General features: G+C 46.7%; 6 protein-coding genes across 7 annotated transcripts in view; 2 read left to right on the top strand and 4 right to left on the bottom strand.

The window, feature by feature from the left end:
* Lrrc18 (leucine rich repeat containing 18) overlaps window positions 1-2440 on the bottom strand; it is a 22158-nt gene extending 19718 nt beyond the window's left edge. The window contains exon 1 of the mRNA XM_052733907.1: window positions 2185-2440. The gene's annotated coding sequence lies outside the window, so the exon portion shown is untranslated. The remainder of the gene's footprint in view (window positions 1-2184) is intronic.
* Window positions 1-42597, top strand: part of Wdfy4 (WDFY family member 4) — a 249625-nt gene extending 207028 nt beyond the window's left edge. The window contains exons 48-62 of the mRNA XM_052733905.1: window positions 8947-8989; window positions 10768-10887; window positions 13125-13242; window positions 14685-14794; window positions 23726-23879; window positions 25982-26073; window positions 26971-27183; window positions 27793-27943; window positions 29243-29427; window positions 30194-30352; window positions 34030-34209; window positions 35164-35346; window positions 37500-37584; window positions 41108-41219; window positions 42147-42597. Coding sequence (XP_052589865.1) covers window positions 8947-8989; window positions 10768-10887; window positions 13125-13242; window positions 14685-14794; window positions 23726-23879; window positions 25982-26073; window positions 26971-27183; window positions 27793-27943; window positions 29243-29427; window positions 30194-30352; window positions 34030-34209; window positions 35164-35346; window positions 37500-37584; window positions 41108-41219; window positions 42147-42213 — 1972 coding nt within the window. The 3' untranslated portion in view covers window positions 42214-42597. The remainder of the gene's footprint in view (window positions 1-8946; window positions 8990-10767; window positions 10888-13124; window positions 13243-14684; window positions 14795-23725; window positions 23880-25981; window positions 26074-26970; window positions 27184-27792; window positions 27944-29242; window positions 29428-30193; window positions 30353-34029; window positions 34210-35163; window positions 35347-37499; window positions 37585-41107; window positions 41220-42146) is intronic.
* Window positions 42598-65624: 23027 nt separating this feature from the next.
* Vstm4 (V-set and transmembrane domain containing 4) lies at window positions 65625-151143 on the bottom strand. Its single transcript, XM_052733906.1, has 8 exons — window positions 151010-151143; window positions 144203-144601; window positions 124539-124607; window positions 118040-118147; window positions 105635-105668; window positions 91565-91671; window positions 90210-90271; window positions 65625-66938 (listed from the first exon to the last, which is right to left on the bottom strand). The coding sequence occupies exons 1-8, from the start codon at window positions 151062-151064 to the stop codon at window positions 66813-66815; spliced, it is 960 nt and encodes a 319-aa protein (XP_052589866.1). The 5' UTR covers window positions 151065-151143; the 3' UTR covers window positions 65625-66812.
* Window positions 151144-163468: 12325 nt separating this feature from the next.
* On the bottom strand, window positions 163469-166643 carry Fam170b (family with sequence similarity 170 member B). 2 transcript variants are annotated; one of them, XM_052734363.1, is made up of 3 exons: window positions 166458-166643; window positions 164409-165273; window positions 163469-164313 (listed from the first exon to the last, which is right to left on the bottom strand). In XM_052734363.1, the coding sequence occupies exons 1-3, from the start codon at window positions 166570-166572 to the stop codon at window positions 164154-164156; spliced, it is 1140 nt and encodes a 379-aa protein (XP_052590323.1). In that variant the 5' UTR covers window positions 166573-166643; the 3' UTR covers window positions 163469-164153. The 2 variants fall into 2 exon arrangements, with proteins under 2 accessions (XP_052590323.1, XP_052590322.1); XM_052734362.1 differs by having other exon boundaries at window positions 164442-165273; window positions 166461-166643.
* Window positions 166644-187560: 20917 nt separating this feature from the next.
* Tmem273 (transmembrane protein 273) lies at window positions 187561-225529 on the bottom strand. Its single transcript, XM_052733904.1, has 5 exons — window positions 225438-225529; window positions 202084-202137; window positions 201080-201229; window positions 199708-199738; window positions 187561-188643 (listed from the first exon to the last, which is right to left on the bottom strand). Exons 2-5 carry the CDS (start codon window positions 202109-202111, stop codon window positions 188619-188621), a joined length of 234 nt encoding a protein of 77 aa, XP_052589864.1. The 5' UTR covers window positions 202112-202137; window positions 225438-225529; the 3' UTR covers window positions 187561-188618.
* Window positions 225530-236576: 11047 nt separating this feature from the next.
* Window positions 236577-240280, top strand: LOC128108040 (RNA exonuclease 1 homolog). Its single transcript, XM_052734361.1, has one exon. It carries the CDS (start codon window positions 236577-236579, stop codon window positions 240237-240239), a length of 3663 nt encoding a protein of 1220 aa, XP_052590321.1. The 3' UTR covers window positions 240240-240280.
* Window positions 240281-277498: the final 37218 nt, after the last annotated feature.

Below are 277498 nucleotides of genomic sequence, written 5' to 3'. Positions count from 1 at the left end.
TATCTACCTGCCTTTAATCTCTAGAATTCTATATAGCACAAGCTAATCATTTGCTCATTCATTCATTTGTTCATCCATCCACTCACTGGTTTTCATTGAGGTTGTACTATAGGTCAGGTCAGGAGACAGGCAGTGAATAACTAAGGCAGACAGTGCTGTGGTTTTCACGAATTTCCCACTTGCTGATGAAGCAAGTCAAGAAGCCCAGAGCCATTTCTAGTGGTATAAATGCTCTACAGAGATAGAAGTAATTGTATAAAAGGGTGCTGGAGTCAAGACGCAGATACTGGTGAATGGGAATGACTAATTTCAGAGGGGGCTGAGAAGTCCTCTCTAGGAAGGTGGCATTTGCACTGTTCCTTGAAATGCTTAGGAGACATCACATGGGAAGACTGGAGGAAGAACAGTCCAGGAAGAGGGGTGTGTCTCAAGGACAGACGTCCTGAGAGTTGGGAGAAGCCTGGGGTGTTAAGGAGCTGTGAGAGCATCTTGGAAGAAAAGAGAATGAAGAGATAGGAAGAAGAGAGTGTGGGCAGGGCCTGACACATGGAGGTGAAAGGTCTAAGTCTACAGTCATGGGTACCCACTTGTGCTAACCTATGACTTTGGGGGTGACTCACGGTCTTTCCTTGGCTCAGTTTCTTCATGTAGTGAAGGTGGTGCAACGATCTCAGGGTATAAAGGCGTGTGGCATGAAAGATGCCTAGTACGGGTGAGAGGTGGCCGCCTGCTCAGGAGCAGGCCTGCATGTGTCTGGCTAGGAATAGTTGGCTGCTGAGGAGGCAGGATAAGGGAAAAGTGGGGCACATGAAGACGGAACAGAGCAGTGGCAGAGGGAGGCAATGTGTACCCAGACGTTTGCTGTCTGTAGTACGAGCAGTTGATGGAGCCTTAGAGGCCTTAGCATTTACTATTCATCTTCCCCTTTTTATGGGGTATAAGTTATGTCTGAACGCTTTGCGAGCCTCATCTCATTTAATCCATACACCCCACTTCCCAGAAGAACCCCCCCCCCCCCCCGGGCTTGACAGCCTGTCCTGTATCAGGTTACACACTACCGACTTAGAGCCAACATCTCTTGTTTCCGTGTTCTGTGAACAAACCGTTTGGTTTGTCCATGGAAGTTTGACTTTGCAGTGTCCTGCAATGCATTTGGCTTTCTGGGCCAACAGGAAAGCTCCTGATGCCTTACCCCATCTAGGAGCTGGAGGGAGCTGAGCTAGGTCCTGTGGGAATGTTTGTCCTGTCCAGGCCAAGGCCTATCTACGCGGCTCATCCCAGTCTGAAAAGAAGGCATGTGTGGGTCACAGACCCAGCCATGATATTAGACAAGTTTCATTACCGGAGACTGAGAGAGCGCTGGGAAATGTTGATCCACAGCTGGTGGTGGGTCAAATTGGTGATAATCTGAGGTGGCTATTGCAGTGGGTGACGGCCTGTCAGGACAAGGGGTGGTGGCAGTTACACACCTTGAGTTCTGTAGGCACAGGGAAAGGAACCTGGAAAGATCACCTGGCTTTCACTTTTCTATCACTCTGCCACAGAAAGGGGGCAGTGGAGGAAGTTCTCCCCCTCCTAGCCCCAAGGGACCCCGTGGAGACCCACAAAGAAGCTGGTGACACCGAGCACTAGCTAGCATTGCCAAGCCACCAACAGACAAACTTGGGCACTCCAGGACTTTGCAGGACCCAGCAGATGTCTCGACAATTCCCTTCCACTCTGGAGGCTGACACTCAAACCCAGAGGACAGTGTGTCATTCTAGTCTGGAGGCCAATCACTGCTCTGTCCCTCTCTGTGTGGGACTTTGTACAAGTCTCTTGGCCTTTCTGAACCTGCATTTGATGTCCCCCTGCTATGGGCCAGCAAAAACGTCCAGAGAGACCCAGCTTTTAGAAAGATTCAAGTTGTGACCCCCATGTACCCAGTGGTCATACATCTCCCTTGCCAAGATTGCCCATGGCTCCAGGCACCTGAAGACCAGCCTGTGTCCCCAGCTAGCTGTTTGTCCTGGCCAGGACTCAGGGTGTGTGGCCTCCTCTCCTAAATAATGCATTAGCTGGTGTCTGGGTTTTGTAAACGAGGCAGCCAGAGAGCAGACATTTGTGAGCTGTTGACTCGGAGGAGAGGGGAAGCAGGTTTGAAGCAGTTCAATAGGCCTGGGCCACCAAGGAGCAAAGCCTTACCTGCCTTTTGTCCTGACGCTCTTCCACTGTGCAACTTTGTCACCAGGCAACAAGAGTCTTGGGACTTGGAGTTAATTAGCATAATCTTGACGCCAGCCTACAAAGCAACAGGAAAGGACACCAGGCTGAGAGTGTCTCCAGGATACTAGTCTCCCGGGTAGAGGAAACCTGATCTGTGGCCCTAACCTGTCACACACACACACACACACACACACACACACACACACCCCGCTCCTTAACCCCACCCCCTGCCCCTGTGGCTGGGTGTTTTCTCAGGCTTCAAGCAGCAGGGTGGGGAAAGAGGGTTTCCAACACAGAGGCTTTCCATGGCAACCACTCAGCAGACACTGAACAGAGCCCTTTAAGGGACGCCATCTTCAGTAGCATTCAGCCCCATAAGCTATCATTCCATTTCCTTCTTATTTCCCATGTATTTGTGGGGTTTCCTGCTCTTCTGTTGTGGGAGGGCTCTCTTTTCTATGCTTATTTACTTGAATTTATTTCCTTTTTCTTGCAGTTTTGGTTTTCTTTTCACCCAATTGGATCAAAGCAACCTCAGTGCTCATGAGGTCACTCAAGGGTGCAATCATTTTCTGTCTGTTAGCGGTTCTAAGCGAATGTTGCTGTGCTGTCTCTGGGATCTGTATCTTGAACTAACATTGAGTCAAGCAAGCATGGCCTTTTCTGTTGGTGCCACTGTGAATTACCAATGGGAGTAAGGCTGCATGCAGTTCATATACCTGTGTGTTTATTGGCTTTGCTTTCCAACTTGTATTTTCTTTTAGTGCAGTGGCTTTCAACCTTCCTGATGCCGCGACCCTTTAATATGGTTCCTCACATTGTGGTGACCCCCAATCATAGAATTATTTCTGTTGCTACTTCATAACTATAACTGGCTAGTGTTATGAATTGTAATATAAATAGCTGTGTTTTCTGACGGTTTTAGGCAATTCTTGCGAAAGGATTGTTCGATCCCAAAGGAGTTGCGCCCACAGGTTGAGAACCTCTGCTTTAGATCAAATTTCTCGTATTTAAGAAAACCAGCCAAACAACAAATGTTAGTGTATTTCTGCAAATAAGAAAATGACATTGTAGGAATAACATGGAGTAATAAAAATTAACATTGTAAATTCCTCTAACTGAACATGAATTAGAAAAGAAATAGAAAGGCTATCAATTAAATATTTTTAAATCTATAATTAATCCAAGCAATAAAAATTTTGAAAAGTATAGTGTGGTGATATAAATTGTGCACAAAATATTGTGCATCCTAATAAACTTATCTGGGGTCAGAGAACAGAACAGCCACTAGATAGACATAGAGGCCAGAGAATGGTGGCACATATGCCCCATCCTATCACTTGGGAGGCAGAGATCCATTTGGATCTCTGTGAGTTTAAAGCCACACTGGAAACAGCCAGGCATGGTCACTCATGCCTTTAATCCCAAGAAGTGAGCCTTTAATCCCAGGAATTGAGTGCAGAAAGGAGAAAGGTGTACATAAGGAGTGAAAACCAGAAACTAGGCTGGTTAAGCTTTTAGGATTTTGAGCAGCAGTTCAGCTGAGATCCATTTGGATGAGGACTCAGGAGCTTCCAGTCTGAGGAAACAGGATCAGCTGAGAAGATGGCCAGGTGAGGTGCCTGTGGCTTGTTCTGTTTCTCTGATCATTCAGTGTTCACCCCAATACCTGGCTCAGATTTGATTTTATTAATAAGACCTTCTAAGATTCATGCTACAGTATAAGGAAGCAAAATGAACTAATTGGAATTTAAAAATATAAAGAAAATTCACCATTAAATAAAGATCTTGATGACATGATACTACTACTATTTTATGTTTTAAAGAGAAAGATAATGTAAAATGCATCACTGAATTTACACAATAAATTATTTAATTGTTAAAAATATAATTGGAAAATTTTAAAATACTCAAAATTTTACTGTAGGGTATATTTATAATCTGAATATTTACACCTATATATGAATACTTAATTTAAGTTAGAAAACATAATTTAAAAGTCATGAAATTCAGATAAGTAAAACCATAAAATCAATAATTTTTTTTTTTGTTTTTTTTTGTTTTTTTTGTTTTTCAAGACAGGGTTTCTCTGTGTAGCTTTGCGCCTTTTTCCTGGAACTCACTTGGTAGCCCAGGCTGGCCTCGAACTCACAGAGATCCGCCTGGCTCTGCCTCCCGAGTGCTGGGATTAAAGGCGTGCGCCACCACCGCCCGGCTCAATAATTTTTATAAAAGAAGATCTACAAGAAGAAAAACATATTTAAAGGATCGATATGCAAAGACTTACAGAAAGGAAAATCAGGTGTAACTGTGGCAGCTGGATGTAGTAGGTACAATGAAATAACCATTACCTTCACTTATGAGGAAATGGGCCTTAGTGAAAAATCAGACAGTAGATGAGACATCTACATAATCTGGACCAGGCCAGACAACCGTAAAATATTATTATTAGGTTTAGAACTGTGTACAAGGTGTGCATGCTAGGGAGGTGGTAAAGAAAGCTATGAGGGAAAGACCGACAGTCCATTAATCAAAGGGAAGATCTCTAGTTTAGAAAAAAATATGTCTTCTTGTGGATTTTTTTTCTTTTTCTTTCTTCTTTCTTTTTTTTTTTTTTCTGAAAGACAAGGTCTAACTTTGTAGCTCAGGGCAGCCCCAAACTCTGTGATCTTCGTGCCTCGGCCTCCTCCGCAGTGGGTTTGCGTGTGTGAGCTACTCTGCCCAACTCTCCTCATTGATTTCTATTGATCTGTTACCTGAACCTGAAACTTGGGGTTCAGGGTAACCTGAATTTGCTTCTGGGGCTCAAACAACAAGGCAACTTGGAAAGTAGGTTTCCAGTGCCAGCCTCTTGGCTCCTTGGTAGGTGACTGCTCACAGCAGGCACTGTCCCCAGCATCAGTTAGCATGTTCTTTCCCTATCCAGAGAACCTTACCAAGCCAAGAACTGTGCAGGCCACAGGCTTCCCTGTCCTGAGACACACAACAAACCCACCAGCAAAGATATGGTTCCAGTTTGCTGAAATTAGCAAATTCATCGTGGATTTGCATTTTTAATGAGTTAGCTTGAGAATCAAATCTCCCAGTTCCCTACTAACTCATCCTGTCATGTTTTCATAATTCTTTTCTACAAGACAAAGCAGCATGAGAGGAGTTGGAGACTCGGGTTGGGCATGGAGATGTTTTCCTTTGACTCGGAAGCCCATGTTAAACTTTGGGCTCTCCTTGAATGCCTTCCAAGTTGGGACTAGACCTAGCCTCATAGTTCCAGAAGTAGAAGCTTGGGAGGAAACCCCAGATTCCCTCCTGGGTGGAGAGGATACAGATTCCAGACAGACAAGTATCTGGCAGAAAACTCTTGGTCTTGGGACTAACCCACCACCTCTGAAGGCCCAACTTTAGATAGCTCTGTCAAGCCCTCTAAGGAAGATGTAAGTTCTTGGAATACAGCTGAGGTACCAACCACTCACTACCACCCTTCCAGAAGACTGGCTTCCAAGTGTTGTTGGGGTGCTGGTCTGGTGGAGCTATCCTGAGGAAGCAGAGCCAAAGCATGACAATGAAGCAAACCCAGAGCATTGACCTTATACGGCACTTGGGGCTGGAAGGCCCCCAAGGTAACATATGATTACAAATGGAGAAAGCCTTGGTGGAAATCCCTTCAGAAAAAAGAAGGGGGAATTTGAAGTGGATCCAGCATGTAGTTCATGAGGGATTGCCCTTTCATCTTGGAAAGTCATCCAGAAGAGAGTGAATATTGATGTCTACAGATGGAGAAGAGCTAGAAGGGGTGTCTCCTGAGGGGGCCAAGCTGGGCCACCTTCAGGCTAGACAAGGTCATCCTCCCCCATCTTCAACAGCTTCATTTGAGTCCTTCTGTTGTTCTGAACCCAACTCCAAGTTGCCCTTCCCAGACTCATCCCTGGTAACTCCATTCAGATTCCTGATGAACTATGGGAGCTGGGTTGAGAGAGCAGGTTATACAGTATTCCAGAATCACCTGGAAGGGGATTGGCAGAATGGAGCAGGTCTTCACCAGAAAGCAGGTCCCCATTCTCGCCACTACATTCTTCTTCCTTCCAGAGTAGAAAACAGTCAACCCGCTGGGCTTGACCAATGCCAGTATCCGCTGGGCTTGACCAATGCCAGTATCTGTTAGCATCACACTCCTGAGGGAGCCTGTGCCCAGACCTGCTCCAGCCTTATCCACACTGATGCTCACACTTGCTCTCCGCACTGTGGAAGTGTAGCTAGTGTGCTGGAAGCAGAAGCTAAGAAAGGTTCCTGGTATCCCTGCTGAGCCTGCTAGTCAAATGGTGCAGAGTGAATGTGAGTCCAGGTTTTCTCACCTCCAAAGTCACATTTTTTCCCATCACAGCCTCTCCCAAAAGTCAGGAGGGCTTTAGAAAGTCGAGAGCCACATCTGGCACCTTATTTACTCTCAAACATACTTTATTATGATGGGCAGCACGGTTTATCAATTAAAGAAATGATTTTTATTAATCACCAGGTATGGATAACAGTCCCATGGACTATTTCAACAGATAGACTTACAATATACGCCTGAGAAATAATACATTTAAAAGTAGAACTCACTTTTGGTGGGGTGTCTTATCACCATTGGTAATGGCGTTCTTCTTGGGTGGTAGCGGGAATCATGAATCTTCCTTGGAGCTCATAGCCGATGATCTGGGGGGTGGAACAGGAAAGGTTTTTACCCTCTCCAACATCATTCCATTTGAGAGAAACCTCACAAATGACCACAGGCAGAGTTCTAGAATGTTCTCCAAAAAGAACAAGGGCAGAGGCTTCTTCATTTCCTGGCCATATTTTACCCCTAATTCTCACTCTTCTTTCATATCCTAAAATAAAAAGTAAACTTCAAAGGCTTCAGCATACCAGGTCCATATGCTTACGGCTCTGGAAGGCTCAAAACATCCAGGAATATTCCTGAGGGTTTCAAGTAGCAACCCTCACTGTTGTTAGCCCAGCTCTGCTCTCTTTTATAGCTCTCAGGGAAGCCTGTCCTCCAAGAGGAGGTGAGGACAGGTGAGGGCAGGTGATGGGGAGTGAGGGCAGAGTCAGAGACAGAACCTGGCAACCAAAAGAGACTCCACATGAGGCTCTGCAGCTAGGCCAGTCAACCTGAGAATGCTTTGCCCCAGAGTGCTGGTTGTTTTCCTGGAAAAAATGGACCACACAGAAGAGTTGAATTCCAGCCTGGGAGTTGCTTCCTTGTAGAAAATCTATCAAGGAAAAAACCTGAGTGCAGAGGGGTGGGTACTCATGGCAGATGATGCAGTGGTGACAGATCATGCAGTGGTGGGTATCCATGGCAGATGATGCAGTGGTGGGTACTCAGGGCAGATGATGCAATGGTGGGTACTCATGGCAGATGATGCAGTGGTGACAGATCATGCAGTGGTGGGTATCCATGGCAGATGATGCAGTGGTGGGTACTCATGGCAGATGATGCAATGGTGGGTACTCATGGCAGATGATGCAGTGGTGGGTACTCATGGCAGATCATGCAGTGGTGGGTACTCATGGCAGATCATGCAGTGGTGGGTACTCATAGCAGATCATGCAGTGGTGGGGCTCTAATGGGAAGATGAGGAGGTGTTGTCTCTGCCAGGGTACTTGCTGGCACCCAGACCTGTTTCAGCTGAGGTCTGGGGGGCCCTAGAAGGTTTAGCATGGCAGGTGGCATGTGTGGGGATTGGCATTTATGCACAGTTCATCCAAGGAGCTGTGATGTGGTTTGGCTTGGAAGAGTGTCTTAAGCCGAGACCTGATCTTGAGGATGGAATGGAACTCTCATGGAGATGGCATGGAGGGACACAGGGGGCAAAGGAAGGGACGGCAATGGGGCTGAAGATTGAGCTTTACAAGTCCCTGCTGAATGGCAGCGGTCAGGGCTCCAGCCCCACACCTTTCCCAACATTGTGTTTTGATGCATTTTTCGATCTCTTCTTTGAACTAGGCCAACCACTGCTATCTCCCGGCTTCACTTCATCTGTCTTAATTGCAGAAGTGTAAGATGGCACAGCCTGTTAAGAGAAGTATTTGACAATGTGTAACAAAAGCAAACACACAGCTGTGTGCCACAGTCCTGAGGCTGTGACACAAACTGAGGGCAATGTGAGCTGGAGCCTCATGGAACACGTGAGGTGGGGCAACCTGTGCATGTGACCTGAGTCCATGTGTGATCAACTAAACACAAAATACACAAGCATATGGACACACATATGGGAAAGCGTTTTCTGTGCTAACACACCTAGAAACTGTTAATTACAAGCTTATTGGGTTCAAGCAGTAGTTTGAACACCTGTGTTGTATAGTTTCCCTCATAATGTTCACATTTTTTTCCCTGAATCACATCCATAGGGAAAATGTATGGGGCAAGGGAGGCTAAGTAATATGGAGCTATGAGAATCCAGGAGGGACTGTGAATGAGGTCTGGGGACATCTCGGGTTACACTTCAGACAGCAGTGTGTTCTAGAATGTGTATAAGGATGGCGATTGTGAAAAACCAACCTTCAGTCGGCAGGCTCAGGAAAGAAGAGCCAAGAAAATGATTGGCCTGTGCCAGCCTCTGAGAGCTGTCACATGCTGTGGAAGTCTGGGGATCTCCAGAATGCCCTGCCCACCCACCCCCGCCAAGTCCCCAGGAAGGCCTGTCTCCTGTGTTCATGTTCGTGTCTTAGGATATTTGGTCACACTCTTTTTCTGTCCCACAGGAGACACCTGGGCTTTGATAGGACCATGATGCAGAGGTGGCAGGTACAGTTGTTCACCAGGGGTGGTGGTGTGGGGGGGCACCCTGCAGGTTATAAGCAGAAAGGAGCCAGATCTGGCAAGAGGAGGTGTGCCACATACTCAAAAAGGAAGGAAGTTTGTGTTCGAAAATTGCCAAACTCCAAATCTTTCTCTGACAAGATATCAGGGATGGAAGATTCATCTCTGAGCACTGGAGTAGGAATTGGGATGTATGGGAGCCTCTGTGTGTACACAGGAACTGGGATGTATGGGAGCCTCTGTGTGATACAGGAACTGGGATGTATGGCAGCCTCTGTGTGTGTACAGGAGCTGGGATGTATGGGAGCCTCTGTGTGTACAGGAACTGGGATGTATGGGAGCCTCTGTGTGTACAGGAACTGGGATGTATGGCAGCCTCTGTGTGATACAGGAACTGGGATGTATGGGAGCCTCTGTGTGTACACAGGAACTGGGATGTATGGCAGCCTCTGTGTGATACAGGAACTGGGATGTATGGCAGCCTCTGTGTGATACAGGAACTGGGATGTATGGCAGCCTCTGTGTGATACAGGAACTGGGAAGTATGGGAGCCTCTGTGTGATACAGGAACTGGGATGTATGGCAGTCTCTGTGTGTACAGGAACTGGGATGTATTGCAGCCTCTGTGTGTACACAGGAACTGGGATGTATGGCAGCCTCTGTGTGTACACAGGAACTGGGATGTATGGCAGCCTCTGTGTGTACACAGGAACTGGGATGTATGGCAGCCTCTGTGTGTACACAGGAACTGGGATGTATGGCAGCCTCTGTGTGTACACAGAAACTGGGTTGTATGGCAGGTAGTCTCTGTGTGTATACAGGAACTGGGATGTATGGCAGGCAGTCTCTGTGTGTATACAGGAACTGGGATGTATGGCAGTCTCTGTGTGTACAGGAACTGGGATGTATTGCAGCCTCTGTGTGTACACAGGAACTGGGATGTATGGCAGCCTCTGTGTGTGTATAGGAACTGGGATGTATGGCAGGCAGTCTCTGTGTGTATACAGGAACTGGGATGTATGGCAGCAACTGGGATGTATGGCAGCCTCTGTGTGTATACATTCTCCCCTCCTTGAGGTCGTGTACACATACACATGCTGGGGAAAGGGGGTGTTACACATGTCACTTTTCAGGAAGACATACAGGGTTCCCAGCACAAATGAGTCACTAGTCTGGAGCTCTCAGTGAAGAAGAGACCCCAAAGAAGTCAGTCCTGCAGATCTTTCCACATGTAGCCCATATCTCCATATGTGCATGTTCAGCTCAAACTGGAGAGTCCTTGAGTGTTCTCCTCATGTAGACAGACAGGGAAAAACCCTTTCCCAGGGCATCAGAGGGAGGCTAATGAGGGCTTCTTTCTCCGTAACTACCATCTTTTAGTTCATTTTTCTAGCAGTGAAAGGGTCAGCAATGAGCTCACCCCCACCCCCCGCATTTGTGCGGGCATTCCATCAGCATTTGAGTGTCCTGCTTGAGAGTTAAGATCAAAGAAAGCCATAGCCTTGGCTTTGGATTGCTGGTCTACTTCTTCTTTGGTCAGCATAGCTTCCTAAATATGCTCGCTCTCATTCCCACTCAGATCAGTGGGTGCTAGCTTGCATTGGTACTGGCTCCTGTGTGAGATGTGGACAAATAACTTAGGTGCCACCTGCTCGTTCTTGTCCTGAGGTCTGGGTTTCCCGTTGGGGGCTGACGGTTAGGTCCCCATGGCCTTAGAAGGTATCAGATGTGCTACATTTGTCTCCTTATGTCTCTTCTGATAGAAAAGGGAGCTCAGCAACTTTGAATACCTCATGTACCTCAACACCCTGGCTGGAAGGACCTACAATGACTACATGCAGTATCCCGTGTTTCCCTGGGTCCTCGCTGACTACACCTCAGAGGTAAGGCATTCTCCACGACAAGCCCCCGAGGTTCTGGAGCTTCCTATCCCTATGGTGAGCTCACAGAGCTTTGCTGTGAGGTCCAGCTTCCTGGGCCTCAAGGCTGCTAGGTTCTCCTAAAGCCATGGCAGTCTTTACCTGGGCTCCTGCCCCAGATCCACCAGTGGGATTATCAATACAAGTGTGATTATGTTAATCAACACATGGATGACATGAGCCTCAGGGAGTTTCCTGTCACCTCTGAAGGAAACTGTAGCCCATCTGCTGAGATGCTGCTGTGGGCCACCATTGAAGATGCTGCATTCACAATGAGCCTATTCATGGGATTTATTCCTAGAATCGGTGTGTACAGAGACAGGGAAAAGGAGCCAGGGGTAGAGAGATGAAGAGGAAAAAAAAAAACCAGTAACCCCCTTCTGCCGCGTGTGGCTCTAGAATCCAAGCTCTACCTGGCACCTGAATAAAGACATACCATGGCCAGGGAGGCTCAGACCACTCATCTCTCTTGGCCTCTGTTTCTGGATCTCAGGAGGAGGAAAACCTCACACCAAGACATGAGCGATGTGTGTGTGTGTGTGTGTGTGTGTGTGTGTGTGTGTGTGTGTGTGTATGAGGACACCTAAATCACGGAGAAGGTCTGGGCCCTGATGCTCTGTTTGTCAGGGGATGTGTTGGGCAGTGTGTGAGGAACAGAAGTCCGTGAGTCGTAGATAGAGCAAGCAGCCTGACCGCCCTGACCAGTTCTGCCTACAGATGCTTTAGGTGGAAGAACCTAGGGTTTGGAGGACCTCAGTCGCCTGTGGCTTCCCTTCTTCACTTCACACAGCCAACGCAGCAACATTTTCTCACTGGCCACACCTTGCTTTTTTCTCACACTAATGGTCCACCGGAGGCCAAGGCCTAACAAATTTGAACCTTCGAAATCCAAGAATCAGACCACACTTGCACAGTGGTGGTGGCTTTACAAACGTTCTCTGTTTAGCACCTGCCTGGCATTTAAAATTATGATTAACTTTCCTGTGTTTAAAAATTGGGAGGGCCAGGGAGATAGCTGAGTGCATTAGAGTACTTTCTGCACAAGCCTGAGTGTCTGAGTTTGAACCCTGAGCACCCATGTACAAAGCAGCCATGGCTGGTGTCCTATAATCCCAGTATGGGGAGCAGAGACGGGAATCCCAGGAGCCTGTTAGCTAGCCAGCTTGGCCAGAGCAGTGGGCCTCTGGTTCAGTGAAGCGCCTTCCTCCACCTTCCATCTTCACACATGAGGGCATGGGCATCCGGACACTTGCATGCCTATAACCCATACATGCAACACACATGTACACTCACGTGCTCACACTCACACACTCACTCACACAGAGACACGAATTCACTCACTCACACACTCACTCTCACACACACATACTCTCACACACACTTGGGAGGTTTCTCCTGAACATCTGGGAACTTGGGGGAAAACAGGCACTCTGGCAGCTGTGAGCCACTCCCTGGAAACTGAGGGGGGGGCTGCTTCCCTTTTGTCCTGGACTGCTTTCTGCCAGCTTTTGAGGTTGTGACAGCACTGTCCCTGGATCAAGGGGCTGTGACTCAGTGATAGTGAAAAGAGGTTTGTGAAGAAACAGCTCCTTTCACAGACGGGTGCAAGTCCAAGGACACTCAGTGTGCCCACTGCTCCCTCAACACACAGAGTGTGTCTCTGAAGACACTGAAGTCCTTCCCATCCCCACTGAGGTGAATTCTCAAGGTCAGGAGCAGGGCCAGCATTACATGTCTTAATTGTCCAAAAGATAGTCGACCTCAGAAAAATGAGCATGTTCCTCTTATCGCCCCTGCAAATGACTTCTAGCTTCCTGTAAAATCAGTTTGACTCAAAGCAGGCCCCTGGACTATTGCAGTACATTATTTAGTAAAGGCAACGGTTAAAAGTCTTATAGGCAATGGGAATTCTTTCCAAAGTCTCTTTTCAGAACCTGGTGGTCCTGTTCTGATTTGGGTCAACTTGGAACAGGCTCAGCTTGAACCCGATCTTGCCTCCTCTCACTTCTCATCTCTCCCCTATTAAGTCTTTGTGGATCACTGGCTTCAGGGCCATAAAACTCTAGGTAGCCAGCTAATCGCCACAGGGGTTCAGACCAAATGACAATAAACCAATAAAGGGAGCCATAAAACTAAAGAGCGTGGCTCTTAGGGCACCAGGGGGCTAGGGGAGTTAACTCAACTGCACATCTGCCTTCTAGATGTTGAACTTGACAAATCCCAAGACTTTCCGGGATCTTTCGAAGCCAATGGGGGCTCAGACCAAGGAAAGGAAGTTGAAATTTACCCAGAGGTTTAAAGAAGTTGAGAAGATTGAAGGTGAGTACATACCTGCTTGATTTTGACTGATGTGAGTGAGCGTGTGTGTGTGTGTGTGTGTGTGTGTGTGTGTGTGTGTGTGTGTATGTGTGTGTGTGTGCAGTGCTGTTCTTCTCAACGTCTTGAAAAGATCAGTAACAATTTAGTTGGTCATGCAGTCTACCAGTGATCATGGTTAATTAAAGAATTTTTGAATTCAGCAGCTAGCATTGTGATTATATGAGAGAATCACCTGGAAGAACTTAAGAATAGTACTAAGTCCAGGCATCACTTTTAGAAATTTAACTAACGGGACTGGAGAGATGGCTCACCAGTTAAGAGCACTTCCTGTTTGTGCAGAGAACCCCAGTTCAGTTCCCAGCACCTACAAAGCTACTTATAGTCGTCTGTAACTCCAGTTCCAAGGGGATCCAATGCTGTCTTCTGGGCTGTGTAAACATTACATATATATCACTCACTTAAATGAAAGCAAAACACCCATGAGCACAAAATAAAAAGAAATCTTAAATAAAAAAAAAGTCTGCAGTAAGGCACAACCTGGGTGATTTTTATGGCCTTCCTGGATGGAAAAATATATGCTGAGAGCTGGCACCTTCACGTCTAGGGGTAAGGAAGATGGAGGGAGTGTTTCTGTATGACATGGTCCTTTCCAAAGGGCAGAGAAAAGAAACTCCGAGTTTAAGCAGCTTAACAACCTTTAAATGATGGAGTCCACTTATGACCGGCTCTGGAACTCAGTCCTCAAACTTAGTACACCTGTACATCACCTTTACAATTCTTGTCATATTTGTATGCCATCCGATCTGTTAGTGCCTTAAGGTTTTTCTTTGTCTACTTGTGTAGCACGAATCTTAAAAGGTCTTACTAAGAAAAACAAACCTGGAGCCAGGTATTGGGGTGAACACTGAAAGATCGGAGAAGCAGAACAAGCCACAGCTACCTCACCTTGCCAATTCCTCAGCTGATCCTGTTTCCTCAAACTGGATGCCTCTGAGTCCTCATCCAGAATGAATCTCAGCTGGACTATGCTGCTCAAAAGCCTAAAAGCTTAACCAGCCTAGTTCCTGGTCCTCACGCCTTATATACCTTTCTGCTTTCTGCCATCACTTCCTGGGATTAAAGGCGTGAGTTACCATGCCTGGCTGTTTCCAGTGTGGCCTTGAACTCACAGAGATTTAGATGGATCTCTGCCTCTGGAAGGCTAGGATTAAAGGTGTGAGTGCCACCATTTTCTGGCCTCTGTATCTAGCTAGTGGCTGTTCTGTTCTCTGACCCCAGATAAATTTATTAGGGTGCACAATATTTTGGGGAACACAATATCACCACAACTTGCTTCCTGAATTTCAATAAATGTAATTTAAAATACTGTTCTCAAGCACAAGGGAGCCTATCTGTTGCCTTCAGGTGGGGCAGCCATCCTCAAGCATGTCCTTTTGTTGTAGGAGACATGACCGTCCAGTGCCACTACTACACTCACTACTCCTCAGCCATCATTGTCGCTTCCTACCTGGTCCGGATGCCGCCCTTCACGCAGGCCTTCTGCTCCTTACAGGTGAGTCGCTGTCGTCTCTTCCTGAGTGCAAGGGCACGGACACACCCAAGTCTCGGGCTTGGATAAGGAGGGCACCTCCTCTCTGAAAACTTAAACCTTAACTTGATGTCAGCTCCTACACTTGTAGGAAGGCTGCTTTTTTATCATTGATACTTGCACATCTACCTGATTTTTGTAAATAACATATAATACCCTAAAGAGCAGGGAATAAGAAAATTCCCTGTGGAAAAAAAATGTGAAAATTTAATACAGGTAAGATAGAGTAGAAAAGGAAAGTAGAAATTATTGAGACTAAAGATGTCACAAAGATCAGTAAGGAGAAGGGCCAATGAACATCAGAATACATAGATCGGTGCAAACTATAAATGAAAGGCTCCATAGGACAAATAGATTATTTGAAATAAAACAAACAAACAACAACAACAACAAAAACAGCTAACCCAGAAAAAGAAACTGGTCATCTCACCCATCCATAACTAACAAGCTGTTACCTTGCCAGCCTAGGGTTGCCAGGTTTCACAAATGAAGAAGCAGCTACCTAATCAAGTCTGGTTCTGGATTAGCAGCGACTTCCACTTAAGCAAGGACATACTGGAAAGTTAGCTGCTGCTTCTCTGAAATATAAGTTATCTGGGTCACCAGTGTTGTTTCATCTGGCAGTCCTAAAGGAGCTGGAGACGAGCCAGTGCTGGGGTCCTGCATAGGCAGGATTTCAAAGTCAGAGTCCCTTGTGGGTGGCACTGGGACTGTACTGACATGCTCTTCATCCCCCTTCCCCATGAAACCCTTCACTGGACTCCTGCATCCAAAGACCCCATTTAGAGGCAGAGCTTGAAATGTGGAAAGCTGTTGGGTAGCCCAGCCTGAGCCAACTGGCTGGGCTCACGGCAAAGAGAATGCACTGCCAGGCTGAGTTCACGGCTGACATGATCACCACCTTGTAACGGTCCTGTGAGAGAAAGCAATGGGCCTCACGATCAGAGGTCCACTGAGCATACGTGATCTCACTCTAACACTTGAACCTTATCTCAGAGAAATTTTAGTGTCCCAGAAACTGTGAGTTTGGGTCACTCAGAAAACATTGACCTGAGAGACAAGAGCCACCCTTAGCTGACACTAAAGCACTTCTGATCCCTGGGAAAGAATGGAAAGGCAAGGCCAGGCATCTTCTCCAGTAAGGAGTGAACCCCTCACATCCTTTGTTTCTTGGCACACACTCCCCTCTCCCTGACTGTGTGGCTTGTCTAGACTTTGTATAACCCCCTATCTCTGGAAATCCACTCAAAAATAATAAGTGTGCTTCCCCTGGGTCTTTCTCAGGCAACAAGCATTTTAAGTAAGTTTAGTTTGGAGAATGAATGGTCCCAGAGCTGTACCCCATGCCAGGAATCTCATCCAGATGTTGCTCATTAATCCACAAGAAATGATGATCACTGTTGCTGATGATAATGATGGATTCTGCGGCTGCTTCCCAGCCAGGGAGCTGAAATCGTCAAATGTTGAGGATGCTTTCACAGCTTCCCTTTGGCCCAGATGCATGAGAGCCAGAGGTCCCAGTTCTGCTTGTTGCTAAGGGTCTCGACACACAGGGAAGAGATGGAGTAGAAGAGAGACAGGCTGGGCTGGGAGAGTTACGAACCTGCCACATAACAGATACACATGTCCCACGTGTTACGTTGTCTCTGGAAATGAGGGTTGGTTTTGCACAGATCACTGGATCATCTAGCAAATGAGAAAATGTAAAGGAAAGCCCCTAGCTCTGGTGATCAACCGTGGCTGCTTCCCCATTTCCCTCTGTGACCAACCAGATCTGATCTGAGCAGAACTGAACTTGTTCAAACTGGTCTCCTCTGGGCTAAACTATTTTAAGGCAGCCTGGGCTACAATAAAGCATCCCAGAGCAGAATGAGCCAGATTAAACAGGTTCTGCAAAGCCCACAAGAATATCTGGAGAATGGTTACACTGATGCTAATCATTAGTGTGAGTTTATTTTAGCCAGTTTGCTTCACTAATAACTAGTTCACACTAGTTTGGGATGGTCTAACCCAGAGATGATCAGAGCCAACTTTTTCTGCTTTTAGGAGGCACCTGAGCAATTGTTAGTGTGACCCCACTGGGAATCTCAAATGTGACTCAGTGTTTTCTGGCTCAAGTTTGTCTTTGGTCGATTGGCCCATCCAAGCTGTCATCATCTGAGCTCCCTGGGTAACTGCTCTGCCCTGGACCAATCTATCTTATCTTCTGCCATTGAAGTCACTCTTCCAGTTGATCATCACTGGTCTGAAGAACCAGCCATCTTCTGCCTTTTCCTACAGCAAAACAACAACAGTTTCAGTTTTTCTTAACTGGATGAGTACAAAGGCCACATCTGATGAGGGAGTCCTTCCTGGGTTTCACCAGATCTCATAAGGAGTGTTCTGGCATCTTTGTTTCATTTCATCTGCCTGTTTCTTCTCCAGAGACTTTTGCCTGCCTTCCTCCATGGTGACAGGAAGGATTGCCCCCTCCTGTGGTTTGACTTCTAAGTTGGCTGTGGATGAGTTGGAGGGGGGACACGGGGGAGGTTCCAGGATGCCTGCCGAGAGGCCTTCTACATTTGCAGGAGGCTGGAGCCTGTGTGCTGTGGGTGTCAGCACGCTCTCCATTCTGTGCTGAGCGGACTCTGCCGTTCACCCGCTAATGTGAGTGAGTCAGAGTGCTGGTGTGTGTGCTGCTACCTGGGGTCCCAAGACCCTGTTTCCTGGCTCTGCCATCTGATGTTGACTAGATCATTGCATTTCTTTGGGATTTGGTTTCCTTATTCATGAGAGAAAGATGGAGGGTCAGATGCTGCATCTGAAGTCCATTTCATAACAGCACTAGTCTGGAACACTCATGAATTACCTACTGTGTTTCCAAATGATACCAAATACCTTACCCTTACCACTAGAAAGTTTAAGCTTTTGTATCGTGGGAAAGTGTCCCTCACATAGTATATCTACCCTGTAGCTATTTTTTAACATAGAGTTCAGTGGTATGAAGTACCAGAGTGGTGTGCCACAGAGCACATTTTCTGCCACACGCCATGTGCTTGTGTGGTACATCTGGTGTGGCCTGCTGAGCTGCTGACAGGCTGACATGGGACATTATGGGCACTGTGGCTGGTTCAGCATGTGCTGGGCCCTGTGGTGTGGACAGCACCAGGATTTTTAGTTTTCGGACTTTAGTGTACTGTGTCCTGACTCTTGTAAGAGGTTCTTTACACTCCTGTGGTTAAATGCTGCTACATTTAGGCTGTTTTTAGAATCGATGCTCCTCTAGTATTGATGTGTTTATCTTTCTTCTCAAACTTGTCAATACATGATGGATTTTTATAGTTTAGAAAATATGGAATAATTGCTCATCCATGGGGTTGGTTCCAGGACCCCTCCCCACCTACGGACATCAGAGGATACTCAGATGACTTATATAAAAGGGCATCATATTTGCGTAGAACCTATATATCCTCCCATACACTTTAAACTACCTCTAGATTATTTACAATGTCCACTCCAGCGCAAATGTCCTATAAAGAGTTGGAATACTGCATGGTTCAGTGAGCTGTGAGAAGAAAGAGAAGTCTATAAACATGAGCCAGACACGATCTATTAAAATACTGCCCACATCTTTGAATGTGGATCCCTCAGATACAGAGTTCCAACTGTAGATGTATGTGTTGTGTGGTCTGAGCAGGTGGAATGTATGCAGAATGTAATCAGACTTATGTTGGTCATGTGTGCAGCACGAATTCTAATTGGTCTTAATAAAAACCAGGAGCCAGATATTGGGGTCAATGCTGAAAGATCAGAGAGACAAAGGAACAAGCCACAGCCACCTCTCACTTCACCAACTCCTCAGCCAAAAGCACTGAGTTCCTGTCTCCTCCCGCCTTATATTCCTTTTCTCTGCCCAGCCATATCACTTCCTGTCTCAACCTCCCTAGTGCTGGAATTAAAGGCATGTGTGTCTCCCCATGTACTGGGAGCAGAGGCATGAGATCCCAAGTGCTGGAATTAAAGGTGTGTGACACCACTGCCTGGCCTCTATTTCTCTTTCAGACTGGATCAATCTTGTGTAGTCCAGGGTGGCCTGGAACTCACAGAGATCCATCTGCCTCTGCCTCATGAGTGCTGGGATTAAAGGTGAATACCACCAATGTCTGGCCTCTATGGATAACCAATGGCTTAGTTCCCTCTCTGATCTTCAGGCAAGCTTTAGTTGTTAAATCACAAACAAAATATCACCATACATATGCTCTGTTGTCCACACTCCTTTCTCTGGGAGGAATGGTCTACTGGATTCAAGGCAAGTAGCTGGTACCCCACCTTAATGACAATCCCAAGATTCTATAGCTCTCATGAGCCTTGTCTATGGTGATCCAGGATCTGTGAGCCTCCTGAAAGCTGAGTCATTGTGAGGCCACACCCCTGCTGAGAGACCTTAGCCCTGACATTTGTTTCCATCCTAGCAAAAGCGCCATATATTCTCAGGCCTAAGAGGAGATCCAGCCTGGGTGGTACCCTGCAAGGCAGCCTGTTCCCAGCAAGAACACAGTGTGGTGGCAGCTGCTGTATTTAATAAGAAATGGAAATAAAGCGCTGTGCTAATTAAGTCCCACCCCTGTGAAGTCAGCTGTTCCCAGCAGTGGGGAAGGGTTTTCCAAACTACCTGAGGCGAGATGGCTGGCGGGCCTTTGAGCTAGGCAGATGCTGATGGCAGGGAACTGAGAACCCTGGGGTAGACTCAGCCTGGGCTGTTCCCTCCCAGCTTCGGGTCGGTACCAGGGTCACAGTAATATGAGGAAGACAGAGAGCCTGTGTCAGTGACCATGCCTCTGTGGACTCTACCTGATGTCATCACAGCTCACAGGTAGGCTCCTGCCCCCCCAGCCAAGTACCTTGCCCTTGGTACCCAATACTTTGTGCGTAGTTAGGACAGGGCTGGTCCAGAAAATCTCCAGCCACACTTAACGGTATCAACAGAGCGTGAAGACATGGGGTCTTCAAGGTCCCAAACTGTGACTTGACAAGAATTCTTTGGGGTCTCTAGTATGGAATAATTTTGAGTATATGACTTTAGCTAGGAGAACTGGAAAAGGTACACGTGGTAGAGTTGACAGGCCCAGATACACTGTCCCTGGACTTTCTCCTTGTATTTGTGTAACCAAGCTGCAGTTTCCCCATCCTTTCCAACCCTGACTGATGAGGATGGAAGCGTGGCTTGACTTCCTATTACACATTTGCTCGACTTCCTGTTGCACATTCGCTCACAGCAAGAAGTGTGGGTGTCAACATGCTTTGGGGTTACTTGCTAAGAGAAAGGCCTCATCCTATGGAAAGGCTGCTCTGGGTCAGACCAATCCCGATTGAGACCAGGACTGACTAGTGCCTAGGCTTCCCAAATGTCACCCATAGCATATTTTCGAGTAGGATGTTGAGATGGGCTGTTAACTGAGGCTCATGGAATACACAACCAGTTTTCTCGTACCTGTCCACTCTTTCCTCTTTACTTGGTGCTATGGGCTGCCCTGAAAATGCCCTGACAATACCCCTCTTACTTCCTGTCCCCATTCTAAGGTGTCTTAGCTTTTGCTACCCTCCTGTTTCTGTCTCAGGCACTGGAGGATCCCCCCACCCCGTACCCCGCCCTCCACAACACTCTACCTTTTGTTTCCAATAATTTCTACTCCATTTCTCTTGACTCTTTCAAAGAGCCCTGGTTTTCTTCCTCATATACTCTGAGATTGGTTCCTAAGACCAATCCCTCTCCAGTCCCTGGAGTGTACAGGATAAAAGATGTAGGGCTAGGACTGGAGAGATGACTCAGAAGGTAAGAGCACTGGCTTCTCTTCCAGAGGACCCGGGTTTGATTCCCAGCACCGATGGGGTGCCTCACAACCTTTTGTTAACTTCAGTTCCAGGGGATCCATGCCCCCTCTGGCCTCTGTGAGCACTGCAAGAACAGGGTGCACACACATACATGTGTAGACAAAAACCCATACAGGTAATTTAATAATTTTTTTTAAAAAGATACAGGGCTCATTCCTTTGATACTGCTTTCTTTATACCTAGCATGCCACCTGGGGGTGGTATGTCTTGCCTTTCATATTCACATTCACTTGGACATATACATTATTGATTTCACACCCAAAACAATTAGTGAAGCTTCACAGAGGAGGGGATAGGCGATTAAAGAGATTTTAAAAACTCATGCTCACCCTACAAGTAAGCACTGAAATTCTCACCTGAGTCAGCTTGATTCCGGAGCACAGCATTCGCTACCACGGCACACTGCCCGGTGGACAGATGGTGGTTTAAATCAGCTGACACAAGTAAGTCGGTGCACTGCTTACACGATGCTTCAAAACGATTAAGAAAAATGCCTACAGTGCCAACAGGTCATCAACCCGCTCACAGGACCAATCCAGTTCCTCAGCTGGATGTGAGCGGGCCGACTTGCATCAGTCCCTCTTGGAAGGGTTTCAGTATGTACCATGAGGATACCTAGGGGCTGAAGGGATGGCTCCACGGCTACGAGTGGGTACTGCTCTTTCAGGGGACCTGAGTTTGATTCCTAGCCCCCACGCCGGGCAGTACACAACTGCATGTAACTCTAGCTCTAGTAGAATCTATTGCCTCTAGACTCTGTGGGCGTGAGCATTATGTGTGTAAGTGTGTGTGTGTGTGTGTGTGTGTGTGTGTGTGTGTGTGTGTGTGTATGTATGTATGTATGTATGTATATAATTATATATACATATATATAAATAATTAAAAACAACAAATATTAGCAGAAAAGAATATATGTGTAGTCACATGCCCTTGAACACATGTAAGGTCTGAGTTTCTTCAGAGTATGGGTCAAAAATTGAATGTTCCCCCCCTCCCCTGACCTCCTCTCCCTACCTATGCGAGAAAGGGGTTTAAGAATGCCATGACTTGGGTTGGGGATTTAGCTCAGTGGTAAAGCACTTGCCTAGCAAGCGCAAGGCCCTGGGTTCTGTCCTCAGCTCCAGAAAAAAAAAAAAAAAAAAACAGAGAAGAATGCCATGACTAAAGAGTTTATGCAGGGACAATGGCAAACTAAGGCACATGCACAAGGAGTATTGCCTTCAGCAACGTGCATTATTTTTCAGGGCAAGTCATTTATAATCTACGTACTTGCACAAGGACCAACATTTCCCTGACTTTAACTCAGTGTTCAGAAACGGCCCTTGTCCTGCCCTTGCCTCTCCACTGCTTCACCCATAATTTTGATTTGTGTCTTTCAATATTGCTGAGCACTTCTTAATATTATACATGAGCAAGATACCACAGATAATCTTCTGATCCCTACGATATTCAAAACATGTCGCTGGTGTTTTTCCATGTGCATGAGATCATGTGTGTGACCCTTTTTTCTCTGAGCTGTGTCTGCTCTGCTTGGCTCCACTGCCCTCTAGCTCTGAGTGGCACACAGGGAATCATCTGCCGCTGGGAAGGTGTTACGTTATTGATCTTCATGCCCCGTTTTCACTGGCCATTTGGAAACACATTACTCCTGCCATGCAAGGAGAGCTGCAGGCAGGGAAGGGGAAGATCTCAGCTGGGGAGCTCTGGCCCATCCCTTCCTGCAGCCCCATCTCCAGTACATTTTGCTGTCGCTCACTCCCTTCGGTGGTGGACTTTCCTCCTTCGGTCGCGCTCTAAGGCTGAACCACGCAGCTCAGTGCCTCTCCATCTCACCCTTTCTTTTGTTGTCTCTGCCCGCTTTCCTGAGAACCAAGTCCTGCCCGAGACCGACTGCCAGTGGCCACTGGAGTTTACGTCAACCCACACTCTCACAGCACGAGCCACACAGCAGCTCCACTTTTTCTTCTAGGGAATTTGGTGTTTTCTTTTGTATTGCAGAAGTGAGAAAACCCATTAATTTTGAAACAAATGTATGCAAATACATTTATTAATATAGGAAATAGGAAAATCAGTTATTGCTTCCTTTATAAATAATACAGGCTTAAGTTTTAAAGATATTACTTTTGCTAAAATGCGTTAGACAGCTGTGAAAAAAATAACATTTTTCTTTGTGGTAATATCTTTAACCAGATTTGTAGCACTAACAATATTTCCTATGTATATATTATTTTTATTTAATACAGGTAATCTTTTTATTACCAAATCATATTGTTTCTCAGGAGATTACCATCAGCACTTATAAAAGCTGCAGAAGGAAAAATGGGGCCAGGAGAAGACATCAATCTCCCACATGTGAGGCTTAGGCTACAGATTAAATACACAAAGCTCTTAATACATTTCAATGAGTGACTCGTTAGGTGCAGATTTATTTAGATTTCCTCCACTTCATTTCTATTTCCATTTCAATTTGATGGTGGACATGGTCTCCTAATTTTAACACAGAGCAACGTGACCTGGGTGGGGGGCACGTCTTTAAGCTGTGTGTTATGGTTGAGAGCTCTTGGGGACCCCAATGTCTTAGTGTTCCTGTCCCTGTGCAGAAAATGACCTATGGCTCACATGGATCAACACCTCTAGCTCAGGAAATGGACCACCCTGTCCTTGTCTACCAGGCTGCCCAGGGGTGACATGTCTTAAATATGTGGCAGGTCCTTCTCTCCCAGAAAGAGCTGAGTCCTCTTCAACCTCTGGCCCCAACACAGTAGGCCAAGTGTGTACTGGTTCCAGAGATTTCCTTAGGAACTGGAAGGGCAAAGCATGCCCTTTACAGTTGTGATAATGGGTTTGGCCCCAGGCCTGGCATTTGATAGCCTTGGAGAAATCAATTCACCCTGAGTGTCAGTTTTCTGGTCTGGAAAACGGAGGCGTCTCTCCATTCCTGACTTCAGAACTCCTTCCTTGGAGGCTGACTAGATAGAGGGAGACCCACACATGTGGCTGATCATGTCACCCTTTCTCCCACAGGGTGGAAGCTTTGATGTGGCGGATAGAATGTTCCACAGTGTGAAGAGCACGTGGGAGTCTGCCTCCAAGGAGAACATGAGTGACGTCAGGGAGCTGACACCTGAATTCTTCTACCTGCCCGAGTTTTTAACCAACTGTAATGCAGTGGAGTTTGGTGAGTAGAGGTGTGAGAAAGCCTGGTGAGCCTGAGTGTCAGGGAGCTTGGGATTTCTTCTACAGATCTCCAGCGAAACACTGATTCCATCGGTATCTTTGATGGAAAACTCACCAGGCCCCTAACCAGGACCAGTGTATTGGAGGCAAAGTCTCTGCTGAGTGACAGACATTGTTGCAAAAGTGAGGAGGGTTGCTGGGTCCCAGGCTTCCAGGACAGCATCGAGTACCTACCTTGGACAGTGTGGCCTGTTCTCTGAGGATGCAGGGCTCAGTCTGTAGTGAGATAGTAGCCAGTGATCTAGAATGCTTGCTGATGACTTAGGTCTGGCACTGCCTACCCACACTCTTACCTTGGGGTCCAACCAGCCCCACTTCTGCTGTGTCTGACGGCTGGGTGGCACATCCTCTGTCTTGCAGCCCAGGATGCATCAGGCATTCTTCCTGCTTCAGAGGAGACACAAACTTTTACAGAGGCCCCAGGCCAGGGTGGAGGGAATCCTCTGAGAACTGCACATGTGCCAGGAATCTCTCCCGTAAATGTGTGTGAGAGCAACGTGCTGAGGGGATAGATGGTCAGAGCTGGAGCAGGGTGTAAGCAAGCTCTCTAGCCAGGTCAAGAGAAGCCGTGGGTGCTGCAGACAACGCCTGAGGCGGATATTAGCATCTTTCAGGTCCGTCCTTCCTTAGGCTCTCCCTTTTCCTTCAAGTAAGGGTTTGGACCTTGAGTCAGGCCAAGTGAGATCATTTCCCACAAAGCTTCACGTGGTTTCCAGCCCTGGGCATGAGGCCACAGTGCCATGGAGTACTTGAAGCCTTTCCAATCCTGGTCTAGCCAGCCAGTCTGACGTGGGTCCTTGGTGAGTTTGGCACTGTTTGGGTTCTCAGATGCCTTATGACAGGCACTGGGCAGATCTGGACAGACACAAAGGACAATTCCCAGAAGGCATGGTGAGGCCCAGGATAGGAGGTAAGTTGGAGGCTAAGAGAGGCGCTGAGAAGTCTGAGATAGAGTACCCTGCAGAGTTTACCTCTGCCTATGGGTCACAGCTATGTCCTCTGAGGAAGACGTGACAGGCTTGGATGAAGAAATGGCAGAGCAGAGACAGCCAGGTGTCACTGGGAGAACAGGTGACTAGGTAGCACCTACTATCCGCAGGCACTTCAGGCAGGTGTGGCTTGTCCTGAAGACATGTTCCAGGTGAGGAGGGGGGAGTTAAGCTATAAACAAATACAGACGTGAAACTGCCAGGTGCTGAGAAGTCCCGTGAGGACAGCAGTTTGAGAGTGAATTGGAAGGACTTGTGTTATTCCATTCCCCAGGAAGACCCTGGAGCTGAGTCTGGGTGATGAGAAAATGCAGCTAGGCCAGCCTGAAAGCCTGAGACCAGAGAGGAATGCTGTTCGACTTGTGCCATAAGTGCCCTGGAGGGTTCAGGCCCGAGCACTGGAGCATTGCTGAGCACTGGTCATGGCTAGCATTATTTTGTGGGTGCTGTGTGCTTGCTTTTCACGTCTCCTGCCAGCCCTGCAAGGCTTCGTCAGGACCTTCACCCCTACAGATGGAGAAACTGAGTCGCAGAGAGGTCAAGTAGCATGCTCAAAGTTGGCAGCTGGTAGAGAGGGGAGACTTGGGCTGGAAGCCAGGCTCCTCTTCTTATTGTCTTGGGACTAGCCATTAAAAACCCACTGTAACTGGGGCGCCAAGAACTTGGCATGGTGCCCGGCACAGACCTGGGTACTTGCACGCCTGGGTTATCATCACTGGCTTCTCCTGCTGTCTCAGTCCCCAGGCCAAAGGCGTTAGTGGCGAGAAAGATGCATCAGCAGTGGTAACAGTAAGACTGTGTGACTTGGAAATCTAGCTCCAGTGTTGTTGGGGGAAACCAGGAGGAGCTCACGAAGGATGCCAACTGTAGGGCCAAGCAGAGGAAGACTGGGGCTCTGCAGAGAGCCGTGGCAGGAAGCAGTGTGATCTGCTAGGATCCAGCTCGCGTTCCAACATGCAAGGAGCTGGCAGGTGCAGACAACGCAGTTTTAACATCCTTTGCTTTTGAACCTAGCGTGGCCTCACTCATGTCTACTGTTTGCCTTCACACTCAGGCTGCATGCAGGATGGAACAACACTGGGAGACGTGCAGCTCCCTCCCTGGGCTGATGGGGACCCAAGGAAATTCATCAGTCTACACAGACAGGTGAGGCACTCCAGGCTCTCCTGATGTGTATGTGTACTGTAGCATCTCCACGGAGTTTTCTGTCTCGCTGGTAGGCACAAACCTTGAGGCTTTGATGTCTGGAGAAACCTGGTAAGGAACAGCACCAGGGAAGTTTAGGTTCCTGGATGTTTAAAGAATACCAGTTTGCTCCGTGACTGCACTAGGCTGCTGTAATGAGCACCTTAACAGGAAGTGTCATGTCTGATGTTTCCTGGCTGCCCTGGTGGCATGTCAGTGTCCTCATCAGTCTCACCAGTAGTGCCACCTCCTGACCTATGTTCTCAGTATAGCTCAGAGGTGGTTTGGAGACCCCACAGAGCTCTCACCTACCACCGGGTTTTCCAGGAGTGGAGATGACTGAGCCTGCCACCCAGAAACACGAATGAGGATGGAGGCCAGAGACCACCTGGGGGCGCCTGTCTTGGGCCACATTTCTTCTGGGTTAGCTAAAGGAAACAAAAATGTGCTCAGCATCATTAGTCATCAAAGAAACTTATGCAAACCAGAATGAGATGGTGCAACACACCCACAATAATAAAAACTGGGTGTTGTGTGTATTTGTAAGCCCCACGCTAGGAGTGTGGAAACAGAAAGATCCTTGGGGCTCACTGGGGTCTAGCCAGCTCTGCCACTTCCAGGCCTATGAAAATTGTCTTAAAAAAACTTGTCTTAAAAAAAATTAAATGAAAAAAACTTAAGTGGGGGGGAGCACCCACAGAAAGCCACCTGCAGTTGGCCTCTGACCTCTAGCTGCATACACACACACACACACACACACACACACACACACCTATATTCACAGTGGCTTAAATGTAGAGAACAGAGTTTTTAAAAAGCATGAGTTAGGATTTCATGCTCTTTGGGTTTTTATTTCAGGCTCTGGAAAGTGATTTTGTCAGTGGCAACCTCCACCACTGGATAGACCTAATTTTTGGGTATAAGCAGCAGGGGCCAGCTGCTGTAGAGGCTGTGAACACTTTCCATCCCTACTTCTATGGTGACAGAATCGACCTCACCAGCATCAGTGACCCCTTGATCAAGAGCACCATCCTGGGATTCATCAGCAACTTTGGACAGGTACCCAAGCAGGTAGGTACGGCAGGCCACGGCATTCATCTTGCTTTATCAAGAGTGTGGACAGCACAAGCTTGGGAAAGAGAACAAGGATGTTCTGTCCTGTCAGGAGTGAAGGCAGTGAGTGGTAGGAAGGGAGAATCATCCTGAGCCTTCAGAACCAGAACCCTACCTGCTTACCTCCTGAAGAGGTAGGATGATATCATTAACATGGGACAAATGCTTGTGTTCCTCTGTTACATATGTGATACATACTATGACGTTACTATTATTATTATATTTTCTATTGTTTTTCCTAATGAGTTGAGATATTAAGTAGCTGAAAATGCTCTCCTAAGGACCTCCTCAGCAAGGGCAGCTTTTGCCCAGGCGGCTTGGGAGAGAAGAGAATTGGCAACCAGGAGAGCTTGTCCTGTGACTTGGAGAAAATAGCCATCCCTCTCTGAGCCCCAGGCCCTTCATCTATAACATCTGAGGACCCTGCTGACACTCCCGTTCTGCTGGAGGAAGGCCAGCCCTGATAGTGCCCAGAGTAGGGTACAGCTGTGATGCACGTGGTGACGGATCCTTTCTAAAGCATCTACCTCCTAATGACCTGTGTGGTGTGCTTGTATATACCTCCAGATCTTCACTAAACCCCACCCATCCAGGAACACCACAGGGAAACCTCCAGTGCCTGGAAAGGATCCCTCCGCCCCCTCCGGCTTTCCAGGCCACTCACAGTCCTTCCTCCACAACCTGCCAGCACTAAGACCTTCTCAAGTCACAGTCAAAGGTGATTGCCTGGGCTTGCATTGTCTCAGGGTTCTCTCTTAGGGACTGTATTCCTCCAGGACAGTGGTTCTCACCCTTCCTAATGCTCTGACCCTTTAATGTAGTTCCTCATGCTGTGGTGACCCCCCCTACCATAAAATTATTTTCGTTGCTACTTCACAACTGTAATTTTGCTACTGTTAGGAATCGTGATGTAAATATCTGATATGCAGGATGATATCTGATATACAACTTCTGTGAGAGGGTCGTTCAACCCAGCTAAGGGGCTGTAAACCACAGGTTGAGAACCACTGCTCTAGGAGTTCAAGGGCACGGGCTTGGGAAGTAGTGGGTTTTGTAATGGCTGTATCAATGGGTATTGGAGGGTGGTCTCTGTTCTGGTGTCTAGGACTTCTAGGTAAGACCTTAACTTCTAAGACCCACATGTCTGTCTGTCTGCCTGCCTGCCCCCGCCCCCATATACATATACACACACCCATCTCTCTTGCATACATGTACAAACACATTCCATACGCACCCTCACAAAGACAGACAACAGGCTCCTAAACCCCCAGATGCATGTATGCATAGAGTTTGTAGCTAAGGACATGTGTCCTGGGGCAGGTACCTGTGAGTTCCAGGTTCTCACAGCTTCTTAGCTGTGTGAACTGTAGAACTCTGGAAGAGGGTAGTTTTCTCATAACAACTTGCACAGGGAAAGAGAGCGGTATCTGCCACCATGACGGAGGGCAGGTCTCGTGACTGAATACACACTGAACACAGTCTCCTCCGACATTGTGCATACCTGTGCTGGCCGGAAGCTTACTCTGAGAGGGCATCATTATTTCTGCTCCTCCAAGGAGACTTTGTGAGGAGGAAGGGGTAGACTTCCCTGGGACAACAGGCTTGGGATACCAGCTCGTCATCAGCAAGCTGAACATTGAGCTGGATTCCAACTGGAACCAGGAATGGTTTCCAGAGTTTAGCTAGTGAAACTGTGGTAGGAACAAGGCCACATGCCAGGGTCCCTCCAAGGTAGTACAGGAAAGGTAGGTGGACAGTCACCCAAACCCTATGGATTTGGATCATCTGCCCCAACAGACTGTCTGGGCTTCTTCTGGTATCACTGTGTAAGAGTCACTGAAATGTGTGAGTCCCAGTAAGAGGCGCTCAGGAAGGGGTACCTAAGCCAACAGAGCCTGGGTGAGTGGCTCCCGGCCAGGCTGTGTGAGTGGTGGGGGTCCCTATTCTGTAGTGTCTTCTCCCAGTGAAAGGGGGTGCTTTCCTCATTGCATAGAGCGCTATACTCACTGGGGAGCAGATATGTACCTTTTCTCTCTAGGGTCCGAGTCCCCAAAGGGGGCCATTGGCCACATTGTCCCGACCGAGAAGACTATCCTGGCAGTGGAGAAGAACAAAATGCTGCTGCCTCCTCTCTGGAACAGGACCTTCAGCTGGGGCTTTGATGACTTCAGTTGCTGTCTGGGGAACTATGGCTCTGACAAGGTGAGAGCATGTGGTGGTGGTGGTGGGGGGGCGGGGACAGGGACAGGGTTCTGGGGTCTTGACCCTCTCCCAGGTGGACATCAGGCTGGCAGAGCACACTGTCACCTTCACAGCCAACTCTGACTGGTCACGAGGCTACACAAAGGCCATCCAGACGTGTATTCAGTCTGGGCGGGATTTCCTGGGCTCCTCCCACCCCAGGTACTACTCAGATGAGAGCCGCTGCTCAGGTTGAACATTTAGCGTCTTGCAAGAGCAAACTCTCTCTCTTTCTCTGCTTAGTGGTCCCATCCTGTTTGGCCTCCCTGTTGTCTCCGCCCTTTTCACAGACCCCTCCCTACCCAGATCCCCTCCTACCCAACCCGATTATACACAATGAGTCCTCTACAAACCATGTCTCTAGCCTTTCTCATTCTAACCTGGCAATCATCAAAACTAGCCCCTCCCCCCAAGTCCCCTTCCAGTCCTACCACTGTCTCAGACTGAGCTGCACCCCCACGCCCCAACTCGAATGGTTTTCACAGCATCTGAATAGCTGTGCAGGGAGGGGTCTGCAGGTCTCTCCCAACTGGCTGGAGTAGGAGCCCCTCCTTGGGGGCAGGTCTAGGATGGCCTAGGTTTAGTCACCTGAGCTTGGCTGTGGAACCTAGAACATGGCCCCCATTCCCCGGGCACCCTAGGTTCACCTGTGCACTCCTTATTTCTCTGACCTGGTTTCTCAGTGTCGGCTGGTCCTATGTCAGCCTTCATTCTCCGTCTCTCACAGATCCTGATGACATTTGAGAATCTCGCTGCCTGGGGCCCCTGTCTGTGCGCTGTGTGCCCATCCCCTACAATGATTGTCACCTCTGGAACCAGCGCAGTGGTGTGTGTGTGGGAGCTCAGCCTGGTCAAAGGTCGCCCGAGAGGCTTGCACCTCCGGCAGGTACGTGCCTCTCATAGGTGTGATGTCTCTGGCAGCCATGGTGCCAAAGCACAACCAAGCTCCCTGGTAGGTAAAAGTGTTGTCTCTCTCTAGAGCATGGGACCCAGGAGCAGAAGGCAGTCCGCAGCTGCCATTTGGGAATCGTTTCAATCCCTGGGTAGATCTGATGAGCAGACAGAGCAGGCACCTCCCTGGAGGCCCAACTGTATGTAGTGCAGGATCCTGAGGACACATACAGCTGCTTCCATGTTGCTCAGGGCCAGGAAAGTGAGTCTCCTGGGCCAGGTGATGCTTTAGGGCATTTGCCCTGGCTGCCCCCACACACAGCATGTTCACAAGTATCACCCCACTCTACCTTCTAACAGCCCTGGGAAAGGAGGACCATTATCTTCCCTTCAGTCTTGGTTAAAAATAAACAAGTTACAAGGAAGAAGCGGCTCCTCCCAGTGCGTAGATCTGGAAAAGGGAACCTTTTCAGACAGGAGGCGATGTGAGCAGAGGGAGAACCCACAGCAGGCTGGGAACAGAGACCTCCAGCTACTCGTCAAAGGGGGTCTGCCCTTGACCTGTATTCTTAGAGGTCATTATGAAATAGGTTCAAAACAGTTCCAAAAGTATTTATTTTTAAAGATGTGAAACATTAAAGACAAATTTAAATTCACTTTAAAAATAGGAAATTCTCTGCTTCCTCTATAGAAATTTTTCATTTTTGCATAGTACCAACCCCTATATGCATATTTATACCTTTCTCAGTCGTATATGGATATTTTTGTTCCATTTTCAGTCAGCTTATCAAATTGTTTTCATTTTTCTACAGCCTGTATAATTTGCATTTCAATTGTTCCAGATGATTCCATTTCCATAAAATTACATTTCAATTGTTATGTCAGTATACCACGGTTTAATAAACCATTTCTTCTAAAACTAGACAATTAGGTTATTTCCAACTTTTAACCATTTTCAACAGTGCCACAGAAAACATGTTATATATATGCTGTTTGCTTCTGACTAATTGTTTCCTTGTGATGTATTTTGAGGAGAATGACTGAGCAATGACACAAAGTTTTCCAGAATTATTCTGTAAGCTCTCCAATGCCATCAACAGTTTATTGAGACTAGCCACCTGACTGCAACCACCACCATGGAGAATTATTTTGAGAGGTTTTATTTTATTGTGTTGTATTTATATTTTGTTACTTAGATCTAAGATGATAAAACAAAGTTATTTTAACTGGCATGCATTTTGCAAAAAAAGAAATAAAGAAAAAGAAAAGAAAAGAAAGAGCCCATTCAATACACCTTTAGAACTGCTGGGCTCTGTCTCACTCTCCTGGCCTTCCCAGACTGCAGGGCGCTGGGTGCCTCCTGATGCTGCAGTTTCTGGGGCGATGGATGACAGCAAATCGTGTCTATATATGCAGTGCCATACCCTGCCATGCACACTGGCCTCTCTGCACAGCACAGGCCAGCTTGGTTCCACAATGCAGCCTGTGTTGCCGCTCAGGCTCACAGCTATCCTCTCTGAAGCCCAAACCCTCCGTTGGGGTCCCTTTGTGTCTTTTGGAGGTGTTATATCATCTGTGGTCAGAATTTAATCATCAGACTCAGGTCATTCTGGAAGACTGGAGAATTCCTATCAAATCTCTTCCTTCCTCTGTTTATTTCCATGCTCTTGAGACAACACACATCTTCCTCAGTGGGTTATGTCCAGAGATTTGCCACCACCATCTGGTTGATGTCACATTAGGCTCCATTGAGGACACAATTTTTAATAGCTATGGTCAGGCAATATGACAGCTTTGAAAAATGATGACCCCAGTGAGTGAGCAGTTTGTCTCTGCCAGGACTGGGGCTCTAGCCATTGTCGAGTCAGGCCAGTCCCTTTCAGGATGCCGCCTCTGCACTCTTGGCTGGTTCCAAGGAATGCCAGGCATATCCACACAGAGAACCACCTCAGGCTTTCTGGGTACCCTCTGGGCTGCTTAGGGTGGGATCCTCACCGTAGCCAGGGGCAATGCGCCCAGAAGGAACTTGGCCCCCTAAGCTGTCTGGAAAGAGCTGTCTCCACAGCCTATGAATCAAGACTGAAGGCCGAGAGCAAGTGGTTCAAACCTGAAGGCTAAGCGCAAGTCCCCCAAGACACCACAGGACGTGCACTCATACCCAGAGGTCTGAAAAAGTCACATTTTATGTCAGCGAGATAATTCAGCGGATCAAGCCTGTCAGCCTGAGTTTGATCCATATCTTTAGTCAGACCCAGTGGCTCATGCTGATAATTCTAGCACTGAAATCCCAGTTTAGACTGGAGATTTGTGAGTTCAAGATTGGCCTTGGCTATATTGCCAATAGCCCTTTCTCGATACAAAACAACAAAAGGTTGAGCATTGTTTTAGATTGTTATTTTTTTTATTTTTCTCTCATATATTACACCCCAACTGCAGTTTCCCCTCTCTCCACTACTCCCAGCCCCTCCCCTGTACCCCTCTTCTCCCCTAGATCCACTCCTAGGCAACCCAATAGGAGGAAAAGGGTCCCAAGAGCAGGCAAAAGAGTCAGAGACACCCCCACTCCCACTGTTAGGGGTCCCACAAAACATCAAGCTAACAATCACAGCATGTATGCAGAGGACCTAGTGCAGCCCCATGCAGGCTCCATGATTGCCCCTGCAGTCTCTGTGAGTCTCCAAGAGCCCTGCTTAGTTGTTTCTGTGGCCTGTGTTCTTGTGTTGTCCTGCAGTCTTCCCAGTCTGGTTCAAGGACTGCTTTGTTTCTGAGTCTCCCACAGTGCAGTACACCTCCAACTTGAGTATGTATGAGATTTCTTGCATGGGAGGGAATGCAGATTCCAGGGCTCCATCACGAGAGTTTCTGATTTAGAAGACCGGGGGTATATCCAATATCCACTAAGATCCCAGATTTGATGAGGCTGCTGGTCTGGGCCTTTGCTGTTTGAAACCTTTGCGTACTAACGTGCTAGGGGCTGCTTCAGATTCAAGAAGAATACAGAGAGGGACAAAGCATAAGGACACTCTGGGCTGGATTACTACAAAGGGACTGTCGCTTCTCAGACCTCACGTCCTAGAAGTGGATGCCACCAAGAGGCCAACACACATGTGTGGTGCTGGTTGCTTCTTACTCTTTTGGGGGGCCTGCCACCCAGCTCCCAGATAAATCACACACGGAGGCTTATTCTTAATTATGAAGGCCTGGTCATAGCTTGGCTTAGTTTTTAGCCAGCTTCCCTTAACTTAAATTATTCCATCTACCTTTTGCCTCCGGACTTTTCCCATTCTCTTACTTCTGTAAATCTTATTCTTACTCTGTGGCTTGCTGTGTAGCTGGGTGGCTGGCCCATGGAGTCCTTCTTCTCTGGTTCCTAGCTCTCCTCTTCTCTCCTCCCAGATTTATATATATACAGATCTTTATTAGACCATCAGTGTTTTATACAGGCACAGTAACACAGCTTCAGAGTCAAACAAATACAACGTAATCAAAAGTAACACACCTTAATATTCCACTACACACATGCACTCCCCCCTGCCCCCACACATAGACACACTTGTCTGTAAAATCACTGACTCACTCTGAATCTGTTTCCTCATCTGGGGCCCAGAAGGCAGCCCACTAACAGCTGTGTGTGTCTCTCTCCTCACCTCTGGTCATGCCTCCTGTTCCTAGGCCTTATATGGACACACCCAGGCTGTCACATGCCTGGCAGCCTCAGTCACCTTCAGCCTCCTGGTGAGTGGCTCCCAGGATCGCACTTGTACCCTCTGGGACCTGGACCACCTCTCTCGAGTAGCCTGCCTGCCTGTCCACCGGGAAGGGATCTCAGCTGTTGCCATCAGTGATGTTTCGGTGAGACCTTCTTCACTTCTCCGTGTCTGGGTTCACTCGCCATGTCCTTGATCCTGCACTATAGTATGTTGGACAGTGCCACAAGAGAAAACCCAGGGACAGACATACACTTGTCACTCCCAAATGTGGATCAGGCCCCATGTGTGCCAACCATCCCTTGCCAATGGAAGGTAGAGCACTAGGAGGGGTTTGCTCTGGTGTAGGTACAGCAAGGTTGAACAGGAAGATCTGCCCATGCCAGAGCAAGGCTCAAGATGTAAACAAATCTTTTAGGAGACATTAGGGCAACCTCTCCCTGAAGGTTACTTCTGAAAGGGTGTTGCAAAGTTTTATGAACTGCTTGCTCCTCGTTGGCACCCCTGTATGCTGTCCTCCACTAGATGAAATCCAAAATTTCTTCATGGAGGCAGTGCTAGACCGCCAATCAAAGGCCCCTTATCCAGAGAAACAGGGTCAACCTTCAGGCTATGTCTTCTACAGCAGTCAAGATGTGGTTAGGAACCAGGACCTTGGAGGAGCCCACCAAAGCCTGGGTCAGTATCCTAAAGCACAGATTTATTTTGGCCCCATTTCAGAAGTTTCAGTCTGTGCTCATCTGGCTCCATTGCTTGGGGCCTGAGTTGAGAAGGGGCACTTAAAATGGGCATAGTGGAGCAGAGTTGCTCATGGCACGGCATCCAGGAAATAGAGTGCCCAGAAAGGGCACAGACAAGATATACCCTTAAAAGGTATGCCCCCAGTGGCCCGTTTCTTCCAACCTGGAAAAACCTAGTTTCTACCACATCTCAACAAGACCATCAAACTATGAATGTGTAAGTGGGTTCATGAGATTGGAAGCCTTGAGAGAAGATGCAAAGTTGAGGTACTGCGGTGCACAAACTGGGTGACCAAGCATGTGCTGTGGACGCTGCTGTTGAATCTTGCCTAGAATAAAGCCAGCTCTCATTGCTGTAGGGAACCATTGTCTCCTGTGCCGGAGCTCATTTATCCCTGTGGGATGTCAATGGACAGCCCCTGGCCAGTATTACCACAGCCTGGGGCCCAGAAGGAACCATAACATGCTGCTGCATAGTAGAGGGGCCAGCGTGGGATGTGAACCACGTCATCATCACAGGGAGTCAGGATGGCATGGTTCGGGTAAGTGTGTTTTGGGCAGAATGAGTACACAGGATGATAATTGTGTTTATCTCATTTTTTCACTGCCTCCATGGGTCAAGTACTGCATATGGAATTTGAAAATATTCCATACTAGATATCTACAGCAAATCAAGGGAAAGGTGGTGTTTTTTCATGGCCAAGAGAAAGTGAGAGACAAGGAGAAAGAATATGGTATTGCACATACATATACATATATATGAAGGTATGAATGATGAATGGCCAAGTTCAGTAGTTTATAGCACAATACTGAAAAAAAATGTATAAAATGAATCAACCCAACCTGCTAACCCATTCATCCACCCACAATCTGTCTACCACATTACTGATTATCTCTCTACTCATTGGCTCACTCATCCATTATTCATCCAAGCTTTTGTTCATCTTTCTATTCATCCACTAGTCCATCCATCCAGCTATCCAACCATCCATCTATCCGTCTACCCACTTACTCAACTCTGAATGTCATGCTGTCAAGGAGTTCCCATAAACCACTGCTGGCCCTTTTCATTGGGACACTCAGTTTTTAGAAGAGAAGAAAATGTAAAATGCTATGCATGCAGTATGGGTCAGGGTTAAGGTCATCAAGAGTGCCATGAGTTTTAGAAAGGAGTTTCAGGAAGCCAAAAAGAGACAAAACATTGAAGTCAGGGGATGAGATTGGAAGAACAAGGCTCAGGTTGGTTTTTATGAGACTGGCAGGGAGGATGAAAGAATGGGTGAAGAATGCTCACCCACAACACTGACCTGTGAGAACATGGTGCTTCTGGAGGAGAGATGGAGTGATGCAGTAAGGCTCCAGTGAAGAGTGTATTTCCCTCTGGCAGACATACCTCAGGAGAGGTGGCATTTTAGCTGAGTTCTAAGGATGAGGAACATCTGGTATATGTGGAGGCCAGTATGAAAGACAAGAGATGAGCCGGAAGAGAGAGATGCCCCCAGGAAGATCTCCTACAGTATTCTCAGTGAGGGGCATGTGACCTGTGTCCTTAGCTAGCCAGGGCATGAAAGGTCATAAAGACACAGGGTTAGTGGGTATGATCTGAACCCAGATGAGAAAGAGGAACTGGGGTGACTGAGCCGAGAGTCTGCCTTCTCCGAGTCTGTTGCAGGCATGTGTAGGAGTGACTGCCCACTCAGCCTTCATTCACTCAGTGACTGAGCTCCGGGGGCCTCCCAGCCCCGCTGTGTGAGGTGCAGGGGAGTGCACAGACACATTTGAACGGTTGCTGGCTCTGCCTTCAAAGGATGGAAAGTCCAGACCGGGCAGGGGAGAAGCCATGGGCTCTCACGCTCTAGGTTTAGGATCAAATAGGCAGTGGAGTGTAAGGTTAGATAAGTCAGGGGAGGAGCTGGGGATGTGGATCAATGCCTTAAATACGTGCCTGAGCATGAAGACCTGAATTCAGATCTCCAGCGCCCATGCAAAAGCTAGGTTTAAAATAAAAAGTGGTTTGTGTGTGAAATCCAGGCATTAGGCAGTGATGACAGGGGCTTGGTAATTCTCCAGCCTAGCTGAAATGGTAAATTCTTTAGTGAGAAATCCTGTTTCAAAACATAGGAAGGAGAATGAAAATTAGACACCCGAAATTGACGTCTGACCTCCACATGCTTATACATGGATGCGTGTGCCTTCACACATGCATGCATGCTCTCTCTGTCTCTCTCTGTCTCTGTCTCTCTCTGTCTGTCTGTCTCTGTCTCTCTCTCTCTGTGTCTCTCTCTCTGTCTCTCTCTCTGTGTCTCTCTGTCTTTCTCTGTCTCTCTCTGTCTCTCTGTTTCTCTCTCTCTCTCTCTCTCTCTCTCTCTCTCTCTCTCTCTCTCTCACACACACACACACACACACACACACACACACACACACACACAACTGATAAAGGGTTGTAGAAACGGGGAGGAGAAGATCCACTTCAGAGAGTCGGGGAAGCGAGTGAAACCACCTGAACTGCAGCTGTTAGAGGCTAAACCACCACAGGGGGAGCTGAAGCCTAAATAACCATTTTCCTGACACTAAGACCAGAAGTGAATGCTCAGACATATCCCCATCCTAAGTGTGAGGGGATAGGGAATGGCCACCCTGACCCCGAAGGCAGGATAATTCTACCGGGCCATGACATTTTCTCTTTTCTGGACAGATTTGGAAGACAGAAGACGTGAAGATGTCTGTTCCCAAGAAGGCAGTGTCAGAGGAGCCCTCCACTGAGCCTCTCAGCCCCAGAGGTACCTGCTTGAAGAGCGTAACTCACATTGCCCCCCTGTAGTCCTCTCTCCCTGCCTTGACACCAGGGCTGCAGCCCCACCCAGAGCTTAGGGAAGCCAGAGAAATTCTGGAAAGTGCTGCCAGGATGGGGACTCTATTCATTGCTTTCCATTCTGTGATCCCATATCTGACAGATACAGCTCAGGGGTGCGAAGGTTGACTTTGGCTGATGACATTTCAGCCCATCACTGGGGAGAAAGCGTGGTGTCAGGAGTGACACCACCTGTGACAGCAAAGTGTGACATGGCAGGTGTTCCTATGCAGCAGAGCAGGGACAGAGCACTAGGCCAGGACCAGCACTGGGTATGACACTGACAGGTGCATCCCTCATGACATGTTCCCGCCGAACAGATCCCACCCCTTACAGGCTCCATAGCCTTCAAAACAGTGCTGTAGGCTGCAGTCACAGCATTCTAAACATGAACCCGGGGGACAGTTCAGATCCAGACAATGGCACGGGGGCATCACAGAATATTTTGTGTCCTACAAGTATCTGGTGGACCATGAAGCTGTATGAGAAGCTCTGGTGAGCCCTCCATTGGACTCTGGTACTCACTAGACCAGTAGACAATGATATATATGGTGGGTGTTGGGGCCCCGGGGCTTCAGGGGTACATATGTCCCCATGTTCTTCTTTGATGCTCTCTGATGGTCCTGGAAAGCCAGAGTTCACAGCCCAGGACCTGGATGTAGCTGATTAGCAGCCTGTAAACAGAAGAGAGGGGCCACTCTCCCAGGGCGGAGGAGGTAGATCTCTTGCCCCTCCGATGCCCCATTAGCCCTCATTATGTCCCCTTCCAGTTCAGCCAGGGGCTTACTACAAATGTACTGCCCCATCCTGGGACTCAGCCCAAGCCACTGAAAAAGCTCAGAGTTGCTGGGCTGGCAATGTCACATACATTCCTGGGTGATATGCACAAACACAAGAGGACCACTGTCTGGGGGCAAAGCCTTCTCATTGTGGCAGGTAAGAGGGAAAGGCAAAACCCTTCTGCCGTCCCCACCACCAAAGCTATCAACAGGGCTAAACTGTCAGAGAGCATGATACACTCTAACAAAAACGCTTCTCATGCACGCCGCCCCCCCCCCCCCCCCCCCCCCGTCTCACTGCAGTCCTGCAGGAGATTTTAGCAAGGTGCCCATCTTAGAGACAGGGAAACCGAGACACAGAGAGGCTCAGTGACTTGCCTGAGGTTATCCCGAAAGCTTGCCAGTGTTCTCACTTCTGCCACTGCAGCAGCCAGTCATCCTGACCTCAAATGCAATCACACCATCCATCACCATACTTGGAGAGTTCCCCAGTCTGTCTGCCAAGTACTCCTGTTAGCTCCCAGACCAGTGACCGTCCACAAGAGAGGACTTTCTTCAACCCCACAGGGCTACCTTGGCCATATAGTGGCCATTTTCAATTAGTTTACCTCTATTCCTGATTCACTCAGACTCCCATTTGTGAGTTCTTCTGCAAGCACACGCAGACATTTGCTGGGGATCCTCTATACCCTACATTCTATCTACACTGAAAATCCCTTCCTTCAGCATTTCTGGGGATTTGTCAATAATCTCAATTGAGTCAGAGCATAAGCATCACAAAACCAAGAGCCGTGTCCAGTTCAATGTCCTAGTTCCTCCAGGTGATTGGAGACCATGAGGAGTCAGTCCATCTCAGTGTGAGAGAGATGCACATGGCTGTGTGCTCCTTGGAGCTCTGTGCTTCTCTGGAGAGCAGCAACCACACTCCCTCCCCTACTTCTGCCCCACGGGAGGATACAGCTCAGGGATCCTTTTCCCTTGGCTATTTATGAAGCATGTCTCATGTACACGTGTATGACATTGAAAGTCATATGGGTCTCAGGATCAGCTGCTCCTTCACAACCAAAGATGTGAGTTCAGCTCCTGACCCACAGATCCTCAGTATAGGGCAGAGGATCCCCAGTTTCTGTTCAGCACCAATAGTAGTGGCCACACAGTCGGAGGAACAGGAAGAGGACCGAGCTGTAGACCCAACTCCATCCCCACAGCTAGTGTGGCCCTGTTGCTTTTCTGCTAGCTGAGAATATTTCCCATGATTCCAATCATGTAGGGTGCTGGGGACAGAGACATAATAGACACAAATATACTCCACAGAGTTTATTCCTCACACTTCTAAAAAACTCTCCTCTTGGAATATAGATGATGGCATTGGGGAAATTACCAGATGGTTTCCTGCTGTCTGGGGGTTCCAGGATCCACATTATTCCCCTGTTATCTGTCCTGACCTGAGGTCACAGCTGCCCTGCAGAACTCACAGTCAGGATCAGGGTTACAAGGAGGATGAAATGACAAGGTGGTGCACACACAGTTAAAATAAATCGCATTGAGCCTCTGTTAAAGTCAACGAATTTGAGAACAAATCTGTGAGCACAGCCCACTGGAGGTCTCCAAGAAGGAAGCATGATGCCCTCATCATACTGCTCAAAGCTGTTTTCTTGGAAAGAGATCAGAATTAAGTAGGACACATGAGTATTTGCATATGTGTCCTATTGGTGTGTATGTTATAACACCCCCTCAAATGTCTTAAAGGGCAAGAAAGGAAATCTGCAAACATTGAGGATATGCATTTCGGGCAGCTGTAATCTAATTTCTGCCTGGAACTCGTTTATTCATCATTTGTGGGAAGAGTTGGACCACCAGAGCATGATTTGCTTCAGGAAGCAGCTCCTAGATTTGGACTCAGGGAAAGCGTGATGTTTGGACTTGTGCTCGGATTTCCGAGTGTCTGTCTCTGTCTATGAGCAGTGCTCTCCACTCATAGCCTCATGTATTCCCTGGTGCATTGAACCTTCTGCACCTATAAGTGGCCACTTCAGCACTGCTGGGGGCGTGGGGCTGTGCAGCAGCGTTCGGGTCCTGAGACAGGGACGTGCCCACCCGCTGTTTCTCCATCTCACCCTTCACATTGAAGGAATGACTGTCTGTCTCCAAATGTAGTCATTAGAATGAGTGAAGTAACAATCATTGAGTTATATTTTTTTTGAGAAAATTCTCTCAGCATTTAATTATTGGTTGGGCGTGAGAGGATTTAGCTAAGTTGATAATGCAGACTTTATGTAATTTATTTTTACTAAGCAATTACAGGCTGCATTACACCCTGGCAGCAAGGTATTGTGGGGCATCTTATTAAGCATAAAGCCAGTAAACACTGATGAACAATTTTGCTGAACTAGGCATGCAATTTAGAAAGCAATAATACACAAATCCAATTTGGTACACAATGGATACCGCGGCACGTCAGCACATGTAACTATCACAGCCTGCAAATTAAATTGGGACGGCCCTTTTTGCAACAGCACAGGCCAAGATTAAATATATTTTCCCCCTCAATTTAACAAGTTGCTGACCACAAATATAAATGTTTGTATCTGTGTGGTCCTATGTATGGGTGCACACGGGCTTGTGCATGAAGCCACTGGATGCGCTAACTTTTCTCTCTCATGCTTTCCACAGGGCACAAGTGGGCCAAGAACCTTGCCCTGAGCCGAGAGCTGGATGTCAGTGTTGCTTTGAGCGGCAAGCCTAGCAAAGCAAACCTTGCTGTGACGGCTCTGGCCCTAACTAGGTAAGAGTAGCCTGCTTTCTCCAGGACTCCAGCAGAGGGCGCTACAGCCAACTTTGGTAAATTCCACCATTTCCAGCCGGGTTTAGGGTATCAGACTCAGGAAGGTCACATCACTACAGCCACCCAAGCGAACCCATCTTGTTGTGATCCCCATGCACTATTGATCTCTACCTCATGAATATGCATAGATTCATGAGGAAATGCAAATGGCAGAGAAGGATATTTTGTAGTTTCGTCTCCAAAGGGTCCTTTTGTCCTAATCCCACTAGTGACTGCAACTTGCTAATGATGGTCTTCGCACATGAACGGGAAATGCCTTTTGAAGTCCCTTAGCCAATGAAGAGCAGTCTCAAAGATGACACTGGGTTCTCATTATTTTAGTTGTCATGGTGACCCAGTTAACCCTTCTAGGGAGCTGTAGTCTCAAGAGCAGCTGGTTTCCCACCATTCTTTCCTCTCTCACTGGCCTATAGTAGGCCCCTGAAGTCCCTGGTGTGGGGAGTGCAGTGTTCTGATGCCAGGCTGGCCTGTGTGAGATGGCATGGGTGTGGGGCTGGAAAAGAGTAGACCTGAGCTCTTTCTTCACTGGACCACATGCCAATCCTCTGCCAGGATGACGTCTGCGTCCCTCCTGGGCAAGCTGCTCTCCTAGAGCTACAGCTGGAGAGATGGAGGGGGACCTCAGCCAGCTCCTCAGAACCTCAGCTCTCCCACCCCGCCCCATGCTTCAGGATCTGTGACAGTCCCCTCTCAAAGCTCCCACCCCCATCCTCAGGTCCGCACAGAGTCAGAGGGGACAGGACAGGGGCCGTTTCACCGTGTCCTGGATACAGCCCCCACATGCTGTGCTCTCCTGAGTTCTAGCTGGGGTGTGTGGGTCTCATGAGATGACCTCCAGTGCTCTTACCTTTTCTTTTTCTTCTCAAGAAACCAGACCAAGCTCTTGGTTGGCGACGAGAAGGGGAGAATCTTCTGCTGGTCAGCGGATGGGTAGGAGGAGACAAGTGCGGAGGCCCCGCCATTGCAGCTGGGTGTCCCGGGATCTGCAGCAACAGGCTGCAGGCATCGAGGTGATGCGCAGCCCGGGCTCTATACCCAGAGCAAGCTTCTGGGGGCTCTCCTCCCCACAGTTCTCAAGGAATCCCCGATGTTTGCACTGTGTACCCCAAACATCTCTATGGTCCACACGACTTCATATAAAGGATTCTGGTAGACATTTACGCTGGAAACTGACCTGCTAGTGATAAGTTGCATAGAAAATTTACATGTGACTCATCTTACCAAGGGTTATCATACTGGAAACAAAAAGGAAGGGGTATTGGTTCATGGAACTCACCCTGTTGTCTTTATTTTATTAAAACACCATTTCTAAATGGAAGGCTGCTTAAGTATTTCCTTGCCCAGTTTTGTCTGAATTCTTACAAGTCAGCAGGGCCACAGGGAATGGGTGGCATTGCTGAGCAGACTGGTACTCACCGAAGGGACACACACACACACACACACACACACACACACACACACACACACGACTGCCACACGTGACTGGTACTGACATCAGATAGGGCAATACACCAGGCCTGGTCATCCCTACCCCAACTTTACAGTAAAAGCGTGTAGTGGTTCCCAGCCAGGCGCCAGCTTGACCCTCTGTCCATTCCTTCCTGTTGATCAAATATCCCCATCCCTCACACTGATTTTGAGCTGTTGCACATCTTGGAGAAGTATTTAATGGACTAAAACTCAAGTGACTGGGCCAGGTGGTGGTGGTACATGTCTTTAATCCCAGCACTTGGGAGACAGAGGCAGGTGGATCTCTGTGAGTTCGAGGCCAGCCTGGTCTACAGAGGAAGTTCCAGGACAACCAAGGCTACACAAAGAAACCCTGTCTCAAAAAAATCAAACAAGCAAACAAACAACAAAAAAAACCCAAACCACAAACCAAACCAACAATAACAACAAGAAAAAACTCAGGTGGCTGCTGGCCATGGGGCATTTGGAACACCTCAGCTCCAGTCCCTTTCCTGAAAGTCTCCCCACCAATGGCCTAAGTACGGATACGATTCCTTCTCACATTTCTCCAAGCCTGGTATGAAAATGAACTTGGTGTCTGATGACTTTGGATCACCTCACCTTTAAGGAGCAGTGAGCCGGCTTAAGGAAGGCGAGGTGGTATGTGATCATGTCAAACACAGCGAAAGAGCACAGTTAGGACATTCTGATTTTCACTCAACTTCTAGGACTTGGCGAAGGGGAAGCTGGGAGATGAGCCAATTCTTAGGTCCAGGACACCCCTCCCTGGATGGGAAGGGCTCTTGTCTGACCCTGGGGTCAAGGATCATGCCACCTCCCACATCATCTGCATGCACTATTAGCAGACAGTCCATTTGCAATCCCTTGTCGGGCTGGGACTGCGCTGGAGGGCCATAAATATAACAGCAGAGAGCACCGCTCCCCAGGAAGGCCAAGAAGCATGCCATAAATATCAGGGCTGGGCCTGCTGTCAGTTTCAAAACACCATCTACAGCATTATCCGGGGCTGAAAGGCCTGTTCGTCAAAAGTCTGCCTTCCGTTCGTTCATCCCATAAGAGTTTTTACCTTTCATTTGCCCCATATCAAATGGTTCTGGGATTCCCCACCCCAGCCACAACCTCCTCCTGCTGTGTCTGTATTCTCAAGTGGAAAATGAGTCTTCTTGCTAACATCTTAGGGCTGAGATGTCAAAGCAAATAAATGAAACAAGGTGAGAGAGATAACAAAAGATACCCCATACCATAGCGTAGGCACAGGTGACACTCTAGCTGCCTGTTTGCTCAGGCTGCTTGCTACCAGAGTACCCCACACTGGGTGGATTAAGTAACAGAAACGTATTGCACAATTCTGGCTGGAAGTTCAAGAGCAAGGTGGGAATAGGCTTGGTTCCTTCTGGGCCTCTCTATTTGGCTTGTAGATGGCACTTTCTCCTGTGTCCTGTATACTTTCATAATAGCCTTCGCTCTCTGTGCCTGTGACCTACTACCTTCTTAGAATGACACCAGTTATAATGGATTAGTCCCTTGCAAAGGCCTGGGCCTGTTGGGCTGCAGGAAGGAGGAACTGGAGGACCTAAGTGGAAGCTGTTGCTCTGATTGAGAGGCTGGAGGTTGTTGAAGGGCAGTGTGAGTAAGAGTGAGAAGATGGGATGGACATCCTCCCCAGGGAGCCGCTCTGAAGAGACAGCTAGGCAACGATTGTGTGGCAAGTAGCTGCACCATGGTAGCAGATGGTCGAGAGTCGGTGGTCCCAGGAGCAACAGCAATGCAGTCTGAGTGCCATCAGCAGCTCCAAGCAAGCACCCCTCCCTGTGTGGGGTGCAGTGGAATGGAAAGATGGTGGGAAGAAGTGAGAAGAGATACGTGGGTGTGGTGTGCAGAACTAGGATGTGGCCAGGGGAGGGTGGGTGCTGTGGCCTCCAGGAGCTGATGGAGGGAGGTACTGTGAGGACAGAGAAGGGGCTGCAGCTGGAGAGAGCACTAGGGAGGAAAATGGGGCATGCTGGAAGAACTGGCCACCGCTATGTGTCTGGGAAGATTTGGTGACACCTGGTAACAGGGTCTTGGGTGCATGTTACTTGCAGGAGGAAAACTGCTTTGGACTGACCTGGAAGAGGACACAGATGTCCCTGAGCCCTTGAAGATGAGACTATGCTGCAGGTTCATGAGGCATCAGCAGTAGAGTCTGCTGGGACAGGGGAGGGAGACTACAAACAGAGCAGAGCAGAGCTGTGCTAGTCTAAGGTAGAGAAGCCCTAATCTAAGACCAGGCATTCACAGCAGCTTTGGCAGGAGGCTCTTACCAGTCTTAGTGACTTTAGACATTCAACCAGCTCACACTAGAGGTCTTGGTCTGATGGGGGAAAGACATGGCAGAGGCCTGGAAATGAATGAGAGGGAGTTGATTTGGATGTGACATCCCCACAGTTGAGGGATGTCTTGGCAGGGCAGGAGCATCAGCTGCTGGGGATGAGAGGGGGGAGAGAAAACCACATAGATCCCTGCTACTATGCAGGGGCCATAACAAAACTTCAGGCACCAATGGTACCTGAAACTGAGATAGAAAGGTGGGTCCATTGAGTGCATGGGTGACAGAGCCTGGGGCCCTTCACTCCTGGTGTCTCTGCTTCCTGCCAACTTCAGCTTGTATCTGCAAAACAGGACCCTGGTGTATGTCTTAAGACTTGTTGTGAGATTGAAATAATGTTCAGTGTATAATAAAATGATAGAAGATAGACTAAGGTATATTATATGATATATTATTTATCATAAATGTAATGAAATGCTAGGGGATGGAGCCAACTCAGACTGACGTCCGTGGCATGGTGCAAGCTTTCACTTTATCACATGTCTTGCTGAGCCAGCCGCTGTACTGGAGTTCTGGGGATGGAGCTCTGTGACTGGACTGAGGAGAAGCACAAGGGACAAGAGGCAACCAGGGTGAGGAGAGCAGGTGTGCAGGCTCCCCAGGTGCACATCAGGCCACTGCTGCAAGAGTGCACACTGGATTGTGCTGCTCCAGAAGCATGCTGGGATGAAAGCCGGGCTCTCAGGAGTCCTGGACCCGTGCGCAGGAGGCCTTCTCCTCAGATAACTAACAAGGAAACAGTGACAGGATAGGATGAGGAGGCAGTCACCTCTGCCACCCAGCTGTCCAGCTGACTTGTGGTTCCAAAGCCTCTGAGGTCAAGGACCCCACATTTCACCAACTGTAATCGGCTCAGCTATGGCACAGCAGCCATGCTGGCTCTTCACCCAGCTCAGCTGCCCTTCATCGAAACTTCCTAAAACTGTGGCACCGGTACCAGAGCCCATCCCACCTCATGATTGCAAGGCTCCGGCTCATCCCACCGAGATGAGAGCCTTTGTTCCCCCAGGGAGGTGTCAGCTCTGGTCACCTTCCCAGGACATGCTGTGGCCCAGCCATTTGTCACAGAGTGTCACTCAGGGCCTCACTCGGACTGCTACATCCTGCAAAGGATGAGGAAAGGCAAGCTGTGCAGCTGGACTCTTTCTAACTCCAGGACTGAGAACAGGGCTCACTATGAAAGACAGGGCTGGCATTATGGTGGGCATGTGAATCCTAGGAACTGGCTTCACCCAAAGGCTCAGGCCAGACCCCTCTCCATCTGGACAGACCTGGCTTTACCTGAGATAAACACACACCAACCAAGTATTTCCCGGGAGATTCAACTTTAACCAGGTGTCCGGTGTTTGTATTCACCAAATGAGGAAGTTGCTGCCTGGACAGGGTGGTGGGCATCATAACTCCATGGATGACAAATGAATTGCCTCTATAGAGAAAACTGGCATCTAAAAGTGGAGGCTCAGAGAGAGCCTTGGAGGTTTTGGTGCCACCAAGCTACAGGGACTTCTAGGTTCTGGAAATCTCTCTGGGGCCACAGCCTCCTGATCGACACTGGCCCCTGTCTTTCAACCCTTCATGCTCCAGAAGAGAAGCTCAGTCCATGGAAGAGGCAGCAACTGCCTGTACCAACCCAGCAGCAGGAGTCAGTGTGGTGGACTCAGTCACGGGGACGGGAGAGAACTCAGGGATTGGATTTGCCCACAGCAGAATGCAGCCAGGCAGGGCACATTTGGGGAGGGGTAGACTCTCGGATGGAAATCTAGATGAAATTTGTTTAGCATAAAAATCAAATCTCTCTGAGCCCAAATCAGCTTTCCATCAGTACGTTCTTGGGTACATATCACATGTCAGACCGAGGTAGGGGTGTGTTTGTGCACGGGTGTGTGTGTGTGTGTGTGTGTGTGTGTGTGTGTGTGTGCCCACCTGTATGCACTGGAGGCTCAGAGAACACGTGTGTTTGCCTTGAGTTGTGATAGTTGACTGCCCCCAAATCGCTGTATCCTGTGGCCCCCTTGTCTAGGACTTTCCACGGCACTTGGCCAGGAATGCATCACAGTGGCTTTCACAAGCCTGTCAGTGACAGGAAAGGGTAGTGAGCTAACCCACTGGTGCCATGAAGTGATGCTTTGCAGCCTGGAGTCTGCACAGGCACTGGGCACCCAGGAGCCCTCACTGACATGGCGATGCTGTTACCTTCCACTGAAGCACTTGGTAAGCCATTCAGACACTTGCTCACCTGCCTTGAGCGGGGTGCATTGAGTGTATAGTCTGTGCCAAGCTCAGAGACTGATGGAAAAGGGCTGAGTCCAGCCTCAGATGCCTGACACACAGCTCTTCAAAGTCCGTGACCATGGTGGGTCACACGAAACCCCTAGCTCTGTCACTTCACACATGGAGAAAGACACAGAGAAGGAGAGGCCTTGTTCCAGGTTAGACCACAGGACTAGACAGTGGCCCAGCATGCCCTCTGCAGCACACAAGAGTACTGCCCCTCGGTGGATCATGGGCAGAGGGAAGTCCAAAATGCTGCAGCTAGGATCTGGAGCCTCAGCATTGCATCGGGAATGGCTGTCTCTCCCACCTCCCACTGGGACGCAAAGAGGAAGTGTCTAAGAGGCTTTTGACTGATGGGGAAAAATGAGCCCAAACCTCTGTGTCCGAAAAGAATGGCTTGAATACCTTCTGTGGCAGAGAGCTCAATCATCCTGTGGCAGAGAGCTCAGTCCTGTGGCAGGCGAGCACAGTGATGGCGAGGGTCATTCCCACTGACCACAGTCACGTGCCTCCTCTCCACTCAAGCAGTGGTGTCATCTTCTCCCTCCAGACAATCCCTGTCCCTCTACCCAGGAGCCCTGCCAGGCTCAGCTGTCTTTTCTTCTTGTTATCATTTTACGGCATAGAAATAACAATTAATGACCTGTAGGTAGCTCTGAAAGTTAAATGAGATAACTGTGTAAAAGTCCTGGTATAAAGCATAGGCTTAGGAAACTATAACGGCCACAAGAGTGAATCGGGTAAGAGAAATCATGCCTCGGCCTCTTTTACATGTGCTAGTCCCTGTAGAGATGCTGACAATCACCCTCCTTGCTGCATCACTTCCTGTAGAGATGCTGACAGTCACCCTCCTTGCTGCATCACTTCCTGTAGAGATGTTGACAGTCACCCTCCTTGCTGCATCACTTCCTGTAGAGATGCTGACAGTCACCCTCCTTGCCGCATCACTTCCAGGGTTTGTCTATACCGCCTGCACAGTCACTTCCACAGTATTTATCTTCCATGTCACTCATTTTAGCTTTTCCAACACTAACGTCCCTTAAGCATCAATTGCCTGTGAAGTCACAGGTTGGGTGCAGTCTATTGTTATCTAACCACACAAAGACAGATGGAAAAGAAAGCTTTGTCTAGGCAATCAGATGTTCCTAGGGCCCCTGGTGACACTCTGGAAGACTCTGTCTTTACCAAGGGCAGGCACTGAATTTTGTCTAGGAAAAAGGTACCCCAGAAGAGGCTCCAAACACATTCTCCCAAGCCAGAGTGGCAGGGCTAGAGAAAATATTTGGAAATAGCTTGTCTTACCAAAGCCATCTCTCCAGATTATAATGAAAAGTTCCTGGTTTATTGATAAATAATGTGGTAGAAACATAGAAGACAGTTGAACTTACCCTTCACCAAAGAAAATCGCTACTTGGTAAATAGGCACACAGAAAGTATCTCAATGTCATTGTCATTAGGAAAATGCAAATGAGAGCTGGGCATATTGGCACAGGCTGTCATTTCAGCACTTGGGAGGTAGAGGCAAGAGGATCAGGTCATCCTTAGCTACTTAGTGAGTTCAAAGCCAGCCTGGGATACTTGAGACTCAAAATAGTTTTTAAACTAAATGTTTAGTTGTAGAAGTAGATGACTACTTCTATTTCCTCAGGAGTTATAGGTCTACTTAAATTGTTTATCTGGTCTTAGTTTAATTTTGGTATATGGTTTCTACCAAGAAATTGTCCATTTCTTTTATATTTTCCAATTTTGTGGAGTACAGATTTTTGAAGTATGACCTAATGATTCTCTGGATTTCTTCACTGTCTGTTATTATGGCCCTCTTTTCATTTCTGACTTTGTTAATTGGGATATTCTCTCTGCTTTTTAGTTCATTTGAATAAAGGTTTGTCTACCTTGTTGATTTTCTCAAGGAAAAATCAATTTTCATTGATTCTTTGTATTGTTCTCTTTGTTTCTATTTTATTGATTTCACCCCTCAGTTTGATTATTTCCTGCTGTCTATTTCTCCTGGGTAAATTTGCTTCTTTTTGTTCTAGAGCTTTCAGGTATGTTGCTAAGTTGCTAGTGTGAAATTTCTCTAAATTCTTTATGTAGGCACTTAGTGCAGTGAACTTTCCTCTTATCACTGCTTTCATAGAGTCCCATAAGTTTGAGTATGTTGTGCCTTCATTTTAATTGAATTCTGGGAAGTCTTTAATTTCTTTCTTACTTCTTCCTTAACCCAGTGGTAATTCAGTTGAGAACTGTTCAGTTTCCATGAGTATGTAGACTTTCTGTTGTTGTTGAACTCCAACTTTAATCCATAGTGATCTGATAAGATTCAGGGAATTATCCCAATTTTTTTAATCTGTTGAGACTTGCTTTGTGACTTGCTTTTGTGGTCAATTTTAGAGAAGATTCTATAGGGTGCTGAGAAGAAGGTATATTCTTTTGTATTTAGATGATGTGCTCTGTAGATGTCTGCTGAGAAAGAAATCAGGGAAACAACACCCTTCACAATAGCCAAAAATAATACAAAGTATCTTGGTGTAACTCTGACCAACTATGTGAAAGACATGTATGACAAGAACTTCAAGTCTTTGAAAAAAGAAATTGGAGAAGATATCAGAAGATGAAAAGATCTCCATGCTCATGGATCAGTAGGATTAACATAGTAAAAATGGACATCCTACCAAAAGCAATTGACAGAGTCAATGCAATCCCCATCAAATCCCAACACAATTCTTCACAGACCTTGAAAGGACAATAATCAACTTCGTATGGAAAAACAAAAACCCAGGATAGCCAAAACAATCCTGTATAATACAGGAACTTCCAGAGGTATTATCATCCCTAATTACAAGCTCTACTATAGAGCTATAGTAATAAAAACAGTATTGGCATATTGGCATAATTGGCATATTGATATTGGCATAAAAACAAACAGGGGAATCAATGGAATTGAATCAAATACCCAGAAATTAATCCACACACCTATCAACACCTGATTTTTGACAAAGAAGCCAAAATTATACAATGGAAAAAAGAAAGCATCTTCAACAAATAGTGCTGGCGTGACTGGATGTCAACATGTAAAAGAATGCAAATAGATTCATATCTGTCACCTTGCACAAAACTCAAGTCCAAGTGGATCAAAGACCTCAACATAAATCCAGCTACACTAAACCTGATAGAAGAGAGAGAAAGTAGGAAACAGCCTTGAACACACTGGCACAGGAGACAACTTCCTGAAAAGAACACCAGTAGCACAGACACTAAGGTTGACAAATAATAAATGAAACTGAAAAGTTTCTGTAAGGCAAAGGACACTGTCAATAAGACAAACAGCAGCCTACAGAATGGGGAAAGTTCTTCACCAATCTGACAGAGGGTTTATCTCCAAAATATATGAAGAACTTAAGAAACTAGACAACAAAAAAACAAATAAACCAATTAAAAAATGGGGTACAGATCTCAATAGAAATTTCTCAACAGAAGAATCTCAAATGGCCTAAATACACTTAAAAAAATGTTCAACATCCTTAGTCATCAGGAAAATACAAATCAAAATGACTCTGAGTTTTCATCTTACACCAGTCAAAAGGCCAATATCAAAAATACAAATTATTGGGGGATTTATTAAGGCAACTCCACATAGTTAAAAAGGAGGTTTATTTGGGGGTAACTTATAGCCAGTAAAGGGGTTGGTTACAGGATCCGGGAGAGGTGGAGTGCAGTCCAGCAGTGTTCTCTGGAGAACTCTGCTCGGTCTACATTCAGCATCCAGGATCATAAGGAACCAAGAGACCCAGTACATCCAGATCTTGGGTCTTAAGGGCTCCCATCTTGTCCCCGCCCCAGGGTAGGTCATAGGTAGGCATGGCAGTTACCGGAAGCCTCACTAGGGGCAATACTTCCAGGTCAAAGCTGGAACAACTACCCACTACAACAAATGACAGCTTTTGCCAGAGAGGAAGTGGAGCAAGACGAACATTTCTGCACTGCTGGTGAGAGCGCAAACTTGTGCAGTCACTTTGGATATCAATATGGAGATTTCTCAGAAAACTGGGAATCAACCTACCTCAGGCCTGAGCTATACCACTTTTGGGCATATATCATAAGGATGCTCAATCATACCACAAGGACACTTGCTCAACTAGATATATAGCAGCATTATTCATAATAACCAGAACCTAGGAACAACCTAGATGCCCCTCAACCAAAAAATGGATAAAGAAAATGTGGCTGTTAAAAACAATGAAATTCGAAGGCAAATGGATGGAACTAGAAAAAAAACATCCTGAGTGAGGTAACCCAGAAAGGCAAACATGGTATGTACTCACTCATAAGTGGATATTAGTGGTAAAATAAAGGACAACTATGCTATAGTCTCAGAGATTCTGGGTAACATGGAGGGCCCAAGGAGAGACACACAGATCTCCTGGGAAAGGAGAAATAAAAGACATCTTGTAGGCAGACGAGGGGCAGATGGAGATAGGAACCTGAGGGGTCAGACTGGGGGTGGGTGGAGGGGGAGAGTACTTAAAAAGAGGACTGGAATGGGGCTCATTTCAGGATCAGGTAGAAACCAGAGGAAAGAAAAACTCATAAGAATCTACAAAGATAACTCCAGCTAAGACTCCTAGAAATGGTGGATGTGTAACCTGAATTGGCCATCTCCTGTGACCAAGTGGAACTTCCAGTGGAGCAACTGGGATGCTGGCCCAGCCACACAACCTTTGACCTATAGTCTGTCCTGCCTATGGGATGTGCAGGGGTTAAGGGTGGTGTGGAGATTGTGGGAGTGGCCAAGCAATGATTGGTCCAACCTCAGATCCATACCAAGAGAGTGAACCCATCCCTGACACTGCCTGGAGTGCTAGGACCCAGAGGCTCGATGGCAAAGATACAGGACAGAACCAAACACAACTGGGAAAAAAAGGTCAACATAATGATGCCTAATGATGTTCTGCTCTACTCATAGATCGATGACTACCCCGATTGTCATCAGAGAGCCTTCATCTATTAACTAATGCAAACAGATACAGAGACCCACAGCCAAGCATTGGGCCAAGTTTGGGGAATCCTGTTGAAGAGAGGGAGGAAGGAATGTACAAGTCAGGGGGAAATCAAGGACTTCACAAGGGAACCCGCAGAAAAAGCTAACCTGGAATCATAGGCACTCCTAGAATCTGGACCAACAGCCAGGGAGCCTGCATGGGACCGACGTAAGCCCTCTACATATGTGTGACAGTTGTATAGTTTGGTCTATTTGTGGGGGTAGCAGTGGGAGCAGAGACTGTCCCTAAGGTTTTGGCTGGCTTTTGGGAGCCTATTCCCCATGATCGGTTGGTTGCCTTGCCCAACCTTAACATTAGGGGAGAGTTTAGCCCTACAGCAACTTGATATGTCATGCTTTGTTGACATCCATGGGAGGCCTGGCCCCTTCTGAACAGGAACAGAAGAGGAGTGGAATGGGGAGGGGATGGGAGGGAAATGAGAGGAGGCGGGGAGGGGATGGGAGGGGATGGGGGAGAGGAAACTGCAGTCAGGATGTAAAATAAATGAATACATTTAATTAATAAAAATGATTAGAAGAAAGTAAGGGAAGGGAAGGAAGAAAGGAAGGAGAAAAGAAAAGAAGAAGGGAGGGAAAGGAAGAAAGTCAGAGAAAGAGGAAGAAAGGGAGGGAAGGAGGAAGCATGTGGAAGCAGGTCACACTGTGCAGCACTTGTGAAAACACTCTGAAAGCTGAGACACTGAATGCTGGCCAGGGCACGAGGCACCCTGGACTCCGCACATCCCACTGTAAACCAGCGCAAACACTCCTTGAAGGAAGCGTGGTCTTTACAGGGTGAAGCAGCCCCAGAAAAACTGTAGGTGCTGCTGCTTGTATGATCCGGTTGTGCCTCCAAAAGCTGCAGCGAACGGAAAGCAGAAGTCTAAACTGCACGGACCCCCCCCCCCCTCAAGCTAGCAGCACCCCTGCTGTGCAGCTCAGCACACTGAGCAGCCCTTGTTCCCCCAGCACCTGGCCTCAGACTGGAGCTGAGACTACATTTGGCTGCCCAGTATCACAAGAGAGGGTCCTGGAGCCCATCATCAGCCCAGGACCAGAGTGAAACCCGAGTCTGAAGTTCAGCTTCTATGGACTGTATTTCATGTCACACTGTCATGAAGTTAAAAACTCCTTACCTGAGCAACACATGATGGATGAGGGTGGCTGTGTTCTTTATTATGGATAGAACACAGAAGTTTCAATTATTTTCATGTGACAAAATAACATTTGCTGTCTTCAAACCTTCAAAAATGTAAAAACAAACAAAAAACCCAACTTTTTAGCCATGGGCTATATTAATCATGGCTGAGCTTGGGTCGGTGTCCACGGCAACGTCCAGGAGAAGGGAGAGAGGCTTTAAGAGCGTTTTAAAGACAGCAAAGTCAACTCCAAGTTGTGGGGATGTCATTACCCATTTCTGTGTGAGACACGGTGTGGTTTCAGCCAGCAAGTCTGAGGGGCACATGCCCAGAACTCAGAAGGCCCTGTAGCAGGACCAGTGGGTAAAGGACACTCAAGGGACTGAGAGTAGGTGACATCCACAAGAAAGGTGGAACAGGGGAGCCCTGGAGACTGGTTCCTAAGGATTATGAAGGAAGGAGAGAGAGAGAGAGAGAGAGAGAGAGAGAGAGAGAGAGAGAGAGAGAGAGAGAGAGAGAGAGAGAGACTGAGAGAGAGCAAAAGAGATCGAGAGGGGAGAGAATATGATTTCCTGAAACCAAGGGATCTCTTTCAATAACCGAGCCACAGGGGAGGATGCAGTCCCCGGTGGAAGGGATATTCCTGCTCGTAATTTGAGCTCAATAGCTGGAGAAGCATTAGGACCAGGTAGATGGACCCTGATCCTCCTCACCAGACTCAGGGCCAAGGGGTAGTCTCCATCTTACATCAAGCAAGGCCAGAGACACATGACAGTCTCTCACTGAGCCCAGCTTCCTCTGAGTTCTGAATGGTCGGCACAAAGTTCTCTAGCTGGAGTAACTCTCACTCCCAGGCATCTCACAAATTCATCCCGCATTTATTCAGAACTACCAATGGAGTACCCATTTGTTCTAGGTGTCATTATATGGGGATTGACAAGACTGCAGGGCCCTGCCCTCAGGGCCCTCACAGCTAGACTCAAGGAGTTTAGGAAATGGCTCATGGCTATGGAGCAGCATGGTACCTGGTTAGTGTACCGTGAGGAAGGCAGTGGGACACGGCTTTCAAAGTTCTGGGAGCCAAGGAGTAAAATGATCCAGACACTTTGGTGTCATTGAGTGCCCTCACCTGACAGTAAAGGAAGCTCACACAAAAGTACTGGATTCAGCGAGTCTCTGACCGCACAGTGTGTTATAGCCAAGAGTCCTGAGGCCTCACCAGGAAATCAAACTCCACCAACCTAAGCTCTCAGGGAACCACTTGATCCAGGGTCCTTCCCTTGGCTTTGGGATGCAGCCCAGCCTGTTTCTCCCCTGCCTATCCCGACCCAGTCATGAGTGTCCCGTTGGCCTTTGGCAGGTGTCACTTGGACAGCACAAGGCACGGGCCACCTTATCTGTGTGTTTTCCTCTTCCTGAGCAGTTCCTGTGCTCACGTGGGGCACTGTTTTCCCTCTGCAGTCCTTGGCCAAGCACAACCCACTGCAATGGAGGGATGCTGGCTGGCTTCTGTAAAGAGGACCACAACTCGGGCACCCCTCACTTAGGCTAGAGCAGCTCAGAGGAAGGCGGCATCCTGAAGGAGTCTGGGAGCAGCCATGTAGGTGTCAGAAAGAGTGCATTCCCGGCAGGGGAATGACCAGGTATACATCTTGGGATAGATACATGCCGTTGGAAGAAACAGAAGAGCCCAGTGTGATCCTGGTGGGACATGGGGTGGCAGAGACCAGTCCAGAGAGAAGAAAGAAGGCATTGGTGGCCAAGCTAGGTGACCCTCGCCACGTGTGTTGAGCAGGTAACTTTTAATACTGCTGAATGAGGTAGGCAGAGTGCCCCACCGCCCCCCCCAGCTGACCCCCGCTTGCTTCTTAGCTTTTCTTTCTGTCTCTGTGTCCTTACACCTGACACACGCGGGCCCCTTGAGGCATAGCACAGTGCAGCTAGTGTCAACAAGCTGGGAGGCCCGTTCCCAGCTTTCTCCCTGTGATAGCTGGAGTCAGCCCCCACCCACCTCCAAGGGCTCTGCCAGCTTCTCTCCCAGGCAACAGCTGCTTTCCCTGGGGGAGACATCCCTGCGGACTGAGGCCAGGCCAAGCTAAGAGCTGTGGTAGAGGATGGCTGTGAAAAATAACACAGATGGTCAGCTGCGCCATTTCCTGTACAACACATAATTAGGTTAGATAAGAAACTAGCTGTGTCTAAGTGCTATAAATGTCTATATTAAGCTATTTTGAAAGTGCCGAGCACTTTGACATTTGAGAGTTCAGAGTAATTGAGGTATTGAAATAAAATTGCTTCTGTTATTTAAAAGGTCATTATCGTCTTCGGCTAGATATATGAGGACTATTTTCCACTCTAGTGAGCCGTTCTCTCTGGCACAATTAGTGTCGCTTGAGTAGAGGCCTGCCCAGGAGACTCCCACACAGCAGCCCCCACCAGAAGCTCGAGGTAGCCGATCACATGTGAGGAGCAGGAGGGAAGGCTGGAGAGGCCTCTAACGCCCCAAATCCACAGACTCAGCACCTGCTGACGGCTGTCCCTGTGCAGGTGTATGATGTGCAGCTCTGTCTTGTCTTCTCAGCCATCCCCAAGGATGCCACCATTGTCAGAAGAATGCAGCACGTTGGCCACCCCAGGGAAACAGTAGGGATGTGACTTGCAGGACCAGGGAGAGGCCAGAGCAGACCACTATACACCTAGCAATGAGCAGGCTGTGGGAGTCTGGGTTATGTCAGTCCTGGGAAGCCTATCACTAGCCCATGAAGAACCCCTGCTCCATTCCATGAAGGGCAAAAGACAAGACACAGGTTGGGAAACTGGATTCAGCAAGAGGGCGGCTGGAAATGCTAGAGATGCCATGGCTGGCTCCTCCCCTGCCCCCTTTAAAGCTCAAGCAGCCCTTTCTGCCTCCGTCTACCTTATCCTGAGGAGTCCTTGTGTTTTCAGTGTCCATTCAACTAAAAGCGTGGAAACCAGAGTGACAGCTGCCAGAGTGCACAGGATGGAGGATTTAGAGCAATGGTTCCTGGGAGCATGGGCAAGAGTGCTGACTCCCATGACATCGAGAGGCCAGCGCATCAGGGTCTGGTGGACTGTTGGTCACCAGCCTGAGGCGCAGGGTCCTTTCCATGCTCATCAGCGTCACTGTAATCCTGAGGGCCTAAGCAAATCTAGATCTCAAGCCATGCTCTACAAATGTGGGTGCTGGAATGTTCTACTGGAAACACTAGACATGACAGCTTTTTAAAGTTCTTCTTCAAGCGATCTCAACTCTCCATGCCTCCAGTTATTGAGTTAAATAAATAGATTCCTTAAGCTATGAGTTAGAATACCAATTTACTATCTAAACCAGGAAAAAATTATCCTTGGTTATTATAAATTTACTTTACCACAACTTTTCAATGTCTCTCAGACACACTTAAGGCATGCTCTTCAAAAGTAGGGAACCTGCTGTTCTCAGGAGGGGATGGATGGGGTCTGAGTCCATTTTGTGTGACTATAATAGAATACCTGAAACTGGGGGGTTATCAAGAACAGAGAGTTATTTTGTACAATCTGGGGGCTTGGAAGTCCAGGGTCAAGGAGTTGATACCTGAGGAGACTTTTATGCAGGAGTTGATATCTGAGGGGACTTTTGTGCAGGAGTTGATGTACAAGGAGTCTTTTATGCAGGAGTTTGTATCTTAGGGGACTTTTATGCAGGAGTTAGTATCTATGGGGAACTTTTATGCCTCCTTGTCCTACAGTGGAAGGCAGAAGGGCAAGAAAACACACCCACTACACAGCTGAATTCACGGTATCTAAGTCTTACATGAAGCATCAATTCACTCATGAGGGGAGAGCCCTCTTGATCTCAGAACCTCTCAATAGGCCCCACCTTTCAACATTGTTGGACTGGGAATGCATTCAAACCACAGCAAATGGTGGTGACAAGTCCTCTAAGGTGTATCGATTGAGACAACCACGCTGTCAGAGACCCTGTGCTGAGGGAGACTGTAAACCCTGTCACGTGGGAAGCATGGAGACTTTACTCAAACAGGTACTGCTCACCGTGCTCCCAGCAGCCCTGTCACGTGGGAAGCATGGAGACTTGACTCAAACAGGTACTGCTCACCGTGCTCCCAGCAGCCCTGTCACGTGGGAAGCATGGAGACTTTACTCAAACAGGTACTGATCACCGTGCTCCCAGCAGCCCTGTCACGTGGGAAGCATGGAGACTCAAAGAGGTACTGCTCACCGTGCTCCCAGCAGCCCTGTCACGTGGGAAGCATGGAGACTCAAACAGGTACTGCTCACCATGCTCCCAGCAGCCCTGTCACGTGGGAAGCATGGAGACTTTACTCAAACAGGTACTGCTCACCGTGCTCCCAGCAGCCCTGTCACGTGGGAAGCATGGAGACTCAAACAGGTACTGCTCACCGTGCTCCCAGCAGCACTGTTCACGACACAAGTGTCTAGGGACAAAGGAGGGGACACACACAAAGGATCAACCTTATGAAGGATGTTCTGACCTGTGCCATAACACCGATAGCCTTGAATACGTTTTGCCAACTGAACTAAGAGAGACGCAGAAGACAGCGTTACGTAACCCACTTAGATGAGTCATTCAAGAGGTCACATTTCTAGGGGCAGAAAGAACAGTAGTGGCTTCCATGGTCTGTGGGTGCAGAAAATTGGGAGCTGTTTTACTTTGGGAAAATAAAACTCTGCTATTGACGGTGGTGATGTTTCCACATCGATATGAATATCCTTAAGGCTACAGAATTGTACCCATGAAAATTATTAAAACAGAAAAATTTGTATTACATATATTCCCCATGATAAACAAAAAAAATTTTAGAATAAGGAAAATAAAGAAGCATGCACTTTAGTGTGGCTAATACTGCATGGGCCCAGGGCAGCAGGCTGGGAAGTAAAGGAGGGGTAGAGTCCCACTGGATATTCATCTAACTGCGACTCCTCTATGCTGCGGGCTGAGATCTGTGTCATGGGAAGGCAGTCTGAGAGCTGTGTGAAGTTATAAGAAGGGTCACTGAGAAGAACACACAGCCTGGCCGAGTCACAGCAGGATGCCCTGCCTTCCTCCAGAGTGGCTACTTCGCCCAAGAACACACAGTAGTGTATTTCTAAATTTTAAACACTTTCATCCGGCAATAACTGAGGATGGAACTCGGCCTCACACAAGCCAGGCAAGGGTTCTCCTACTGAGCAGCAGTACTCTACCCCCTCCCTGGCCAACTTATGAAACAAACCAAGAGTTACACACTGACTTGTAGATAGATGCCGAGGCTAGTTATCTTAAGTGTGGGCATGTCTTCCCAGGTCTAAGAGTCTAACTAGTTTCCTGATAGGTGTTTCCAGATGCTGTTAGGAAGTTCTGAGTCTATGGGGTTGGCCCTGACTGGCCCCTTGGTCCACAGGTCCTGTGCTTCTCTGGAAAGAATCTAACACCTCCTTCTTGCCCCCCAGGGGGTCCGGCCCTCAGAGTGAGGACTCCCAGGATTCCTACCACAGACACAGGCCTGAGGGTGCCAGAGGGGCCTGCAAGCCCACACAGCCTGTTGCCACCCCCAGACAAATGTGCTATTCCAGGTTGCTCTCCGATGGAAACTGCAGAGAGTCTGCCAACAGGCTAAATATAGCAGTGTCTTTCTGCTGAGTTTGGAAGCCCTGGGCAGTGTGGTTTGGGCAGAAGGCTTAGATGGTGGCATTAGGGCAAACCAGAATCTACAGGAAGAAAAGAACACCCTTTCCCCGCTCCGCACACTCCGCACAAATGCCATCTCTTTCCTCAAGTTTTCGTTTGAAAGCACGTATTCCTTTTGCATGGGTTGTTGAGTTTCTAAGTACTGAGAAGCTCTACGTTCGGCAGCAGGATCATGTGGTGACAAAGCGGACAGGGACCTGTCCTCAGAAGGCTTGCTGTTCTAGCAGAGAAGAAAGCTGCACTTCATAACCCTGTCTCCAAGGGAGAGTGTTCTGGAAAGGACAGCGTGCTGGGGAAGAAAAACAAGGGAAGGGTCAAGAAAGGTCAGCCAGGCCTGACCTTGGCGGAGCAGCCCCCCCCCCCCCCCCACCTGGCACAGCTCTTCGTGTGTTCTCAGGATGTAGGATTGGAGCGGGGAGTTTTATCTCCAGTCATGAGGACAAGCTGATAGGGGATATAGGCTGGTCAGTAGCTCTCAGCATGACTACTCCCTGTCCCGGGCTTGTGGGCAGCTTGTCCCTGGGTTGCAACTCTCTTACAAGTCTCCCATGTGCTGCCCCTCCCTGAAGTATCCTCACACATCCCTGCTCCTCTGAGGCCTGGATCACCCTGGAGGTGGGTCTGCTCCTCCCACAGTGAATAGGAGAGGTCAAGCGGCCTCCCAGAACAGAGACAGAGCCAGGTTAGGGCCAGGTCTCAGGACGTTAAAAGCAATGTTCGAGCTATTGAATGTGATGTCAGGACAGCAGCAAATGAAATCATGCATGGAGAGACAATACCAGACACAGAGCGCCACTGGGGTTCTAATCCCAAGACCGGTGACCAAGCCGGTAAGAACGGTTTGCACACAGTTGGTCAGTCCCTAGCATGCGACGGCTGCAAATTAAAAGTGGGGAGGGAAGGAAAGGGAGAAGACAGAATAAAAAAAAAAAAGGCATATCTGGACTGAAGCTAGGTTAAGGAGAGAATGTGTGGGAATGTAAAGGAAAGCAGGTAGAACTAAGCTTAGAAGAGATGGGGACGAGGCCATCCGAATAGCCAGGGAGGTCTGCAAGCTGCAAACAAGGGCCAGGAGATGCTCCCAACATCAAGTAGCAGATCTACTGCCCAGAGTCCACAGAGATGGGAGGAGGCCTGGGCAAGAAGCTTCCTGGGCTGGGCTCCACAAGAAGGCCAAGGACACAGCATATGTCTGCACATCCATGTCCACCAAGTCATAAGTCCCCGATTTACACACAAATAAGATCCCTGCCATCTGTTCCACATCCTGGAATGCCAGTTGTATCCTGGCAATGGGCGGAAGGAGTTTATGCACTAGTAATGCCTCTGTCTTTATGGGGATATTTGGAATAGCATTTGGACAGTAATACACTGAATTGTGTCCTAATCTTCCAAAACAAAACCAATAAGAGTTAAAACTACCCACCTACCAAGCTCCCATGACTGGGGATGATTTTATGAAGAATTCCAGAATTTAGAGACTTTAAAGAGTTTACTTGTGAGTGTGATGCTTCCCTTCCTGCCCTCCTGCCCCCTGCCATGGTCTTGTGGGCATGTCATAACATCCTTTACATCCAGACATTTATCTCACCTTGCAAAAGGCCTCTTGCCTCACCAAAGAACCAGGCAGTCTCACGATCCATAGTAAGGAAAAACATGGAATGTTCAGTGGCAGTCTTTTCTTGCTCACTATTGGAGGTCCCAGTTTAAAAAAAAAAACCAAAAAAAAAAACTTGTGTTCCAGATCATTTTCTAGGCAGTCTCTAGTCTTGGGTCTCACTCTAGTCCCCTAGAAGGCCTACAAGGGTTAGACTTGTGGTCAGCTCTGCAGGAATTGGGACCAACATGTACTGTAAGCTCATACCATGGCAGCTTATTGATGCTGCTACCAAAGCCAGCAGTTGTAGCTGTGACATTGGGTGGCACAAGGCCTTGCCAGGACTTCCAGATCCTCAGGATCTTACTTGGGGTAGAGCCAAAGCCAGAGCTGTGCGACTGACTGCCCACGAGGCGCCTGGCAGTCCAGAGTCCTGAGCTCAGCTCACAACACACTCTGGTGACTGTTGCTGCTGCTGCAGTACCAGCCCACAGCTTGCACAGAAATCCTTGTGTTGAAGGGTAGTGGCTACCTTTCTAGGAGATTGCTATGTCCTTAGGGCCAGGAAGCAGGATTTTAGTGGGATGGAAGGTGACTTGGCCAAGCTGCACTCTGAGACCAGCCTCTGGCAGTGCTTGTGGGTGGCTAATATGGTAGAGGGAAGGTCAAGGATAAGTGTGGTGGTCTATGAGAGAGTTGATTCTAACTCCTGGGAAGCAAAGAACGCCAAGCTGTGGATGGATTCCCAAAGACCCAGGAGTCTGAGGTTCTCATCCAACAATGGGAAGACCCCACCCAGCTGCCTGCAGCAGCTGCAAGCTGCAATAAGGAAACTTCTGCATTTCCTTTAGCAGCAACACAGCCCCCGCACAGACCAGGGGCTAATGAGCTTTTCCCCTGTTGGCTGATGGAGGACACCTGCAATAAAGTTTAATGTAGAAGAACAAGGTGCATATAACCAAAGCTGTAAACACCTCTAATTCTATTTAAAAACTATAGGGTGCAGTGCATTAACATTTAACAACCGGACAGACACTGAACTGGTGTGGAACTAATCAAGCTGTGTTTATTAGAAAGCAGGTACCAAGTCATCTTTACCAATGCCAACAGAAGGGGCAGAACTCGGCAACACCACCCCTCATGCCCCACCTTGTGCATCCATTAAGAGCCTTGTCTAAATCATGGCACGAAAAGATGTAGATTGCTTTGGAAAGAAGATGTAGATTGCTTTGGAAAAGCAATGTCAGGTAAATCAGACATAACCCCATGTCAAAGTCTCATGCATCTGGGGAAACTTTCCCCTGGGGTAACACATTTTTAACATGAGAATCTTTTGGAATGCGCCAAGACACAGCCTCTACCCCACTTTGTAGAGTTCCCACCTCTGAGCCCCTTCTGAGAGGGGAACCTCAGAGCATCTCCTTGCCCTCTCTGCCCCTCTGCTTGTTCACTCACCTCTGATCTCCTCTGACTTTCTCACCTGCTTTCGACCTGTCATACAGGACACTTCTCACCAATCAGATCCGGCCACCTTGCTTTCTCATTGGGTAGCATCTCCCTGAGGATTTTGCCCACTGTCCAGGCTCCAGTGTTGGCCTAACACTCTGAGGATACCTCAATCCCCATGGAGCTCAGGATCCACATTTCTGTTTCCAGCACTCAGCATCCTAGAAGCTCAGTGAGACCACATTGAATGCAGATCTTTCTCCCACGCTGACAATCTCTGCTTTGTTTTCAATGTTAAGGAACAGCTTCTCTTCCTCACGTGGAGATATGGTTCTGAGTGGGGTCATCATCTCTACCGTGTGGTTCTGAGTGGGGTCACCATCTCTACCTAGTCTCACAAAAGAGCTGACTCCAAGTGACAGAGCTGGCCACCTTCTCGAACCAGTCTCTTGAGTCAAGAGGACTGGAAAGACACCCTGTTGTGGGGAAACCATCTTAAAATTCAGAGCCAACACAAAAAGCATTCCAATAAACCTGACATGGTGCACTGGAGTCCACCTCTCAGCACTGCTCCAGATGTGGCATCCCTACTCTAAACCTGAGGGTCCCTTCCTTAGAGAGTGCAATAGTGCTGAAATTCCCCATTGAGAAAGATGTCACTCAGGTAGTATGGGACACAGAACAGTGGGAGTTCACAGTTACAAAGATAGTCCATCTTCCACACCCTTAGGTGATTCAACCACCTATAGATTAAAACTATTTCTTAAAATGTTGGTGATGAATACATACCCTCTTGCTTTCTGGTCATTGTAGCATTTATATTGTATTAGCAGCTGTAGGTAATCTAGACATGTCTTTAGTATTCAGGCTACATACAGGTGTTACATTTTCTATTTTATATAAAGGACAAGCCACTGGGGCCCTAGAGTCAATCCCAAAGAACTAAGGATGGCTGTACAGCCATTGGATGAGACAGATGTATTGGGTTTCTTATGCTGAAAAAAAGAAGCATGACCCACACACCCTTCCAGAGTTATTTCCATTGCTATTTGTCTAGACAGGGTAGAATGTGGATTTAAATGGTAAGACAATGAGACAGATTGTGATTAAAAGAACATCTGGAGAAGCCGGGCGGTGGTGGCTCACGCCTTTAATCCCAGCACTCGAGAGGCAGAGGCAGGCGGATCTCTGTGAGTTTGAGGCCAGCCTGGGCTACCAAGTGAGTTCCAGGAAAGGCGCAAAGCTACACAGAGAAACCCTGTCTCGAAAAACCAAAAAAAAAAAAGAACATCTGGAGAAAGAGATGAATCTGAGGAGCTGGACAGGATTGTATGCTTGCAGGACACTTTTGCCCGTTTCTCTCTCAGACTCCATGGGCCTCAGTCTGTCATCCACAAAAGGAAGAGATAGTTTCTTTCTCATAAGTACTGGGTGGCTGAAATAGGCATATGCATCCTTTGGGCCATATTTGTGGGCAGAGGTTCAAGCCCCATTCTTGGCCCATTGTGGTTATGATCATGTAGATCAGAGTGATAAAACTGATCATGAATAATCTCTAAAAGTCAGCCTTTGGCCAACCCACACAATTTGCATTAAAAACTATGAAGTCTCCTATGTCATTTTCATGCCTATCAGGAGGTGACAGGCCCAGTGTGGCTTTTGTTCCCTGAGCACTGAGGAGATGAAGTGCTGTAGCGAGGAAGGGATCTTAACAGAATCTCAGCCCTCCCCATGCCAGGGCTGTTTCAGCTCAGGGCTTTGTAAGCAACACATCTTTATGCGAGCTTCATTCTGTCTCCCTCTCATGCTGCCTGTGAAGATTCCTTGACATCTGGGGCCTAGGCCAAAATTCATCCCCAAATCTGAGCCTGTTTGCACTCCATCCCTGAGAAACCATTACTCCAAAAATTGGTCCATGCTTGCTTTAATTGATTTCAACATGAATGCAGTCGTCCACTTTGGGAAATTACTCAATGATTACATCATTGCTCCTATTGATGCCTTATAGCAAGAAGAACTCTCTGCACTTTCTAGTTGCTGGGTGTTCCCCCTCACTTAGCTTCAGAAATGTCAATTCATGGTGAGTGGTCTATTTGGTAGAGAATGAGCGGCTAGACACATTTTCTAAGCAAGAATGCCAAAATCTGTCACTTCAAATAAGCACCAGGTACAAATCACTCGTTACCCCTGCTCTGGGAGTGCTTGTGTGGTTTCCTTTTGAAGAATGGCAGAGACAAGCTCTGCAGGCATGCTGTGAGGCTTCTGCTCCCCCTTAAAGGAAATGTTCAGTAGGTCCCCCCTCCATTTCCACAACTTGGTGCGAACTTGACAGCTGTAACCAGAACTGAGAGAAAAAAGGATAAGGTGAATCTGTTACAGCTACAACTTCTGGATGTTTCCTAAGAGCATGTGCTATTCTTAGTGGAAGGTGTTCATGTCCATGTATCATGGCCCCAAGCTTTCACTGTACTCACAAAAAGAGTGGGCTTGGGGATTTGTGGGCCTCACCTCTTCATTTGTCCCACTCTCTACTCCCAATTGGCACCTCAGTGTCCCTGTTCTCCTGTATGCTATGTGTGCAAGTTAGGGAATCACTTTGTGTCCTCAAAAGATTATACACCCACCTGCTAGAACCCTGTCGTGATAAAATGTAACATTCTCTAGGATAATCCTGGTATCGGTGGTGTGTGAGTTGTGGTTTTCCCCTTCCAAAGAAGATGCCCTAGAAAGTTCTAGTACATTATTTTAAATGGTCTTTCTCCTTCAAAAGCCGTGTTTCAGGCACAGAGAGAGGGGACAGGATGCAGGTGTTATTAGAGAGGATGGATGTCCACACCAGTTTTTGCAGGACACCAATAGCTGCTCCGTTTGGACCCTTTCCAATAAACACAGGAACTATTCACAGGGACCCCTGGGTCTGTGGGAACGTTACAGCTTTCGGACCAAGTTTGCAGGTAAAAAAAATGTATTTTAAAGCTACTACCAGCCTAGGAATTCAGCTTAGAGGTAAAGGGCCTGTTAGATCATGGGCAAAGCCTTGGGTTCAAACCCAAACATTGCAAACAAAAGTTTGGTTGTTTTGTGTGTTTTAAAATGCACAGTGGCTTTAGCATGAATGTCAGGTGAGATCATTTGTGTACTGGCTTATAGTTTCCAGAATATCACAATGATTATTGTCCTATTTAACCTTCAAGAATCCTAGAAAGGGTTAAATTCTTTCTATAGATACAGAAAGTCTAGATGATCAGGGGTAAGAAACTCAAGTAAGACCCACGGTGATAGAAAGGGCACAACTCACGCCCCAGCTGTGTTTAAAATAGATAATTTATCATATATACACGGTAAATTACATAGCCAAACAATGTTTACAGAGTGTCATAAACGGCCACCAGAGTGCACACACATCAACAAGCATCCTGAACAGCACTCTGGATATTGGGATGACTCTCACAGAGTGGATCTACTTCCATCAAGTCCGACTTTTCTGTACATCATTTAGGTCCACAGAGAAACTTGCCCATGGACTTACGTCTCAAGGTCCCATGGCGCCCACACAAGACCATCGCAGTTCACATCCAAAGCTGAGATGGACAAGGTACCGGCCAAGAGTTGAGTCTTCCCGACATAGTTTTCTGAAATGGCTTGTTCTTCCGCTTCTGTGCGGAGGGGACAGTGAGAGGCTCTGCTCTTCAGGGAGTGGGAGTGGACCGAGTTCGGCACACTTTACCTGCTTACGTGACATACCCACTGGTACCATACTCGAGTCTTTGGAAAAGAGAGAGCAATATGTTTTCCTATCACTCTAGGTCCATTCTGCCAAAGGGGGACAAGCACTTTACAATGGTGCTCTTGTGGACCTACAGCCCCGGTGAGGAATGGGTCTGAAGAGGAGTGCCGGAATTTCTCGAGACGGACCTCAGACTTTGAACCATCAGCACTCTGCCCTTACATGGCCAGCTTCAGAGCATCTATTAAACAATGGATGCCATCATAAGTGGTTGCCTGCCTTCACAACCGGGGGCTTGCTGTGCTCCGGGTGTCCCGGCAACACATCTGAGCCTCAGAGAACCAGTGAGTCCATATATCCCACCTCTCTCTGTGACCTCTACAGGCATTTCCTGTGGCTATGAACTGGGTGCTTGACGTCTTTGACACAGTGAGGGCGGCAGATTGAAATTGAGATTTAGCTTGTTGTTCAACAAATTAAGACTCGGGAAAAGAAGAAAAGGTGATAAGGGTAGGCTCAGCTGATTCTCCTGGAAGCAGAGTCCTCGCACCTCAGGATCAGGCCAGCGACCTCTTGTCCGAGGAGACATAGCCCAAGGCTGTGGCCCCTCTTTCCTGGGGAGTGCGTACCTCTTAGAAGACACGAGACTGCCATGGGAAGGGGCTCCCCATCACAGTGAAGGCACGTGTGAAAATACAAAAATAGGGCCTCTGTTTCTGAGTGTCATAAATAAGAGGGAGCAGGTGGCAGCCCGAGGAGAGGCGTCACTACAGCTGGTTCTCCTCAAAGAGGATCTGTGCGTACACGGTGCTGCTGGGGACTCCCTTGGCGGCACGGCGTGGTTTGATCAGCTCCAGCTCGGCATAGGTCAAGTTTTCCTCAGCGATCTTTGGCTGCACAGAAAAACAAACACGAAACACAATTCAAGCTGACCACAGTCAAGCTGTCTACCATGTACTCATTTACGGAGTGCCTGTTTTCACAGTATTTATAGGGCGATAAGGGAAACGTGTAGGCAAACATAAATAGGCAAAACCAAGTAACCTCAAAAGATACAGCTCACTGCCCCACGCAGAACACCATGCTCTGCCAAGAGACGCTGCCATTAATGTTTAGGTTGGTGTCAAGTACTCACAAAAGCCATTGGACTCTAGCTCACAAATAATACCTAATTCTAAAAAGCAAAACCTAGCACTAACACTGGTCAAAAGGAAATGCACGGAGACAGAAATAAGTCTACTGACAATTAATATCAAACTTAGAAAATTTTGTGAATGATGTAATTATGTAATGAAAAATTCAGAGTATCTGGAAAATAATAATGAAGAAAGTATTTCTTGCTACATGCTAAGGAGTACAGCGAGAGCAGTGGTCATGGAACATTAAGTGATTTATTACTTAATACCATGATGAGGCTCAAACATCAAATTTAGGAAGTTAGGAATTGAACAAAATGAGCAAAACCAAAATGATAAGGAAAAAAAAAACAGAAAACAGATCAAAATATCTAAAATCAAGTGCTTGGAAAGTACCAATAATGGGCATATTGGTGAAAAATTGATCACTATAAAAAGGAAAAATATAAAAAAGCACGAATGAATAAAACAGGAAACAAAAAAGGTAATAGATTGTAAATGAAGGAATTTTTACACACTGTTAGAAGGCTGCTTGACTCAACACACTGAAGAGGAAAACCGAACACAGGGTAAAATGATAATGTCCCAGAAAAAATAAATGATAAATGCTAAGTGTAGGCAACCTGAATTTGCTAAATACCCTCAGAGGGGCAGCAAGGAGGGGCTGCCCCTTAGCAGCACCGGGAGAGCTACTGGCCGGGCATTCCTGAAGGAAGCTCCTATGCAGAACAGACCATCTCACGTCATTATGCTGATGAGAGAACAAGAGGGAAGACAACCCTGATGGCTTTCAGAACAAACTCTGTGTTCCTACACATTTTAATTCAAATTTATTCAGGAGAGTGAAGAGGCACATAAGTGATAGGTAATCATATTCAGGTTGATTTTATCCTGGAACACAAACATGGTTCAGTATTTTAAAATGATTTATACTAGTAAAAGAGCAAAAGAGAAAAACCTCATCATTATCTCTATAGATGCTGGAAAGCCATTCAATATTGACATTTAAAAACCACTCTTGACAAAATCAAACTTTGAATGACATAGTCACAGTTGCATGTTTTCTTAATATGATTAAGAGATGTTAAGATAATGAATAATTGGCAAATATTAAAACTATACAACTGGACTAATTTAAATATGGCAATGCTGGCAGATGAACAGACATGCCTATCAGTGAAACTGGCTAGAGACCCCAGAGGTATCATCTTCCAGTAAATGCTGTTGGAATATTGGGAGCAAAATAGGATAAACTCACACCCTATATCACCCCCAAATATGTAAACCCCTAAAACTATTAGAAGAACATGAGGAGAACTTTTAGGAAAACCATCTTGGGAGTAAGACAACTACAAATGGTGCATTGTCCTGCTCTTGATGGCAAAATATTCTCTTAATCGAGTCAAAAAACAATAAAAAAAGAACAAGGAAGCTGTTTGTAGCTCCTATCGAAGGGGCTGACGGTTCAGCAAAGACCCCAACCAACAACCCACCAGGGAACAAGCAGAGGATGGCAAAGCCCTCCATGGCTCCAGGAAAGGACGCGCACAACAGCTCTTGCGCAGATGAAGTGAGACAACCTTGCTCACCCCGAGAGACCCACAGCTTTGGTCTTAGTTCTTTGAGAAGTTTGTACAATGCGTTTTTGTCACACTCAGCCCTCCTCGACTCCTCCCAGAAGCCCCTCCTGTCTACCCACCCAACTTTGTGTGCGTGTGTTTTCCGCCCATCATGTCCAGTGTGTGCCGCACATATATTCTCGGATGAGTGGCCTTTCACTGAAGCGTGGGCAAGCTCTAAGAGGCAACACTCCTGAGGAAAACTGGCTGTCCCTCTCCCAGCAGCTGCCAATCAGCAATAGCTCCTCGGCTAGAGGCGGGACTTCATGCTCACCTCCTCTCTTCCTGCTGGGGTTTGGTCTGGCTTGAGTGGGGCTTATGCATGCTGACACAATCACTACTACTGAAAGGCACGATTTTAGATCACACTTAAGTATGACTTTTGGTTTAAGTTTCCAATTTTTAAGTTGCCCAAACTACTGTATTCTCTCATTTGTTCCTGTTGAGATTATTCTATTCTTTGGGATAAAAGAAAGAAAGAAAGAGAGAAAGAGAGAGAAAGAGAGGGGGGAGGGAGGGAGGGAAGGAGGGAGGGAGGGAGGAAGGAAGGAAAGAAGGAAGGAAGGAAGGAAGGAAGGAAGGAAGGAAGGAAGGGCAAAAGAAAGAAGGAAAGCAAGCTCAGGTTCTTCAGTAGAAACATGGGCATTTGTAGAACAGAATGTATGATGGAGGGATCTTTAACAACCATAGAGCTGGGGCCAGGGATGTGGCTCAGTTGTATGCTGCTTGCCCAGTATGTGCAAGGCCTGGGGTTTGACCTTCTGTATCATAAATATCATTCAAAAACCAATGGAGCTGTACATGGTCTCTATGTAGTGTTATTTATGAAAATATGCATGTAAGCAAACATGTTACCCTTGGAAATCAGTAAGTGGAGAACCCAATAGCCATGGCTTCAAGGGGTGTAAACTGGGTGGTTGGGAAGACTCACACTTTATTTTATATTCTTTGTTTTGTACCTTTTGGATGTTACAGTAGGCATATCTAGTTACCCGACGCACTAATTAACTTAAATTTGCAATTAGATAAGTAAACGTGGTCGCTAATATAGAGTCATATCGACATTTTCATTTCAGCAACTCTGTGTTTCTGATCTAGATGTTAGATTTGAGGGTTAGGTTTTCAGTTTCTGTTTTGTTGTTATTTTGAATCACACTCTTTAAAAACAAACAAACAAAAAAAACCTATATGCTTCTATCTTTATCTTATGGAAGTCCAGGGCAAAGACACTGTTGACATGGAATGTATGTGTCTCCAGTGGGATGTCAAAGCAGAGAGCATTTGTTCTTTTGAGACAAAATGCTGGGAGGACTGGAAACAAGGTCCCCAAAAGGGCGGACAAAGCACTTAATGCCAGCATATCTGGCCCAGGTGACTTCCACGCGATATGCACAAGGGTCTAGCCGTTTTTCAAGTTCAAAATTAAGCACATTTGTAGGGATGGAGTCTCAGTTTGCCTTTTGACACTAAAAGTCTTTACACTGCGTCCTGGTCGTCCACCTCTTACCAGCCAACAAAACCCCACGTACCTTCTCGCCTTGTGCTTTCATTACATTTCACATTGTAATGATTCCATTTAGGAACACCACGTGTCCTCCAATAAGTACTCAAAACCCAACTCATGTAAATTTTAGAACCCAGGCTTATGAAATCATATTGTCCAGTTGTTTTATTGCATTACTTTGAAACCGTATTGTTTTCTAGTGCAGATTATCTGTTTATTCTTAAGTTATTTCATTATGTTTGGATATGAAAAATAACACCAGCTTTCTCAATACAGGTCACCAGGCTGGCTTGGTTGATCTGTTCTTTTCATACATTTTTATGATGTTCCTATAGTAAACATAATTTAATAAAGCCAAAGCACACTAAATAAATAATTGCATCTAGAAAAGCAATAAAAACAAATAAAATTAGTACTTTCATAAGTGGGAAAGGTACTTCAATTACTGCTACAAGCAACAACCCACCATAAAATGTGTACAATCATTTCCCTTATGCATATTTCTGGAGTGTAATAATTTGATTGAAGATATGAGGCAGCACACAGGAGGCTCCGGAGTGTGAAGTGTATACAGTTTACAACAGAAGATGCATAACAGCAGTGCTTGGCACCTTTAAAGAACCTATTGTTTTTCTGGCAGGCACAGTTGGCTGGCACCATCAAACATGTGCTTAACTGCAGTCCTCAGCTTGATCAACTGGAAATACAGTCCTAACAGCCAAGGGAAATGGGCAAATGGGTCCCTCTCACTGGTTTCCCCGACCGGCCTTTGTTTACGTTGATGCCTCAGTAAAGCTTAGGTCCACCTAAGAAACAGCTTTAGAGATGGTAAGAACAGAGGCCATACATAATAAAGCCAGCTGCCAGGACCAGGGTGTGACGTAACCATCACAGGAGGCAAGGTCCTGCTGTGGGACAGGACCAGGTAAGGGATCTTGATTGCTATAGTCCAGGTACTCTCACTGTAACCTTGGCTAGACAAACCCAACAACTCATCCCCAGTGTCAACAGCAATTCCAGTCCTAGACAGAAGTACAGGTTTCTGAGGATGGACCAGGGAGCACTCTGTGTATTCTCCACTGGCCACCAGTTCTCAAAACAGCAGTCTTCAGGCCTGTTTGGTACTCTGGATACTGGGGTGGGGTTGGGGTTGGGGTGTAGAATTACAGTTAGTCTTCTATATCTGTGAGTCCTGCAAACAGCCCAATGTTTGGGAAAAAGTTGCATCTGTACTACACATGTGGACTTCCCTCCGCTGTTCCCTAAACAATACAGCACACCCACTGTTTATACAGCATTTGCATTATATTTAGTATGGTAAGTAATTTAGGGATGATCTCAGGAACACAGAAGGATATAGGGAGGCTCCATTGTGATGCAGCTATGCACCATTTATACCGAGGACTTGGCTTTTGCTTTATATGGGGAGTCCTAGAAGCATTCTCTCAAGGAATCAGAGGGGTGGCAAGACACAGGCCGCCTGAGAGCACAGCTTCAGACATACTAACCCGCTGTTTGCAAGCCCTCTTGCAGCCTTAGGGCTCTGCTGAAAGCATTAACAGGAACTTTCAAAGTGGGACTCAGGGGCCTCTGACTGAGCCCACATCATATACAGACGCTGCTGAATTTCCCAGAAGCAGACTGAGGCACTTCTAAACCCATCAGCAGCACCTCTTCAGGACACTCTGGTTTTTCCTTCTTTTGCCTTTTTCCCAGGCCTCAGAAATGCTTGGTGGGATTCTCTGCTGCTCCTCAAAGCATACGTCCAGTCCTTGAAATCCACAAGGGATTGGTTCCAAGAGCTGCACAGGTACTAAAGTCCTCAGATGCCCAAGACCCTTGTATAACAGTGTCATGTTCTGTGTACACATGTTTGTACATACATGCTCTTACACTTCAAATGGTCTCTAGAAGAATTATAACATGAGGTACAATGTAAATTCTCTGAAAATTGTTGCTATATTGTATCACTTGGGGAATAATGAGAAACAAAAAGTAAAAAGTCTGTCCAAGTTCCTTACAGATGCAATTTCCTCCAAATATCCTCAGCCTGTAACTGGTTGAGCCTACAAGATGCAGGATCTGCCATCTGTGTGCAGCTGCCTGGACCTCATACATGCTCAAACCTTTGTCTTCTGCCACCTTTGCCCTCATCCATTCCTTACTAGTCAGGGAGGATCTTTCCTGCAGTTGGAGGGAGGCTCTCTAATCAGTAGGTGACAGAGGAGAAGATGCAGGGAGGCATCAGTACATTGAAGGCAGCACATTCTTCTCGCCTGCATCGTTGTGATCATGTTCATGGGGAGGGGAGGAGAATTTTAGCATGGTCCCCACCTGCCTGCAGAGCTGAGGGGCAAGAGGAATCCAGACAAGGTTCAAGTGCCAGCTACTTGACTTTGGGCAGTTCTCCCGTCAGCGCTCAGGAACAATAGTAAGTAGCTAGCTAGTTGTGAGTGTGTAAATGAGATGCATGTGAGTATTTTGACACAGCTTCTGCCCCGTAGAAGGTGCTAAATGCATGTGTGTTGAGTAAGTCCACATTCTGCCACCATCACTTTCCATTTGCTCAGCTAAACCTCTTCTACCTATGTGCACGTTGAATCCTTCACGCATGAACGAGAATGGTGTAGACCATGTAAGCCGGGATCTGGGAAATTAGTTATGGGCTGAATTCACACACACACACACACACACACACACACACACACACACACACACACACACCCGCCGCCAAACTCCTAGGTTGTTTATCCCCCAGTACCTCAGAACGTGACTGCATTTGGAGAAGGGGTCTTTAAAGTACTGATCAGGTTAAGATGAGGTTGGTAGAGTGAACGCTAATCCTATGTGAGTACTTCTTTACAGCAAGCACTGGGATACAGGCCACTTAGAGGGATGGTGCCATGAAGACACTGGTCATCTATAAGTTAAGGAGAGAGGAATTGGGAGAAGTCAGGCCTGATGCCATGCTGGTCTTGGGCTTGAAGTCTTTTTGGGAAAACATATCTCTGGTATATAAGTTATTTCATTTATGGAATTTAATTATGGCATCCTTTATGTAATAGTCTATTGATCACAGTATAGATTAAGAGAAAATGCTTTATTTGGGGAAAGAAGAGATGATCGGCCTTCCCATGAATAGGTACATACTAGGTCATGCCAACATGGGGTGGGGGAAAGGAAGGAAGAGGCTGATATCTGGTGCTATTCAGTGAGGAAGCAAGATGGGAATGGGAGGTTCTAGCACGCCTTTACACAATCCTCCCAGACACATGCCTCCCTGCTGTCCTGCCCTCTACAGCTTGGCCTTAACTCTGAGTTGCAGTAAATCCAGCTACATGGAAGAGACAATAGGGACTTGGGCTCTCTGTGCTGCCTGGGAAGAGAGATGGTTGGCTCCATTGGGAAGGAGAAATCAGTGACAGCAGCAACAGAGATGAACTGCTTCCACCTGAGGAAAGGGGCCTGGCCTCCAGGTGACATCCACCCCAACCTTGGGGTGAACCTTAAACCTTCTGACTGAACACACAGGCTCTCGGGGAGGAGGTAGGCTCACTGTCAGATGTTTTCTGCCCAGTCCCCGTGTGCCCACCTGCCATCCACAGCTCAACAAGGCTACTTTCTGTTGTTATTGCCTCTCTTCCCCTTGTGCTGAGGACACAGGAAGCAGCGGACCAATGTGTAGAGATGTTGCCTCTCAGGGAGAGCCTGGACTGAGGTTTGGGACATGCTGAGTCAGAGGCAGAGAACTCTTATAGAAAGGGGTTCCTAGCCCAGGGAAAGGCCCCAGCTGCTCCTGCGTGCTCAGGTCTCTTGAGGGACGTCTTTTTTTCTTTCACTTGAAAAGAAGCTCCGGAGCCACTGAGGCAGCAGGAATGAAAATCGAGAGCAGTGTATTCAGAATGGCAGAGGGAGGTGAAGGCAATGCCCGGTCTCTGGCCTCAGAAAAGCCCTGAACCAGCCAGGGATCTATATGACTGGACCATACCAGGGGTCATTATAAACATGCATTGACAGGCTTTTGTGGGTGTTTCTGTTTCTCTAGAGTAAATACCCCAAAGTGGGACAGCTGGGTCAAATGGCAAATGTATGTTTAGCTCTTAAGAAACTGTCAGCCTTCCAGAGCATACCATTTGCCCTGCTACCTAAGAAGTATGAGTCTCAACAGCTCCATTTCCTTAATGTCACTTATTTTTTTCTTTACTTCTTTTAGTGGGTGTCAGGGACACAGTGACCCCCCACCCTTGGGGAAACCCACTAATCCTAGACTTAAACTCAACTTGTCACTGATGGCTATGGAGCCAGGTTAAATCTCACACCCGGTATGACTTCCTGGGATCACACAGGCTACGGCTTGTATGAAGTGGGAAGTCTTTGCAGTCTAGTATAAGAGGGAAAGAGAATTTTAGAGCCTCGGATGGCCTGCCTAGCCTCATCCTCCTGCTCCACCAGTGGTGAGGTGCTGAGGCCACATGTACCAGCTCAGGCTGCCTCTCTCAGCTCTAATTTAAGCCTTTCTCTGCCCCAGTTTAGGGTGATGGTTATGGAAAGTACACCCGTGGGGAAGGAATGGCTTGAGTCTGCTGACACCAGGAAAACCGACCTCAAGAGATCCGGGAGTTATGCATTTCTTCACAACACATACTTCATGCTCCTAATGGGCACTTTCCGAGGATTTCATCTTGTGCACCGGTTTCCATGGAGTCAACTGAAAGTTACCCTTCCTGGGTGAGCAGGGGTTTAATGATCTCTTATGCAGACTCCTGCAAAACAATACTTTCTTGTGGAGATTGCAGCTGGGTGTGCATGTTGAATTAAGTTTGCAGGAATAAGAGAGAAATGCAATTGCAGCAGCTCCCGGTTTGCCAATGTGAAGAGTTCAGTGAGGTAATACTATTACCACAGCAACAGATCAATACCCAGGACATGGGAGCTTCGCGCTCACGTCACCTTAGAGCTCCAGCCCAGGCTGCAGGTCTACAGAGTTGCAGTATCAGGAATCCATTCCCCCAAGAGACTATGAGAATTGTCGGGGCAGACTTCCTCTTTTCCCTTCAAGATAAGTGCTCATTTTTTATTCAACAGAGAAGGAACTGGTAAAAAAAACAGTCTCCCCAAAGCGCCCCCCCCCCACATAACCATGGTCAGTGAGGGTGCTGAAGCTGAGTGTTTAGCACATTGTGCTCTCCCTCACCCAGAGCCTTAGAAGTCTCTGAACATCTATACTCAGGAGGGAAAAGAATGCCTTAGGTCCATCGATCATGTGGCCACCAACATGCCTCAGAGATGAACTTGGCATTGTTGAGGTGCATGGGTTGCTTCCAAGCATATATATTGATATTGATATTTCTGAAAAGAGGATCTAGAGTTTTCTGGTGTGATGTTAAATAAAAATAAAGGAGGAAAACCAACAAAAGAAATATTTTTTTCCACGACAGAGATGGTAAATGGCCCAGAGTAGCTTTGGGAGGTAGCTCAGTATGGCAGCTGAGACTTGGTCCTTTTGAGAGCAGAACTCAGCTCACTGACAACTAACTTTCACCATCCCATTCAGTTCTCACCTCTGTTCTGTGAGGTGGGGCCAATGGTCACACTCACATCACTGATGAATAGACAGCTTTTAGAAGGCAGGATGCTGCTGGGAGTGGTAACACACCTATAATCCCAGCAGCTGGGAGGTAGAAGCAGGAGGGTCATGAATTGGAGGCCAGCATGGACTACCCTGTAGCAAAACCAACTAACCGAACAAACAACATTGCAGAAAACCGTTTCACAGTACCAGGTACATATGTGGGAGGCAGAGCCATCCCATCCTGCCTGGGATCTGGTCCCTCAGAAAAGTACATGAGCAGTACAGCATTTCAAATTAAGGTAGTGCACATTATTAAAAGTACAAGCTTCATATCTAGGTGATCTAGACAAGTGGACAGCAGTCCCTTTCCATAAAAGCAGGCTGTGGTGGTTTGGAAGAAAATGGTCCCCAAAGGGAGTGGCACTATTAGGAGGTGTGGTCTTGTTGGAGTAGATGTGGCCTCACTGGAGGAAGTGTGTCACTGTGGGGGGCAGGCTTTAAGGTCTTGTATGCTCAAGCTACACCCAGTGTGGCATACAGTTGCTTCCTGTTGCCTGTGGGTAAAGATGTAGATTTCTCAGCTTCATTTCCATCACCATGTCTGGCTGCAAACTGCCATGCTTCCCACTATCATGATAATGGACTACACCTCTGAACTGTAAACAACCTCCAGTCAAACGCTTTCTTTTATAAGAGTTGCTGTGGTCATTGTATCTCTTCACAGCAATAGAAATTCTAACTAAGATGCAGGCATCAGACACCAATGGGGAAAGGAGTGAAGGACCATTAGCTCAAACTGCATAAGGCTTGGATACAGACTCACACCACTCAGCAGGCAGTGTGAGCTCCAACTGTGGGGTCTGAGGATGAAGGGCATGGCCTGCTGTTATGCCCAGATTGGGACCCCAAAGACAAACCACCACAGACCTTAGGTTCAGAATGCAATTAGCATGGTTTATTTCTGTTTGTTTACAAGCCGCGGACAGGGAAGCTCGATCCAAAGCACTCACTCGTAGTCGTGAGGCCAGGAGGAACTTGCTTTTTCTTTGTGTGGCTAGCTTTTTAAAGGCAAAATCCACAAGCCCTTCAGGGGGGTTGGGGGAGTTTTGCACGGGTGCAACTCGGATTGGTTTATCTTTATCTCTGTTCTCTTTTAATTGGGTGAGGGTATGTAACCTTTGAATTTACTGGTTGGTGGTTACAATTTATTACTTTGGGGGCAGTCCAGCACAAGTCCCAGGCTTTGTCCTTGAGCCACCATGGGGGCTGGCTGGTCAAGCACGTACTGCACATAACTCTAAGTTGGTGAGGGGCCCCAGAAAGTAAACATCTGGCTAAACTTTGAGCAGTCTTTTGTTCATGGCCCTCCCAGAAACTGCTTGCTCAAGTCTCAGGAAACTGAAATTGAGGCCTGATCTCTGAGAGAAGACTGAGCAGCCTGTTATGGCATCTGCTTGGTCCTTTCACTGCCTCATCCTTACCAGATGGAAGCCTTGGAATGAAGAGATGCAAAAACCCAAGGCCACACAGCACAAGATCACACAGAACTGCCATCATTGAGAGGAGGTGATAAAGGGACAGAGGTTAACTCTCCAGGCCCTTACCTCCCCATTCTCACACAAGACATGAGGCTTCTGGAATAGTAGCAGGTATGCCTCTAACAAGTATGGGGTGGATGGAGGTCACAAGGGAGTAGGCTCTGCCTTGACCAGCTTGTGTGGGAAATAGCTGCTGGATAGTGGCAAGATGAAGCTGAGAGTTGAATGGAAAGAATTATAAGTCAATCACCAGGTTAATTCACCAACTCCTTGGAGTAGAGGTCATTAATCTACCAGGATCTCTGCTCCAGGAAAAGTATATGGTAGAAGCCTCAGAAATGACTTATGCTGCTGAGGACAGAGGTCCAGGTAGACCAGTAGCCTCAAGACCTTGAATGATTTACTTACATTCCCAAAGTCAGTATGAAGCTGTGACTGCTCACCAAAAAACATATTGATGATCTGAGTCAAAGTCCAGAGACACAAGGGACCTAAGAGTCCATAGCACAAAACATCCTCTTGCTCTGTTGCCTGAGCCTGGGGGTCATATCTGAGGTTCTCGCCTCAATTTCCAACCTCTGTGTGCGTACCTAGGGTCTGATGGCCAATAGTCCAATGAGCTCTAGGACTACAGAAGACAGAAAAGCTTGAAGTCAGAAAAGAAGTGGAGACAAAGATTTCATCTATTGAAGTTTGTTGATACTGTGGACCAGATGAACTTCCTGGGAAGTCTCCAGTCAAGCAAATTCACACGATGCTCTTGAGTCCAAAGAGTTCAAAGGACAGTTGTTAAAGAATGTTCTCAGTGTATGTTCAGTATGATAGAAGGCCACATCCCCAGGCCAACAACCCTTGGGACAGTCACAAGTTACCATCTGTGTATGTAATGTGTTGAAGCCAGCATAGAAAGGCCAAGGATAAACCTTATAGGTTTGAGGTTTTGCAAGTTGACAGATGGATGCCTCTAGATTTTATAAGCCATGGTTTGCAAACAGAAATGTGATTGTAGGTAATGGTCTTAGTGAGGCTCCCATACTCGAAACTTCTCCTGGCTGCACAGCGACTGCTCCATATGCTGATACAATCATTCATCTTCTTTCCCACATGAACCAGGGATGCACACATCCCAAGCTGCCTTCCCAGAGTGCTTCTACAGGCAGTATCACTCTAGATGATGCTTTTGCTTAGGAAAATAGAGTGTTTGCTTATCTGCTTCAACCACGAGTGTGACCTGAGAATCTGCCATTTTAAACCCTATCCACCCACACTGGACCACACACGGGTATCTACGGTGGTGTTCAAGAGCCTTGCTCTCAGAAACAAGAAGGCCACCATTCCTAAGGTGTGTGGCCCTGGGCAAAGCATCCAACCTCTCTGTGCCTGTGTTTCCTCATGTATGACTTATGGAATGCCTCTCTTGTGGGATAACATTCAAGGATTGACTACATTGACACATGTGATGGCTGCAGAGGAATTCCTGCCAGGACTGCAGGAAATGCTGTGTGTGTGGCCTACTGTTACTGTCAGGGACATCACTTTCATAATAGATTATAAGCAAGTGTTGTCATCACAGTTGGTTCCTTGGATATACTCAGAAGCAGAGAGAAAAAAGCATTTGGAGACTTTGGAAGCTCTGTGTGCTAGGAGCTATGGGACTTCCAAGGCCAGTCAGTACCAAATAAACCCAGTGATTTTTTTTAAAAATAGTATGCATTATAACCTTGCTAAATAACAAGTTAAAGCAGTGCCTGGAACAGACTTTCCAAAGGTGACCTTTAATGCTCACAATAAGAATCAGTGTCCTCATCAGGCTCGCTCCTAAGACCTTGTCCTGTGCCTCTCCTAAGCTCACTCTACGTGTCCTCCTTGCAGACCAGAGTCCAGCCATATTAGTCTCTGTACATTTCTTAGACATACCTGGGCAGTGCTCCTTGCTCAAGGATGACCTCAGGGCCTTTGTTCACATGCTGTTTTCTCCATCTGGAAGAGTGTCACCTGCACCATGGTGAACATTGCTTCCTCATATTATCAGGCCTTTGCTTTAATGTGGTATCTTCCTCATCAGAGTTCCTCTTGCCCCTGCCTGACTCTACTGTTGTCACAGCATGTAATGCTCCTTGGCATGACAAGACCCCATCCTTTATCTTCTGTCTTTTTCAACTAGAATGTAATAACAGCACCTTAGGGTCCCTTGGCGTGATGGCAACCCTATGCAGAAGGCACTTTCTGTAGTCATCTCCATTCCACGAGTACAGAAATGAAGACAAACGGCCTGTTTGTGACCAATAGCCAGAAAGCAGCTGACTTGCTCCTTGGTCCCAGCCTCTAGTGACTTCAAATCCAATCATGGCTGCATCCAGCAACTGTTCAGCAACAGGACAAAATGAAACCAGCCCTGAAGGGCAGTGTCTCTGGTTGACTTGTGCAAATGTACAAAAGCCCATCATGGCTGACTCTAAGCTGCCAGCAACATCTGACCTCTCTAATAAGGTAAGAGTGGGCTGGAACACACACTGGCTTTGCACTGAGCTCCCAAAAGACACATGGCTGGGGAAATCCTAATGTGTGTGCGTGTGTGTGTGTGTGTGTGTGTGTGTGTGTGTGTGTGTGTGTGTGTCTGTGTGTGTGTGTGTGTGTGTGTGTGTGTGATAGTGTTGCAAATGTTTGTGTGTGTGCATATGCACTTGAGTGTGAAGGCCAGAGGTTAACATTCTGTGTCTTCCTGGATTCATCACCACTTTATTTTTTGAGACAGGGTCTCTCACTGAACCCAGAGTTCACTGACTTGGCTAGGCTGACTGGCCAATGAGCTCCAGGGATCTCTTTGTTTCTACCTCACACCCCCTCATGCTAGCTACAAATGTGCTACACCATATCTGACTGTGTGTGTCGGGGGGGGGGGGGATCCACATGTACGGTCTGTGCCTATACTTCTGTGTGCACGTGTACATGACGGCCTGAGATTGACAGCAGGGGCTTTCCACTATTTTTCTACTTGATCTTTTTGAGACAGGTTCTCTCACTGAACCCGGAGCTCACCGGGTTACAGGTGTGTGCAAACATGTTTGGCTTCTGTGTAAGTTCCTAGGATTTAAACTCCAGTTTTCAATGCTTTCAAGGTGGGTAATTTATTGATGAATCCATCCCCCTGGCCCAGAATATGAATTTAATTGTGTGAATTGAATAAGACAATGAATGAAAACCAGTCTGTTATCATTCCTACCTTAGAAAGAAAGCCTCATGAACTCCTTTCTCTCTTTCAACATCTTTAGGGACTCTACTATAACATGCCACTAAGAAGTAGATCAACTAAGTTCTAGGCTTGGAGTAAAACCTAGGCACATGGCTTTCAGGTTTAAAATTATACACACACACACACACACACACACACACACACGCATCGACTATATACCATATCTCTATCTATATACAGAGAGAGAGAGAGAGAGAGAGAGAGAGAGAGAGAGAGGTATCCAATCCAACACTGAGGAGAATGTGAGGAAACATCATTCTCATCCTTTGTTAACGGCAGAATAAAATGGGAAATGATTTTTGGAAGGTGATTGGATAGACTATCAAAGTAAGAGATCCATATCACACAATAACTCCAATTTAAGGAAATGTATCCCACAGAAATGCACTAAATGAAGGGGTGTGTGCAGGGATATTTTTCACCAGAGCAGCCTTCCTAAAGTAGAAAATCAGCACAATGTGTATGGCCAAGAGCTGGGAGACTGAGCGACCTGAGCTTTGAGCAGTCCCCAAAGAGCAGGGTGGAGCTCTGTGAATGATGGGAGAGAGGTGCTGGCATAGTGTCGATGAAGAACACTTCAGTTCAGGGACACTGTGCAAGAAACACTCCCATCTGCAGGAAACTTGACATGCAGAAGTGGGGCCATCCGATCCTATAGTCATGCCCTCCAATAGTGGTTAGGTGATCATAATGTGCTTTTGAGATATAAACAAAGATATGGATAGGCTTTTGTGTATACATAGACAATACTTAGAAGCATATAACAGAGGCCATGGCAGAGAAATAAAACCTTAGGAAAGGAACTGCATTTTGTATTTTAGCATGTGGAAATTCTGAATTGCTAGAGTAGTCCTACCTGTCCAGTGAGGTCAGGGCAGAAAACAATGCCCTAGAACCAACGGACTTAACTGTATGGCGATATTTTATTTGTCCAGGCAGGACCAGAAAAACTCTAGCTACAACTGAGTACTATTGAATGGGCTCATAGTTGGGGGAAAAGGGACTTGTCACCAAGCACCTGGTTGGATCAGATCTGACAAAGGCCAAGGAGGGAACAGTTCACTACCTCATCCCATCTGTGAAATGGAGACAATAAGGGGTTGTCCCAGAATTAAATATGTCTCCTTATTGATAAGTATTAGAACAGGGTCTGAATATGGAAAGGGCCACTGAAATGTCATCATCATCACCATCCCCACCACCATCATCACCACCCCCACCCCCACTATCCTCTACGTTACCACCAACATCATCACCTTCATCTCCGTTCTACCATCACTACTACCATTCCCATCACTATTATCACCACTGCGGCCGTCATTATAACCATCACCATCACAGTATCATCAGGCCATTGTCATGCTATACAGGGCATAAGCTAAGTAATGAAGTCAAATCTAAAATGACAATGAGCATGCCTGATCATTTGTAAAATTTACATTAGAATATGTAACGTGGGCAATGAGCGCACATAGACTAGATTAATAATTTCCACTCTTCATCTTCATACATACTCCAAGCAGAAAGTCCTAAAGCTATAGATATATACACCTGGCTTTTGGCCGTCATAGATGTTTATTGATGATTTATCAATTTAAGGTTGAGAATTTAATCTAAGCTTGCCTTGTAAATACAAGGCCCTGGGTTAAGTCCTCAGCACTGGGGGGTGGGGGAGAGGAGGGAGCAAAATAAATTTATCTCTAGACATAAAATAACAAATTATAATTTAATCTAGTCAGAGGGAAAGGAGCTCTCAGACGCACCATTGTTTGGCTGTGAGCTCAGAATTGTACACAGAGATTCCTGATACTTTGGATGTATGTCTTACATATGCTGATGGGTTGTATTCTTTCTTTCCAAAAAATGCCACTTCATTTCTAGTATTCTCCATCTGAGAGTGAAAAAGTCTTTTAATAACAACTCTGAAGTACTCTGTGTTCAAAACTGAGCTTGTAAATGAAACCGGCTTAAAACCATCAAATGTGAGCAGAAATGATATTGTTTCGCAAGATTACAAAACCAAAATAGAGCAAAAAAGTTTCTTTAAAAAATTTCCCAGCAGTGCAATGATCTCAGAAATGAAGTGCCCAATAAAGGCAGCAAACCAGCTAGGATGGCTCTTCAGGGAGGGGCAGTCCCCGCAGACACGGGGGACAGGTCGTCTGGAGTGGGACCCAGCTTGACTCCTGGGCGCAGGGTGGACTAGACTCCAGGAGAGGTCATCTACAGGGCAGGACCTGCTGGGGATACAGGCCTGCTTCCCACCTGGGCTCTTCTGCAGGCCGGCTCACCACCTGGGCCAGGTGGCTGCAAGGCTCAGCTTCTGCCCTGCCCAGCACCTTGCACACTGCCTGTCAGCGTTCAGTGGGCACCGGGGAGAAGGGGGTGGAGCCGAAAGGGTGATCTGAACGAACCAGCCACGCAGCAGATAAAGAAGCTCACCTTCCTTTAGAACCGGAGTCTCGGCGGCCTTCACAACTGAGAGCTGCCTCCATCTGTGGCACTTCCACAGCAGGATTCACACAGTCTCCCCCAGTGAGGTTCCCAATAGGTCCTTAGTACACTACCTTGTCTTAAAAGCTTCCCTTAGCCCTTCCACCCTACACACACACACACACACACACACACACACACACACACCCCACAAATCATCAGCGCCTCAACCTACTGTTACTGGCTTCTCAAACAGCAGAAAGGCACCTGACTTGGCAGGTGTGTGTGGGTACTGCCATGTGACTCAACACTCTTGCACAAACTATGCGGCCTGCCTGGAGATGACAGCCCCATGTCCCAGCGAACAGACTCCCTAAGCACAGGATGCTCTCGTTTCCACTTGCTCTTGATCACTTCCGGTTCCTGGAAGCCCCAGCGCCTGCTCTCTCTGGAGGAGAGGCCCATGAAATCAAATGACTTCTGTGCTCCCCACTCTCATCCCTTTCAAAGCTTCAGCTTGGATTCTCCCTCCAGTCAACATACATAACTCCCCGTGACAATAATGGGATGAGCATGTGCACCAAGGGGGGCATAGAATTTTTATCTCTGTAAAAATGGTACTAGCATGGTACAAGCAAAGTTTTTGTTTTTTTCCCAAGGCTTTTACTTGGGGCAATATATTGTACATGTGGTTGTGGGTTTTTTCCTTCTTTTTAATTTTAAATTGAGATTATGAACATATTTTATGCAGGTTAATATATCCTTTTCATGTAAAATTTAGCTGAAACCAGTTCTAGCACATTAACGACAACAAGAGAAATTCTCTGGCTTATTATAAACATCCTTCAAGAAACCTGAAAAGCATGTCCTCTGGAAATAATTTTGTTGGGATCTGGAATATTATTAAAATCCTCTCAGAATTCTATCACTGGTGCCTAATGGGCCTCAGAGCCCTTTTCTACTACTGAGCAGAGGAAACGTCTTTTTTGGCCTTGGCAATATGTTCTGGGTGGTGAAAACGGCTGGAGGAAGGGGCTAGGTAAACAGAGAACAGCAGTACAGGGGCTGACCCTGGCTGATCAGGCCATGCCTTTCAGCCAGGCACAGAGAGGCAGACTCCTTGCACCGGGTCTTTCTGACTCTGATGGAATAAAAGACTTTTCTGACCACTGAGCATTCTGATCTTTGGGTTTCCAGGAGAGGAGGGGGTTTGGAAAGGGTAAAACTACTGCCACATTAGCTAGATATTAAGTATCTAGTGCTCAGAATACATAAAGAACCTCCCTGTGCACATGAGCATACACACACCCCTAGTTCAACTTAAAAATGAACAAAGAACTTTAGTCTAATTTCTTCAGAGAAGACAAAAGTAGCCAATAAGACCATGAAAAGATGTTCAACATCACTTCTCATCAAGGCAACACAATTTAAAACCACAGTGGAATACTATTTCATACACATTAGGCCGCCACTATCAAAAAGGGAGAAGAGGGATCTGGAGGAAGAAAAACTGGAGGAAAAGGAAGGAAGGAGGGTTGAAGAGGAAAAGGGAGATGGGGGAGGAGGAAGGGAAGGGAGGGAAGGAAAGATAGGGACATGGAGAAATCAGAGTCTGTGCGTTATTAGCGCATGTGTAAAATGGTGCAGCTCATTTGGCACAAAAATGGGATGGGTCCTCTCCCCGCAAAGATTTATCATTCACATTGGTAAACTTACTTCTGTGTTCATACTTCATAGAATTAAGAGGGGAGACCTAAATAGATGTGTTTATGCCCATATTTGTAGTATTCACAAGAGTTGGAAAGGGGTGTCAACTCTGTGCACTGATGGCAGAATGGGCACACAAAATGTTACACGATACATCCATGCAATGGCATGTAATTCCGTCTTAGGAAGACAGGAAATTCTCACATAGGTTACAACATGCATGAGGGACCCAGAGGGCATGGTGTGAAATGTCGCAAGCCAGTCAAATATATTCAACAAGAGCCCCAATTAAAGTCATGGGTGGACCCAGATTTGTGGAGGAGTGGGCACTGGGAGCAGGAGGCCTAAAGGGCAAGCCTTGTGGGAATCACGCCCTAGCTCTGTGGGGGCATGCGGGGCAGCGGATGCGGGGGGGGGGGGGGGGGGTGAGAACCTACCACATGGGGTCTCACGTTCCCGGGGGTGGGGGCGCGGGACAGGACCTAGGAAGCAGTGACAGACGATGATGGGCCCCACCCTCCCACTCACAGGAAGCCGTGTTTCATGCCAGAGGCAAAGGGGAGCCATTGGAATATTCTAGTCAGGGAAATGACAGGGTTGGAGCGGTTTTAGGAAAGCCCCCAGACAGCAATGCCGTGGATGGATCGGAGGGAATAAGACAGGCTCCACGAGACCCGCTGGGAAACTCGTGGTAATTAAGCCCACGGTGTTCCTGATTTTTCTGTCTCCATCCTCTTGCTCACACGAACTCATTTTCTTTTTGGACAACAGGAGTGGCCTGACCCCTCAGCAACCCTGGCACAAGGGGCTTAATTACAGAGAGGAAGGCCTGTAGAGGAGGGCGGGATGCTGACTGGGGCACAGTGGACATCAAACCCGTTTAACGCTAAGGATGATTCTCATTTTGTTCCTCATTAATTTGGGGTGCTACTAACGTCACCCCCTTACTGATGCTTTTTTCCCTTTAAACTTGGGTTTGTTTTCACACCAGACACTGTATTTTCTTCCCCTACTCAACCTCTAAATCAATAAACTGGCCTAATGCAATTAAAAAAAAAAAAAAGATGCATTTTGGGAGCTCTCCGATTTTCCTGAAACAAGGAAGTCGTCACGATTTTTTTCCTGGAAGTGTGGGAATTAGTTCCACAGGCTCCTAAGGCAATGCCATGGGAGTGCTGAACTAGGGTGAGGACATCAGGGGTGCCCAGAAATTTCAGTGAGTTTTGGAGTCTGTGATCCAGTTTATAAAAACCAACAAACAGGTGCCACTGTTTCCAGAGTGTTCTGAGAGCCCCAGGTTTTTGTTTGTTCGTTTGTTTTGAATCTGTCCTGGTGGTAGTGAGACTCAGGATTCTAGGCCTGCTGGGTTAGTGCTCTGCCTCTGAATTCCCTCTCCAGGTCACACTTCGACTCTCTTGAGTGTGTCCAGAAGATGAAGGACTGCTGATCTTAGAATAAAGACTCATTGCAAACACGGAGACTTCCCGGGCAGACTGCATCATCAGACAGCCAGGAAGAACCAGTGTGATGGGGCTCCTGGCTCCTCACTCCTGGCTAGCAGAATTTGGAAACAGATTGCTACCTTTGGTATTGTTTAAATAAGGGATAGAGAGTGCAGTTGTGATACCTTGGTTTCAAAATGCCTCTCCCTAGCTTTCTTTCTTGTTTCTTTATCATTTGCAAAAACAACAAAAACTTTCCAATCACTGTTAATCACAGTTAAAACAAGCATTTCTTGTAAATGGTCATGTTGTCTTAGAAGCACTAAAAAAATAATCTAACCTCTTAATCACTTGAGTGTTGCAAACCCCAAGATTAATACATGTCACCTGGTGGACACTGTAGGGGAGACAAGTGACAGGAATCATGAAACACCTAGAAGAGAAGCTGGTATACAGTAGGTGATCAATAAGTGAGTGGAGGCTCTTAGGCCTTCTTCTCAAAGGAGAGGGTAGGTGAGTTTCTAGAAAGAAGGACTGTGGGGTACTGTAGCTTAGGACCCAGCCAAGATGCACCCTTTTACAGTGTGTGTGTGTGTGTGTGTGTGTGTGTGTGTGTGTGTGTGTGTGTGTGTGTGTGTATCTCTAAGTTATTATCTAAATTACCCATTAAGGGCTGTGTGAGACAACAGGTAGCTATTGACTCAAGTTTCAGCTACCATCAAGACTTATTGATCTGAGAAATACATATCGACCAAATTGAGACTGAGGTCAATGCTAGCGTCCTAGGGCAATAAATCTTAATATTCATCCAAGTCTGCAGATACTAGGCCTGGCAATTTTGACTCTAAAATATTGGTCACACAGAGGTCTGGTTGAGGTCAGCTCTTTTTTTTTTCTTTTTCCACCTGTGAATTGTGATTGGTGGAAACTGGTATTATATAAAATTAACTTAACTCTATGAGAATTTGGTATAAAAACTTAAAAAATTCTTTACATCTTAATGATCAAAAGATAATTTTGTATTTAAAGAATTGTTAGTAAAATAAAAAAATCTGATTGAGGCTGGAGAGACGGCTCAGGGGTTAAGAGCCCCTGCTGTCCTTGCAGAGGACCCAGGTTCGGTTCCCAGCATCACACGGCGGCTCGCAATCATCTGCCACTCCAGTTCCAGGGGATCTGATGCCCTTCTGAATTTCACAAGCACCAGGCACACACACGCACACACACACACACACACAGAGAGAGAAAGAGAGAGAGAGAGAGAGAGAGAGAGAGAGAGAAGCAAAACACTCATATACATAAAGCAAAATACATGAACTAAAAAGGAAAGAAAGATTTCATCAAAAACAATTATTTTGAAATTATATAACTACCTTGATCTATTTTTTGTGAAAAGAGCTTAATAGACTGACCATTTACAAATATTTTATTTTATTTCAGAGTTTACTTTATATCTTTTCATATTTATATAGAATTTTTTCTGTAAAATTTTTACATCGGTAAAGAAACCTTGGGGCTGAAGAGATGGCTCAGCCATTAAGAGCGCTGGCTGCTCTTCCAGAGGACCTTGGGTACAATTCCCAGAACCTACAAGGCAGCCCCCAACCATCTGTAACTCCAATTCCAGGGAATCTGACTCCCTCTTCTGGCCTCCTCAGGCACTGCATGCATGTGGGGGACAGACAGACATGCAGACAAAACACCCACACACTAAAATAAAATAAAATAAAATAAAATAAAATAAAATAAAATAAAATAAAAACACAAACAGAAATCTTTAGTTGAAATACTTCTGGAAAAACTTTGAAACAATTTTTATTTTAATTTATTTTATTTTAATTTTACTTAATTTTATTTTAATTTCCATGCTAAGTCCCCATCCAGAGAAGCATATCAGTTCACACAAACACACAGACAGAAGGGTCAGCAGTGAACACCTGCACAGGGATTATGGTCATTATTTTAAGAGCTGTTGAATCCAATCTTCTGATAAGTCACAAAAATAACAACCATTTAAGACAGCATTTTGTAGCCATGCACTGCACAACCAGGTTTTATGTTTAGTGGATAAAGGAGAAGGCCCAGTAGGCCGTAGACCAAAGAACGTTATTTGATTCAAGACTGGTGACTGTCTCTTGACTGACTGTGGGACCCCCAACACTCCCTTTAAATGGAGTGTCCGTGTGTCCTCACAGACAAAACTGGCAGGGACAAGTCTTACTGTGAAAATTAAATACAATGACATGTAGAGAGCACATGCATGAATGTATTCTAAGCATACCATTGGCTGTCCGGTAAAGAACAAAAAGAGAACTCCCGTAAACTGCTCTTTGCCGCCGTGGACATTGGAATCGCTTTGACAATCCTTTTTCGTTCACACACATAGTACAAACACAACTGCTGAACCGTGTCAACCACAAAACAAACCACAGATGGTCAAACCCTAAAAACACTACACAAGTGGCTGTGCATACTCCGATATCAAAGGAGTCAGTGGATAAAAAGTGAGGAAAGGGGCAGCTCTTTCTTACGGAACTCTAAGCAACGGAGATGACAGGCTGAGGGAATAGAAGACCGCCATTGGCATGCCACCACACAATATCCTAGGGTAAAGGCAAGGACGCATGGGACACAAGTGGGCAGAAGCCTTGCTACAGCTCTCTGAAGTAATTAGTAATCATTGTGGGAAACAGGTCCACAAATCCTGACTTCTTCCCCCGTGAAAGGCTGCACCTAAGTTTCTTCTGCCTGCTTTGAGTGTGAGCTGGACATTGGGGCTGGCTTCTGACACACAGGGGACTGACAGGAAAGAACAGTGAGGAGCCTGGCAGACATGACCTTCACCGTGGATTGAAATGGACATCCCATCTTAAGGACGCACAGCTGCCCTCCCCCATCATCACTTTCAGTTACAGGCAGTCAATCTTCATTCGAAAATCTTACGAGGAAAATTCCAGAATCAATTAATTCATAAGTTTTTAAGTAACTGTTTTAAATAAATCTTACTGCAGCATGTTATAATTGTTCCGTGTTAGAATTGGCCATTGTTACTCTACTGTGACTAATTCAGAAACTAAACATTATGGTTTAGTGTGCTATGTGGGGAGAAAATGGAGCATGCATTCGTAGGGTTTGGTACAATCTATGGTTTCAGGCATCTACTGTGGGGCACTGGAATGTTTCCGAAGTGGGCAACCAGCGGAAGTGCTGTATGGACATCATGCTGAGGTTAATACCTTAGAGCAGTGGTTCTCAACCTTCCTAATGCTGTGACCCTTTAATACAGGTCCTCATGCTGTGGTGACCCCCTATCATAAAACTATGCTTGTTTCTACTTCATAACTGTAATTTCCCTACTGTTATGAATTGCAATGTAAATAAATATATGATATGCAGGATATCTGATATGCAACCCCTGTGAAAGCGTCAACTGACCTCCCCAAAGGGGTCGTGATACACAGGTCAAGAACTCCTACCTTAGAGCTACACACCCCAGTTACATCAGATGTTAACCGTAGTGGGCGAAGGGCATACACAAACTCTGATACCTCAAAGATGACTTCTGTAAATCTAAAGTTATTTCAAAATAAAAAAAGACTTAACATATTTTTTTTCTGGAAAGACCCTTAGCATCCTCTGCAGAGGGAGTTATCAGGTAAATCGATGCAAGCAGGTCCACTTTCTGTTTTATACCCTTCTGTATATGACCTGTTTGCCCTTGTTTTTGAAAGGCAACCTTTACAGAGAAAGAGAATTCCATTTGGATTTTCTTGGAAGATCACTCTGCGAAATTAAGGTGGAGAAGAAGTGACTCCAGATTTGATGTGAGAAGAGAGAGGACACCTTTGAAAACAGAGGAAATAGAATTTTTAACCTAGCCAGAGCTGGTAGAGGTACTGTTTGACGCTTGCACTGTTTCTTGTGTTAGAGGGCCCACAACAACAGAGAACGGTTACTCACCAGGGCGACCTTCCTCTGTGGTTTCAGCAGCTTTGGTTTGTGGAAAGGGGTGACGATCGGAGCTGTGGAAGGACACCAAGTTTTAGCTTGAAATTCCTCCAAGGCCTCCTAGTGCCCATCTTCCACGGTCATCACAGACACCCTGTGTACAGACTGGCAGAGCCTTCCTACCCCCAAGAAGAGCTCAAGCTTCTGGAGTCACTATCCTCAGATACCCCTAACTGGGGGACAATCTTCCCCTCGTCTTTAGACATGTCACAGCCTCCCTTAGGCCAGGTTACAACAGTTCTGTACAGGTCTCTGTCACCTGCGTGGAAGTCAAGGGTGTGGGAGACAAGCAGGGGCCCTGGGTCAAGGCTGAGGTAGGAATTTACCCAGGAGACTCTGATCTCCCCCTGACCTCAAGGACAATGGCTGACCCTCACCCACCCCTGTGAGTTCATCAAGGAGGGGCTTACTGTCCCAGGTTAATGGACGTGAACGGAGGCTTCTTCCATTGACCTAACTAGTCTTGACTGGCATGGCTTGAAATTGGAGTTGAAAGTCCAAGACTTAGTTCCCCAAGTGCAATTTGTATCTTTTACAACTAGGACAATACCCACCCTACAGTGACTAACACAATACAGAGCTATGAGCCCTGGCTGAGGTGATCTCTGCTCCTTCCTGCCCAAGGTCTCACGCTTCAAACCCTTCCTTCCTTTCAGCTACGCCTCTTCCGGCTTCTTCCACAGGGTTCAGTGGGATACCAGCAGAACCCAGTGAAGGAATAAAATGCATTTTGTCGTGTTAAAGTTATCTCTTTCAAATTTGTTGAGGGATGAACACCTAGCTAGGCCATTCTAAGAATCTAAATAGGGTCTATCTATAGATAGTCTTGGCCCTGGTAAGTTCCATGCCGTTTTGTCCTTTAAGAAACCCCTTTCTTGCTCATTCCCATTACTCAAAATAAAAACAGCAACCACCAAATAAAATTACAGAATGTGTATTTTATCAGCAGAATAAGTCTGAAATGTACTGCATACCTCTTTAAAATGCCAGAGATGTTCTTTCCCTTTAAGAACCAAGAAGATGTTGCCAGCCCCTGCTCACCTCACCATTTAAAAGTCCACAGTAACTTCAGTGTGGACTTTCCTGTGCATGTTGACTTACCTCGATGCCAATGCTTTCTGCCTGCTTCCTACCTCATTCCAATTTGTTATGTCTAGAATCTAGGGGGATGTTTGCACTACAGTAGCACTGAATGACAAGTCCTCCATCCATCTATTTCTCTGCCCTAATCCCACAATTGACTCCAGGCCCACCCCTGTATCAATCATGGTGGCTTTCACTTAAGAAATTGCAGGTCCAATTCTTACCTTTGGCAGGGACTGCAGGAGGGACATCTGCCTTCTCCTTCTGCCTCTTGCCCTTCTGTGGCTGCAGTGGGGCCAAGCTGGTCACACTGGTGACAGTCTCCCCTGAGCTGTAGAAGAAAAGGGCCAGATGAAGCCAACTTCTATTCATTGCTGAAAACCAGAATGGGAAAGGAACTAGTGGCCCCCAGGAGCTCTTGAAGACTCCCTATGGAGGTGTCCAAGGAAGGGCCACCTCACAGATAGACAGGGAGTGTTTTACATTGTCTCCAGAGATGCCAGCAAGTCTGCCACTCTCCCTTGGCCAAGATAAAGATGACGAGGTGAGCTAGTTTATGACTTATGATGTGCTGCTCAAAGTTCAAATTCCAGGAGGAACCAAGGATCAGCTTGTTCACATTATTTAGAATGTATGAACTGATGGTTTATATCTACATTAATTGGGCACAGTGTAGCTGGGCTACTGACTGTATGATTGGTTGCTAATGATGCCACCAAAAATGTACCTGTTCTTGAGCTAGCTGCCCTGGAGCCAACATTCTTTGTCCATGTCTTTGGGTTCCATAATCCCCAGACCAAGTGCCTCTCAGTCTAATGAGAAGAGACTCAGGGGAGCTGTATCTTCAGGGTCCTCCATGAGTACAAGGGGCTTGCTTCCATGGTACCTTCATCTTTAGGACAGGCAAATGAATTTACTCTGAGAAGTGTCATGTTTCCAGTCAGCTGATCCTGTGGGGCCACTCAAGTATCCTTTTCTTTCTAAGTGATATCCATGATTTAAAAAATGTGATGGGAATGACAAACCTTCTATTAAAGGAAGTCAAAGCCCTGGAACTAATGGACCATTCTAAGCTGTTAATAAGCAGTGAACGTGTGACCTAAGCTGTTCTTGGCTCTTACATTATTCACTTATCTTGCTGCTCATGAAAGGAAGAAAGAGTTTATTTTGGCTCATAGCTTGAGGCCCCAGTCCACTGTGCAGGGAAGTCATGGTAGCATCCATATGAGGCAGCTGGTCACATTGCATCCACACTCAGGGAGCAGAGAGAGATGAGTGCTGTTGGTGTTCAGCTTACAATCTCTATTCAGTCCAAGATGTTAGTTAGCCCAAGGGATGGTGCCACCACATTTAAGGTGAACTTTCTACCTCAGTTCAGTCTCTCTGGAAAGACCCCCCAGACCTGTCAGAGGTGTGTCTCTGTTGATTCTCAGTTCCCTCAAGTTGACAATGAAGGCTAGTCATCTCAGCCACCGACGTGTGTGGAGGTCCGAGGGCTTCTCTGAATGGCCATCGGTCTTGTTTCAAAGCTCTCCTATTGGCTCCAGCAACCCACAAGGAAGCTCTCTGTAAAATCATTTGTTCCTAGGCACAGGGTCCAGCTTAGCAGATACGGTTCCCAGGAGAGTCTATCTCTCCAGGCCATGAAGAATCTCCAAAGTGGACAAGACCAATATCAATCATCACAATGCAGAGTCAGTAGAGGGCCAATGCGTGTCCCAAAGGAGAGTCCCCCATGTGTAAACACGCTAAACTCATCATAAAAAGGTAGGGAGAGAGGGGAGTTCCTTCCTCTGCACACCAGAACGGCAAGAATCAAATTCGAGTAAGCGCTCTGGACAAGCATCCAGTGCAGATCTTCCCCGGTGGAAAACAACTTGGGAACATCTACCAACATGGCATGGCAGTCTCACTTCTGAAAATTCCTTGCGTGAATGCCACTGTGCGTATGTGAAATGATATGTGCACAACACTTAAGCAATACAGCACTGTGAAATTTCAGCAGAACAGCCCAACTGTCACCTAATGGCTGGTTAAGTAAAGTATGCTTTCTGTTTGGTTGCTTTTTTGTTTGTTTGGTTTTGTTTTGGTTGTTCGTTTTGGTGTTTGGAGATAGGGTTTCTCTATGTAACCCTGGCTGTCCTAGAACTTGCTCTGTAGGCAGGCTCGCCTTGAACTCACAGAGATCCACCTGCCTCTGCCTCCTGAGTGCTGGGATTAAAGGCGTGCACCATTACCACGTTATTCTTATTCTGGTCCTCTGTGACTAGAAACAGGAAGAAAGCAGTGACCTATGTCCTGATGAAGTAAGATACGTTGTTGAGAGAAAAATTCTAAGGGTTAGACACATTTCTAAGGAGAAATCCACTGTGAAATACCTCACGCTTCATATAAAAACAGGAGAAACAAGATACAAGCTGGAATGAGCTTGCCTACATATGAAGAAACGTTAGAAATAGTCAAGGGTCTTGAGAGTAGGGATGCTGGCGAGCTGCACAGATAGGAGACAGGACAGACAATTACTGCATTTACAATTATACACAAGTAATGTAGATATCTAGTTACAGGCTATTGTAATGATGGTCCTAAATATTAGAAACAAGTCAAGACTCACAAAGTGTGGGAAAAGTTTAAGGATATGTTTCCACCGAGATTCCCCAAGGATGACTTATTTTCTTTGGGAACAGGCTCAGTGGTCATAGCTGGAGAGTGCAGGGTCCACTGTGTAAATTCACAAATAGCTTAAAGGATCGGGAGTTTACAAAACTCTGACCGCCAAGAGCAAACAAGGGATTGTTTAAACAGACAAACACACAGAGCTTGGTTCCGCAGCCTTTTAAACTCTTGACATGTTTATTATTTTTCTTTCAAATAAAATAAGGCAGCTTTGTGGATTAAAATGGTAATTATAGGCATGGAAATGAAAGGAAATAAGCCTGTCATGACCAAAACTCGACCTCTGTAAATATTTCCACAACTTGTTTCTCCTTCTTAAAAAAAAATGACTAATTTTAGAGCAGTTTTAGGTTTACAGAGGAATTGAGAAAGGACAAATTTTCCCAACACCCCATACTCTGCAATTGGAAAGCTTATGCAGAATCATCAGGAGCATCCACAGTCCACAGGTAATATTAGGGTTCACTCTCCTGTGTTCTATGAGTTTGCACGAATATACAGTGACAGTGACGTATTGCAGCATTATAATATTATACAGAGGGGCTTGGCAGTCCTAAGAGTCCTCTGTGCTTTGCCTCTCTGCACCTTTCAGGTTCCAGAAACCATTGCTCTTTGCTTTGACTGGCTCCATAGGTCTGCTGGGTCCAGGACATTGGAGGGTAGTAAACACACTCTGTAGCCTATTCAGACCAGTTCTTTTCTCTTGATAACCAGCGCTGAGGGTTCTTTCTCCATGTCTTCTCCTGGTTTGCTGGCTCATTTCTTTATAGTCCCAAGTAATAGTTCATTGTCTGGTTGTCGCATAGTTTACTCATCTATTCCCCTCAATAATGATTGTTTTCCTCAGTTTGAGGAATTGGAATAAAGCTGCTATAAACAGGTCTTTTTATGAGTAATATATTTAACAATGTATTTTATACGTTTTAAAATATTGCATTAAACTGTAATATAACACTCTTTTTATTTAACCTATATCTTTCAAATTTTTAGATTTTCCTACTATTCTAGTGAGAAAATAAGCTATAGTTTCCAAACCCATTCTCTAGCATATGAACAACTGATTCATTTTCTAATGTATTTCTGCAGAATGGCTTCCCATTCCTAAACGTTCATTTTTAAGTTTGAACCTGAAAACTGGAATTACCATGTTGTCAAAACAGTTGCCAACAAGTTAGTACCACTCTGTGGCTGTCCTGTCAGTGGAGAACGACACCATGTCATTGTCCTTAGCACTAAGTTTATCAGCTAACTTCATGAAGAAACACGTGATCCTCTTTTGTGGCATTTCTTTGATTGTACAGAGGATGGCCATGGCCTGTGTCTGTCTCCACGCTTCCTCACATTACTATTTACTTAAGGCCTTGGACTTTTCATATAGACTTGCATAGATCTCTTCTACCAAGCTAACACGTTGGTTGCAAATTTTTTCCAATACCCCTTTAACCCTAGACTTTATTAAATGCAGTTTTCTTCCCTTTCTGCTGAAATCCTTTGATATTTCTTTCGTACCTCTGAATTCGGACAGTATCCCCAGGGCACCTCACACACTAGAGAATTAAATGTTTCCACTTTCTCTCCTTTTTACTTGGACTTAATTTTTTAGCTCTTTCATACGCAGCGGAAGTTTCTGGGATGTCATTTCTATGAGCATATGCCACTATGCCCAGGGGTTTTAGAAAGCTGAAAAAGATCTGTCTTGTCATCACCATTTTCCTCTAAACCAGCAAGGCCGCCTCCAACTAAATTTAGTTCTAATTCATAGTTCAACAAGACTTCAAGTATACAGTGAGTCATCGTGGTGACATGCGGTCCACACTTTTCCCTCCGAATCCCGTTTCTCCCATCAAGCCAAGTCCAGGAGGACTTTTCAACTAAGAAAACCCACCTTATGATTAACTTACAAGAAAAGTTATGCTACATCTTGGATCGGAACAGGGGTGCCGTTTGTCTCTGACAGAGGAGAGTGATGTTGGTGGTAGTCAAACCAAAAAAGATAGAAAAATAGACCCGGAACTCCCTCTGAAGTAGAAGGCAGGCAGTCAGACAGAGGTGCTGTTTGTGGGGAGTGTGTTGTCAAATGGGGCTGCTTTTCTGGCTCCAGCACGGGTGAGGAAGGAGGCGGAACATGTGGTCTGGGTCTCTCGTAAGAGGTGCCACCTCCTGAAGTCTCTGTTCCACGAGGACCCAGAACCTCTGCTCCAGAACCAGCAGAAACTGGATTTGGTGAGCAGATGTTGGAAATGGGGTAGAGGATGACACTGCAGAGGTGATTCTGGATAAGTCATCCTTTCCATGGGCCTCCACCTCTCAATCTGTAAGATGGGTGACCAGCCCTTGTTAGCTATCTCAAGGGCCCACTACGATGTCAGATGGAATAGCATGGATAAACAAGATGTGGCATTGTACCGGCTGCTTTTCTGGTTGTGACAGAAACAATTTGAGAGAGGGAAGATTTGTTTTGGCTCAAGGAGCAAAACAGTCCACAGCGAAGTGGGACAGGAAGTAGAGAGTGGGGATGGCTGTGCTCAGCTCTCCTTGGCTTCCTTTTATTCAGTCAAGACCCCCAGTCCATGGGATGGCGCTGTGCACACTCATGGCCAGTCTCTCTCCCTCAGATAACCCTCCCTAGAAGCTCCATCATGGACACAGCCAGAGATGTCAATAATCTCCCAGCTGATTCTAAACTTGGTCAAGTTGACAGGTGAAACCATCACAGGCATTCAAGGGCTACATAACTCAAACAGGTAGCCAGTGCATGCAAACAATGTGGACATTTCATAGCATCACATTGGAAATATGATGTTGCCACTAGGGGATGCCATGGTGCCCATCACGGTGCCCAAGTTTCAGCCCTGAGGGAAGGACTGCAAGTTTCAACGTGAACACTGATCAGGAACTTTTCTGCCCTGCTCCGACACACGCCCTCCCACAGTCACAGTGGTATTAGGCCAAGCAAATGTAGGGCAGACCAGGCAGGCAATAAGGGGAGAAAGACAGACCGACTGACGAGTGCATGGCCTCCCCAAGATGCCAACAAAGCAGGTGACATGGATTTTTCAGGGCTTTGAACAAATTCTTGGTAAACTTTTTTTTTTCTTTTCAGAAAGCAAAGTTAGTAGTAATTGCTGTGTTTTTGTCTGTTCGGTGCAAGCCCCTGTGGAAAGGTTACCATAATCTCCAGCCTTCTCAGGCAAGAAAACTAGACCTATGAACGCCCAGGCCCTTCCCAAGGAAGGGATGTGAGATTCAGTCCAGGTTGGTCTGACTCACTAACCCTGAAGCAAGGACCTTGGGACTAGCCTGAACTAGAAGGAACTAGAAAATTAAGACAGAAAGATTGCCATTCAAGCTAAATTAGAACAGTTGCTCTGGGCTTAAGTCGGCTTCTTAAAGAGATAGTACTAGAAGGTGACATTAACATCCTAGGACACTTTATGTTTGTGCTAAATTCAGTATAGCTGCTTAAACTCCTTCCCTCATAGAAAGAGGGTGGGTCAACACAAGTGCTGGAGTCTTGGGGGCTGGGAACTATGCCTGGTGCTCAAGACCAAAAGTTGTTCTGGCCAAAGAAGTGGGCAGAGGAGGACAGCATGTTCCTGAAAATTGTCTGGAATGAGTGATGTCAGCTACCAAATAGAGTACATGGTGGGCCAGATGTTCTGTGTGTCTGCTTCAGAGCTGGGAGCATTTGGGAGAACAGAGAGGAAGGGGGGAAAATCTACCATACACCAAGATGATTCTACCAGAGAACATAATTACAGCTAAGCCTTCTACACCCAACCACAGCCGTCTCCGGTAACTAAATCTTGATCCACAGCATGGGTCCCTTTAGGGTGTCCTGGCAACCAAATAATCATCCTGATACCAGGCTCTGTGAGGCATGCTAGCAGTGAGAGCCGAGGAGCTTCACCCACGGAACCACACTGCCGATGCCTGGTGTCACCCTTGGTCCAAGGCCACCTTCTTGTGGCACCTGGCCATTGTGAGACCTCCTTGAGGTCTGTCATTTCTAGTCTTCACTGAGTGAACAGGTGTTTCTCATCACTGGGTAGAGTCACATGCTACATAGGGATTTGTTTTCGTCTGAAATAAGACAGCCAGAGGCCAAAGATATGAACACAGAGAGCCCTTAGCAAATGGGGCTCAAGAAGCCTGCTGCCTAGGTCCTCCCAGCATCCTTCTTGGCCTCCCGAGTGTTTCTTGCTCCACAGTGCTGTGGAAGGCCTTACTTTAACTGATCCGTTCCTTTCCTACTGGATCTCTGGCCACCTCCTCAAGGTTTCATGCAGCCCACAGACACTATATGTGCTGTGCACTATGAAATCTTTATTGTCGAATCTTGAGGAATTACTAGTTTCTATCGCTACAGTGGCAACTCTCTGTCACTTTCAGAACAATAATAAATATCAGCAACCATAGACACTCCCCTCCCCAATGTCAGCTACCACAGATAAAATTCAAGAGCTCATACAAATGGGGTGAGTTTCAGATGTCTCACCCTAGGTTCCAGAGCCCTCAACTGCCATTAAAATATTCAAGGTCAATTGGTATTATATGCCAGGTACTTAGAGCTACTTAGAGGTTGTATAACTTCATTTCTAAGATAGATAAATAGTGCCACCTGCCATGGTCCTATACCTTGACAGTTATTAAGTGAGTGATACACACAGAGCATCTTGAATTGTGGCTGTCACATGACAATCATGATTGTCACCCACAATTATCTTACATTGTCAGTGTCCTAACTGTATGTAGTATGGAATCTGTTCTCAATGCTTGAGTTGAGCTTGGGGGCAGGCTGTGTTCTGTAAGCACTAAGTAGCAGCCAGTGTCACTAGTTTTGGTAGCTTCTGCCCTCCCTGTGATCTTTTTGTGTGCAGATTCTGAGCAGCAGAATAAGAGCTGCTCCTTTAGGAGGTGGCCGCCAAAGCATTTCCCCACACACAGCTTCCCCGTGACCATTCACAAGTGGGTTCCATCACCGCAGTTCACTGTTAGCCCTACAAAGCGGTCCTCCAGACGCTGAGGTCATCTCACTCTCTGTCAGCCTTTCTACCACCAGTTCATAGACGCTGCAGCATAGGCCTTGTCTGGCCAACATTTCGTTGGACCTTGAAACTCCTGAAGGCTAACTTGTGAGGTTTCGGAGTCTCTGGAATTGCGTCTCTTCCTTCACTGAGCTCCGGGCATGTCATTTATTGGTTAAACCCCTTGTTTCCACTGTCAGGGAATGCTTAAAAAAATCTCTGATGGTTCGGAGAAATACGGAAAAGGCATTAAAAGAAGCTCAGAAGTCACCTTGGATTGTGCCTCTAACGCACCCTGAAACATAGATGGTACCCTAACTCCAGTTTGTCCAAGAGATAGTGTGCGCCACACACTTGAAGAAAGCTGACACAGGAAACATGGTGCCACCTTCCTGTGTCTGAGATCATGTATAGTCTCACACCCAGGAGATGGCCAAGCTGGGAGCTGCCTTTTCTGTTCTCTCTATTCTGTGTTCTCTCTCTCTCTCTCTCTCTCTCTCTCTCTCTCTCTCTCTCTCTCTCTCTCTCTCTCTCTCAGCTTTTTTAAAATTTGGCTTACACACAAGAAGCATCACAGCTCTGACTAATTGCTACATTTTGTTTTAAAGCTGGGTTTCAAGGACTTTTTTGAGCCATTTCATAGGAACTGAAATGCCCTCATTGCTGACCCTCCAAGGGAACGCATGTTGAAGCCCACAGAGCCTTGACATGCTTGCTGTGGTCTGGGACATTGATTGGCTTGGGGAAAGGGGGAGTTCCTCAGTCCTAAAGCCCAGGGCTGCTCCTCCCAGACCATGGCAGCCTCTTGACTCAGGACAGGACACAGTCGTGATAAGCTTTACTTTTCTTCTTTGAACTTTTCTTAGCAAGTCATGGAACTCCCTAGAGTCCCCATCTTGCCCCGGTCACTTGGCAAGGCCCCTTCTCTGTGACACAGTGTTCTCAGCACCAGTATGTGGCCTCTTCCTGAGGGTCCTCCCCTGCCTGAGGGTTTCCTTTCTTGGCTTCTGGCCCTGATCCTGTGATTTCTGCCCTTTTCCCTTCAGAAGGAAGTGGTCAGAGGACAAAAAAGGACACTGATCATGAATAGAACTCGAGACCCCAGGGTCTAGTTCCCACAGCAGCAACCAAAAAGGGTACCAGACCCGCTCTCTGTCATGAAAAGGATGGGCTGAAGTTCCTGGGCTTGTAGCCCAGCACACAGGTCAAAGCCACGGTGAAGGAAAGAATTGACTTGCTCTCTAGCCAGACACTGCAGGAGGGGGTCAGGACTATGTGAGGTCACATGAGGCTCTGGTCAGGAGGACGAGTGTCCCTGGCAGATCTAGCGTCAGACTTGACCCCACCATGGTCTCAGGCTGAAGGAGGAAAATGATTTTACAGAGACTTATATAGAGTTGGTTTAGCAGGAAGCATTTCATGGTGAAAGCTTTGGGCCGGGCACCCCACTACATCACTGGCAGCCCCCAATATGGTTGGTATAGAAGCAGAAACATTTGGCTAGAACTCTATGACCCTGATATCTGGGTTATAGTTTGGATCTTAAATGTTCTCTAAAGACCATGAGTTAAGTCCTGATCACCAGTCTATGGTACCATCAGGATGTACCTGACTGAGAGGCAGGGAAGAAATTAGGTCATTAGGGACACACCCAGGAAGAGGACATTGGAATTTGGTCATGGCTTAAATGTGAAATGACCCTCACAGCCTACATGTTTGAACACGTTGTCTCCAGATGGTGGCTCTGTTCAGGAAGGTTACGAACCTTTAGGAGATGGGGCCTTGCAGGAGAGTGTACATCACGGTGGGCAGGCTTTGAGGTTTTATAGTCTAGTCCAACTTTCTCTTCTTTCTCTCTGCCTTTGAATTGCTGACCCAGTGTGACACACTGGCCTCACACTTCTGCCACCATGCCTTCCCCAGGAGGACTGTGTCCCCTCTAGACTGTAGACCAAAGTACACTCCTCTAAATTTCTTTGGTTGGGTTATTTCATCAAAGCAAAACAAACCAAGACTTCCCCACTCCTCCCTGCTCTCTCTCTGCTTCCTTGCCACCGTGGGAGTAGAAGGTTTGTTCTACCATAGTCTCTGCTGTGATGTGCTGCCATGCCACAGACTCCAAAGCAACAGTACCAAAAAATGAGCCTTTCCCCATTTAAAGTCGATTTTCTCAAGTCTTTTGTCACAGCACTGGAAAGACAAACTAATAATTTTGTATATCCAGGGCTGGGGGAAACCAAACTCTAGTGTCTACTGAACTAGGATGACATCCTTGCTCTCCTCCTCGACCCAGTAGTCTCCAGTTTAGAATGTGACTGCTGTAGGGGAGGGTAATGAGGAGTAGGGAGGACCCAAGACACGAGGAGCTGCAAGCTCTCCAGGAAGCAGAGCCAGGTATCCCAGGAATCAAGGGAGAATGGCAGGCTGGGGAACCTCTGGACAACCATGAGTGGCCCTACTATAACCTCTTCTCCAAATGACATGCCTGATTCACCCTAGTCCTAGAGTGTGAGGGGGTGTGGTCATGAGGAAGAAACAAGCAGCTTTGGTGAGGCATAATTGATTTCCAATACAACTTGTAGCTCATAATAAACAATCCAGTAGATTTTTATAGACCTACAAGCTGTGCAATCATCGGCACAATACATTTTTAGGACATTGCAATCATAGTGCTGGGAAGTTCACCATTTAGTCCATACCATATTAATCACATCCGAAATTAATCCCCACGCTCAACCTCAGCTATACGCAAACATTGTTCTGTTTTCTATCTCCATAAATCTTCCTTTTCTAGACATTTCATTAAAATAGCACGAAACTGTAAATTTTGCACCTGGTTTCTTTCACTTTGTGGTGTTTTGAGAATGACCTATTTCCACGGTCTGTTACATTGCCAAGTAGAACTTTTTTGGATGGATCTGCTGCATTTTGTTTATTCTCTTCACCGGCTCGTGAACACATTTGGATTGTCTCCAGTTTCTGGTTATTATGAATAGAGCAGTTGAGAACAATTCCACACAGGTCTTTGAGTGGGCATATGCTCTCATTCCACTTGAGTAGATCCCTACAAGTACAATTTGTGGGTCATATTATTAGGAGTCACACCTTAAGAAACTACCAAACTGTATTCCCCATTGAGGGCTCCATTCAGCAGTGTACAATAATCCAGTTTCTCCATATGCATGCCAACACTTGGCTTATTTGTCTCTTGGATTGTGGGCAATTACGGTTAGGGTGTGCTGGAATCATTATTATTTAATTTGCATTTCCCTAATTAATGACTGAAGATATTGGGCATCTTTCCATGTATTTATGAGGCCCGGGTATATCTTCTTTAGGGAAATACCTGTTCAAATCACTCTTGCCTAATTTAATTGTGCTATTTGTCATCTCATTATCCAGTTGGAAGAACCTTGTATCTGGAAACAGGTTCCTCGTCGTCGTCACTTGTCTGGTTTGCAGGTATTTTCTACTCCGTGGCTTGTTTTTCCATTTTTGTAATTGTGTTTTTGGAACTAAATTTTTATCAGTCTTTCATTTATGAGTCTTGCACAGTGTCACTTTATGCAATCCGAGGACACAAGAATTTTCTCTGAGAAATGTTACAGTTCTAGCTTTTATACTTCAGACTAAGGCTCTTTAATTGTGTTTGCCGATGCTATGAGAAAAGGGGTCTCAGGCCATGTTTCTGTCTGTGGATGTCTGTGGAATACACACTACTTGATGAAAAGTACATGCCTTCTATTCAGAACTGTCCTGGACTCGTTGGAGCTCAAGGTGTCAGACTACACATGGAACGTTCCTTCGGGACCCCGTGTATCCTCCGATCTCTGCACCGCGCATGCTTCCCTGATGACTGTACCTGTGTTTGCACTGGTCCTGGCTGTCGAGACTCAGCTTGCGACTTTAAACAAAAGCATGGTGCTTCCTGGCTCCATGTTTAGAGATTTTCCTACTGCTGTCTCCCTACTACCTTCAACTATGATTCACCGTAGTCAAAGATTACACTGTACAATTCTAAGTCTTTTAAGCTGTTGAGGTTTGTCTCAGCCTAGGATATATCTTGGTGAGTATTTCATGAGGATACGAACAAAAAGTGCTCTTCCATAAGTTGACTGCTGGAGATGGATCAACTGGGTCCTGTTGGTTGACAGCATTATTTATGTCTTCAGTGACTTAGGATGGAGAGGGGGGACCTAAGCCAAGCCTATTGGTTACTAAAAATCACCATGGATTTTCCGGTCTTCCTTCAGCTCTTCAGTTTTAGCTATTCGGGCTCTGTGTCTTTGTTGTTTAATGCATAGACTATTTAGGACCTTTGTTTTCCTGGTGAATTGGTCATTTTAGCCTCTAATGTCCTATCCAAGCCCTACTAAGTGTTTTCCTTTATGAGATATGCAGTATATGCACATAGACTGTTTACTGCGTGCTCTCTCTTCTTCCACCCATTTCCTTTCACTCTACCTATGTCATATGCATGAAGTGAATTTCTTATACACAGGATATAGTTGGGAAACATAGTTATTTACTACTCCAGGCTCTGTGATTCAACCGATGTATTTAGACCAGTTTAAGACAGGTGGTGCGGAAGTAACTTTTTATTTATTTTCTCCTCCTTTCCTAGGGTTCTGTTTATTCTATTTCTTTATGTGACTTGAATATATTAAAAGGATTATCTTGATTTTTCTGTAGTTTTTTTTTTTTTAGTGTTAGGGATAGAGTTATTTTAGTAGTTGCTTTGGAATTACAATATATGTATGTGACCAACCACTGTGTACTGTTGCCGACATTCCCTCACCAAATGAAGAGTAGCAATCCCTTTTCTATGAGGGCTATCCATCTTCCTAACTTTGAAATATCATTGAGAATCAATTGATTTAAATTTTTTTTTCAATCATCAGACATGATTTTTTAAATTCATGAGTATGTCTAAAAATGAGTGGATCTTGGTGGAGTTAGGGGAGGAATGGAGGGTGAATATGATCAAAATATATTGTAGACATGTATGAAATTCTCAGTGAATTAGTAAATGTATACTCATTCTTTAAGTTGTTCCTTCCTTCTTAATTACTAAAGGTTGCTTTCATTTTGGGTTCAAGAATTTTTTTTAAAAGTGATTTTTCAAGTAGGTGATTGTCAGCCCCTACTTACAGTGATCTATCAACAAATTATTTAAGTTTTCCTAAATTTGAAAATGTCTTTTTTACTCTTTCATTCTTGAAGGACAGTTCTGCTCGATATAGAATTTCTGGGTGCTATTTTTTCAGATTACGAGAAGAACACCATTTCTTTCTGTCCTTGGATTCAGAGAGTGCACCTCCACTCAAGTTCATCTGTTTAATTGTGCTGTGTCTGAATGTAGGTTTCAGTATACCCAACATGGTTGGAATTAACATTTTTTAATCTATAAATCTTTTTCTTTTGAAAAATTTGGGAAGTGTTCACCCATTATTCCTTCTAATAACTAAATAATGGTCAGCTCCTCTGGATTTCATTCTCCTTCTATAACCTGATGGTAGGAATTACCCTTGCCCCATGTCCCTGAGAACTAGCTGTTCATCAGGTTTTCAGTCTGTTTGTATCTGTGGTTCACATGTATGATTCAATTGCTCTGTCTTTCCTTTTTACCAATTACTTACTGACATTGTCACCCTATTATTGAGTCTATTCAATAAGATTTGCATTTGTGGGGGCTGGAGAGATGGCTCAGTGGTTAAGAGCACTGGCTGATCTTCCAGAGGTCCTGAGTTCAATTCCCAGCAACCACATTGTGGCTCACAACCATCTGTAATGAGATCTGGCACCCTCTTCTGGCCTACAGGCATACATGCAGGCAGAACACTGTATACATAATAAATAAATAAATAAATCTTTAAAAAATTTGTACTTGTTACTATATTTTCTCAGTTTTATACTTTACTTTTTCTCTGTTGGGTGGCATTTTTATTTACCATTTGCTTACAAAAGAGTTTTCATTTTTCAGTTGATTAAACAGATTTATGATATCTGGTTTAAAATTCTTATCAGGTCATTCCAGTACCTGACAAACCTCCATGCTGATCTGGTCAATTATCTTCCTTCACTTTAATTATGATTTTTGTGTTTTCACTGTCATTAGGGGATTTTAATAGCATTCTAACAAGAGGCTCTGTGTCCCATTGACATTTTTTTAAAGTTATAGGTCCGAAAATCTTAAATGTTATGAATTTGAACGTATCTTAAAACTACTATGTTCCTAATGAGGCCTGTCACCAGCTAAAGTAGAACATAGGCCAAGTCAGTACTTGGGGAGAAAAGATTAGTTACTGGTGAGAAGGTACTGAGTTGGCTCAGACCAGTCATAAGCTCCCACATGGTCCTACAGGACACTTTTCAAGCTCCTCAAAGATACAGGCTCGACCCGCATGAGCTGCACGCCCTCTGTACCCTGTGGAGATTATGACTGGCTTGTGGACTTGCAAACATATGCAAAGCATACATTGTTTCTTGTGACCAACATCTTTTAGTAAGAATATATATTTAATCAACTTCTTGGCATTATAAAAAGAAAGTAAAGTATCAAATAGAAAAAAACATAGAAAATATTCCTACCTGTTCTGAGGACATTTCACCAAATAATGTCTCACTGTGAAAAGAAAAAGAATAATAATTGGTAAATACAGGTTAGTTTGGCATTACCTGAAAGGCAGGGACCCAGATCTTGTTCAGGTATTAGGGCTGCACCAGCCAACTTAGGGCTTCTTGCCTGCAATGTTTGGGTGAAATCATGGCAGAGACATCAGAGGGCACCCTAATGATTGGATATGATTTCAGTTCTGGACTGTACATCAGGTATGAAGCCACATACCCCAGACATCATAATATTCATCTTTGGCCAAGACAAGTCAAGTTGTATTCTATGCTAAAGGGTCCTGGAGTGGTGAAGTCCTCCAACTTGTGTGCTCTGGGTCATGAAAACAGCCTTTTGGACCAGATGGGACAGGCTCTCTCCTTATAACCTTTTCACTGTGAAATGGGCTTTCATTCTTCAGTTAATGTTCTTTATGATGTCAAAAGAGCTCCTTACAGAGTCGGATATGATGGTGCAGCACCATGGAGGGCTGAGGAAGGAGGATCTTAATCAAGACTAGCCTTGGGCTGTACAGTGACTCTGCTTCAAACAAACATAAAACAAGAAGATGTCCTTAAGAAACAAACCTTGCAGCAAGGTATCTTTCTACAGCGGTTCTCCTTGAGGTAAACTTCTATCTATCATGGAAAAATTAGAATACATGGGCCCCTAATCCAGAATGCGTCTGATCTAAGACTTGAAGCTGAAGTTACCTCAACAGAGGAACACTGAAACAGCCAAGGGAATCCTGAGTTGCGTGGCAAATGTTTATATGGCCAGTCCCAGCGAATTCCACCTTCTTGCATCTGTTCATATTTATGTATAACATCTCCTACCTCATACTAAATAGAACTTGGCCACATGACTTGCTTAGATCCAAGGGACATTAGCCAATGTGCCACAAGCAGAGGCATTAAAAAGTGTTATATCTGAGGCTTGTGACAGGAAACTCTTCTGCTGTCAATTATTCTGTGGGTCCACTGGAATATGAGTCCCCATGGAGAAGGCCTTAGCCATGGTAGTTGAGGTTCCAGAACAACCAGCCCCATCAGATCCACCATCTGACTGTAGCTGCATGAATGACTCTAGATGAGATTAGCAGCAGAACTGCTCAGCTGAGCTCAGTCTCAACTGTCGACCTGTGGATGAGCAGCTAAAATGGTTGTTTTATGCTCTTGTGTTTGGGATGATCTGTTGCACAGTTAACCAGTGCAAGGTCCAGAGCAGGACTGCCAGCATGGGAGAGCTAAAAAGATATATAAACCAGCTCTCTACTAATGTCTAAACCCTTCCTGCACTCCATTTACTGAGCACCTACTGTGGGCTAGATGGTTTATGGATACAACAATAGCAACATAGTATGTACTGAACATTCATATTTATGACAGTATTGTAAACTTCATATGGGTCAATGGACTTTAGTATTTGGTTTGCATATCCTAGAACATTCTTGGGTCAGAAAGGAATCAATTTCTTGGTTCTCTTGCAATGTATCTGAAATCTGACTATGTCATTTTTATTCTCTGCTTATAACAGCACCTTTTCCACTTCACAAAGCCAAGGGATGCTGTCTACTCACTGGGACTTGCATCACAGACACCTGACATAGGGAGCGGCACGCATGAACCGACATGAAGCATATGTGTCCACTGAGACTCCGAATAACTCACAGCTTAGTAGCTAAAGCTCAGGAGGATGGAATTTCCAATGTTTTGCTTCCAACAAGGATTGAATAATGAGCAAATCCAGGTGTCAGCTGGCAGCATATTAAACAGCATCTTTGATGCTAGATCATTATTTAACTCTTTACATATATAATTCAAAAGCTGTGCTTGGTATTGAGTAGCATATGAAAACTCCATCTAATCTTGCCTTCTTTTGTATTGAAGGTGAAATTCCCAAGCTCACATTTATTAAGAAAACAGGAACGGGATTGACGGAGAACTATACCCCTAAGCAAATTCTGAGTTCTCATCTTCTCATTTACATGTGAGGATATATAAAGTAAAAATAAAAATCTATTTCAATAGAAGTGCACTTTCAATAAAATTTTACGTTATGCTTATTAATTATTTATCTAAACAAATGATCTATTTATGTTATTGTTCATTTTATGGTAATCTTCCCAAACACTGTTAATTGTGAAGTATTGATAATTTGATCTTATAACAGTATTTTAACATGTAGCCCCGGGGAGAAGGGAATGGAGAAGTTGTGAACTCACTTTTGTGTGCATGTGCACATGCATGCAGGTGAGCACAACAGTCACTCGGCACAACAGCTGTGGGGAGCAGGACAAAATTCTGTGGGACAGGTGGACGAAGAGAAAAGGAGAGGTAGAAGGACCAGGTGACAGTCCTAACAGCCAAGGCTTCCGTGCGAGGCCTTCCCCACCCCCCACTTCACTGGGTGCTTAAAATAAACAGGGCTGGTGATCAAAATCAAAATACAAAAGGGCGTGATGCCGTCCTATCATTTTAAAATAGCTATTTCCGCAGAGCTCTGGAGAGCGCAACTCCTTTGACGCAATTTACATTTGTAATGAAAAAGATTGAGATGTCAACGACACATAAAATAAAAGTCCAAGGTCACAGAGTTTGTGAAGAAGAATTTATTCAGGCAACACGTGTTCAAAGCCCACAGCTCTGTTCCCAACTTCAACTTTACCAGAACCTCTTTAAACGCTGTTCCTATGCTGTAACGAAAGGCACTAAAGCACAGAGAGGGTAGTAAACTTACCCACAGTCACACAGCAGGTGTTACAGACCAAGTTATGTTCCCTCCAAAATTGGTATGTTGAAGACCTAATCCTAATTTGTAATAGGATCGCAATAGGATATAGGATCTTAGAAAGAGTTTAGTTAAAATGAGGCCATTAGGGTGAGTTCTAATTCAACAAGACTGGTGTCTTTAGAGCAAGGGACCAGGCCACAAATGCAGACAGAAAACCAGGTGAACCATAAGGAGAAGATGCCAAAGAGAGAAGCCACAGGAGAGAGACAGAGAAGTCACAGGAGAAACCAGCCTTGATACTGCAGCACGTCCATCTCAGACCTCCAAGGGCCATGACAGTGAGGCCACAGAGTGGGCTCCATTGTGCAGCCCAGGCTGTCCTGTTACAGTAACCTGAGTGCAAGGGCTTCCAGGTCACCAGCAGAGTGACCTGACTCAGAGTCCTCTGTGTCTCCTGGGCGCCATCCTCAGAAACCGAGAGCTGGTGTTAGCCACACACAGACACGCTGAGTCTCTTGTGTACACTCTGCTCTAGCTGCAGCTGGCAGAGCAGGGCCCAGACCTGGAAGAATGCCAGGAACTTCCCTGTGTTTGGGGAGGTGAAGTCCAGGTGCAGGAAAAGGAATGGGGTAGACAGAGACGAGGAGTGAAGAGGCAGGAGAGAAACTGGGGGACTCCCTTTAGGGTGGGGGACTGGCTAAGAAGGGCCACCAGTCTGGTGGGATGTCTCAGTAATATATTTTGACAGATGAATGTGAGGTCTGTGCTGAGTGAATGCAGGCCAACACTCCCACTGACGAAGACGGACCACCCAGGACCAGAGGTGACTCTGGACAATTGTAAGCTTCTGAGAAGTGGATGTCCCCAGACTCCCACCACCACTAGGCATTAGCAGCACGCCAATCACATCAGTGCTCTAGCTTAACCTGGACTCTGAGGAGGCAGAGCCCACTCAGCAAGCGTTCAGGAATGTGTGGGAGGCTGCCCAGTGAGACAGGATCCCCTAATTACGATACTAGCTCTGGGGGTTAGGAGCCCAGATGGAGAAGAAGCCCCTCAGGGGTGACTGATGGAACAGCCCTCCATCACTGCCTCCCAGCACCTAGTGCAGGGCACTTACCATCCGAGATAAAAACACAACATACATGGTCTCATTTTGGGTGATCTCCAAAGGCTCTGAAAGGAAGGCCAGTGCTCCTCACCCCTCCTGACAAGACACTCCAGCCACCAGCCTCTTCCTGACAACCATCCTTTTCCTCCTCCTCAGCTAGGACCTCATTGTTCAAAGCCACTACCATGGCCAAACCCCCCAAAGTGTGTCAGGCCCGAAGGCTGTGACTTCCCCAGCTGGGTCTGTGACAGCCACCACTTCCACCAGAAGTGGGAAGGCAGGCTGGAGGAACCACACCCCGCCTGTCAGTTCCACTGCAGTGTTGGGACCTGCAGGTGTGGCTGACCACACACACACACACACACACACACACACACCAAACAAACACACATACATACACACACACACACACAAACATACACACACACACACCTCATCAGTTACATTGCAGTGTTGGGACCTGCAGGTGTGGCTGACCACACACACACACACACACACACACACACACACACCAAACAAACACACATACATACACACACACACACACAAACATACACACACACACACCTCATCAGTTCCATTGCAGTGTTGGGGACCTCCAAGTGTGGCTGACCACACACACACACACACACACACACCAAACAAACACACATACATACACACACACACACCAGTCCCATTGCAGTGTTGGGACCCCTAGGTGTGTCTGACCATACACACACACACACACACACACACACACACACACACACACCAAACAAACACACACACACACACACACCCCAAACAAACACACATACGTACACACACACACAAACATACACACACACACACACACACACACATACACACACACACACACACACACACACACACACACACACACACCTCATCAGTTCCATTGCAGTGTTGGGGACCTCCAGGTGTGGCTGACCACACACACACACACCTCATCAGTTCCATTGCAGTGTTGGGGACCTCCAGGTGTGGCTGACCACACACACACACACACACACACACACACACACACACACACACACACACGCTTCCCTTATACTCATTTTGGTTTCCTAGGCTTTTCAGAGACACTTGCTAGGCCTGGGGGTGTTTTTGCTCTGCTCACGAGCAATCTCCCTGCATAGCAGAGCAGTCCCAGGACAGGATCTTCATAGCACCCAAGACCATGTTTACAGAGAGCTTTCTCTACCCACTCAAGTCAGGGAGCCCCACAGCCTGGGAAAGCGCTGCCTGACTTCTAGGCCTAGTCCACAGCCTGCGTGCATTTCCTAGGAGTCAGGGCAGAGCTGCAGCCCTCCCTGCTGTGGGATGTTCTGTATGGCAAATGTGTTGCTCTGATTGGTTGGTAAATAAAACACTGATTGGCCAGTAGTCAGGCAGGAGGAAGTATAGGCGGGACAAGGAGGAGAATAAAGCTGGGACGTGGAAGGCTGAGTCAGAGAGACACTGCCAGCCGCCACCAGGACAAACAGCATGTGAAGATGCTGGTAAGCCACGAGCCACGTGGCAAGGTATAGATTTATAGAAATGGATTAATTTAAGCTGTAAGAACAGTTAGCAAGAAGCCTGCCATGGCCATACAGTTTGTAACCAATATAAGTCTCTGTGTTTACTTGGTCAGGTCTGAGTGGCTGTGGGACTGGCAGGTAAGAGAGATTTGTCCTGACTGTGGGCCAGGCAGGAAAACTCTAGCTACACCTCCCTGTGCACAGCACTGTCCTCTCCTCATGTAGAGCCCAAGAGCTCCCACCTCCAGGCAGCAGACATGCCCAAACAACCCCTCCTGGCCAGTGCAGCCGCTAGGATGGCATCACCTGCTTCTGTCACACAGCGGAAGCTGACCAGGAGGAGTTTGGTACCAGGCAGGCACCACTTAACAACCACACTTGGTGAATGAAAAGCACCACACATGAAGGTTCCTGTCTGCTCTGTTCTGTGCCGTGGGCTGACCAGCAGCCCAAGGGATTATAAAGCCTCAAAATGAAACAAGCTCCAAACAAGGCGTGTGGCGATGCCAAGCTTCACAGCTCGGTGTGCAATGTGCAGTTCGGTCTCACCCATTCTCTCCTTAGAAACTGTATTTTTAGACATAACAGATTAAAATGAATTTTCACCCAATTTTGTTTTAAAACCTTGATAAGGAGACAACCAGTTACATCTGTGGTTCACATTTCTCTACTGTGACAGTGTGTGTTAGCCTTAGCTTAGTGGGATGGCCCGCATGGTACCTGAAGCACGTGACCAGGGAGGGTACTTGTTTACAGTTATATCTGGGATGTCCCCAAGGGCTCATGAATTGAAAGCTTGAGCATTGTCAACTATCAACTTGACACAGCCTAGTCCCATGGAAGGGAATCTCAGTCGAAGGCTTGCCTCGATTGGCCTGATTTGTGGGCATGTCTGTGAGAGTGTGTCTTGATCTTTTTAAATTGATGTAGGAGGACCTAGCCCACCATGGACAGTACCATTCCCAGAGCAGATGGTCCAGTGCTGTATTAAAAAAAAGCTAGATGAGCATGAGCCTGTGATCCAGCTGGCAAGCACACTCGGCCCTGGTTCCTGCCACCTTTGGCTATGAAGTGAGTTCCTCGGTTGAAGGTAATACCATGTGAAATACCAAGCAGGGGTGTCTTCACATTCCTGCCTTGAGTTCTTCCTTTAACTTCCCTCAATGATGGACTGTGACTTGGAATAGTAAGTGTATTTGTCACAGCAACAGAAATGACACTGGACAGCCAGCAACACAGGAATGCTTAGCGGTGAGGCCTTGGGAGATTGATTGGATCGTAAGAGTTCCGACTTCATCATTGGATCGACCTGTCAACTGGCTCATGATTTGGTGATGAGATACTGTGAGGTGATGAAACTTAGGGGGTGGAGCATAGTTGAAGTGAGTGGCTCCCGGGTGTCATGTCTTCTTCTGGGCTCCCTTCTTCTTTTCTGCTTTCAAGACACCATGAGAGGAGCTGTTCTGTTCCCTGCATGCTCCCTGCTATGCGGTTCTGCCTCCCTGAGGGTCAAAGCAATGGGGTCAAGTGACCATAAACCTAAAGCTCCGAATCTATGTGCCAAAATAAACCTTTAACCTCCTCGGTTAAGCTGGTTTTCTCCAGGATTTTTCCAGTCAGGGAAGGCTAACAGGATACCTGCTCTGCCCATACCCAGGACTCCCAGAGTCCTGAAAAATAAGAGCAACACCCCTCCTCATTTTACAGTTGGGAGATTTGGGGGCTCAAATATAATTCATTTGCAGTTTCTGACTTGCTTTGTAGATAAAGGAACTTGAGTCTAGGCTCTAAGTCTGGAACTCTTTAGGAAGCTCTCAGGCTCACAAAGGGAGGACAGCCCCTTCTCCACCAGTCTCAGTGGGCCTGCCCAGAACCAGTAGTACTAAGCGTAGCCAGTGGATCTATCTGCCAAAGGACAAAGGACACCTTGGGGATACCAGGTGTCTATGACTCCAGGCTACTGAGCCCTTTGACCTCCTCAGGTCATCCTTCTGTTCTCTGTCACTCTGGCCACCCATTCTGTCTTTTGTGGTCTCTACTCCCAAGTGAGTGGGACTCAGTCCCTAGTCCCCTCTTCCTCATACCTCTGGAGGAAAAGTCCATAAGCCCTTTGGTTCTTCCTCACAGGGACGCAGGCAGGGGAGGGATAGTTTGTAATGAGCCTTGGATTGTCCAGTCTTTGGTCTTAGAAGACAGATGCAAATGGAAAGGAACAAGAGCTCCCAGTGAAGAGTTCAGATGGTAAGGAAAGGCCACCACTGCTCCTACCTGGGCTCCAAGATGCCTTACAGACTCAACTTTAGGAAGCTTGGGCACAGAAGGCTGGGGATCGTTGGAAATTCCCTGGACCAGCAAGACTAGGTGGGCTCTTGAAAAGCAACGGCCTTAGAAGCCAATGTCCTGAGAAAACACTAAAATTCAGAGCTCAGTCCTGACCCCCAGGACTGGTATTCTTCTCTAGGGTGACTCAGCTGAAGAGGCCCTGGGATGAGGTCCTGGGCACTACAGGCACTAACACAGAGCAAGGACAGAGATTAGTGCTGGGAGAAGAATGGAGTATGCTTGTGCTGGCCTGGCAACACATGGGTATGATTAGCTTTGCTCATAGCCCAGCTGGGCGTCCTGGAAACACAGCAGTGATGGCCAAGGCAGAACGGCAGCCAAGAAAGCTGGCCTGCCGCCCTTGGCTTCGGAAGAGCCAAGAGTATTGCAGGGTCCTCAGGAGTGGGTCTGCTCCTCTGATGTCCTCTGTCCAGAGGTTGCTGCAGGAACCAAGAAGCACTGTTGGGTAGGAGCAGCCTACAGACCTCAGTGCTCTGTGACCCAACAGAGCGTGGGTCTGGCTTCCCCAACCATGCATACAAAAGTCCAAGCAACAAGGGGAGGGGGACCTAAAAACCAGCAGGTTCACAGTAGGACCCCCTAGTAAGAACTGGATCCTCTTCAAACCGAGCACTATTCTCAGCTCTTTATTTATGGTCTAGCTTTAGTCACAATGATGCAAATTTGTTATAATTCAATGCATAGGAAGTGAGACAATGCTACGTAAAGTTGACAAGTGTCTTTGATTTTTCAGCATCTTAGGGTCACAGAATCATTTGGACACATGTAGTATGGCCCACAAATGCTTAACGGTTCTCAGTGAAAGTCATAGCCATTGACAGCAGCTAGCCCACACAGGGGACCACTTCCTGTGGGATATATCCTGGCCAGGTGGTTGCCATAGAAAGAGCCCAGCACTCCAGACCCTAGGGCCCCAACAGTTGTCAATTATTCCCCAGTTACCTGTGGTAACTGAGCGGTACCCTTTCCCTCTCCCCAACCTAGGATCTACTTTGCTTCCATCCTGGAGGCGGGAAAGACGTCAATACTGGGGCAAGTCACCACCACTGCCTTCTACCCTTCTCCACTAAAAATGAGGGTTCATAGGAATACCGCCCCAGAGAGCACCGGTACAGAAGCAGAGCCACCCGAGGATCTGGCGCCCCTGCTGGACTTGTCCACCAGCCCTGAAAACTCGATATCCTTGAACTCGGGGCATAAAACGTCAAAGCTGGAAATACTCTGATCAATAGTTCTGGTATTCAAGGGGAATCCACCAACTGAGACAATTTGGATTTCTTATTGGATAATTCTGCTTATGGTACTGATGAGGACTATACCTGAGAGGCAGAGAACAGGAATGCTGGACACGTGGTAATAATATGGTCCACAAGTGATTTGTCCCTTTTTAATGACCTTCTGGAATTCACATTATGAATAGGAAGAAGCCTATTCATAAGACCCTAGGACCTAAGTTCATTTAATTTAAATACAATGTCTCTAAGTATGGTTTTGCTCCATTTTAATATACAATGGATGTTACAAGGGCATGCAAACCAAACATGTGGACTTTGTTTTGCACTTTCCTGGAAACTGTATCAGGAGCTGGGGTTCTATGCACAGCCCTAACCCCAGGTTTTAAGGCCTATCTGCATCCATCCATACTTGTTTCTGTCACATGTACATCAAGTGTATTACTGACTTTTATATAGCTGTGACCAAAATACCTGGAAAACACTTGAAAGGGGGGAGGAGTTCCTTGCTCATGGCTACAGAGGGTTCAGCCCATGGTTGCTTGGCCTTGAGTGCTCAGGCAGAACACCATGGAAGGGCAGCAGGTGGAGGAGGCTGCTCTTTAGTTCTTGGTGAACAAAAGCAGAGAACAAACCAGGACAAGGCCAGTGACAAGAAAACCCCAAGAACCTGACCCCAGTGACCTACCTCCTCCAGCTATGGCCACCTCCTTAAGTTCCCAGGACCTCCCAAAATAGTCCCATCAGCTTGGGACCCAGCCTCAAACACATGAGCCTTTGGTAGGGACATTTTATGCCCAAACCATAACACTATGTCTTCAAATACATCCTATGGAGTCTTTAGGAATCACCTAGAAAAGATTATTGTCCTCTCTGAAACTCAGACATATCAAAAGATGTACCCAGGACCAGAGAAGGCAGGCAGATCTGTGCGGGAAGAACCTCATGGACAACCTCCACGGAAAGTTCCTTCATAAAGATCATCCTCAGCTGCCTATGGATTTTCTAGAATAGAAAACTAGGGCATTTGAGATACAGCTAAAGTCTGAGCCTGAGAGGTCTCCCACTGGCTAGTGTAAGGATATCATCATACTGTCCATCTCATGGGAACCGTGCAGGCTACACAAGGACATGGAGGAGTAGAGCCGCGTGCCTGGTCTACAGCAGGTGCTCAGACAATGCTCTTGACAGCTGAGAAGGGCTTTCGATGCTGAGCACAGGTGGTCACCCTGAAGCCCACCCTGGCAGGGGACGATGAGGACCCAGTTATAATCCCCATTCCTTGAGGTCTTTCTGTGAGGCCTGGAGGAAGATGCCAGGTGCCCCTGTGTGTCCAGTCTGCCATTCTTGGCCTTTCTTTGATTCCTGGGTCCTGCCTGGAGTCCCACAGGGTCTGCAGATCAAGTCTGCCCAGGCCCTGGTGGAGCTGCCCTGAGCACACACCCAGTCTAGAAACTGCCAGTGCCTTTTAAGCTCCAACAGCTGGGAGCAGAGCAGCTGGGAAACAAATCTATTTGTTCATCAATTGTGGAGCATCTGTTGTGAGCCAAATTCCAAGGAGGATGGGTCACATGCATGGTCCCTGCCTCACACAGAGTTCTCTGGCAGGGAGGCAGAGGGCCAACACCCACGGGCAAACATTTGCCACAAGCTCAGAGAAGCAGCTGAGGACTGGGAACGAGGGAAATGCTGGGATAGCTTGGTGGAGCAGCAGATGCCATGAATGAAGGTACCCAAGGGCAGAACAATGAAACCCAAGTCAGGTGGGAAGCACTCGGGCTCTAGTGTCAGGAGAGCTGGCCTGTACCCCTGGCTCCATTTCAAGGGCTGCATGCTGTTCTCTGCTCCCCGTCAACCCCGTCCAGACCCTGGAAACTACCAGTGAACCTTTGTCTTCTACGCTTGCTGGTTTTGGTTTAATTTCAAGGGGGAAAAGCATCCAGGGACTCCTGTGCTGGAGAAGGGCAGCTGTGAGCGCAGGATCCTTGAGCCCTCTTGTTGCTGCATGTGGGCAGTGGTAGAATGCTCTTCTATACCACCTCTCCCACAACATCAATTCTTTTTATTTTGTTTTATGTGCCTGGATGTTTTGCCTGCTCGTATGTCTGTGCACCATGTTCATACCTGGTGCTGGGGGAGACCCTAAGAGAATGTCAGATTCCCTGGGACTGGAGTTACCTATGTGAACTGTCATGGTGGCGGTGAGAATTGAACCCAGGTTTTCTGCAAGACCGTGCTCTTAGCCCCTGAACCCCATGACAACAGCAGCTCTTCCAGTTCCAGAACCTCTCCTCCTCACCCCTGAGCAACAGTCTCCCATGGTATCAGTCCCTGGATGCCCATCATCCCTTCCTGGTTTCCCCAGTCTTGTCCCTTTCATAGCCGTCCTTCAGTTTCCCAGTTTCAAGGTCCCTGTGAGCATGGACAGAAGCTAACTCCTCCCAGATCCATAAGCTAGGGTTAATAGTGACAGTGATGTCTGATTTACTCACATGTCACCAGAAATGTGCTCAGGGTTTCAGGGTCTCTTCCTTCCCAGCTCTCAGACAGGTGCATTCCTGTCCCTCAAGTCTCCATGAGGGAGGAGAGGGACAGGGGCTGGGTCCTTGGTTGCTAAGTGAGGAGGTGTCATTGAAACTGGGCTCAGTCTGTCTTGGTCAGCTCTGAAAGCAACTGTGTCCCCAACTGGTTTTAGAAATTCTGGGGGGATGGTGTACATGAGGAACACTCAGAGGGGGCTTTAAAGAAAGAAAAGCTTGAGGAGGCAGCCATCACCATGGAAGAAGAAGGTCCGCTGAGCCATCCTCGGAGAACAGAACAGAGGCAGGCAGCTGGGCAGATTCTCAGAACCGTTGGACTTGGGAAATTGAGCTTAGACAGAGAGATGGGCTCTGGTTAGGATCGGCAGCGTTTCTAAGGAGAGAGGAGTCATGGAATGCAATGCCTGAGGAAGAAGGCAGGAGAGAAAGGCCTGAGGACAGACTCCAGGGATCAGGGACACTGACGAGGAAAGAGGGGGCCCCAGACAGGAAAAGAGCAGGAGACTCTCCAGTCCCACCTGCCTGCCAAGAAGACATCTGCAAGTCCCTTGGTTCAGGAATTTGGCCCCAAAACTCACTCTTAAGAAGGTGAGCCAGAGTGCAGTGCCCAACTGCTCCAGCCCCAGCCTCCTCCAGATGAATAACATGATAGGAGTTAAGGAACCCAAAGCCCCAGGTAGAGACGAGAGGAAGCAGAATTTAGCTGGTGTGACGGGGGTCAGTTTATTTCAGCAACACCTGTGAGAGGCAAGTCTTCTCACTCACTTTGCTTTCTGATTCCAGGCAAACAATTACTGACCCAGCATGCCTTCCCACCAAGGTGATACTTTGCCCGCCATCTTCCGCCTGTGGGTGGGTGGGTGGCTACCCATTCCAGACATGACCTTATCTGTTTTCTTACCTCTAGATTTCCTCTTGTGAAACACCGACTGCCAGGCGATGACCAGGGTGAAGAGGAGAACGCTGAGGATCCCCACGCAGCACACAAGGACGGCATACACATAGAGATCTGAAGAGCACATTATCATAAACATTAACTCAAAACAAACCACAAAAAAAGAATTTCAAATATAAATTATAAAGATTTGGGGTTGGGAGAATGCACAAGAGGAAAACCTTCAGGTCTAAATCTAAGAGGCAGAGTTCTAATCTTGTCATCAGAGGCATTCTCCCTATGAGTAAACCTTGATGGCTACGGACACAGCTCAGAGACAGAGCATCCACCCAGCATACATGTTCAATCATTAGAAAAGGTAAATCTGATTCATCATAATTGAAAACTGGAGATACAGGTGGTCAATGACCCAGAAGGTTGAGACAACGGACTTACACATCCAAGTTCTTTTGAGTCTCCTGCTTGGCCAGAGCCCTAGAGAGGCCTGGCAGAAGCCATGCCTGGAGTCGGAAAGTCCTTTCATGTTCTTAGAGCTAGTCAACATTTTTGTCGAAGCTAGACTGAGTAGATTTCTATTCCGGGCTACTTAGAAGTTTGAACTAAAAATTAAGCATAGCTGTTTCTCTGTGTCTCCAGCTTCCACATCTACAAATTCAATCAATCATGGATCAAAACTATTCAAAAACAGCAACAGCAACCTTTGGGGCCTAGAGAGATGGTTCAGTGATTAAAAGTATTCGTTATTCTTGCAGATTACACAGGTTTGGTTCCCAGCACCCACATCGTGGCTTACAACTGTCTGTAACTCTAGTGCTAGAGGAACCAACACTCTCTACTGGCCTTTGAAGGCACTGCACACATGTGGTGCATAGATGGACATGCAGGGACACATCTATACACACACAATAAACATAAATAAACGAGGAGGTTAGCATGAGAACGTACCCCAGAGGCTCATATATTTGAATAATTGGTCTGCTCCACAACAGATGGAACTGTTTGGGGAGGATTAGGAGGTGTGGCTTTGTTAGAGAAGGCGTGTCACTGGGAGTGGGCTTTGGGGTCTCAGAAGCCCACACTGTTCCCAGTTAGCTCTCTGTGCATTTGTGGATCAAGATGTGAGCTCTCAGCTACTGCTCCAGTGCCATGCCTGCCTACCTGCTGCCATATTCCCCACCATCATAGTCACGGACTCTAACCCTCTGGAACCATAAACCCCCAAATTAAATGCTTTCTTTTATAAGTTGCCTTGGTCATTGTTTTTTGTCATAGCAATAGAAAAGTAACAAAGGCAACAAATCTTTAAAAAAAAACTTATTGCACTGAACAGTAGACTTTTTTGTCATACTTGGCTAAATACCACATTATTAAAACTATTTTTGTAGTACAGGTGTTGTACTAAGTATCATATGTCATCCAGAGATGAAGACACACATGATTATATTCAAATACTGCAAGACTTCTTTAAGGTACTTATATAGCCATGCATTTTTGGTATCTTTGCGAGAAATAATGGGACAAAATCCCTATGGACAGTGAGGGAAAAGTGTAAGTAGGAAGTGCCACAGGACAAGGAGAAACACTTGTTTTGTTTTAATGACGGGAGTCTCTCTATGTAACCTCACCTATCCTGGGACTCATATGTAGACCTGACCACTTTTATTAACTGTTAAGAGAATCAGCAGATGGGTTGACAGAAGTAAAGGCCTCCCATGAGGATCCTGGAGCTATAATGGAAGCCAAGGGGAGCTGGAAGGAGAGTTCTGAATGCAAGAATGAAGTACTGTGGAAGGGTTCCTTGGTGCATCTAATGCTTGACATAAGCAACCGTGGGGGTCTTCCCACGCAGAAGCTGCTGGGAAAGCCCTGGTGGAAGCCAGGCTACATGGGGTGGAATGTCACGGGGTGTGAGGAGGTCCAATTGGAAACAGAGTGGCTTTTCCCTGGTAGTAAAGTCCAACTGCTTCTGTCCAGGGACACGTGTGTCCTCGTGTGTGGCTTTATAGACTGACAGGTTGGAATGGTTAGGGAGGGCAGGCTTGTCCTGTTGCTTCAACAATATGAAATTCAACAATGGGATGCACGGATTCTGAGAGGGACAAGTCATGATGGACCGAGGTCAGAGACCTGAGCTGAGGACAAGATACCAGGATACAGGACAGTCCAAATCCTGTGACCCCACAGCCAGTCCTGGTTTATTCATTGTTGAGCAAATTACTCCAGGAACTTGGCTGGCTGGTATGGGAGAAAAAGTGGTAAATAACCCAATTGCCTTGCTGGGCCAGACAGAACTGGGGCAGATGGAGACAAAGCTGCCTCTGAGGGAGTCAGATGTCAGCCCTGATAAAAAGGCAGGGTAATTTGGCTTCTGTTTCCTTCTTGGAGGGGAGGGTAAAAACTGACTTACTAAAGTTTCTATGCCCCAAGATAAAGGTGTCCTCACCCCCCCAGTCTACGCATTTATGTGCTCTCTATGCTTCCAGATTAAAGGGACCAAGGAGGAACAAGGCTGCAGGTGAGCTCTGAGATTGTCAGTCTCACCAGAAGTCCCTCAAACCCACCACACACATCCGGGGCCTGCTCTCTCCTGGTGGGAGGCAAAGAACTCAAGGTCTAGTTGCGGTTTCTGATCTCAGCCTAGCCGTGGCACAGAGGGAGCTGGCTCTCCCCAGGCAGCTGTGGCTGCAGAATCATAGAACATCTGGCCAGTGTGCAATGCTCTGATGCTCCACCAAGCACAGAGGCCCTGGGGGCAATGGACCCCCGCCAGTAGGCACCATCCACCCGCACGTGGGTCTTCATGCATGGGCGACAGTGGATGCTCTCTGCTCTGCTCTTGGAGCTATGGGATCCTTAAAATGTGTCACTTCACAGGAAGAGAAAAACTGCACGTCCACTTTCCCTACATCAGGCAGAGATCAATACTGAGAAGTTCTGACTTTGTCTCCTGTGCCAAGCACTTCCTTTACTACATAAAAGGAAGGCAAACCTGTTCAAAACTGACTCTGCACTGACCCCAGGTTTCTCTGTAAACAAAGGCTAACCCGAAGCCAGGGCCACAAGATCAGAAGACTCCAGGGTCATCTTTTCACAGTGACAGGTCAGGCAAGTTGCCCTGTATTCTAGAGGCTGGCATTCTGGCTCGATGTCACTCTTTCTTCACACGTGTCCTTTAGTTAGTGTGGAAAAAAAAAGAATCTATTTCTATAAAGATAGCTCAAAAAGTTTCCAAATCAAGCCTAGACAAATAATGTTGTTTAGAGAGTGAAACTAAAACTTTAGACCTAAACTTAACGCAGCCAGCTTTTAAATATCCCAAGGCAGGGAGGCTGGGGTGTGCAGTTTTGTCGAAGAGTACTCATAGCATGCACGAGGCCCTAGGTACCAAATGAATCAATAAATGAATGAATGACCCCATAATCCTGGGCATTTGGCTCTGTGGTAAAGTACAAGCACAGACGGTGCAACACACTGAATTTCATTCTGTCCAAATATGTAATAAAATAAACAAATAAACGCAAAATAAATGAATACATAAATAACAAAGTAAACTATCCCCATGCCTACACACTCAACAGCAATAACAAACATCACGTTTTAGTCCCTGAATCTGTTTGCAATTCTGTTTTTTGCCACTGGACTGCTAAAGACACCACTGCCTTTTTTAGACAAGCTGCAAAAAATCCAGGTCTCCTCGGAGCAGATGGCGGGGCCAGCAGGCTGCTGTGGCTGTGCACACCACAGGGTGACCTCGCTTGTGTGCCAGCTCCTGCCCGTCCTCCCAGACTGCCAGCCAACCCAGGCAGGACAAAGGCACCTGTTGCCTGGCAACACAGCAGAGTATTCAGTGCTGCTTTGAAACTGGGTGACCCCAGCATTCCTTAGCACTACCAAACATCCCACCTCAGACACACACACATACACACATACACACACACACACACACACACACACACACACACACACACACACACACACAAAACCACAGTCAAGAAAGCCAGGGTCAGTATTCTACATTTCCAGTTCAAAGGCGAGAGCCTGGGGAATAGCTGTTCCGGCAATAAAACTCTGTGTACTTCCACTAGTTTTTAATGTAGCCTGTAATACCATCTTGCTCAGGGCAAAATACCTGAGTGATAGCCCTGAGGGATTTTAACTCACTCCAATATCTCATCAAGAGCCCTGACAATCAATGCTTGTTTTGTTGGGCAGGCACACAGCCAGGCCCAGCTAAGCCCCAGGAGGATGGATATCTGTCCACAACCCACACTGAAGCTCTTCCAATCAGGAACAAAAGGGCAAAAAGGCCTGAGATCCTGAGCCAGAGAGTTTCTACTACACCCTTGACCTTGCCAAAGTGGCGGCGGCGGGGGCGGGTTAAAAAAGCAGAGCACAGGGACATTGCTACCGCTGCTACCACCAGTGCCGTGACCAGCACCAGCAGCGACAGCACAGGGAAGGAAGGCATGCAATCTGCTGCCCTGGGCATGCATGATGCATGATGAGAGCGCCAACGCCCAGTCTTTCATAGGATTGATTGTCTCTATTGAGAAGAAACTCCATGCTGGGCCACATATTGCACTTACAGTTAAGGTCGGAGTTAGCTTATAGTCCTACATCTGTGGAATTGTAAAATGTTGCCAATTATACAAAGTGTCTTAGAGATCCAAATCATCCTGAAAAGTGTGTCAAAACTGACTTCTACAGTCCTTCCAAATGGTCTTTTTTTTTTTAAATTGTACCATTGCAGTTTTAAAATACAGTCCTTAGAACATTCCCATCAAAACCACCTCACACTCCTGTGAACATGAGATTCCTACTGTGATTATCGGGACTGCAGAGGTGGAGCCAGGGCTCCCTCTGGCACGCTCTTCAGTGACCTTCCTTACAGACTCCCACAGCCATCCCCATTATTCCACCCCATCAGAACACCAGTGCTTAAGACAGCTTCGGAGTCATGCGGCGGCAAAGCTCAGCCAGACTGCCTCGATGTCACTCAATTGCAAGGAGAAGGGGAACCTTCCTCCTCTTTCCCACAGCTTCGCTCTGTGGGGAAGATGCCACTTTTATCTCTGGCCAAGAGGAAGCAGAGTGAGAGGCAGGGGGAGGGAACTGGGGACTGCTTTGCTAGGAGAGAGTCATCAGATACAGAAAAGGGCAATTAGGAAGCATAGAAGAAAATTCCAGAAATATAAAGATTCATTATTGGATAAAATGTGATCTGAGGAAAAAACAAACTACTTACAACTCTAAAACTAAACAAGACATCCTGGCAAACGAGGGGGTTACATCCAAGTGTGTGGTTTGCCACAATTAGAGTCGAATTTTTCAAAGATCTGTCTAACACGCTACTAGAAAAGGTAGCTTCGAATTCCTGTGTCGTCCCCATAATCCTGGCTCTCCTTCTGCTTCCTACTGTCTCGCTTGTCTCACAGGGGTTGGGGGGTACACCTCTTCTTAGCCCCTTTGACCAGCTCATTCCTCATCAATCAGCCCAAAGACTTCACAAGGCGAAATCCTTCCAAGGTCCTGTCCCCGTTGACACTAAGCCCTATCCTTGATCGAAGGCTCTGACTGAGAACTTAGAGCACATGATGTCATTGCTTATGGTCATAATCCTCAGTTATTTTGTGATGACCATTTCTCCACTGTCCTTTCTCTGGGGCAGAGACCCGTAGCCTCCCAAGTCTTGGCATTTGGGGGCAGATGTGGGGACTGTCTCATACATCCCCTCTATCCACAAGATGCTAGTGGCATCCCCATACTTGAGGCAACCAAAACTGTCTCCTGACACCAGCAAATGTCCCCTGCAGGGGCAAAAGCACTCTCAAGAACACCACTCATACGTGAATGGATGCCAGAGGTTTACATTATATGAAGTGTCTTAGACGTTCAAATCATACTGCAAAGTGTGTCAAAACTGAATGCTACAGTCATTTCAAATGCATAAGGCACCACCTCACAGTTCAGCATGCACTCACCACCAGCTCCCAGGGGCTGCTTCCTAAACTGTCTCTCAGGTCACAGCTCCTAGCCTGCTGCATGATGGAATCAATCGGAAGGAATTAATAGGTTTCAACTAAGTCAGAATCTCCTGCAAGCATCCTGGTTTTTAAAGCTCCTTGAGTGGCTCCAACATGGGATGAAAACCACTACTGGCAGCTTTCAAACTCTTCTAGAACACCAGTCTTCCTAAGCAACTAAGAATTAAAGGTCGTTTCAGTAGACATATTCTTTAATTTGCCATCACGTGGAAGTCCCTCCTTAGTATCACCTAGGAGAGAGATTGGGGTTGTGGGGTGGGGCAAGGAAACAAATAAAATTGGGCAGAATAAGGCTTTCACACCAATTTCCCCAATAGGGATTCCCATCTCACTCCTGCAAAGATCAGTCCGGGAACATAACTTGATGCTATGAAAAAGAAAAGAAACTAGACACCCCCCCTTTTTCTCCTCTTCTCTTCTTACTGTCTAGAAAGGAGGCTACATCAAGACACCAGACTTACCTTCAAATAATGCCCAGGTCACTTTCTTTTTCTCAAATGATGAATCTTCAGCAGCTTTGAGGGAGATCACTGAAAACACAAAGAGACAGGACAGCATGACACACAGCATCTTACAGCCCTGACCCACACTGGGACCTCAAATGGTGTCATGTGGTACCAATGTCTCTTAAATTTATAATTTCCGTATTAACAAAACTGCCTTAAATCATCACAACCCAGATACCCAGGAGAAACACAACGGCATACACCAAACAGCTGAGAAACCTGGGCCCCAGGACATGCAAAGAATTCTTTATGGGTTTGAAAGCCAGGAAATGGCAAAGCCAAAGTATAAATATAAAAGTATAAATGTAAATATAAAGAGTTTCTTGATGGGGGTCAAAACCAAATCATCATTTCCTTCATGATTTTGCCATCTTCCATGGTGCAGGGCTGCATATTTATTTCTAGACAGAAGTACCCGGAGTCATGCAATGGCGGGAATCAGGCCCTGAGCACCACTCTGTATGCAAGACACTCTGAAAGACAACAAACAGGCTCCTAGTCTTGAGATTATTTTGTCTTCTTCTGTTTGGTGGTTGATCACTGGATTTACTCTGCTTTCAGTGGAGAAAGTGGAGTTATAATAGTAAAACTTTGAACATCACACTAGGAAATTAAACAAACAACAACAAAACAAACAAACAAACAAAAAGCCATATACAGCATCAGGGATTGATCTGACTGTTCAACAGGACTTTCTGTGTGGACAGGAATGCTCCACGTGAGTGTTGTCCAGGTCGGCAGCTGTGTGTGGCTCTCCAGCACTTTAAACATGGGTAGTCTGACTAAGACATTGCATTTACAATTGGATCAACTCTCAGTAATTGAGACTTAAGTTGTCACATGTGAAGCGCTCTAGACAAGAGAACGGAGCACTTGAATTTCTAAAGGCAGGTGGAACGCAGATAGAATTATAATGAGAGACGAGCCATAAGGCAGACATGGCCTGTGTGTTCATTTCATTTCATTGGACCTCCTATATGTTTCTGAATTATCGTCATCACGGATTTCAGTTCTTATTTTCTACCCTTTTGTCTTTTTGGGGCCTTTATTGGATATTTGATTTTGAGGTGTCTTCTAGACAGCTAATCTTCGCTTCACGTGTGTCTCACCGGCCACAAAGCCTCTTTATTCAGTCTTTGTTTTCATGTGTGGGATCTTTCAGCTCCAAATTATCTCTCTAATCTTCTTCACACTCCCCAGTTCGCCAATGACTCCTCCATTTCCCCACCTCGTCTCCTAGCCAGGTTAATGACAAATTTCAAGAGCCATGCTTGACAACTTCCATAGCAATATGACCCACAGACTTGTTCTCCCAGCCGGTTTGGATTTTGACATGGTCTCAGTGTGCCTGAGAATTTTTCCAAATTGAATGTCAGACATTGATAGAAAGATCACAAAGTCTCCAGAAAACCTTCAGTTCTCTGAGAGCAAGGTGAAGATTGACGATCACCTTAACCCACTCAGGTTTGAATTGCTTAGGAGCTGTCAATTTTAGAGTCTGGTCTATTTCTTGGTTTGGGTTTAGTCCCTCCAGGTTCTGTAGCAGGAAGACTGGATTGTTTGTCACGATCCTCACATACCATGTTCAGGAACACCCAAAGCTCATTTGCCTGCAGAACATCCTGGCTGTCACTTTCTCTGCAGCTCCTGTTGAACAGTTCCAGAGGAACTTCAGGAAGACTCGTGTGTCTGATGACTGAACCCCTTCCCTGTAATGTTCTAGCATGTCTAAAACAAAGGGGACAGCTGAAGTACAGCTGTCATAAGTAACTGTGCAGCTGGAGAAGCGACTCTGTGGTTTAGAGCACTGGCTGCTCGTCCAGAAGAACCAGGCTCAATTTCCAGCACCCATGTGTCGTCTCACAACCTTCCATAACTCCAGTTTCAGGGGATCTAACGCCCTCTTCTGGCCTCTGTGGGCATCAGGCCTGTACATGGTACACGGACAGAGCCTACAAGCAAAATACTCACATACATAAAGTTTAAAATTAAAAATAAATAAATAAATGAATTGTGATTGGGGAACACACAGAGATGCTGTTCAGAAAGCAGAAATTCAGAGCGATTTCTCTCCCCTCCTAAAGGAAGCTCCTGTCCCAGAAGAACCCAAATTCTTTAAAATCAGTAGTTATATCACCTTCTCTTGGGATTTTTCTGGAGGTTGGCAAGCAGTGTGTGTGTGTGTGTATGTGTGTGTGTGTGTGTGTGTGTGTGTGTGCATGTTCAGTTCAACCTGGACCTCCAAGAATGAGCTCTCATCGCATACATGGTTTTGTGTGTGTGTGTGTGTGTGTGTGTGTGTGTGTGTGTGTGTGTAAAATATACTATCCAAACTCTACTTCCCCATCCTGCTCAATTTATTTTAATCCAGAACTCCTGTACTCTACTGACTGACAGAGCAACCAAATTTCAGAATTTAAAATAATAAGCATGTGTTTATTTTGCGAACTGTCCTGGGTCTGAAGGGGCTAGGGTATCTTAAGTGAGACCGTCATGTTGAAAAAGTGGGGAGCAATTGAAGTGGAGGAAAGAAGCAGCAGAGAGGAAGGTATGGGGGAGGCTTGAGCTTGATGGGGCTCCAGGTCCAAAGAAGCCTGATGTGCTGTCTATTCTGCATGTCATCCATGCACTTTGTACCCTTAGCCATCCATCCATTTCCTGAACCACCCTGAAGGGTTTTCACAACCTCAATCCTCAGTCTCCTAAGCTTGGGAAAGGATGATACCACAAAGTCCCGATGAAGACAGCACAGAGCAGGTGTAAACACCCTCTGAGGCGCTTAGCTCCAGGAAAGACAGAAAGGCAAGAGACGGGAGGGAGCATGTTTTCCTATTTTATATGTGAGACTGAGAGGGAATATCATCTGCCCCACAACTCCAGGGTCAGTATACAAGAGTTTAGACTAGAACCAGTTCTCAATTCCCACTCCAGACTCGGCATCCTGCATAGACCTGTGTGCCTCCTGTCCCTTCCTTACTCAGAAACATGTAAGGCTCCCCCACTTTCCTAACAAAACATGATAGCATCCTCGGCCTCCATTCAAGACCCCAAATATATCTCTTCTACCTTATTCTCACCATCCAGGCCTCCCTGTCTGGGTCTTGTTTATCCTGTTTGATGTGCCTTCTCTCATCCTTACAAGCAGAACCCCGGTGTCTGGGTGATCTTTAGGAAAAAAATCTCTCTTCTCCCCAGCCATAAATCCTCTTCCCTCTCTGAATTTCCACAGCACCCCACCCCTCTGATGCCGATTATTTTGTTAAATTCCATTGATAATTTTCAGGCCATATGGCCCAGGAGTCAGCAGCATCAGCGTCACCTAGGAATTTGTCACAAGTGCAGAACCACAGTCCCCATCCCAGACCTATGGCCTCAGAGTCAACTGAGAGCCTAGTGAGTCACATGCAAAATGTGAAGTAGGAGCTGAGGAAGACAGCAGAATCAATAAAGTGCTTATCCTGCGAGCATGGGGACCTGAGTTTGGATTTCCAGAACCTGCATAAGAGCTGAAAGAACTTAGTACTATTACTCTGCTAACAGAAAGAGTAACAAACTGCCCCAGACCAAATTCTCATCTTTAGATCAGAGACGGGTACATCTCTCATCCCTCTTCAAAAAAGCTTCTTGTACATGATGATTTGTACAGAGATCAGCACTGGTCAACATGCAGAGAATAAGAGACCATGTAGTGCTCATATCCCTCCCCCAAAGGCTCGGGGATTATTGTAGAAGAGGAATTAGACGTTTACAGCAAAACAGTGTTTTCCAGACAGGACAGGGCCATTGCACATAATGATTCACAGTGGCTGTGAGTGCATGCATGAGACCTATACAGGATCCAGCCAGCCAAAATCCCAGGGTCGGGGTAGGTCTTACGAAGTCCCACCCCTATCTGAGAGGCTACTGGCAATTGATAGTTGCTGTGGGAGGGAGAGTCAGTTTTCTTCAGGGATGTGGCCCCTGAGAGGCTACCTATGCTCCAATAGATGGTCCCACACCCATAGACATCTGAGCAGCACTAAAGACTCAGTGGGTTTAAAAAGAGGATCACATGAAGTTGGGATGGGAAAGTAGTCGTGGGGATGTACAGCTGAAATTGGAGGGAGAGGTTGGTTTGATCCAAACATTATAGGCATTATGAAATTAAAAAAATAAATAAATAAGTGAGTGGGAAAAATATCTGGGCATAGCAAAGCATGCTTATAACCCCAGTGCTGGGTGAAGATGGAGACTTGGGGATCTCTGAAGCTCCTTGGCCAGGCAGGCTAGCTGAATCCATGACCTTCAGGTACAGTGGCAGACTGTTTCAAAAACTGAAGGAGGAAAGCGATTGAGAAAAGACGTCCAACACTGACCTGTCCTCCACATGCGTGCATATATGCACACACTCACTTACAGTAACAGTGCAAAATGCCACAACTCTTGCACACAATTTTTAAAAAGGAAGTAAAGGGTGCAGTGAGCCCATGCACACTAGCCTGAAGTGCTCAACTGCTACTTGCAGGGAGTGGGGACTCAGTCAACTCACTGACGTGCCCGATGCCTTGGTTTTTAACAAGGGTGATAAGTACTTGTGACAGCACGGGTGAGGGTTACATGGGTTAGAAGGTATGGAGTGCTTCCAATTGTGTCTGAGACGTCATTGAATATCTCCATCCACAGGCAGCCCAACCCTTAAGAGCATAATGTTGCTTTTATTAACTACTATGATTCCCATGCCTAGAAGGGTTTTCTGCCTCAAGAGTCCTTTACATGGAGTGAATGGCAAGTTGTCCACATGGCCAACATGAAAGGTTTCTCCACTGCTGTGACTAACCTTCCAGCTGGAATAGGTTTCCATCCTCCTTAGCCAAGGCAGGTGCCCAGAGATCACCTCCATACATCCTCCAGGGGAAGAAGCCATGCTTCTGGTTTACTACGAGTGCAGGTCCTCCTGCCTCCTGCATGATGGCAGGTAACCAGTCCCACTTAGTACCACATGGAGACACATCCTAAGAGATCTCATAAATGGAGATTTCCAAACTGTGGGGACACTCACCCGCCTCCCCAGTCTAAGCAATTTGATGGGAAAGGGCAGTCATTTTGCTTGGTGCCTGAAGACTTATCTGCTTCTACAAAGAAACAAAAATTGCATGGGAACCCTGCCAGGGCTTCAGGAATTTCCCCCAAAGTTCTGTTGTGCCTATCTCCTTTCAGCTGTGAATCCTGTGTTATCGCCAGTGAATTTGACACAATGTCAAACTATGTGTCTGAGAACACAGACTGTAAGGAAACCCGGCTGTCTGATACAGCCTGTCCACAGCAAGGGCTTTGTAGTGGAGCAGCCGTGGCTCTGTTCCCTGTGCTGATGCACCTCCCTCTGTGGCACATGCCCAAGGCCGACAGAAACCGACCTTGACCAATCTTTCCTGTAGGCATGGAGTGAAAGAGACCTCTCCAGGGTGGATGGGTTGAAAGAGAATACCAATACTTGTACAAAGTATTTTGCTGGAGGCTGTCTAGAGCCCAGTCCGTGGTCAAGTACATCTTAGTATATGTGAAGCCCTGGGTTTGATTCCTACCACCACAAAACACAGAAACTGAAAGAAAAATATAATGTTTTTTCATCACAGATTATTCACATTGGCCCAAGATGTTCTGAAATAAAATGCAAATTTTTGTAAAATTTACTTGCAGTGAACTTGCTGGCCACCAGAAGACTGCAGGTTCTTTAACAGAAGTCAGCAAGGATGTGCAGTCAGCTGTACAGTCAGACAGTGGGGGAGGGAAGCAAACAGCCCTTGTGTCCAAATTGCTGGAATTTCCGTAACCTGACTGCCACTGGTGGGTTGCTCTGTAGATAGGGGCTGGGGGTTCTCGAGGGGAGGACGGACTCATCACTCAAGCTCCTGCAAATGAGTGGCTATTGCCTTGCCCACAGTGTAATTATTTACGTACAGTCCTCTCATCAATCGTGCCTGGATCCAGGAAAGTCAGGTGTAGGACCCAACCTCCTGTCCATACAGAATTTAGGGCCTCTAGTTCCCCTGTGGGCCTGCAGGGAGAGGGAGGCGGAGACGGAAGGAAGCTTTCTCAGTGTAGAGAGAGCCTTGACCACTGTGCCTATTGGTCAGTTGGTTCAAAGATCACAGCGATCACAGCGGAGGAGAGGAGCAAAGATTGCCCCTGCCCCAGTCAACTCCTGACTGCTGGCTACCTTCTCATTGCCCTGGGACCTGGCACCAGTAGACAGACCCTGGGTATCTTCTCAAGGATGCAGTGGCCCAGACAACTAAGCTGCCAGTTATTCTAGACCCTCCCAAGGAGAGCAGGGCAGGAAGAAATCTAATAAGTTGTGAGATCCACCACACTGCAGCCTTGCTCGGAGCTGCTGGCTGAAAGCAGCCACAAGATAAAAAAAGGAAGTTGCAGGAAGGAGATTGTAAAAAAAGACTCTCAGTCACATCCTTTGATGGGGCCTTAGGGAACCCACCCCTAGACAGGGGCATCGACGGCCTTGAATCCTAACTTGAAAGGAAAGCCCTTGAGATGTCCCTGGGAACGGTGCATTGAGGAGACCCACCTCAGTCTTTCTGTCCCTGCTGCTGGGCCAGGCTGGCTAAAGCATTCATCTAGATTCTGTGCGAGTTTGATCTCAGGGGAAGCTGCCTAGTACCTGGTAGGCCAGACGTGAAACACTTAACGTGTAAGACAATCAACTGGTTCTTGGTAAAATGGAGATTCTCTAGCAGTGCCCCTGAGTTTCTGGGAGTGAGTGAGGGGAGGGAGAATTTGGGAACACCTCTTAGAAGGGCCAGAGGCTCCAGATCCCAGGACCCCACATAGAGGAACCCTGCTTGGAAGAGACATGGGAGCCAAGCCCAAGAAGATATGGGAGGGGGGATTTAGGTCATGGGAGTCTTGGGCCTTGGCCTCCTGTCCAGCCCAGGACTGGATTTAGAACTCTAGTAGAACAATCTAGACAACACCTCCTTAGTACAGCCCAGGGATCGCAAGAGTAACAGCACACAGGAGTGAGCCTGTCAGGTAGTGTGTTCTGTTCCCAAGGAGGCCAGAATTCATGGGTTATGCGTCATCATAGAAGATATGCACAGAAGAACTTTAAGGAAAATTATATCCAAAAGAGCTGGATGGGTATCTGCAAGGATGGATGCATCTATTGTGTGAACTACCCCTGGGGAGATGTGAACATGGGTTTACTCTCCTCAAATAGGGACCCAAGAACCAACTCTAGCCAAGCCTGTCTTAGTAAACGAGGGAATTCACTGTGACTACTTATCAGAGCATGGATGGCCTCAAAATAATCACAACACAGAAACGTCTCACCCTAGCATGGATGACCACTTCCCCATGGTTTTATAAATGGGGTCCCCTTCAGTTAACTTTCCACTTCTTAGATACTTACACCTCCCAAGACCACTTGCAGTTGGGATAGAATTACATACTGATCAGGGTAAAGTGGAGGAGGAGGAGGAGGAGGAGGAGGTGGCCAGAACCTCAGATAAGAGTCTAATGACCCTCTCCATTTCTCCTTCTATGAGACAGCACAACAGGCCTGTGTTACGGGTCTCCTGTGGCACTAACAGCTGCCCTGGTTAAGATAGCAATGCACACTATGCTAGGAAAGTGTTCCACAGTCTCCCGGAGAGAACAGACCTTCAGACTCGGACTCTGGAGGCAACTTGAGTCAGAGAAGCCTTCCTCCAGGGACTATCCAACACCTTGGCATCTCACTCCCACTAAATGTGCTGCCTTAAAATGCATCACTAGCCATCATGTCCTTTTGTATTATCTGCATCTATGTTTTCTTCACTTTCTAGAATTATCCTTGCTCCAAGGTCAAGGTGTATTTATTTCACAGGAGTGAAGTGGTTCTGGAAACATATGCCTGTAGTCCTTGGCTAAAGCAGGAGGATCTCTGGAGCCCAGGAGTTGGAAGTAAGGCTGGGCAATATAACAAAAACTGTGTCTTAGCAGAAAACAAAAGAAATGAATGGATCGATTAGTCGGTCTATGATATAGTATCATATGGTATTGAATGGTATGGTATGATATTGTATAGTGTGGTATGATGTGGTTATGTATGGTACAGTGGGGTGTACTAGGGAAGCAGGCTACTCAAAAAAAATTGAAAGCAGAACCATGAGATCGTTATATATTGGAAGCTTTGGAAGAGGGCAGGGCAGGAGCCCCATGCCACCCAAGTCTCCTTTCCTCTCTGAAGCTTCAGAAGCCATGGAAACATAGTAACACACCAGCCTCGCAGCTCACAACTCCAGCCACAGAGCTCACAGCTCCAGCCACAGAGCTCAAAGCTCCAGCCACAGAGCTCACAGCTCCGGCATGTGCTGGCCCTGGACTTGCACTTCATGGGAGGTTTATTTTACAGATTTCTACAGGAAGGAGGCAGGATTCCTTAAGCAGAGGGTGATTCCTAGCTTTGTTGAAGAAGAGCAAAAGTCTAAGATCTGGTGCCCCGTGTGTGGGCCTTGCTAATTTGTACCCAAGGCTGGGAACAGATACCACCCTGTCCCAGTGTCCTCAGCTGCGTGCTACACAGATCCATGTTAAGAAAAATATACATAAGGTGATCAGAAAATAAAGGAATGAGCCAACGACCCCTTTGCTCCTAATTCAAAGTTAATAGGCTCACTATCTGTCCTTTTTCAAGGACCAGATAATTCCCAAGGGGAAGAAGTGTTAAAATGTAGCCATGTTCCCACTATATATAACTGGATCCACAAATTGGAGAAGGAACCACAGACACAGAGACCTCTGTTTCTGCTCTGAGGCTTGCCTATCACTTCCTTTCCTCTTTGTTTCTCCAAGGTCAGAGGCAGCCTCACTGGAGGTTCAGACAGAGCCGCATCTGTCAGGAAGGCCACTTGGTGACTTGCCTAGGGCCACTGCTGATAAACACGGAGGCTCCACCTTGTTCAGTTCAAGCCCCTCTTGCCTTTTGCACTCAGGCTAAGGCAAATTGCAAAAAAAAAAAAAAAAAAAAAAACAGCAAGCAAAGCAAAGGATTAAAAATAAATAAACTTCCCAGGGTGCCGGGGCAGTTGCAAAGGAAGTCCACATTCCTCAAGGGAACCAGCTACAGAATACAAGGGTCAGCATTCTGTGCGGCTAGGGAGCACTAAAGTGCATGACTTCCTTACTGACTCAGCCCCACTCAGCATCTGCCTTTCTGTCCCTTTTGGCCATTTCAATTGGGCATTTTATTATGCCAAAAGTTTAAGTCACTCATTCACTTCTTACATGTAAATTATGTTCTGGACCCTCTTCTGTGCCCATGCACCGAGTCACAGGTGAGGGACACTAAAGCAGAATTGGCAGAGTACTGAAATCCCTGGCCAGGTTACCTCGACAGCCTGTCTTCCCATCACTGCCCACCCCACTCCACCCCCCTCAATCTGCACCCCCTGGATTCTTTGGGTTTCTCTTTCTCTTGCTTAGGCCTGAACTGCCTTTGGTTCTGACATGGCAGGGCCCATCATGTCTGTTGAAGCCCTCCTGTGTTCCAAGCAGGATCGTAGGGCTCCCTAAAGTGACCTCTCGTATGCATCCCAGAACTGAATTCCTGCCTTCCTTCAGTGTCAAGGACATCTGCTGTACAGTACTGCCTTTTCATCCTGTCTCCTCATGCCCTTCCCCTGGATTAGGAGGCTATGATCCAAGGTCAGCAGGGATGCTGTCTAGCTCAGGCCTCTTTGGGCACCGTGTCCCAAGGACAGCTTTATAAATGAAAGCTTCCTACGTGGGAGTTTGAGATTTTTATCTCCTGACATTTTACAAGACTGGTGGTGGTTGGCTTGTGGTTTGGTCCAGTGAAGAATGTGTCTGAGTCTAAATTACACTCTGGTTGTCAATTTGTTTCTTCTGAGTGTCTGGACCTGTTGACACTGTAAACACCATGATGTGCGCTTGCTTAATTAAGCAGAGCACTAAATGTTTAGTAAATCTCATTCCTAATTATCCGTTCCATGTCTCCAGAGAGAAGGGATTTAGTTAACTTCTTCCATGGAAACCTGAAGTATCTGTTCCCTGTGGTGTTAAGTTCAAATCTAATTATTAAAATTACTAAGTCCCCTCTCACACTTTGGGGTCAAATACTCAGATGATAAATTACGTTCTGATTTCATCTTTGCCCCTCAAACATTTTTTTTCTTGTAAATTGTGCTCATGTGTGCGCTCTCTCTCTCTCTCTCTCTCTCTCTCTCTCTCTCTCTCTCTCTCTCTCTTGCTCTCTCTCTCTCTCTGTGTGTATGTATGTGATGTGTCTGGGCATGATTCATTCATGTGTTCACATGTGAGCACGCACATGCACAGAGCTCATGTGGAGCTGTTTTCCCTCACTTTCTGTCTTCTGAGGGGGGATTGTTTGTTTGCCCTGTGTAAGCCCAAGTAGTTGTCACAAAGCTTCCGAGATTCTGCTGTCTCTACCTCCCAGCTCCCCAGAGATGCACTGGGAATTACAGCCATCCCACTGGATGCGGTTTTCAGGCGGGTTCTGGGAATGGAACGCGGGTCCTCACACTTGCGTGGCAAGTGCTTTACACACTGAGCCACTGTGCCACCAAACTTTTCAGGTAACAGCGTTTTTCCATTGAAAGCTGACTTACATAACCTTAAATCAACCAGCAGTCTGGCTCCTCCAACTCTGCTGTTTGTGGTTAGAGTAAAACCCCGGTTGAACTGCAGAAGTCCGCAGGTTGCTGCTGTTCTGAGCATTTCACTGTTGATGGGTGATGAGGGGAGCACCCCCTGAACATGGGGGGCAGGGAGGTCATCTCAAAATGTTGATCTGTTTCTGATCCCACAGGCTGCTAAAAACGTGGCTGAAAAACCACCAAAGGTCTTTTTTTTTTTTTTTTCAGAAACTCCGGAGGACCAAAGCCATTGCAGCCATCACAGCTGAAGCCTAAAGTGGAAGACAATGCCTCACACCCACCCAGGGCCATCAGGATGAGCCCCGTAAACTAGTCTATCTAGTTTTTAAGCAGTGACCACGGGATGTGGCACCAGGATGGACGCTAGGCCCACGCTTGGTCACAACCCTATGGACCCTCAGGCTTCATCTTGGAAACACCGCTGTACACAGTGGAAGGAACAGCAAGGCTTGGGGATCCCACTGTGGCCGGGGCCATGCTGACCGATCTATGGAATCTGTGTTTCCTGGGATGGACCTGGCCAGATCAATGCCCGAGAGGGACAGGTGTAGGGGTCATAACGGGGAGACTCACTGATGAACAGGAAGCTCTCGATGGTGCCGGCAACATGCCCTTGACTTCTTGGCCTCTGAAATTGTGAGCTAAATAACTCTCTATTATTTATGAGTTACCCAGTCTCAGGCATTTTGTTACCGCAACAAAAGAGTGAACTAAGATACATACCCAGATAACTGAGTCCACTTAGCACCAGAAGGTACTTTCCTCCAGTGCAACTTCTTCGCTAAGCCAACCATAGCTTCTCTGATTAACAGAGCAGACTCTCTCCCCAGGGCTGTCACTCATTTCCTTACATTTGTCTTTCTTTTGGGATTATATCTGTGTTTCTGGAAATGTGTTCTCAGAGTTGCTTGTGTGGTCCCACCAAATGTCACCCGTACAGTATTTGGCACACTTACCTGACTTCCTAGGGTTGTCAGGCTGATGTGTGCACGCACAAAAATGACAACCGCCGATATACTGTAGTGTCACGTTGCACAAGATCATCTAATCACTTTCCATTAGCCCTTCACAGAGACAGCCTCCAGGTGACAATCCTATGATGCTGAAGATTCACGTGCCCCCAATGTATTACTCTGCCTGCCTTCAAATTGAATCTCATTTTGTTATTTCCTGCCTGTGTTTCTTACCTCTCTGGAATCATTTTTATTATGCTGTACTGCTCGTCGATGTTAAGAAACATTTCCCAATTTTGTATTTTTTGAAAGTTGGGGAGGGTGATGTGATTGACAAAACAATGAAGTGCAGCCAAGCCTGACATTGACCCCGATGCTTGCACAACGTCAGCAGCACTCTGACACCATGCACCATAGAGGACTCTTTAGTCCCCATTCTCTCTAAGCAGGGTTGTTAAAACCCCAGCAAGTGTTGCGGAGCACAGGGCACCCCCACACTTGGCCTTTGCTTTTACCTTCAAGAAAGACTCCACTGACAAGCTCACCAATAAGCTGAGGCTGACTTCATGGTCCTCGGGAGACGCAAGTGTTCACTCATCATTTCTGCCTATGGATGTGCGTCACATCACACCAGCAATCTTCAGTGCACCCAGGAGCGATTGCCAAAAACCCAACACACGATTTGCTGACGGGCTCCAATGTCTATTTCCCCACATTTCTTTTTTTTTTTTTTTTTTTTTTGGTTTTTTGAGACAGCATTTCTCTGTGTAGCTTTGTGCCTTTCCTGGAACTCATTCTGTAGCCCAGGCTGGCCTCGAACTCACAGAGATCCACCTGTCTCTGCCTCCTGAGTGCTGGGATTAAAGGCGTGCGCCGCCGCCGCCGCCGCCGCCGCCGCCGCCGCCGCCACCACCACCCGGCCTTCCCCACATTTCAAAACCCCTGTTCTCTGTCATAGTCTAATAATTTTCCACTGAAAATGTAAAACAGCAGCCCTATTGGCATAGTTTTTACTCCACCAAACTGCTACTTATTTCATGCACACAGGCTCCAGGGTATGGCCAGACCTAGAGCGAAAAAAGCCACAGGTACATACACAGAGCAAAGTTAGGCAAGGGGGGCTGAAGTTATTGGGGTGTGTTAATTGGTTTGTTTGGATCGTGGTTTTTCACTGTTGTTCCTCCCGTTTTTATTGTGCATGGCATTCATAATGCATTTGACAAGCACATGAATCCACCACCCACAGGATGCAGCCTGGGTGGGACAGGGTGAAGGCTATGCACAGTCTGCCCCTGTATATCAGCTCTTTTACTAGCTCTCCCACTCAAGGAAGCAGGCCAAAGCCCAGTGATATGAATGGTGTCGATAATATCCATGGATTTCATCCACTCAACAGCCTGGCTGTGCACTTCCTAGCAATGACTCTTAACAGCCAGATGACTTCCTAGTCTTCTCCCTCCTCTTCCAAGGGAAAAAAAGTTCTGTCCTTTCTATGGAATGACCACTCACAGGCACAGAAGTAATTACAGCTAAGGAAGATGGGAAGTCCTAAAAAAAAAAAAAAGAATGCCAGGTGGGTAGAAGCATGGGAATGCCACTGTGAGCTGACAGGCTTTCTCTCTTTCTCTCTGACAGACTTACAGAAGGGATGCCTAAACAGGGGCTTTAGAAACTCCAAAGGGAAAAGTTCTCCAATACAACCCCAGTGACCTTTCCAGTGAGTTGATTAGTAGGGACCACAGATGTCTCAAATCCAGCATTTTTTTACTAAGGCAACTGAGTCTCTAACAGCCTCTAATAGAAAATGTGATTAGGACAGAAATCCCAACAGAGAAGTTAAATTCGTGGTAGAATCATACAAAAAGAATGCAGGTAAATGGTTTTAAAGTACTGGCCACTGGGACATGGATCAAAAAAAAAAATCATGACATATAAAGTCACAGACACTCTGATAAGCAACTGAAAAGGCCACATCCAAGTACACAGGACCCCGTGCAGTGCCAAAACCAAGTCAACAAAAGTCATACTTGTCAGCAATAACCAATCCCAAACTGTGCGCATGCATGGGAGGGAGGGCTAGATTTTAGTTACAACGATGAAATACTGAGAAATAGACAAAAGAAAAAATTTCAGGAGTCCTGTGTGGATATATTTTCATAAGGTACTTAGAAAACTAGAATAGATGAAGGAACACAGGGCTCCTGGATAAGAACAACTCCATAGCAAAGATGGACAAATTGTGCCTATGGTTATGAGTTTTCCCTCCAAGAATTTGTGTGCTACAGGCCTGGTCCCAGCAAGCCACTTTCAGAGGTGTTGGAACCTTGAAGGAGTGGAGCCAATTTGGTAGCTTATTGGGATACTGCCCTCAGGAGGGATTAAGGGTTTTGTTGTTGTTGTTTTTGTTTTGTTTTGTTTTTTAGATCCCGTTACAGGAAGGACAAACATGGCTTAGATTCCCCCTCTGGCTTCCTGTCTCACCATGTAACCGCCTTCTTGCACACATGCCCATCATGATGCCCACTGCCATACTGTGCTACATCCAAGAGGTCTCTTATCAGAGCCAAGCAGAAGCAGCCACCCAGTCTTGGGCTCTGGCCCATAAAGCTAGGACTTACATAAACCCATTTTCCTTATCAAAACCCCAAGCTCAGGCATTTTTCCATAGCAACGTAAAACACAAAAAATATTATCAATGCAATAATAATTTTAAAAGTCAACATACCAGTCAAAACCTCACACAATATCCACAAACCTAGGTAAGCTGTTTCTCAAGATTATTTTAAAGAAAAATAAATCATATTAGAATAGTAAAATACATTAAAAAATCTGTAACACACAGAGAAACCCTGTCTCGAAAAAAACCAACAACAACAAAAATCTGAAACAGTGACAATGGGGGAACTTGTTTTATTCTCTATATATAATTATATTCTCTAATGATAATCTTATAAACAAAAATAAATTATCTTTATATAAAAATGGATTTCAAAGAGATAAAAACAAAGTTTTTCACATTAAAAGTATGTGAGAGAAAATTATAAATACTTTTATAAGTGTGTGGTTGGAAATACTTTCCAAGATTAGATTCCAAAAGGTATTCTGTATAATTAATTAATCAAGTGTAAATTATACCCAAAATAAAAACAACTTCTGAAAAAGGAAGGCCACAATGGAAAAGGATGACAAGCTAGACTACACAAATCACCATAAAATGTGAAGTATTTGTATGATGTAGTATAGTACTTGAAGTCTTAGCTAGAGCAATAAGACAAGAAAAGAACTAAAAGGTATACAAACAGCAGAAGAGGAAGCCAAAGTATTCCTATCTGCATATGACATGATTCTATACATATGAGACCATAAATATTTCACCAAAAATGACTGGTAAATACTTTCAGCAAAGTGACAGGACACAAAACACACAAAAATCAGTATGTGTGTGTATATATATATTCTAAAAAAGAAGTCAGGAAAACAACACAATTCCATTCACAATAGTCATAAAAATTATAATAAAATACCTTGGAATAAACATAACTAAGGAAACAAAGGACCTTTACAATGAAAACTTTAATACACTAAAGAAAGAAATCAGGGAAGACACTAGATGGATGGGCCTCACAGTTTATGGACCAACAGAATCTATACTATTAAAATGGCCACCCTACTTGTGGTGGTTTGAATGAGCATGGCCCCCATAGGCTCATATATTTGAATGTTTAGTCACCAGTTAGGGGAACTCTTTGGGGAAGATTAGGAAGTGTGGTCTTACTGGAGGAGGTGTGTCACTGGGAGTGGGCTTTGAGATTTCAGGAGCCCATGTGTGCCAAGGCCCAGTGTCTCTCTCTGCTTACTGCCTGTATATGAGGCTGTAAAACTCTCAGCTACTGCTCCAGTGCCACGTCTGTCTGCTCCTGCCATGATGACCATGGACTAACCCTCTGAAACTGTAAGCAAGCCCCCAGTTAAATGCTTTCTTTCATAAGAATTGCCTTGTTCATGGTCTCTTCACAGCAATAGAGCAGGAACTAAGACACTACCAAAAGCAATCCACAGATTAGATTTAATGCAACTCCAATCAAAATACCAGGACCTTTCTTCACAGACATAAGAAAAATAATCTCATAATGTATGTGAAAACACAAAAGACCAAGCCAAAGCAATGCTGAACAAAAGGAGGTGTTATCATGCCTGATTTCAGTTACATGCAGAGCCAAAGCAATGAAAACAGTATGGTGCTGGCAAAAAACAGACACAGATCATTGGAATAGAACAGAAGAGCCAAATACACTCTATGTGACTACAGCTACCTGATCTCTGACAAAGACACCAAACAATACACCAGGGAAAAGACAGAGCCTTCAACAAACAGTGCTGAGAAACCAGGACTTCAACATACAGAAAACTAAAAGTCCATCCTTACCACTCTCCCTGCACAAAACTCATCTCCAAATGGTTAAAGGACCTCAATCTAGGACCTGATAACCCAAGGCCATTAGAGAAAAAAGTAGGGAATATGTGTAGATAAGGACCTTGTGAGTAGGACTCTGGTGGTGCAAGAATTAAAACTAACAGTTGACAAATGGGACCTCAGGAAACTAATGGGCTTCTGCCCCCCAAAAAAAGAGTCAGCTATGCTGTGGAATATTTGCACACTGCGTGAAGATGTGCTGCTGTGATAGGTGTAGTAAAAACCTGAACGGCCAATAGCCAAGCAAGACAGAATAGGCGTGATTTCCAGGGATAAAAAGGAAAAGAAGGAATTTAGGCACACAGAGAGTTGCCAGCCAAACACAGAGGAAGCAGGATGTGCAGTATGGAGATGAGGTAACAAACCCATGTGCCAGAATGTAGATTTTAAAATATGGGTTAATTTAAATCAAAAGAACTAATTAGGAATAAGTCTAAGCTAGGGCTGAGCTTTCATAATTAATAAGTCTCTGTGTCATGATTTGAGGGCTGGTGGTCCCCATGACAAAGTACTGCTCCATGACTAAGTGAACAGACAGCTGGCAGAATGGAAGAAAATTCTTGCAGCTATACAGAGAGGATTCATGTGTGGGCTATACAAAGAACTCAAAGAACTAAACACCAAAAAACCCAACACCACTGAAAAGTAGATCGTGGAACTGAATAGAAAGTTCTCAAAGGGGAGCACAATGACTAGTAAACACTTTCACGTGTTCAAGATCCTTAGCCATCAAGAAAACACAGATTCAAGCCACACTGAAGACTCCATTGCACCTAATCGGAATGCCCAAGAGCACAAATGAAGGCCAGTACTCCCATGGACATGGAAAAGGGGATGCTTACATGGTTTGGTGGGTGTGCAAAGCAGTGAAGCCACTGGAAATCAGTATGGAGGTTTCTCAAAAAATCTAGAGCTAGATCTACCACCTGACCTGGCTCTACCACTGGTACCTAAAGGTCTTTATATCCTACCAGAAAGACACTGGCTCAGCCATCTTCATTGCTGCTCTATCCACAGTAGCTAGTGAATAGAATCAACCTGTGTCCACAAACTGACATCTGGAGAGTGAAAATGTGGCACCTACACACAATGGAATATTATTCAGTTTAAACAACAAAAAGAAAAACATAAAAGAAAATGAGCGAAGGGAAAGGGAGACAAGGAGGAGAAATGGGAAGATCAGAGACTGAGGGAGGAGGAAAGTGAGCAGGGAGAGGAAGGAGAAAGATCCTTATCTCTGGTGAAGTCTTGCAAGCTACCTCGATCTTTGCAGCAGGTTTTCAAATAAATGTTCTGGAAGGAGCTTAGCTTCATTCACTTAAAGCAGATTCACATGAAATAATAAACTGATTGCTTAATTAAGGGCAGTAGACCTTTTTACATATGCTAATTGGTAGCATTCGCCAAGAGACTTGGTATATGACTCCAGGATATATTGAACACATAGACATATATATTGCACACACACACACACACACACACACACACACACACACACACACACACGCACACACTCTTCAACAACGAATCTCATGCTGTAGAGCCAAGAGATCATCTTTGTGGTTTGCATCCTCAGCCACTGTATTTTTTTTGTTTTCTTTGCCAAAATACATATTTATATTAGCAGTCATTTGTTTTCTTGAATTAATTTGCGTAAGGAGGGAACATACACAGCATTTTTGCAAATATATCAAACCACAAACCATAACACCAGCCCCAAAGACAAGTGGCTGCTTCAAAGACCCCCCACATGGATTATCTCCTTTAACATGTCCCTGATTACACAGGACTGCAAAAATACCTATCACAGATGGAAAAAAAAGTCATCTTTTAAAATGCTTACCAAAACAATGTAGCTTAAAGGCTTTAATATGACATATTGTATAATAAAATTAGCCTCTCTCTCGTATTTTCAACAATCTACTTTTCTCTGTGGCTCTCTTGATCCTGTGTGGAGTTAAATCCAAGCTTGACACTGTCAGAGACACAACTGGAGTCACAATAAAAAGGCATTAAAATTGCTGGAGGTGTCTTTGTGATTAGAACATTGAACACTGGAGATAAAAATGACAGCCTTCCAACATGGTGTTTGGTAGCCAAGATATTTGAAAAACGCAAACTCATCTCCTATCTGCCTGCAGGAAGGGAGGACCAGCCTGGGGCCTTCACCCTTCCTGACTTTCAGACTTCACAGTTAGCTGAGACCCAGGCCTGGCAGCGGATCAGGAACATGGCGCTGCCCCATTGACAGGGCTAGAAGTTTATGTCAGGCCCTCCCATCATGCACCTATTTTAGGGTACCAGGCACCCCTAGTTAAGGTGATCACAGAGGCATAGCCCTGAACAATGGGCTGGGCATTGACAAAGGTTTCATTCCTAATTAAAGTCTAGTCTCATTCCTTGGGACCTTTCTCAACTAGGCTCAGCCTTGGTTTAGGAACTGTTGAACAGACAGAGTTACTTAACAGTTCAAGGCCACATGTCTGTGAAGACACACTTGCCATACAGTGCCAACCTGAGAAAACTCAAGGTTTCCAAAGACCAGTCCCTACCTGATCATATCTGAAAATACCTCATCTTCCAGCCTCTGTGGTAAGGAAGGATCCTGCTTCTGGAAGCTTCTTATATACTTAGACACATCCATGTGGACCAAAGACCCCACTTGTTTTTCAATATCATCACCCTTTGAATCTGAAGTGTCCCCATAGGCTTAAGTGTCGAAACCTTGGTCCCCAGCTGCAGGTGCTAATTGAGGAGCTAGCAGACACTGTGGGCAGTAGAACCTTGCTGGAGAAAATGGGTCCCTGGAGGTGGGTACCTGGAGGTCTACCATGTCCAGCCTCACCCTATCATGTCCTTGGCTTTCTATTGGCTGTGATGTGAGCAGCCCTCCACCACCCCATCCTCCCACTGTGTGACAAGCTGGCCTGCTGCATGGGGCCAAGCGGCTGCATCCTGAACACTAAAACAATAAACCATAATGAATCTTTCCTCCCTTAAATGATTTCTAGCTGGTATTTGGTCACCACACCAAGAAAAGTAACAAAGAACATTGCTTTCTGTAACTTGCATACTCCACGGATTCAGTATACCGTGTCCCACACAGTCACCTCTCCCACTTCCCTCCTTCTCTCTCAGAAGCACAAAGTCTCAGTACAGGTCCAGAGTAAGCTCAGTTCAGGCCGAACTCTACCAGACAACTGACCACTGTAAGTGGGGTCCAGCTTTCTTTACCTGACAGCACATAGTCCAATATTTCAGGCAGGACATGGTGTGCACATAGGTAGTCACTCACGCCTCTGTCCTGGCTTCCACACCTACACTCCACGTCAGCCACAGTGTCCCAGATCTGTCCTCTTCTGCGTGACTTGACTCACAGGCCTGTGGCCTACCGAGGCCACAAGACTTGTACTATACTAACAGAGGCAATGAGCCAACCAGCATTTACAGAATAAGAAATGCAGGGACCCCTGACCTCCACACACTGCGCCTCCTCGGGGACGCCAGTCACACTCTTACCTCTCATCTCTGTCGCTGAGGAGCCATTGGACCAGGCTGTCCACTTGTTTCGGTGCTTGCTGATCTCTTGTACTTTGCAGACATACTGCCCCTGATCTGCTGGCCGGAGTGTCAGGACAGACAGCCTGTATAGTACTCCCCGGCGCTCCTCCAGCAGACGCAGCCTCTTTTGGTTGGCAATACGGCTGAAGTTCCCATAGTACTGAATTACCCGAAGCTTGGTCATTTTCACCATCAAGGCCTCCTGGGAGCCATCAGGGGCAAAGAACCAGCGCACAGCCAGCAAGCTGTCCTTCCGTCTCTTTTGGGAGACGTGGCAGAGGAGAGTGGCATTTTCCCCTTCCAAGTAGTCAACCACAGGTCCTGGGGACACAGTGACATTGAGAGCACCACATACCTCTGCAAATGAAAAGAGTAAAGGGAGAAAGGATGAATGAAGGCTACAGCCTGATTTCATGCAGTCAGGCCATTGCCCATTGCCAGGGAGATGCTGCGTGCTGCTGGCATCTAGATACCCTGTAAGGCCAGAGGGGCAACGGTTTCAATACTCTCTACATTCATTCCCCAGTCTCACTGTGACCGAAGGGCTGGCTCCTCTATGGGCTTCATGGGCATTCACATTCTTATCGATGATGGTCTCCTTCACATGATGAGTCAAACACTGGCCATCTGAACAGACATGTTCTCAAACATGTTTTAATCTGCCACTAACATTCAGGTTACATATATGAATCAGGGCTTTGGAGAATCTCTTGAAAGCTCAGCTCACACCCCACCTTCTCCACTAACCTCCCCAAGGTGTGTTTTAGTCAGTGTTGACAGGGCTGTGGGTCATAGTTGTTTAAGGCAGGCCAGAGATGCAACCTGTGACGGCCTGTCAACCAGGGACTGCATCTGTCTCCCTGCTCACTTCCTTCGTCTCAGTGAGTCCATCTCTAGGCAATGATGGTCAAGCAGGGCCACACGAGTGCTAGTGGGCTGGAACGACCCAGGATTCTCAGTGGCTTCTTTGGACTCGAGATCTGTGTGGTCTCAGAACAGAAAGTGCACAAGCTCAAATAAAAAGTGAAGGAGTCTCTGGAGCCAGAGGGAGATAGGGTTCTCCCAACACCCCGAAAGATGCTGCAGAATTTCAAGTCCTGTCCACCACAACCTGCCCTTTGATTTCTTAGTTCAAACCAAGCCAGGGGTAGCCCACACCTAGCTACAGTTCTGTTCCTGAGCTGACTGACCTTCAGTGAAACACCCCAATACCCACCAGAGCATCCAGGCTACCTGAACCTAGAGAAGCTGAACACTGGTGCCTTTTTCATGAACCACTTCCCGTGGTGTGCCATGAGTGATACAACACAGCCACACCACCCTGAAGCTCGTGGGAGGGGCCTTCTCACGTGCAGATGTCCTCAGAACCGTTCTACATCACAGCTTTCTTCAGGGTCCCAGGGTAGCACAGGAAATCACATGTCAAGACATAGGTACTTGAGAGACCTTACCACAGACTGGATGGAAGGTGGCCTTCTTGCTAGAAGAATCCCCAGCTTAGCACAGGATATCATATGTCCTGAGAGGGGTGCTTAAGAGACCTGACCAAACACTTTCACAAAATAGCCATCCTCATAATAACAGTCATTGGTTGAATGAAATGAATGAATGATCCACCCATTCATGAGGACAGAGTCCTAACTACCTCTTATAAGCTTCATCTCTTAGCATCTCACAATGAAGATCAAATTCCCACCCAAGTTTCTGAGGGGATAAGTCACATTCAACTCACAGTGGACATGCTCTTGGCTAGTTTAAATAACTTAACATTTGGAAAGTTATGTTCTGAGGACCAGTCTTCTATCCTTTGCCCCTCTTAGCAGCTAAGTGCTAAACTCAGGACCCTCCAGAATAATGTAAGAACTTTAACTCAGTTGTATCCATCAGTTCCCTTTGTCATGCAAGGTAACATTTGCAAGGGGAGTTAGAATAATATATATGGGGGGGCATTATTCATCACCTCACACCATGACAGCCTTTGGTTAGGGGAAAGGTCACTGGGTGCTATCCAAGCCTTTCTTTCCAGCAATGAGGGAACATGAGAAATGCAGATCAACAGGTATCTGAGAAGGCTTGCCTTAGGCTTAGGGACCTCTGGCGTCACTTTACAGGGCAAGGGTCACTCTGCACTGATTTGGTTAAGTCGACACTCTTGGGCTATCTGGGAATGTCCTATAGGCTGCTCCCTGCCCTCCCCAGGGACAGTGCCATTGCTGTCAGAAGTCCACCACAGTGAACCAGAATAGTGGCCCACACCTTCCATGCATCTTGCCCACCTGGCTGGCACCTGGCCTGGCTGGCACCTGGCCCACATGGACAGCACTTCCTCCTGATGGCTGAGGTTCATCTGAAGTGCAGATGGCCTAATGTTGGAGTTCCCTGGTGAATGAGGAAGCATCTGGGGCCCCTGGCTGACCCCTATTCCATTAGCCGCTGAGAACTGGACAGAAGAGAGAGCACCAACATCCAACAGCTGGCTTACAGAACCCAAGGCCAGCCTGCCCCACCCCCAAAGGCTCCCGCTGGAGCCGGAGGGGCTGGGAAGAGAGGAAATGGAAACAACATGGGTGGGATGAAAGCAGACTGAATCCTAGGCTCCAGCTCCCCATCTCCCCCCCCCCCACACCCCGTTAGCTCTACATGAAGAGGGGATTATTTATAGTGACTGAAACGAAGAGAATGAGCCAAGTGCTCCAGGCCCCATGGGAGGCCAGATTCCATCCTGGAGGCAAAGTTGGAACCCTTCTCCTCCTGTCCTCCTGTGGCTCAGGCTCAAGGCCCTGTCCCCAGCTTCCGGAAGTGAAGGGGCTGAGCTCAGAGGGCACCCTTTTCTCTCTAGCAGCAAAGGGACTGTGCTAACCTCCTCAGAGGGCACCCTTTTCTCTCTAGCAGCAAAGGGACTGTGCTAACCTCCTCAGAGGGCACCCTTTTCTCTCTAGCAGCAAAGGGACTGTGCTAACCTCCTCAGAGGGCACCCTTTTCTCTCAGCATGCCCTTCTGCCTCCCTTTTACCTCATGTTCTCTTACATGATGGTCCAAACACTGGTGTCTCCCATGGGGGTACAAAGACATTCATCATAGACTGCATTGTGAAGAGCCCTAGGCTATTCATACATTGAAGTACTAACCCCTAGTTCCCCCAAATGTGGGTGTATTTGGAGGTAAGACTAAGTTAAACGAAATCCTTAAGGTGTGTCCTCAGATGATGTGAAACAATTTGACTGGTCACCAGATGAGAAGAGACACATGCAGAGGAAGACTGAACACATGCAGGAAGAAGACACCACCTCAAGCCAAGCAGAGACACCTCAGGAGAACCACCCCCACCCCCACGACCCCTACACCTTGATCTCAGATTTCACCCCTTGTTAGTCAATGTGTGTTTGTTGTTAAAGCCACTGATGTGGTAGCGGGCAGCTGCATACAGCCCTATTGATGAAAGCTCACCCTAACCCCTCACCTGCCGCAGACTCTGATCCTTGCACACGCCCAAAATGGTGTGGAGACATAGAACCTGAGATGGCTAAGTACCTCTGTCAGAAAAGCTTTGCTGCAAGTCACGAGCTTTCAGCAATGGGGCCCCTCGTCAAAGCAGGTGCCATGAACGAGCCCTCTCCATCCCTGGAGCTGGAGGCTCCTTATGCCAAGCATAGACATATGGAAGCTCGGCTTATGTGCAGACAACCAGAGCGCTGGCCCAGCCAGGAAAGGGTGAGCGTAGACAAGCATAGACTTCTTAAGTTAAGGGGCTGGTTTCAGCACTTGTAGAGAGAAGCTTTAACAGTTCCTGTCCAACCATGGTCATTGTGTCCCCTGTGGTTCAACAGAAAGGGGGAGGGGGAGAAGCAATAGGAGGCATGATGGGGGATGGGGGGTGGACACACAGGCCAGACAGACTGAATGACAGAGCATGTTCAACCTGTGTGAGGAAAAGGCACATGAGTAACTGCTGGCCCAGCATGAGGGACCGCACAGGGTAGATGTCACTCACCCTTCCTCCTCCAGCTGATGTAATATAGCAGCTAAGCAGGGGTGACCCTCACTCCCTGACCTAAAACACTATCACATTAGCTGAAGCATATGAGCATACACTTCAGAGAACTAAGGTGAGAGGTAGGCTCCCTCCACACTACACCTCCTCACTCAGAGTTCCTGCTTCCCCTTGTCTCCACAGCCTCTGTTGACCTTATGGAACTCATAGGCTAGTGGGGGAGCCAGCTTCTCATCCAGACAAAGGAGAGGGAATGTCACTGCAGTGTTTCTGGCCACAGAGGAAACATGCAGGGGTTAAGAAAGTCTTAGAAAGTCCTGGAACAACCCTGATCCTAGCCTTGGGGGTAAGCGACCTAAGAATCTGGCCATGAGCTGGACGCTATCTTGGAATCAAGGAAGTAAAAACTCAACAGCCAAGAATGACCTTACTTAGAGAGACTCACTATGCAGAGTCCCGAGGCAGGAAGAACCAGGTGCGGGCTGGAATTGGAAAGATGGGTATCCCTTTGTGAACTAAATCCTACTGTGGCCTAGACTGATGTCCCTTCCTGCTCAAATTCCTCTGGCAGGGACTCTACCCCAATCAAAAGCCAGTTCTTAAAAGAGGAAGGTGACAATGGATGACATACAGAAATGGATGACGTTGATCCAAACAGACGGACAAGATTCCTGCAGCCATGATTCCATTCCTTCAACACACATGTGCTTTGATACTAGAAAGCCCCAGGCATCCCTCAAGGGCTGGTCACCGGAAGTCTCATGGTCCCGGGCCTTTCCAGTTGCCAGAGAAGAAGCAGTGAGCAAAGAAATGATGGGTAGTGAGCGAGCCTGGGTTGGTGTCCTGTGGTGTCCTGACTGGAATCCTGCTTCTGTTAGTAATGAGGCTCTCAGAGCCTGGGCTTCTCCAGGCAAACAGGGGGAAAGTGATGCTTCCCATGGTAAGTGCAAGTGTGGCACTGTGGTGAGCTGTAAGTCTGCATGCATGAACTGTGGGGGAAGAGCAACAGGAAGTGAACCCACGCTGCCCTGGAGCAGGGTAGGCTCCATGCATGCGAGAGCCGCAGGAACAGGACTGCCTGCTGGCTTTAGCCTTTACCGATTATTGCTTGAAAGTTTCTATTTGAAGAAGAGCCCCTCAATTTTTGTTTTGTACAGGCTCCCACAAGTCACACTGTAGTTTATACTTGTGCATGAACCTCAGGTTCCTGGGGACGAGATTCGGAGTCTAACCACTGCTTTGTATTTTGGTGATGTCATGAAAGGGATGAACGCAGCTCTCTGAGAGGAAATCCATGGAGCTCAGATCTCTGATGAAGTACACTACCTAGCTCGGTTTGCAGCATCAGGGACTGCTGAGAAGCACCAAGCAGAGAGGCCTCTAGACCTAGCCCACATGGCACTCACTGTGAGCCAAAAAAGTCACCTAAAAACATGGAGGAGGACATCTGCTCAAGTGAACTTCAGGCCAAACACAGTTCTAAGGCAATTAGAAGTGTTTTTTTTTTCTTCTCAATTTATCTTCATTAGCTGCCAATTCTCATTTTACAGCCAAGACTATGGCCCAGAGAAGCTGAGCAATTTGTTCAAGCTCACACAGCACATAGCCAGGATGAAATTCAAACCTGGGAGATCTGCCTGCAAATCGTAACTACCACTCTGTACCATGGCCTGGATTTAGTGACTACTTGGACTGACAGTTTTCTGCAAGATGAATGGTAGGACTGGGTGACCAACAAACTCCCACTCTACCCCCAAAAAGACTGCACAGGCTAGGAGTGCGGGTTTATTCGTTAAGAGGATATGCTGGGCTTCCCCTCGCAAATGTAGGTGAGGGATCTAGGAGGCATTTCAAAGTGGATGACAGGCCCAAGGTGAGGGCCGCACAAACAGGAGCTACAGGGTGGCCCTAGGTACGCCAGGACAGAATCTAAAGGATTCTGCTTTTCAGGTCTGTGCCTCTGTTCTTCATTTTAAAAATGGGGATAAAACTGCATAACCCTTAAAGGTTGGTGGGCTGATAAACTGCACCGATGCTTTGCGATCCATATGGATACTTGGATCCATAAATACTTGAGGTTCTTACTGTGAAATACTGCTGTGTTAAATGAAGTGGTGTGCCCCTGGCGTCGGTAGTCACCTGGGAAAGGAGAGCCACTAATGTATCTGTGACGATTATTCTAGCCAGCATAGTCCTGGGGAACCAAGAGAAGGTTCTTCAGCGACTCTAAGTGGGAACTGTAAAGCTCCACTCAAACCAGCAGAGGTGGTCCCCCAAGCAGTGTGGGAAAGTTTGTGGTAAAGGACCCTGCTGGATGAAGCCTAAGACACCTTCTCTAACCAGGTCTGGCCATCTCAGAAGACTCAAAGTAAGTCCTCGGTGCCCACCCGGCTGGGACAGTCCAGTCGCTCCTGGCCTCGTTTTCCGAGCGTCTCCAAAGATAGTTTAAAGGGAAGTTGGTGCTGGCAGCAGCCGCGGGTCCTGACTGCTACGAAAGACAGAAAAAAGCTGCCAACTTGGGGTTCCGATCCGACTGGCTTCTCCCTGCGCTCCGCGGCCTGCGGTTCCGAAGGGACCGGGAGCTGTCCCGAGAGCGGGTCCCCACCGCGGGACGCCGGCAGCACCAGGGGACCGACCACGGAGACCTGGGTCGGCGCTGTTGCGCCGCCACGATCGCCCGGGAGGGGTGCGTCGCCAGGACCCCGCGCAGCCCCGGCCTCCCCTCCCGCTCGAGCCCCGGCCTCCCGCGCAGCCGCCCGCCGCGCCGCCCTTACCCGGGGCCGGACCCAGCAACACGGCCGCCGCCAGCGCCAGGAGCCGCAGCCGCATCTTCCCGCCGCCGCCGCCCGGCGCTGTGACCCGGCAGAGCGCCTCCGCCCGCAGGGCCTGGCCCGCCCCCTCGGCCTCCTGCCACAGCCCAGGCCAGCTCTGCTGGGTCCCTGGGTCCGCGCCGGGTTGGGGGAGCGGCCTCTCCATCAACTGGCTCAGCCAGCCCATGGTGTCCCCTTTCACCACGCCCATGTCTCAGATGAGAAAACTGAGGTGACCTGGGAGATTCAGGGCATCCAGAGCTGAGGACGTTGACCGCCCGCGCCCCCAACACGGTTATTCCTAAGAGGGGTCCAGGCACCACAAACCCTGACCCTGGACTTCACACATTCGCTCCCCAGGCACTCCCATTGAGGCTTATAGCAGTTGAGAGAAAGTTCTCTATTTCTGCCTTGAACTTGGAGAAGGAGCTGGGAGCTGGGTGATGATCCTTGGAAAGTTAAAGGGTTCACACAGAAAAGTTTGGAAACTGTAGCAAGAATAGCCATTTAGGGCTCCCTGTCTCTGGGCCTGGCTTTGCAGGTGTTTGAACAGGCCTGGGACTTCCAAACCCCTCTGTGTCTTCCACTTGTTGCTCCGTTGCAGGGCAATCGTCCAGTCCCTCCTAGTGGTGTGTACCAAATCAGGTTATGTTTGGCACCCAACGCCTGATGGTGAACATCAGCAATCGTTTTGTGTCCCTGGAAGCGCGCGGGGGGGGGGGGGGGGGGTGGTGAGGGGGGTGAGTGGGAAGAGGAGGGCCGGGAGGAGTGGGAGAAGAGAAAGCAGAGGCCTCCCATCCTTCCACTCAAGGGTGTGGGGAAGACTGGGGGAGGCAAGAGAGGTCCTGCCAGTGGGTACTGACGCCAGGGCAACTCCAGGACAGACCATGCACTCTTGCTGGTCAGGCCATCGGGCTACTTGATTCCAACGGAGCAGAGCTTCCCAGGGCCTGGACTGAACCCAGACAGTCAGGATGGAAACCCCAGCTCCATTACGGAGCCAGGTCTTTGGAAGGCCAGCAGGCCCTGTTGCAGAGGCAAGCAGCAGAGCGTCGGCACCAGGGCAAAAAGTAAAGACTAAGGGGCTGGAGAGATGGCTCAGTGGTTAAGAGCATTGATTGCTCTTCCAGAGGTCCTGAGTTCAATTCCCATCAACCACATGGTGGCTCACAACCATCTGTAATGGGATCAGATTCCTTATTCTGGTGTATATATAAAAAGTAAGGACAAGCGGGTCTAGTGGCACATGACTGCAATCCCAACTACAGGGGAAGCTGAGGCTGGAGGATTGCCAGCCTGGTCAACTTAACAAGACCTTGTCTCTTTACTCCTACCCCCGAAAAGGTGGAGATACAACTCAGTGATTAAATGCTTGCCAAACACATGTAGGACCTCAAGTTTGATCTTCAGTAACACACACACACACACACACACACACACACACACACACACACACACACACACACACACACACGAGGGAGGTGAGGCAAAGTTCAGGGTCAAACTGAGTCCTACAGTCCACGAATGCAAACATCCCTCCAAGGCTTGCAGGAAACAGCACAGGAACTACTTTGCATGCATGAATGAGCCAGTGACCTAGTCCATCCCATCTATAAGGCCCCAGGGTTGAATAAACTAAGATACAAAGTGGACTCAAGACACGTACAGGATTCTACGGACCACATGATTTTTCTTTTCTTTTCTTTGTATATAGGTGTGTATGTTACATGCATGTTGAGTGTGTGTGTGGATGCATGTGTCCATGCACTCATATGCAGAGATCAGGACATTACCATCACGTGCTAAAATAGGCCCACCAGCTGGGACCTGGGTTTCAACACTTCCCTGTCGGGGACATTTCGTACTCAAACTACAACAATGCCCTTAGCAGCAAGTGTCACTGGAGCCAAGGACTCTGCAGGCTAACTGGATACAACAATCTGGGTCGGTTCCCAGGAGGCAGAAAAGGGAGCCCCAGAGTCAAAGGCTCTAGAGGCAGGGGATTAGAAGAAGGCGTGTAGGAATGAGACAGGCCGTCTATGTAACTGAGCACACTGTGTCTTATACCTGACTATCAGTTCTCAGATACACTAAGCCCCTCAGACCAGTCCTTGAGCTTTTGAAGAATAAAACACTCGCTGAGCAACAAGATACAGAAGTTGCATAAGATAGACGCAGGTAAAAAGACTCAGTGTATGGTGGACCAGAAAATAATTTCCAAAAAAGGTATTACTGATAGTGTTGGAAAAGGTTGTACACAGACAGAACACACTCTATATTACATGAGTCCATTTCCTAAATGTGGTTCCAGAAGACAGTGTGTGGATGTTGGCACTTGGTGTTTGGGTTTAATAGACATGATGTTGACAAACTACTCTTAAACAAACAAGTAAATGATATAAAAGCAATACGCATCTGTAACACATATTCTAAAATAGCTGTAGAGAGACATACAGGGAGAGAAGGGCCCAATGAGGAGATGAGACACTAGGTGAAGAGCACAAAGACTTTACTGTACCGACATTGCAAGTTTTGAAATAAAATTTAGAAATGAACATTTGTTTATGATCAGAATGGTGGCATGTACAATGGTCCTAGCTACTTGGGAGGCTGAGGCAGGAGGATTGCTTGAGTCTATGAGTTCAAAGACAGCCTGGGCAATAGTGGATCTCATCTTAATTAAAATAATCATACGCGCGCACACACACACACACACACACACACACACACACACACACGCACACGCTGGGGAGATGGCTCAGACTCAGAGGGTATGGGGCCTACCTTGTAAGCTTGAGATTTCTAGAACCCATGTAAAAGCCAGGGTGAGGTAGCCCACATGTAATCCCCGTCCCAGGGAGGCAGAGGCAGGAAATTCCTGGAGCAAGCTAACTAACCAAACTGAGAGAAAAAATAAACTTCAGGTTCAGCACAAGGCCTGCCTCGATATATAATGGAGAGTGACTGAGGAGGACACTGGATGTCACCCTTGAGTCTCCACTCACATATACACACACATGCATGTGCACTTTCATACGTGTGTGCCACACACATGCAAAACACACATATGCTCATGAATACACACCACACACATACACACACACAAAAGTGCTCACAGACTATTTAAGATATTCTCACTTCTATCTGATTGATAGCTGGGTACAAGCATCCAGTAGTTATCTAAGATACCATGCAAATTTTCATAGTTCAGTTATTTTAAGGTGCCATTGAGTACATAATCCTCCCTCCAATTTCAGAGATATTTTCACGCAATAGATCTCTTAGGTTTTATAAATCTAAAATGAAGACCTGGTCATCAGAAAGTTCCCATTTTAGCCTCCTGATAACTTGGAAATAGAAGAGTGTGACATTTTACCATATTTGACATAGTGGTGCACACTTGCTAAAGCAGAATTATGATTAACTGTATGCAGAAGTGGAGACGTCCAGCTCGGAGTAACTCCAGACCGAAAGGCGTACGGAAGTAACAGAGGTCAAAGTAACAGGACGGCCAACAGAACTGGGTACAAGGAGCCCATCAGCTCCCTGCTGGGAGTCACAGCCCCACTATCCAGAACATGGTGGTGACACCACTAATCCAGAGTGCTGTCCGCCATGGTCAACCCTAAACTCATGTAAGAGGCAGCTCAGTTTCACGAGCCTTCATATAAAATTAATGTTGCTAGCTTGAATTTTATTGTTACTGTAATTGTGTGTGTTTAATGTATAAATGTGTTGGCTTACAGTTGTAAGGCAACTATAAACCCAGATGTCTATGTCTGTGCTGCTTAAATCACATCAGCAGCAGTAACTTGAGTCAGCACAGTTTTAGTAAATATGTTCTTGACCCTAAGAAAGAACAGGACTTGAGTTCACTTGACACTGCTCTGGGCAATTCTTTTAAATTTTATTTTATGTACACTTTGTGCAGGTGTTTTGCCTGCATGTATGCCTGTGTGAAGGTGTCGGGTCCCCGTGGAACCAGAGTTACAGACAGATGTGAGCTGCCATGTGGGTGTTGAGTGTTGGAACCCAGAGACTCTGAAAGAGCAGCTGGTGCTCTTAACCGCTAAGCCATCTCTCCAGCTCCTGCGCAATTCTCATAGACCTCTGCTGCTCTTTTCCTGAGGATGACAGTACCTTAGCTCACACTGCCTCGTTTGTACTTGGAAGATTCCAGAAATCCCTGCAGAGAATGTAAATACCCCTGGGAACATGGACCATCTGTGGACCTATACTATGTAGGTCTGTGCTCTGCCCAAGCCTCATGTTAATGTCAGCACAGAGCAGCAGGATGTCGTGTATACACGACATGTATACACACTCCCAAGCCTACCAACACACAGGCTTTCATGCACACACACTCTCACACCTACCAATACAGGCACACATGGGCTTTTGTGCTCACACACACCCTCACACCTACAAATATATGCACAACAAGGGCTTGCTGGACACTTTCACAGACCTCTTTACTCTGTCTTCCTTTCAGCTCAGGACAGCCACCTCGTCCCTGTGTGCAGCTGCATTCCCTGTGGGGTCTCCTGATCAGGCTCCCCAGAAAGGAAGCATGAGTGATAGGCTTAGAGTGTTACCACACTCACACCCAAGTCCTCTTATAAACGTTCTGACAGTTGACTACACATACTGCTTGCTCCAGACTTGAGGCCACTCAGAACCGAACTCATCCATTTATCCCATGAAGTTTATGTTATCTCTAGTGCCTACACCCACAAATCCTACACAGCACTTGCTTTGTGCTTGTCCTGAGGATTCTCAACCAGGAAAGAACCTCACTCATCCCTGGCTGTTGCTGCCATCCTCTGGCTTCTGCTTCTCAGATTCCGTCACTTTGGCTGTCACAAAGAGCCACAGACAGGACATTTAAAAGAACATAAATGCATTGTCTCACAGACCTAGAGGTCAGAAGTCTAAAAGTAAGTCGTAATCTCAGGACTTGATCACCCAATGTTGGTTTCTTCTGAGTCCTGCCCTTCCCCTGGGTTATAGATGGTCATCCTCTCCTATAGTGTAGACCTTACGTGGCCCTAAGGTTGGCACTATAAGGTGGTGGAACCTTTAGGAGGTGGGGCCTATAAGGCTGGTGAAATAGTTCAGTCAGTAAAATGCTTGCAATGCAATTGTAGCTCTACTGGTCTGATCATCAGCATCCACGTGAAAAGCTGGGTACATAGTGTAAACTTGAGATCGAAGAACTAGGGATCATGGGGCCATGAATCTGTAAGCCCCAGATCCCAGTCAGAGACCCTGTCTCAAAGACCAGCAAACAAGATGGGTGGCTTCTGAGGAAAGACATCTAAGGTTAGCCTCTGACCTCCACAGCCACACCCAACCACACATGTACATACACTTCTAAACATGCACATACACCCACATATACTAGAGAGAGAGGGGAGAGAGGGGGGAGTGTGAGGCTTTTACTCACCAACCCCACAGTTTGCTAAAGTTTTCTTGAGTACAAGCAGCAGGAAATATTAAATAGAAGGATTTCTATTATGGAGATAAACAGATGGAAAATACAGGATAGCCTCGAGAGGGCCTGGAACCTATTCCAATGAGCCCTGACTGTCTCTGCCCTAGGGTATTTATAGAAACACCAAGGGGATGGAGGAAAAGACCTCCCCCCAGCACAGCCAAGTGCAGACCATCTCAGACACCTGCACTCAGGCCTGTGGTCCAATCATCCTCTCTATGCGGACCTGCTGGGTAAAGACACAAGGAACCTGAAAACAGGGTCCCACAGGGGAGGGTGGGATGGAGGAAGAAGAGAGGAGGGGAGGAGAGGAGAGGGGAAGGGAGGGGAGGGGAGGAGAGGGGAAGGAAGGGGAGAGGAGGAGAGGAGAGGGGAGGGGAGGAGAGGGGAGGGGAGAAGAGGGGAGGGGAGGGGAAGAGGGGAGAGGAGAGGGGAGGGGAGGAGAGGAGAGGGGAGGAGAGGGGAGGAGAGGGGAGGAGAGGAGAGGGGAAGGGAGGGGAAGGAAGGGGAGGGGAGGAGAGGGGAAGGAAGGGGAGGGGAGGAGAAGGGAAGGAAGGGGAGAGGAGGAGAGGAGAGGGGAGGACAGGAGAGGGGAGGGGAGGGGAGGAGAGGGGAGGGGAGGGGAGGGGAGGACAGGAGAGGGGAGGGGAGGGGAGGGGAGGACAGGAGAGGGGAGGGGAGGAGAGGGGAGAGGAGAGGAGAGGAGAGGAGAGGAGAGGAGAGAGGAGAGGAGAGGAGAGGAGAGGAGAGGAGAGGAGAGGAGAGGAGAGGGAGAGGAGAGGAGAGGAGAGGGAGAGGAGAGGAGAGGAGAGGAGAGATTTAGTAGGAGATTTTAGACAGTGACTACATGTCCTTAAATGGGGTTGTGGGATCTGGTCTCTTCCTTATTTTCCTCTTTCCTACCCAGCTACCAGGTAACCAGCTTCTTCTGCTGTGTGTCTACACCATCGTGATCCGCCCACTCCAGTGATCTGCCCCACCATAGACCCAAAGGCAACAGGAGCAACCAATACAATGAGCTGAAATGTCCCAAGCTGTGATCCAAAACAAACCTTTTGTTTTCCTAAGTGGGTTATCCCAGATATTTGTCATAGTAACAGAAGCTAACAACACTTCCCCTTCTGAGCAGGGACAGAGCTAACACACATGGCCTTGCTCCTTCACCTCCTCTTCCGGTAAGGCCACACTGGATGAAGGCCCATTGCTGCCCCACAATGGTGGCTGTGTTTATTAGCTCTTTTTATTAAGATACAATCCATATTCCATAAAATTCAGCTTTTTCAAGCATACAGCTGAGTGTCTTCTTATAGTTACACAGCTTTGTACCATTACTGCTAATTCTGGAATGCCCTTATCACTCCGAGAAGAAGCACCATAGAGGTTAGAGTCCTCACATGCCTCCCCTTGGCTGAATGCTTGGCAATTACTAATATGCTTACTGTCTCTGTAAATTCACCTATTTGGATATTTAATATGTGCAGGATTGCACATTAGGTAGCCTTTTATGGCTAGCTTCTTTCACATTTGCCCAGGGTTTTCAAGTTTCATTCATGTGTAAGGTAGATCAGTGTATGTTTTATAGTTGAATCATATCCCTTTGTGTGGATATACACCACATTTGTTGTATCTGTTCATCATATAAGCTTCCATGTAGACAAGTTTTCAAGTCTCAGATTTTACACCTGTAGTTCCTGTGTGTGTGTGTGTGTGTGTGTGTGTGTGTGTGTGTGTGTGTGTGTGTGTATGCGTGACATGATAGAGATCCAACTCCACTCTTTTTTTAAAGACTTGTTTTTGTATGCATGTGTGTGTGTCTGAGTATATTTAGATGCACCACATGTGTTCAGGTGCCCATGGAGACCAGAAAGTAGCATTAGGTCCCTTGGAGTTACAGGCAATTGTATGTTGCCATGTGAGTGCTGAGAATTGAACCTACGTCCTCTACATGAACAGCAAATGCTCTCAACCACTACGCCATCTCTTCAGGCCTGGAGTTCCATTATTTGCCTGCAGTTTTATCTGCTTTCAATTGCTGGAGAGATTAATTTTCCCCATTGAATTATCTTGCTTGATGCCTGTATCAGAAAAGCAATTGATCACAAATATATGAGTTTATGTCTGTTTATTGCTTATCATGTCATCTTTTATATTTTTGGCAGCAAGGCTGGAGTTTAGTAGGAAAGGGTTTTAATATAGATTTAAGCACAGGCATTATGAGAAAGGGGGACATGTAATTGCACAGTAGAGCATATCCCAGAGTGGGCGTGGACTCAAGAGAGTTACCTATCATGTCCTCTTCATATTTATTGAGAGACTCATGATTGTTCTTTTAATACTAATTATTGCCAAATGTAATAATTTTTTAACTATCTTTAGTCAAGGGATAACCTGAACTCAGTCAAGGTGAATTATACCTTTTATACTTGGTTAAATTTGATGGTCATGTGTGTGTATGAGATTAATACATCATTTGATTTTTAGTGCCATCCTTGCCAGGCCTTGTTATCAGCTTTATGTAAGTTCTACTTTCCCCCTATGATTTGGGAAAATAAAGAGCTTAAAGTGATTCTCTAAGGGTTTTTCACACTCTGGTTCTAGTCTTATGTGGAGGTCCCAGAGCTCTGCAAAGTGATCTGTAGGAGCCAGTCACAGTGTAGAGCATCATTTTTATCCTCTCCCCCATCCATGTCACCCGCCATCCTTCATTCGTCCCACCTTCCCTTCATCTCTTCTCTGTTATCTGGCTGCTGCTATTTAATCTAAAGCCAACACAGCCTGTGAGGGTGAACATATATGCTTTCCTAGACACCTTCATCTGTCTCCCCATCCAAGCTGGAGTCTCAGTGTCATGATTACAGTACGGTTTGGAGCCAAGCTGCTGTAGGTGAAGCCTTACTCGGCCATGCATAGCCATGTGACCTTGATGAAGTCTTGGGTCACTCACCAACAAAAAAGAGATAAGGCTGGGAGCTACATTTTGTGGGGTTGTAGAGAATGCACGTGGTCTAATATGAATAAGGCAATTAAAACAATGCAAAGTCTTTAGAATATCAGGGTTAAGCATATGTAAACATGTCTTTTAAATGTTGACACTCTAGACTTGGACTACTATGTCTGATCTTAGTTTCTTCACCCACTGAATTTGACATAAAAGTATCCCCCTTCTCACTAGTGTTTTTTTTTTTTTTTTGACTCAGCAGTCTCCTCTTTCCTTAGATTGTCCTTGGATTCTACCTGCCCATTCAGCTGACTGAGTCCCCTCAGAAATAGCTTTTCTATGACTCAGACAATATAGATCCTCTAGCAGCTTTCAAAGTATACTCAGACAGCCTTTTAAAACCGATTAGGTCCTCCTAGCGGAGTCTCTGGAACTAACAGAGGGAACACATCCTACATGAGGCCCATGGGGCACATCATGGTCTCAGTTAACCCTACACGTGTAGGTGATCACAAATCATCTCCATTCTTAAGTACCACTCTTGCGCATTCTGTACCTTTCAAACCAGCCCCCTTTTAGGCGCTTCTCAGTCTGACCGTTCAGCATCCTAATTAATCTCCTCTTTCTTTCCTCAACCCCCACTCCATTCTTTTAGTTCTAACATTCACCCCCACACTCCCAGGGAAAATCCCAGGTCACCTCCCTCAGTGAATACTAGCCAGACTCCGTAGTTACAGTCCTCTGGATTTCCCTTGAATTCCTCCAGCTGCCAGATCACCTGGAGCCCTTGACCCTAGTCATACTGCTCTTTGTGGTGATATTTTAAGTGTGCTGAAATGTGATTTTATTTGTATGTTAATAAATAAAGTTTGCCTGGAGATCAGAGGTTATAGCGAGCCAGGAACAGCAGTCAGGCAGTGGTAGCACACACCCTTAATCCGATCACATGGCAGGCAGAGTCTCTGTGTGGTCAAGGACACAGCCAAGCATGGTGACACAAACCTTTAATCCCTGTACCAACCACTGAGACCAGGAGGTCTGTATAGACAGGCAGTGATGAGGAAGTCATGTGGTTGGGCTTAGAGCCAATGAGAAAGCAGAACAGGAAAGCAATAAAAACACAAGTGAGACATTAGAAGATCTCTCTCTCTCTCTCTCTCTCTCTCTCTGTCTCTCTGTCTCTCTGTCTCTCTCTCTGTCTCTCTGTCTCTGTCTCTCTCTGTGTCTCTCTGTCTCTCTGTCTCTCTCTGTCTCTCTCTGTCTCTCTCTGTCTCTCTCTCTCTCTCTCTCTCTCTCTCTCTCTCTCTCTCTCTCTCTCTCTCTCTCTCTCTCGGGAAGCAACTGCTGGTGGTAAGCTAACACTAGGCGGCTCTTGCTCTAATCTCTTTGGCTATTTACCTCTGTATTTGGCTCTGTGTTTCTTTTTCTTTTTTTTTTCTTTTTTGGTCTTTCGAGACAGGGTTTCTCTGTGTAGCTTTGTGCCTTTCCTGGAACTCACTTGGTAGTCCAGGCTGGCCTCGAACTCACAGAGATCCGCCTGGCTCTGCCTCCCGAGTGCTGGGATTAAAGGCGTGCGCCACCATCGCCCGGCGGCTCTGTGTTTCTTATTAAATAAGACTGTTTAGAAATTCGTCTACAGCTCTTCTCCATCCTTCACCATCTTCACCAGAGTTTTTCACAAATGCAGTCTCATTTGCTTAACTGTCAAGAGCTCCTTGATATGGCCAATTGATATGGAATTTAGGTTCCATGATTTGCACTCTCAAACCCTACTTGACGTAACTACCACCCCCAGGCAGCAGAACCCAAAACTGATTACTTCCAGGTCAAATTTTCCTTTCTTTTCATCCCTCCCTGCCTGGGTCCTGGATTTCCCTGGCTTTTTCTCATATTTCTCCCTCTCCCTCTCTCCTGGGTTGTTTTCATTAGCATATATACTTGTTTCTGTTCTCAGTTCCCTTCTGGTCCCTAAAAAGATTTGTCTTATGTCTACACCTGACCAGTGCCCATCTGATGCCTGCTCTTCTCAGTCACTGAGCCTGCTTCATAAAGTCCAGAGGAAATAAAACAGCTTTGTCCTTGGCTCACTCAACTGCCCCAGCAGCTGACCCTGCTTACCACTCCTGAAGACCACATTTCGTTGACTCAGTTGGCTCAGGAAAAAAAAAAAATTCTATGAAGTACCCCACCCCATTTCTTGACCTTTGGGTTGCAAGCCTAGCTTTTCAAGAGTTAGCCATCTCCCTAGCCTCACTCCTGCTCCCTAGAGTCTCATCTGTCCACTGCTGGAATAGTTAGCATCCTCAGTTACAGTTCCAACTCAGACTTGCCTGCTGTTCTGTGTCTAACTCAGAAATCACTTCACAGTCAACCTCTCTACTTGAACTTGCCGTTGGCATTTAGAATTCACATGTCCCAACTGACCACTATCTCAGAACTATGTCCACATGGAGACCATACTTACACACAGACACAATCATGTAAGGCACAGATAGCATGCTCACAAACACGCTCACACACATGTTCACACATGTCCACATAGACACACTTCAGTCTTCCACCAAAGTCTCCCCCTATCAGTCAGCTAACATTACTTCCTGCTATCAGCTGAAGACTCCACCTTGGCATGCCCTTTTATCTCCAAGTCCTTTACTTGATTCCCCAAATAGGTCTTGAATGAACTCATCCCTCTTGTCCCATCCAAATCATCACCATTCTTGGCCGAGATTCCTGCACTAGGCTACAAATCTTCCTGCCTCTCATTTTCTCCTTTTGCTACTATCCCAATTCTTACACTCCACATTGTGCTTTTAAACATGTGGACCTGATCCTGTCACAACCATCTTCCTAAACCAGCACATAGAATGAGGAATGAGCTAAGGGGACGTGATTGAGAAAATTCCAAAGAACAACCTGTCGGCCAGAAGACAGGGAGGCAACTACATCCCACTTGAGTACATGTGCCAAGGCTGTGAGGTTTGAAGTCTTAGACGCTTTAAGAAAGGCTGGTTTGGCTAGAGCATAGCAAATGAAGTGGGTAGCACCGAGGCAGATGAAAAGTACCCCGGGCGAGCTCTGCAGGGCCCTTCAGGTCAGGGAAAAGCACCTTTGCAATTCTTCCTAATCAGTTCACCCCCACTGGCCACATGGGCTCCCAAACAGCACCTATAGCTGTTTTCATTATTTTGTCCTCTTCTTGCTCCTGTGCCTGGTCGGTGCCTGCCACGTGGTAGGTGTTAAGGCTTCTCTCAAAGTATGGGGAGCAATACCTCCAGCCTTGCAGCTGGAGAATGACCCTCAGTCATTCTTTCTCCCAAGGTCCTCATTTTGCCTAGCCCATGGGTTCTTGACCTGGGGTGATCTCACCTCTATGGCAGTTACTCCCTGGGTATACTTTTGATTGTCATGGGAAGGAATACTTCTGGCCTCCATGAAGAACCATTTAGCGCACAGTGTCTGCAATGCTGTCTTTGTGAAACCCTCCTGCATAGTATTCTGCCTGACTTATACAATGTATGAGCAGTTTCTGATCAACCAGTTTGTCTTAGGGCCCCTCCTCTTGGGTCCTTGGACTTTCTTGATGAGGTTAACCCTTTGCTTTGCAATTGACTTTGTCATGGGCATCATGTTGCTTGCGTACAGACTGAGCATCCCCAACCCCAGAAACCAAAATCCAAACTGTGAGCTGCTCCCCAGTCTGAAACTTTCTGAGCACCGACATAATGTCACAAGTGGAAAACTTCACACTTGACCCCATGTGATTGAGCCCAGTGAAAAGCAAGGGCCGTACAGATGCTAAATAGACTCCTTTCTGGATACATGTATATGGTGTTTATGAGACAGATTGATTCTGTTTACACTTGGGTCCCATTCCCAAGATATTTCATTAAGTATATGCAAACAGTCCCACTTCTGGAAATTTGTGAAATGCTTGGACTCCAAGCGTTTTAAATAAGGGTTATTCAACCTACACGGGCCACATCAGTCACATACCTATCCCAGTGGTCCTGACTGGTGTCTTTGTTTTCAGACTGTAGCTTTTGTACTGGTTAGGAAGGTGCAGACCAAGAATTTGAACTGACTGGTCAGAAGGACCCAAACACCATTTTCTGCAAAGCTGCATGTCTCTCCACATCTGTTAATTGGTCATCTACACAACAGTCATTTATGTGCCCAACCTGGTCGCATGGTTCACTCAGACACTTTGTACCACTTTGTCTTATTCAAGTTTAATCCCAAATAACATAAGACATAGAATTAGGACATATGACAGATGCCTAACAATGAAAAAAATAGGGCCGAAGCTTCATTTGCAGTTGGCTCCCTGTGAGTCACGAGTGCTTGAACAGCAGATATGGACTGCTCCTGATCCTTCAGCAAAAATGCAAATCCCTGTGGCCACCTGCTTGCATGTTTCTTACTTTGTATCCACCATTAGGAACTCTTGAAGCCCTCTTCTTTGAATTCAGGTTTTGAAATGGACTCTGGTGGAAAGCCGCACCTTGGGGAAAGGCTCCTACGCCTCCCACCTTACTGTTCCACATGCCACATGGATGGCTTTCTTCCCGCACCACCTTGGTCCTCTCCCCCTGCTCTGGTGGCTCTGGTCCTGCTGGCTGGAAAAGGAGCAGCAACCCATGATGCTGGAGGGAGGGTGGGCACCTCACCTCCGATCTCTACTTCCCACGTGGATGCTGTGGATGTTGTTTTTGCTGCTGTTGCTGCTTCTGCAGCTGTGGCTGCTGCTGTGGCTTGTGCTGTGGCTGCTGCTGTGGCTTCTGCTGCTGTGGCTTCTGCTGCTGTGGCTGCTGCGGCTGCTGCGGCTGCTGCTCTGCTCTGGCTTCTGCTGCTGTGGCTGCTGCTCTGGCTCCTGCTGCGGCTGCTGCGGCTGTGGTTGTGGTGGTGGTGGCGGCGGCGGCGGCGGCGGCGGCGGCGGCGGCTGCGGCGGCTGCGGCGGCGGCTGCTGCTGCTGCTGCTCCTGCTGCTCCTTCTCCTGCTCCTGCTGCTGCTGCTGCTGCTGCTCCTGCTGCTCCTTCTCCTGCTCCTGCTGCTGCTCCTGCTGCTGCTGCTCCTGCTGCTGTTGCGGAAGCATCTTCGTGGTGGGCTTGAAACATTCACTACTGTCAGAAGAGCTCTCCTCCTCCTCTACAGGCTGTTGGTCCCGCCTTTGTTCCCGGGCCCGTCTCCTTTCCAGCATCTCCTCGAAGAATATCTGGCAGCTGAAGCCTTCTCGGATGCCATGCTGGGCGTGTTCCAGCAGCGCCTCCAAGGTGGGGAAGACTCTGCAGCAGGCCACGCAGCGAAGGCCATGGTTGGTGGTGACCAGCCAGTCTGGTGGTGCTCGCAGCTCCTCCAAGCAGCAGTCCACAGTGTCCTCAGCCTGCGGGCAGTAGTGCTTGCAGGCTTCCAGCTCCCAGTGCAGGTCTGTATTGGAGGCCATCTCGAAGGAGGAGCCTTTGCGCCGCTGTCGCTTGATGAACTCGGCCTCCCGGATGAGGGGCTTCCTGGTGACTGGCTCGAAGCCATCGTCAGTCTCCCAAGCCACTGCCACACCGCGCACGGTCTGCACGTGGGTGTACAGGGCACACACGCTCTCGGGTGGGGCATCCTGCTGCTCATCGAACCTGCTGGAGGTCCAGGACTGGTACGGAGAATAGGACTGGTACTCTGAGGACGACTGGGATGACGGAGAGCTGCTCCAGCCCAGCAATGCGTGTGCCCGGGCTGCCAAGTAGATGTCCTCTGGGAGGAAGGCAGGCCCTGGCCGTGGGGATGACTCATTCCTCCTCATGGTCCCTGAGAAGTGGAAGGACAGTCTTATCAGTGCTTTCAGAAGGCTCCACACATAGCTTGCCTGAGAAGCCACCAACAGAATCATGCGGACTCTGGTGGCTTTGGGGAAGGTGCCTGCTGTTCATCAGAGATGACCATAATGTTATCTCATGAGGAGATAAGGATAAAAGAGTGTGCGAATTTTATCAACTGATGTGTAAAAGGCCAACACCTGGTTGACTGAAAAGTAGATTGTGGTACAACCACAGGATGCAGTTGTATTCATGGATAAAATAAATGAACCGGGAATGTGTGCAGAATAGACACGAAAGATAATGCAGCTGCTAAATGAAAAAAGGTACCACAATTCCACTTAGAAGACATTCTAGAAAAAGCAAATCTCATAGAGACAGAACAATCACCAAGAACGGGAGGGTCACACAGGACATAAAGGTGCCTTAGGGAACTTTTGGGGTCATGATAGTCTCTTGTGCTTTGGCTGTGGCTCCCATTCACATGATCGGTGTCACCGTTCTTTCCACGGTACACATCACGTGTGCAGACACACCAGGTCAATAATACCCACTTGAAAATCAAGGATGGAGCTGTGCTTCCGCCGAGCATCTGTCCCAGCTTCCGTTTCTCTGTGACCTTGCTCTGTCTTACCCTGGGACCTCTCACCCACTCTGTGGACATACACTATGTCCCTGTCACCATCGAAGCGCATGCCAGGCCTCGATGCCTTTAAGACTCAAAACAAGCCTACGGAATTCCACTCTTTGGATTTTTATCTAGCAGATAAGGAAATGGAGGCCAAGAGGACATGCATGCCTGGCAGAGCCTCTTGGCTCCAAGAGCAGATCTTATCCTAAAGTGCTGCCCAAAGACACACCCTGGTGGCCACTGCGTTGGCATTCTAGATTAGCTCATATTCACTATAAAGGAATGTTCACATTACTACAGGGCTTACAGGATTTTGACGTAATTTTTTTTCAAACACATTAAAAGCAATACCTAAAAGTGAACAGTTACATTCTCCTCTACATATCTTCTGAAATAGCTCCCATAGGTGCACAACAGACTAGGAAGTACCAGCTTTCCCTGAAGATTACTTTCTTTGTAGCCTGTCCCCTATCTGCTTTGTATGAGCCACACACCCCTTTGATAACAGCATCAGAGACCAACCTGTCCCTTCTCCATCTATTGGCCACCTGGCCAGCACACTTCCGCGCTCTCCTCTGTGGACTCTGGGCTGGCCATGCTGATAGTGGTCCCACTGATTGGTGACTGTTCTCTCCTGCTCTCCTTGAGATGGCGTTTCATGACTTCAAACCAGCACCCAGAATCTAGGTGAGAGCTGGTGTGGGCTGTGCTGAAGCCCTCCAGCCAGCCCCAGCCTGAGTGGCCACATGATCACTAGGATCCTGGCTTTATTCTGTGATGTCATCAGTGACACGGGTCTGTTCTGTGACCCTTGGCAAGGGTGAAGTCCCTGCCAGGTTACCAGGAAAGGGCCCCAGTGTGAGCTCATCTCCCTCTGTGATCTTCTCTGCCTGGTGTGTTCTCAGGAACACAGACACAGGCACATGCTCTCAAGCACGTGTACAAACACAAAGAGCCAAGCACAGAGATTGGGGAGGTGGCTCAGGGATTAATAGCCCAGGCTATACTTCCAGAGCACACAGATTTCATTCCCACATGACACCGTCTGTAACTCCAGCCCCAGGAAATCCGATGCCGCCTTCTGGCCTCTGTGGGTATTGCACTCATAAAGTGCAGTGATAGAGGCAGGCAAAACATCTACACACATAAAATGAAAAAACAAAAAATTCAATTACATAGGTTCTTACACACATAAATGTGAACGTCCATACAGACACAGTACATTAGTATATGTTTACAGCATACACACAGACAGACTTACACATAGGCATATGAGGCACATAGACACACATCCATGCACATGCTCTCACACCATATGAACGGGATCATAGGTATGCTCACAAATGGACAGCCATCACCTAACATCAGCATGGCCTAACTTCACCTCACTGAAACAGTTTGTCAGAAGCTTGTCTCTAAAGCGCCCACCTGGCCAGTTTAGGTTCCCCAGCACTCTGTGCTATGCTGTCCCTTTCTGCACACCTTGCCCACTTCCTATAGCTTCACCTCCTCTTGGCTGCCCACACACGTTGGAAGCCTCCTCTCCTGGGCTCAGGGCTCTTGACCTTGTCACTCCTTTCTGTCCCAGGTCCTAAGATCTTTGTTTTTCTTGATGACATGAGCCACACATATACACACACAATTATCTTTCCTGTGTGTTTTTGAAGACAGGATCTCCCCCCATGTAGCTGAAGTCAACCCTGAACCAGCCCACGTTGGCCTCAAACTACCCATCCTGCCACCTTCATGTCCTGAGTGGTGGGATTGCTACCACACCAGATCCAGCCTCTCTTCAAATGCAAACTCTGAGGAGAGATGTCCTTCATCTTTCTCATTATATGGCTCATACTTAAGCACCGTCCAACACACTAACAAGTGCCGCAGAAGTACTTGCCGAATTAGTGACTGAACAATGACTATGTTGAGCTGACTAGGCCATAACCCACCTCCTGCAGCTGCCTGCTCTCTATACCCCAAAGCCCTGAAGCTCCCAGACAGGCTGGTTCTTCTCACATAAAGACTTAGGGAATCTCCACTTATACCATCAGCCTAGCCCAAGTCCTGCCTGCCGCAGCCCCCTCCTCCAGCAAGCCTCGCATTTGCACACACTTCCTGCCCACTCCAGTCTCACCAGCTTCAGTCCTTTGAGTTCTAGATTCTCAGCAGTTATAAAAGGTGATGGATTTATGAGAACCCCAATATTCCCAAAGCAACCCTAACATCACCCACACACATCCAGCATCCTGGCAAACTCCTCCTGAGCCAGGAAGTCACACCTGCAGCAAGTTCACGGTTGAAAGAGGAAACTGCAAGCCCCTTCTTTCCGCATAAACAAAGGCATGCCTTCTGAGAAACAAAGGATACCCCACAACATTTGGATCGATGGGCAGAGGACAGTTAGAATGGTTAAGCGATAACGCAAGTAACAACTGTCTGGTGGGAAAGATTACTGGACCATTAAATGATTCTGAAAATTTGTATTCAGTACTAGAAAAAGATGAACTTAGGTACCCCCTCATGTGGAACAACTAGAATATTCTTCATACAGCTCAGAAGTTATGTTTGAACAGTAAGTGTGTAGAGAGAAAATAATTTATTTGCAATTTTAGGGTGGCTTTACTAAGCAGTATCTGCTCACACAAGCACTATGGGTCTTTTTTATTTTAGATTTTTATTACATTTTGTTTATTTATTTTGTGTTGCGAGTGGGGAGCAGGGAAAGGGGGTACACATGTGTCACGGCAGGTGTGTGGAAGTCGGAGGACAGCTTACAGAAACCAGTTCTCTCCTTCAGCCTGGTGGGTCCCAGGGATTGAACTCAGGTTGTCAGGGTTGGTGGCTGTTGCCTTTACCACTGAGCATCTCCACGACCGCTTGTCATCTTGGTCTTATCAAATCAGTGTTCAGAGAATCTCTTACTGGTCACAGTGGTAAGTGTTCTCTACTAGAGTGCCAGCATTGGAGAGAGAGAGAGAGTAAAGTCAGAAGTTGAAGACTAACCTGGGATCCTATCTCAAAAAAGAAAAAAATGCAAAAAAACCCCCGACATTTCAAGTTGTAGTTGCATTTCTCTATGCCTTAGCGAAATGAAATGAAAAGGTAAAGGAAATTAACAGGCATTGCCCCCCAGAATGAAACAGAAAGCTGAGATGTGTGAGGAGCCACTCCATCCAGCCATCATTAGCCGCTTAAGAGCCGCTCACTTGCCCACTGCGTCAGTCTCCTCTGAGAAGAGGCGAAGTGAGAAAGACTGAGGATAGCAAGGGCTGGTGAAGATGGGGGAGCAGTCACCCCCACTAACACAGAAACTTCACATTTCACCTGTCACAGCTCTCCATGGGATGCTCCACACTGTACACACTACCATCATGTCAGTGGGCGTGCTCCACACTGTACATGCTACCATCATGTCAGTGGGCATGCTCCATACTGTACATGCTACCATCATGTCAGTGGGCATGCTCCACACTGTACACACTACCATCATGTCAGTGGGCATGCTCCACACTGCACACGAGACCATCATGTCAGTGAGCATGCTCCACACTGTACACGAGATCATCATGTCAGTGTACATGCTCCAAACTGTACATGCTACCATCATGTCAGTGGGCATGCTCCACACTGTACAAGCTACCTACCATCATGTCAGTGGGCATGCTCCACACTGTACATGAGACCATCATGTCAGTGAGCATGCTCCACACTGTACACGAGACCATCATGTCAGTGGGCATGCTCCATACTGTACAAGCTATCATCATGTCAGTGGGCATGCTCCACACTGTACACGAGACCATCATGTCAGTGAACATGCTCCACACTGTACACGAGACCATCATGTGAGTGAGCATGCTCCACACTGTACACGAGATCATCATGTCAGTGGGCACACTCTACACTGTACATGCTACCATCATGTCAGTGGGCATGCTCCATACTGTACATGCTACCATCATGTCAGTGTACATGCTCCAAACTGTACATGCTACCATCATGTCAGTGGGCATGCTCCACACTGTACAAGCTACCATCATGTCAGTGAGCATGCTCCACACTGTACACGAGACCATCATGTCAGTGGGCATGCTCCACACTGTACAAGCTACCATCATGTCAGTGAGCATGCTCCACACTGTACACGAGACCATCATGTCAGTGGACATGCTCCACACTGTACATGCTACCATCATGTCAGTGGGCATGGTCCATACTCTACACGTTACCATCATGTCAGTGGGCACACTCCAACACTGTACATGCTACCATCATGTTGGTGGACATGCTCCACACTGTACATGCCACCATCATCTCTTTCCTAGGACCACATCTGCATTATGTAAAATAGCACACATGAGAAATACTGATTTCAGCTTTGGCTAGTGATAGAAATTAAAAAAAAAAAAAAGCAGGAAACATCCAGAAAGCCAGCAAAAGAAAGAAATGGTCAAATAAATCATAGTGCAACCAGACGATGTAACACCACTCCATAATGAGACCCTCTCTTACTAGCAATCAAATGTAGTGATGACCTCACTTGGGTGAAAACTAAATGTGGGTCCTTCTCCACAAAAGCCCCAAATAGAATTCTGCTCTGAACAGATACAAAGGCACAAAAAGGGATTCGAAAACAACACACCTGAGTGTGAGCAGCCCTCTTCAGAAGAGAAAAATTAGTTGTACTATGGGAGACTGACTTTCCCACAGGGGGGTGGACTAGTGAATTTTCTGTTGGCACGATAAAATGCCATGACCTAAAGCATGACCTTAGGGAAGAAAGGATTTGTTTGGGTGTATGGCTCCAGGGGGTCAGAATCTGCAGCAGTTAAAGGTATGACAGCATGTACAGCTGGCTGATCACATTTTCATACACACAGGGGAAGCAGAGAGAAAGAACAGGAAATAGACCAAGACTATACATGTCCCAGGCCTACCCTCTTCCTCCAGCAAGTCTCCACCTCTGCGTTGGCTAGTTTTCTGTCCACTTGGCAAAAAGGAATCTACAAGTGAGAAAATGCCTCCATAAGATTGGCCTGTAGTCAAGTCTGTGGTGTCTTGATTAATGGTAGATGTGGGAGGGTTCAACCCGCAGAGGGCAGTGCTACCCCTGGGCATGTGGTCCTGAGTTGTATGAGAAAGCAAACTGATCAAGCCATGAGGAGCAAGCCAGTAAGCAGTGCTCCTGCATGGTCTCTACTTCAGTTCCTGCCTTGGGTTCCTGCCCTGACTTCCTTCCTGACGGACTGTGACGCGGAAGTGGAAGCAAAATGAACTCTTTCCTCCTCAAGCTGCTTATGGTCATGGTGTTTATCAGAGTAAGAGAAACTCTAAGACACCCCAAAGGTTCCATCATCTCCTCCGAGAGCCCTCCCAAGTGGGGCCAAGTGTTAGCACATGAGCCCACAGGAAACACTTTTCATTCCAGACACCGCAGATGCCACACCAGCTTCAGCCTCCATGCCCTTCCTGCATAGTGTGACAGGGTCCTGCAGGCTGGGCCAGGGTAGAGTCTCTAGTTGCCTCAGGCAGGACAGTGTGGAGGAGAGGAATTTGCCAACTACCAGTGCTAGGCTAGCAAAGGAGGCCTCCTCTCCACCCTCCCCTCTCTCCTTTCCAGTCATCCACCATGCTCAGAGCACATGGAAAGGCCACACAGACACTCCAGGCAGCAGCCTCTGTGGGTCTCTGTCAACCACTAAATGCAAGAGCCAGACTATCTTCAGATGACCATGCTGCCCAGCTGTGGTCCAGGTGGGGCCCTGATATCTTCTCCTTGCCCTGTCTGAATTCTCTACCCCCAATTAAGTGGGGCTTGTTTCTGGTGCACTATATTAGAGGGCAATATGTTACTCAGCTACAAAGATTCAGTAGGCATTGATGTTCCCTGTAGTGTTTAAATATGTCCGGATGAAAGGGCTCACTGGCCAGCATCTGGTTCTGTGGGCCTCCCTGGACCCATCAGGGAATTTTGGAAGCAGGTGACCACTAAGCACCAGGTGATCATTATGGTTTTCCAGGACAGCCTGGGAGGACACTTCTGCAGTGTGCCTTTCTGTTCAGACCCGGTGTTCCTGTCAACAACTTCAGCACCATGAACCCCATCTCACAGGAAACTGCCAGCTGGATGACATGATAGATACTTGGTTTTGTCCTGAGTCTCACAGTTTCTAGTCACAAGAATGTTTTCCAGACTTTCTGGTCAGATCCTCCCCTCCTCACAGAATCTCCATGTGACCTTTGCAGTCCTGTCCCTGGTCCCAGCAGGAAGGCACTGTTCACACTTCTAACACATATGTTGGCTGAGGCACAGGAGGGGACTGTGGAGGGCTTCTGATCCCCTAGTGTGCGGGGCAAGGCGGCTCTGCTAGGCCGTCGTAGTGTGGCACACGAGGTTGCTTCCTAGGTTGCTTAAACCCTACAAATAGCGTGCAATTGTCCTTCACCGTCACAGGGCCCCCCTCCGGACCGTTCCTGACCATGGGAAGGGCCTTCCCTTCCTCCACACAGACACTGGGCAGAGAACACCCTCGTGGCACTGCTTAGTCTCCCCACCCCTACCCCTTACCCCCCACCTCAGCTCCAAAGGCTTCCAGCTGGGTCTTCAGCCTTGCCAGGAACCTCTCTGCTTCTCTGAGGCAGCCAGGAGGGGTGGTGTGCAAAACCCCAAAAGGCCCAGCACAGCATTTTCTTGGAGCTCCGGCCGTCTCTTGGCCAACCCTCTGCACACATCGCATGTGAGCCTGTAAGCCTGGTCCAGAAAGCCTGCAGTATTTTCCAAACCTTTCTTCCAAACCCTGCTCCTCCCTGCCTCGATCCTCTCAGCTGAGAAGGCAACAGGAAGCAGAGCAGCCACAGCCATGCAGGAAGCAGAGACTCCACACTTGCCTTGCCTGGGCTTCTAATTCCAGTGAGACTTGTGCTATGAAATAGGCTACAGGAGCGTCAGATCATGCATCCCACACAACCAGAGCCAGGAATAGCCTGTTCGTGCCTGGTGTGGCCGTCTGTGCTCTGGCTCTGTGGTTGGGGGATTCCTGTGGCCCAGCCACAGTGTAAAGGTGTTCCGGTGGTGATGAGGGACCCTTTCTTCCCACTGAAAGGTGAACGCCTCCCAGCAGTGATGACTTCTGGGGCCCCTCCTCAAAGCAAGACCTAGCAGCCAAGGGAGAGGGGCAAGTGGCAGCGGCGTCAGAAACTGGGCCAGGTATGGGCAAGGGCAAAGCTGGGGGAAGCAGTGTCAGCAGTGAAGGGGTTAAAGATGACCTCACCCTTGTGTTATGTGGACAGAGAAAGTGTCAGGGTGATCAGACAAGTCCAGGGTCCGGCAGAGAAATATTGCCCTTGGACCTGCTGTCTAGTGCTTTGCCTGAGGGTTTTTGTTGTTGTTGTTGTTGTTGTTGTTGTTTTGTTTCTAAATGAGTTTGCAGACCACATGGAAAAAGCCCATCACTTAGCAACGCAGCAGTAAAAGTCGGGTCTCAACCAGGCAAGCACGAGCAGAAGGCGCAGAGTTTAGCTTCCGTCCTTCCGGTTTGGTTAACAGGCTGCTCCTTGAACATGGTTTGCTTGAGGTTTTGACCTTCACCTTGGGGCTCCCGCACAAACAGCCTAGGCTTTCTCTGTCTAGCGGCTGAACCCTCGGGCAGGACAAGTCCAGCCAAGAGCCTGCCTTACCCCTGCTCAGCCCAAGCTCAGTGGAACTCTGCTGTTTAATGGGGCTGCTGTGTGCTGAAGTGCCTCTCTCTAACAGCTGGACTCCAGCACGTGATCCCGGAGCTGGCCCCCTGCAGCTGACCACACCCTCTGTGTGTTCTTAGAGAGTCACACCGGGACCTCTAGGATGGAACTGTGTCTTCCCTCTCAGCCAAGCCCCCAGCTCCCAGGCCGCGGTTTTGCTGAATGAACTGGAATGATCTTGTACTTGGACTGGACAGTCCTGGAGGCTGACTTAGCTGACGTCCAAGTCCTCCTGTGCATTGTGCTGCACCCTTGGCTCACACCCAAGGCATGTGGGTGGTGCTGCAGGAAAATGACCTGAAGTTACGGACTCCCCCTGTACTTCCAGCCCCCAGAATCATGAGCCAAATCATCCACTTTCAAAGATCTGCGTTAAGATCAGTCTGCTTTTGCACCATTCTTCAGAGAGAGGGTGCAGTTGTGTAGTGAGTGGGAGAGGGGTCCCACAGCTCTGTCCCATCCCCAACATGAAACTCCAAACCTCAGTAATGAAGCAGGATGGAGGGGGCCTTCTGGGAAGGCTGGATCAGGTCATGTGAAATGTCCACTAGAAAGTTCCCAAGACGGGAGTCCGGAGTTGAGGCGTAGAGTAGAGCATGAAGCGGGGCTTCCAGGCTTGCCCATTGTCTGTCAACTGCATCCTCTGCAGTGTGATGGGACTGGCTGGACATCAGGCACACCATACTAGCCCAGAGACCTGGGAATTCTGCTCCTTCAGGGGTCTGATTCTAGATGCTATTCGTTGCTAGTGCTCAGCATACTCGTAAGGCAACCTTACAGTCAGGGAAACGGCTTCAGGTTGGGAAAACTGAGATCTCACTCATCCACAGCAACAGGGAGGGGATGGAAGAGACCGGATCAGCCCCTCCCACCAGTCTACCTGTGTCACCTCCACCAACCAGCACCATTAAGAGGAGAAAGAACCCTGGCCAGTGTTGTAGAAGTTCCGCTTTGCTCACATGGGAAAAGACAGCTGCTCAGTCTGTGCTGCTATAACAAAATGCCAGAAGCTGCATATTTTGTAAGCAAAAGAGGCTTACTTGACTCATGAGTCCAGTAGCCGGAATCTGAACAGTGTGGTGCTGCCATGTGCATCATAGCCTGATAAAGAGGCAGAAGGAGAAACTGCTGTCCGTAGACTGGTGGCCTCACCCTTTTAAGAACTCACTTTATTTTCTTATGCTTTAAAAACTCTGTCCGTGCACGCAGTGTGTTCTGAGGAAACCCACCCTCATTCCCTCCACTTCAGTTTGTCCACTATGCCTCCCACCGATATTTCCTCCGAACTGCAGGTGCTTTTTCCTTTTTTAACCAACTGAATCCACTTAACGCTGCCCGTGTGTGCGTGGGTGTGGGATCTTCTACTGTTGCCTGGGAGTCTTTCAGGCTGTGTCCCTGAGGAAAACTGACTTCCCCTCGTTGATTGCAATAGTTCCTCAGCTAGGGATGGGATTCCATGAGCATCCCCACCTCATCCACGCCGGGATTTTGGCTGACTTAGCTTCACTTTGGGGACCCTGATGGTGATAGGAATTCATCAGTGGCTGCACTTTACTTTTGGTTGTTTCTGGGTTTGTTTGCTTGTCTTTGGTTGTTTCTGCCTGGTTCAGGTGCCCATCCTAAACAAAAGCCTTGTGTTGTAAATTCTTGTAAGAATTACATAAGAAAATAAACAATAAATGACTTCTGGCTTATTTGAATGCTATGAGATTGGGGAAAAGATACAGATAATGAGTAGGATATGCAAGGTCTCCTGTGAGAGACCCTGGTCCACTTGGGGTTCAGCACCAGCCCCTCCCACAGACCCCTCCACCCAGAAACCTAGCATCAGCACCAGCCCCCTGGGATCAAGAACAGCTCCCCACCTGTGGGTACAGCTCCTGGAGCTGGGCTGAGGAGACCTACCCCAGCCACAAAAGGTTAAAATGCCCCAGCCACAAAGGGTTAACCTAACAGGCAAGAATAGGGCCCTGTGGGAAAGCCATGACAGGCATTTGCCAGAAAACATAAACAAGAGCAAATGAAGACAGTACATGCTGGGGGAAGCCTAATGGAAGCCAGCTGGGCTGTGGGAAGAGCCACGCCCAGGGGTGGGCTTGGCCAAGTAGGCTCTGGAGGTCAGAGCAGTCTCTCCAGCTGTGGGGACTGCGGAGCATGGCCTAGAACTCAACACTGCCTGGGAGGTTGGGCATGACCGGCTCAGACACCTGAGGGATGCTTGCTCTGGCTGCTGGGAGAAGGCTCACCTCGATGTCTTCTCAGCCTCACCCCAGCAGGGCAGGAAAGCTGTAGCACACACCGACCACCAAGTGGGCACTGGGGAAATTGGATATGGATGGCACTGTTCTCTGGGTTGAGTCTTGGACTGTATGAGAATGGAGAGGGTGGGCTGAGTAATAGGAGCCATGCATGCATTTGAGTCTCTTTGCTCTGGCTACGGACGTGATTAGCTGCTTCAAGATCCGGCCTTGACTTCTGCAGTGATGGACTCTAACCTGGGAGCGTGAGCTCAAACAAGCTCTCTCTTCCCTAAGCTGCTTTTTGTAAAGGTATTTTGTCATAGCAACAGAAAGGAAAATAGGTCATGTGACCTTGCACACATGTGGAAAGTCCCTAGGGGATGCACTTGCCCCTTCAACACCCCCCCCCCCCCCGTTTTCTTCTTTGTTTTCCAAGCTCAAACAGCGGCTAAGCCATGGAGCGGACATCATCACTAAAGGCTCATATCAGCATCATAGACAATCGTTTTGCTGCCAGGGGCTTTCCAGCCCCTCCTGCCTTTCCTCCTCCAGACACCTGTCCCCAAACATAGCTCTCCCACCCACTCCTGGGCAAGGGAGTCTCCAGGACAGCTGGCCTGAAGCCAGACATGGTGCTGCTGGTGTCCCAGTCTGAGATGCTAGGACTCACACTTGTGACTTCACAATGGTAGAAAGCAACGCCTAGCGGGGGCCTCCTCTGAAGGTGAGCAGCCAAGGAGAGTACAATCCTCCCAAGTACGATGGATTGCTAAACCGGCATGCGGTGTGTGAGGAGCACTAAACGCACCCGTGGCTCACAATCTCACAGAAGTGGGGAGTCTCTGTTTCCGGTCTAAAAAGCTAGAGCCACGTTATGGTGTTCATCTAAAGTTGCACTGGACAGTGTGGGAAATTACTCTTCATTGAGGAGACGTTTCCCCCTGGGAGATGAACACCCCAGAGTCACCAGACAACAGCTGAAGCGCTTGCCTGTCTTCCCACCCGCCTGGGCCCAAACATGCCCTTCCTCTGCTCCCCTCTCTGCCGTCAGAGGCAATTCAGACACAGTTCTCACACAGAATGGGGAGAGGACTGAGAGGGCCCCTGTAGTTCCAGAGGCTTTCTGAGGATCTGACAGGACCTCACACGCACGTGCCTGAAGTCCAAGCTACCTCCTGTCTCCACCTCAGGTTGTTGTGACTATCTCTCCCTTGCCCTTCCATCACCTCTCTTCCCTAGTTATTAACGTTCGTTCTCGACAAAGTCACTGAACGGGACCAGTTCACCCTGGTTATTAACGCTCATTCATGACAAAGTCACTGAACGGGACCAGTTCACCCTGGTTATTAACGCTCATTCATGACAAAGTCACCGAACGGGACCAGTTCACCCTGGTTATTAACGCTCATTCATGACAAAGTCACTGAACGGGATCAGTTCATCCTGGTTATTAACGCTCATTCACGACAAAGTCACTGAATGGGATTAGTTCACCCTAGTTATTAACACTCATTCACTGACAAAGTCACTGAATGGGATCAGTTCACCCTGCCTGAGGCTGCCTGAGGCTTGCTTTGACTGGCATCCATCCGCCTTTTGAAGGGGCACTGTGGATTAACAATGGGAAACTTCCTGTAGTTCCTCTGCAGACATTATTTACTCTTTAAAATGTGTTGTTCCTGTGGGATGTGTAAAATGTCTTTGGGGGAATAGGTTCTCTTTGTGTCAGGCCTCATACCTGTCCCCCGCTGGGGAAGCGGTCAGCCCCCCAACCTGGACTTTATCATTTTGCATTTCACAAACTCAGTACTGTATCCCTCCCTGCTCAGGAGCGTGAAGTGTTTACACAGCTCTCCATAACTTGGCTGCTGTAAGGGTTGAGCTGGTGTAGCTCTATCTACAGCTACCAGGAATGTCAAAGCCTTCCCCAGCTCAGGGCCTGGACACAGAGACTCCTATGTGGATCTCAGCCATCCTCATGCCTGCTGATCTAACCAATGAGAATAAAGCCATCACCAACTTATCTGCTCTTGAGAAAAGAGAGCAAAGGATAACTTCTGCTGTCCATGGAGTCAAACCTGTGCTATAAACTCAGAGGCCAGAGAGGAGGCTGCTTCCTTTCTGATGTTGGGTGCAGAAGTCATGGAGCCCAGCTTCCGGTGACCAAGGAAAGGCACTAGAAATTATTTAAATCAATTAAAAATGGCAGATGGCTGAAGAGTCAGGAAGCATCTGAGACAATGTGGAAAGGGTGCCACAGGCATATGAGTGTGTGGAGAGGGTACCACAGGCATATGAGTGTGTGGAGAGGGTACCACAGGCATATGAGTGTGTGGAGAGGGTACCACAGGCATATGAGTGTGTGGAGAGGGTCCCACGGGCATATGAGTGTGTGGAGAGGGTACCACGGGCATATGAGTGTGTGGAGAGGGTACCACGGGCATATGAGCGTGTGGAGAGGGTACCACAGGCATATGAGTGTGTGGAGAGGGTACCATGGGCATATAAGCATATGAAGAGGGTCCCATTGGCATATGAGTGTGTGGAGAGGGTACCACAGGCATATGAGTGTGTGGAGAGGGTCCCACGGGCATATTGTTAGGGAAGAGGGCTGGAGGGTGCAGACTCCACCATGAAGAATGAAGCAGTGGCTGCTTCGTTTCCACGTTCCTTCTGAACCAAGTGTGGTCACTTAAATCTTCCCTCCTGTATCCTGTCACCAAATGTTGCCATGCACGACACAGTGTGTGTCTTTCTCTTGTAGGCAATACTTCTCCAAGGACATCAAATTCTGTGTAGTGTCACTGTCTGGCATCTTTACAAGTTAATACCTTGACACGGGCCATTGGTCTGGCACGTTAAATCTTTGGGAAATTGCCATGATTCTGGTGGTATAGGCTTTGCTGGTCTATTTCAGTTTTGTTTCCAGCCTGTTCCTGCTTTGAATAGAAGCCTCCTGTGTTTATTAAGTGTGTCAAGACTCTGCAGAAACATCGGAGTTTGTGTACAGAAAGAGAGGTTGGCTTAAACAAAAATTGGAGTTAAGCAAGTACTAAATCCACAGGGTGGGCTGGCAGACTGGAGACCCTGAAGGAGCTGATGTGTGGTCCATGTCTGAGGTGTCTACTATGGAATTTCTTCTTGCTCAAGAGATATCATTCTTTGGCTGTATTCAGGCCTTCAACTGATGGGATGAGGCCCACACACACTGTGGAGGGAAATCTGTTTGACTCAAAGATCACTAATTTAAAAGGAAATCTCACCCACTAACAAGCCCATGGGATTATTCAAAATAGCTAAACCAAATATCTAGATACTTTGACATACACTTAGAATTAACTATCACACTAAATCCCTTAACGTGGCAGGATTTGAACTCATGCTCTCCTTCCTCTCAGTTGTAGGGCAGCCGCTGACCTCTCTGCTCAACTCTTTTCAGCTTCCAGAGTGATTTGTCTCTGAACCCTGACTATTTCACCTATGTACTGAGGCTGGGGGTCAACCAAGAACCGGAGAACTTCAAAGCAGCCCCACCGCATCCTTAAGTCGGCTTCCTTTCTGGGTTTGTTCCCCAAATCCTGAGAGCTGTGCTGACAGGGCATCAAGACCTACACCCACCTTGTGTGCAGCCTATGCTGGGGTGGATCTTTGGGAAGACACTGGGTACCTCTGAGGCTCCTTCTCTGCTTTCCCCTGCTTCCAGCACTCAGAGTGGCCCTCTGGTGCCTTTTAAAGGCTCTTTCACTGCTCTTTGTACGGAGTATATTGTGGGCACTGGTAAAGGGCTAGAATGAGGCAAAACTAGGTTATCTCCAACGTTAGAATCCTGCGTTACTTTTTAGTGTCCTGCAACTTCCAAGTAAATAAATATTTTTGTTCTAGCATGTATAGTGTGTATGCCTGTCACTCTCTGTGTTGTGTGTGTGTATATGTGTTGTGAATCTGTGTGATTTATTTGTGTCTATATTGTGTTTATTGTGTGCCGTGTATATGTGTGTCCGTGTATCAGTGTTGTGAACTATTACGTTAAGATGTATTATAGTTATTTATACCGTGGAATATTTGTTTTAATGATGCAAAGATGGGTTGCATTCTTTTATGTTGCATTTGTTTAACTCTGTGAAGCTGTGTTACTGTGCCTGTCTAAAACACCTGATGATCAAGAGCTGAATGGCCAATAGCAAGGCAGGAGAAAGGATAGGCAGGGCTGGTGGGCTCAGAATATACATAGAAGGAGAAAAAGAAGATCAAGGAGAGAGAACAAGGAGAGGAGGACGCTAGGGACCAGCCACCCAACCATCCTGTCAGCCACAGAGTAAGAGTGAAAGTAAGACAATCAGAAGTAAGAGACTGGAAAAGCCCAGAGGTAAAAGGTAGACGGGATAATTTAAGTTAAGGAAAGCTGGCTGGAAACTAAGCCAAGTTAAGGCCAGGTATTTATAACTAAGAATAAGCCTCTGTGTGTATTTATTTGGGAGCTGGGTGGAGGGCCCCCAAAAGAGAAAAAGAGTCAAAACAACCAACTACATGTCAGTGCTTTCTGTGTCTGTGTGTATGTGTCTATATGTGTGATGTGTGTATATCTGTGTGTAGTGTGTGTGTGTGTGTGTGTGGATGTGCCTGTGTGTGCTTATGTGTGTTATGTATGTGTGTGTATGTGTTGTGTATGTGTGTGTGTCTGTATGTATCTCTGTGTATGTATATGTGTTTTATGTGTGTGCCTGTGTGTATTGTGTGTATGTGAGAATGTATGTGTATATTATGTATTGTGGTGTGCGTGTGGATTGTGTGTATGTGGGTATCTGTGTGGGTGTTTGTATGTACTGTGTATGTGTGTATTGTGTGTCTGTGTGTGTTGTGTATGTATGTGTTATGTATGTGCCTATATGTGTTGTGTGTCTGTGTGTCACTGTGGGTCTGTGTTGTATTATACATCTATGTGTGTCTGTAAATGTTCTGTGTGTGTGTTGTGTGTCTGTGGGTGCACTGTGTGTTAGTGTGTCTTTTTGTGTGTCTGTGTACATTGTGTGTGTCTTTCTGTGTTTTGTGCCTCTGTGTCTATGTTGTGTGTTTGTGCTGTGTGTCTGTGTGTCCTTGTGTCTACATGTCCATATGTGTTGTGTAATGGACCCATCCCAGGCCTTATATGTGCTAAGTCTCATTTTCTTATTTGCAAACTCATTATAATTTTTATATAATTTTAATTTTAGTTATGTTCCTATAAAACAACATGTTGCTCAATTTTAAATTGAAAGTAATTGGTTTTGTAGGTGAATTTCATAAATTTAACCAATTTACACCTAATTTCTTGGTTTGTTTTAATTTGTGAGACGAGATCTTATATATCCCAAGCTAACTTTCAAGGCAACATGTAGCTGAGGATGTCCCTAACCTCCTGATTCTCCTGCCTCTACCTCCTAGGTTCTGGGATTTCAGGCCTGCACCACTGTGTCCACTTGCACTTCCTTTGGATGACATCATCTGTTGTGTTTGCTCCTCCCCCTCTCCCTCCTGTCGGCCCACCTTTTCTGGACTGTAGTTGTTTGTGAGCATCCTGTGCACTTCCTTTTCCTTCTTAGCATCTTCAGTTGGCACCACACAAACTCAGCACTGTATCTGCTGTCAGTCAATTGAGCATGAATCAGTCCTCCACAGTGCACCCCACAACAATCTGCCTGCTGCTCCTGATAACAGCTCTTCCTCCCCTCCCTGTTGGCCTGGTACCAGCTCCTGTCCTGAGATCACAGGAACCTCAATGAATGGGTTTGGTGTTGCTGTTTCCAGATGCTTATCAATGAGTGTGAGCACTACTGGCCTCCTCTCTCACCGACATTCCCTTATTCACATCCACCTCTGGAATCTTTCAGCTGTGTGTGTTACATCTATAATCCCAACACTGAGACCGAGGAAGGAGGATCATCACAACTTCAAAGCCAGCCTGGGCTACAGAAGAGACATGTCAAAAAAAAAAAAAAAAAAAGTTCCCCTGTGCTGGAGTTCATCTCCTTTCACAGCAGATAATCTGGACAGTAAACACTGAGTTCCTGCATGTTGTAAAATCTTTGTGGCTCGTGTTGTAAAGTCCTTGTTGCTCATCTGACTCTGCCTTCTCACTCAGTGATAGATTGCTGTTTTGGTGTGGGATATTCTGGGGCTTAAAAATTTTGAACATACTGCTCCTCTGTTTTCACTCTCTCACTGCTTTGCCACTGAGAGAAGTAGGATGACGTCACAACCTCCTGTCCTCTACAGCTCTGCCTGCTGTGGTTGATTCTTGTGTGCGTGTGTGTGTGTGTGTGTGTGTGTGTGTGTGTGTGTGTGTGTGTGATACACATGTGTCTGCTGTGCAGAGGCCACATGAGGACATAATGTGTCCTATTCCCCTGAGACAGGGTTTTTCACTAAACCTGGAGCTAGGCTGCCAGACAATAATACCAGCAGCCCTCCTGTGTCCACCCCCAGCGCAGGATGACAGGGCTGGATACAATGAAACCTGTACAACCAAGACTGACTTTTGATGTGCATTCTGGGGTTTGAACTCTGCTCCTCAAGATTTCATAGCAAGCATTGAACCCTCTGAGTCATCACCTCAGTCCTGATTCTTTCTTATGAGCTACCCTTTTCTTGGTTCTAGCTTTTCTCTTTTAGAATACTTTCTAAACACATATTAGAACTTCTGGATCTTTCCTTCACTTCTGTGACCTTTTATTACTAGTCACTTAATGTATTTCTGAACAATGAAATCAGTTTCACAGAATAGAGACAGCCAAATAGCCCAAGATGGCAGGATCTTCTGTAACCATGGGCTTCCCTGAATTCTAATCTTCAGACACCTGCCTTTCTTGCCCTTTAGTTTTGCCATGGTCTTTTATATTTGTAACTTTGTGCATACCAGGGAACATGATCCCCTGGACTCTTTCTTTATGAGCAAAACCCTTCAGGCTGGGGTGGGAGGCTACTATGTTGGTGGTTAGGATTCTCTCTCTGTACCTCTATGCTCAAACAGCATCCCATTCACCCCTGTATAATGATGCTTTCTTACCTACTTGCCTGAGCTTCCTCTGACTAAGGGCTGCTTCTATCTTTTGTGTCTTCCCCACAGTGTCTAGAGGAGGGCACATGTGTAGATCATTTACAAACTTGGATACGTTCAGTGTTTCACACATAGCAGAGATGAATGTTTCACATACAGCAGTGATTATGTTTCACCCACAGCAGTGACCAGTGTTTCACCCACAGCAGTGACCAGTGTTTCACACACATCAGTGATCAGTGTTTCACACTCAGCAATAATCAGTGGTGTTTCACATACAGCAGTGATCAGTGTTTCACATGCAGCAGTGATCAATGTTTCACACACAGCAGTGATCAGTGTTTCACACACAGCAGTGATCACAAGATCCTAGCCCTCTATGGTCATCAACCTCGTTTCAGATAGGAGACATCTGAGATAAAGTAGAGTCACTCCAGGGTCTCACTTCAGCCTGCTGGGCTAGAGTCCACACTGCTACCCCTGCTGGGTAAATAAGTCAATCCCTGAAACAGCACATCGCCAGTGATGGTGGGTTGTGACAGTGAGTGGAACTCCAGATGCCCTTAGGAATCTGTGGGAGCTCTGGGTACCAAAGTCAGAGAATACTCAGGTCCCTTATATAAAGAATATGAAATCTGCAAATAAGCTATGCAACCACCCCGTTTACTTTACGTCTCCAGATTGCTTATAGTACCTGATGTAAGAGTTTGTAATGTGAATAATTATACCTTATTTTCTGTATATGTTCAATACAAGTACAACTTGTTTTTCTGAAAATGTCCAAACCATGATTATTTGAACCCATAAATGTAGACCTGTAAGTATGGAAAACCAATTGTACATCTAGACAAGATATGGTTGGAGGTACAGAGAGAGCTGGAGGGGTGTGTGTGAGTGAGGTAGCCAGTGTAAGACGGCCATCACTCTTATTTTATTTGTGTCTGAGACTCGTTACTTCTGTGAAGCTATTTGCACCAGTCAAACTTCCTGTCTGTCTAATAAATACCTGAGATAAACCAACATATGATGAGAAAAGAGTCATTCTGGCCCACAGTTATAAAAAGAAGGTGTTGCTAGTTCCTTCTGCTGGCCCCATTGCTGTGGGCCTGTGGCAGCAGAACTACTTACCTCATGGCCAGGATGGAAAAGAAGAAAGAGAAAGAGGAGGATCCAGGGTCCCCTTATCCCTCCCAAGGGCACATCTTCATTGATGGGGGACTGATTTCTAGACCCCAACTCTTAAAGATCCCATCAAGCTGGTGGCCACATATTTAATACAAGGGCCTTTGGAGGACCATGAGTTCCACATACTCACTCATTGAGCAGACTCAGTTTACAGGAGCAGGTGACAGGTCTTGGCTTCCAAAAGCTAATGGAGGTAAGAGGGGTATGTTGTGCCGTGCAGAGGAGAGGCAGCCTGGGGGAGTCCATGGAGCATCTCCCCTTGGGAAGAGCTGCTGATCACAGTCACAGAACTGGTAGCTGTAAACACTCTAACAGGAGACACTGAAGTAGCTCTTGGCCATGGTTTCGTTCTTTTCTTGTTGTGCAGCCTCTGTGATAGACTCACAGCTTGCTGCCATCTCTTGATGTAAATACAATACAGGACAAATAGCAGCCACATTGTAAGGAATTGCTTTATAAGTAAGTGCTTTCCAGTGAGTCTCTTTTTGTAGAGAAAATTCAGGAGCAGCTCTGGCCCATCTTCCCAGATGACTCTAGAGTACCACTACCTACAGATGATGGGAAGAACCCAGTCTTTTCTTGGTGAGAGGATAACATTCCCTTACTTAGCTGAGGTCCTGAGCCCCCCTGATCTCTGTTGCTCCCTAAAGCTCATGTTGGTCTTCAGTGCTGAGGAGAGCACCCCCTTGCCCATATGGTGATCATATCCTACTTTATTATGTGTATGCATAATTTGGGTTGTTGGGAATTTAACCCATGACCTCATACTTGCTAGGCATGTTCTTTAGCATTGAGCTACCTTCCCAGCCCCTATTTGCTTTATTTAAACAATAGAGGCTTACTTTTTGTTGAATCTATCCAGTTCAAATATAAGTGGGGTTTGTTAACTTTTTGTTTAATCTTATATATTTCAGAAATAACAAAGATCAATGAACATTTAGTTTTTGCATGATTTCACTCAATTTTGTTCCCAACTTAGCTTTAAAGAAGTTTATATTAGGGCCACAAAAAGACAAGACACCTTAGAAGGTAAAGGTGCCTACTACCAAGCTGGGTGACTGAGTTCGATTCCCAGAACTCATCAACACAGTGAAAATTGTCCTTTGACCTCCACAAATGCACTGTGACATGTTCGCATATAGGTACACACAGAGGCTCACATGAAAGGAATAAATAAGAATGTAATTTCTAAAAACAGTACCATCGTTAAAAAATATCAGATAAACTGGGTGGTAGTGGCCTACGCCTTTAATCCCAGCACTCAGGAGGCAGAGGCAGGCAGATCTCTGTGAGTTCAAGGCCAGCCTGGTCTACAGAGTGAGTTCCAGGATAGGATACCAAAGCTACACAGAGAAACCGGTCTCGAAAAACAAAACAACAAAACAAACAAACAAACAAAAAAACCAGATAAATTCCAGCTAAGAAATGGTCTACAAAACGTTTTACTGATCCTCAACGCTGTCCAAACCATCAAACATAATTCTGAGAATCTTCTGCAACTGAGGGGAGCTTGAGGAGCCATATAGGATCCTGATGGAGTCCTGGGTCAGGAAGACATCAGGTGAAAGCCAAGGAAATCAAATGTGCGGTTTCAGTTCTCAGTCACGTATGTAATCAGTTCATTTTTCATGGCATGTGTACCACACCAACGGAGGACGCAAACAATATGGGAGGTGGGAGGAAACATCATGTGGGGATGCTAACAGCCTCCCCAACAGATGTGCAAACCTAAAACTTTTAAAACATTAACATTCATATAAATGGAAGCTTCCTTAGTCTCACTTTTTCTGACCAAAATCAATGGTAAGTAATAGTTCATGTTGACTGAGGGCCACCTGAGTGTCAGTAGGCTACGAGCTTTATGTGCACAGTCTTATTTGGTTAACCCAAAGACGGTACAGACGGCATAATTCTCTGCTCATTGTATAGACGAGGAAAGCCCCTGATGGCTTGTCTTGCTTGCAAAGCATCATTTGATTGCAGAATACCACAACACCATCCTGTACTCCACAGGCAGGGAACCACAAGTGGAAAACACACACACACACACACACACACACACACACACACACACACACACACACACTGCCTTGGCTGAAACTCAGGACCATGAGCACTTGGACTTAAGATACACTGACCAGGGAGGCTGGGCTGGTGATGCCTCAGTGACAATCCTGCACTCAGCTTTCATAGCCTGTGCCACTTACTTGTCATCCGACAGTCATACGCTCCTGAAAAAAAGCCTATTTCTGAAGGTTGATTAATTAGTATCACAAGTCTGAGATTGTGACAAATGACCCAGGAGGAAAAAAAAAAATCAGTTCCCAGGCTGTGCTTTGAGCAGCCCAGGCAGCACCTCATTCAGACTTGCTGTCACCAGCCACTTCTCTGTGTTCATGTCATGGATCTACTGGGCTCAGAATCCCTCTGCCTCAGAATTCCCTCCTGCCTCCTTCATCTTCTCCCGCCTGCTTCTCTCACCTCCCCTTCTCCTCCTTCAGCTACCGAGTCCTACAGGTTCCGCACCCCAGCTAGTCTGAGAGTTACTTGGTGTCTTTAAGCATGGTGTTCTCCATGCTGTAAGGAGCTATAGGGGGGCGGCAACGTGTGCTTTGGGACTCCATGATCTCCTAGGCCAACAAAGTAAGGATTACCTCATCCATGGACTCTGCGACAATGTTCCCAAATGAGAGGGTGAGACAACGAGGTCTGAATGGCCCTATCCCCAAGACACTGCACCCAACACCATGGCTCGTTGTGGTTGTCCCCCGATATCTCCAAGAGCTACTGTCCTCCCTGGAAGCTGCTCCTAAGAAGGGGAGCTGTCAAGAGGTATTGTTGTCTAGAGTCCCATCTCTGGGAGCTGCTCTCAAGAAGGGCCTGAGAGTTTTCCATTAAAGCTGGAAGAGCTTCCAGAAGGAAGCCATTGAATTGGAGTTTAGGGGGGAAAGCCAGAGAGGCATCATTGCCAATGATTCCCCATCCAGGACAGCAACCTCTTGCCATCTGGGGAAACAATGTTGGTCAGCCGAGAACAGTGCAACGGCGTTTCAGTCAAGAACGGACTGCATGAATGACAATGTACCATAAGACTGCATCATCTAGCGATCTTATAGCCATCTTAATTTGCCTTACATAAAACATGCTGTGTGCACCCACCCAAAGTTGGAAGCATGGAGTGATGCCTTCCTCAGAGTTTCCCCAGAATCAAGTGTCACGTGACTGTGTTTCTCTTTGTTAAACTTTATGTGGAGCAAGGAGCAAAACCACACTCATGTCTGGAAAATATGTCATGAGATGCAGTGGTGGAGAGGACCCCATGGTGTGCACAGAAAACGTAAAACAAGGACTGAGAATCCAAAGCCATTCACCTTCGCTCACAAGTGATTCCGCCATTCACAAACCAGATGGTTTAATTAAAATGCTGCTAAAAGAAACAAATCAATTACCAGCTCCAGTACATGATGATTTATTCTATCTCACACACAGAAGATTGCTTATGAGTATCATGTAACTGCTTTAGGTGATCAGTTAGCAAAAGCTGCTAATGAGTAGCACTGTTATCAAGTCAGACAAAAGACACCCTGGGACTCCAGACATTATTATAACACAGCACTTTGTTCTGAAAAAAATAGCTTCTCTTTCATCACAACATGATGAAGATAACCCCGTCTGAGCAGGCCCAGTCCAGACGGCCACCTGTCTTTCCGAAGAACAGAAAAGCAGAGTCTTCCAAGACAGAAATGGTTCAAGTGAGGGAATGTTCACAGAGTCTGTGCCCCGAATCTTGTGTTGATGACCAGAGTAGCAAGACGTGGATTTCCTGAGGCCTTTCATGCAAGCACTTTGTACACTGCAACAATCACCACAAAACCACTATATGAGGGTAGCAACGCCAGCCTGCATTCTTGTAGCTCTATGTGAGGACCCACCCCGTTCATTTGAAGAGCTGCAGCTGCAAGGCTCTTCCCAGGGCTGCTGATGCCTTTCCTCTCACTTTGGCTTGGCCTGTCCTCTCCTCCCTTCCCAGGGCAGGCTTCTGTTGATAACACTGGACACTGGCTCATCAGCTCCATGCTCCTCTGGATGCTTACATGGTTCGTCTTTAAAATGGGATTCTTCTGGCAGCTAAGACTGCAAGGCCTGAGTCTAGATGGTTGTAGCCCCACGGTGCTGAGGAAGCAGTCTTGGCTTTGTTCACGAGCCATGTCGGGGTGGGGTTCCATTGATGTGGACACAATGCTTTCGTAGAAGCTTGCCCAGCTCCTACATGGGCACATAGGCTGGGAAATATGGATTTGGGGTTTCTTATTTTTTTTTGATGCTGAGTCACATACTCCTCCTGCACAGACACTTGCAGAACAGGAGTGACGTCTTCCCTCAGGACAGAGGTGCTGCCAAGTGTAGTCCTTTTAGTCCCTGCTGCTATGCTGAGTCCATGTAATGATCCATCATCAGCCTTGGGCATTCAGACCACAAACACCTAAAGCTCTTTCGATGTAGCTGGCCACTCACAGCTCAATCACTTGGGCATCTCTAGAAAGGGAAAGGAGCATTGGAAGACTTGCGGTTAGAGGGACTGTGTCCTTATGGTTGGCTTTGTGTGTTGGCAGCACAGTGAGCAGGTGTGAGGAGCTCACCAGCAGATGTCAGAACCATGGGGCCTCTCCTCAAACGACACAGAAAGATGCCTGCAGCCAGCACTGAAGCCAGATGTCAGCCATGAGGTTGTTTCTGCTTGCCAAATCCAAGGCCACAAGACTTCAGCCATATCAATACAGCAGTGCTGGGCACTCATCCTTCAGGTTTAATCAGAAAGTCTCAGGGACTCGTTCCTCAAGGTTAATCAGACTATTTGGGGAAAGTATATATGAAGAACATGTTCAGATCTGGGCAGAGGCTAAGAGGAACAAGGTAGGGAAGCCTATGGGAATATAATAAAAGATGATACCCTCAGCTCTACATTACAAGTTGTACCAACTTGTACAACCATCACACTCTACATGTACCAACTGAGACAGGAAGGAAGGCACTGTCCATGCATTCTTTTCAAAAGAGGAAAACAGAAGAAAAGATGAAGTCACCAAACCAAGTTCTGACACAAACACCTGGAGCTGGAGGTTGGGATACAAAGCTCTGGGCTATGGGACATTTTCATGGAGACTGCCAACATCTCCATGAAGGAGATGGAGTTCACACTGACACCATAGTTTCCCATAAGCTTTACCTATGGTGATAACAGAATGCCACATTCATGCTGCATTGACTGCTCCCTAATGGCAAATGTGATTAGTTGGGGCTGTTCAGTACCAATCTCATTGTGTCTGACATCTCAGCATAGTGTAGGAGGAGCCATGGCAGGAAGACCACAGAATGGAGCATGCATGGGGCAAGTCAAGTCAAGGGCCATAAAAGGGACAGCACATCTTCACCTAGCCTGAGTCTGAGGGCTGAGGACCCGCATGAGGCTCAAGCTTACAGAGCTTAATGAGAGGTGAAGCAACAGTGATGATGAGCAAGAATGGCGTGGAGGCACACAGAAGAGTGATGGGGTGTGCTACTTAGTTTCCTGTTGACATAAACAAGGGTCATCTGGGAAGAGGGAACCTCGGATGAGAAGATACCACCATCCTGTAGGCAAGTCAGGGGGCATTTTCTTAATGTTGGAGGTGCCACGCTGCTGCAGGGGGTTGTGGGATGAGCCTGGAGAGCAAACCAGTCAGCAGTCTTCCCCGGTGGCCTCTGCTTCAGGTCCTGCCTCCAGGCTCTTGCCTCAAGTTCCTGCCTTGACATCCCTCTGTGATGGACTGTAAGCTGTGAGATGAAATGAACCCTTTGCTCCCCATGCTGCTCTTAGTCATGATCTTCACCCCAGCAACAGAAAACAACCTAGAACAGGAGTGTGGGGTGTGGTCTGATTGAAGTACACTGTTGGCTTTCCTGGAATGTCAAGAAGAAACCCATTATTTTGTAAAATTAATATACACTAATAAAACACTAAAAACAAAAGATCTGGTGGAGGACAACTGAAGAAGGAAATCTAGGAGAAGGCATCCAAGGCTGTCAAATGCTAGTGTGTCTCGCTAAAAAGGATAATGGTTCAAAAGAACATGGAGTCTGTGGGGGCTGGTCTAGACAGGCAAAGGCTGAGCACGAAGTTCATTCCTTCTGTTGAGTTTAACTAGCCGCAAGTTAAATTCAGGGCTGAGGAGAGGGTTTTAAGTGTCTGGACCGACTCAGCACAAGTGCTGAAGATACTGATGACCCAAGTAGACAAGGAGGACAGCCTCCTTGCCGTGGCAGCCCTGAGGCAGGGGAGTGCCTCCTGGACCAAGTCACAGGAGTCAGGACTCTATGAATGTGTGGGTGTCAACAGCCCTCAGGAGCCAGACACAACCTGCAGTAAAAGTTAGGCAGAGGAGGGGACAACATCAGCTGACTGGGTGAGTAGTGGAATTAGACTGCCTCGCCATGTGTTAGCATGAAGAGAGGGAACAAAAAAATTTGGATGCAATACAATTAGAATGACTGTAAAGCTAAAATATTCTTCCACATTCTCCAAAAAAAAATCATAAGTAGGTCAACAAGAAAAGGAAAAACAAATAGATAAATAAAATCAATATGTGTTTCTGCATCTGGTGAGCCAAGGAGAGCCTTGGAGCATTTGTTATTGAGTTTTGAAAGTAGGAATGGGTCTTGGATTTTGTCAGCAATGTCTCACTGATGAGGAAGTGGCTCACTAAGTGTCATGAGTAAAGTCCTTCCCTGACAGTCCATTCTAAACCCAGCTTGCTCTTCAGTGGATGCTGAATAGATTGCCCGCCAAGATCAGGCACAAGGCATGTAGTGCTCTGTGTCTGCTGTCACTAACAGTGTCAATTTAAGATGCATCAGAGAAGAGGGAGCAATTAGTGTCATAAGAACTGGGAAAGAAGCTGGGCGGCAGTGGTGCACACCTTTATTCCCAGCACTCGGGAGGCAGAGCCAGGCAGATCTCTATGAGTTTAAGGCAAGCCTGGTCTACAGAGTGAGATCCAGGACAGGTACCAAAACTACACAGAGAAACCAAAAAAAGGAAAAAAAAAAAGGACTGGGAAAGAAGGGGTGCATTTGGGCAGATGAGGGGTGTCGTGATGCTGTGGGATGGTCCGTATGTGCTCTGATTGGTCAATAAATAAAACACTGATTGGCCAGTGGCCAGACAGGAAGTATAGGCGGGACTAACAGAGAGGAGAATTGAGAGAACAGGAAGGCGGGGGGGGGGGGGGGCGGCGGGGGGGGGAGACACTGCCAGCTGCTGCCATGACAAGCAACATGTGAAGATGCTGGTAAGCCACAAGCCACGTGGCAAGGTATAGATTTATAGAAATGGATTAATTTAAGATATAAGAACAGTTAGCAAGAAGCCTGCCACCACCATACAGTTTGTAAGCAATATAAGTCTCTGTGTTTACTTGGTTGGGTCTGAGCAGCTGTGGGACTGGCGGGTGAGAGAGATTTGTCCTGACTGTGGGCCAGGCAGGAAAACTCTAGCTACATCGTGAAAAGTCAAAGGGACCAAAGAAAAACCAAGCCAAATGACACAAGCATCCAGGAAGGTAGCCAATGTGATCCATACTCAATGGCCAGGCCACAGAAGTAATGAGAAAGATCATAAACACACAAGAAATTCACAGTACTTAGGAGTAAGCTTAGCAAGAAAGGTAAGAACCTTATGAATAAAACCCAAGAGCTTTCATTGAAACACGTGAGAAGGGACATGCTAAGTGTCTTTATAACAAAACCATGGTGTATGTTCACAGGAAAAGCAGTCATAAAGAACAAAAAGAACCTGTAGCGTGCAGAAACATGGATGGAGCTGGAGGGCATGGTGTTAAACGAAGTGGGCTGGACACAGAAAGCTGGACACATGTTCGTGAACACAGGTGGATGCTAAGAAAAAAGTTAACCTGAGCACAGACTACTGAGTACTAGAGGTTGGGATAAAGCCAAGCTGGATTTGAATGTTAGATGCATACACTGAGACAGCACACTAAACCCCACTAATATGTGTGATTAACATATTTGCTAATCAAACACAAAATAGATGTCTCCCATGGATTTCTGGTTAATGTCAACAATGAAATTAATCAGCTCCAGTCTACTGTGTAAAAATAATATATCCCCAATGAAATACCAAGACATCTGTTTTCACAGTAAAATTCTGAAGCTGACCGGAAAGTCTTGCCTAAAGCTACCAGAACTAAACTAGCAAATGTTTCCCTGAGGAGCAAGGGAAGTGTGAGTTTGCTGGGGGTGGGAGGAGCCAGCCCACCAGATGGCGAAGCATACCCGGAACTCCTCACAGTTACAGTGTGATACCTGCCCACTGCTGACCACAGGTGACCAAGTCCAGAAGCATCCACACATGCATGGGAGCCAAGAACAAATCAGACAATGGGAAAAGACGGTGGGGTCAACATGGCCATTTGTCCTTCTGATTCGCTTTTCTTTAAGATTGATTTATTTTGTGGGTGGGTGTATATATGCATATGTATACACACGTGTACGTGTGTACGTGTGTGTGTGTGTGCGCGCGCCTTTGGAGGTCAGAAAAGTACATCAGATCATCTTGGAGCTTGAATTCCAGAGTTCCAGGCAGTTGTGAACCACTGGACATGGTGCCGGCAGCTGGACTGAGGTCCTGCAGGAGGGCAATGATCACCTCCATATAGTGATATTTTATTTGTACTGAAATGTGGTTTGTATGTTAATAAATAAAGTTGCCCCGGGGGTCAGAGCTATTAGCAAGCCATAGCGACAGCTGAGCGGTGGTGGCGCACGCCTTTAATCCCAGCACTTGGTAGGCAGAGCTAGGTAGATTTCTGTGTGTTCAAGGATACAGCCAGCATTGGAGACACACGCCTTTAATCTCAATACCAACCATAGAAGACCTGGAGGTCTGTACAGACAGGCAGTGACGAGGTGGTCATGTGGTTGGGTTTACAACCAATGAGAAGGCAGAACAGAAAGTCTTTATAAAGACAAACAGACAAAAAGAAGTAGTTCTCTTGGCTGGAGAGGATAGCTGAAGCAGGAAGGGTGAGGCTCTTAGCTCTGACCTCTTGGGCTTTCATCTTTGCATTGGCTCTGTGTTTCTTATTGAATAAGATGGTTACTTCTACACCTCCCTGCTGAACCATCTTTCCAGCACCTTCCACTCATTTCTGAGGCAGGGACTCACTGTCTAGTTCAGGCTGGACTCCCATTGGCAGTCCTGCCCGCACCAGGATTCCAGGCGTGCACCACTATACTTAACCAAGGTTTGCAGTGAGGTCGCTGTTTGGGTAAAAGACCAGACGTGTCCATAGCTCACCTCACACACCAGAGTGAATGCCAGAGAATCAAACAAACAAAAAACATCTTAAAATACCACAAAACGTATCTGAATAAATATAAAAATATATCATTATATATAAATATCATAAAATATCATGAATAGATATAAGATTAAAACTGACTATATGTAAATGTTTAAAATTCAATGCTTTTTTGTGAAAGGGTCAAGGGTAGGGCCACTGAGATGGTGACCTCGAAGCAGAGATGTATCAACAGTTTGGAGAGAAAGAATTCTCTGCGTTTATGTTTGAACAGTCTTGTCTTTGACTTTTGTTCCTCTTTTACCTGCTCAAAAATAAAATTAAGGGTTTTAAATAAAGCATTAAGCTACCCTAGGCCCTGAGACCAGTATCTCTAATTCTGTATCAAATTGGTAGTGCCACCCACACAGAGAACATTATTATTTAAGTTGAACATATGGCTCTGGCTGTATACACACATGCTGGCTGGGCAGGCCATGCCAGGACACTGCTGTGATTTGGGAAGCAACGTGTGTGGTGACTAGAATCAAGCAAGAGGGTAAAAATCCTGCTACAGTAGAGAAACAGGTCTCCATGTCATCGAGATAACATAGAAATGCAGGGGGGAAGGTGTGGAAAGCCTCAGAGGATTGGCTTTGCCTTTTCCATATAGACGTTCAAAGAACCCAGAAGAAATGACATGCTGGTGGCCACAAGTGTGACACAGTTCGTCCAAATTTAGATTTCCAAAAATCAACCCCCATAAAAACAGAGGAAAGCCAAGGAAAGGAGTGAGGGGTAACTCTGGCTGAGAGTAGTACACAGGGAACCTGAGATACCGTGTGTGTGTGTGTGTGTGTGTGTGTGTGTGTGTGTGTGTGTGTGTGTGTGTGTGTGTTTAGTCTGGAAGATGCTCCAGGACAACCAGGTTGTTGTCACAAGGCCCACTTGTCATCAAGAAGTGACTTGTACTTCCCCCTTCTCCTGCCCCTCTTGGCCTATGGCAGTTGGAAGAGCTGTCCCTGGCCCTCACCAGCGGCACCTCACCTGGGCAACACAGCAGAGCCGTCCCTGGTGGCGTAAGTGTGCCTAAGCCGACCCTGAGGGCCTGAAAGCAGGAGAACATGTCCTGTCCCTTGTTTTTTAGTGCATAGGGTAAACAAGCAGGAGCAATCCTGGAGAGCTCACCCTGGTGAGAGCTCTCCTCGGAGAGAGCTGGTAGGCTGACCAACCCTGCAACCACCCAGGCCCAGAACCAGGGATATGAGTTGGCCCACACTAACATCCACCCCATCTGTGATCTACTAGAGCATGTCCTACAGATCCAAAGCTGCAGGATCTCCACGACACAGGGAAAAAACAGAATACCCAAGAGGAGAACCAGTGAGGGTCCAGTATCAATAGTGTAGCAGAAACCACAGGCCTTGAACCAGACCAAGGACTCCTTGCAATGAATACTTGCAAGTAAAGACATATGGACTAAAGGGAATATGATGAGATTTTTCTTCTTGTTTCTTCTTTTCTCTTAAATTTTATGTTATTTTATAGGGGGCAGGTTGCAAGGGCAGAGGGCAGATAAGAAGGGACAGAGAGATGAATGGATCGAGATGCATGATGTGACAGACACAAAGAATAAATAAAAGGTTAAAAAAAAAAGAAAGAAATGCCTCGCATTTACCCAACTTGGGATACTTTGAGCAACAAAGAATTATGACAGTGATAGATTTAAAAGCATTGAAGTCTAGCATAACAATAATCAGTAAAAAATTAAAAAGGAAGAGAGAGAGAAGTATAAAAAGTCCTTCCCAATCCCCCCAAAAAAGAATGACAGGTGTTAAATGCAGAAGAGGTACCAGGATTGGACACTCAATATTTTCATAACCACCAGTGGCAACAACTGACTTAGACATGGGTTATGAATAGGTGAAATCAACGAGTGAGAATTGCTGGGGACAAGCTATGCTCACAAAGCATCCGTTCAGGGTATCTGCTATTGACACAGAACAGTGTCATCTCTACAGTGCATGGCTTCCCTAGCCAAGCCGTCAAAATAAGCATCACCAACAGGGAGCCCAGCTGAGGTTAGGTAGGCACGTCTGGTGCTGGACAGCGCAAGATAGGCAATGCTGCCCCCTCTCGGTATTCTTAACACCCCCTCCTACCACCAAAAAAAAAGGGGGGGGGGAGAAAAGGAAATGGAACGTTATGCAATTTAATCTTAGGCAGTTCAAAATGAACAATGCTGTGGGGAGAAAGGGAAAAAAAAGGTGCAGGGAACATATAAATTTCATTTGCAACTTTTCTGTAGATTTCAAGGTTGTTTTCAAACAGAAAGAGGACAGGAGAGAAGATGGCTCCAGACCTAGGGTGGCCATCCCAGGCAGCTGCTGAATTACCACTGGGTTCAGCCCATGAACTGTACAGGCAACTAGGGGATGTGAGTAGCATGTGATGAACCAGGGAAGGCAGGTTCAACCAGGACCCTGAGATCATGCCCCTCAGCCTCTGCTCCCAATATGCATACTTTCCTGCTCTCAAACCCCCACAAAGCAGTGTGAGAAGCAAACCGTCAAACACACAGAAGCCTGCTAACACAGAGCGGCGTTTTGGATTTTGTTTTCGTTAAATGGACTAAATTGGCTAACAGATCGGCCACTGTCAAAGGAAGGTTGTAGGAAAACCAGACTCTCCTTCAGTTAAAGCTCAGTTCTCTCAACTCTAATCGAGCAAATGAGCACAGCTTTGCTTTTAGTATGGCCAAAGGATCATCCCTTGAGAACTTGCCATAGTCCTAAAGGACTGCTGTCCAAGTATGAGGTCTCTAGTGCCAGCATTCCCACCACAGCAAGCAGAAGAGCCACAGCTGCCCCCAGGGCAATGCCAGCTTTCCTTCCTGTTAGGGAGGACACTGAGGATGAGCCTCAGAACAGAGGAAGATGCTGTTAATAAAGTCTAGTGCAGAGCGGAAGGTGAGACCAGGCTGGGTGGTAGCCCTGGCTCTTTGTGCTCAGCTGCTACCTGGGGTCTCAAGTTGCCTGGGATCCCCAGACTTCAGCTAGTGTTAACTCAGGAAACTAGGCCACCTCCCTCTGCTGCAGCCTCTCCTTCCCCTCTCTTCACCTCCCTTTGTCGCGGCTTTTGAAGGGCGATGTTCAAACAGCTATTGCAGCCCTCTCGCCTCCTGTAGCCCCGCGCCTCAAAGAATCCAGAGCTGTATCACTTTTGTCTCCTTTCTGCAGCCTCTCGGCTGCGGTTCAGAGGATGTCCCAGAGAGTCTGAGCTCTGAGGGTATTTCCAGAGGGGCTCCCAGATGCACAAGCCCTCCTCCTAGCCCCAAGAGGATGACTGGGACCATTCCAGCCCCCTTCTCCCGCCCCCAGTCCTCAGTGCTGGACAGGAAGTTTCAGGACAGGGTTCAGAGTTGTTCACTTAACCAAAGGCTCTCACGCCCCAGGGAGCTGACACCTCTTCTCTTCCACGTCTTCCCTCCCTACACCATAGACTAAAGCATCTGCTCTCACCAGATGGCCCCCTCACTGGCCAAATGGCCCACTGGTGTCCTCCTTTCCCAGGGCTCCTGTGCTTGTGTGGGTTTCTCTTTGCTTTCTACCTGCACCCTCACACAATCTACTTCCCACCGGGTGTGCAGCCCTCCACACCGCCAAGGCGCCACAGGGTCACGCAGGCCTTTCTCGCCTCATCACTCTCAGATGGCTGTCACCTGTGACCCCTGTAGTTGGAGGGGACTTGTCTTCCCTCCCTTGCCACCCAGCACCTGTCTCATGGCCGCATGCCCATTCATCCATCCACCCATCCATCCATCCATCCACCCACCCATCCATCCATCCACCCATCCATCCACCCATCCATCCACCCATCCATCCACCCATCCATCCATCCATCCATCCATCCATCCATCCACCCATCCATCCACCCATCCATCCATCCATCCATCCATCCATCCATCCATCCATCCACCCATCCATCCATCCATCCATCCATCCATCCATCCATCCATCCACCCATCCATCCACCCATCCATCCATCCATCCATCCACCCATCCATCCACCCATCCATCCACCCATCCATCCACCCATCCACCCATCCATCCATCCATCCACCCATCCATCCATCCATCCACCCATCCATCCATCCATCCATCCACCCATCCATCCATCCACCCATCCATCCACCCATCCATCCACCCATCCACCCATCCATCCATCCACCCATCCATCCATCGACCCATTCATCCATCCATCCATCCACCCATCCATCCATCCACCCATCCACCCATCCATCCATCCATCCACCCATCCATCCATCCACCCATCCATCCATCCACCCATCCACCCATCCATCCATCCACCCATCCATCCACCCATCCATCCATCCACCCACCCATCCATCCATCCATCCATCCATCCATCCATCCATCCATCCACCCATCCATCCATCCATCCATCCATCCATCCATCCATCCATCCACCCATCCATCCATCCATCCATCCACCCATCCATCCATCCACCCATCCATCCATCCACCCATCCATCCATCCACCCATCCACCCATCCATCCATCCACCCATCCATCCACCCATCCATCCATCCACCCACCCATCCATCCATCCATCCATCCACCCATCCATCCATCCATCCACCCATCCATCCATCCACCCATCCATCCATCCACCCATCCACCCATCCATCCATCCACCCATCCATCCACCCATCCATCCATCCACCCACCCATCCATCCATCCATCCATCCATCCATCCACCCACCCATCCACCCATCCATCCATCCACCCACCCATCCATCCATCCATCCATCCATCCATCCATCCACCCATCCATCCATCCATCCATCCATCCATCCATCCACCCATCCATCCATCCATCCATCCATCCATCCACCCATCCATCCATCCATCCATCCACCCATCCATCCATCCATCCATCCACCCATCCATCCATCCATCCATCCATCCACCCATCCATCCACCCATCCATCCATCCATCCATCCACCCATTCATCCATCCATCCACCCATCCATCCATCCACCCATCCATCCATCCATCCATCCACCCATCCATCCATCCATCCACCCATCCATCCATCCATCCACCCATCCATCCACCCATCCATCCATCCACCCACCCACCCATCCATTCATCCATCCATCCATTCATCCATCCATCCATCCATCCATTCGTTCATCACAGACACAGGCTCACACTCTGTTCTAGGCACTATTCTATCTGATAGAGCTACAGAGATGAAAAGAAAGACCTGCTCTCAAGGAGGTCACATTTTAGAGAGAGAAACAAAAAAAAAAAAAGAAAAAGAAAAAGGCACAGAATTTAATGACGTGATAATGTCATGCATCTGTGGGAAAGAGGTGTAGAGAAAAGCAGTCAGGGCTGGGGAGACGGCTCGGTCAGTAAGTTCTTGAAGCAAGTATGAAGAGCTGTCCGATCCCCAACACTCATGCAAAAGCCAGGCACACACCTGTAACCCAGCACTGGGGAGGGGCCACAAGGGGATTCCTGCACCTTGCTGCAGCCAACCTTACCAAACCAGCAAGCTCTGGGCTCAGTAAGAGACCTCATCTCAAAAATTAAGGTGGAAAATGGTTGAGAAAGATACCCAACATCAGCCTCTGGTATCCACGTGTGCGCACATGCGTGTGTACAAGCCTGGCACACGCGAACACATCCGAATGCACACGTGGAAAAGAAAGAGAAGGGCACAGTGGGGTGCTCCTATTTAAAGCGGGCTGTCTAGAATCAAATGGTAGCACTGATGCAGAGGTGTAAAAGAAATGAAATGCAAGGCTTGCAACCATCTGGGCAAAGAGCATCGCTGTTATAAAGTCGTGCGTGCAAAGGTCCTGGGGCAGGCTGGCCAAAGAAGACACAGGTTCCATGCAGGAAAACAAAGTTGCTGGATGTCAGTGAGTGAATTCAACCTGGGACAGACTCTGGTCACGGAGGAGCTGCGGACTTTATTCTAAGTCCCATGCATGGAAGGTTCTGAGCAGGGTGTTGGGGAGGAATCTAACCCAAGCTGTGCAAAGACAAGTCTGGGCCCCTTTGGCTACTGTACGCTGTGGCCACTACTCCCATGGCTCCCACTGGTCCAAAGAAGGGAAGAGTAGCAGGCAGGACCTGTAAGGTGCATTTCAGTCCTCTATGGTGACTGACTAGCTGAGGTGGGGCCAGGGGCTGGGGGTGGGGGATGGTACCCACTGACCTTACCTGGGGCTTCTCTTCTTCTGCAAGATGGTATCTAAACAGAGAGAATAGAGCATTAGCAAGGAGGGCCTGTGATTCCTCAGCCCAGCTGGCATGTGTTGGGGTCAAAGTCAGCCCAGTGGAGGAGCTCTAGGGTGGGCCACTCACTGGGAAGTGGTTCAGGGCACATCTTAGTGCTGTTGGGACCTCCCTGTCCATGGCTGGTTCCTGAACCCCTTGGCTGGTACACAGGTGTGACCGAGTGTCCCCCATACTGCCCAGGGCCCACATCCCCTCTGCTTGCAGCCTAAATCTCCTAAAGGAGCTGACATTCTCAGGAGAGTGAAGGTCAGGGACTGGAGGATGGAGAGACAACAAGGGAAACAAAATGAAAGCCAAGCCAATGTTTGTGACCAGTGATGCCCTTTTCCAGAAGTTCCTTTACGGCCCACATCACCCTTCCCATGTATCTTTACAGGTCATGTTATATTTTCAAAAAGAAGAGAGCCTCCTTCCTCCTTGTCCTCAGATCCACCCCACAGAAAATTACACCATCATCATCTTCATTGTCTCAGGGTCACAGACTCACACGAGCCCAGCCACATCTGGATCACAGGCAACCACTCTGCCCTGCCCTGGGTGTAACCTGCCCATCAACCAGCTGAGCTCAGAACCACCTCAGGGCTTCCTCGGATCGATTTTATCTGATTATATCCATGGGACGAGAAACCAGAAGTCCTGCTTGAAACTAACGTCAGTGCTTCACATCTTTCTCCAGAAAGCTTAATTCCCAGAACACCAAAAGGGACTGAACAGAGAAGTGCATGGTGACAGAGAGATAGGCCGGGAGACACAGCAGGAAGACAGACACGGAGATGCCCCATTTACTCTCTGTGGGAGTCCCTGGGCTGGGGGCTTGTGGGCTTGCTCTGTCTCTGCCATGGAGTTTCCCCCAATGCTTCACATTAAGTGGCTTCACGGGGCACCATCTGCTATAGCTCAGGTCTAGAATGTTCTCCAAAGGCCCATGTGTTAAAGGCTTATTCCCCAGCCCATGGTGCTATTGGGAAGCAGGACAACCTTTAAAAGGTAGAACCTACTGGGAGACCTTAGCTCTTGGGGGCATGTCCTTGAGGGGAGTTGTAGATTCCCAGTGTCTTCTCTCTAAGAGGAGCCAGCTTCCTCCTCCACACACTCATGGTATGTCATATCACCACAAGCCCCAAACCAAGAAGACCAATAGAGCGTGGGCCAAAATCCCAAACTGTGAGCCCCAAACCCTTTCATCTCTTTAAGTTGGTTGCCTTGGGTATTTTGTCACAGTAACACAAAAGACCAACAGACAGTCCTTCCTTCTGCAGAGCAGTGCAGGTTCTGTTTGTCATGGGTCCCTTACCCTGGGGTGTGTTCTTCAGGTCTGCAGAGTCATTATCAGACAAATGTCTCCGGATCATCCAGATCTTCAGGGCAAGGAAACCTGCAGATATGGCTACTCCCAAGGCCGTACCAATGATGGCGTATTTGAAATCTGAAGCACAGGGAAGAACTGAACTCAAGATTCAGCTGCCAGCCTCCAGGGGCCTTCCATGGCTCTGCATGAAGTTCAAGCTCATGTTCCTGGACCTTAACATCCCAGTGTCAACCTGCTTTGCTAGCCTTGTTTTCCACTCTCCGTTCCCAGCCCTTCCCGTATCCCCAGAGCCTCATCCCTGGTCTCTTCAGCTCTCAGAACTGTTCCCATCTTTAAGGGTCATTCAAGTTCAGCAAGACCTGGCCACCCCAGCTCTGGTGGTAGGCAGCTTGTTCCTTCTGGCTTCCTGCCATCCTACCTCACTTACCCCTGAATTCACTCATTGACTCGTCCATCAAGGATATGAACATTGTTGCTATGTGGTGAGCCTACAAGCTAATAGGGAAGGACCTGCACTGTCTTAGAGGAGCCTCGAGTCTGCTGAGAAAGTCAGGCAAAGGGCTCACACTAACGTCACATGACAGGTAGTTTGGATTGGTGTGGGAGCCGTGGGGCCGAGGGCCTTCTTAGAGGAGATGATGTGTGGATTGCTCCTTGCTAGTAAAGGCAAGCCTCAATGTGGGGAGGACAGGGACTGTGGGAAGGGGGCCGATGAGTAGGTGAGGACCAGGGAGAATGGCAGAGTCTACTGTAGAAGGTCCATAGATACAGGACAAGGCACTGGGGGAGCTAAGAATGCTGATCAGAGACAGTCAACACACAGAGGTGGCCTGATGGCTTGGGTCCCCAGATTAAAGCATTTCAGCCACTAAGTGGGCCTGTGGGCAAGATGTGTACTGGCTATCAAGAACAAACACCAGCATCTACCTGCATTCTTTGTAGGGTCTCGCCCCGACTCTGTTTACAGAACAAGCAGGGAGGCCACCTACCAATTGCAGCCTCAGCAGACTTGTCCATTGCTAGCACTTGAGCTCCTTCAACACCTGCAAAGAAAGAATCCCAAGCCTCGTTAGAAACCCACAGCCATGGCCGGGGAATTCCTCAGTGTGAGAGCAATTGCTACACAAGCATGAGAACCCAAGTTCAATCCTCAGCACCTACACTTTAAAAGGGAGGGGAGGCATGGTCACACATATGCCTATAACCAGTGTTGTAGTAGTAGGTCAGAGACAGAATGGCTACTGGGGCTTACTGGCTACCAGCACAGCTCTAGGGTCAGTAAGAAACCCCGTGTGGTGGTTTGAAAGAAAATGGACCCCAAAGGGAATGGCACTGTTAGGTGTGGCCTTGTTGGAGTAAGTGTGGTCTTGTTGAAGGAAGTGTGTCACTGTGGGGGTGGTCTCCTATGCTCAAGCTATGCCCAGTGTCATAGTTCACTTCCTGTGGCCTGAAGATCAAGATGTAGAACTCTCAGCTCCTTCTCCAGCACCACATCTGCTGCATGCTGCCATGTCCTACCATGATGATAATGAACTCTACCTCTGAAACTGTAAGCTAGCCCCACTTAAATATTTTCCTTTATAAGAGTTGCCCTGGTCATGGTGTCTCTTCACAGCAATAGAAACCCTAACTAAGACACCCTGTCTCAAGGAAGCAGGCAAAGAGTGATAGAATAAATGCACCCAATGTCCTCTTCTGGCCTTCACATAAATATGCACAAGTGCATGCATGCACACCCCCAGAGTGCACACGAGTGCACACATGCGCGCGCACACACATATACATCACACACACTAAAAATAACAAAAAGAAGCCCCCTACTGGTGGGGACAGAGGGCAGAGCTCCAGCTGGGAGGTTGTTGGCAAACAATTCCTCTTCATCTGTCTCCCCTTGACTACCACCCTCAAGAACTCAGTGGGTTTCTGGCTGCCACAGAGTCTCAAGGCCTTACTGAGATGCTCAAGTTTTACCCCAAAGCCGAGTTGAGGAATAAGATCCTGCTGGGCTCAGCACATTGTTCCTAAGCAGTTTCTAAGACCCCTATGCTGACCCCAGCCTACATCCTGGTCACTCTCACCACCCCTTGTAGTCTACCCAGGCGTCTTCTGCCATTGGGCCTCTCCCTCTGTCTGGTCCCTGCCGCTCCCCTCTCTGCTCTATGTTATTTCTTCCCTGGCTCCCCACACCCAGGTGAGCTGCCCCATCTGGGACCTCAACAGCCCTGTGCTTCCTCAACCTAGAAGTGACTAAGTCACTAACTACTAACTCAACGTTTACATACTGATGCTGTGCATTGGGTACCATGCTAGTAGCTTCTCAGCTAGTTATCGGAATGTATCTAGGTGATCTCCCACTGTCTGCACAGGAGTGTCCAGCATTTGACACAGCATCCAACACGTAGGAAGTATCCACAGATGTCGATGAATGAATGAATGAATGATAGAGACGGTAAAGTAAGGCCACCATGCAGAGATGCCTCATGAGTCTGGCGATTCCAGCCAGGACTTGGAGACCCCATTCAGTAGCAAACTGGTGGTCCCACAAACAGGCTACATAAGACTGTGGGCCTTGGAGAAGGCGGTCAATCCTCAGTCACTTATTCTGAGACAAATGTGTGCAGTCCAGTTGGTCATATAGTTAATACAGCAATCACTCTGTGACATGGGCCCTGTGCTTATCACAGTTTGATGAATGGGGAGCCAAAAATACTGAGGACTTAAAAATGTGCCCAAAGACCAAGAAAAGCAGAAAGAGGCAGGGCTGCCCTGGGAGCCCAGAAGCCATGTACCATATCTGCAGGAAATATAATCCAAGACTCCCTCCCCATGGGCACCTGAAACCACAGAGTCCCAAACTCTACATGCACCTTCTCTCCTACATATATACCTAGATAAAAAAATATTTACAATAATAGCCAATAATAAAGTAGGATGATCATGATGACATACTATAGAAAGTTATTTAGAATGTATGAAGTGTTCATTTCAGGAATTTTCCCGTTAAGCTTTTCAGATTGTGATAGACTGCAGATGATTGAAACTCCAGTAGATAAAACCAATGACAATGGGGGACATAATTCCATCCAGGCCAATGACCAAGCGGGCCTCAGCCTCAGCTCATGCACCTCAATGGGTCTCCCATGGGCGAGAGCAGGTGGCCTGGGCCCTTCCCACCTGAGCTCCCAGGAGGTTGACTCCTGGACCTCAACTCCCTAGGGGTGGAAGGGACAGAGACTCCGCTTGCCCAATCAGCAAAGACCTTTTCCATTCACCCGTGACCACTGACCACCCTCAGTGACCTCAGCACAATGTATGAAGCCAGAACTACAGAAAGGACAAAGGTGTTCTCTGTTTAGTGGGAAAGAGAATCATCACAACAGACCAGGATTTATTTTGAAAGATTGGCTTCACTTTTAATTGTATGTATAGGTGTGTGTCTGTGTGGGGGCACACGCATATGTGAGGGCATAGGGCTAAGGAGTCCAGTAGAAGGTGTCAGATCTCCTGTAGTGGGAGGTGGGGGGGGGGGTGGTACACGCATTAGTGAGCTGTCTGGCTTGGGTGCTGAGAACTCAACTCGGGTCCTCTGGAAGAGCAGGGAGTGATATTGACCAGTGAGCTTCTCCCCAGCTCCTAGGTTTGAAGTTGTATCTCACCCACTGGATGGGTGAACGAAGCCTGGGGATTTTGAAGCAAAAGCTCACAGCCTTGTTCTGACCACAGCTCCTTTTGGAGACAGATAAAGGTCTCTTTTCTACAGAATTCAAGCTTACACACACACACACACACACACACACACACACACACACACACCTGTGCATACACATACCACTGCATATAATGACCTTGATTTTCTCTGTGAGATGAAGCCCCCAATAAACTCTACTGCATGAACGTTTCCTTAAATTAACCTGGTAACTTGAACCACTTACAGACCTGTAAAAGACCTAGAACTGTACTGAAGGACTGTGGTCAAGAGAAGGATTTCAGGCAGATGCTCTGGCCTCAGAGCTACTGTGCTCTGTGTTCACATTGAGCCACACCCTCTGCAGACAGAAAGGCCTCTTTCTGTCTGTACTGGACAGAAGGTAGGAGCCAGGGAGGGCATCCTCTAGGGAGGCCAGGCCTCTAGGGGTCAGCCTGCCTTTGCTGCCCAATCATCGACTTCCTGGTTTCCATCTTTGGGTCTTCCCTTTGGTGACTGTAGCTTTTGCTGCAAGCATTTGTTGTGAATACTTTACACCAGACTCAGATGAAACTGACAAGGAAATAAGGACACACTTGAGAAAGCCAGATGCAGAGCCAACAGCCACAGCCACAGGCTGCAACAGGGCAGCTCAGACCACTGGGGAAGAGTGAAGAGATGACGGAGGGAAGCCCCAGTGCCAGAGCCCCAAGCCCTGCCCAGGCACCCCAGACAGCAGCCTGGTCCTGCCCTCTCCAGCTCTCATCCCAGTCAGCAGTACTGTCCAGGGTCACATTGTCCTGAACACTGGGCTCCTTCTGTGTAGCACGAATTGTTAGAAGGTCTTATTAATAAAAACAAACCGGAGCCAGGTATTGGAGTGAATGCTGGAAGATCAGAGAAGCAGAACAAGCCACAGCCACCTCACTTGGCCAATTTCTCAGCTGATCCTGTTTCCTCAGACTGGAAGCCTCTGAGTCCTCATCCAAGTGGATCTCAGCTGAACTGCTGCTCAAAAGCCTAAAAGCTTAACCGGCTCTAGCTCCTGTTCCTCACGCCTTATATATCTTTCTGCTTCCTGCCATCACTTCCTGGGATTAAAGGTGTGTGTCACCATGCCTGGCTGTTTCCAGTGTGGCTTTGAACTCACAGAAATCTGGATGGGTCTCTGCCTCCAGAAGGCTAGGATTAAAGGTGTATGTGCTACCATTTTCTGGCCTCTATATCTAGTGGCTGTTCTGTTCTCTGACCCCAGATAAGTTTATTAGGGTACACAATATATTGGGGGACACAATATATCACATTTCCCCTATTTTGTCTAAAATAATAAAAGGTTACAGTCAAGAATTACATTAACAATGTCTAGTCCATTATCATTTGACAGATTCAGACAAAAAACCCCTCTATTATATACATTAACAACGTCCAGTCCATTATCATTTGACAAATTCAGATAACAATTTTCATTACTTATCCTATTTAAAAAAAGTAGTTCCTTTTTAAAAGTAGATTCAATAATCTCCCTTTTTATCTTATCATATCCATATTCTTTTTTGAGTAGTTCTAAAAATCTACTGTTTATCTTATCTTTTTATTTTATTTTATTTTATTTTACAATACAATTCAGTTCTACATATCAGCCACGGATTCCCTTGTTCTCCCGCCCCCTCTCCTTCCCCCCCAGCCCACCCCCCATTCCCACCTCCTCCAGGGCAAAGCCTCCCCCGAGGACTGAGATCAACCTGGTAGACTCAGTCCAGGTAGGTCTAGTCACCTCCTCCCAGGCCGAACCAAGCGATCCTGCATAGGCCCCAGGTTTCAAACAGCCAACTCATGCAATGAGCACAGGACCTGGTCCCACTGCCTGGATGTCTCTCAAACAGATCAAGCCAATCAACTGTCTCACCCATTCAGAGGGCCTGATCCAGTTGGGGACCCCTCAGCCATTGGTTCATAGTTCATGTGTTTCCATTCATTTGGCTATTTGTCCCTGTGCTTTATCCAACCTTGGTCTCAACAATTCTCGCTCATATAAACCCTCCTCATTCTCGCTAATTGGACTCCCAGAGATCCACCCGGGGCCTAGCCATGGATCTCTGCATCCAAATCCCTCAGTCATTGGATGAGGTTTCTAGCACGACAGTTAGGGTGTTTGGCCATCCCATCACCAGAGTAGGTCTATCTTATCATTTCTATATCTTCCCTTTTTTTCAGAGTAGATTCAATGATCTACTTTTCTGTTTCTTTTTTCTTTTTCTTTTTTTAAACAAGAACCCTGTATCTAATCTCCTTTGTTTAGCTTTTTTTTTTACCATTAACAATTAACAACTTGTAACCAACCATCATAAACAATAGCAATTACCCATAAGCCATTGAATGACCAAAAAACACCCACCCCACCTCTTGGGAATGTGGACGTCGTTTTCTTATAATTACTTCCTGCTTTCTGGGGGCGAAGACATCTTTAGGGAATCCTGAAAAGAATTTTTTTGGGTTAATTGTCAAGTCCTGGGAGAGGTAGCTGTATCATTTGTTGTCCAGTCTCTACATGAAAATGTAGGACTCGTCTCAAGTCCTTGCTCGAGTAGTCTGTGAATCTGGATCATCTCAGCTAGCCATCTCAAAATTGTCATGAGCAGTTTGTAGTACAAAGCTGATCTTTCCATGGTGTTAATCAGCTTAATGGCTTTACCATAGTCCATGTGGAATCATCGTTGTGGGGTCCCATCATCCTTTTGAAGATTTCAAAGTTGCTGTTAGACGTGGTCATGGTTCTCTGCAGAATTTTTTTTTTTTTTGTGCCTCCTCTGTGGTTTGGAGCAATCACAGTCTGATAAATGTCTGCCTCTCAGAACCACAAATGTTCTTCCCTAGAAGAGAAACTCTTCACAGCAATTTCTCCCCACCATTTGTCTTGCCAAACTTTTCCAAACTGACCTTTGCCGATGCTTTCTTGTAACACGATGGTCCTGGCAATTCTTCTCTGAACCAGCAGCAGTAAACTCTTTGTCCCAGGAAGCAGCATCACTGCAGTCACCAACATGACGAGAAGGAGCCAGCAACTCGGAGCAGCAGCCGCTGCCTCCATGGTCCCACTGCTACTGTTTGTGGTTCGGCCCCAGCCGCAGCTTCTCCTTAGCAAGCCTCCTAGGCCGACCTCGAACTCAGGATCCTCCTGCCTCTGCCTCCTTCAGTAAATCTAACCAGTGTGCCACCCCAACTGGCAATGTGTAGCTCGGGTCTGAGCTGGGGCCCACAAGGCCACAGGCAAGCAGCTTTTTCATGAATTCGTACCACGAATGTTGGGCGCCAGATGTAACTCTAATCTTGAAAGGTCCTATTAATAAAATCAACCTGAAGCCAGGTATTGGGGTGAATGCTGGAAGATCAGAGAAGCAGAACAAGCCAGAGCTAACCTCACTTGGCCAATTTCTCAGCTGATCCTTTTTCCTCAGACTGGAAGCCTCTGAGTCCTCATCCAAATGGATCTCAGCTGAACTGCTGCTAAAAGCTTAAAAGCTTAACCAGGCTCTAGTTCCTGGTCCTCATGCCTTATATATCTTTCTGCTTCCTGCCATCACTTCTTGGGATTAAAGGTGTGTGTCACCATGCTTGGCTGTTTCCAGTGTGGATTTAAACTCACAGAGATCTGGATGGATCTCTGCCTCCAGAATACTAGGATTAAACGTGTGTGTGTGTGTGTGTGTGTGTGTGTGTGTGTGTGTGTGTGTGTGCCCCACCATTTTCTGCCCTCTATATCTAGTGGCTGTTCTGTTCTCTGACCCCCAGATAAGTTTATTAGGGTGCACAATATATTGGGGGACACAATATATCACCACACTTATGCTGGGTCCCAAGACCATGCCTCGTAGTCAGCTCAGCCCTCTGCAAGTTCCTGAGACACCATCCTCTCTGTACTATGTTCAGATCCCCTCTAAGCCTCGAGGCTTTCCACTAATTTCTGGAGCTTCCAGTTTGGGGAGTTCGTCCCTTAGGTCTGCATTACTGCTGAGCGGATACATTCCTGGAGACAAATTTAGTGAATCCAGCTGCGCACTGGAGCAATAATCCCTGCTAGCCAGCCCTCTGGCCACTCGGCGGCAGCCTTTCCCCTCCTCAGGGAGAAAAATCCTCCTGATCTGCCCTAGCTCCTTTGCTCTCTCTTGTCTCACTGGGAGGTCTAACCCTGCTCTCTAATGAGCCCCTGGGTGAGAATCTATCCACCAGGCGACCTGCCTCCTGCTCCGGTCACGAGCTGGAGGAGTCCCTCTTGGGCTGTAGACCCTCAGCAAGTCCCCGGCTCTGCAAAGTAGCTGGAGGATGGATGGCCCTAGCAGGGTTTGTCTTCCAGCACAGCCAGAGGACTGCAGGATGCCTTGCTCTGCACTGGGATGTGAGACCCTAGGAGGAAGCCCGAGCAAAGCCAGTAGAAGCTTCTGCCCACATGCACTGCAGGAGTCCTTGCAATGCTCAGGCAGGGCACAGTACTGGAACACAGGCTCCAAGACTCTCAAGCAATCCAGTGGGGCTGGGCCAGGATGTATGTGTCATGACTGCTGTCCCTAAGGCAAATGTCACCTGCTACCACTAGCCCCACGAGCCTGGTTGAGTGCTGTGTGTGTGTGTGTGTGTGTGTGTGTGTGTGTGTCTGTCTGTCTGTCTGTCTGTCTATCTGTCTGTCTCTCTGTCTCTCTCTATCACACACACACACACAGAGTGACCCAGCACTGTCCCTGATGAGCTGGGTACAGAAGTTGAGCACAGCCTCTGCTGCTGCCTTCTAGATGGACTTGCTAAGACCCTGAGGCTTTCCGGAGAAGCGGCCCACACAGCCTCCTAGACTGGGTAGGTGGCATCCTGCACATAAGAGCTCTCTTTCAGAGGAACTCACATCAAGACACTCAGTGGTCTCTATGGTGATATTTTATTTGTGCTGAAATGTGATTTTATTTGTATGTTAATAAATGAAGTTTGTCTGGAGATCGAGGTCATAACCAGCCAGGAACAGCAGTCAGGCAGTGGTAGCCCACACCCTTAATCCGATCACATGGCAGACAGAGTCTCTGTGTGGTCAAGGACACAGCCAAGCGTGGTGATACGAGCCTTTAATCCCAGTACCAACCATAGAGACATGGAGGTCTGTATAGACAGGCAGTGACAAGGAGGTCATGTGGTTGGGTTTAGAGCCAATGAGAAGGCAGAACAGAAAGGCAATAAAAAGACAAGTCAGGCAGGAAGAAACTCTGGGGAAGCAACGGTGGTGAGGTGGTTAAGATAAGGTAGTTGTGACTCTCTGATCTCTTAGGCTATTTACTTCTGTATTTGGCTCTGTGTTTCTTATTTAATAAGACTGTTTAGAAATTCATCTACAGGTCTTTCTACACCCCCATTGGGCCTGATGCTCTGCCCATACCAAAGCAACTTCAGATAAATTTGATGAGGGCATGAACAGAGCAGTCTGTCTCTGCAGCCCTCCAGCCCAGGGCCTGCTCTGCAGGGGGCTTCCAATACTGCAAGAGTAAATGGCTCTTGAGCTAGGGGTGCAGGTAAGTGGGTGGCAGAACACTTCCTTAGCATGCATGAAGTCCCACATCTCACTGTCAGCACTGGAAAGGGGGAGGAGACAAGAGGAAATGGCTTACCACGTGGCTTACCACGTGGCTCAAGCAGAAGAGGATGGGGCTGCCTCAGGAGAGCCAAGAGTGAGCCCAAGGCATAGTTTGGACTTGCCCATCTCTGTTGGAATCTGACCCGCTTAAAGCCCATCCCTGGCATCTGGGCTTCTTTGTGCTGTCCACCTGTTGGGTCCACCCTCACTGGGGGCTAACATTCCCTGCCACCTTATTTGGGCAGAATCAGGGTGTGTGATTCCCAGTTGTGGGCTAGTCGCCATGTGTCATTCTATAAGTATCTCAGCTAAAAATAGGGGTGGACGCCCTAAGTGTTTGTCAACTGATGCCTGGCCACATTCATCTTGGTACTTAAACATTGCAGGGTGGGCGGTGGGTCCTAACTTTAGATCTCATGAATTCCGACATTCCCAGCTAGAGGAAATGGACCTCAGATGTCAAGACCAGCATCCACCCTGTCATTAAAGAGTCCACAGACAAACAAGGAACCGGTAGCAGGCCAATTCAAAATGCCCTGAGGAGATCATGAGCTGCCAAAGAGTGAGCAGGGAGACTCGAATAAATGTCTGCCACCATCCTCGGTCCCTTGTCTGTTAGTAACATCTTGCTGTTCATCTGGGAAGCTGCTTTACATGATTCTTGTCAGGGGAAGACTGACTCCAGGATGGCCTTGCAAACCATACTGATCACTGACTTAGGGGATAGCCCTGATATACCTATCATCAAGGAAAATCAGGCTGTGGAGTGAGGTGGGAATGGAGAACACAGGCTGAAGTGGGGAGCTACTTAGGATAACTGCAGATAAGCCTGGTGAGAGCACGCTAGCCGAGCAAGCTCTTACCACCCCTGGGCCTTTACAGATGCTGTGGCCTTGGTACAGTGCTTTCCCTTGTCCTGATGTTCCGCATCACCTCTAAGAATTAGCACAAAAGTCACCTCTAGAAGTCCTCTGGAAGTCCCCTATTGGCTCTGCTGGTCCAGGCTCACTCCTGCACCCTCCTCAGACCTCTCCCCTTGTGACTTGCTCTGTACCAGTCGTACCAGCGGTACCAATAAGACAAGAAGAGCTGTTTTCCCAGGGCCAGGATGATAGCTGAGCCCCCTTGGAACTTGGATTCCCACCCCAGCTGTCAGAGAACAACAGAAGAAGGCAGCCCTGAGCTGACCCAGCCGTCGCTCCAAAGCTACTCGGTGTGAACCCAGAAGGAGCTTGAAGCCTTGAAGTGATAAGATCAAGTTTGTGAAAAGCGAAGTCAAGTTCAACCACAGAGATAAATGAGCGATAGCATTGCATGTGTGACTCTGAGCCTGGGAACAGCTACCAAGAACACCTCCATCTTCTGCAGTGGGCTGAGTCCTCAGGAGCCTGGGGCATGCTGGCACGTGGCTGGAACTGTGTAGCAGTTAAAAGAGGCTCAGAAAGGACCCTGGGAATGAAAAAATCAAAGGGGCAATCCAGCTGGGCTTCACGCCACTGTTTGATCCTGAGCCTTGCTTTTCTCCTGGGAGAATGGGGCCATTAGACCCTGGTATATAAGAAGTACTTGCCAGAGACACAGCTTTCCTCCCTGAGCTTGGAGGTCAGAGCAGAGCACAAAGCATGCTTTTTACGTCAGCCTGTTCGGTTGGTGTGAGTGAGGCAGCAGTTCCTTCCCTTCCTGGCCACTCATGGGCAAGTAAGCATCTAAGAAAAGCAAGGCCAGCAGCTCGGTCCCTTTGAGCCCTCCGCAGGGCTGTTTAAATGAGCCCGACAGTGACACATGTCTGCCATTATGTGGTATGTCTCAGCCTTTGTCCCAGTAGAACACTGGGGACACGATATCTAGCCTTGGTTATGTGGTCTTTTCCCTCCCACCGTCTGTGTGGCTTCCACTGAGGTCTAGAACTTGCTGTGATGGCATAACTTGCAGAAACCTCAGGCACCCTATCACGAGCCCCAAAACCACCAGAAGCAGCTTTTCCTAGGTCACCCTCTCTCTCATCACAGCCAGACAAACTAAGTAAACAGGATATCCCCCACATCCTCTGCAGGCTCTTCATACCCCAGTCTTTCTCTGGGACCAAGGACCCAGATTGGAGGATAGAGCTGTATGGATCAGAGCAAGAGAAAACATGGCAGAGAAGAGAGAGGGCAAGAAGAGAGGGCTACAGGCAGCAAGGGGCACAATGGCCGCCCCCTGGGACCCGGGGAGCCCTACCTGTGGAAAGAGTCCCCAGGGACTCAGAGCAATCTCTTGATCCACACACCTAGCCAAGGCCATGGACTTGAGACCCAGGAAGACAGGCAGTGAGTAGGTATGGTCGTACACAGGAACTCTGACTGTACATTCAGTCCACGGTGATGGGCCAGCAAAGAGGGGCAAGGGGACACGCACCCCTGCTGGGGTGTTGGGACACTTCTACAAGCTTACAGTTTAATTAAAGACGGGAGGGCTAATGGGAACCCATGAAAAGGGTGGGAAGGGTGACGAGGGCGGAGGAGGAGGAGGCAGGGATGAGGGCCAGGAGGCTTGAGAGGGGACTGAGAGTGTGAGAACCAAAGAGGTGGTTCCACGGGGCAGAGCTCTCAGGACACTGCCATAGAGGCTGTTACGAGCGTCCTCAGACAAGTATGGGGACAGTCCCACGGGTCACTTTGATGATCCGTGTTACTAAGTTGTCCACTGTGGTCCCGGGGGCCAGAGGGCATGGTCTTGCCCATGTTTTGTCCAGCTAGGACGCAGATGCCCCGGGCAGGAGTGAGAAGCAGGAAGCCGTAGAAGGCCACCAAACCAGCGAGGAGGCCAAGGGAGGCCATGAAACATGAGCAAGTGCCTCCACCTTCCAGAAATAGCACCATAATTAAGAGGGGAATGGTAACAGTGGGTGACCAAACAGCATCAAAACTGGGGCCCACATTGTTTCCCTGAGCAATCCTGGCTAATTAATTCTTAAAGATTCACACACACACTGGGATCCAAACACTCCGCTTCCAGAAGCCAAAGCAATCGATCTCTTCTCAGACTAATGGAGGGGCTGGAGGTGGGAGCTGGCTTGGGACTGAATGAGAACTTCTGCAAAACTGGAGAGTCCTGGGTGGGTCTGGGTTCATTCTTACCGGGAGGTGAAGACACGTACCAAACCACACCTAGAAAAGGAGTGGCTGCAAGTCTGGAGCGAGGGGATGGACACTGGAGGAAAGGGAGTCTGGTGGAGGCTAGCAAGGCGGGCAGTGCCCTCCAAGGGATTCTGGCCCTCAGCAGGCCCACACTCACTAGGGAGAAGGTTTGTCACATCTCCAAACCCATTAGTGAGTGCCTGAAAGCCTCCCTGTGACTCAGGGAGGGAAGAGGAGGCCACAGGTACAGAGGGGCACATGGTGGATACGCAGAACCAGGAATTCCCACTCTACCACCCATCACTCTACCAATGGATTTGGGCGGAGTACGGCGGTGTGCTGAGCTCAGCGCCACTGGCAGAGTGGGGCTGCGTGAATCCCCTGGCTGTGTGTGCCCTGAGAAAGAGGCAGGCAACAGCTGTCTTTGCACCTGTAAACATGCTACCCACTTAGACAATGTCTTCTTCTTTCCTGGTGGGAGAAGGAGAGGCTCTCAAGGGAGTGCTCAGACTGGGAAGGACGGTCCTCCCAGGCAGGGCAAAGGGGACCAGTTTATGAACGGAGAAAGGTCTGCAAGCCCATCCTGGAGCTTCGGCTCAGAGCTGCCTTTGTGGGGCTGTCTTGGCAGTGAGCAGGGAGGCAGGCTCAGTGCAGAATAACTAATTAATGATGGTAAAGTATCAGGAAAGAGGAAAGCGCTGCATAACCGCTAAGTGGTGGGGTTATTATTATTCATGCAATATTCATACTGTACTCTTCAGCCTTGGGAAGCTTTGCCTAGAGTCCCGAGGGACCTGCTGAGGGAAGCACATGCCCAGGCAGCAGAGCTGTGGGATGACAGCTGGCCTGGCCCACGAGAAGGGGCCACGACATTGCAGAGAAAGCAGCATCATATAGGAGTCCTAGGGTGAGGCTGCCAGCTACCCATCTGCCTCTGTTTACCAAGAGAGGCTGTTGAGTGGGCCCTGCTAGGCACTGGGCATCTTGCGCTAGGTATCTTTTTAAAGGCAGCTCCTGATGTTTGCAGAACTCAGGGTGTGTCACACATTTAAATATTTAAGCTACAAATCAAGACACTTGCTGTGTCTGCCTCACCCTACCCCTTCACTCAGAAACCCACAGTCCCCTTCTGAAGAGAGTTTTGCTGTAATTTTTCCAGAGGCAGCATGGGCAGAGCAAGAAGAAGCCAGTCTTGGCCTCAGCTGCTTGGAATCCCAGAACCTCGGGACTGGAGATGGGGCCTACTGCTGACAGATCCCTAACAGAGTCTCTTACCCAAGCTTGGCTTTCCCCTAGACTTCTGGGTGTTGCTAAATCATGTTCCAGCCTCATCACTTGGGGAGAGGAGACCCTGACTTCTGAGTATCTGGTCTGCTGGTGGCTGGAAAGAATAGCAATCTCTCCCTCCCTCCCTCTCTCGCCTCCAGGGCACTATTCTGAGGTTTCATCTGTCTTACCATATGCCTTTGCTTTCATTTGGGTGCTCCCATGCCCACACATGCCCTTCCCCACAACCGAGTGCTGACCGAAGCCCTGAACTTTGCAAATATTTCCTAGCAAGATCAAAAAGAGAAAGCACCTTTGCACTGTACATGCATGTGTGTGGGTGTGTGCATCTACATGTGAGTGCATGTGTGTGCGTGCGTGCGTGCTTGCGTGTGTGTGTGTGCGCGTGCGTGCGTGCGTGCGTGTGTGTGCATGCGTGCGTGCTTGCATGTATGTGTGTGTGTGTGTGCGCGTGCGTGCGTGTGTGTGTGTGTGTGTGTGTGTGTGTGTGTGTGTGTGTGTGTTCATGTACGTGTGTCCACAGTATCTGAGGACACAGAACAGAGTTCTCTCTGGTTGACTGTAATCCCAGGAAGAGACACAAACTGTTCAGGCTCATATGCCTGTACATGAGTGAACTTAGGTTTGAACCTGGGTCAGCCCAGCTCTGTGAATGTCTCACACTAGCATGGGGAGTGGGTCATCATTAGGAGTTGACCTATCTTCCAGGGTCACACACTGCTCAGCAGTCAGGGCTTGTCAATGCCATAGGAATCCCTTATGTCCAATGCCCCAGGATAGCTCAAGACTCTACACCAAGTCTCTCCATAATCCTTCCTAAGTCTGTTGAGCTGCCTGTGGCTGCTGCCAAGCAACATTGTGCCTGTCCTGCCAACATTATCCTCCAGTGGGGCTAGACCTTGACTGACCATCAGCTGTGACAGAAGCAACTGCTCAGACACACACTCAGCCTTGGCATGTGCACTACTTCTTGTGGGAAGCATGAATGAGGAGTGCAATTGGGCCTCAAGGGGCCAGCCTTGGCCCTGATGGCTCTGCACAGTTCTGGCCAGTCTTGGGGTGGGTGCAGCTGGACTCCAGGCAGACCCATAGGAGTGAGCAAACCCAGCTTTCCTTGCTGAGACTCTAATGGAATCAAATTTAATAAAAAGATCAGTTGAAGCAATTCTGGTAGATAAATGAGGGTCTGGATGTGAGATTAGGAGGAAGCACAGATAGTTTAATTTGGGAGCTGGTGAGAAAGCTGACTGATTATTCAGCCTGCTTTCTGTCTCTCAGCCATTTCCCCCTTTGTGGGGCACTTCTTCCCCTTTGGGATCTCCTGGGATCAAGGATGTATAGCTGAGGGATATTTGGTAGCACCAACACCTTCCAGGATAGTATCACTCCAAATCAACCATTCTCCACGGGCTTTGAAAGTCAGTGCACTCCTCTGAGTCTGGGGAAATGGAATGTGCTCACTTATTCCAGTTCCTCACACTAAAAATAGCTAAAATCCCTGTGTACCATATTTTTAAACAAATGCAAGTGAGACCTGAAAGGTAGAGAGAAGGCAGGCTGCCCAAGGACTCGAAGATTCCCGGAGTAACTAGAAAGTGGGTTCCCTTGGACTTCTTCCTGCATTGTCTATCTCAGACCAGACACCGATAAAGCTGCAGGGATGGGCATCTTCACTGTCAGTTTGGCAGGGTTTAAAATCTCCTGGAAGATGTACAGTGCATGTGTCTGTGATGGTGTTCCCACAGAAGGCTAACTGGAGATGGAAGATCCATGGGGAGCACTCCCATGGATTGGGAGCCCAGACTGAAAGGGTGATGGCAGATGAGAGCTGGTATTTCTCTCTGCTGCCTGGTCAGCCACATGCTCCCACAGCCATGAATTCTGCCATGATGGACACTATCCTAGCAAATCCCTAGCCAAAATAAACCCTTTCTCTCCTACGTTGCTTTTGTGGGCATTAGGTCACAGTGTTAAGGAAAGTAAACAATTCACCCAGTAGCCCAGAAACATCAAGAAGGCACACAAATAAGAGTCCCAAGAAAAGCCAGTTCTCATCCAGGCATGGCAGCATACGCCTATAATTCCAGTTTTCAGGCTAAGATGGGAGGACTTTGAGTTTGAGGCCAGCCTACATCACAACTTTGAGAACAACCTGAGCTGCATACTGAGACCCGGCAGGGAGAAAAAGCATGCCAGCAAGATGGAGGGAGAGAATCAGCCAGAAACTAGGATGAGCAGCATGGTGGACGCTCGCAAACGCAAAAGTGAATAAAAATGTATGCATCAAAAGGAATTATCAAAGAAATAAAACATTTATTAATGAAAATAGCACACGCCAAAACATGTGGACCACCGCTAACACTGCCCCGAGAGAGAAAACCACATCACTAAACTCTTGGGAAAGAAAGGTTCTAGTCCATAACCTGTCACTTCAAGAGACTCAAAGACACACAGCTCCATATGCTCAAAGCAAGCAGAGGGAGGTAAGTGACAGGATCATGATCAGAAATAAATTGAATTGAAAACAGAAAAGCCACATCGAAAATCAGTGAAACAGAGAACTGTTTCTTTGAAAATATGATCCAATTGAAAAATTTTGACAAGATTGACAAAGGAAACTTGAAAACAACAGTTACCAAAGTAAGGGATAAATTAAGACTATCATTCCGGAACCCGAGACATCAAAAATGCTGCTGCTGGTCATAACTGACAATAACAATAATTAACAATAACAACAATGAGAAGAAAATGTTATGAAATGCTCTATGGACCAAAATTTGCCAGTTTAGAAAAATGGATCAATTTCTCAAAACTTACAAACCACCAAAATTCACTCATCATGAACTATATGTCCTAAATAGCCTTAAGACTTACTAAGGAAATTGAACTTATTTTGTGAACATCCCCAAAGGAACAAGTAGACTCATACTCTTTCGTGAGATAAGTCTAGCAAGAATATAAAGAATTCTTTAATCCCAGCACTCGGGAGGCAGAGCCAGGCGGATCTCTGTGAGTTCGAGGCCAGCCTGGGCTACCAAGTGAGTTCCAGGAAAAGGCGCAAAGCCACACAGAGAAACCCTGTCTCGAAAAACAAAACAAAACAAAAAAACAAAGAATATAAAGAATTAACAGCAATTCTTTATAATGCTTTCCTGAAAAACGGAAGAGAAAGGAATGCCTTCAACCGCGTTTTGAAGTTGGTCTCACCCTAATATGAAATCCAGACAAAGACAACACAGCAGTGTGGGGAAACTCAGGAGCAGGTTACCAAACCCTGCCGGTTATCAAGGATTCAGTCAGTGTATACAGTAAACACCATGGCTAGCCGGGTGGTGGCACACGCCTTTAATCCCAGCACTCGGGAGGCAGAGGTAGGCGGATCTCTGTGAGTTCGAGGCCAGCCTGGTCTATAGGGTGAGATCCTGGAAAGGCGCAAAGTTACACAGAGAAATCCTGTCTCGGGGGAAAAAAAAACCAAAACCAAAACAGAAAAACACCATGGCTACGTGGAATTTTCTAGGACACAGACTGATTCAATATGTGAGCATCAGTCAGTGCCATCTGCCATGCCCACAGACAACAGAAGAAGAATCACATGACCACGTGTGCAATGCAGTAAATGCATGTGGCCACATTCTCTGATACTATGCTCATCCGTGAAAAAACCTCTCTTAAAACCAGAGACAGAGCCTGGTGGTGGTGGCGCACACCTTTAATTCCAGCACTCAGGAGGCAGAGCCAGGCGGACCTTTGTGAGTTCGAGGTCAGCCTGGTCTACAGAGTGAGATCCAGGACAGGCACCAAAACTACACAGAGAAACCATGTCTAAAAAAAAAAAAACAAACAAAAAAGAGATGGAGAGAAACTTCTTCACTGTCACGGAGACCATCTGCAAACTTACTTTCAGCTGACGTTGCTCTTAATCAGCAGTTATCAACCTGTGGGTTGTGACTCCCTACAGGGGTTGCATATCAGATATCCTGAATATCAGATATTTACATTATGATCCATAAAAGTAGCAAAATTGCAGTTATGAAGTAGCAATGAAGTAATGTAAATTAGGAACTATTTTAAAGGTAAAGGGGTTGTGGCATTAGGAAGGGTGAGAACCACTGCTCGTAACAGTGAGAAACAAGGCACCATCCCACTTGGATCAGGAACAACGCAGGGCATCTGCTGTCACTACTTCTTTTCAATGCAGTACTAGAAGTCCTAGCCAGGCCAGCAAGATAAGAATAGGGGGTAAATGCCACATTGCTTGGAATGGGGGATCCTGACCTCAACAATAACTCCTAGAATAAGTGGGTTCAACAAGGTGGTTGGACTCAGATCCACACACACAAACAGCAGGGCTTCTTTACATTCAACTATGCAAAGAAGGGAAGAAGGCCCTACAATTCATAATCCATCAAAAACACTTAGACGTTTGTCTGATCATATGTATTCATTCGTGTACCAAAACTTACAGCACTGAGGAGAGGAATCCAGAATATTAACAGATGAAGACACACTGAGCTCCTAGAAGATACATTCATAACAATGATGTCCTATTTCTCACAATTGCTCCACACCTTTATGCTGGTCATGTCAAAAAGCACAGTAAGTTTTTCTGTGAACATCCAAAGACTTTTTCAGATTCATGCGGCTAGAATTACTTTGAAGAAGAAAAAGAAGAAAGTAGCAGGGGCTGCTGTACAAACCAGAGACACTCTGTAGCTCGGGACTTGAGACTGCTCCCATGGCCGAGAGACAGACATGTATCAACACGAAGGAGAACGAAGGATGCACACATACAGCCATCTGCCTTTTGACAGAGGAATGGATTCAAGTCACTGGAGGAAGGATAGTTCTTTTTTTTTTTCCCAACCAACTATGTTGAAGCAATCAGAGACCTGCAGGCCAAAAAGCAATAACAACAAAATACAATAACAAATACAATATAATACACCTAAATAAAAGTTCTTAACACACACAGAGCTCAAAACGTGTCATAGTGGGCTGGGTTGATAGAATAGTGTATAAAGTGCTTGTACGCAGGCATGAGGACCTGAATTCAGAACCTCCAGCACCCACATCAAAAGCTGACACAATGATACATACCTGTAACCCCAGAGCTGGGGAAGCAGAGACAGGGAGATACTTGGAGCTCACTGGCCAGTGAGTCTAGCTGAATTGGTGAGTTTCAGATTCAAAAGAGACCCTATGCCAAAAAAGAAAATGGAAGGTACTAGAGAAAGACACCTGATGTTGACAGTGGCCTCTACACGGTCATATATATGACGTGCACACTGCACACACAGGCTCATATACACGTACGAACACATACATACAAAACACCCACAGACACAAAACAGATTTTAATGCAAAGCGTGAAACTGTACAAGACTCTGGACAAAAATCTTGAGGACTTAAAGGTAAAACTTCTCCTGCCTCATATCAAACGAAAAGCCTGTCAAAGACAAGTAACCCAGTAAGTTAAACTTCACTGACATTAGATACAGTCAGGCTGGAGAGAGTCACCGTGGTTAGACTTCCTGCTGCACTTCCAGAGGACTCCATACTGGTTCCAGGCACCCATGTCATGTGGCTTGCAAACTTCTGTAACTCCAGCCCCAAGGGATCTGAAGCCCGCTTCTGGCTTCTGCCAGCACAAACACACATGTGGCATGCACACATGTAGATATACACAGAAATACATAAATAAAAACAAAAAAATAAAATAAAGCCAGATATGGCTCTGCCTTTGCTCTCAGTACTTGGAAGACAGAGGCAAGTGGATCTCTATTCTAGTCTACGGAGTGGGTTCCAAGCCAGCCAGGACTACATAGTGAGACCCTGTCTCAAATGTTTAACTTAAAAATTAAAAAAAATAAATAAATAAGTCTTTACAATATTCAATACGCTCTGCGGCCACAGATTGGCAGATGGCACTCACACATCTAGATGATTCAAAGCACACCTGAAAGTCGACAGTAAAACCCAGCAACCAACCACAAAGAAAAGACTGAAGCCGGGGAGTAACTCGGTTAGAAAAGGGGATGGAGCCTGCTGTCTTGCTCTGTGCAGAAGCTGGCCCCGCCCACCTGCCCCAGGCTCTTCCCTCCCCACCCACCCACCCACTGGCGAAGAGGCCCTGGTGGCTGGCCGGCTGCAAAGGAGAAAGAACACACCGATTCTTTCTCAGATTCTTTCTCACACACGTCTCCTCACCGCAGAATCTAAAGCATCGTCTTGGCAAGAAACCGGAACAGGGGAAAAGCTGTCAGGAAAGATTCCTACAAAGATCTCAGGGACTAAGAGCCAAGGAATAAAGTGATGACTTTGACTCTGTAAGATAAAAACGAATTTAATTCTCTCTACCCCGGCCTCTGCCATCTTTTCATTATAAATTAAGGCAGTGGGGGAAAAAAAAAAGCCTCTCTCTTTCAATAACTCTGGCTCCTTCAGCGAAGGATGTTTTAGGCCCTGGAACGTAATTAAAGTGATATTGTATTCCTTTTATTCTCATGATTATAATAATACATAGAATTCTGCAGATGCTCCAACACCATTAAAACAAAGACAGATGGCTGACGTTTCTGCTGGAATTCAAGTCCATGGGAGCATTCTTACCACAGCACTGTCAAAGACACGGACCTCGAATAAAATGCAGAGGACTTTTACTAGATATTACCGATGGTTACTCTTAGAGCAATATTTTAGCACAACTTGAGCATATTGGTCATCTTGTATTTAAGAAGTTTTGATGACCACTTTCCAAGACCTAGTTTTGAGTCTTTTATCATAAGGTCAACAGGGCTTCAGCCTTTCTCATGCAATCTGTGCCTCCATCCACAAAGCTGACAATAACAGCGCTGGCCATGTTGCTTTTTAGTAGAAAAACGCATCACCCAAGTGTAAGCATTAGGGAGTATCAGGCAACCCCAAAATGAGGATTTCTGTGGCAGGGTGGGGCTTAACAGGAAGCCGTGTACTTCAAAACACCACTGGACTGAACAACCAAGGCCATGCATACCCCATCCTACAGAAGGCTAAAGTACTAGGGCTACCTCAGGCAGCACCTGCCCCTACAGCAAGCTGGTAAGAACCATTGTGGGAAATATTGAAATGTGATTCACAGATGATTCGATTATTTTATTAGCGCCATAGTTCCTAAGGCTGGTGACTGTATTATAGTTACGAAAGGGAATGGATTCAGTCTTCATTTTCAATTGACACGTTATGTTTGCGTGTATTAATAGGGTACAACGCAGTGATTCAACACATAGGTACAATGAGCAAAGGTCAGACGGGGAAAACTGGGAGTTTCGTTCCCTCTTCTCAGGCCCCTGTACTGGCCACTCGACACTCTCCTAGCTGTTCTGAATACTCTACAGATTGCTGCTGATTGCAGTCACCCTGTTGCTGGCAGAAGGCCAGCCCCACTTCCTGCCACGGACATGCACTGTGTCTGGTCTCCATCCTCCCTCTAACCCTCCCACCCTGCTCTGCTCTTCATGATGACTCTTTCAGAGCCTGCAGGTGTGATCACATGTGGTATCAGGTCATGTGATGTCCCTCCAGCTCCAACCACACTGCTGAGCCTGTCTCTAGTCTTAGGAAACACACACACAGAAGCATTTAGGGTTTCAGGAGAACCCTTGATATTGTACAGTCTGCCCTCAAATGGCTTATGGACTAAAACACACAGAAAGAAATACAAAGAAACTGGGGTGAACTCTTCTCAATAGTCAACCCCTCTGAGTATATGCACACTCCTTATTGTTCGTGCTTTTCTTTAAGTTTGAAATGGAAATTTGAACAAGGCAGTTTAAAAACCTTGAGAATGCTTTCATGGTGACACCCTTTCCGTTCTGAGCTGAGAGGCGCTTTGCTGTATAGCTTTGAGGCATCAAAATGTCCCATTTGGAATCTGAGCTCTGCCACTCTTATGTTCTATGAACTCTGAGAGGCTACTCTATCATTGTGTGCTTCTTTTTCCTCATTGGTCCCAGTGGGCATGACTACAAGAACAGCCCCTTTGGGGCTCTACTTGAGAGGTGAATGAGGCTGACGGGGCGGGTCTTAGGGAAGCACCACATGGGGTTAGCTCTCAGGAAGTGGGCTTCACCATGCTCTTGAGGAAATGTTCCAGGGAAAGAGGAAGGAGCTCTCAGAGTCCAGGAGATTCTAACAGCAATTAACTGTGCAACCTTACTGACAAGTGACAAAGAGCCATAAGCTATTTATTAAACCAGCGTGACAGTATCCAAATGTAGACAGATCCAGAACCGTGGCCCGGAACAGGCAGATCACTTGTCTATTAAATTCGGACTGAAAGGAAATAGCACTGCAAAGTGGTTATAAATGAAAGACTCCAAAGCAAACATTATGAGTGTCTCTATTATACACAGAAAAATAAAACTAGACCTTTGCATCAAGGCACACACACAAATACATTTCAGATACTCCTCTTGAATAATGCAGTCCATTTAAATAAGGTGAGTTTTAAATGGGGGGGGTTGGGGGGAAGGTGAGGGGGACGGGAGGGGGGAGAACAAGGGAATCCGTGGCTGATATGTAGAACTGAATTGTATTGCAAAATAAATTAAAATAAATAAAAAAATACTAAAAAAAATGTTTATTAGGCAATATTCTAATTTACTAACAAACTACTTGTTGGCTAGTTTCTACCTAGTGCTTGGTCAGCTGACGCAACCCAGACCACCTGCTCAGTGGTAGCCCCGCCCACAGTGAATCCCTCCCACATCATCAACAACCAAGACAATTCCCAGCAGACATAACGTTGACCAATCTTCATTGAGATCCCCTCTGTGTGGAGCAACATCCTGTTAAATGCTCTGGGAAGCTTTTACCCCATTATTTCATTAGAGTAAATTCTTTACCTGGAATTTCTGGGTCAAAGGTTGTGAACAGCTTCTGTTCCCCCCCAAATGTCTCTGTGAAGTTGAATCATTAAGTCCCCCTAATGCCTGATTCTGAGTGTATATCACGAATCAGACACTGTGCTAAGAGAACAGAAGGTGGTAGCAGGGTTAATTCTCTCAGCAGCCCTGGGAAGCGGAATGGATCATTAGCCACAACTAACAGATGAGGAGACTGAGCAGAGGGAAGGCAAAGATCAGAGCCAAGAGTGACATTCTGGAAGTCTAGTACTAACCTCACGGTCCTCACCATTACACAAAAGCACTAAAGGGTGGGATGTCCGGGCCACAGAGTGTAAAAAGGCACCCAGAGATCCCAGTACCCAAGGTGGCTTTCCATACATCTGTGGGGACTGACTGAGGCAGTGTGTTAGCCAGTCCTTAGCACTCCAAAAGCACCAAGACATGCCACATGCTATTACCTCTTTCAGAGTTTGTCAGCCTGAGCATCTCCAAAGCTTATAGTCTGAATTCTTCAACAAATTGCCTGTTTATATATTTTTACTTTATCCATTGGTTTTCTTAAATTCACACTCCCCTCCCCAATTCCCTGGAACAGACTAATCTGTATTTCTGTTGGCCCAAAGCAGAAATTAGAGATTCTGCTGGCTTCTGGCCCTTTGCTTGGCAGGATCAGCGAGTTTTGCTGTCCTGAGCACTCTTCTTCACTGCTTGCTGGTTCCACATGTCAGGGACCCATGTCCACATGTCTGTCTTGACATGCTAATTCCCAAGACCCAGGTCTGTGCTGCCCCTGCCTGGCATGGGCCCACATGGAGGGCAGCTGTGGGAATCTTTCTATCTATGTTCAGGATTCAGGCCACACCTCCAGAGACAGGAGACTGTCAGGAGTCAGTCTGTTTAGCTTTCCGTTTTGTTTAGTTTTCTGGAAAAGGCATCTTGAAGCATAAGCTGCTGTCTTTCTAAAGAAACAGCAGTGGTGTGCTGGTGGACGTGAGCACAGCTGCCTTCCAAAGAACTAGCAGTTGACATCCAGTTTGCAAAGCCGACCTTCTCCCCGTCACTGCCACCCACGTCTCTGCATATTTCTAACAGCTTTGCTGTACTTTTCTCCAGTTCTCCGTATTTCCTCCTCTCTGTGCTTCTCTAGGTTTTTTTGTTTTGTTTTTGTTTTTCTTTCCTGTTGGGACCACTTTACCCCTGCCTCTCTCCTTCCTTCTGCCTTTCAGGGCTTAGCAATAAAGGTGATTTCTAAAAATAAAGATGCTCCCGGGTCCACTCCACACAGTCACCAGGCATGGGGCGGCGACACCTGCCTATCTCTATTGTGCAGTCACCTTGATTTGGGTCACTTAAGTTTAACTCAGTTCTCTTGCGAGCCTATGAAGTGAACATTATTATCTCCCATTTCATTAGGGTCAGAAACTGAAACTCAGAGTGTCAGAAGCACATCCCAGTTTGTAATGAACACAGCCACGGTCGCAGCAGATTGTTCTTAGATAGCCTGGCGCTCTCCCTCCACACCACCCCTCCTCTCCTCGCTCAGCCCAGCCAACATTTGTTTGGAGGTAGCATCTGAAATGAAATGGAGACGGCGCTCACAATCCCACCCAAGCCAGCAAATCCATCTATCCTGAGGGATGTGTCACGATTCAGACGTGAAGCCCGTGGCTGTTCAGTCTACAATTCATGCTCACGAGGCTCCCAGGCTAGCAAAGGTTAACACCCACGCCCACTTCCATCACCTGCCTTCACTTACCCAAGAGGAAGAGGAGGACTCTCAGTATTGGGACCCTAGAGTCATAGCGGTGTTCTGTCCTGGCTCCTGAGAGATCGTGCAAGTGAGCCTCATGACCCCAGGCTCCAGGGATGGGAGCCAAGCCCCACGTGACTGAAAAGGAAGGAAGCTACAGCGGCAGCCAGAGGCTGTGGGTTCCTCTTGGCCCTTTGCAGGCAGGGGTGAGGGAAGTCCCTGTTATTTGGCCCCTGTCTGGTAGTGTGGATGGGAGGGAGTTAGTGTGTGCTGGTGAGGGTCCACCGCTGGATGCTGAAGCGGTCACTGTAAGTTCTCTGGCTCCCTCCCTGTAGCTCTAAGACTGAGGTGTCACTTCAGGTTGATTTCTTGCCCAAAGGCCCCTGCTGGAAGGTCATAAAGGAGGTTAGCACCTGACCTGCTGTGTATAGAAAGTCAGACCTTGAGTAGCCTCTCAGCCCTGGGGCCTGAAGAGTAGTGTTCACCACTGTGACCTCCCCTTCAGCCCTGACTCTGTAGTCACAGCATGGGGACTTCTGACTCTGGGGAGGCCTTTTAGTCTCCTCTCAGAATGGCAGGCATTGTTGCTGTTTCCTTGTGCTGCTAGAATCAAACCCAGGACCTGGGGTACGTGAGACAGAGACGCGCTCTGGCTACATCTTGACTCCTGTTCGGTCCCCCCCCCTCACCCCAGAGATAGCTCATTGTGTAGCCCAGGTTAGACCTACATTCTTGGTCACCCATTGAGGCCTTTTTCATGCTGTGCTTACAGATGTGTGCAACCCGGCCAAGGCGAGTAACTGTTTCTGATGCCCACACGAAAGTAGATAAGGATTGTAAAGTGAGTCAGCAGCATTGAAACACGGGTGTTAAAACGGTTTTTAAAAGGAACCTGTGATGAAGAAGAATGTGTGTTCCTTATCATAGAGCAGACAGCAGGATCCGTTCATAGATAAATGGCGGACGCCACTACATACTTTCAAGGATGTTTAGCTGTTTGCAAGGGCAGGGGTAGGAAGGAAAGTCCCCGACTCCTGCTCCTAATAGTCACCCACATGGTGACATCTCTGCAGCTCGTGTGCCATACACTTCTGCACTGATGGAAGAGAGTGCTGGGCTTCCCATCCAAGTTCTGCCCTGCACCCAAGCTGCTGCTTCTCCTCCAACTTTTGTCACGTCAGGAAGTCTCCTGCCCGCCTCCTGTGCCCGAGCCTTGCCCATGTGCCCGAGCCTTGCCCATGTGCCCGAGCCTTGCCCATGTGCCCGAGCCTTGCCTTGCCCATGTGCCCAAGCCTTGCCCATGTGCCCGAGCCTTGCCCATGTGCCTTTAGTGCAAAGTGGGAGGGTTGTCAAGCTGCCAGTGTTATGGGACATTTGCTAAAGTACAGATGGGGAAGAATTGAAGCACGGGTGGGTGGTTGATTGACTTAGAGCTCATCACCTAGTGACTAGAAGCATCCAGGTCACATTCACCTCTAACTACCCAAAATGGCCATACATGAGCTACAAGATAAATCTTAGAAATGTCAGAAGATGTGTGGCATACAGGTCATTTTTCTTAGCACAGTACAACCGAGTCACGGCTGTGGTAGTAATGAGCAGCTGAAGTTCAGCAGATTTGGAAATTTAAAAACGTTTTTAAGTGACTCCAAAGTCAAAAGCAGCTGGAGTCGAATGATGATGAAAACATGACATATCAGATTTCATAGAACATCAAAATTAATAATTAGATGGAAATATGTCGATGCAAATCCTGAGGAGAAAGGCAAGGAATGGGATGGTAGTGTGTGCCTGTAGGTCCAGCACTCGGGACGCAGGGCAGGAGGGTCAGGGTACCAAACCAGCCAGGACTGTACAGCAGAATGCTGTCTCAGTAGAGTAAACAAGAAAAGGAAAAGAGGGGCAGAAAAAGAAAAGGCTTCGCCGGGCGGTGGTGGCACACACCTTTAATCTCAGCACTGGGAGGCTGAGGCAGGCGGATCTCTGTGAGTTCGAGGCCAGCCTGGTCTACAGAGAGAGATCCAGGAAAGGTGCAAAGCTACACAGAGAAACCCTGTCTCGAAAAACCAAAAAAAAAAAAAAAAAAAAAAAAAAAAAAAAAAAAAAAAAAAGAAAAGAAAAGAAAAGGCTTCATAGCCAGTGTCAAAGGTGATAAAAACTAACATGCTTTTTCTCTCCCCATCAGCCCCCTCAAAAAGGGAAGATTAAATAAAACTATGAAAATGTAAAATAATGAGCCAGAGATGAAACACTCAGCAGGAAGGACAAACAAAGCTCTAAAGTTTCTTTTTGTAATAAAACTAATAATATGACAAACTTCTCAAAGACTGGATTAAAAGAGAACATCTTTAAAACATAGGCCGTGAAGAATAAAGGAAATATGAATGCAGAAAACACCAATCATGCAATGCTGGCAATATTAACAATTTTAGGTCATTAGATATAAAAAATTGGGGGAAGTGAAGACAATCTCAGGAAAATATGACTTCCTGAAACACACGAGAGGAACAGAAAGCAGGAAAAGCCTGGCACCCTTCAGCAGGTGGAGTCAAGCAGCTAAAACTTCGCTCCTAAGTAGAGGGGTGGGGTGTGGGTCACTTTAAGAGTTTTAAGGAAATTCAGAAATCTTTTAGGAACAGAAAACTCCACAGTTTATAAAATAGCATATTTTATAAATATTTTATAAAGGATATTCTCCCTAAACCAAGCATGATGGCTCACGCCTTTAATCCCAGTACTCCAGAGGCAGAAGCAGGCAGATCTCTGTGAGTTCAAGGCCAGCCTGGTCTGCAGAGAGGGTTCCAGGACAGCTGGAACTACCTAGAAAAACCCTGTTTGTCTCAAAAAAATCAAAACCAACCAACGAATTAACCAAACAAAAAAACACAACCTAAAACTAAAAATGATGCCGTTATCTCGAACAACTCTCTACATAGAATATAATACATTTATCAGATAGACTCTATGTATATGGTGATCCAACATTGGTTACCCTAGATTAATTTCAAGAAAATTTTGGTGTGCAGCAGTAAAGAAGACCTAAATAAAATGAAAATTATATCCCCGTGGGAAGGAGATACCTCAAAAATCACAAAGACACCGATTGTGCGGATTCATCATAGTGTCAGTGAAGCCCTACACTCACAGGGTTGGGAACTGGAGACACGAAACCCAGGAGCACACTGAGATGATATTTTCTATACTCCTTGATTGCCAACAATAAAATCCTTAGGTAATGCTCCAGTTAAGTAGGATGGTAAGACAATATGCTACACGTCTTTGAAAACAATTTTCTAACTCTTTTTTTTTTTTTTTTTTTTTTTTTTTGGTTTTTCAAGACAGGGTTTCTCTGTGCAGCTTTTTGCGCCTTTCCTGGAACTCACTTGGTAGCCCAGGCTGACCTCGAACTCACAGAGATCCGCCTGGCTCTGCCTCCCGAGTGCTGGGATTAAAGGCATGCGCCACCACCGCCCGGCGACAATTTTCTAACTCTTGATAAAGCTGAATATCAGCAGGTCCCACGACACAGCCACTCTCCCGGATGCAGTCCAAGGGACTCTTGCCTGGGCATTCAGAGATATGGGAAAGGATGCTTACAAAACCTGGCTTGTAATGCAAAGAAGACCTCACCTCAAAAGAATGACAAAAATCCAACAGTGGAAGAGTGGATGGACTGGAACGGCATGCAGCTATAAAAATGGCCACGTGACAGCCGTATAGGACATGGAGGGCCAATCTCAGAAACAGAAAATGGTGTCAGAAAACAACGAAGTGCAGAAGATGACAGATGATCCCATTGTCAGGAAACACGGAAGTGAACAAGCTGGCAGCAGAGAGTCCAGAAACTTCTTTGATTCACTGAACTGTGTGTGTTTGGGGGCGGGGGGTTATATAGGGACTGGTAGACTCTGATCTGGAGAGAGGAGTGGGGTTGAGAGAGGAGACAGAGAAGGCAAACAAGAACATGGGCTGCTGAAGTGATGTTCAAGTCCTTCAGCTGCACAGTGGGTGCCCTGCCATGTTACTGTGCTTCCCCAAGGGGAAGGTTACTGTTTCCTGACAGGGCCTGGAACGTCATCATTGGCTTTGGGCAACTTAGCACCCCACTTCACTTGCAAAAATTTGACCGAAGTCTGGCTTTGGTTAACTATTCGGTGTAACATATACATGGCAAGTTTGTATGTATTCAAGATTGCATACTTCAAATTAAATAATTAAAATAATATTAGGACAAGCGTCAAGGTTATGTGACAGTAATGTAAATGGTTCCATCCACTCCAGCAAGAAGCACTGGCTGCTTTGAAAGTTCCCACGAGAGTCTAGGGCAGGACCTTAGGGGTGGGACAAGTCCCTAGCATGCAGGAGGCCCTGGGCCCATTCCCCAGACACACAGAAAAAAGAAGTTTCCACAAGATTTGATTCATGAATCCCATTTGAAGAAAACCAGCTTAAAGAAGGAACTGAACTGCTGGTTATGATGGAGTGTTGTGTAGCAATGTCTTGAAGGTTGAAACATGTAGCTGAAGTTTTTTCCGGTCCTGCCCAGCCCCACAGACCCCACAGCCGCTTATAAAATAATCACTCAGAAGCTTATATTAATTAAAACTGCTGGGCCATTAGCTCAGGCCTACCACTGACTAGCTCTTACATTTAAACTCAGACCATTTCTGTTAATCTATATGCTGCCAAATGTTCCATGGCTTTACCTGTATGCCATCACATGCTGCTCCCTGGATGGTGGGCTGGCCTCTCCTCACTCAGCTTTCTTCTTACTACAATTCTCCTTACCTGCTTATCCTGCCTATACTTCCTGCCTGGCTACTGGCCAATCAGCATGTTATTAAACTAGTGTACAAAAGCATTATCCCACAGCATTTCCCCAACAGAATTTTCCATCCTGCACAGGAAGACAAACCACTCAAAATAGCTTTAGGAAGTCCCTGAAACTGACCAGATTCACTAGGCCCCTCCCAGCCAGAGTAAGTAAGAAAAGCTGAGAGTCCCTCTCAAATTAATGAAGCTGAGCTGTAAAAAAGACTCTGAGCTGCCTGGAAGAAGATGTTTTGTGGTGATATTTTATTTGTACTGAAATGTGATTTTATTTGTATGTTAATGAATAAAGTTTGCCTAGAGATCAGAGGTCACAGAGCAAGGTCACATAGGGAGCCATAAACAAAAGTCAGGTGGTGGTAGCCCATGCCCTTAATCCAATCACATGGCAGGCAGAGTCTCTGTGTGGTCAAGGACACAGCCAAGCGTGGTGACACGAGCCTTTAATCCCAGCACCAACCATAGAGACATGGAGGTCTGTATAGACAGGCAGTGACCTGGAGGTCTGTATAGACAGGCAGTGATGAGCAAGTCATGTGGCCTTAGAGCCAATGAGAAGACAGAAGAGGAAAGCAATAAAAACACAGGTTAGATGGGAAGAAGCTCTCTCTAGGGAAGTGATAGTGTCGAGGTGGTAAGATAAAGATAATCGAGGCTCTTCGCTAATTCTCTGATCTCTTTGTACCTCTGTATTTGGCTCTGTGTTTCTTATTTAGTATGACTGTTTAGAAATTTGTCTACAATGTTTAGACCAGAGTCACTTGGAAAGGACACTCTCTGTTGAGATGCCTGCAGGCTGTACAGAGTGCTCCAGGTTTTCTAACTTTTGTGAGTTGTTACCCATGCTGGGGCAGGCCTTGGTAATGCTCCTATCTGAGTCATTTCTGCTCCTGTAAGTATGCCCTCACCCATACTTCTGTAAGTAACCCCAAATAAAACCTGTTGGTTCTCTAAGTTGTATTTTGGTGGTATCCATACTTTGGTCTGTCATGGGATCCCTGTCTGGGGTGAATAGATGTGTGTGTGTGTGTGTGTGTGTGTGTGTGTGTGTGTGTGTGTGTGTGTGTGTGTGTGTGTGTGTATCTCCCCAGGAAAAGTTTTGTCATACAGCAATCACTAGTAAGACGGTCCCCATCTGTCCTTCTGCAAGCTGGGAGAGACCTATTTTCCAGGGAAAGTGAAGGTTGTAAGGGAAATTGGCCGTTGGCTGCAGGCTTCCTGCCCTATACCCGTTGCATCAAAAGAGTACCGTGACCTTGGAGTGTGCATAGCAGAGTAATAAGGTGAAATAAAGATGTGAATGCACTGGGGAGCAGCCTCAAGGGAATCTTACACATAAATGTGCTCCCAATTTACTGTACGTACATATATATGTGTTGTGGTTTTATTATTACTTCCTGATTGTAAAAATTATATTTATGCCTTTACATATTCATGGCTTAATTTCTTTCCCTATCCCTCATGGCTATGCATACTTCTGTTGCTGACCCAAGAATAATATTGTGATTCTAAATTTTCTCAAATATGGCCAGGTCATGATAAAAAGTATACAGTCCATTGAGGTATTAATGCAAGATTCATTATTAAAGCCATCAATCCTGAAATAATGAAAGCACCAAAATCCAAAAGCTACTTTCACCCTCAATTTTTTGCCAGTGACCAGTGAGAGCTAATGAGCTGGTCGTCCACTGATGTCACTTTGGGGAAGCGGTAGACCTAAACACATTCAGTGGTAGAAAGCGCTACATTCAAGGAGACGTGGAATGGGGCTCCAGGGCAAGACCTTCTGTGAGTTCAATGCAAAGGAAGGCTCTCAGAGCAGAGCAGAGTTGCCCTCTCAAAGCTATGCATCTAGATGGTCACACTTGGCCATGCCTTGAGATGAAGAAGAAGGCAAAATTTTAAGAAAAATAACCAGTATTGGGGTTGAACCAGTCTCTCTCCCCCGCCCCACACATTCTAATATATATGTAGTATGTATGCATGTATGCTTGTATTAGAACCAGATCTAACTAGCGATTCAGACCACAGACTCTAGGATCCGGATGCCCTTTACCTTACATTGCTCCATGCCTTGGTTTTTTTTTTTTTCATTTATAAAAAGAGAACAGAAACTGTACTCATAGAGATGATATGAGACAACTAATCACCGACAAAACTCCTCAGCAATGATTGGCACACTGTACATCAAGTCACAAGCCACTCACGATGTCTTTGTTATTAGTGTTTCTTGTAGTGTTGACTTAAGAAACGAACTCAGTTTTCATATATACAATGACTGCTACAAATTCATACTGGGAGACACAATAGGTGACTTCCATAAATGTGGGCTTAGCGCTGCTCCTGGAGAGAAATACAGGGGTCTTGGTTGAGCAGCACAGGGCTTCTAGCAGAGAAGAGGGAAGATCTGTGGTTGTCTACAATCTAAACTCAAACTGCGGGAAACCCTTGTGGCTCCAGTAAGTTTGGATTTCAGCCTATGGTTTCAGGAGTCCATAGCATAAGTTGAATGAGGCCAAAGCACCATGGGCTAGTTGTATAGAACCATCTACTTGCTGTCTTGACTCGGTTGCCTGGGTAAAACAAAAGCTCATCAGGGCTAGCACAGTGGTGGGAGAGGATCATGAAGTGACAAGGACTGACAGGTGGACGCCAACCGGCCTGCCCCCAAGCAATTGCTCCTGGGTCTCACTCTCCGCATCCCAACACACCCATCTCTGAAGCACTGCTTCCTCTAAATGCACACAACTGAGGATAGGGTCTAGTGTAGTTACCGGGACAATGGTTAGGGTATATTTTGCCCCCACAAATAATGTGTTGAAATCTGGTTGCCAAGGTAGTGGTATTAGGAGGTATGGCCATTAGGAGGGATTGTCTTTCTTGTAAGAGTGGGTAGTGGGTTAGTTCTCACAGATTGACTTAGTCCTGTGAAAGTGGCCTGGCAGAGAGCAGAGCAGCATCACTGTCTCCCCCCCGCCCCCCATTTCTACATGCACTAGCGCTCACTCTCACAAGGGATCCCACCTGTGCTCCCTTCCAACCCTCTCCCAGGCAACATGAAGCCCTCATTGATGTGATCATGGACCTTGAATTCTGCCATCTTCAGAACAATGAATTAAAACCAAATTTACTTGCAAATTAGTCTCCTCAAAGATAAGCTTCCCCCTATAAGGCACAAGTAGAGCTAGGAACCTAAGCAAGTAAGTGTCTTGGTAGTGTCAGTTCACATGGGAAAATAGCAAGACATTGGAAAAGCTGAGAGCCAAGGGTGAAAACAAGAAACCAGACGATGAAAGAAGAACTGGAGTTAATAAAGCAGGATCAGTTATAAGCACACATACATACACAGCCACAGACACAGACACAAAGACACACACACAAAATGAGACAAGAGAGGAGATCGGAATGGTTAGGTGGGAACAGGCACTTGTGAAAATGAATAGAAACAGCCTCTCCCTGCACAGCAAGGAATCCATGCCTGGTATTGCAAACCTGATCACAAACTCATGGCAGAGGAGGTCGTCATCGGACTGGGGTGGGGTGGGGGTGGTGGGAGGGCTTAATGCTGTTGTTTAGTCAAATTGCTATAGTATCAAACCTCCTTGTAAATATATGTGATTGTGCCTGTAGCATTTTCAGTCTTTAACAGAAGCCTGTCTTTCCAGAGACCTGTGATGAAGGCAGACTCAGTCTACACAGGGTAGCAACAGTAAGTGACTATTGAGGGCCTAAACGAGACCTTAATGCCATCTCCTTAAGGTTCAGGATATGGCAGAAGCGGGGACCAGGAGACTCTCAGAGCAGAAAGATAGGAAGATGGCCAGCAAAATGCCATCTTTTGGACAATACACAACCATTGTAGCCATGAACTCTCAACTACTACAGGTAACTGGACTTGGTCTGCACTAGAATGGGCCCATAGACAGCCAGGCAAGGATAGAGGAGGGACTCGGGGGGCTCTGCCCCTCACTGCTAAACTTTTTCCTGCAGATGCATTCAGGGAAAGGGAGAATTAATGCTTTTACCTGTGAGTCCACTGGTTGACCCCACCAGGTTCCAGTGGACAGTCCTAATCCAGTGGTCACACAGGTGACCCTGCTTAAACTAAATGGATCACACAACAAAGACAAGGGTTGTAAATCTGGAAATGGGACAAATAGGAAGGAGTGCGAGCCGAGATGGGCAGGAGGAAAGGAGGTCCAGGAGGGAAGGGAGAAAGCCATCAGAATGCATCACATATCTGTATGAAATTGTCAATGAACTCACTTAATGGAAAAATAGGGACTGAAAAATGGAGCCTCTGGGAATGGAAGCATGTAAATAAGGAGCGTTTCTGGGGAGAAAAAGAAAAGATTGAACACGGCAGGAAAATTAATTCGCTTCAGAGGAATGAGTCTCTTGTTCTTCCAGAACGTATCAGCTAGAAGGAGAAGATGTAGAAAGGAGAAAACTAAGTGTCGAGAAACTCGGGGTAAAGTGTCAACGTTGATATAACTGGGTATTAGAAAAAAGAAAAAGTTATGAGAAGAAAGAACTATTTGGAGAAATGATACATGACATTTCTCAATAATAAATAAATGGAAGATTGCAAACCAAACAGCTAAAGGACATGATGGGAGGATGTAGACAAAATTCTAAACAGTCTTAGTAAATAAGAAACACAGAGCCAAATACAGTGGTAATAGCCAAAGAGATTAGAGAATTAGCGAAGAGCCACTGACTACCCTTTAGCTTACCACCAAGCTGTAGTTTCCCACACGAGAGAGCTTCTCCCTGCCTAACCTGTGCTTTTATTGCTTTCCTGTTCTGCCGTCTCATTGGCTCTAAGCCCAGCCACATGACTTGCTCGTCACTCCAGGTCTCTATGGTTGGTACTGACCACACAGAGACTCTGCCTGCCATGTGATCAGATTAAGGGTGTGGGCTACCACCTGCCTGACTTCTGTTCCTGGCTCACTATGACCTCTGATCTCCAGGTAAACTTTACTTATTAACATACAAATAAAATCACATTTCAGCACAATTAAAATATCACCGCAGGAGGACAAATGTATTCCCATCACAGAAAAGGAAAATTCAAGAAGCTTTAGGAGAGAAAATGAACATCGCAGATAAAACTTTAGATTGTGCTGTGTATCTTGACTTGGGGGGGGAGTGGGGGTGGGGTGGGTACAGCTGGTGGGTGAACCAACAGCTGGAGCAGAAGACTGAGGCCAGGGCTTCACACCCAGGCAAACGCCCCTTGAGATAAAAAAGATAGTCTCAGTGGTGTGAAGCATCTGAAGACAATCAGAAAAAAAAGAAAAAAAACCGTTCCCACTAAAAAGAAGTTCAGGAAACCAAGAAAGATATTGGAATTCAATGTTGTTGTTATTTTTAAAAGCAACTTTAAAAACCAATCAATTACCAAAAGAATGCAGAAAATAAATATATACGTTTCTTTCTGAAAATCCATTTTGGGGTGGGAGGGGAACAGAATGGATATGGCTGGATCAATAGCAAGTCATTTGTATGCAACCCATGCTATAAAGATGAAGGATTTGGGGATTAGTTTAACAGACTTCAGAGATGAAAAGAAACTCATTTCCAGTCCCACAGGGGATGTTTTCTCTGAGTATTTGGTTGGACTGAACAGAACTCCAGAACAAGGCCATGTCTCTGCACCTTCATTAAAATATGTTTCCTATTTTTTTAATCCAATTGTTCTTCATTTTCATTTCTGTGGTCCCCCAATATATTGTGGACCCTAATAAACTTACCTGGGGTCTGAGAATAGAACAGCCGCTAGACAGACATAGAGGCCAGAGAATGGTGGCACACACACACCTTTAATCCTAGCATTCCGGAGGCAGAGATCATCCGGGTTCAAGGCCACATATGGAAACAGCCAGACATGGTGACACACGCCTTTAATCCCAGGAAGTGACGGTAGGAAGCAGAAAGGTATATAAGGCATGAGGACCAGAAACTAGAGTCTTTTTAAGCTTTTAGTTTTTAGCAGCAGTTCAGCTGAGATCCATTTGCGTGAGGACTTAGAAGCATTCAGTTGGAGGAAACAAGATCAGCTGAGGAATTGGCGAGGTGAGGTTGGCTGTGTCTTGTTCTGTCTCTGATCTCTCAGCTATCACCCCATACCTGGCTTCGGGTTTGCTTTTATTTACAAGACCTTTTAAGATTCGTGTTACGGGGCCTCAGAGCAAGATGGCAGCGCCGTCGGGGGTCCGAGAGGAGCGAGCAGAGATCTCCGAGGCGAGTGTGAGGAGGAGTTCCGGGGTCCCAGGTAGCTCCGGGCATGGCTCTCCTGCGGAAGGGACCATGCTACATTCTACCGGCTCCATCGACTGCCCATACTGGGTGGGAGCTCCGGGGGAGCCTTGCCAGCGGCCCTACAGCCACTTCCGGCAATGCGGAGCTCCCGACCCCGACGCTCGGGGTAGCGGCAGTGCGGTGTCTCCCGCAGCAGGGCTTGGCTATGACCTGTACAACCAGGAGCTACCTCAACCTCCTGCGGAGAGAGAGAATGCCACGCTGGGCCAAGGTGATGGCATGCTGGAGCTGATCAAGCAAGCCATTGAGGCTGTGTGTGGCAAGATAGAGCTGGAGCAGAGGCGTTACCAGGAGCTCTTGGAGATGGCACGGGGACTCGGTGTTGGGGCTTCAGCTCTAGCGCCCGGCAGCCCTGCCACGAGCCTGGATGATGAGGACACCTTCTCGCTGACCCTCCCTTATACACCAGGTGGCCTGCTGAGCCCAGACTCAGGCTACCAGCCCACCCCACTGGCTGCCCCTGCTGAGCAAGGTCACAAGTACTCATTGGCCCCTTCAGAGAGGGGTCAGGGCAGAGTTGGAGGGGGTACCAGTGCCCTGGAGTATGTCCCCAAGGCTGTGGGCCAGCCGCGCCACTGTGGCCAACCCGCATCTGGTGGCAAGTACGTGGTGGACCGCTCAAAGCCATCAACAGAACTGGAGTATGACCCACTGTCCAACTTCTCAGTTCGGCACCTTGGCAGGGCCAGTGCCAGGGATGAGAGGGCCACCAAGCGGCCACAAGGCTCCCCGGGTGCTGAGCCCTACACACCTGCCATCAAAAAGCCCTGTGACCCCTTCGGCAACTGTGAGGCCAGGTTCTCAGACTCAGAAGATGAGGTGGCTAGCCCGGCGAAGGCTGATGTCAGCAGCCCCAAGGCTAGGGCTGAACCTGAAAGCAAGGCACCTGGGAAACCTGCTTCCAAGGAGGGCCTGGAGCCAATGGAGGGCAGCCTACGGGGCGCTAAGGAGATAGACGCGCAGCATGACGTGGAAGACTTCGGGCAGCCTCCGAAAGCAGCAGACACAGTAGCCAGGGCCTCTCTCGATGCTGGGGTCCCCAAGGATGGCAAAGCCAAGAAAAAGAAAAGTGGGACACCAGCCAGCCTCAGCCACAAGAACAAGGCCCGCAAAAGAGACAAGAAGAAAGACAAGGACCCAGGACGGCCCCGGGAGAAGGAGAAGGTGTGTGCAGACAAGAAGAGACCACAAGCTGGCAGCCCCCGGGGCAAGGCCCAGGGCTCTGAAGGGACCAAGAAAAAGCCATCCAACACCACTATAGCGGCCAGCTCAGCGAAAGGGGGACCAGGCCACCCCTCCAGTGGAGGGCCCCGGCCCCAAGACTCTGGGCCTGGTCCCCACACACCACTGGCCTGGAAAGGTAGCAGTGATAGGAAGACACCATCAGGGAAGTTGGTGGAGCGCAAGGCCCGCTCCCTTGACGAGGGTGCCCCCCAGGAAGCCCCTAAGCTCAAGAAGCGGGTCCTGAGCCACGCTGAACTGTTTGGGGATGAGAGCGAGGAGGAGGACTCTGGCTTGGGGGCCAGGGCAACCCAGGTCTGGCCCCCCACCCTGCCCAGCCTCAGCTCAGACTCAGGATCAGACTCCGACTCCAGTCTGGGCCTCGGTGAGACACAGGTGCCCAAGTGTCTCAAGGCCAAGCCACCTGCATCCCCCGCACCACCACCCTCCCCATTGTCCTCCTCCTCCTCCTCCTCCTCCTCCTCCTCCTCCTCCTCCTCCTCCTCCTCCTCCTCCTCCTCCTCCTCGGGAGCCAGCCAGTGTGCAGAGATGGATATGGACTACTCAGCCCTGGAGAAGGAGGTGGACTTCGATGCGGACCCCATGGAGGAATGCCTGCGGATCTTCAATGAGTCTACCAGTGTGAAGAAGGAGGACAAGGGCCGGCTGGCCCGGCAACCCCCCAAGGAGAAGGCCGTGGAGAAGGCGCACACGGGCCTGATCACTTTGTTCCCGGGGCAGAAGAGAAGGGTCTCCCACCTCTGCAAGCCAGGCCATGAGGCAGAGGCCCCAAGGAGAGCCCCTGTGGCTCCCCCAGCCCAGCCCCCGACTGCTCAGGAGGTGTGCTACCGGAGAGCGCAGCAGGCGCAGAAGGACTCTGCCAGCTGGTTACAGGTGGCCCCAAGGCCAACAGATAGGCTCTCCTCCGTGCATATCTCGGCCCCTGGGGAGAAGAGGAGGATTGCTCATGTACCCAACCCTCTCCTGGCCACCACCCCAGCAGGTACCAAGAGGGCGCTCCCTGCCAGCAGCAGCCAGGAGTCCCACGGTCCTGAACCTGGCAGCCAGCTACTGAAGACACGCACGTTGTCAGGGATGGCATCAAAGACCACCACCACTGTCACCCCCAAGCGCATCGCTCACAGGCCATCACTCCAGAGTCTAAAGAAGCCCATTATCCCAAAAGAATTTGGCGGCAAGGTCCCCACTGAGGTTCGTCAGCGCTATCTCAACCTCTTTACCGAGGAGTGCCTCAAGTTCTGCCCGTCCAACCAGGAGGCCATTGAGAAGGCACTGAATGAGGAAAAGGTGGCATATGAGCGCAGCTCCTGCAAGAACATATACCTGAACGTCGCTGTGAACACCCTTAAGAAGCTGAGGGGCCTGGTCCCCAACACCGTACCCAGCCTCAGCAAAGTCAGTGGCCGCAGAGTTGTGTCCCACGAGGTGGTGCTGGGAGGCAGATTGGCAGCCAAAACCAGCTTCTCACTGAGCCGCCCCAGCAGCCCACGGGTGGAGGAGCTGAAAGGGAACGCCTTGTACAACCGTCTCAGGGAGTACCTGCTCACTCAGGAGCAGCTCAAGGAGAACGGCTACCCCTTCCCCCACCCAGAGCGCCCAGGGGGCGCTGTCATCTTCACAGCTCAGGAGAAGAAGCCCAAGGACCCCTCCTCCAGAATTTGTTGTCGCTGTGGCACCAAATACCTTGTGTCCTCCTCGGGCCACTGTGTGCGCAATAAGGAGTGCTACTACCACTGGGGACTGCTTCAGCAGAAACGAGTGGCTGGGGGCTGGGAGACCCAGTATATGTGCTGCTCAGCTGCAGTTGGCTCTGTGGGCTGTCAGGTTGCCAAGCAACACGTGCAGGACGGCCGGAAGGAGAACCTGGAGGGTTTTGTGCGTACCTTCCAGAAGGAGCTGCCCAAAGATTCCCATGCAGGGGTCTTTGCCCTAGATTGTGAGATGTCCTACACTACGTACGGCCTGGAGCTGACCCGCGTCACAGTTGTGGACACAGACATGCAGGTTGTGTATGACACCTTTGTCAAGCCTGACAATGAAGTTGTTGACTACAACACCAGGTTCTCGGGGGTGACGGAGGCTGACCTAGAGGACACAAGCATCACACTTCGGGACGTGCAGGCTGTCTTGCTGAGCATGTTCAGCGCTGACACCATCCTCATCGGACATAGCCTGGAGAGTGACCTGCTGGCCCTCAAGATTATCCATGGCACGGTGGTGGACACATCAGTGCTGTTCCCGCACCGCCTCGGCCTGCCCTACAAGCGTTCCCTACGGAACCTCATGGCCGACTACCTCAGACAGATCATCCAAGACAATGTGGATGGGCACAGCTCCAGTGAGGATGCCAGCGCCTGCATGCAGCTTGTCATCTGGAAGATCCGAGAAGACGCCAAGACCAAGCGATGACTCCCCACCTGCCACCACCACCATGTCACGCCCCTTTCCTACAACCCCGACTGCCCTTCGCCCCGATGCCCTCAGCCCTGATGCCCTCGGCCTCTTTTTAAACTGTAATGAAACATGACAGCTGACCATGCACCTCCGGAGCTCGGGCTACAGGTCTAGAATGGCCCTGAGCTGGGGTTGAGACCGACCCCCTGAGCCCAGCCCCTACATGTCACCCTCAGTCCTGTCCCCTATACCCAGTCAGCCCCCCACCCGTCCTGCTGCACCAGGCAGTGGCTTTACCTTATGCTCTTTTGTATATAACACAGCTGACAGGACAAGCCATCATGGTTTGAGACGGGGGTTGTCTTTGTTTTACTTTATACTGTTATTTTTATTAATTTTTAATTTAAACCTGTTGGCCCCACAGTTCCTTCTCAGCAGAGGAGTCCAGCCCTGGTGCCATTGGGATCCAGGGCCTGAACCCCACACAGTCAATCCCATGGGTTTGAATGTCTGCTCTGCCTTGTGGGGTGGCTTCCAGAACTCACCCCAACCCACCAAGACTCCTCAGCCTCAGAGCCAAACCAGCTCCAAGGAAGGCCTAACCTTCCAGGGCCTCTGGGCTGCCTTCCTGGGGGCTGCTGCCTCTCTCCGTGGGTAGGAACAGAATAAATGTTTTATGAACTTTAAAAAAAAAAAGATTCGTGTTATACATTTCTACATTCTTTTTAAGAATTATTACAAACACACACATATTTTCAGGACTAATAGTCTCTGTGATGCTAACACAAGTGTGGAGTAGGAGACTGGGGTGGTATCAGTGGGAGTTCACATGTGCTAAAGTGACTGGTTTCCTTAGTCCAAGAAAGAGTATTGACATGCTCAAGAATTTGATGAGGAGAAAGTCACGGGAATAGGCATGATTGGCTAGGGATAAACATCAGAATCATAAGGCTGAACTGCTTAAACTTTAAATCAACTGCAGAAAACTAAGTCTGTCCCCAGAACCCCCTGCACTCCCCCACAAAAGAGAAAAAGACAAATGAAAAATAGTAAAAGGAAAGGAAATTTGAAAGAAATAACTACAATGTAAGTACAATAAATGTAAAGTGAAAGAGTATATTGAGATCTTTGCAGTAGACATTCATATTTATTGTGACAGAAGAAATGGATAAATTGTATTTTACTGAAATTAAGAATGTCTGTGCATCAAATGACATTTTTTAAGAGGACAAATAAAAATAGGGCTGGGGGTTGGAGAGATGGCTCAGCCTTTAAGAGCATTTGCTGTTATTCTAGAGTGCTGGAATTCAGTTCCTACCACCCACATCAGGCGGCTCACAACTGTCTGTAACTGCAGTTCCAAGGTCTCAGCTGCCCTTGGCTTCAGCAGGCACCTGCACTCATGTGCACACAGCACCGCCGGAGCTGTCTGTGCCCCCTTGAGGAGTCACGCTCCGCTTCTGTTCCTCGGCCTTGTTCAGCTGTCCTTTCCCTTGTGAACCCCTGATCTCTTCCACTAATGCTCTGTTTGGAACTGAGTGTATCCTTTCCTGCCCCGACTCTCCTCTTGCACCGAGTCACATGGATGCCCCTTCTAATCTGTCATTTATCCAGAAATCTTTTTTTTTTTTTTTTTTTCCGAGACAGGGTTTCTCTGTGTAGCTTTGCGCCTTTCCTGGAACTCACTCTGTAGCCCAGGCTGGCCTCGAACTTACAGAGATCCGCCTGCCTCTGCCTCCCGAGTGCTGGGATTAAAGGCGTGCGCCACCACCGCCCAGCCGGAAATCTTATTACCTATGTTAAAACCTGACACACTGTATCAACTAAATTTTAACCAAAGAATTTTAAAATGGTTTAAAAGTAGAAAAATGATCTGTAAATATAATTCACTGTATTAGTTGATCAAAGGAGGAAAATATACAATAATCTAAATGAGAAAAAAAATAAACCTCCTTAGGTCCTTTAAAGCAAAAATAAAAAATTCTTTGTTTTGGGGCTAAAAAGAAGATGCAAACTGGTATTATTTCCACACCAATTGATTATCTGAATAGAAAGCAACAGAATTAATACATAAAAACAATGCAGTTGAATACAAACCACTGTATAAAGTATTTTCTCTTATAAACAAATTCAAAGGATATTCAAATTTTAAGATTCCATTCACAATAGCAACCTAATTCATAGTCTAGAAATGTCCTTCATGGAAATGGCTCAATGACGCTCCCTGGTGGTTTAGTGATTGGCTTCTGTACTCTTGCTGCTGAGACAGGGGTTCAACTTCTGATCCTTGAAGTCTTTGTCCTAAGATAAACATGGTGGCCCACACCTGTAATCCCAGCACTCCAGATAGAATGATCAAGGGTTCAAGGCTAACCTTGACCACCTAGAAAGTTCTTGGGCTACAAGAGACCCCATCATGTTATTTGTCAAAAAAGTGGGGAAAAGTCATTTATAGAGACTCATCAATCTTCCATGTTGACATTCAAGAAAACGTAAATAAATACAACAGCCATCATATCTATAAGTTGAACAGCTGATGATATGGCAGTTCTCTGAAACTGCACGGAAGGGCTCAAAACACTGACAGGAGCAATTCAAAAAACCTCTGTGCCCCTTAAGATCTTAAAGCTTCTGTAGAAGACAGAACTCCTGACTACCTAAGAGACTGTCTTAAAGCAGGTCTAAGCGGGTGGGGTGGGGATGAGCCTTGCTGGTGAACTCATCCTACCCAATTGTGGTGATGACTTCATATTCGCCATCGTTCTTTGTTGCCCTGTCTTCCTCCTGCATCAGTAAGCTCCGAGAGACAGCAGTCCACTCACTTTTGAGGAATACCTTTGCATGTTTTCAGTGTGAGTCTGCTGGTAATGTTCTCTGTCCTATCTATCTATCTATCTATCTATCTATCTATCTATCTATCTATCTATCTATCTATATCTGTATCTATATCTCTCCCCCCTCATCTTTCCCCCCCTCCTCTAAAAAATGCTTTTGTATCATACTTTCATGTGTGGAGAATATTTTTGCTAGATACCATTAGAATTAGAAACAGGTTATTTCCCTTTACTACATAAAATATTTTATCAATTCATTATTTTTCTTTAAAAATCAGTTCTCAATCGTGAATGATCAAGACTTTGTATAGTATCAAGATGATAAAAATGTAGGTGAGTGTTTTTTATTTATTTATTTATTTTTACGTGCATTGGTGTTTTGCCATGGGTGTCGGGTCCCCTGAAACTGGAGTCACAGACAGGTGTGAGATGCTATGTGAGTGCTGGGATTTGAACCCAGGTCCATCTAGAAGAGCAGCCAGTGCCCTTAATCACTGAGCCATCTCTTCAGCCCCAGTTAAGTGGTTTAAAATAAAAAGAAGGCTGGAGAGATGGCTCAAGGGTCAGGTCATGAGTTCAGATCTCCTGAACCCATGTAAAGACATGCTCAGTAGCATATATGTACTCCCTCGCTCCTACAGGAAGACAAGGGGCAGAGACAGGAGGATCCCCTGGGCTCATGGGCCAGCAGCGAACATTTGAGACCCTGTCTCAAATGAGGCAGAAAGCAATAACCAACACCATGCATTGTACTCTGACCTCCACACATATATCCTGATATGAGTGTGCACACTCACCCGCAAACACACACGATTTAAAAATAATGAAAATTAAATAAAAAAGAATACAAAGTAACTGATAAAATTAGGTTCAAAAGTTAATATTTATTTAAAATGAGATAAAACCACAGAAAATTACAAATTGTTAAGAAATAAGAACACAGAACATGAAAGCCTTTAGAAACTGTGTGACTATTTTCACTTGTCAACTGCCTTCAAAACTGTATGTGGCTCTCTTTGGTGCACGAACCTCGTTTTTCTTCACTTAACCATGTTTGTTAGGGCAAAGGTGTACATATCCAGTAATTTGAGTGAACTTTAGGCTTCAGCGTTTTTATATATTGTTTATAAAACTTCTTTAGCGTGGGTTTTTATTGTCATTATACAAAGAAGTGTGTATAGTCTTGTAAAATTGGGAAAGGCATGTCACATTTCTCTCTTTTGTAAGCCATGAGATTTGGAAAGAGTTTCATAGGCTAGCTTCTGGATTCTATGCATTTAATAGTTTGTGGTTTTGTTTGGTTCTGTCTACTACCTACATACCTACAAGATATGCCATAAGATAAGCTCCAAACTAAAATATGACCTTCAGTGTCAGAGAGATGGCTCCATGCTTGCAGAGGGATCATGCAGACCATAGTTCAGCTCCCAGCACCCGTGTAAAAAGCTGGGCATCTCTTGCACACACAAATGTCACCTCAGCTCCAAGGGGCCTTGCTGCCTTCCAGCTTTGTTGAGAAAATGGAAGCCTCTGGTTCAGGAAAAGACCCTGCCTAAAGGAATAGTCAGCAAGTGAGTAGACAAACCCCAATGCCTTCTTCTGACCTCTGGAAATATGCACAGGCACATGAAGAAAGACAAGCAGACATGCGTGTACACACACATACACACACACACACACACACACACACACACACACACACACAAATCTTAACATAAGGACTTCTTCAACTCACATCTTTGCATCATCGCAACAAGTATTACAAGAACCATGGAAAACCTCTCCTCTAAGAAAATGACAGGTGTGCAGGTGACAATCACAGTCACTTCCTCAAGGATAACAGGTGTGCAGGTAACAATCACAGTCACTTTCTCCAGGATGACAGGTGTGTAAGTAACAATCACAGTCACTTCCTCCAGGATGACAGGTGTGCAGGTGACAATCACAGTCACTTCCTCCAGGATGACAGGTGTGCAGGTAACAATCACAGTCACTTCCTCCAGGATGACAGGTGTGCAGGTGACAATCACAGTCACTTCCTCCAGGATGACAGGTGTGCAGGTAACGATCACAGTCACTTTCTCCAGGTTCTGGTTAGTATTTTTTTTAATGAGTCCTTGACATTCAAAAAGTTACAAAACAGCTTGAAGCCTTGGACCTCTCACTAGATCCATGTGGCTATTATCATCTTCTACCTCTTCCTCATGAGACTCCAACATCTAGACACAGTTTCACAGAGTATGATAAATTAACTGGACCTTGTCCTTTTGAAGGACTTGATGGTCACCATTTTGCTAGGGACTTTCTCTTTGGCATCCTGGCCTGAAACCAAGGGTGTGACCAACAAGTTCTGAATGACAGCCCCTCAAAGCTGTCCATCCCTTTCCTTACCTCGGAACCTCAGATGCCTCTAGAAAAAAAATCCTGTCCAATTTAAGACTTTTGTGTTTCTCCTTCTAGATGGAATTCCTACCCTTCCTTGCTTTAGTAGGTCTCTGATATCTCCAAACAGATGTTTAGAAATAGGTTTTGTATCTAGTTCCTTTGGAAGACAAAAGTATAAAAGACATAATGTATGTTCCTAAAACCCAAGTCAAATGTGTTGCAATAGATGTCAATATTTGCAACTGTGGCAACATCTCCAAAGCTCTCTGTGCATATCATAAACAGAGACATTTACAAAATTACTGAACAGCTGCTGGAACATTCCAGAAGTCTCATCATTTATATGAATCTAGGTTGATCCAGTCATCGAACTTTCAAACTAGAAATTCCAGCCACTCTTCCTCAGCAGTCTTCTGGTGGTAATCCCTTCTTCAGTCTCTAGAAAAACAAGCTAAGATTCCTGAAGTTCAACAACACATAGAATGTACAACCAGCCCCTCAGCTTTGCCTATACTTTCTGTGATTGCAAGGTGGACAGTGTTCCTGGATCAGGAGATCCCACTCTTGGAGGACACTCACCCACCCCATGTCCTGTATCAGGAGATCCCACTCTTGGAGGACACTCACCCACCCCATGACCTGCATCAGGAGATCCCACCCTTGGAGGACACTCACCCACCCCAAATCCTGCATCAGGAGATCCCACCCTTGGAGGACACTCACCCACCCCAAATCCTGCATCAGGAGATCCCACCCTTGGAGGACACTCACCCACCCCAAATCCTGCATCAGGAGATCCCACCTTTGGAGGACACTCACCCACACTGTGACCTGCATCAGGAGATTCTACTCTTGGAGGACACTCACCCACCCCATGTCCTGCATCAGAAGATCCCACCCTTGGAGGACACTCACCTGCCCCATGACCTTCATCAGGAGATCCTACCCTTGAAGGACACTCACCTGCCCCAAGTCCTGCATCAGAAGATCCCACCCTTGGAGCACACTCACCCACCCTATGACCTGCATCAGGTGATCCCACCCTTGGAGGACACTCACCTGCCCCATGACCTTCATCAGGAGATCCCACCCTTGGAGGACACTCACCCGCCACATGACCTTCATCAGGAGATCCCACGTTTGGAGGACACTCACCCACCCTGTGACCTGCATCAGGAGATTCTACTCTTGGAGGACACTCACCCACCCCATGTCCTGCATCAGGAGATCCCATTCTTGGAGGACACTCATCCATCCCATGTCCTGCATCAGGAGACCTGAACCCATATTCTTTCTTCCCCTGAACTCTCTCTCCACCTATCCATTGCATCTCAGGATGTATACATTTAATTAATTCAGTTTTACTTCCAACCTGTAAAGAGTGGGAGAAGCTTCAGATTTATATGGCGGATAAATAACAGTGGTTTTCCCTGGAGACTCCATCCCGGTGAAAGAGGGTAGCTGTAATTTTCAGCCGTGAGTAATTGTACATAATATAATCCTAAATGATTTTTCTTCTGTAATTTCATTAGAGTTTAGAAATTTAATTAGATTTTGAATCACTCTGAAATAAAGTAGCAAAATACCGAGAGACAGAGAGCAGTGGTTATTCTGTCCTTAGAGGCCACATTCTTGGTCTCAAATTGGCATGTCTTCATTAGGAGGAAGTTTGCAGAACTTCTTGATATATTATTGTCTTTCCGAATGGACTCTGAATAGGTCTTCAGAGAGCATTACAAGAGTACACAATTATTATGCACACTCTTCTTGAGGTTTAAGATCATCTGCCTTGCATATACTTAATAAAAATATGTCTCTGAAGTTGTTTAAGAAACTGTGGAGATAGGAAAGCTGCTCCTTGAATGCCCCAATGCTGTTCCCGGATTATTAGCAACTACCTGTACGTTATGATGCAGTGCGGGGCTGTTTGCTTAACTTTAATGATTGTGTAAGGTTTATGGTTATTTTTATTGCTACAACATATGAACTGTCATGGTGGCTGTAATTAGAGGGAAGCTAAAGTGTTACTGTTACAGTCTTCTGGGAATGAGGAAAGCTACTTCCTCCTTATCAACTTTGCCTCTGTGTAAGAGTTGGGGGGATAAAAAGAATCCAACTGAACGAATAGTCCCCACTTCAAAACAGGGTATGACAGAGAAGAACTGAAAACATGTTAAAACTTTGGTTTGGGAGGAAAGCAATCTTCTGTCCCCTGAAATATCCATGTGTTAGATCCTCTGAAGGGCACTTGCCTTTTTCCAAAGACCATGTGAGTTACAGAGTGGTGGTGGAGATGATCTCCAGGGTGTTCTATTGCTGCCTCAAGGCAGGCATCCTCTCTGCATCCTCTGCTGAAGGAAAAGGACTGACTGACACAGCTGTCCCTGAGCTGCAGGGGGTGGGGGTGGTGGAGGACAGATGCTCTGAAAGACAAGATGGGACAGACAATCCAACCTCATTGTCCATCTGAAGACGCTTGCATGGCTAGGTATGAAGCAGGGGACATAATCATGGACCCAGGAAAGCTGAACATCCTGTAGCTCACATACAAGAATCTGTGACAGGCAAGAGGTAAGGTATCAGGGTTTCTGCACCAAGAAGAAGCTTGGGTGCCCCTAGAGGCACTGTGACTAGGGAACAGAATTCTGGGGCTGGCAGAGCAGAGCCTCCCTGTGCCCAGAAAAACATGTAACAGCTTCCCTTCCCCCACACTTTGCCTAGTCATCTCCCTTTTTCAGACAGAGGGGTCTGTGTGGAGCAGGAATGTACCTCTATCTATCATCTCTCTATCTACTATCTATCTATCTATCTATCTATCTATCTATCTATCTATCTATCTATCTGTCTGTGTGTCTTACTGTATCTCTCAGGCTCACTGTGTAGTCCAGGCTGACCTCAAACTCATGGCCATCCTCTTGCATGAGTCTCTGCAGTGCTAGGATGACAGGTGTGTCCTACCACTGAACTGAACTGTTCATTTTTGTTTCCACTGTACCCACACCACAACAATGCCTGGTAAAAAAAAGAGGATCTCCAAAGGGAGAGAGAGAGAGAGAGAGAGAGAGAGAGAGAGAGAGAGAGAAGCAAAGAGAAGCCAAAGTCAACACTGGAAGGTAGGATCTGTTTAAGGCTTAATGCTGGTCCATGGACAGTGTATTAGTTAACTTCTCATTTCTATTTTTAAAAAAACACCCAGCAACTGCAGTGTAAGGAGGTTGATTTTAGCCTAGCTTGAGTGTGTACAGTCATGGTGAAGAAGGCAAGGGCCAGGAGCATGAGGCAGCTGATCACATTGGATCCACTGTCAAGGAGCAGAGAGAAATGGGTGCTGATGTTCAGTCCACTTTCTTCTTTTAATTCAGCCTGGGATCACGGTTCACATTCTGGATAGATCTTCTCTCTTCAGTTAATTAAGCCTTTTTGGAAATGATCTCCTAGATCTAATAGAATAATCTCATAGATGTGTTTCTATGGTAAATCTAAATCCCATCAAGTTGACTATCTTAACTATTACAAACTGCACCACTGTAAGTAGGGTGCCCTTAGGCAGGCCAAGTGCCCATCATTAACAAGTAGGTATGCTCTTTGGCATGCTAAATTTACTTCTGGTGTGTGTGGGGGGTCTTTTCTAACAAAATACCCCAATGTACAAACATCATTGTAATAGTGGAAACTTCCACTAGGCACAGTGGGGCATGCTTACAAAACTGTAGGGTCCAAGTGGTTACTTCAGGGTTCTTGACTTCTTACTCAGGAATTGAAGTAAGTACCACGTTGATTTGCAAAAATTCCAAGGGAGATTTATTTAAAGCAAAACAATAGAAAATATCAGAGGACGCTGCAAAGGAGCAATGAGCCACATGAGTGAAATGCTGAAGGGCCCCAATTATTGTTTGGGACTTCCTTTTATGGGGCTTAAGAGAAGGAATGTTACTATAATGACATGGTTCTCTGGTTTGATTGCTAGATTAGGTCATATAGTAATTTTTCTACTGTGCATGTCCCTTTCCATAATGCATCTGATTTTAATCATGTGCATGCCAAATTATGCATAGGTATAAGAAGTCAGTGGAAGATTTTTCCCTTAACACTTACTTGAGGACACAGTTTTTCCTTACTGTGAACACCCAAATCAGTCGAGGCTGCATCAGCCTTTCTATTTTTTGTACTTGGGCACACTGGGGATATATCTGAAAAGAAATTTCCTAAATTTTATGGTTAGGAGTGGAGAAGTTTATCCCATTGTCCAGAAAGGCTTGTAGGTCCAGCCTAATGCAAGGACAGGTCTGAGTTGCTAGGTGCATTGGGATCTGTGAGTATAGTATGTGCAGGCAAAGGAGCTAGGCAACCAAGCACATTAGTGGAAGAGGGAGTGGTTGTGCATAAACCAATCCAAGTTGAATCCCAGACTGCCCAACTCTTCCTGATGTTTGCCTGCCTCAATCCAAGCAATAAGGAGGCTAAGGCAGGAGGATTGAGAGAGTTTGAAGCCAGTCTGGAGCATGTAGTTCAAGGCTAGCCTGAATACATGTTAAGACTGTCTCAAAAACAAACGAAATGAGCCAACAGAAACAACTCAGACATTCAAAGACTCGTTATACACATAGCATACAGTACAACTAATAAAGTAGCTTTTACAAAATTGTAACACGAAGAAAGACCTTTTATAGGTAAAATAGTGTGCCAAACTCGTTAACACAGCATTTCAAATATACATAAAGAAAAAAAAAAGAATGCTATGAAATAAAGCTATGCCAATCACAGGATTGTGCTGTGAGTCTATGCGAGGACTGACACTCTTCCTTCCCCCAAATTTTCTATATTTTTCAAGCTCTTACTAAGCATCATTGGTCTCACTTGGCACAGTCTCTCTCAGTCCCCACCCAGTGGTGCTATCTGCAAGTCCAATTGTCCTAGGGACCAGCTGGTCCTGGGGACAATTTTATAGAGCCATTTCTGGCTTTACTGCCTTTGTGACATCTGCCTACAAAAACATATTCCTTGAAAAATGGCGGAGATGCTAAGGCACAGGGTTGAGCTCAGCTTTGTAGCTGTTCCCTGGCTTTTGAGATTATATCCCATTTTGCTAACGACAAGTTGCCAGGGCTCCGTTTGTGTCAAACGTCTGCCTTAGGTCCTCCCTGGGACCATTATCTCCACTGATCTGCACCCTGCTGTCTCTTCCCCTAGAACCTTCCATCACACGCTGCTCTGAGTGTTGCCTGCTCTGAGAAGTTAAGAACAGCTTTTACCAAGTGTCAAATGTCACCTTCTAGCTCTTCTTGTGGCTCTGGGTCCAGAGCTATCCTTCGGTGTCCCCAAAGGTCCTCTGGCCAATGACCTGAGCTCAAAGCTGCGGGGCCCTCTTTGGTCATCTTTCCGAGAAGCTGAGAGACAAGAGCACCTGAGCCGAGGGACCTGGTTGGCAGAATGAGCTCATGAACTGATCATAAGCTCTAATTAAAGTTGGGGCTAGGGGTGCTACGGGAGCACACAGAGCCCAGGATAAAAAATAAACAGGCAGAAGAAAGTGAGCTGCACAGGCCTGGAGGGGCAGCCTCCTGAATGCCCGGGAAACTAGGCTCCGTCCTGAACTTCTGGCTGATACCCCGGGAATCTGCGCTATACCTGAGATCTGAAGCAAGATTCTAAGTTTTGGAGTCCTAAAATGTGGCCCATGAGTCCTGGCTCCATTCCTGGTCAGCTGTGTGTGGGATCTTCCCAGCTCCCTGTGATGCAGGACAGGACAGGGGGATACTACAGCACGGTCATCAGTTGTGTGTGGGATCTGCCCAGCTCCCTGTGATACAGGACAGGACAGGGGGATAGTACAGAATGACTATCAGCTGTGTCTGCCCAGCTCCCTGTGATGCAGGACGGGACAGGGGGATACTACAGCACTGCCATCAGCTGGACCAACACACCAATGGGACATGTAGGAATGTGGCTAGGAGCTCCATCCCTGAGCTAAGCTTCTCAGGTCCCACACATCCATGCTGTTGATTGGCTTAAACCTTTTCATGAGAACTCCCTGGGCCTCACTGTCCTCGGGATGATGATAAGATCTGTTTGGCACTAACTAAGCTGACATACCGTCAAGATGATTGGGTCCCTGAGTGCCACCACGCATGGAGCACTGGCATGTGACCTAGTGCAGTGTCTGCAGATGTGAAGGACACCCCACAGTGATGCTCCCTGGCCTCAGACCTGACCATTTCCCAAGCACCTGAGAATCAGCACACCACTGAGCTTCTCTCATGGTTTTTCCTGGCCCCAGTACAATCATCTTTGGTTTGACTCACCCTTGAGCCACCTCCTTCGAAGATGGGGCCTGTGGCTCAGTGATGGTCACCTGGAACTGTCTGACTTAGTTCTCATCTCCCAATTTCCTTCCTCTCATGGGGCAGAGATAGGGGTTCATGGACCTCTGAGCCAAGCTTGCTGTGGCCTCAGCACACATGAGCTCCTTTCCAGATACTAACAAGGCCATACTAGCAATAAAAAGTTCAAGATCCCAGTCCCTTCACACACTTGCTTCACCTGAACCCTATGGCCATATTTGTAGCATCATATGGGGCTTGCAGCTGACTCCACATGGCCATCCCACCCTCAGATGGAAGAAGAACATAGCTGCTCACTGGTCCTTCCTCCACTTCATCATCTAAGAAGAGGCTCCTTGCATCACCATGAGGCTGGCACACATCATTCTGCCACGTGTAAGTACTGAGCCAGGTAAGGCATGGAATCCAAAAATACATAGATGCAGTCCCCTAAAATTGAGTATGAAAAGGCTATGGCCTTTTCTACTAGGAGATGCTAAAGCTTCTCTTGGCATCCCATAGTCTCATGAGCTTTGTTACTGCCCCAAACATCACGTATAACATGATGAACTTGTCAATCAAAGGCCCTGGAGACTGAAACTCGTTTTTCAGATAAGGAAACTGGCTTCAAGATGCCTTAGTTGGGTTACTGTTGCTATGGTGAAATATCATGACCAAGAGCAATTTGGAGAAGAGATGTTTCATTTGGCTTAAGCTTCCATAGTGATAATCCATCACTGGAGGAAGTCAGGACAGGAACTCAAACAGAGTGGGTGGGAACATGGAGGCAGGAGATGATGCAGAGGCCATGGAGCGGTGCTGCTTATGGCTTTCTCCCCACGGCTTTCTCAATCTGCTTTCTCAATAGAACCACTAGCCTAGGGATGACCCCACCCACAGTGGACTGAGCCCTCTCATGTCAATCATTAATTAAGACATGTTACTACAGGTTTGTCTCCAGCCCAATCTTATGGAGGCATATTCTCAGTTGAGGTTCCCTCCTCTCAGGTGACTCTAGCCTGTGTCAAGTTGACATAAAATTAGCCAGCACACACGGTGATAAACAGTTCACCCAAGGTGAATGAACCTAAAACTAAGATTCTCACACTTATTTTCTTCTCATTCAGAAATGTCATACAATGTTCAAGGGGAGCTATGAAGTTATCCAGAACCAGATCCAGGGAATATAAAACCCTGCCAGTACCATTTGGCCACTTGGGCTAAAGTTTGGTATCTAAGTGCTGATTATGGAAGGAAAAATGGTCTTTGGAATTTACCTCACCACTTACCCCAACTCCCATCACTAAGCTGAAGTAGCCAAGAACTAAGCGGGTTTCCTGCCAGCTCAGCAGACACACACTCTCCCCTGCACAGAAAAGTCTAGATGTCCCTAGTACTGTATTCTTTGTTCCACCCACTGTAGAAAACCCAGGTAACATGTAGTTTCCTGATGTTCTGGTTGAAAACCTTATTCACTTCTCTTTCCATCCTGGGAAAACTGTTGGAAATGTTCCTGATCAGACAGAGGGATTGTATAATACATATGGAAACTTGAAAAGGCATCATGTGGACATTAGAAACCAGAGTTAATGTCCTCATTGTTGTAACTAAATGCCTGACAGCTTAAGAGAGGACAAGTCCATTGTGGCTTCCAGTTTAAGAAATGATAGAGAAAGCATGGTGACAGGAACATGAGGTGTCACATCCCATTAGCAGTCAGGAAGCAGAGAGCGGACAGGAAGTGGACAGCCAGGCTATTAAATCTCCCAATAACCCACTTCCTCCAATGAGGCTTTGTCTCTATTAGGTGCCACAACCTTCCATGACAGTGTCACTGAGGACCAAGTGTTCAAACACGTAAGCCTTAGGAAAAGCCTAAGAAAAGACCACAACAACCAGGGAGGATCCTGGGATGCATACACTGTCCATCAGATTCTCAAGGAAGAAAAGTCTCCTTCAAACTCTTCAGTGTTAGTACAAGGGTCAGGCCTTCAGCAGAGGGCACTGCCCCAAAAAGGGAAGTAGGAGGCGATGTAACTCTTACAACAATTCACCTTATCACCTGTGTGCCTCACAGGGCCTGAAGCCATTTACCTGTAATCTGGTCTTATGTGAGGAATGTTTCATGTAGATTTTGTCTTGCCTTTGTTACTGAGATGGTTGTCATACGGAAGTGATGGCTATGAGACATGAATCCCATTACTAGTATGAAGGTGGCAGTCACTGGCTTAGCTTAGTCTCATCATCAGCTAGAGTGTTGCTTCAAGGCCTTTGAGTCAAGTTTGTAGAAACTGCTTTCCAATTCAAAGACAGCCTGGTCTTCATTCCGTTTGAACTCAGGCCAGGCAATTAGTTATCTGGGCAAGAAAACTAAAAACCCGAGTCTTTGATCAGAAGATTAGAGATTGAACATGAACTCATCACTTCTCATGAAAATCAATTTCCCCTATTACAAAGAAACTGATAACAGTTTCAGGATGGATCTAATGTAAGGCATTGCCCAGGATGATTTCATTTGATCACAGTCTTTTTCAGAATATGGAAAATTATACAAAGGGAAAAAATAAAACTATCCATGAAGAATTAAGCTTGGGCCAGTTCACTATTGTTTTTGGCCAAAAGTCCATAAGATTTATACTAAAGAGCTCCGATCTTCCCAGTGGCTTGAGGTTAGAGGGATCAAATGGGTTTTGGAGTCCAAATAGAAAGATATTTAGCATTTCACCAGCCATTCATAAAAGAGTTCAGCACAGATCCACCATATTGATTTATGTGGGCTGCTGGAAACCTCTTTAGCTTCTTGCTTTATTTTTAAAAAGCCACTACTCTCTGTGGTCCAGAAGCTGCCCACATCTGTATCAGCAGTTAGGAACTAGTCTTCTGTGCTGCTTACTGTGAGTGCTGCTTAGAACACTGTCCCCAGGGTAAGAGAGCACCTGAGGATCCACCCCATTCCTTTAAAGATGGAGGCAATAGCTGTTCTGATTCTCAAGGCTGGGTACAAAAACGCCCACTAGTTTAAATGGGTCCCTCCTGCAGCACCAAATGCAGAGCCTCCTGATACTTGTTTCCCCACCGTACAACAAGGCTCCTCCGCACTCCATCCCCCTTGGTATGATTAACTGACTCCCAAATACTTAATGTTCATGAACAGCCTCCCAGGGAAAGATATACATACTGACTAGACAGGAGAAGACCTTAGAGAGTACCTAAGTTCACTCACCTGAAGCAGATAAGCTGCCCAGAGGTAGAAAGGACCCATCCATGTCGTATTGCCACTGACTGGTCCTGATAAAGTACCATTGTTACAGTGTGGGTCAGAGTCTACACCTGCTGAGATTTACAGATTCTTGTGTTCTGGGATGAAGAATTGGACCAGGGACACGTTGATGGTAGAGAACTAGAGACACTTCATTAAGAAAGAGAAAGGCATTCCTGAGAATAGAAGTGGGCCGGATGGTCAGGACAGGTCAAAAAGTCCTGGTCCACAAGCATCCTGGTTCTTTATAGGTCATTTACAGAGCTTTTGGCTTCTCCTGATTCAGACATCTCAGGGCTTTTTTTCACACATGTTCTGTTTTGTCATGTGTAGCCATTGGTTGGAGACGTTTCCAGGTTTCTCTGCCAACCAAATCAGCTTCCATCATATCTTTTGTTCCTTTGTTTGTATGTATGTTTTTTGTTTGTTTCGGGCCTTGATGCCTTTCATCTGAAAGCCTCTTTCTCCATGCTCTGCTCTCCTGCTGCATTGCCCTTCTTAGTTATGTCTTATCAACACTATGGCTAGATGGGGTCCTCTACTTTTGATCAAAGAAAGACAGATTTTTGTCCTCCTAGAGTGAACCATTTGTGTGTGTGGCAGTGGGGGGTGGGGGAGTGTTAGCAAATGTTCACTTAGAGCCAACCTAGAAAATTGAGTGAGTGGTTACAGTAAAAGGCAAACCAATTAAAGAACCTTTCCTACAATTTCCTTGTGATCATCTTAGTCCCCTAGACTTCACTTCCGCAGAAGTCACACTCAGAAAAGTCTTCATTACACTAGAATTGGCTTGCAGATTTGCCCTTCATCCGTCTGGTCTACCTCTCAGGATTCACTGGTGTCAAGAAGTTGTACTCTCTTTCTCTCCTTTCCATCCATAGTCCTGAACTCACTTCCTGTTTGTTTTCTGTCCCTCAATATCACAAGCTTAATTGGAGAGACAAGTGGGCTTTTTTTAAAAAAAAAAATAAAGAGTTACTATGGTGGCACTTTGATCTCTAGTCCTTCACCTAGTGAGCAGACACCTGGTGCCCAAAATCTGACAATGCAGGAACTGGAACTGAGCTTTGTTTAGCTCCCACATTGGTCAGATACAAGCTGAAGCCATGGGAGAAAGGCACTAAACTCATATGGCCTTTGCTCAAACCCTGACCTCACTGGCATCTCAGGAGGCACAGGTGAGGAGAAAGGCTAAGGTATGGGGTGCAGAGGGAGCATGGGGTGCTGAGTTCCTTCAAGGGGCCAGGTTTTGTGTTGCCACTCTGTGGTAGACTCTGTAAACGTCTCACTCCCTGTCAACTTGGGCATCTCCAATTTTAACCACACAACTCAATGCAGCCCAAGGTGTAAGCCTTGGGTGGCTTTGATTCTCTGCTTCTGACCTTTCTCTTAAGATAAAGCAGCCAATTGAGTTCACTTGTAGCCTGGGGATATGGGAGAGTCAGATTTTTGGCAACTCAGATGTAAAGGGATAGGATGCAGTGAACATTCAGCTACTGAGGGAAATTCTCTAGGGCTCTTTTCAGAGAATTCTGAGCTCCACCCCTCTAGTCTATGGAGCCCTTTTTTCTAATAAGCATCTGAGGGGCTTTTCCCTGCTTTACCCCTACTACTGTGTGGTTTCAGTTCCCAGGAGACTTTTTGCACCCAAGGATGTCTTCTAGTGAACTCCTGGGACATCAGAATTCAGGCTTTTCTGGCATGTAGGATGAGGGGTAAACCTCTTGAGCTTGGGGGGGGGGGGTCACTGAGTTCCTCCTCTCCATATGACTCATCTGAAATTCTGCCATGGTGCTGCAAGGCTCCAGACACAGATTTCAGGATATGGTTGCACAGGTACTGGTCCAAGTTAATATGAGGAGCAACCAAGGCCCAAGTAGGGAAAGATATGTCTTTAAAACCTGAGCTTTCCACGGTGTCTTGATGCATAATTGGAGATACTGTGAAGGAAGTCTGTGGAAGAGTGAATCTGAGAACACTGTGTTTCTGGGTGTTTCAGGAAGGGCAGTTGGAATGGAGCATTATTTCCATGCTGTATTTCCAAGCATGCTGCTAACAATTTGGCCACTTTAGCTTTTCATGGTTCCTGAAATAGCCCTTGATGCCTTCTCTATTAATTGCTGGTCACGAAAACGAGAGCTGAAGTGTCTGGCAAATGCAGAAATAAAGCCCAATGGCTGTTGAGACTCGATTAGTGCTGAGACAGAGAGGAGCTCATACCTCTGGTCCCATGAACTTGCTTGAGCTAAATAAAATCCTCTCTCCTCTAAAGTGGGTCACCACCATACCTAGCAGGTGGGCTCAGGGGTGTGGCTCTGAGTGCATGCTGTGTACACCAAGGGGGTCCAATCTGAGTCTTCAACACTAGGTGACTGAATCTTGTGTCACCTGTCATTAGCATGTCTTAGGCACACCCCCAATGACCTCAACACCCCCACTCGGTCCATCTCTTAATGGTCCCAGAGCATCTCCCAATAGCATCACCCTTGAGACCAAACCTTAAACAAACGAGCCTTGGAGAGACACATATCCAAACTGTAGCTCCTTCCTTCAGCAACACAGTTCAAGAAGGAAAGGATAGTGGAGCTGGGCTATGGACCCAGGTGATCTGATCTAAATGTTTTGTCTTTTCTCAGCTAGGGGTACCGTTCGATGGTGGGTAGTGTCATGACTAATGCCATTCTCGCCAGCCTGAGAATGGTGAATGTTTCTAGAAGAGCATTTATCCACCAGAACATCTTACTCATTTGGACCGCTAGAAAAGAACACCACAAACCATGTGGTGGTAAAGAACAGACATCTGTTTCTTACAGTTCTCGAGGCTGAGAAGTTCAAGACAAAGCTATCAGCTGATGTGGAACCTGGGAAGGGCTCACTCCCTTATTCATATTGCTGTCTTGTCTTATCATCACGTGGTAGAATGAAGGAAGGTAGCTCTCTGGGGCCTCTTTGTGAGGACACTAATCCCATCCATGAGGGATCCATCTTTTCCAAGGGACCATGTAACAGCTCCACTTAGGGAGTATCATTTGAACGTTGGAAGGGAGGCGCAGATTTGAAACTTACCACTGAACAGTTTCTGATAAATGGCTTCCGCTGTCCACTGTCCAGAGAGCAAGAGAAGGAAGTAGATGCGTGGCTACATGAGATTGAAGGCCACCGGGGCTGCGGAGGAACACATGTTGCTGCTTTTGAGGACTGGAGAGTTCTTATCCAAAGTCTACAGGCTGAGGTCACCAGCCATTTTTGACCAGTCTCTAGATTGGAGCAAGAACAGATCTAAAGGGGTCTGTCCCTTGAATAGGATGAATATCAAAAAAATAGTAGTCACATATATCTATGTAAAACTTTAGGGAACCAAAGATAAATTAGACAATACTTTAAATAAGCTAAAGAAGGACATGTTACCTCTAAGAGCACATCTATGTGCCCATACCAAATGTGGACTTATTGCTAGAAATGATGGGAACCTACAGATAATGGAATCACATCTTCCATGTTCTAAGGGACAGTCGACTGCAGACTTAGAATTCCATAACTAAAGAAAAAAAGACCCGCGGGGCGGTGGTGGCGCACACCTTTAATCCCAGCACTCGGGAGGCAGAGCCAGGTGGATCTCTGTGAGTTCAAGGCCAGCCTGGTCTACAGAGCAAGATCCAGGAAAGGCGCCAAAACAACACAGGGAAACCCTGTCTTGAAAAAAAAAAAAGAAGAAAGAAAAAAAGACCCACTGCTTTGAAAGCCATAGCAAAATGAAGACATTGTGAGGCAAACAAAATCAGAGAGTACCACCAGCCAGAAAGATTACTAAATGAAATACCAGATTTTCTATTGATAGAAGAACCTGATTCCAGATGGAAGCAGAAATGCAGAAGCTCCAGGAAGGGAAAGCATGCATCAGCTTAAAAATAATTCCTCACTGTGTAAAGCAGTAATGATAATGCCACATGGATTTAAATAGGTATAGAATTGAAATGCATGGTAATAAGAGTGCATAAGACAAGACGGGTAGATGGAGCCAGAGAATAATATCCTTACACTGTACAGGAAGTGATTAGGAAATTAATCCATATTAGGCACTAATAAGTCAGTGATGAATGTTGTAATCTCTAGGGGAGCCATCATAATTAGTAAAATGATATGTGAGAATTGGCTAATAAAGGAAAAAGTAGAGTCATTTTTGAAAAACAAAATCTAAGAACGAGGTAAGGAAGGGATAACAAAAGGCTAATTATAACCTAAATAGACTTGTAAATGCTATGAGTATAACCATTGCAAATATTTCTGTAAAGATACAGGTCATTAGACTAAAGGATGAAAAACCTGCTTATACAGAAGAAAGCAGACTGCGCAAGCCAGGGGAAGCAAGCCAGAAAGCAGCACCCCCCATGGCTTCTGCCTCAGCTCCTGCCTCCAGCATCCCGCCCAGTTTGTGTTCCTGTCCTGACTTCCTTCAATAATGAGCAGCATTATTGAAGTGTAAGTCAAATCAGTCCTTTTCTCCGCCCCACCAAAAGAAACACCTGCTAATAGAAGATGCACTCTGGGTGGCACGAGACTGTTAAAGTAACCTGAGTGGAAAGACATGGGAGAATTTTACCACGTGAAAGAAACCAGTGTGAAAGGGCTATATAATGTCTGAGTCCAATAGCATAACACCTGAAAAGATCAAAACTATGAAGACAATTTATAAAGGACCTGCGGTTGCCGGGATCTGGGGAGGTGTGAGAATGAATAGGCAGAGCCCAAAAGACTTCCAGGGCAAGGATGCTGTTTTGTGATCCTTTCCTGTTAGATACGCATCATTATAAATTTGCCAAAGCCCACAGAATGGCAATGACAAGAGCAATTCCTACTGAAAACTATCGACTGACATGGTGATAATGGAAAACCTCCTCCTGACCCATGAACATGGTCCCTACTCAGCCGGCAGATGTGACTATATATCCCAATACACGAACACACACCTTACCAAACACATGATATGATCCATATCTGGTGCATGATGTAACCACTATCCTGATACCCTACACTCTTGTTGTCTATATATTATCACAGGATGGCCCAAGATACAGCAAATGTAGCACAAGGCCTCTCTGTACATCATCCCAAGCTTTCTTGGGAGAATGCAAAAGGAGGAACATCTTCAGCCTTGCTCCTTCCACCTCAAACTCTCTTCCTCACTTCAGACTGGAGTCTTTTCAGAGTCTTAGGGAAGGAACCAGAAATGTAAGAGGCCAGATTATATCCATGGCTTCCATTTGAGCAGTAGCTCTTGGATGCAGAGACTGGCTTCTTGGCTCTTTGGTTCCACTTCTCAAGCCTCACTATGGTGTAAGGCAGCCTTATATTTCCTGGATAGTAAACAGAAGAAACTATACACTGAAGAATGACTCCCTATACCCACCCCAATACACAATATCATGTCTTCTGTGGGGAGTCAGTCCTTCTGGTCTCATGGCTGCATCCCCTTTCACCTTATGAAGGGATTTGTTGGCCTGTAGACAGACATTTTTCTGTCCTGACCACTTGCTCCCAAATAACCAACACAGAGGCTTAATATTATTTATAAATGCTCAGTAGATAGCTCAGGCTTGTTACTAGCTAACTCTTACACTTAAATTAACCCATAATTCTTATCTGTGTTTAGCCATGTGAGTTGGTACCTTTTCTCAGTATGTGTACAGCACAGTAGAGTTCACCCTTAGTGGTGTGGGTGCAGGAGGGCTAGTCCATCCCTTGCCAGCTGCCACAGGTAGGAGATATAGCCTTACCCCTCACTTGGGCAAAACAGGAAAACTGGCCCTGGTGGCATAGGTGCAGAAGAGTGGGTAGGCTGACCAACTCAGCTACCACCCAGACCCAGATCCAGGGTTTTGAGTTGGCACATCCCAACATCTACCCCATCCATGAACTGCTGGGGTGCATGAAGGAGTTGGTCCTGCAGGACCAAAGCTGTAGGATCTCCAAGACACAGGGCAACAACATGATATCCCAGAGGAGTCCCAGTGAGGATCCAGTATTGATAGTGTATCTGAAGCAAGAGGCCTCAAACCAGTCTGATAACTCATTGCATGAGCATTTGCAAGTAAAGCTTTTTGTTTGTTGGTTGGTTGGTTGATTGGTTGGTTTTTTGAGACAGGGTTTTTCAGTTTTTCAGTAGTTTTGGTGCCTGTCCTGGATCTCGCTCTGTAGACCAGGCTGGCCTTGAACTCACAGAGATCCACCTGGCTCTGCCTCCTGAGTGCTGAGATTAAAGGCGTGTGCCACCGCCGCCTGGCATGAGTAAAGCTGTTTGGACAAAAGGGAATATAAACTGTGTGACACATTTCAGCTTCCATGGTGAGATTTTTGTTTGTTTGTTTGCTTGCTTGCTTGTTTCCTTTTGGCAGATATGAAGGTATGGGAAGATGAGTGAGATTGAGGTGCATGATGCAAAATTCACAAAGAATCAATAAAAAGTTTACAAAACAAACCAAGAAGAGCCATCTTGGTTTCCCTTGGCAACCAAACCCCAATCCCTGTGGCTGGGACTATTCTGCTCTCCTCAACAGTTCTAGCTGTTCTTCCTTACTCTACAAGCTCTTCTCCAACCAGCAATCACAGTCATGAGCATGTCAAAAACACAAGACAGCTCATTGTTAAATCCAAATCCCTCACACTCAGTCTATTTATGACACTTTTTTCAGTGATGATGAAACCTTAAAAGCTTATTTTAGCTGGGCGGTGGTGGCGCACGCCTTTAATCCCAGCACTCGGGAGGCAGAGCCAGGCGGATCTCTGTGAGTTCGAGGCCAGCCTGGACTACCAAGTGAGTTCCAGGAAAGGCGCAAAGCTACACAGAGAAACCCTGTCTCGAAAAACCAAAAAAAAAAAAAAAAAAAAAAAGCTTATTTTATTCCACATCTCAGCAATCAAAATTAAATAAGTAAACCTGAATATTATCACACTGAATCTGAATTTTAAAATCCTCCCTGGATTTTAAATAAATAAATAAATAAATAATTTAAATAAAATTCCTTCATTTCTATTTTGTGGAACAGCTTGAAAATACTGGCATTAGATCTTTCTTCAAAGTTAGGTAGAGGGCTGGCAAGATGACTCAATGACCAAGTGCTTGAACACAAACCTGTCAGCCTGCTTAGATGCCCAGAATACACACAGAGGTGGAAGGAGAAAACTGACTCCACAGTGTTGTCATTTGACCTCCACATGTGTGTCATGGCATGCACACCTACACACACACACACACACACACACACACACACACACACACACACACACACTATACATATATGATAATAGTAAATATTTTTGTAATTTGATAAAATTTAGCAGTCAATCTGCCCAGTCGTAAGTTTTCTTTGTGGAGATACTTTACATTACTGCTTCAATCTCATTGCTTGGTTTGGATCTGTTTATATTATATCGTCTGGATTTACTTATGTTGGTGAGTAAAACGAATTTAGAAGTTCATCCATTTCTTTTAGGTTCTCCAGTTTTGGAAAATATAAGTTTTCAAAGTATTGTTTCCTAATAATCTTCTGGATTTCACTGGAGTCTATTCATTTCTAATTTTACCCATTTGGTCTTCTCTCTCATTCTCTTTGTTATTTTGGATAGAATTTTGACAGTCTTGCTAACATTTTCAAAGAACCACCTCCTTGATTGATTCTATACATTGTTCTTTTAGTCTAGTTCACTAATTTATGTCCTGATCTTCATTGTCTTTGTCATCTAATGGGTTTGGGTTTGACTTCTTCTTGTTTATCTAGATACTTAGGCTGCATCATTTGGTTCCATAAGATCTCTCTGATGTTTTAAAATATAGTCACTAAGAGCTGTAAACTTCCCTCTTAGAAATGTCTGAGCTGTGTCCCAGGCATATACTAGGCTGTCATTTTCATTTTCATCTAAGAATTATAAAACTCCATCTATGATTTTGTCACTAAGCTACTGTTTATTCAGTGTACTGGTCTGTCTCCAGGTATTTGTGTAGTTTCTGGGCTTTTTCTTGCTGTTAATTTTTATTCTACTCTGGTCCAATAACTTGTAAGGAGTAGTAATCTCACCTTTTTATTTGTTAAGGCTTGCCTTGTGGCCCATTAATTTTAAAGAAAGTTCTATGTGCTGCTGAAAAAAAAATAAAATACTTGCCCTATGAAGCCAGCATTACCCTAAACTGGTCAAAAATGTAACAAAACAGAAAATGGCAAGCCAATTTCCCTAATGAACATAGACACAAATTTCTTCATCAAAATTCTTACACTGAATTCAAGAACACATTAAGAAAATCATATGCCACACTCAGGTGGGTTTTATCCCAGGAATACAAAGTTAGTTCAACATACACAAATCAATAAATTTAATACACCATTTCAATAAACTTAAGGGCAGAAATCACATGATCCTCTCAATATTGCAGAAAAAGCATTTGACAAATTCAACATGCTTCCATCATAAATGTCCTAAAGAGATGGATATATAGTCTGGGTATGTTTGTAGAAGAATATGGGAATGTATGGATATGTAGTCTGGGTGTGTATGTAGAAGGATATGGGAATGTATGGATATGTAGTCTGGGTGTGTATGTAGACGGGAATGGGAATGTACGAATGTGTAGTCTGGGTGTGTATGTAGAAGGGTATGGGAATATATGAATATGTAGTCTGGGTGTGTATGTAGAAGGATATGGGAATGGATGGATATGTAGTCTGGGTGTGTAGTAGAAGGGTATGGGAATTATGAAAATATAGGCTGGGTGTATAGTAGAAGGGAATGGGAATGTATGAATGTATAGTCTGGGTGTGTATGTAGAAGGGAATGGGAATGTATGAATGTGTAGTCTGGGTATGTATGGATATATAGTCTGGGTGTGTATGTAGAAGGGTATGGGAATGTATGAATATGTAGTCTGGGTGTGTATGTAGAAGGGTATGGGAATGGATGGATATGTAGTCTGGGTGTGCAGTAGAAGGGTATGGGAATGTAGAGTGTTTGCTTTGCATTCATGAGGACCTAGCTTAAATCCCCAGCACTGAAACCAACACAAACGAACACCAAAAAACCCTCCCACACTTATTGTGGGCAGCCAAAACAGTTGGGCAGATAAAGGCTACGCTGGCAGTGTGTGTGCAAATCTGTCGCTTTCTGCTGTTTCCCTACACTGAACTTCTCAGCCTTCCTGTCTCTTTTTCAGTCCTGGGCATCACCTTCTAAGTGATGTTCTGCCTCTCATCTGAGGGTTGCAAAGGGCATTGGTGTAGCTCGGACTTGACAGCCAGTAGCTCCATTGTGACCAGCTCCCACGGGTTTGAAGAATTCACAGGCAAGGTCTTTGGTGCTCTGTGGGTCAGGAGGAGAAATGGCCAGTGAACAGGGTTCGGTCACTGGTCAGGTTAACAGTGAGCTGGCTTGAGCTCAAGCTTTCTCTACTATGCAAAACTGAGAAGGGGGTGATACTAATCTTGTCTGTGTAGACTCCAATTTTAGTAAGAGAGCTGACAAAATGGGCCTTAGCCACTCAGTATCCAGAAGATAATCTGCAGAGTGTTTAATACAGTGTACCGTGTTAAAACATTCATCTTCAAACAACAACAGGCAAAATACACTGGTCTTCTATGTATTGTTGGCTCTCTTCCTTCAGGGACTCCACACCTGTGGATTCACTCACCCAAGCATTAAAAACAGCTGTACCACCCCTACCCGACATGTTTTTACAGTTACCTATGAGGTCAGCCTTCAACTGCTTCGATTCCCATGGGTTACACCGAATTTCATTAGAAAATATTTGAGGAAAAGTCATTTGGACCGAACACACCCAGACTGCCACAAGTAAAGGAAAGGGACTTACCTTAGGGCTACTCCACACTAACATCAGGACAGCCCACCTGATATCTGTAACCACACTGAATGCTGGAACCTTTCTTCCAACCTAAGATGCCCCTCCCTTGCCCTCCACTGGGCCTTCCTATCTTTCTCACAAGAAGCATCTTTCTGGGTGGCAAAGCAGTCATTTCCCAGTAGGCCTGGAGCACCAGGTAGCGCGGATCAACCTGCTGGGCTGCTGGGAAGGAAGAACAGCTTCCGCTCCAAGAGCAAAGCCATTTGGTTTCAAATTCTCATAAAAGCAGCAATGTTCATTTCCTATATTAGGTTGTATTTCCTAATTACTGTCCCCAAGGAGAACCTAGGGAAGAGGAGAGGGGAAGAAGCCTGCCCCACAGCCTTCGTTTGTACATTTAAATGAAGTGTGATTAAAAAGCACACCCTTCGCGTTTCCTGAAGTACTTACCTTCCATCAGTGGCCGTTGCTTGTGAACGCAAAATGGAACGGCTTGAAAAAAATTATTAGTTCATCTTGAAAGTAATTGCCACTTATTTTGTTTATAAGACAAACTCTGCTGGTGACATCGGATTAGACTTAACTGCATCCTGTTTTGATGGTAACTAATATTTGCCCTAATACTAAGCATAAATAAGTAGGAATTTCTCCTGAGACGCCACAGATAATACATCTTTAATGGGACCTAATAGTCAGAGGCAAGCCAATTGCCCTGCTGTGGGATTATAATTATGTACGCTCTTTCCCCCCTTTTAAATTTCACAAACAGAAAGGAATACTCGAAGCCATTAAGCTTTCTCCAGAAATATGGGGTAAAAATAAAACCGGCCGTGTGCAAACTCAAGCGTCATCTGTTCCGGAAGGTGGAAGCAGACTTGAATGTGCCCTCAAATGCAATGCCTTTTCCAAGGCTTCCCGGTACAAGGCTGGTGCCACCATCCCTGGAAGGAGGTGGCAGCTGGAGTCGTGCCCTCCCCACTGAGGCTGGCAGTCCGATCTTTCTTTCAAGATGTGTTCTGTGACCTCATTGGTGTCTCTGTCCTTGAGCCATTGGTGTGCAGGAAAGGTGCCCCCACTCATACCAGGAATTGCATGGCTGTTCTTCTATATAAGGGTGCTGGTGGTGAGGATCCCCAAGTCCTGGCTCAAAGGACAGTCAACACCTGAATAAATAATGCAAAGCCCTTACCGAGTGTGCATTCAGGTTCCTCACCCAGGGTCTGCCCGTCAGCTCTGCCCTACCAAGCCAATAAGAGCCTGGGGCCCAGAGACCAGAAGCATGATGATCCCTTGAGAAAGAGACAAACACATAAACCAGTGGCTCTCACTCTTCCTAATGCTGCGACCCTTTGATACAGTTCCTCATGCTGTGGTGACCCCCAACCATTAAATTATTTTCATTGCTACTTCACAACTGTAATGTTGCTACTGTTATGAACTGTAATATAAATATCTGATCTAAGACCCTCTGTGGGGGGGAGTCGTGACCCACAGATTGAGAACCAGCGACATAAAGGCAGCTGAGAGCAACAGAAGCAGATGATACGATGTAGAGAAGTGTTGGACTCTCAGTCCCAGAGGACCTCACTCACCTCAAACCTGAGAAGCAGTGTACCTGGGGACAGCATCTGCCAGCCTGACAGATTGGAGCTGGGGCAGGAGGGCCAGAGAAAGGCAGCTGCGCCCTGGAACACCTTGCTTTCAAGCCTGTTCCAGAGACAGTATCCAGGGACAGTGAGCAGTCCTGGAACGAGCCACAGAGCTGCTCCAGCAGGAGCCTGGGACCAATGGGAGGAGAATAGAGGATGATGCTGGTGACTACTCTTTTCCCTCCACAGCTAGAGACCCCGGTCCAGCTTAGAAGTGGCTCTGGAGGAGACGATTTTTATTGTCAGAAGCAAGCTTCCATTTGCCATACTAAAGACTCCTGAAAATGGCCTCTTCTCATCCCTAGACTCTACTCCCCCTGAGGAGCACAGATAGCCCTTCTTGGGTCACCCAGAAGATGGCTTTACGTCAGCACGGCCTGAGACTGTCAGTGCTGGTGAGGAACTTAGCGACATCACCGTCCTAGAGCTGCTCCCACCCGGTGAGACCAATGAGAATGGCCAGCCCCCAACAGGCAGCTGGAGCTGGTGTCCCCTAAGGAGCCTGGTACACACATTTTTTTTTCACCAATGTCTTGATATCTTGCTGTAAGCAAAATATAGATCCGATTTTATTCAATGTTCAGAGTTTTAAAATACTGAAAATTACAGGGGAAATCACTCCCAATTCAGAACCGGGAACCGACCTCTGTTGCATATTCTCCCTCCCCCATCTGATTTTGTGCTTATAGACAGTTTTTTAAAAAATTGTAAAAGTAATATTTTAAGTCAATGATAGAAAGTTTCAACTAAAATTTAAGTTCCTTTATCCTCACCTCAACTCATCTCTCTGAGTTCTGTTCTGCCATTAACCTGTGTTTATAGTTATATAATAACTACAGGCTTTACATCCATCAACCAACCACAGTGGGGAATGAATTGAACACATACAGATCTATTTTCTTGTTGCTATTCCCTAAACAGTACAACAAAGCAATTATTTCCATGGCTGATATGGTGCTGGGCATTACAGGTCCTGAAGACCAGGCAAATAGTATGGGAAGATGCTCACAGGCTGGTGCACACTCTGCACTATTTTATACAAGGAGCTTAAACCATGAAGGATCTGGGAGCCAATCCCCCACCAATACTGGAGGATAACTGTAAAAATAGGTGCCTATATATTCACAGGAAATGGAAATATCAATTAGCACATTTATATATTTATAACTGGCTTGCAAATGAGTTTTCTATACCTACATATTTATTTTTCACTCAACGTTAGGCTTTTCATATTTGTGCATCAAATCTGACAGCCTCAGATCCTTGCCTTTGGCCTGCTCTACAGTGTGCCCATGTTTCAGCCTTCCCCACCTAGGCTGCCTGCAGGGTATTGCAGTTTATTGTCACAGGAGTTGCTGTTATGAATGTCCTGGGCACCTCTCTTGCCTAACATGCCCAATCAGTTCTGCTTTCAAGGCTATGAAAGCCGCTACCCTGACAAAGATAGCTGTTCCCTGGGAGCTGATACCTAAAGTGAAATTGTTGAGTGACGGGATACATACATTTTAAATCCCTTCTCTCCTGTGAAGAGATTAAACTGGCCACATACATTCCCAAAATAACCCCCTTAGAGTTTAGGAACTTTAACTGTGCTCTCAAGAGTAGTTAGTGAAGGGGCTACCTGGGAAACTAGATTAAAAATCTTCTGCAAGGATAAAGCCATTTGGCCTCTGTTTACTGCTGGTGTGGGCATGAGACTTCACACTTACACATTTATGCTTTTAATTGCAAATACAGTGTAAAACTTTATCAACTATGAGCAGAGATGAAACAGCATCCAGATGGAATTGGAAAATCCTCATGCAGGATGATTTTTTTCTAGTTCCATCCATTTGCTTGCAAACCTCATGATGTCATTGTTTTTCTCTACTGAGTAGTACCCCATTGTGTATATGTACCACATTTTCTTTATCCATTCTTCAGTTGAGGGGCATCTAGGTTGTTCCCAGGTTCTGGCTATTTCAAATAATGCTGCTATGAACATAGTTGAGCATGTGTCCTTGTGGTATGATTGAGCATTCCTTGGGTATATGCCCACGAGTGATATAACTGGGTCTTAAGCGAGATTGATTCCCAATTATCTAGAAAATCCTAGTTTTGTTGTATTGAGGCAATGAGTCTTTTTTTTAAAATTAACTTGTTCAAAAGTGACACACAGAAATTCCCCCCATTCATGGGGTACAAGGTAGCATTTGATTCAAGCACATAGTCTGTGATGATCAGATCGGCATATCTGTCACTTCAGATGTACATCATTGCTTTAAGTTACACATTGGAAGTTCTCGCTCTGAGCTAAATTCACCTATTCAGTTAATCCTTGTTGGCCATACTCTCCTACTGAAGATGAAGAGGAGAGCTGACAGAAAAAAAGAAACATGAAAATTTTTAATCCTGATAAAACAAATCATACATATAAAAAATGAGGGGAAATTGAACAGAGTGTTCACAATGATATTAAGAAATTCTTGTCCTAACCAACATCATGATTATGACTAAATCCAAATTTCAACACAACTTTCAAAAAAAGAAAGGAAAGGAAACCTAAGGAGTTGATTGATTGAGTTACATATAACTCAACATGTCTATTAGAGCTATTGTTTACTTGGATATTTAATCATTTCATATTATGACATCAGTAAGACTCATAAAATTGCACAAGACACGAGCCCTTTAAAATTAAAAGACAGAAAATACCCAAAGCTAACTGACTTGATAGAACAACAAAACAAGTGCACTATGGATAACAAAGCTACGTGTGTTACGGCCAGAGGAGAGAAAGTTACAAAAAGCGAAGGGGGAAAGGAGACCGAGCCCTACAGTGTGAACTGGAATCAGAGGCACTAGTGTAAGTTTATGATTACATATTTCCTTTATAAATACAACAGCTAAGTAAACCTATGGACACACACATCTGTGAGTGAGTGTGTACACAAGCATCTCAGCATGTGCAACTGGAAGCAATGATGTTCTCAAAGTAATGAGTATACCAGGACCCAGACCCTAATGCCTACATACCATCACTACTTACAGAACAAAGCAAGCACTGCTTAGTAAATGAGTTGATTCCAAAACCAGTATGTGGAATGCACAAGACGAGACTGGAACAGCGTAGGCTAGGAAGTACAGCCCAAAACAAGTGTGGTAACATGTCTCAGAGACATTGGTTTAGGTGTGATGGGCTCTTACTGACGTCATAGCATGAAATGATTTAACGTCCAAGTAAACAAACTGTTGAGTCACAGCCCATTAGTTGAAAGAGAAAGCTCTTCAAGTAGAAAGACAACAAACGTAGCAATCGTAACAGCAGTAATGAAGAAGTGAAGGGCAATCGACAAAAGCAGGAAAAAGACATTATTGTTAATCATCATAATTCATGAGGCAGAATTCATCAGCTGATGCTGGAAACTAGTGGGTGAAATGGGAATGACAAGATACTTAGATACTCGGTGGATCTGGAGGGAAAAACCGTATTGGACAGATTCCTGGCTGACCAAAGTGGACATCGCTCTTGATGCTACAAGTTCAGAGTGTGTATCTCCCGATCCAAAGCGCTAAGAAAAACCCACAAGCCACTTCCCCAACATTCGTGTGAAATGTGCTTTGCTGAAGTCCAGAAATGAGGAAACAAGTCCCAAGCTGAGCAACAGTCTCCTCTGGTCTTCAAAATTGACAGTAATGTCACAGACGACACAGGGAGACTGAGGAAGTGTTACTAACTAGAGGAAGCTGAATAGGCCTACTAATCGAATGCAATTATTACGATTTTTTTCTCAAATAAATACAAACAGGGTCACAAGGTAAACTGGTCCAGCTACTTTGGGGACCAGTGGGTAAAGTCTTCAAAAATTCAAAACGAAGTCTGAGGAGATGGCTCAGTTCGCAAGGTGCTTGCTGTACGAGCATAAGGGTGTAAGTTCTGACCCCAGGCACCCACCTGAAAAGCAGGGCCCAGTAACATACCTGTAACCCCAGTGTTGAGGGGCAGATACAAGATGTTCCCTGGAGCTTGCTGGCCCGCTTGGCAAGCCAATCACTGAGCCCTAGGTGTATCTGAGAGGGCTTCTCTCAAAAATCAACATGTTAAGCAACTGAGGGACACAACTGACACCAACCTCTGGCCTCCACCTTCACGCACACGTATGAACACCTGCACGCGCACATACAACATGCACGAATAAAAATGGAACTTCCACGTTACCCAGCTCTACCACTTCTGGGTGATTCCTGAAGGATTCTAAATACAATACAGCACAGCCTGCACACACATGGTTTTGTTCAACTACGTAGAATAGTCAAGATAAGGAGTCATCCTGGATACCCTTCAACAGATGAAAAATGGATTTTAAATGTGTATGTGTTGAGATGGCTAATCTTGATGTAAACTGATGGTACTAAGAATCCCTTAGGGAACGCGCCTCTAGGTGAGAGCTTTCCTAGAGAGGCTGGACTAAAGAAGAAGTTCCGCCATGAATATGAGGTGGCACCATCCAGAAGCTGGGGGCCTGCACCAACTAGAAAGGAGAAAGGAAGTTAGCGCCCACATCTGTCTCTCTCTGCCTCTTGGCCACAGATGCCATGTGACCCCACACTCCCACTGCTAAAGCTATAGCTGGTCCTCCTCATGCTCCCCTGCCCAACAGACTACACGCTCACACGGAGCCAAAATCGACCTTTCCTTCCTTACTCTGTGTTTCTCAGGCTGTGTCACGCCAACACAAAAATTAACTAATATATATTTATAATGAACTTTGATTCAGCTATAAAAAAGAATAAAATTGTGGGGGTTTTGTAGGAAAGTAGAATGAACTAGAGATCATCATATTAAATGAAATGAGTCAGGCTTACAAAGACAGATATTATATGTCTTGTTGTTGTTTTTTCATATATGGAATCTAGGATCAGGGAAGAACATGAAATTAAAAGTAGACTATTAGGGACAAAGGAAAGTGGGGACAGATGATAACAAGGGAAGACAGAAGGGATGAGTGAGACTAAAGTACATTGTGTCCCTGTGTAGGCACGTATAAAAATGTCATAATGAAGCACAGCATGATGGCTCAGCATATAAAGACTTGCTGCCAAGCCTGACAACCAGAGTTGGATACCTGGAATGGTATCCTCGCAATGGAAGGAGATAACTGACTCCCATAGGCTGCCCTTTGATCTCCACATGCGTGCCACAGTGCATGTGTGCCTACACACACAAACACACACACACACACAACACATGTGGAAAGGAAAAGAAATGTCATTATGAGACCCCTTACTTTGTACAACTTTTTTTGTTTTAAAACTTTTAAATTCATTTCTTGTATGTGTATGAGTGTTTGCCTTCATGTACGAATGTGCATCACATGTGTGCCTGGTGCCCAGGAAGATCAGAAGAGTTAGATCCCTTGGAATTGAAGTTAAAGATGATTATGAGCAGTCATATGATTATGGATGTTGGGAGTCAAACCTGGATCCTCTGCAAGAAGAGAAAATATCTTACTACTGTGCCATCTTTTAATATCCCTGTTTTGTTTTGTTTTTTTCTTTGAGACAGGGTCTGGACTAGTATGGAGGCCCACAAAGGTTTCCTAATGAGATCTGAGCTTGTTTCACCCAGCAGGGCTGCATTAGAGGATTGTTTGACCATGTGTGTGGTTACCGGGTAATTGGAAAAGGTCTGCACTTGGCTGTGCTGGGGGGAGGCCTTTTGCTCCACCCCTTGACATTCTTATAAATAGCCCTTCAGAACAGAGAGGAGGGGCTGGTGGATAATAATCCAGGCCCTCCCGAGGCTATCCTGTGTTTCTATCTGTTTCTCTCCCCTCTATCCTTCTATCTAAATCTCTTATCCCTCACCCCTCAAGAGTACCCTGGGCTAAATGTGGGAGCTGGTCTGCCAACTGGCTTCCCACAGCCTAGAACTCAATCTATAGACCAGACTGGCCTCCAAACTTGTAGGAATTCCTCTGCCTCCCAAGTGCTGAGATTATGTGTGCACCACTATGCCAGGTCTTATATGTACCAAATCTAGGGTTTCATGCTGGCTACACTGGCACTCTACCAACCAAACTACACCCTCAGCCTGCAATTGTTTTTTTTGCAAACACACACACACACACACACACACACACACACACACACACACACACACACATGCCATAGAGCAAAGTTTGATCAAAGACTATTAAATAATTGTATTATATCCAGGACAGCTGTATAATTTGTGGGCCCAGGGTGAAATGAAAATTTGAGCTCATTCTTCCAAAATTACTAAGAATTTCAAAGTGTCAACAACAGAGCATTAAGTCAGACATGGAGTCCTTCTGAGTGCCGAGGCATGTATGACTGTGCAGATCACATGACTATGATTGTATGGCATTAACTTCCTGGTTGTAACCTGTAGACTGCAGCTATGCAAGAGAATGGCCTCATTTTGTGGAAATATTTGATGTAGAATTTAGGGACTTACAAATAGCATGGCTGAAACTGTTGTTGGGGGTCTTTACTCTTTTGGGGGACCCACCACTCAACTACTAAATAAATACACAGAGGCTTTTTCTTACTTATGAATGCCCGGCCATAGCTTGGCTTAGTTTCTAGCCAGCTTTCCTTAAATGAACCCATCTATCTTTTGCCTCTGGGCTTTCCTGTTCTCTTACGTCTGCAAATCTTACTCTTACTCTGTGGCTGGCTGTGTAGCTGGGTGACTGGCCCCTGATGTCTTCCTCCTTCTCTGGCTCCTCCTTTTCAATCCCTCTTCCCAGATTTCTCTTTCTATTTATTCTGTCTGCCTGCCAGCCCCACCTATCCTTTCTCCTGCCTCGCTATTGGCCGTTCAGCTTTTTATTAGCCCATCAGGTGTGTGAGACAGATACAGTAACATAGTTTCATAGAGTTAAACAAATGCAACATAAACAAAAGTAACACACCTTTAAATAATATTCTACAACAAGAAACTCATTTTTTCAAATACTATAGATAAAGGTAACGTGTAAGAGGTGAATGAGGATGAGTAAGCTATAAGAGATCACATGTCTGGGATCCTAGAGCAAGAAGGAATAGGAACTCATTCCACTATTCTCTAACTTTCTATAGGTCTGGAATCACAGGAAACATTTTTAAAAGATACATCCTTGAAACAGTATTCATTTTGCTGATTGTGACTGTGGCATGCTGGTTATGAGTTTTTAAGTGTCACTATTAGGTCATATGTATCTATATGTATGTATGAAGCAAATGCTGCAAAGTTGTTGATTCTGCAATCTCCTTAGTGGTTTGTGGGGTCACTTATCTTCTCTGCTTCTGTCTGTGTTTGAAATTTTTCATAATAAAAATGTTTGCAGCTATTCTTAATTCCATCTGGGCTATCATTTTGCAGATCCCTTCCTGGTCCTTGGAGTGATGTGCACATTTTATGTTGTGTACACCATTTAAATCTTGCCTGTTCTGCTTTTGATATTGCCAGTCTTCGTAATTGGCTCTTCAAAGCCTGTATATTAGTTCATTAGCCAGCGTCCCAAATCATCCTTTGATTGTTGTGACTGCAGCTCGCTTATGTGGTACGCTCAGATGCATGATGCCTTCCTCTCTGAACAGTCTCCTCTTAGGAAAGATTACCAGGTGTAAAATCTCCGAATCATAGACATGATCCTCTTTATGAATCTTGAAGCATTTTGCCAAATTGCTTTCCAGAAAGTGGTACCAATTCATACTGTATGAGACTAACGGTTAGGAGTTAGCATTAATTTTTCAACTCGTGCTGGGCTTTGCTGTGTTCATCATCCTCATTCCTCTTTTGTGCATTGTTCTGTCTCTCTGCCTCTGTTGGGGGGCCAATGCACTTCCAAATCTGCATGAGCTCCTTGAGTAATAAAGATATTACATCATGCACTGTGTTTGCCTCCCACATTTATCCTGAAAACTCACCTCAGATGGAAGGAGAACGCAGGGGAAACACAGGAAGCCTTTATGGACACCACCTCTCACACACCAAGAAGAGCGTCATAGTTGGTGAGGCAATCATTTGTACAGAAACCATTGTGTTTATCTAGAATATAAAATATTATAAAAGAATCTCTCGAGGCAGTTTTCCAGAGATGAAAAAAACAGACTAGAATTCTGGGTTGTGTCTCCATTCACCAAAATAACCAGCTTTGCAAGTGGCCGATCTGGTCTTCTCACTGCTTTATTTCAATCAAGTTAAAAAATATCACGACTAGAAAAGAGTCATTAGAGTAGCCAAATATGGTGAATCCCTAGAGGAAAATGAACTATCATCTATTTCTTCAGGGAGAAAATACATAGCTGTGCTTCCCCAACATGGATATCTAGGTCACTCAAGCCAAAACAGGCAGAGAAGAGTGCAGACATGGCCTCTGGCATCCACATCAGTCCCAGCAAGTAGTAGATATTGATCAAGTATGTAATGTATGCCTAAGCCATAGAACAGGATGGCTGTCCCTCCCCAGCATGTAGGTCTCTACTCCTAGGGCCCCTCTTCTTCCTCATTCCGTATCTCCACAATGCTTACTAGGTAACTGGGTACCAGTATGTGCCAAAGAGTGCTGGTGGGGAGAGCAGAGCTTTCATCTGTCTGGAGTGTCTTGATGAACAGATGGAGGCCTCCTCCAGAACAGCAATCCCTGTATCCTCTGCTACATCCCAAGCAACAGTAGGGCCTTCTGGAGACCCCCTACCTTCTGACACTTGGAACACAATGCTGCTTTTGTTTAGTCAGATGGCTGTCGTGGTAGGAGTTGCCTGAGCACCACTGATGAGGTTGGACACTACTCTGTGCTAGGGATTCTCCCACTGGCTGTACAAAGCACAGGGTCTCTCTGCCACGAGAAGCAGAAAGCACATCCTCATACTCATCAGAAAGAATCTATTCATACTGGAAGTGTTTTGTAAAGTGCATGGAAGCAGCTCATATCATACATGATACAGCAGTTGAAACCTCTGTCCTTTGGGCAGACTCTTTTCTTCTTCCAATTCACTCCACCATCAACCCTCCAGTGTCAACAAATGCTGTCACCTGTTTTACTGGGTACAGCCACACCCATACATGTACATGTTATCTAGGGCTGCTGTTGAGCTACAACTCAGAGGTGAGTGGGAAGGATATACAGCTTACACCTTAAAAGTTTTATCACCTAGCCCCTTGAGATAATGTGTACACCTTGGCTCTAAATGCCCTTTGACATAAGTTCTACTTCTAGATTTCCTCAGACCACTCTACTTGTCACTTCTCTTACTAAGAAAAGCAATTGATTTTCCAGTTTCTGCCTTTAAAGTTCCACACTCAAAGTCAGTCTTGTATTCAGACTTGTGGAAGTCCTTACGCTGAGCAGGATAACTGTGCACTCATCAAGCAATGACCCATGTCAGCAAACATACCCTTCTTAGAAGGCAGCTCAGAGGGGACAAACAGAATAAAGAGATAATTTAATTGACTGTCACATATAGTATTGTATACCATCTGCTAAGAGGAGGGTTTTGCCATATTCAGAGAATTTAAGGCCCGATGCAAGGAGGTTAACCTCTGGACTCCTTCTCCTCAGCCTTCTAGATACCAGCAGAGGGGCTCTAGCTGCCCTCACTTGGAAGGAGACATGAAGAGACCAAGCTAGGGTGCAGAAGAGACAAAATCCCAGAACTAGTAGAAGAAAGAACCAGAGTGGTAACTGTGTAGCTCCTGTAAGCTCCGAGGGGTCCAGCTAGATGAGTAAACCGTCTAGATGCATGATCTCTAGGGGAAACCGTGAAGGAAAAGCTATATCTCATATGCTTGACTTTTCTAGCAAAGACAAGCAGAGTTTGACCATGGCCAAATGTTCCTTCCCAGATTTTATCAGTCAACAATGCCAGAAAGGATGCTTGACAACACTGGCCATCATGGAAATGCAAGCCCACAATGAGGCACAGCATCAAGCTCGCTGGGATGGCTGCAAGTCAGATAAAGACAAGTGTTGGTGTGAGTGTGGAGAGTGTGGAAACCCTGGAACACTACTAGCAGGAATGTTAAGTGGTACAGCCACCTTGGAGACAGACTGGAAACTAGGCATGCAGTGATGATGTAAGTCAACAATTCCACTCCAAATTGGATAATGGATAATGGATAATGAAAACACACACACACACACACACACACACACACACACACACACACACACACACACAGCCTTGTACAGAACAAGCATAGAAACATTCACAATAACCCAGAGTAGAAAGAACTCAAATATTCAATAACTAATGAACAAACAAAAAAAATTCTGGTATATCCATACAATAGACTATTATTCAGCCATGAAATATGGAAACCTGTTGCTACAAGAGATGCTGTGGCCAATCTTATGAACAGGCTCCTGGGTGACCTTCCTTCTCCCTAGACTATGGGACTTTAGAATCTCATAGGCCAGAAACTGTATTTCCTAGTCTCCTTTCTAGATAAGATTTCACTTGTGGCTCAGTCGTCACCAAACTGGCTCAATTCTCCAAGATTTGAGAATAGAAGGGAACACAGAGTCCCCAGATACACAGCAGCACATAATATTGCCCAGAAAGCCTATGGGCACTTCTCAGCAGCCAGTGTGGGTTCTGTGTCCCTTGGTGACCTCGGTGTGGAGCAGTGGGTGGTCACAGCGGTGGTATTTGGCTAGAAAAGCTACATGTTGCTTGAGCAATCTTCCTGGCTGTGTAGCAGCCAAGGTTTGTTCCCCATTTTCCCTGGAGATCCTAGAAGAAAACGAATGTGATTTTTAAATCTGTTTTCAGATTAAACTAACTAGTATGGATTCTGTTGCCTGCTCATAAAAAGTCTGTCCAAACAGGTGGGGAGCCCAGGGCATGAAGAGTTCCTGGAGATGAAAATACCTCAAAAATATTAGCCCCTTCAAGCACGCTCTCTGAATCCAAGCCAAGTAAATTTATAGGCATCTTGCTGAGACTGTGAGAAGATACCAAAAGTTTCCAGAGGAGGCAGGATGGTAAATG

Source organism: Peromyscus californicus, unplaced genomic scaffold (genome assembly GCF_007827085.1).
Source record: "Peromyscus californicus insignis strain IS unplaced genomic scaffold, ASM782708v3 Scaffold_12__1_contigs__length_115047231, whole genome shotgun sequence".
NCBI classification, from domain to species: Eukaryota; Metazoa; Chordata; class Mammalia; order Rodentia; family Cricetidae; genus Peromyscus; species Peromyscus californicus.
This window is presented reverse-complemented; position numbering and strand designations above follow the sequence as displayed.

Coding starts and splice junctions, on each gene's coding strand:
- Vstm4 (XM_052733906.1), bottom strand. CDS start 151,064: ATGCGGCTGCGGCTCCTGGCGCTGGCGGCGGCCGTGTTGCTGGGTCCG. Junction 118,148..124,538: donor GACCTGGGCATTATTTGAAG/GTAAGTCTGGTG, acceptor TGTGCTCTTCAG/ATCTCTATGTGTATGCCGTC. Junction 66,939..90,209: donor CACAGAGGAAGGTCGCCCTG/GTGAGTAACCGT, acceptor TTTTCTGTGCAG/CCAAAGATCGCTGAGGAAAA.
- Fam170b (XM_052734363.1), bottom strand. CDS start 166,572: ATGAAACGCCATCTCAAGGAGAGCAGGAGAGAACAGTCACCAATCAGT. Junction 165,274..166,457: donor GGAAGTGTGCTGGCCAGGTG/GCCAATAGATGG, acceptor TCCACTTCTCAG/GGACCATGAGGAGGAATGAG. Junction 164,314..164,408: donor CAGCCGCCGCAGCCGCCGCC/GCCGCCGCCGCC, acceptor AGCAGAAGCCAG/AGCAGAGCAGCAGCCGCAGC.
- Tmem273 (XM_052733904.1), bottom strand. CDS start 202,111: ATGGACAAGTCTGCTGAGGCTGCAATTG. Junction 199,739..201,079: donor CCTGAAGAACACACCCCAGG/GTAAGGGACCCA, acceptor CTCTCTGTTTAG/ATACCATCTTGCAGAAGAAG. Junction 188,644..199,707: donor CAGAAGAAGAGAAGCCCCAG/GTAAGGTCAGTG, acceptor TTCCCTTTCTAG/AGATGCCCAAGTGATTGAGC.
- LOC128108040 (XM_052734361.1), top strand. CDS start 236,577: ATGCTACATTCTACCGGCTCCATCGACTGCCCATACTGGGTGGGAGCT.